The sequence below is a fragment of the Perca fluviatilis genome, chromosome 2, assembly GCF_010015445.1.
Source record: "Perca fluviatilis chromosome 2, GENO_Pfluv_1.0, whole genome shotgun sequence".
NCBI lineage: Eukaryota > Metazoa > Chordata > Actinopteri > Perciformes > Percidae > Perca > Perca fluviatilis.
This window is the reverse complement of record NC_053113.1, coordinates 26,871,195-27,159,552: the sequence shown is the minus strand read 5'-3', so window position 1 is coordinate 27,159,552 and position 288,358 is coordinate 26,871,195. Positions and strand designations below refer to the sequence as shown.

General features: G+C 40.6%; 10 protein-coding genes and 1 non-coding gene across 24 annotated transcripts in view; 3 read left to right on the top strand and 8 right to left on the bottom strand.

Moving 5' to 3' along the window:
- Positions 1–47,753: 47,753 nt before the first annotated feature.
- On the bottom strand, positions 47,754–57,230 carry rab38a (RAB38a, member RAS oncogene family). Its single transcript, XM_039826212.1, has 3 exons — positions 56,802–57,230; positions 53,209–53,489; positions 47,754–48,997 (listed from the first exon to the last, which is right to left on the bottom strand). Exons 1-3 carry the CDS (start codon positions 57,001–57,003, stop codon positions 48,842–48,844), a joined length of 639 nt encoding a protein of 212 aa, XP_039682146.1. The 5' UTR covers positions 57,004–57,230; the 3' UTR covers positions 47,754–48,841.
- Positions 57,231–57,652: 422 nt separating this feature from the next.
- Positions 57,653–66,409, bottom strand: ctsc (cathepsin C). Its single transcript, XM_039826203.1, has 8 exons — positions 66,250–66,409; positions 65,208–65,353; positions 64,382–64,536; positions 62,561–62,716; positions 62,063–62,181; positions 60,486–60,617; positions 59,823–60,055; positions 57,653–58,472 (listed from the first exon to the last, which is right to left on the bottom strand). Exons 1-8 carry the CDS (start codon positions 66,407–66,409, stop codon positions 58,206–58,208), a joined length of 1,368 nt encoding a protein of 455 aa, XP_039682137.1. The 3' UTR covers positions 57,653–58,205.
- A 19,425-nt stretch (positions 66,410–85,834) lies between these two features.
- grm5b (glutamate receptor, metabotropic 5b) lies at positions 85,835–179,727 on the bottom strand. 5 transcript variants are annotated; one of them, XM_039826185.1, is made up of 19 exons: positions 179,568–179,727; positions 174,260–174,382; positions 172,394–172,780; positions 171,552–172,025; positions 171,244–171,358; positions 152,001–152,075; positions 150,240–150,414; positions 108,328–108,563; positions 106,827–106,948; positions 105,975–106,099; positions 105,032–105,200; positions 102,724–102,850; positions 97,918–98,035; positions 97,499–97,685; positions 95,449–95,607; positions 94,999–95,124; positions 94,302–94,484; positions 93,150–93,316; positions 89,198–90,284 (listed from the first exon to the last, which is right to left on the bottom strand). In XM_039826185.1, exons 3-19 carry the CDS (start codon positions 172,544–172,546, stop codon positions 89,198–89,200), a joined length of 3,798 nt encoding a protein of 1,265 aa, XP_039682119.1. In that variant the 5' UTR covers positions 172,547–172,780; positions 174,260–174,382; positions 179,568–179,727. The 5 variants fall into 5 exon arrangements, with proteins under 5 accessions (XP_039682131.1, XP_039682119.1, XP_039682110.1 ...); XM_039826176.1 differs by lacking the exon at positions 179,568–179,727 and adding an exon at positions 177,201–177,354; XM_039826166.1 differs by lacking the exon at positions 174,260–174,382.
- A 7,259-nt stretch (positions 179,728–186,986) lies between these two features.
- tyr (tyrosinase) lies at positions 186,987–193,209 on the top strand. Its single transcript, XM_039791205.1, has 5 exons — positions 186,987–188,197; positions 189,466–189,682; positions 190,452–190,599; positions 191,327–191,508; positions 191,604–193,209. The coding sequence occupies exons 1-5, from the start codon at positions 187,370–187,372 to the stop codon at positions 191,849–191,851; spliced, it is 1,623 nt and encodes a 540-aa protein (XP_039647139.1). The 5' UTR covers positions 186,987–187,369; the 3' UTR covers positions 191,852–193,209.
- A 2,479-nt stretch (positions 193,210–195,688) lies between these two features.
- LOC120571886 (NADPH oxidase 4) lies at positions 195,689–215,545 on the bottom strand. Of its 3 annotated transcripts, none has more exons than XM_039821000.1 (18): positions 215,047–215,543; positions 214,411–214,506; positions 210,606–210,716; positions 210,237–210,324; positions 208,836–208,933; positions 207,740–207,767; positions 207,294–207,366; positions 205,988–206,068; positions 204,914–205,073; positions 203,172–203,336; positions 202,842–202,904; positions 202,077–202,137; positions 201,261–201,342; positions 200,017–200,136; positions 199,797–199,905; positions 198,431–198,499; positions 196,412–196,512; positions 195,689–196,285 (listed from the first exon to the last, which is right to left on the bottom strand). In XM_039821000.1, exons 1-18 carry the CDS (start codon positions 215,101–215,103, stop codon positions 196,165–196,167), a joined length of 1,683 nt encoding a protein of 560 aa, XP_039676934.1. In that variant the 5' UTR covers positions 215,104–215,543; the 3' UTR covers positions 195,689–196,164. The 3 variants fall into 3 exon arrangements, with proteins under 3 accessions (XP_039676934.1, XP_039676943.1, XP_039676953.1); XM_039821009.1 differs by having other exon boundaries at positions 210,237–210,321; positions 215,047–215,542; XM_039821019.1 differs by lacking the exon at positions 198,431–198,499 and having other exon boundaries at positions 215,047–215,545.
- Positions 197,723–197,794, bottom strand: trnad-guc. Its single transcript has one exon. It is a non-coding gene; the product is annotated as a tRNA-Asp (tRNA).
- A 5,571-nt stretch (positions 215,546–221,116) lies between the features above and the next one.
- naalad2 (N-acetylated alpha-linked acidic dipeptidase 2) lies at positions 221,117–239,918 on the top strand. 2 transcript variants are annotated; one of them, XM_039789811.1, is made up of 20 exons: positions 221,118–221,290; positions 226,427–226,535; positions 227,036–227,222; positions 229,416–229,517; positions 229,696–229,821; positions 230,418–230,498; positions 230,872–230,977; positions 231,079–231,172; positions 231,777–231,872; positions 232,508–232,593; positions 233,127–233,246; positions 233,437–233,519; positions 233,639–233,702; positions 235,885–235,952; positions 236,095–236,186; positions 236,450–236,540; positions 236,773–237,037; positions 237,185–237,266; positions 237,958–238,050; positions 239,141–239,918. In XM_039789811.1, the coding sequence occupies exons 1-20, from the start codon at positions 221,209–221,211 to the stop codon at positions 239,328–239,330; spliced, it is 2,217 nt and encodes a 738-aa protein (XP_039645745.1). In that variant the 5' UTR covers positions 221,118–221,208; the 3' UTR covers positions 239,331–239,918. The 2 variants fall into 2 exon arrangements, with proteins under 2 accessions (XP_039645755.1, XP_039645745.1); XM_039789821.1 differs by lacking the exons at positions 237,958–238,050; positions 239,141–239,918 and having other exon boundaries at positions 221,117–221,290; positions 236,773–237,051.
- Positions 239,919–253,504: 13,586 nt separating this feature from the next.
- On the bottom strand, positions 253,505–265,291 carry nlrc3l (NLR family, CARD domain containing 3-like). The gene is made up of 12 exons (XM_039789914.1): positions 265,001–265,291; positions 264,371–264,568; positions 263,112–263,204; positions 262,162–262,330; positions 259,165–259,312; positions 257,495–257,587; positions 256,580–256,932; positions 256,269–256,475; positions 255,931–256,106; positions 255,389–255,662; positions 254,722–254,937; positions 253,505–254,380 (listed from the first exon to the last, which is right to left on the bottom strand). Exons 1-12 carry the CDS (start codon positions 265,024–265,026, stop codon positions 253,985–253,987), a joined length of 2,349 nt encoding a protein of 782 aa, XP_039645848.1. The 5' UTR covers positions 265,027–265,291; the 3' UTR covers positions 253,505–253,984.
- A 1,584-nt stretch (positions 265,292–266,875) lies between these two features.
- Positions 266,876–282,317, bottom strand: numa1 (nuclear mitotic apparatus protein 1). 4 transcript variants are annotated; one of them, XM_039787849.1, is made up of 25 exons: positions 282,152–282,317; positions 281,949–282,033; positions 281,749–281,834; positions 281,553–281,626; positions 281,069–281,157; positions 280,906–280,980; positions 280,671–280,764; positions 280,353–280,512; positions 279,508–279,647; positions 279,234–279,345; positions 278,816–278,933; positions 278,432–278,572; positions 278,179–278,292; positions 273,629–278,041; positions 273,183–273,392; positions 272,857–273,044; positions 271,896–272,033; positions 271,629–271,734; positions 271,047–271,233; positions 270,188–270,324; positions 269,382–269,675; positions 268,804–268,908; positions 268,349–268,624; positions 267,302–267,348; positions 266,876–267,091 (listed from the first exon to the last, which is right to left on the bottom strand). In XM_039787849.1, coding segments are annotated over exons 2-25 (7,344 nt in total). In that variant the 5' UTR covers positions 281,988–282,033; positions 282,152–282,317; the 3' UTR covers positions 266,876–267,090. The 4 variants fall into 4 exon arrangements, with proteins under 4 accessions (XP_039643783.1, XP_039643801.1, XP_039643792.1 ...); XM_039787867.1 differs by having other exon boundaries at positions 271,653–271,734; XM_039787858.1 differs by having other exon boundaries at positions 282,175–282,317.
- Positions 282,318–282,419: 102 nt separating this feature from the next.
- lrrc51 (leucine rich repeat containing 51) lies at positions 282,420–286,303 on the top strand. Of its 4 annotated transcripts, none has more exons than XM_039787912.1 (5): positions 282,420–282,668; positions 283,399–283,468; positions 283,950–284,155; positions 284,263–284,411; positions 284,993–286,303. In XM_039787912.1, the coding sequence occupies exons 2-5, from the start codon at positions 283,417–283,419 to the stop codon at positions 285,126–285,128; spliced, it is 543 nt and encodes a 180-aa protein (XP_039643846.1). In that variant the 5' UTR covers positions 282,420–282,668; positions 283,399–283,416; the 3' UTR covers positions 285,129–286,303. The 4 variants fall into 4 exon arrangements, with proteins under 4 accessions (XP_039643846.1, XP_039643855.1, XP_039643836.1 ...); XM_039787921.1 differs by having other exon boundaries at positions 282,420–282,672; positions 283,405–283,468; XM_039787902.1 differs by lacking the exon at positions 282,420–282,668 and adding an exon at positions 282,839–283,083.
- Positions 286,304–286,489: 186 nt separating this feature from the next.
- lamtor1 (late endosomal/lysosomal adaptor, MAPK and MTOR activator 1) overlaps positions 286,490–288,358 on the bottom strand; it is a 3,514-nt gene continuing 1,645 nt past the window's right edge. Inside the window, exons 4-5 of the mRNA XM_039787942.1 lie at positions 287,647–287,770; positions 286,490–287,277 (exon numbers count right to left, since the gene is read on the bottom strand). Of these exons, the coding sequence (XP_039643876.1) occupies positions 287,185–287,277; positions 287,647–287,770 (217 nt within the window). The 3' untranslated portion in view covers positions 286,490–287,184. The remainder of the gene's footprint in view (positions 287,278–287,646; positions 287,771–288,358) is intronic.

The window sequence follows — 288,358 nt, the reverse complement described above, 5'->3', positions numbered from 1 at the left end:
TTCGTGAACAGCAGTTTTCAGTTCTTTCCACAGATTCTCGATTGGATTCAGGTCTGGACTTTGACTTGGCCATTCTAACACCTGGATATGTTTATTTGTGAACCATTCCATTGTAGATTTTGCTTTATGTTTTGGATCATTGTCTTGTTGGAAGACAAATCTCCGTCCCAGTCTCAGATCTTTTGCAGACTCCATCAGGTTTTCTTCCAGAATGGTCCTGTATTTGGCTCCATCCATCTTCCCATCAATTTTAACCATCTTCCCTGTCCCTGCTGAAGAAAAGCAGGCCCAAACCATGATGCTGCCACCACCATGTTTGACAGTGGGGATGGTGTGTTCGAGGTGATGAGCTGTGTTGCTTTTACGCCAAACATAACGTTTTGCATTGTTGCCAAAAAGTTCGATTTTGGTTTCATCTGACCACAGCACCTTCTTCCACATGTTTGGTGTGTCTCCCAGGTGGCTTTTGGCAAACTTTAAACGACACTTTTTATGGATATCTTTAAGAAATGGCTTTCTTCTTGCCACTCTTCCATAAAGGCCAGATTTGTGCAGTAAACGAGTTTAGAGGGACGGCCGGGTCTTCGTAGATTTGTAGTGGTCTGATACTCCTTCCATTTCAATATTATCGCTTGCACAGTGCTCCTTGGGATGTTTAAAGCTTGGGAAATCTTTTTGTATCCAAATCCGGCTTTAAACTTCTCCACAACAGTATCTCGGACCTGCCTGGTGTGTTCCTTGTTCTTCATGATGCTCTCTGCGCTTTACACGGACCTCTGAGACTATCACAGAGCAGGTGCATTTATACGGAGACTTGATTACACACAGCTGGATTCTATTTATCATCATTAGTCATTTAGGTCAACATTGGATCATTCAGAGATCCTCACTGAACTTCTGAGAGAGTTTGCTGCACTGAAAGTGAAAGGGGCTGAATAATTTTGCACGCCCACTTTTTCAGTTTTTATTTGTTAAAAAAGTTTGAAATAGCCAATGAATTTCGTTCCACTTCATAATTGGGACCCACTTGTTGTTGATTCTTCACAAAAAATTACAGTTTTATATCTTTATGTTTGAGGCCTGAAATGTGGCAAAAGGTCGAAACGTTCAAGGGGGCCGAATACTTTCGCAAGGCACTGTATCTCAGAAGTTGTATACATTGTTCAAATACTATTTTACCATTAAATTCACTTCTGAGACTTTTTTATGCGAGAAATCAACTATGTAGAGGTCAAATACGGGCCGTTTTACGAAAATTGATGTTCTAATGTGCAAATTTTGTCCGAACGGTGTGTCGGAGTTCAGCGCCGGGCTCTATGTAGCTGCCTCGCGCCTCGCCTGCCTTCCTTCACAGACCCCGGCCTGCTGTGAGGTAGATGGAGCTCAGTCACGGCTGGCAACCCACAGCACTCCATACCCCGCGCAAAGTCACCGTTTGCGGCTAATGGACTGACCAAACGCTGCTCTGAGCCAGAGCTCCAGGGCCGATTCCCCTCTTCCTGCTAGCTAAATGCCCGGTGTATGTGAGTGAAAGCGCGGTCAGCGAGCTTATTACGCCAGCATTCTCTTACCACAGGTTCCAGTTACTCTTTTAATGTGTGTAATTATAATGTGTTGAGTTATTTAAACAAACAATTGGGGAAATAAACGCCGCTTGTCCGTGAGTCTCATTGATAGAGCCTGCGGCTGGATGTAGCTCTATCAATGAGAGCTAGCTAGCTAGCCTCCTCTTAGAATTCCTCTGGAATTCACAAAAATTCATTAACTTGAAAATCGGACACCGTTGTTAGGTTTATAAGACATATAGTTAGATGTTGTGTAAGTGGCGTGACGAAATTCAAACTGTAAATATACTTGAATTAAGGCGAAAAGGAAGCTAACTATCCGTGATTTGTAGCTAGGATTGAAGGGACAGTCACAGCTAACGAAACACCTAGCTAGCTAGTCTTCACAAATATTAACTTGAAATCAGACACCGTTGTTAGGTTTATAAGACATATAGTTAGATGTTGTGTAAGTGGCGTGACGAAATTCAAACTGTAAATATACTCGAATTAAGGCGAAAAGGAAGCTAACTATCCGTGGTTTGTAGCTACACATAGCTAGGATTGAAGGGACAGTCGCAGCTAACAAAACACTTTGTCTTCACAAATATTCATTAACTTGAAATCGGACACCGTTGTTAGCTTTATAAGACCTTTAGTTAGATTTTGTATAAGTGCCGTGACATGTGTGTAACATGTGGTTAGAGATTGCTGGTGTAACAAGCTCACTGACGGCGCTTTCACTCTCACACAACGGGCCATTTAGCTAGCAGGAAGATGGGAGTTGAAGGCCCTGGAGCTCTGTCAGGGCAGCGGTGTTGGTAGTCCCTGCTGTGGGCTGCCAGCCGTGACGGAGCTCCAAGTACCTCATAGCAGGCCGGGGTCTGTGAAAAGGCAGGCCGGGCTGGCAGGCAGCACCGGGCGGGCGGCGAGGCAGCACCAGCGGCTTAACTCCGACACACAGTCTTACCAAATTTGCAATTAGCCATCAATTTTCGTAAAACGGCCCATATTTGAGCTTTATATAGTTGATTTCTCACTTAAAAAAGTCTCAGAAGTGAATTTAATAACTAAATAGCCCGACAAACAATGTATAACTTTGCAGTGTCTGAAATATGAGGCCTGCTGCATCTCCCATGTGTTTCTATGTAGTTTGCTCAAACCAATCAGCACGTAGCTCATTCTGAATATTCATTAGCATACCATATTTGGAAGAAAAGCTCTTGTTCCAAATAGAGCCATGTTCACAGGGTAGTTAAGGGCCTAATAAAATAGCATTCGGGCAATTTTCAGCCCAACCAATGTTACATACCCCATTAGGAGACCTTAAGGAACAGTGTAAAATACCCTATATAATCAGTCTATCACCCCTTTAAGAAAATGTTTACTGAGGTAATAAATCAAATGAGAAATAGGGTCATTTCCCTATAGACTTCTATGTAATTGGACTTCTTTTTGGAGCCAGTGGAGAACTCCCCTGCTGGAAATGAGATAGAATGCATCTTAAGACACTTCCGCATTGGCTTCACTTTTCATGCTTGGAAGTTTCTGCTTGGTTTTTGTATGCATGTACATGGGCTGCAACTAATGATTTTTTTTGGGGGGGATGAATCTGCAGATTCTTTCGTGATTTACTTTTAATGGATACAAAATAATAAGTCTGTTCCAATTTCCTAAAGCGCAGGGTGACATCTCTAAAATGTCTGTTCTGTTAACCGTCACATTAGACAAAGTAAAACAGCAAGTTTTCACATTTGTTTGGTATCTTTGCATGTAAAACGATGAACAGCTTATTAAAATAGATGCTGATCAACTCTGTCAACCGACTAATTGATTAATCGACTAATTGCTTAAGCTCTAAATAGAATTAACATCCAGAGTCATAAATTCAGAGAAGGCATCAAAGATTAGAGGTAAATGAGTAATCCTGCTGCAGTGTGTCATCGTCTTCTAAAAGCCACTAGCGGTTATGAGTGAATTAATAAGTTCTGTTGCATCTGAAACTCCTTTTTTTCCCCCAATTTGTATTCACTTAATGGGTTGAACAATGCTGCCACCTCTTGTCTGAGACAAATTAAGTGTGTTTCATCAGTCACTAACTAACTCTACACATCTATACAGCAGCGACTCAGTTAAGATCTGTCTTGCATCTTCAACAGTTAATTTAGTTTAGGATAAGAAATGCTCCATAACCACTAAATTTGTTTTGAATCCGCATTGGAAACAGAGTGATTATACTGTGTAAACCTCACTGTACCATCAATCACATCTCATCAGCTATGAACTTACAACCTCCCCCAACACACACGCTCACTTACAGTACACACTGAAACACTCACAGAAGCACACACACCTCTCACTTCGAATTTTGTTGTAATTTGTTGTTGTTTTTAGAATTACACTTAATGCGCGCTAGGCTGTAATTTACCAGTGAACGGGTAAAATTTGAGAAATCTAGAGAAACTGGTTAATTCTGGGCATGCTTGAGTGTATGTGTCGGCAAGAGAGAAAGAAAGAGAGAGAGAGTCCAAATATCTAAGTCTGCAGCTCAGATTGCCTTCCTGTAATTTACTGTGAGTGAATTGAGTGTTTGTTTAAGAACTCACTCTAAAAAGCCTGAGGTAAGGGGAAAGTGACAGCATCTACTGCTCTATTGTTTCCAGATGTGGCTCTACAAACTCCACACACACACACACACACACACACACACACACACACACACACACACACACACACACACACACACAAAAAGGAGTCAAAGGACTTCAATGCTCTGAAATTCATACCCTAAATGATGGTTTCTGTATACGAGAGAGAGTGTGTGTGTGTGTGTGTGTGTGTGTGTGTGTGTGTGTGTGTGTGTGTGTGTGTGTGTGTGTGTGTGTGTGTGTGTGTGTGTGTGTGTGTGTGTGTGTTAGGGATGTCACGAGACCCGGTACTTCGGTACCACAATTCTGAAAACGTGACAGAACTCATTTTTCTACAGTACCATAGGTACCGGGGGATGCAATCCTTCCGGACTTGACGGGGGCAGTATATACGCCTAATGTTACAAATGTTCTAGACTGCCACTAAATGCTGAAGAAGAACGCCAACCAGAACGGCTACTTAATGTTTAAGTATTATTAGCGACTTTGGTGTCGGAAATCGTGTACTTTTGTGGTATCGTGATATTCCTAGTGTGTGTGTGTGTGTGTGTGTGTGTGTGTGTGTGTGTGTGTGTGTGTGTGTGTGTGTGTGTGTGTGTGTGGTGTGTGTGTGTGTATGTAACCCTAACCCTGGATACCACAGGTCATAATATCTCCAGGCTTCTCCTTCTAGGCAGCACTTTCAACGTTTCTCTGTCACAAGTACAAATCTTTAACAGCCAACAACTCACCCTAAATGCTGATTTTCCGAACTTTAAAATAACAGAAAACTACACTTCTAACTTTAATTCTTACTCACAAATGACAGATTTTACAGTTTTGCCTCTGAATATCCACTCTTGCAGTGACACTTGGACACAACCAGTTGATACTGTAAAAACGCAGTAACACACACTTTGTTCCACTCTAGTAGTTAACAGCATGTTTTTACTAAGCTGAAATGTGAAAGGGCCCAATTCCAAAGGGTCCAAATTCCTTTGACTAATATTCCTGGGAATGTATTTTCAGAGTTGGGTTCCCTTGTGTGTAATTGTGTGTATAGGTCTGTGCGTGTTAGTGTGTGTGTGTGTGTGTGTGTGTGTGTGTGTGTGTGTGTGTGTGTGTGTGTGTGTGTGTATGTATGTATATAAAGGGAAGAAAGAGATTGGAAGAGAAAGCGAGTGAGAGAGCAGGGGATATGCAGAAATAAGGACTTTGACACAGAGAAAATCATGAAAAAGGAACGATGTGAAAGAAAATATGGAGACAAAAATAGAGTGGAGAAAGTGAGAGGGATTGAATGCGAAGAAGAGTGAAAAGGAAATGTGTCATCCTCCAACAGCAGAATGCTGCAGCTGTTCCCTCTCAGCAATGTTGAAATCGTTTCCCCATTCTGCTCAGCGTCTACGCTGTATGAATAGTTCTGAGTATTGGCCACCACTAGGGATTCTGGGTGACGTAGTCGTCTTGGCTAGAGAGCCAATTTGGTGCAAGAAGGATTTGTAAATCCCAGGTTCTCCGGCCAAACAAGCTAACGAGTTGAGACTGAAATCCAAAAGCTCGGCCAAGAGAGAGATTGGAGAATTATTCACCATCAAGCTGAAACAGAGAGCTCTACAGTACATGGCAGTGGGTGTGAAGGATTGGACTGATTTCATGGCAGACAAAGATGCACTGTATGTTTAAGGTCAGGTCAAATTAAGAATGCATATTATTGATATGTTAAAGAACAATCTGTAAATGTTACTGCCTAAAACTGTAAATGTTACTGCCAAAAAGCATATTATGTTTTTATATGGTGGAACAATATTGGAACTGCACCGAACATCAAGGAAATGCTAAGAAACACTGATTTAGACCAATCAAGTAGTTCTTTGGCTTTACATAGAAATACCTGTCTACATGCTTTTAATGTTAGTTGGTCTGTGGTGTATGGAAAGCAAAAAAATGTGCTTAATGTCTTCATAGTACACTTTTGCTCTATATATTCCTCACAAAGCCATATTATCTCATAAACTGTCTCTGAAAAAAACAACATTCTACTGAACCTCATAAAACCTGCACTTCACACGCGACAATTTGATGTTAATGTGTGAACTCTGCTACCGATATCACAGTTACACCACAATAGAACAGCACCTTGTCCCTTGGTCACCACTAGATGTCACTCCTTGTCCAGACTCCCCCATTTTGTTCCCCTCTATCCTAGTTGTATGCTCAAATATTTATTGACCACAGACATAATTCCAACAAAACACCAGGAAGCCTTTTTTACTGAGATCATCATCTCTACTCGTTGGACAGAAGAGAAGCCTAATCTGATTTTTTTTTTTTTTTAAATAACACTGTGATAACAAACCCCCAATTTTGTTATTTTACTTACTCAATCTCAATTTGAAATAATTTCAACAACTGAGAATGTATTTGAGATAAAAGACAAAATCATTCTTTGGCATTTTGGAATCTAGTATATTTACTCAAGTGCTGTACTTAGGTACAATTTTGAGTATTTTTCTGTGATGCTACTTAAAATTTCTACTTCACCACATCTTAGATTTGCTTTTTACTATTGTGCAAGTGGTCCTGTAGGTACAAAAAAAATCAACAGGGGAATGTCAATCATGCACAGTTTGTACACGCCCACACAGTCCTGAAAAGAGGCCTTTAGGTAGCATACGTGTGGGTGGACTATGGGTGTGAGCATGTTCATCTATCTTATGGTACACAAAACAATCAGCGGGTGCAATCTTTTGTGTATAGATTATCGAGGCTGTACTGTTGGAGGTGAAGTAAATGTGTTACAATGAATGAATGTGGAACCATGTGGGAGAAAAGCTGAGTGATTCCATGTTATTTCAGCACGACATTTGTCAACTTTAGAAATGTCAACCGGTCAATACAGTCGCTTCAACAAAAAATGAGGGGGAGACAGAGGGAGTGGGGGAGGAAAGGCTAAGACAAGAGTCTTAAGGGGGGAATGAGAGAGAAAATAAGAGTGGTGGTGTTGTGTGGTTTTGGAGAAAAGTCAGATAGAAAGATTGAGGGAAGAGTCTAACAAGCGGAACATCAATTATTCCATTGTTTTCCTCAATCAGAAAGCCAGGTTGGCAAGCCAAATGACTGGAAATGACTCATACAAACATAATCTATCTCCAAGAGCCTGTCTGGGTTTGTTTCATACTAGTTTTGTCTGTGTGGCTGTGCTCCGAGTACTAAAATAGAAGGCATAGAAAGACCTTGCTGCTCTGGTAGTTCAGGTTGTTGATGCCATGTTCTCTCGACGTTCTGCATGTTTGTGGTTTGAACAGAAACAAGTCAGTTGGTCTTATAACTACTCCCGACCGCCTGCCGTCAACCTAACCCTGAGCCCTCATGGGAACATTTGAATTTGTTGTCGTTGTTACTTTGCCATTACACACTTGATAGCTTTACAATTTTTTTATTTTATTAAATGTCGGCCAGTTTTCAATAATTTTTAAATTCTGTTTCTTGGTTTTTCCTTATTTTCTGTCTGTTTCACTTATAAACAAATCAAATGTGTGTATATATTTTCTTTAATCAAATGTGTGTGTATATATTTTCTTTAATTCTTAAAAACATCAAATAACTACAAGGGTACTCAGAGAGCACAGACCTCTGCCAAAGCATACCTCCCAATGTTATGGCAATGGGAATTTTCCCAGTCGGGAACCAATTTTTTCAGATTATTCCAACACCACACAAATGCACTATTTCGCAATGTTAACTAAAGTGAACAATAACTTATAATAATGTATAATAATGAGCTGTCATTTCAATAAAACACTTCTGTGGTACAGGACAAGTCACAGGATTACCAGAGTCAGTAGGATTCATCCTCTTGTGACAATGAATGTCTGAACTAAATTTAATCCCTAGAGCCATGGCGGTTGGGTGGCTAATAACACATAAACCAGTTACTTCGACTTAGTATTTATAGATATCCTATTACTTAGATGATTGAGTCTTTATAGATGTAAAACTTTAAATCCCAAATTTTAATGAGACACTCAGTTTCTCTCCTATAACTAGGGATGGGCATTCGATTAAATTTTCTTCGTCGATCATCGGGAGAATTAACGATCGACTATCGATTAATCATTAATATTTATATATTAAAATTCTTGATTTATTTAACTTTTTATAAATTAAAAATGCAATGAAAATACAAAAATACAGTGTGTTTTTCCTCGATGAGATCTTAATTACAAGAGGAACAACTTGTGACAGTTAAACTAGAGGTTATAGATATAGATTATAGATATAGATTATAGATGCGCTGCAGTGCGGCACTCTGAAGCAGCAGAACCTGCAGCTGCGAGCCGGCATTCTTAAACAGAATGTAACTCAAAACTATCCAAGGCACGGGACAAAGCCTAATAAAAAATAACCAGTAGGCTAACTCACATACAACTTCTGCACCAGTCTACTGATTTTTGTTGAGAAAGATAAGCATGTTGACATGATCTGGGGTCAGACGCGACCGCTACCTGGTGACCGTCAGTCCAGCCACCGAAAACACCCGCGTTGCCGGGATGCGCAGGTCGCCTACCTCCGCGCTAACTTGGCCAGCCCGGGGAACCTTATTCCGTTCTTTGTAGTGAGTTTCTACCAGTCTGGTGATGGTACGTCGTGACGAAATGTGATATGCTGGTTCCAATATCCATGTCAAGGAACTTGCAGGTCCCTTGGGTAATTTTCTCTGCTCGTTGTGCATCGCAGCTCCTCCGTGCTAACGCCGAGTTTATGCTAGGTTGAGACAGAGCAGGATGCACCACGGCCGCCACCGACATAACCAGGCTCGGATGCACTTTGTTGAGTTGTAGGCTACATCATGTGAGTCGTGGCCGTGTTGTACTTATAAACGGCATCTCAGTGTTTGCAGTGAACTAAGTCGTTTAAAAAAAATAATATGTAAATGGTCCCACGCCACACTTCGCCGTGTCCTCTTCATGATTACTTTTGAAATCAAAACGGAAACTCGCAGCCAGGTAACTGAGTATGGAGTCAAATATTGCCCCCAAGTGGTAAAATGTTTAATTGCTGCCACACTGTGAAATTAATTTAATTGCTTCAAGGCTCACACTACGCAACCGTATTAGTTTAATCGATAACAAATTAACGTCATCGACGAAATTCTTAATAATCAATTATCGATCGTCGAATAATCATGCCCATCCCTACCTATAACATTGTGCAACATCTAAACAGCTGTGTGTCTGTATGTTGTGTTGGCAGGCACGTTATTTATCATCTCATGTTTGACAGTGTTTGTGGGTGTGTTTTTGTTCCCTCATGGATCAGTGACTTTGTACTGCCAGTTTTAAACTTTGGAAGCCTGAATAACAATGAGACAATTAGCTGAAGCCTATGATCCAGGACTCACTGTGCCCTATGTATTAGAACTGATCCAACACACCTCAGCAGGGTGCACCCTGTCACACCAATATGGAAATTAGGCGCACAAGCTGTGTGACAGACACACACACACACACACACACACACACACACACACACACACACACACACACTCGCTCACACACACACACACACAAACAAACAAATCAAAAGTCATCAGATAAGAAATAGAAATGCAGGCAGAATACGAGGAAAGAGATGGAGAGCAGGGGAGGAAGAGAGGCCTGGAGGGAAAAAGATAGTATAAATTTTTCTTTTATGTTTGTGCTCTACGTAAAAGGACTAATACTCAACAGAATCCATTACAGATTGTTGATAACCTACTTAAAACTATTACGAGGAACTTTATCTAGTGCAATCATTAATAAAAAGGTTGAATTGGAGATTACATTTTTTTACATTCAATTAGTTTGTAGAAAAATGACTAAATCAACCCTATATGATTTTTAAACCCAAACATTTATCAAGCAGGGATTTGTAAAGGGATTGATAAAAAATGTAATTGCCCATCCTTAATTTTAACCTCACGTGACATTATCAGCCTCAACACATGAATACTGAGTGAAACAATGGTTTAGGATTGGTGACATCTGTTAGACTTATTTTTATCCTGTGGCACATATCCAAGAGGCCATTTTTGAAGTCTCAGAAAACCTGCCTAAGGAAATGTAGTGAAAGTATTAGAGGCAGCTTTCATTTGAAACAGCTACAGAAATGGATATAATGAAGAATCCGGAAGGGTTACAATCCAGGGCAACTGGACTTGGTTAAAGGTGCTTCAAAGACGTTTTTGTCTCTCATCCGAGAGACTTCTTCAGTTCTGACGGTAGGGAAGCCCAGCTATGTAACCTCTGTGGGGTTGTTGTCAAGATGATCAATACCGCTTTGTTCATTAGCTGTAACCCTTCCCTGGAATAACTAAAACCTGGATGACTGAAAACCTTTACAGAGAGATAAAATGAATAACAAAAATGAAATAAAATGAAGTACACACACCACAATATTATAACTATGTGCATGTGAGTGTGTTTGTGTGTATACATGTATGTACCCATTCAGCTTTGGCCTTAGGAAGCATCAATTAGTTACATTATGTGTTTACAGTACATCACACATTTTTTGCTCACATGGGTATTTCTAACGATGGTGACACAAAGCCTGAATTGAGAACAAAAGCTGGTTTCCGCTGCGGATGGGTGATTTCACAAATTTGCGTTTCAATGTAATGCGAGTGACCACCAGGACAGGTATCAAAACCAACAGCTTTAATTGAAAAGAACTTTAAATCTCTATTGATGACAGAATTGATTAAATATATCTAAAATCATGACAATAACATTATGTCTGCTGATGCTTCTATTATAATAACAATAGTGTCGTCACAAAAGCACCTAATAGATTCTCACATAGACAAACTGTATATTCTTTCCTTTCTTAAATCATTCATTCTTGAAGTCTGTTTGTGTATTACTGGGGCTTCTCCCTCCTCGTCACTGTTTGGTCATGTGCCCTTGCTTGTGATCATGATTTATCAAATTTGTGGTACAACAGCTGTACCTGGCAGCTTTCTGCAAATATCACAGCTGGTAACATTCTTATTAGCAGGCTAGAAAAAGCACCAAAATATGCTACATTGTCAGCCAGAAGCCAGCTGGGCCAGTGTGGCCAGGTGAGGGCTAATCTCTTCTTTTACTGTCAGTGGAAATCATGCTGTGGTATGGTCGCAATTCAGCAGGAAATGGAAGAATGGATTTGTTTTGAGCAAAACATGAAGGAAGGAGACTGCTAGGTTTACCTACGGCTGTAAAAGATCAGTGCACAAGCTAGACCCTAATTGTGTTACCGACAAAAGGCATGTGCATATACAGTATGTGTAAGTGCGGTAGATGAAGTAGACAAAACATTCAATGTTTTAATTGGACAATCATTTTTTCCTTTTCAGGCTCTAATGGGGCACACCAAATCCTACACCACTATAAGTATGGATGCATACCTGCTGTTTTCCTGTTGACCGTAAATTAAACGGTTTTGTTTTGGGAGTGTGACAATTGCCAAATAGCCATTCTGCCAAATAAAAGCATCTGTCATAGAGGAGTGGGGCATCAGGGAAAAAGCCACAAACATAGTGACAGATGCTGCTGCAAATATGAAACTCAGCCATGCAATTTGCATTGCACAAGCATTGAATTTAGTCAGCAAAAATGGCCAGACTAACAATCAGCAAACATTTTGCATATGCTATTCATTGTATTATTGTTATACCCATTAGGCTGCGGCAGTGGTGGAAGAAGTATTCAGATCCTTTACTTAAGTAAAAGTACTAGCTAACCTCACTGTATAAATACTCTGTTACAAGTAAAAGTTCTGCATTGAATAAGTTACTTAAGTAAAAGTTTGCAAGTATCATCAGGAAGTATTAAAAGTAAAAGTAATCATGCAGAAAAGTCCTCACATTTTAGAAACTGGAAACGATCAAAACAGTTCTGGCAATCAATTAAGTGTTTAATCGGCTCATCATTTCAGCTGGACTTGCATGCCTGTAAATTGTTGGCTACTTTAATTTATAATAAAACCTATTTACTAAACTACATGGGTTTTGTGAGCCAAACTCTTAATTTGTAAATTAACAAGTAACTTAAGATGTCAGAGTAATGTAGTGGACTAAAAAGTACAGTATTTCCCTGTAGTGGAGTAGAAGTAGAAAGTAAAGTACAAGTACCTCAAATTTGTACTTAAGTACAGTACTTGAGTAAATGTACTTAGTTACAGTCCACCATTGGGCTGCAGCTAACAATTATTTTTGTATCCATTAGACTTCCAATGATTTCCTTTCATTAATCAATGAATTGTTTGGTCTATAAAATGTCACATCCAGAGCAGAAGTTGACATATTTAAATGTCAAAAAGATTCAGTTTCCCATCATAGCAAACCAGAAAAACATTTACACACAAAAGATTCACATATCAGAAGCTGGGAAAAGTGAATTTAGCGTCATCTTTGTTTAAAAATTAAAAAAATTAAAATTTAAAAAAATTTTTTAGGAGTTTTTTTTTTAAAAAAAAAAAAAAAAAAAAACATTTTTTTTTCTTTTTATAATTTTTTTTTTTGATTCAGTGTTCGAACTATACCGTGGCCTTCGGGGGAGCCCTGGGGTGTGCGCTTGCGGCTTACAATGACTTACAAAGATACATAACAGCTAGGGCTGTGACGATAACTGCATCACCGCAATACCGGCGGTGACGTGCCACTACCGCGGTCATGACGCCATCACCGCCATCACCGCATATTTTATTTTTTTTACCTTTAGCTCGCGTAACTTACAGGAGAACAGATATTGTGTGATATGACATGTAATGAAAGCAATAATCATTGTGTAGTTACCCTCATCGACTGTCTTCTATCCTACATTCAAGAGTTTATGGAGAGAAAAAAAAAACGCAAGTTGCCCGTAACTTCAGCTTTGCACATGAGGATGGACAGTCCATTGAGCTGAGGTGGACGTGGACACATTAACGTTAACGCTGCAGTGTTTACCATTGTACATTAGCCTAGCAGCTAGCGGAGTTTCCTTCTGCTTATAGCTTAATCCTGACAAAACTGAACGGTTGAATCTCAGCCTGCATGCACGTTTTATAGCCTAAACAGATCACTCAATCACTCAATCCTTTATTTGATAGGGACAATGCACATTAATGAACATCTGCATTGAAACAACAAAAACAGACGTAAACACGCCGGATTATAGCCGCAGGGCTAATTTACATCCGCAGTCCCAGTCTCAGTTTATATTGGTTATCTTAGACAGAGCACTCCGTCTGCTCAGCTGCTAAGACCGCTGTGCTGCGGAGCGTCTTTCCTTGGCATTGTCGGCAAACCTTTTTTTTTCTTTTTACTTTATTGACAATAGAGCTTTCTGAACTGTCTGTGGAATAGATCAACGGAGATGAGAGAAAGCAGAGTGGCCATAAATGACAGCAAAACACAGTAAAGACTCTCACATTGAGCTGAAATGGAAACACTACGCTACGCATGGAGTGCCCGGTGGGCTGGTGGATGTCCTGCATAGGACAGATCATGCCTTCGCAGCGAAAGGTTTAGATTATTTCCCCCTCAAAATAGGTAATTGAGCACTGTAGTGGTTATGACCATATCAGTGACTATGTAACTACATGGAAACGGGATAAACGATGTCTGTGGCTTGCACAGTAATAGCGTTACTGAAGCTTAGCTGTTGCATCGTCTCCTGGGAATTCAGTTGTAGCAGAAAAAGGTAAACTGTAGTGTGCAGATAGGAGCGTAGTGTGTGAAGAGTGAAAAGCGGAGTTGTTTATAAGGGAAGAAGCTTGGAGTATGAAGAATATAGACCCTTTGCACATGACGTCACACGCTACTCCCGCGAATTATGAACGCCATGACGGACGGCGGAAGAGCTATTCTGTAGACGGACGGCAAGTCAAACGAGAACGTGTTCGCTGCTTATATACTGTGTATGGTTCGCTGTTCTTGTTCTCACGAGTCACATACACAATCTGCAGAGTAATCCTCACCAACACAAGCATGTGTATGTATTGCCTTTCTGTTTTAAATGACTGATAAATAATAATAATAAAACTTCCTCACCCAGCTAGCTGCCATGCTAACCAGCTGTTCCTGCTAACAGGACCCACATAACTATCATCGGTTATTCACTGACCTACATATCCCAAAAAGTAAGCCGTTCCCTTGATCATTTAACTTAACGCATACAAAAAATATTGGTTAAATTAAAGATGACATGGCACGGAAACTAGCTTCAAAAAGGCCAAACAACTGAATTAAATGTGGGTCTGCGGAGCTCCTACCCCAGTTAGCCGACCAGCTAGCTGTCGAAATATCCACCAGTCAACAGCGAATATAATCACAGATAAGACGATGGCTAGATGTTACATTATGTGTGGTTAACACTGATCATAGACACTCCGTGATTTACTGCATGGATTAACGTGTGATGAATTATTTCCCAGAGCTGGGATGCGTTCAGGCATCCATTAGAAAGTTGCATTGGCTCAGCCAGTGAACAACGGTACGTGCCTGTAGCTAGCTTGCCCTGCTAGCTGATAGCCGTTAGCTGCTAGCTGCCGTCCTGTGAGTGTATTCAGACAGGCTTCTGTGATAATCATCCTAATAACAATCCACGGTGGTGTGGCTATGTCCTCCAGAGGACAGGTCATGTCACGTATTGAAGTGTATCCCCCCCTAAAAAAATAAAACTGCTAGTTGTAGCAAGAAAAGGTAAACAGTAGTGTGCCGATCGGAGCGTAGTGTGTGAAGAGTGAAGAGCAGATTTGTTTACAAGGGAAGAAGCTTGGAGTAACGTAACTATGGAGAATATAGCAGATATACAACACAGGGAGGAGCCTTTTGAGTTATATGGTCGTCCTTATTTATTTGAATCCGAGTATACAGACGAAGAACTAGCCTCACAAGAGTTGGAAAGAACAAGACAGACAGAGGGCCAACAGGCAGATGAACTTGCTGCTCCAAGCGCAAGCTAAAGCTAGCCTTCAGTAACTGGAAGACATAGCCACACCACCACCGCTCCATGGATTGTTATTGGGATGATTATCACAGAAGCCTGGCTGAATACACTCACCGGACAGCAGCTAACTGCTAGCGGGGCAAGCTAGATACCGGCAGGATCGAGACAGGGACCAGGGTAGGTGAATTTAAACAATGTCTGAAGAAGCCATAAAGAAGAAGATAGTATAATTAAATCATAAAGCATTTTGTGTCTGTTAAGAGGCACAAAGGCACTCTAAAACTTGCCCCGAGCACTGCCGTTTTAGCTCAGGGGACGCTTGTAGTACGTGTTACCTGTAGTACGTGTACGTGTTACCTGCACTGATTCGGGTCGGGGTTTTTTCTATCGAAAGTACTCGCGTAGCTATAGCGATCAAGATTAACGTAAAAATTGGCCGAAATTCTCCTTTAAGCCGATGTTTATCGGGGGGGTAACGGCCATTCACTTTACCAGCGGTATTGACAACAGATAAAGCCACTGTGTCTTGAGAAGCTCAAGCTTGTTGTTTTATTGTTTACTTTGCTCTCTCTTTTTCCTCTCGCTTTTCCTCACAGCAGCACTCATACGCTGCTCTCCGTTACCGCTTGCTCTCCACACGGGCACTGACGTCAATCACTTAAGGCCCCCTGCCATTCTCGCTCTAATTTACGCTACTCTTGTAAGGGGGTTGCGGTTAACCGCCATACCGCGGTGATATGTTGCTTCGTCACCGCGATAAGAATAATACTATACCGTCACAGCCCTAATAACAGCTAAGTGTATGCACTATACAGGATTTACCCTATTATACTTTATCAACAGGAATAGATAGGTCAAACAGCTACCCACAAATAGTCGATAAACAAAGCATCAGGCTGTCTTTGAGATTTCACATGAACAATGGTTAAAGTTACTCAGGCTACCGAAGAATACCATAATTCCTCCGTTCAATGAAGCGATGCATCCCAAGCTTCCATCCTTAAAAGGGAAACTTCACAGATTTAGCATTAAGCTTTGTATCAGTAGAAACCCGGTAGTATTTTGAATGACCGTGCTTCCCTCCCTTATGTCCCCCTGAGAGGGGAGATCTCTGTATTGTGGGTATGGAAAAAAAGCCTCAGATGACGCAAAATGACGATTTTTGCGTCATCTGAGGCTTTTTTGCCCAGAGGCAAAAGACTACAGCCAGTATTAGGAGCCACTTCCGCATAGCCCAAAGGGGGTTGGACTGTCGGCTTTTTCCGGAGATTGCCGAGGAAAAAACAAGTGTCAGCCATCTTGAATCCTCGCTTAGCTTCTCAGCAGGAGCAGAAACTGTTCATCCCGATGGACATTTTAGAACAACAGTTATGTGCATTCAAACTACCACACAAGTGTACCACCGGGATACATTGGTACAGATCGGAGAATATGCAGGACACTTTCTTACAGACTGAATACTCCACACACTACGCGAGCTTCACCTGCACGGAGACCAGCGGTGGTGCTCGATGCCTCTGGCCGGTAAAGAGACCTCATCAGCAGAGAGCGTTGAACGAGTGTGCCGGTGGAAAGCTAACGCTAGCCGGCCACCTGTTCCACCAATCCTGCTTGCAAGTGTCCGCTCATTAAACAAACTGGACTACATCCAACTTCAACGAAACTCCCAACGTGAGTTCAGAGACTGCTGTGTTTTTGTTGTTGTGGAAATATTGCTGTACCGGACAATCCAGCCTCCTGCTCTGTCACCGGGTAAGACTAGCTAGTGGAGGAGGGCTGTGTTACCACGGACTGCCTGTTGCAGAAATGGGGTGATTTGTATCCAACTAACTGCTAACTGCTGGTGGAGTTTGTGACTGTAAAATGCAGACAATTCTAGCTACATCCCACGCAAATTTACGGCTGCGTTTATACTCGATGTTTATACCACAGCCCACCAAGAGCTAATGCTAGTAGCTATGTGTTAGCCTTCTTTCATGGCTTGGTTGAATTCTAATGTAGAATGCGGTCTGTTATTTCTTGATAACAGACCGCTGCTAAGGATAACGGTAGGTTTCCACACAGCGAAATTTCGCTTTGCTCTCATTGAGGTTGAATGGAGACGAAATTTGCCTTGATTGAGCGAGATGAGAGCGAATCGCCGAGGGGAGCGAAATAAAGTTGACGAAAGTTTAACTTTAATCAAACGAGGACCACTCGAGAACCAATCAGGTCTGTGTGTTTGTGTTTGGAGGCGGGAGTTACAAAAAAAGTCTGACAAAGATGGCGGAGGTTATCAGCGCCGTATCATGAAAATTTTGACGTGATTAAAATGTTTCTACACGAACATTGGTACTTCTATCAACACAAATTGTGTTTTATATGACACAAGAACATAGTTACGGCACATACACCACTAAATAGATCACTGTATATGTTAGTTTAAACACTCAAACTTTTCAGCTAGCCGACTAAGCTAATCGCTAGCATGTTCGGACATTGGATTTCATTGTAGCCTAGCCAGGCAGCTAGCTAGCTAGGCTACTTGTGCATTTGTTTGATTACATGTTTTGTTGGCGAACATTGACGCTTGTAGCAACACGGATTGTTTTTATATGTCACATGAACTTGAACAGGGCAAACACACCACCAAATAGACCACTGTAGATAGTTTAAACACTCAAAATGATTCAGCTAGCCGACAGGTCAACCGCTAGCATGTTCGGACATTGCATTTCATTGTAAGCATAGAAAGGCAGCAAGGCTACATAGCCAGGTTACCAGAGCATTTATGAGCTAACATTTTACCGATGGTTTGCTGCTGTGCATTTTTACCGCCCTGTCTTCTGACAGCCCAGGCAGGGGCGGATCTACCGGGGTGGCATAGGGTGGCAACTGCCACCCTAAAAGAAAGCCTTGCCACCCCTGCTGCCACCCCAGTTGGCAGCAACGAATTACGGTAAAAGTTATGGCCAATTTGACAATTTACGAGCGTGCGTCTCCAATGTCCGACTACAGTGAATGCAGCATAAGATGACGCCAGAGCGGAGAGAGCCCGTTTTGTTTGGAAAACTGAGTGGCGCTAAGCGAGGGAGCCAGGAGTCGCGATGAATGGAGACACAGGAGGAAAGAGGTCAAAACGGATTAACTATCTATCAAGAAATGAAATTATAACGAAAGCACAGTGCTAGCATAGTTGCAATGCTGATTTTGAGATGATAAAAATCAGGTTGAAGAACGTTATTTCGCCAACTATACAATGTTACTTAGGGTCTGACGTTTGTTCTGTGTAAAGTAGGCTACAAAAGCTAATATTGATTCAACGTCTGTCAAGGAAAACATTGTTACTTTGAATCGTACAGAAATGAAGAGGAAAGGTAGCATATTCAGTTTTTGTCTCCAAAGAGAAAGGCGAGAGAAATAGAAAATGAACAAGTGAGCAAGGTAGATGGAGAAGATGTGGTGGAAGGAGAGAGAAAAGAAGTGGAAGGAGAGAGAGAAGAGGTGGAAGGAGATAGAAAAGAGGTGGAAGGAGAGAGAAAAGGGCAACAAAAACGTGACAGAGACAGAATACAAGGCCAAGGCGACCAAGGCCAGGAGGAGGTGGAGAAGACCACAGCGGTGAAGATATGGAGGGAGAGCATCACCAAGATGAGGAGGGAGAAAGCGAGAGACAAGAGATTAGGTTTAAATCGCCGTCATGCATGAATTAATGATATTTTAGCAATTTTACACATATAATCCACGATGATCGCGTTACACAAAACTGGAATTGCACGTCAAAGTGACACAAGCATGACCCAACAAAAATTCACAAATCACGTTTTCAGGGGAGCCCATGTCTTATTAAGGGGAGCTGAGCTCCCCCTAGCTCCCCCGTAGTTCGCACCCTGAGTAGATTATATATTGATTTATATCTGGTTTGGCAGATATATTTCCCAAAGTGATAAACATCCTATCCCATCTTATCCTGACCAGTCCTATCCAATGCATCCCCTAATTAGAAGCTTAGACCTGCTAGAAGTGCAAGATGTGCACACCTGTTGGAACAGTTCCTTGCACATACTGTATGTGTTCAAGCCAAGAAAGACACTGGCTAAACCCTGGTATGACTACAAACTCTATCCCCAGGAGACTGCAGAGGATTATCACAATACAGGTGAGTGCTTCGGTGTGCTGTCATTCTTCAATGATGCCACCATGGAGCTGTCAGAGGAGGAGAGGGTTTCCGGCTCCAAAGCAATACACGCTATCAAAAATGATTGAATAATCTGCCCTTGAAGTAAATCCCTACTGTGACAACTCATTGCAGTCCACCTCAGAGAAAACCTGAGTATAATGTCAATGACAACAACGCTGGACCCAAGATTTAAAGTGCTCATATTATGCTTTTTGGCTTTTTCCCTTTCCTTTATTGTGTTATGTATCTTTTTGTGCACGTTATAGGTTTACAAAGTGAAAAAGCCCAAAGTCCACCCCAAAGGGACCTACCATCTTCCAGAGAAAACACCGTTCACAAACTGCTCCAAACAGCTCTATTGTAGTCCAGTCTTTACTTCCGTGACAAACGTCACTTTGTAAAACACGTTATAATGCTCGCCATTTTCTTAAAAGGTGCTCTAAGCAATGTTGGGTGACGTTACTTCTTGTTGACGTTCAAAGTATTTTCAAACAAAACGAAGACTAGCTCGCTCCTCCCTCCTCCTCCTCATCCTGTCCCCTCCGGCAGCTCGCGGATAGTGAGGAGATGTTTGCTGTATGTGACAAAAAATGTTGTAGCCTAAAAAACGCGTGACATCGCTTAGAGTACCTTTAATAGTTTAGTTTTATTTTGTTTGTTTGGTGCCACAGTCTTAGTGCTGATGTCATTCTCCTGTCTCCCCTCTATATTACTGGAGACATATAAGCACTTATGATCCACTTGTGATGGCTGCACATTAAAGTATCCTTCTCTGCCTTTAAAATGCAATTTACTTGTGGGCTTTTTGACCAATTAAATGCAACTAGCTTCATAAGGGGGGACGTATTTTAGTATTTCAGAAATGCACATAGATGATGAAATCATTTAGCATCAGACATTTTCATTTTGTTTATTGAATAGTAATTTTTCTGTCCTTTAAGGCTGCCCCATCTTTCCTTTTTTATTTCAATGCTGTGTATACTGTATATTGAGTTGATGTGTATAATGTGTATTGATTTGTATGTGCTTTTGTTTCCACTGTCAAATCTACGGTGGCCCTGAAGTGCAAATCACAACAGCAAATAGGAAAACACGACAATAGGAAAACACGACAACAAATAGGAAAACACGACAACAAATCATAAAGCACAACGGCAAATAGGAAAACACTTCAACAAATCACAAAACACAACAACGTTAACTTCTACCGGAAAAGGTAGGGCCTATCTAGGAGAGGACGGACCCTCCTGATTGGACAGACGCACTGTCTGTCTTTTAACAGGAAGGAGAGGTGAAAAAACTCACTGTCTATGCTTTTAACAGACGGACTAGCCATTTCTCATTTCAAAACACTGGACGAAATGGATGTGGAACTGTGCTGTTAAATTTTTTTGTGGAGATGAAGAAGGTGAATCAGCGTCAGTCTGCTTGCAGAAGAATATTCTGTGAGGAACTTTGCCCGCAACGTGCAAAGGTAGGTAACGTTACCGACAATGATAGGCTTTAATGTAAGCAATCGCCGTTTTCTCTTATTTATCCTGTCAATAAATTAAAAACTCGTGGGAGTTAATGTTTGTAGTAGTCCTAACACTTACCGGTAAGGAGAATTGCATTAATTAATCTTAATTACATTAAGTTTACAGTAGCTAACCCTTTACATTAGCTTGTAGTTTAATGCATGTATGTAACATTGTCCAGTAGCTTCTAGCTTTCAGACAAATGCAGTGCAAAATATGATCAGCAACTACAAGGTAAACGCTACCAGCTAATGAGCTACCACAGGCAGTATGATATGCAGTAAACTGCAAGTGAGAAAGGGTAAATAGTACTAAACACACAAGCTACAAGGCTACAACCAACATATGAAAAGCCATAACACCATTGATAAACACCCACTAACACAGTAAAGGTAGGTGTAAGTGTGTTAAATGGTCAACAGTTGTCAGTTAAAACCATGAAGAAACCACACCACTGCACAGTTACATGAAGTACCTTCATGTTACAGTATGCTCAAATATACTTTTATATATAAATATATACAATTCTAATCTTACCAGGACAGGTTGGATAACTACTGGACTAACCTAAAGCTTTCTCCTTCTGTCTGCAGTCTTGAAGCAACACCATCATCGGCAGCTGAGTCTGATCGCCGCTTCGTGTTGAATATACTTGTATACAGTATAAAGTCATGTTTGAATAAAGGTTATAATAAAGATACACGTTTCGTTAATGTCTTTTTAGAGCTTGTATACCTAACGAGTTATTAAAACAGTTAGCAATCTGAATGTAATTATTCAGTTAGAAGTTTCCTGTGTCCAGGTCATAATTTGATGGAAAAATAGACATTGAAAAACAGTTTATATTATAAACACACACCCAAAAACTTAATGACACAGACAAACCAGTTCATTTACAGTAATGCATTTATTTTTAGAATGCCAATCTCTAATATAGCAAATAATCTATTCAACATCTCTCTTTGGTCTCTGTCTACCTGTTTGTCTTTTGCTTTCCCTCTCCTCCTCCTCATCTCCCTTCTGGTGATGCTAGGGCAGCCTCCGTTTGTTCCTTAGTCCCCTGTTAACAGCAAACACAAGAAAAAGATATTTACCGTTATAAATGCTATAATGGAACGTTATACTTGTTACATGGGAAACTACACATACATTTTAGCTTTCATTTAACGTTCCTAGTGAAGTTTAAGGAAAATTCCGGCGCAAAACGAACCTAGGGGTTAATAACAGATGTGTACCCACTCTGTCGTTCTCTGGGATATGTTTTCATGCTAATTGAATGTGTTTGTAGCTTGAAAGAAGCTAGCGCGGACCACTGATTAGCTTACAACGCTAGTATTCGTGGCACAGGGAAAGTAAAAACAAATCGCTATTTTGTACCACTAAAAAGGGTCAAATATCACTAAACTTCAACGGTAGCATAATAAGGGTCCCTACATATTAACAGAAGCATTTGTAAGTGTACAGACAGTTTATTGAACGAAGAGCTGCGGGAGCTCCATGAAAGGGCTACGAGAGAGAGAGAGCTACCAGTAGTAGCTAGTAGGTACTTACAGCCCTGTTTATCAGAGGGGAAATCTTCAGACTGTACAAAACACTCTTGGGTGTTGCGACGCAACAGGTCCCACTCCATGCAACACAGACACTCCTGTTCGGTGGTCATAGCTTCACAATGTCCACAGGTACACCGAAATCATGGCGGACGTTCATCTTCCATGACAGCAGAAACTGGCATATTAGGAAAGTTTTGTCTCTAAAGTTTAGAACAATTGAATTTCTAGTGGAAAATGGATACTACAGTTGCGCTGTCTTCAGTGAAAGCATACAACCGTTAGTTTGTTAGTTAGTACCTATTTTTTGTATACAGTATGGTTACCTAGCAACCAAGGCTTGAAGACACCAAGTGGTAAACAGTTGTACAACATTCTGTAAGAATTGCTAGGTGAGTGGTTAGAACACTGAGCTTTGGTCTGGGAGTCTGGAGTTTGATACCCTGGGGAGGTGATCTTGTTTTTTTCATTTTGGATTGGATAATTTGCACGCAATTGTGCAAGTCAGGGCCCACGAACGCAACATTTTTTTTGCAGGGTGGTAGGGGAAGACTCATGAATATGCCTGCTCTGGTTGGGTTGGTTAGGTTTAGGCAAGAGGAGTGGGATTGGTTATGGTTAGGGTAAGAATGTCAGGGCGATAATATTCCAAAAAGGTGTAATACATGAGTAGTATGGATAACTGTGTCTAAATATATGCCAAGGTACTGTAAATGCACAGAGGTGCAAATAGCATACATTGATATTTGTACCAGATGGGGTATTAATCCTAATATACAGTCTATGGTATTAATAGAACACATTGCTGTGTGCACCGGCGGGGTACGAATAGCATTCATTTCTAATTGCACCAGGGTACGAATAGCATTCATTTCTAATTGCACCAGAGTACGAATTGCATACACTGCTAATTGTACCAGGGGTGCAAATAGCCTCATCCTTAAAATGCTCATTACTTCTAAGATTAAGCCTGGGTCCTGGCAGGCAGCCACCCTGCTGTCTGGACTGAGTCACCACTAGAGGGGGATCAGTGGGCAGCACTGCACATTTTTTACAATGATGCATGCTGATGTCCAAAACATATGCCTTCAGGTCTCGTTTAACAACTACAGAGTTAATCAGCAGCCCAAGGATTTCTGGCACTAATTGCACTTATAAACCACCATGTGTCAGAACAATAGATGTGTTCTGGACTTGCTGCCACCTCTGGCTCTTTTTTCCCCCCAGAGAAATGATGCACCAAATTCCCTCAGCCACTTCACATTGTCAGGTTCAACATTACGTTATGCTTTTTTACGTAAGACTGCACTGCCCTGTTCCCTGTAGAAACTGCCCTCATCCTTCACCTCAAAAATGTTAAGCAAATATTATCTCTTCTCCCTGTGCAAGAATAGTTCTGCATGAAACTGGGGGATTTAGGGAGTCTTTGCGGGATCAAGCAGGTAGTGTGAACATTAGTTCATCACTGGTATGTTCTCCACATGGGGATTTACAATGATTAAAACCACACAGCCAAGTCTGAGATAAATTATTGTAACAGGAGAAGCTAAAGTATATAGACACAGACATGCAGTTGAATGGAAAAACCACACACACAAGTGCACTCATGCATTTGAAGGGATAATCTCGAGGAATACACAATGACTCTCATACATGCATGATCTCCCATACACACAGAGGCGGGTGATCAGTCTTATTATACAGCAACGTATTGGGAGCAGTCTGCAAAAATCAATGGAAAATTTAAATGTCAGACAAAGCTTCAATGTCGGTATACAGTAACTGAAATGTCAAGAAAATCTACATTTATTCTCGCTCCCCAGGTCGGTCCACAGAGATACACACAAAGACACACACTGCTAGACCTATTAACAGGAAGACCATGACAGTGCTTCTCTACATTTCCATTTCTTTTCACTTCATCGTCTCTCTTCACATTTCTCTTGTTTCCTACTTTATAGTAAGGACAAAGACAGTGATGTCAGTCGATCAGTCGTCTATCTCTCCAACACTTCAGTCCATGACAAGGTATCTCAATTAACAATTATTCTTATTAGTTATTCTGACTTCTTTTTTGTCAAACAATTGTTTGGTCTGTAAAATGTCAGAAAATAGAGAAAAATAATAATAATAATTCCCGTGAAGCCAAGTTGAGTAAAAAGAGAGTAAAGCAGCAAATCCTCACATTCCAGAAATGAAACCATAGACTGCTTAGCATGTTTGCTTGAAAAAGAGTTTTACAATTAATCAATAATCAAAACCAGTTGCCATTCAATTGTCTGTCCATCAATAATCCATTAGTTTCAGCTCTAATCTCTGAATTGTGGCCACATTTTCATTAAATTTGAAATTCATAGACCCCAGAGGATGATTTCTAATTTTTTCTGGTAACCTTTGGTTACACTTGGCATCACTATCAGTCCAAAGTTTTAGGGAAATTTAAAGAGCATACTTGGAAGATCAACATTATACTTTGTGAGCTTTGCTCTAGTTGCACACTCAAGTCCAATTGTCAAATTCGGACGCATGATCATTTATAATCCATCCAGATTGAAATGGAGTTTGCCTGAGTACATTCATGATCCTAAATCATTTAATTTCAATGGTAGGAAGGCCATAATTCACACTTTCCAACATAATACTGGCAATGGATTAAAATGTTCAAATTGGCAGTAAGTATTGTATTGCTGGGTGTAATGCAGCCTAGGGGTTTCCCTTTCTTTGTCTTCCACTTCTCTATATACTCTTCCATCCTCAGCTTTAGCTTCCTCGTTCATTTTGCACCTTACCCCATCTTTTCTTATAGGCCACTCTCCTCTCCTTTAGCATCACCTCCCATTACCCACAACCTCTCATTCCACATTTGTAATCCCCACATGTACTCATCTCCTCTCCCTTTCACCTTACCTTTATTCCTCATCATCCTCTTCATCCCCACCTCCTATTGAGTGTTGCTAAGGCCGTAATCGGTCTTCCAGTGCTCACCGCTGACTGGGTCAGCTGTGACTGAAAGATAGTTGTGTATCTGTGACTGAGAGATAGTTGTGTGTGTGCATGTGTACATGTGTGCGTGTGTGCATGTATGCACCATGCATGCATGCACACATGAGACATTGATTGTGAGAGAGACTGAAAAAGCATCTGAACATAGGAAAGACATCTGTGGCCCTCATTTAAGTTAAGCTAAACTGTTCTCTTCTTGTTATGCTCCATGTTTCTGTCAAACAGGCACACACTCACAGTCAAACACACATGCTCTCTCTCTTTTCAATAACCATGCAGGGGTTGTACGCATTATGCATGAATGTGGATGAGGGTAAGAAATGGACAGGTTTTGTGTGTGTGTGTGTGTGTGTGTGTGTGTGTGTGTGTGTGTGTGTGTGTGTGTGTGTGTGTGTGTGTGTGTGTGTGTGTGTGTGTGTGTGTGTGTGTGTGTGTGTGTGTGTGAGAGAGCTGGGTAGTGCAGTGTGACCTATTGGTTGCCAGGGACGTTGTTAGGCCTATTTTAGGGGGGCTGAAGCTACCCCAAAATGTTCCTAAGCCCCCCTAAATAATAATAAGAACAACAACAATAACAATTCGATTCATCCTCGTTCATATTTAGACGCAACAAATGATATATATAGCTACAAAAAATAGCCGAAAAATCTGAAATTAGACAGAAGTACAGAGAGTCGTTGTGCTATCAAGATGATGCACCACACCGTCTCGTTGCATTGGTGTGAACTGGCAGCTTTCAGAGCGTTGCAGACCAGCGCATTGCAAGTAACTGGGGGATTCATCTCGTCTCGTCGCTACTCTTTGGTCTGAACTCGCTATGCACCCACCCCCCCCCCCCACAAACACACACACTAATGGTGAAAGGAAGATTGATTACACGTAGCGATACAGAGTGAAATTGTAAGTTGTTTTTAATGACCTGCTTACCTTTAGCTATGTTTTCTTGAGGTAAAGGAAAGGGGATATTTTGGTTTGCTATGGAAAACTAAAGTCTAGCTAGAGTGAACGAGTGAAATACAAGAAATGGTTAACTTGGCAAGCTAATCACAACTCTTTATTCATTGCCAATAATATAGCCTATCTCTATAGTAGGCTTATTCTAAAACAATATCAATCCCCATAGAATGTTGTTGTCACTGAAAACTAAATGTCATAGGGTCCCTGTTAATGATATTATACCGTTGTATCCTTCAATTCACTGAGCAGATGAGATGGATATTGGAAGATATTTCAGCAGAGAGAGAGAGAGAAGCAGGAGATTGGCAGAGCAGTTGATTCTGATTGAGGTCAGTAGTGGTCTATAGGTCTAAGGATTGTTTGGTTTTCTTCTAACAATAAGCATTTGTTGGCAGGTCTAGGTACTATGCATAGCCTAAACTAAATTATTTAATTATATTTATTATATATGCTAGCTATATTCTAACCAATTTAACTTTCTTCATTCATTCGCTGTGATAAATTAAATAAATATGTAGATGTTGCCTAAATGTTGGCTAGGCTAAAGATGAACACATGCCCACAGATACACATCAAGCAATCCTACATACAGTACATACAGTATATATAGTAATCCTTACTCCAAATTTTGTATTCCTTCTGCCATCAGGTTATTGTATTTAGACAGTAGCCACTTTAAATAGGATCCGTATTAATATCTTACATGATAACGTATGCAGTGATGCCTATCATTTTCTTTTTCTTGTACTGACATTTGTCATATTTGTTTAACTTACCAACTTATTAGCTGTCTGGCCTCTGTTTCTCTGTTGTTGGACATTTTGGATGTTGTTTCATGTGACCAATGTGCATTTATAAGTCATGAAATTAGCGTCAGGGTTTTGTTTTATCTTAAAGGATAAGACAGAAGGAACAGAGTAGAAATGGAAGAAGAGGCTATGTCTGTCACTTTTGACTTGTTAACATATTGGTTTCTTGACTGGTGGTTGACATACAGTATCTCACAAAAGTGAGTACACCCCTCACATTTTAGTAAATATTTCATTATATCTTTTAATGGGACAACACTGAAGAAATTACACTTTGCTACAATGTAAAGTATTAAGTGTACAGCTTGTATAACAGTGTAAATGTGCTGTCCCCTCAAAATAACTCAACACAGCCATTAATGTCTAAACCGCTGGCAACAAAAGTAAGTACACCCCTATGTTAAATTCCCATAGAGGCAGGCAGATTTTTATTTTTAAAGGCCAGTTATTTCATGGATCCAGGATACTATGCATCCTGATAAAGTTCCCTTGGCCTTTGGAATTAAAATAGCCCCACATCATCACATACCCTTCACCATACCTAGAGATTGGCATGGTTTTATGTCTGTTAGCCTAATAGCTGGTTTGATTTGCATTGAGAGATGATTTTATGGAAAGTACCCCATGCCAATCTCTAGGTGGTGAAGGGTATGCAAGCTGTACACTTAATACTTTGCATTGTAGCAAAGTGTAATTTCTTCAGTGTTGTCCCATTAAAAGATGTAATGAAATACTTACAAAAATATGAGGGGTGTACTCACTTTTGTGAGATACTGTAAGTGTAGCTCTAATACAGTAACGAAAGATGTGAGTGCAAAGATTTTGCAAACGCAAGTTACAAATACCCTGGGGGCTAAGCCCCCCCTGTCTTTCAATCCTAGTGACGTCCCTGTTGGTTGCAGACTCCCAGTCTAAATCCCCTTATAGACAGGTATGTGGCTTAGATCGATTCCTGAGATATATAATAGATGTGTGTGCTCAAGCACAACTGTGGTTCACTCTTCATGTCTATGTGCACATATAGATTTGTGTCTGGCTGATAAATCTGTGTCTGTGTTTGTTGCGCTGAATCCATGTTTGTGGTGGAATTTATTCAAAGAACCTTTACAGCAGGAGAGCTCATTTAAGTCCAGCAAGAAGAAGAAGGTATTCTAAGCATATTAAACAAACGTTTATACCACCAAAGTTTCACAAACTTTAAAACTCAAACCCAGAAACAGGGACTCAAGTTTGAGACACAGACTCGAGTCGCACACACGGTGGCTTCAGACTTGACCTCGGACTCGAGATGCGGGACAATTTTTATTTTTAGAAAACGTCTGATGAGCTGAATGTTTTTCCCCTCCCTGCGTAATCCTATCGACGTAACACGTAACATATCTGCTGCGTGCAGCTATACATGAGAGAGGACAACAAACATGTTGAATGCACCGGCAGCTGCAGTGCCATTCATCAGAAGCTTTGGCTTTAAACATTTCAGAGAACAAGGCCCAAACAAAAGAAGATCTGAATGCTAAATATGTGGTATCAAGATAAAGGATTCTGGCTTAACCACATCTCATTTTATCAGACACCTGAAAACGCACGCTGATAGGTAGCAAACATGATTAGCTTAGCTAACGTTAGCTTGCGTCTTGCTTTGGCCACGACCTACAAGAGGTTATAGGCCAACATATGCTTCTATGTTAAATCAACACTGTGGGTATGTGTAGATATGGATCCTACGCCAGACCCTACGCCGTAGCATGATGTTAACCTCTCAAAAAATGTAAGTAGACGTCGCGCCAAAGCAGACCATAAAAACTGATTGGTCCGTTTGGCCGTGGCTTGGTAGAGTTGCATTTTACCCTACTTATTTCCGGGTTCTCCTTCTCAATAAAACAACATGAAATCAAGGAGAGGCTTAACTTTTCCTGCTACAGATTTCCGATCGTGGTCAGAAAACACAGGGGAGACACTATGCCTCTAGAGTCCGTACACCCATGCCTTGCTACTCTCCTAAAGAGATTGACGCAGACACCAACGCCCAAGTATAAACTTCAGTCCACTTACGTAGGCTACAGCAAAAGCTCTGCATAGAGCCTTCACAGAAGCATAAATCCCGCTTAACTCCAACTGTCATTCGCTAGATGTTATGAAGAGATGAATGAGCGTTTGCTTGTTTGCCAAATTTTTTGGGGGGGATTTACGCTGGCTGCCACTACTTCAAAGCTTTAGTGCGTAACTTTTTTATATTAACGAATGTCCGTTACATTCAAGCCATTGCCAAAGGAGGTGATACAAATTCAATTAAGACTATCAGCTACACAAAACACTCTCTGTATTTCTTAGTATGGCTATGTTCAGAAACTGGTGTCTTTCACGCACAGAAAATTGAGTGAAGATAATTACCTCTTCATGTTTTTTTAATCCTCCATGTCCTCCTTGGTTACTAGCAACTGCGTGGAGGAGGGGGGGGGAGCGCGATCACGGAAGGCTTGTGTCATGCGGATGCACCAACATTTTTTTTGTCGTTACTTAGAATTCCTCATAGGGGCGACAGAAACTATGCACTATATCTTCAATTATTAACGCTGGCTGCAAACAGGTTACAGGTGTATTGTTGATCATAAAACTACAGTTTTATTTAGTTAATGTTACACTGGGTTTGAGAGTCTAGGGGATGTGTTGACTTACAGTAGTTTATAGGCTGAATTCCTTATACACTCGATGCAGTGTTCTGAGCAGCCTGGATGACACGCAGCAGGTGATACAACACTCAGTATAACCATGAGAGACTTGAGACTTGACTTGGACTCGAGCTCAGAGACTTGTGAGCATCTCTGCTCAAACCTTATGACAGCACCATACAGGCTCATATCCAGTTAGCAAGTTTAATTCATACAGCCTACATGCATGATACAACAGACTACTAATACAATTATGTTTCTAAGGAGAGTCTCACTAAAATTAACCAGAAAAGAGGACAACCCATGCAATTTCACAAAAATGGCCAACAATGAATACAAAAAGGCTGTGGACACCATGGCGAATGCAACATAAATCAAATGACCTGGCATTCCAGACAGAATCCTCAGTAGGATAGAGCATCATCAAGGCACACAACACACTGTCAGTAAAAAGGCTGCATCCTGTAACGTTTGTGCACAAACACAAAACGTTGTTGTTGACGCTCGCTTTTGTTGAGTCTACTCACCTGTTGCCCCGAGAAGTCATCCACAACCTGCCGTCGTTCATTCTCAAAGCACTGCGTTATGTAGGTTACTGCAACCGTTGCACTCAGCCTCTCGATCTTGCGCTCATTCATTTTACATTTGATATGTATTTTACAGTCCCGCTGTGACAGGGTCCCTGAAAAACAGCAGAAAGACTGTGCGAACCTGCGCACCTGACTGTAGAAGCCACTACCATTAGCATAGCGACACCCAGCATGCACCTGGTTGATTATTTGCTGCGCATCATTGTAGGTGTGTTTGATTTGGGTCACAGGGTTAGCGTGCCAGCCGGGTGGTGCATTTATGCTATTTTTTTAAGCTATAAGACAAGTTGTAATACTGTTCTGACCACAATCCATAACGGTCATCCTTAATTATATTGCAAATGCACTATTTATGTGGTACTGTTCAGAAACTGCCAACAAAACCACAAACTATTATGTTTTAGTCTTCCCTCCATCCCTCCTCCATTTATAGTTGAGGTGCTTTTTTTGTCGAAAGTGTCTTTCAAAACTCTCAGAATAAATAAAAACAACATGACTGTAAAAGACATAAATGTAATTTGTGTCAAATAATAGTTTAAATCATATCTATTTAGTTGCTAGTTAGAACTTTAAGCAGATTTCATGATCACTTTTCATAAACCATTCTCTTTATTCTGTTAAACGGAGTATTTGCAAGATGTGATGTTATTTTCTCCAAAATAAGCCTTGCATCTTTAATTCTAAGGGACCCTGAAACTTGACGTTTATGTTTTAGATTAATGAAAAAAAAGCTCTGCTGTCAAGTCTGTTCTAACTGTGCTGAGAAAAAAATTATTTTATGTCATTTACATTTAGGTAGTTAACCACAGGAGTGATAGCAAAAAACCAGAGATGGCAAAAGTACTCACTTCCCGTACTTAAGTAGAAGTACAGATACTTGTGTTAAAAAATACTCTGGTAAAAGTAGAAGTACTGATTTAACTTCTTTACTTAAGTAAAAGTAACAAAGTACAGGCTTTAAAATGTACTTAAAGTATAAAAGTAAAAGTAGCCTTGCGAATGACAACCACTTTTTATGCAAAGCTACCTGGACCACACACGTTACTAGAGTGCAAGATGAGAAACTTCAGTGGACATAAAACCAGGCTCTTTATATGCCATTGTCTACATTTTAAATGGATGTCTGCCAAACATCACATATATGATTATTGTGACAGAGACTGGGACTCCAGCTTAATAAGATTCTGATTGAGTAGCAAGATATGAATTCAACTGTGATTCTGTGAGAATTCACAGATCCAGTTTCTCTTTTTTAATCGTCCCCTTAACATTTAAAGGAATCTACATGCATGTGTGTGTGCTCAAATATAAAAAGAAAATAAAGGATACAATATGAATTACTAAACATAGATTAATTAAGAAGTTCCCCATACTTTTAGAGTTACACAGCACATTGTCCAGGAGTCATACTTGATGCCTCCTAGCCTATCTCAAACATCTCTCTCAGATAAGGCCAGGGATGATTGGGAATGTCTTGCTGCTTGTCTGCCTAATCTCTGGGATCTCTGTTTTCTTCATTTTCAATCATGTCGCCGTCCATACTACTAGTGCTAACGTTACCACCATCAAGCTGCAATTATTTGCCGCAAATGAATGCAGAATGCGGCCGAATCTGTCGAGTCGTCTTGTAGTGGTGCGTTACATGCAACGTAGCCTACAGTATATTCCCATCCAATTAGATTGAATTCGGTATTGATCACGTGAAAAATAATAACGGTAACTCCAGTGAAATTATTTGAAACTTGCTAGTGAGGACTAGATTAGGACCGGTTTCAAACTTCGCCCCCCCCCCCGGTGTGTCTGTAAAACACGGACAGAGACAACTTCTCTCTTTTGATGCTTGGGAATGACGTTGCGTGTAGCAACGTGAAACCTAGCTAACAGGTGAAGAACACAAACAACTAAATCACTAGCTAACCTACTTTAACTGTGCAGGAACTATAGACCAATATGCAACAACAGGCTTACATTAACTGACAACATAAGTTATACGACTTACAGTTCTCAAGGACGCACACACACGATCTCAACGGATTATCCTCCGGACAGCAGTCTCTCTTTCTTTTTTTCTCAATTTTTTCTGTGTGGCGCACGCAGCCCGCTCGCGGTGTGAGGCGCGTGTCCGCGCTATTCTCCGACATTACGACCTCTTGTACAAAACTAAAGTAACGAGCCAATTTTTAAAATGTAAGGAGTAGAAAGTACCGATATTCGTGTTAAAATGTAAGGAGTAAAAGTAAAAAGTCGCCACAAAAAATAGTAAAGTAAAGTAGAAATATCCGAAAAATCTACTTAAGTACAGTAACGAAGTATTTGTACTTCGTTACTTCCCATCTCTGCAAAAAACCAATGGTCAAAGTTGGCCCAGTAATCAAAGTAAACTGTTTTTAGAAGTGACTGTCATAACATTGATTGTTACTTTAGTATTGATGATCTTTAGGAATTTAGGAATGGTAAAGATATGCTGGCCTACAGCGCAATGACCAATGCTGAGCGTCAGTATAATATTGAAGTGTATTCTGTGTTGATATTCAATCATTCATGCCCAAACCCATATCTGAGGCCACTTGCAGATCCAGAGGAATCATTATATTAGATAACAACTGAACTTTGTAATGTCAGCGGATATTCAGCTTCTCATGACACCTCGATAAGCATCTGTGTGTACAGTAAGTGGGAGTTGATCTTTAAAGGACAGTTGCAGAAGCAGACAGTGTGCCCATGAAACCATGCAGCTGGAGTGTCTGCCCGCACCTGGCACTCCATCAAAGACAACAAGACTTGGACGGAAAGAGAAAAAGACATGAAAGCGAGACAGGGGGATGGAGACGACAGAGGGCTTATCTTACGAGGCATATGGCTTCAATGAGGAGACAGATGTTTCTGTGTGGTTGGGAGAGTGAGCGCACACGCTCCCTGTTGCGTCTGCTATTGCAACCCCCCCATGGGATGAACAGACAGATGTGTGGAGAGGCCGCACTTGCATGTTGCGACTCTCAGAGCTCACCCAACCTCTCTTTAATGACAAAGTCTATTCTCCTCATCACACTTCTCCTTCACAGTTCCTTCAGAGTTGCTCATACTCTGCATCTCATCTCTCAGACTCCCCTCAAACTGCTTTTTTTCAATTGCTCATTTTCTTACTTTTCCTACTGTAGCTTATGTATGTTAGTGAATATGTCTGTGGCCATTACTCATGTACTATGTAGAGTATGTAATCTGTGTTTGTACAAAGTATGTTTTTGTAAGTTTCTATTTGTTTCTGTCAGTAACTGATCAGTACTCTCAGTGCTAGTCTATTTTCTTAATTTGTATGGAGTTATATTCCTATCTTTAATCAAGAGCGCATTCTTTCAATTTGAGAGCATTTCTCACTGATATTACGTTCAGATTCTGTAATAATTTCCCTCAAAACCTTGCTCTCACACTCAAATAGTCACTGCTCGCGCTTGGATTTTCTCTGCTTGTGCTCAAAGTTTGTGCTCGCGCTTGGATTTTCTCTGCTTGTGCTCAAAGTTTGTGCTCGCGCTTGGATTTGCTCTGCTTGCACTCAAACTTTCTGCTTGGACTCAGATATGTTGTTGTTTGGACAGATTTCCTGCTCTCAGCTTTGAACCTTCTCCTCGCACTCAGGCTGATTCTGCTCACTTGCAAAGTTTCTGCTCTCGGATTTCTCCTGCGCGCTTGGATTTTTTGTGTGTTATAACCCTATCAAAAGTCAACAACCAATAGAATGCCAGCTGTAGTGTTGACCAATGAAATGATCCCAACCCCGTTGAGGGTGCGTTCACTTTACTTTAGAACGTCTGTTGAGGGCGGCTGCACTGTAACCTGACTGTAACCAAGTTTATATATCCCCGCGCCGTTTATAGCTTTATTATAAGTATATGTCAACAATGTGCACAGAATGGTCAACGCACTTTCACCTGCACCCGTCAGGAAACGGGAGAAAGCTTTGAAGAGGGACGTATGAAGTTATGTCCACAACTACGAGGGTGAGTAACATAACTTAAGCACCTAGCTAGCTAGCTAGCATATGGCGCTAGCATATAGCCTAGCTTGATGTCCAGAAACAAATATATGTTCTTTATTGTATAGCTAGCTAGATTGAACGACATATGACGGACAGTGTGTGTATATGTGATGACCCTACTTTGTATTTTTTCCTCGTTTGGTTAACCATATTCCTGGGATTTGGCTAATTTCATGTTAGAGCCAGTAGTAAAACATAAACTGTAATATAACTGAAAGAACACAAGAAACTGGATTGTTTGTGTCAGTTTTTGCATCACTGTTGTGTGTTGTTCATCAGAATTTAGTCTTCATTCCTTCATATAACATTAGTTTGAAAATAGATTCATAGCAATCTGTATAAAACGTAATGTTAAGTTCAATTTTATCACTATAATAAAAACAGATCTAGAAATGATATGGTTTCTTATTTGCTCCTTAAATAGCAGTTATTTGTTTAATTGATACAAAGCAAACTGAACTGAAAAAACAAGTATTTTGTTTTACTTTCTTTTCATCCAGGTGGGGCTGAGGGGTTTGACCCCTGTTGATCTGTGTGTCATATCACCAACCCATGATAGCTAGAATTCACCCTGCTACTCCAGATCTACCTACTGTATGGCTGGCTACAGACTACAACCATCTGCTCCAGATCTACCTGCTGTACGGCTTGCTACAGACTACAACCATCTGCTCCAGATCTACCTACTGTACGGCTGGCTACAGACTACAACCATCTGCTCCAGATCTACCTACTGTACGGCTTGCTACAGACTACAACCATCTGCTCCAGATCTACCTACTGTATGACTGGCTACAGACTACAACCATCTGCAAGTTTTGTTTGTAGTGAACATCATCAACAGCTGCACTTAAAGTCTCCTGGGTTCATATGGGACTTGGTTGTTCTCCATACTGCATCAAACACTGTATTATTTTTTTGTGTTATATTAGTACAGACAACAGTAAGTATCATTACTTAATCACAGTATATATTATTCTGGTGTACACTGTTGACTTGACTCCATGCTATTGACTATACTTTAGCTTGCCACCTCAAAACTTTACCTTAATTGCTCTTGTATAGTTAATTTATCTTCTACTAGTTGTACATACCTCCTATTTAATTGAATTATTCTTAATTTGTGTTGCCATACCTGAATCATCCCTCTTGTGAACACTAGGCCTATCTTATCTTTATTCATAACCCTGCTCACAAACTCACCTGAACCTGGGTCATCTGTTTGCCAATATCAATGTTCCTGCTACAGTAAATCCTATAGGCACATTGTACTGCTTCACCGTAGTATGAACCATACACTTTTAAGGTTTTGTGTCAAATATTGTGCAATTTGTTATGAATTACTCATTGTTTTGACAAGGTAAATTAAAGCTATTTACCAAGTGTCAGCTCTGGTAAATTTAATTGTACTGTTTTTTTTTTTATAAATGTTATGGAACATGAAAAACTATTTGCCTTGATCAGGGTTTTAATTTGTTGCAAATGTGAACATGGTTTTAATAATCTGTATCTTATTGCCTCGAAAAACTACAATGATTTAAGAAATAGCAGTGATACTTATCAACATTTATTGAATTGATTGAATATATGGACAGACATTACAGGCACCTATTCATGTCAACAGAGAAAACAATAATTAGTTCTCTCTTTTATCACTTTGATTATACGCTGATGGTGCAGAAAAGGGTGAAGTCCTTGTAGATCTCTGGCACTTTGAGGACAGACCGATCCAGGAACTCTCCACTGTTGTCTTTGTATAGTATGCTCCTATTAAAGACAGATTCATAGACATCAACACGTAATATATTAGGTGTACATAGCTTGCTTTAACATCATTACTATCTTACCTTACCTTCTCTGATTTGGTTTTGTGGACATCAGTAATTTTCTCTCCCAGGCCTGGTTGTGCACCCTGTGAATTTAAGCAAGAAACATAAGAGTATGTAACATGATTTTACTATTATATTATTATTATTTTTACAATTGCATTATTATCAGACTTGCCAACCTTCTTGGTTTGTGCTACTGCTGCCTGTCCTCTGCACACAGGTGAGTGATGTGCTGACTGGCACAGGTCCATCCACATAGTGCAGCTGTGATGCAGCTCAACGGGTACTTCAGTCACACCTGGAAGAAGAGAAACAAACCAACAAAATACTTGTTCTTTCTGCTCAGTTTGCTTTGTATTAATTAAAAAAATTACATTTAAGTTGCAAATAAAGCATATCATCTCTAGATCTGTTTTATTAGTGGTGAAATTGTACTTAACAAACTGGGTCCGTGTACTTTTCGTTCATTTGATTTTCATTTCATAAACAGGTATTAAAAAACAAATGGTTATTTGATTTTCATTTTAAATCATGGGGATCAGACCTCCGGTGCTGGGTCTAATATTCTAATATTAGCTGCTGCAGCTAGCTAGCAGCTAGCTACCAGCCCTGTGAGCTTGGTCCCCGCGGTTCGCTCCCCGGTGCTGACTGACTCTGGTCCGTCTGCAGAGCTGCGTTACCCGCTCTAGCTGACCTGGGAATCTACCGCGATTTTTTTTTACTCGTGATTTTATATACATATTTTATTTACTTTGCAGTGATATGCTATGATGCACTGATGTCAGGCAGGCTTGCTGCTGCTTTTAGTCAGAGCCTGTGAGATAACTAAACTTCCTTTGAATATAACGTGCATATAAATAGACGGAATTAATAAAAGTCCCCGGAAATAAATATAAGTAAAACATATGTATTTAGGCTATTGAACTATAATGACTAATGCCTATATATGTATTGCCTCATTTATGTATTTCATGTTCCATTTCATAGCCATATTTATTATGTAAAGGGGGCAAAAATGGACGATCAGTCGCTCAGGAAGTTATAGACTACAGTTTCCCTCAACAGCAGCCGGGACATTCTAACGCTTAACGTGAAAAAGCTTAACGTGGTAACTTAATGTACCTAAACAATGATCAATCAGATATCAATCAGTTATCAGTCACATAACGTCCATAATAATTGGACTTTGGGTTAGATTTTTTTGACAGTTTTCAGTGGTTATGAGGAGCAATATGAGAGAGAAATTTGGTAATCATTGATCATTGTTTAGGTACATTAAACCACCTCTATTTGTTTCTGGACATCAAGCTAGGCCATATGCTAGCTAGCTAGCTAGGTGCTTAAGTTATGTTACTCACCCTCGTAGTTGTGGACATAACTTCATACGTCCCACTTCAAAGCTTTCTCCCGTTTCCTGACGGGTGCAGGTGAAAGTGCGTCGACCATTCTGTGCACATTGTTGACATATACTTATAATAAAGCTATAAACGGCGCGGGGATATATAAACTTGGTTACAGTCAGGTTACAGTGCAGCCGCCCTCAACAGACGTTCTAAAGTAAAGTGAACGCACCCTCAACGGGGTTGGGATCATTTCATTGGTCAACACTACAGCTAGCATTCTATTGGTTGTTGAATTTTGATAGGGTTATAACACACAAAAAATCCAAGCGCGCAGGAGAAATCCGAGAGCAGAAACTTTGCAAGTGAGCAGAATCAGCCTGAGTGCGAGGAGAAGGTTCAAAGCTGAGAGCAGGAAATCTGTCCAAACAACAACATATCTGAGTCCAAGCAGAAAGTTTGAGTGCAAGCAGAGCAAATCCAAGCGCGAGCACAAACTTTGAGCACAAGCAGAGAAAATCCAAGCGCGAGCACAAACTTTGAGCACAAGCAGAGAAAATCCAAGCGCGAGCACAAACTTTGAGCACAAGCAGAGCAAATCCAAGCGCGAGCAGTGACTATTTGAGTGTGAGAGCAAGGTTTTGAGGGAAATTATTACAAAATCTGAACGTAATATCAGTGAGAAATGCTCTCAAATTGAAAGAATGCGCTCTTGATTAAAGATAGGAATATAACTCCATAAATTTGTCCCATGATCCCTGATTGAATTACTGCTTATTTATCAGAGAGTGCTCAATGTAAGATTTTGCAGTTTCCCAAGGTACCCAAACAAATGTCAGTGAGATACACAGTGAATGTCAATACAGATAAAATAAAATAAAATAATTTACTTCCATGAGTGCTTCCCAGGCAAGCCACTTTAAGACAAATGTCCAACTTTTTTAAAGCCACTATCTGTAAAATTTCATGTGGATACAGCATAATTCCAATTACTATGACTGGGTTTGTTTGTAGACATTTTAGGAAAACACTCATTTGGTTTCTTCCCAAGAGTTAGATGAGAAGAACAATAACACTTTCATGTTGATGTGTTAAGTATGGAGCCTGAAAGCAGTAAAAAATCAGTTTGTTCAGCTGCTTAGCCCTTCTTTAGAGTGCAGGTTTCTTTTTGTTCAGATACTATTCAGACTTGTATTTGTACAGGACAGCTGAAGACATGAAGGGGGAGAGAGAGGGGGAACAACATGCAGCAAAGGGCTGCAGGTTGGAGTTGAACTCGTGGCCGCTGTGTCGAGGAGTACACCTCTCTATGTGGGCTTGCGCTTTACAAGGTGAGCTACCCAGGCACCTGCAGTGTAGGTTTCTTGATGTGGTTGGTGAGCCTAGGTTTTGGTACAGATCAGTACCAAGCAAAGCAGTGTATGCCCATAATATTATAATTCTTTCCAAACTGTTGAGGAAAATAAAGAGTGGGCTAAATGAAAAAAACTCTGAAGTGCTTCTTTGACAGGTTTTCATACATCACGTTATAAGGAATGCAGCATTTCTTTTCTTTTATCATCTTTACAGAAAATACTTTCTGTTAAACATAAGGCTCGGGGAATGTGTTAATCATCACAGCAGAAGTCATTATACATTATTTTCTTTTCACAGGTTCTACATTTATCTATACCATCTCTTTATGTCTTTTCTCTCATTCCTTTCTGTAAATGTGCAAAGGTGAGTACGGTGTCAGGTCTCAGCTGGTCTCATGTTTTTGTCCTGTTATTCCTTCTCCCAGGGGTAGAGGCTGTTGTTAATACAGCTATAAATCATATTGCATGTTGCTTTTGTGTGTGTGTGTGTGTGTGTGTGTGTGTGTGTGTGTGTGTGTGTGTGTGTGTGTGTGTGTGTGTGAGAGAGAAAAAAAAAAAAAAAAAAAAAAAAAAAAAAAAAAAAAAAAAAAAAAAAAGAGAGACTTGATTAAGAAGCAGAGAGTAAAGGCCAGGGCCCAGAGGGACGGTAAAGGTGAGACAAACAGACACATTGTCTTGCCTTCAAAAGATTTCGAGATTGGCGACTGCATTATGACACAATTTACAGTTTAGACACTCAGAGATAAGAATTCCATTAAACTTGGTTTCCCATTGTCTAGAAAAAAGGAAGGTTTTGGTTAATTTTATAATGTTATGATATATATTTTTCGATTAGCATTATATTATTGATATGTTATAGTTGCACCAAGTCCAGTTCTAGTATAACTTTCACTAATCTGGATAAGAGTGTCAGCCGACTGGATGTAAATGTAAACATGGCGCCAGGCTGTTATTACAGACCAAACCTGGGAAAGAGATTGCCTGATGCAGGTCAAATGCCTTGACATTGCATGTGATGTGTGGCATTGATAATAATTCCCTAATCTGTGTTACTATAGCCAGGAGGGTTACACACAGTTTTTTTTGTCTTGGGCAGAAAAACACATCACGTGCATCCACAATCAGACGCCTCTCTGCATTGTTAGTTTGCGAGCTGATATTTTCATTATTCAGTTTTGGTACAAACTCTAGCACCGGTGATATACTAGAAATGCCCAAGGGTCACAATCCTGACAGAGTTAGTTGGCCTTTGTGTGTTGATGCTAAAGTGGTAAAGCTGCAAATTAATGGGCTGTGTGTGTACCATGTAAGGCAGAGAGAGGGAGAGGAAGGGAGGTATGGTGAATTACAGCTCTCTATGTAGGGATATCCCACCACTGAGTCTATCCATGTCATTAGAGCGAAAATCCAAACACACATACAAACATAAAAAATAAACACCCTGGCAGCCTTGCTGCAATTTATTACCTCTATTTACTGTATATCTGTTACAGTCGCGGAGGAGAGGAGGATTGAGAGAGGGTAGGAGGAGGACTGGGAATTGGAGAATGCAGGGAAATTGGGCAAGGGGCAGAGAGAGAGGGATCTAGAGAATAGCAGGGGAGAGAGGTAGAAAAGAGAGGAGGGGGAGGGAGAAAGAGGAGTAAGAGGACTGATTAAAGAAAACAGAACATGGGAACAAGAGAAATAGCCAAAGAAAGACAGAGACAGATGAGAGAAAAGAGAGGTCTGTAGGATTCTGGGACAGCTGAGATCTTGCTGAACAAGACGACATCCTCTGTTGCCATGACAACTGCCTTCATGTGAGCGATCATTCGGTCCCATGCTCGCTTGCCCACACAGAGATGAGGCATACACATAAACACACACACACTCTCTTTAACATGTCCTCAAACTCCCACGCTTCCTGGTAACTTACCTCTCATCCGCCCACCTCTCTCCTATTCATCCTCCCACTCTCCAACCATCCATCCATCTATGCAGTCTACCTCCCAACACATCAACATCCATGCTTCCTTGTACTCGGTCTGCCACCCTTTTATATTTTCAAAAAGTAATTTCCTTCCTTTAGTGATTTCTTTAAATTCATTTTTGTAGTCTTTATTTATCTCCTGTTTCACTTGTTAACATGGATGTCTATGTGTTTGTGTAGCCAGATTGGGAGTGTGTTTATTGGTATGCAGTGTTTGTTCAATGCAGCACATGCACTGCTAGATAGCGCTGTAATGCACCTCAGAGCAGAACACAGCTGTGGAACTGAATCCACAGACACTCACAGTGACTCCAGAGTACAAATCCATGCACGGTTTTGGGATGTGTGTAAATAAACAAAATGGACACACACACACACACACACACACACACACACACACACACACACACACACACACACACACACACACACACACACACACACACACACACACACACACACACACTGAAAAACAGGATAGAACACATTCAGCACAAGGTCACATTAACATGAATATTCTGTACACATGCTGTTCTGCACACATCCACTGGAGGAGAGACAGTTGGCACAGAGAGGAAGGGCATTGCTGACCAATATTCAACCTAGCCTTTTCCCTGCCAAGGCAAAGAGAGCCAGAAAACATGTTGCCACTACACACACAACACACACACACACACACACACACACACACACACACACACACACACACACACACACACACACACACACACACACACACACACACACACACACACACAGTGGCCTTGGCCAAAAGAATCCCAGGGACAAACAAGATGTAGCAGCAATCAACTTCCTGAGCGGAGAGACACTTGTTATGAAGTGGAAACCATTAAATCCATACTGACATAAATTATGCTGACATTTCCTACCTCTTTTGTTACAATAGAAAGAGGGTTAACTGGACACATTGGGTGTAATTGTATGGTAATGTGACACAAATTGATTCTGCAGAGGACATTGGGGCATCATGCACATTAGAGCATAGAACCAGTAGATGGAAAAACAGCAATTAATGGGACAATAGGGTATAAAATGTGATGTAGTGAAAATCAACAGCCCCATTTGTGACATTCTGCACCAAAGTGTGTCACAATCGCTGTCCAAGGTGCTGATCATCTGACACACAGGGATGCAGAGCTGCTGATGTACTGACAGCAGTCTGGGCAGTTAATTTACTGAATCAAACTGACACGTAAAATGTGTATCGTAAAGTAAAATATCCTTCAGGAAGACATGAAGACACAATTTACTTATTTTTACACATCAATGGTGCCTTGTGAAATGCACTCAACATGTGCACTGTATTTAATTTTAGTATAAATCATACTATTATTCAGCATTTCTGAAATGAATGCAAAATAGTATACCCCACGGCACAAGATACATCATACACTAGTCATCACTCCAATAGATGCACTTTTGGATGGGAAACCAATGGAATGCTCAGAAATTCATAAATTTTCTTCTCACACATGCTTCTTGTTTTCCACATAATGGAAGGCTAGGCCTCTCTCAGCATGCACTAGAGAAACACCCGGAAAAGGTCAACAATCTACAAGGGTGACACAGACTTATACACATATCTGTAGGCAGTCGAGAGTCCCCATTCTACCTGACTTTGATGTCCATGGAGCTTAGGAGGAAACTGGAGTAGCCTACTATAAAGGGAAACCTTGTGGAAGACAATGCAAACTAAGCACAGTGTGTGAGCTTTTCTTGCTGTGAGTTGACAGTGCTTATCACTGAGCCACTCTGTCACGTCACACACAGTCTGTTCAAATAAAAGTCGGTCACTGAGGATCTTTGTGGCAGTGTGTATAATAGACCAAATTGGAGTAAATTGCATACTATGCTGTCTGTGATGAGTCGGTAAAACTAATATTTGTTGTTTGTGTACATTCCAGCATGCCTCTCTAACTGCGTGAACTTGAACGTACGCGACTACCTGCTGTTTTATGCATGTAATGTGTCTTAATAGGAGTCAGTTTACTGAAAACCATGACCATTTTAAAGTTTGTCGATGAATAAAAGTCAAACTCTAACATAGCTTGAAAGGAAGCTATAAACAGACAATTCACTGAATTCTTCAGGGATTTTCCGTCTTTTATTGTAACAATAAATTAAGGCATTCATCTCCTTTTCCTTTCGTAATGTGTACTGTTAAAACATAAGGGGGCCGTTCTTGAAGCCAGGGAATGGAATTAAGATCTAAGAGGTGTCTTTTCTCTGAAAGGATCAGAAATGTGTTCATCCAGTGACTTTAAGATGGGTTTTTTTGTCTGACAGTAATGTTAATTAGGTGGAACTAAGGCTACTCTGCTTGTCGTCAACAATAAAAGCGTTGCAAAAAAAAAGAAAGCAGCTAAATCCTGGTGTGACGATAACAAAGTAGTTGAACTTCATCACGTTTAAGGAGGACCTGGCTACACTTTTAGAGGAGAAACCGCCTGTGTTGTTGTCCATCTCCACCTTTGTGCATAAACATCTCAAAGAAATGACTTCTTTGTTTATGTAGTGCTTAGTACACTTACAGTGTGGGAGCCCTGTCTGGCTTACAGTCTATGGCTTAGACAGGGACATACCTGTAACCTCTTTAGTTTAGTTTGTTGGTGTGATTTAGACAAAATGCCCCCGGCCGGGCAGTTCTTTGCTGTCTGAACAACCTTTCCACTCAGTCAGGTGCTGATCAGGGTACATTATTGTGTATTTTAGCCCAGCTGTTAGTACATTACATTGTAAATAGCCTTTTATTCTGTATTTAAAGTCCATCAGGGGGTAGACACAAAACAGAAATGATAATTACCTGAAATAACTCCAGTTGTGATTATGTGCAGTCCTTAACTGGCCCTTTTTATTTTTGTGTCAGTGAGTTCAAGGGAAGAAGAACAGTGACTTCCAACATGATAATTCCAGCAATATGTCTCAGGATGCTGAGGCAGAGAAATGATGGGGGAAGACTGTTACATTGCTACAGACACAGAACTGGAATCACTCTTGGTATCCTCTGTTTTATCTTTGTACTTTCACAACCATACTCTCCAAATGCTTGCCTCATTTAATTTGTCTAATTTTAGCATTACCTTTAGATGCTTCAGATACTGGTATTAACTGACACACACTGACTAACAAATAAAGTCAATATCTACTAATTTGCATTGCATTTGAATGACCTTATTAAACAAACACTCCTTTTATACAACAGGTGTGTAATTGGCATCAAATCTAAAAGTGCAAAGGTTGGTGGTGGTGGCAAAATGGTCCAAAATTATCAAGTCCTACATAACTGTGTCCCTGCTGCAAATGTAAACAAATCCTCAAGTGTAATCAATAGTACATTTGCATATGTGTGTGTGTGTGTGTGTGTGTGTGTGTGTGTGTGTGTGTGTGGGAGCTGGGTCAGATTCTGAAGCAGATTATCTCTCCGTCCGTGGAGTCATCCAGACTAGGTCTTTGATATTCCATATAGCACTCCATTTAAAACTGCTGCTGTGAGGTAACACACACACGTAGACGCACACAGACAAACCCTCACACTATTCGATCAAAGTTGGAGGTGCAGCCGCTATTTTCATTCATCCAAAGTCTCCCCTGGCTCCTGCTATCGATCCCATTTTACCGGGTGTTTCATTCACAGCCAGATTACGCCTGCCACAGCCTCCACTCCAACACCTCTCTCAATGTTTATCGATCATGTAGTAGCAATTCAACTGAACTCAGTGCCTGTATTTTCACTGTAGCTGTTTTATTGCCAAGCTCTTGACATTTTATTATTTATGCTTAGGTATCAATGCTGCAAAATAAATGGCATTTCATTTTCAAAGGGTACTTTTTCATTTAAGAAAAAGTAGCTGAATTCACAATGGGTGCTCGTGCACTTCTTGGACCTCCAGAGGATTTCTTCTTGCACAGAAATCCTTGCAAACTCCAGCTAAAGGCTATTGCGAACATTAAATACAATTTACAACACAATAATCGTAACAGCACTGACAGGTAAAGTTGTGTGCATTATGTAAAATGTCCACTTGTGAGTGTGTAAGTTAGTGAGTGTGTGAGTGTGTGAGAAAGAGGGAAAGAGGAAGCCCTTTAAGTCATCCTGAAATCACGTGCAGCTTATTTTCTCCTTATCCTGTATGACTGAGAAGTCTTGTGATTATAGTCCCTTGTTATGGTCCCTCTCTCTCTCTCTCTCTCTCTCTCTCTCTCTCTCTCTCTCTCTCTCTCTCTCTCTCTCTCTCCTTTTTTCTTCTTTCCCTCTAATATGGGAAAGGAATCAAGAAGATCTAAAAAGACAGGGCCTGTAAGTAAAGAGAAACAACTCTATCAGTCTCTCAGCAGCCTGTTGCCTTAGAGACTAGCAGTGAGCGAGAGTGTGTGTGTGTGTGTGTGTGTGTGTGTGTGTGTGTGTGTGTGTGTGTGTGTGTGTGTGTGTGTGTGTGTGTGTGTGTGTGTGTGTGTGTGTGTGTGTGTGTGTGTGTGTGTGTGCAGAGAAGGGGGTCGGCTTCTGACACACACCAGAGGAAAATGCCCACAACATCTCTCCCTGTTCCCTCTGCCCTGTGTTTTTCTCTCACAAATTGTTACATCAATGCTGACAATCCGATCCAGTTAATACAAATCAGAGAGTGCCACAGTCTTTCTCCCTCACCTCTGAATCAATAATAGATTGTGTCTTTGTGTCACTGGGATGAAAAGAAACCAGTGTTAAGCGAGGCACAAAATGTTATCTTCTGAGGCCGTTAATTAGACAGAGTGTCAGGAGAAAGGAGAGGTCTGGTGGAGGCAAAAGGCTGAAAAAGGTTGGGTAACTGGACAGAAATGTTTTGGTACAAATCAGGCAACATCGTACTTAAATCTGAATTAATCTAATTTATATGGCCCTGATCTTGGGTCTTCTTTGTGTGATTGCTTTTTTTCATATTAAATCACTGAAACTAGCTAATTAACAACCAAAAATAGTCTGGCAGTGTAGTCAACCCCAGGTTTACTTATTCTTTGCTTAGCAGCCACAAATCCCAACTGGAAGCTATATTTGTTCTCAAAGAAATTATCATCAGTATCAATACATTCAAGGGACAGTATGCTATGTCATGACCTTCAAAAGAGTATTTTCAGATAATTGTCTAATGTCTGCAGTGGAACTTAGTGTGAAGGTAAGACGGTGTATTGCAGGCTGGCTGCAGTCACACGGCAGATCGGAGGCAGGTCACCGACGACAATAAATCAACAAACAAGACCTACTGGAATCTGGACTTTTTCTTTGTAAAAGCAGATTTTCAGCATATTAGCGAGAGTGACCGGTAACACATACTGCGAGAAAAACATAATCCTCTTCTAAGAGGAATGGAGGAATGTTTCTCCTCAAGTCTTAAATGTCTTTAAAAAAGAGAGACACTTGAAATAAATTATGTGGTTTAGTACCAGAAGAAGATATCTGAATTGCATTACATTTGAATTTGCTGTGCTTTGATTAAATCTGTGAATTTGAAACGATATGTTCCTGTCCGAGTTTTAATAGCCACCTTCCAAAACTAATGTACTGTTTATCATGTAGATCATGTGCATATCATGTACATAGATCCAGAAATAATGATGTAGCTTTGAGCACAAATCATGTTGTACGTTTACTGATTGTAACAGTGAATGATTCGGAGAATGGTGCATTAATTAACTACATATGCAAAGGATATCTGACCTGATTGGTTGTGAAGCTGCTGGTCGCAAAACGTTTCCTTCTGTGTGTTTTTTTTAATGTGGATCATAACAAGGCTGAGCATTTTATTCTTCTTCTTTATACCAGCTAAAAGCATTTTAGTGATTTAGTTAGAAAAATAATAGGGGGGTATCGATCAAGCGTGTTTTGGTCACAACCCTAAAACTAAATAACTGCCTAGAGATATGAATGCTTTAAAATTTTCATTGGATCAGGGACCCATATAAATAATATTGTTCTCCGCTGGAGCCCCACCTAAATTTCTGTGTATAGGATACAATATCTGGATTAACTGTCTATGGGGACACAGACATGGTGGGTTAAATCTGCTTTCTTAAAACATATGAAATAATAATGAAATGAATCTACCTTTAAAGGTCCCATGGCATGAAAATTTCACTTTATGAGGTTTTTTAACATTAATATGCGTTCCCCCAGCCTGCCTATGGTCCCCCAGTGGCTAGAAATGGTGATAGGTGTAAACCGAGCCCTGGGTATCCTGCTCTGCCTTTGAGAAAATGAAAGCTCAGATGGGCCGATCTGGAATCTGCTCCTTATGAGGCCATAAGAGAGAGAGACATCATGGCTTTCAAACAAGCAAACTGGCAGCTGGTCAAGGCCACACCCCACCCTCCACCTTGCCCCCCCTCTCTCCTCCACAATAGCTACAGACACAGAAATGGCACATCCTAAGGAAAGCTCATTCTGGGACTGGCTCTAGTGGCTGTAATTCTGCACCAAGGCTGAATTTCGAGAAAGAGACTTCAGATACAGTATTAGGGGACCACTAAGGTCTATATAAAAGCATCCAAAGAGCACCATGTCACGGGACCTTTAAATATAAACACAAAATCCACTGTACATGTATGTTAGAAAAAGTGTGTTTTGTTGTATGTCAGTTTAGCTTATAGGCTACTGCAAAAGAGTGACACTGACGCTGAAATGTTGTCCACTTACCCAGGTGTTTTCACTGCTGCCTGATTAGACCTGTCCTGTTAATTAGTTGCACCTGTGAGGGAAGGACTAGTTCCACCTATAGCAGTGTTGGTCTAAACAGCCAGAGTGATTGAAAACACCTGGGTGTGAAGATTATCGCATTAAATCACATCCAGACATAAGTCAGTAAAGCTATGGTTTATTCATATCAACATGTTGAGAACTGGATACATCTTTGGTTCTACAATCTATCTCATTATACTGTATATCATATTTACATGTTATATATATGCATTTATCCCATAATTACAAATATTACAAATATTGAACAGTGGAATATAAATGTAATATAAAACCATTGAATTAAAATGGAAACAATATTATCATAGTATTTTGAATATGTTGCCATGGGAATGAGTGGAATTCCACCTCAGTGATGAAAAGTAAGGCCATACATAACTTAAGTGCACTTAAAAATAAAATATGTAGTGAATATTTCTATTGAAGGCATTGAATAAAATAATTTGTATTAGAAAAGGCACTTTAATGACATCAATATAATCTGATATACATTATTGGAGCCGCCAGATGTACATGACGGAAGTCAAGAAAAGACAATGAAAAAGTAAAATAAAATAAATGAAACCAGATTTAAAGAAATTATATATCTAATAACGTAGCTGTAGTGTTATCAGGACTGAGATTGAATTGCTTTGGTTATCTGAAAGGAAACCTATATATAAATGTGCTTTTTCGCCTGCTTATTAGCCCAGAATGGCATGTGAAAAACTAAAAAGAAACTGAATGAGGAGAAAGAAACAAGCAGAGACCAAAAAAAGAGTGGGCAAGAGAAGGAGGGAAAAAAAGAAACACCTAATGTGGTTATTGAATAGAGATCATCTCCATGGACCTTTATACAGAAATACTGTGATTTGCTGCAATCTTTCTGTTCATGTGTTCATTAACTGTGTCTCCATGGTAACTGAAGTGGCAGTGTCAAGGCTTGAAGTCGCCCAGAGGGTGACCTTGTCTTTGACAAGCACACAGCTGCATCCATCTCTCTTTCTCGCTTTCTGTCTCCATTTCTTGAGCCAGCTGCCTGTCTGTCATCCACTCACCCAACCCAAGTTACCAGACAGGAAAAGAGTTGGCACCTATACATGCTTCCTAAAAAAAACAGCCAAAGTAGTTCTCCCTCTGTCTCCTGCTCACAGACAAACTCGACTTTGTGTGTAATGAGATACAAAAGAATATCCAAATGCCAGGGGCTATTACTGGGATCTAAAGCAGGAGGAGCATGTCCCGCCTTTGTCCTTCTCTAACTGGGGGGTGATGGTGTCTGGGACTTCTGATTGGAGCATGTCATTCTCACTGGCAATGATGTGTTTAACCAAACAGTTAGCTGCTTCATCGATGTTGATGTTTTCCTGAAAAGAGAAGAAAAAATTGATGGAAAAAAATAGAAAAGATAGAAAGGTGGAGAAGAGAAGAGAAGAGAAGAGAAGAGAAGAGAAGAGAGAAGGAGGCAAGAGAAATTGATTAATGCAAGCATTTTGATGAAAGGGAATAAAACAAGTGCGGCAAGAAAAACCTGTGAGAGCAGGTGAGTGAACCAAATTGGCCGTTACTAAACTGAGGCTGGTGTGGATGACACACCAGCCAGCAGCCATGATGTGAACACAAACTGAAAAGGGGAGTTTTACATACATGTCGTCACAGCTGCTGCCAGTGGTCTCTGCATGTTGAGGCACTGACAAATAACAATACAACCTCATCCCTCCTTTACACACAAACACAATGTGATGAGTGATATAAGTATAGTAAAGTGTGTGAAATCTCTGAATTGATTATTTGAACAATAGCATTGGAGTGTAAGAAATACAGAAAGTAACCAAAAATAGTTAGATATTTCTAACTATTTTTGTATGTCTACATGTACAATATTATAAATTATTCTCAAACTGAATATTGGTGCCTTACATACTCTTGCAGACAATAAAATGAATGTCTCTGTAATAGTGGTTAGACTCTCACAATAGCAAAACAGCTACAGTCATAAAAATACTATACAGACTCTCACATAATAGGAATATACATATTCAAACCCAAATGTTATGATTAATTACTCACAATGTTATTAATTTTTCAAGGATCTGCATCTAATGAAATCAAACAAAATTCATCAAAAATAATTCATTAGGTACTGAATAATGTGAAAGTGTGTTTTCTGAGCTTTAATTTGATGTCAACAGGAGAGAATAAAAGCTATGTCAACAAAATACAGTTGCGTAATGTTTTAAATAAACAGTGCTAACAACAGAATGATTTTGGTCTGACAGAAATAAATAAAGTGCTGCTCATTCTATTTTATTCTATTCACATTTTAAAGTTGAATCAGGTTCAACTTTACACAGTATTGTTGCACCAGTGCATTTGTGAATTATTCTGTGTTTATTTATTGTCATTATGAACGGTTGTTTTGAGTGAATTTTACCTTAATTGGAAACAGACAGGAAGCAGTGAGCTTGATTTACAAACCTATTCTACCTGACAAAATAAAACACTAATGCAAAATGTCCATTGTCAACAGCACCCACAGATTAGGCAGCACCCATAAGATTTAGAGTGACTTGGACCAGAGCTTAAGGCTGAGTAAACTAGAGAAATGGCTCACATGAGGAGAGGGCCAGCAGCGAGTGTTGATAAGATACACACACATGCACAGAAATTCTTAATTTGTGATGCACTCGCCGTAGAAATGCTGAATATTCATAAGATCTTACAGTGTGTTCAGTGGATGTGACTTGCTGTCGTCTGCAGCACCCTGAGCTTCTCACACACACACACACACACACACACACACACACACACACACACACACACACACACACACACATACACACACAAACCCCTCTGTGTGCCACATGGTGATCTATCACACTTATAGATCTGGAACAAACGATTCTTCCAAAGTAAAACAGAACACAACAAAACACCTTCTCTACAATCTGCCAACTTCACTCTCTTCCTGTGCATTCTTGTGCATGCAGAACGTGTGCAGCATTGTTTAAGATAAACGTTTGAAATAATTATTCTGACAGGTTATTTCGCAGTGAGTATGTCAGATATATTACACTCTATACACTCATTCAGCACAAAAGGAAAATGTATACTTTCTTGTACAAATGACACTTGAGACATCAAGATGCATATGGCTTAATATTTTGCTATTTGTATTTACGGTTACAAATAGACTCTTGGCAGTTTTTTTTCTTTGTTTTTTAAACAAACACAAAACAAAGGTATGGGATTCAGACTCTACCAGTAAAAATGTTCACATGCCGGCTCACACTGTGAGACCATCTACAATTTTTCAAAAATGCCACATTACTGGTGGTGGTGCTTTTAAGTAAGTAAAACCTCTCAATTTCTTTACTGGTTTACTTTCTTGATTTCAACAGCTTAAATCCTTAATTGATCTTAGCCACCTTTATTGTTCTTTCACTGCAGCAGTTATCGTTGGTCACCACTATTTCCAGTTACCTCCTCCACCTGTTTGTTATTCAGAAGGTTATCTCAAGGGTAAGACATTTGTTGCAAAGCCAATAAGTCAAAAAACAGGTGAATAGTTGTTGGTGTAGAATCAGAGCCATGACTTTTTAAAGGACTTTTTACTTATTTGTGAGTAAAATGAATAATCATTTTCTGTTAAAGGTCCAGTGTGGAACATTTTTAGTTGTTCATTATCAAAATCTGTGTTGCCTGTTTACAAACGTGTCCTTTTTCATGAATATTTACCACCACCATCAATTCCAAGTATTCCTTTTGGGTTGAAATTTTACATTTGCATTTGCATGAACTGGGGTAGACACTCCATAATCATGCGCCATCTTGAAATACTTTAGCCGGTAAGGGACATACAGGATATACTGCTCCTCCTTTCGTGTTTTCGCTGTCACATGATAAACTCACAGGGTGCTGCTAATGCTGCTAATGGGTATCGTAGCTTCCCGGCCCCGGCAACTTTGAAGAAGGAAACATGGAGGACCACACGTATTCAAAATCCAAATTTCAGGAACAGGAGTCTTCTTCTTCTCCCAGAAAAAGAAAAAGGATATTGAAAAGAGCAAGAGACCGGCTTTTTGAAGCGTGAAGGCTGCGAGAGAGTTGATTGCGATATATGATCTCAACGCTAGATGGGAGAAATTCCTACACATTGGACTTTAAAAAAATAACTAAATATTTAGAGGACTGTGCTGCCTTGGTGAGGGCACTCTTTCTAGTAAATAGTAAATTAACTAAATACCTAATACTTTCTATTATCAGTTTGTTGCAGTTGTGCACCTCCAATAAATAGCAAAGTAACAAACAAAACAATAGAGAGCTAGTTTCACTGCAATTATTTTTACTGTATATGGATAACGGTTTGTCTTTGTGTGTGCGTGCATGCATGTGTGTGTGTGTGTGTGTGTGTGTGTGTGTGTGTGTGTGTGTGTGTGTGCACGTCTCAGTCTATTTTCCTCTCTCATCATCCAGCTGTGAGATTCCTGATCCACATTAGGGCTTGTGTTGGTGTCTCAGTGAGTTGTGTGTAGGTGGGTGAATCCTGATCTCTCAGTCAGGATTTACTCACCACATTCTTTCATTTCTGTCTGCATCAATACGTCTTGAATTATACTGTATTTTAGTTTCCTCAAGTTTAAATGTTTCATATTTGTCTTTCATATTTTATCATTCGTTGTGTTTATCTGTGTACTTTGTTGCTCAATTAAATACTTTGTGTCCAATTCAGACTGTATAGGTTACATGTGCTTAAGACTTAAACTGGCAACATGCATACATAAATACATACATGGTCACATATAGTGTAGTGAAATCTCCAAATCTCCAAAAATGTAAGCTCTTGTTGCTTCAGTCAGTGCACTGATTCACATGGCTGTGTGAATACCAATATAAAGGCAATTATAGTGCTTTAACCTTTAGATAAAGCCTTAAAAGTTAGTTGTTTCTCCATGTTTCCAGTCTTTATGCTAAGCTAAGCTAACCATCTCCTGTCTCCTGCTTCATATTTTAGAAACAGACGAGAGGGATATCCATCTTCTCATCTAACTCTCGATGAGGAAGAGAATGAGCCTATTTCCAAAAAATTTCAAACTATTCCTTTAATCTGTGTCAGTCAGTAGAAAATAGTGGACTGCTACATTCCTGCACATCCAGTCTGGATGATAGAGAAGCTGATGCAAGTGCAGCTGACCTGAAATAACAAAGTGGGAATGTCTGCTGTGAGACTCAGCTCTGCTCGTTGACTGAAGCAAGTAGACAGTAGTGAGTCTGTTAAACTCAGCACTTTTAAAGGATTTCTGTGCCTCTGTGGTGGCGTCTCCACAGGGTAGGGAGTCAGATGCTTCTCAAGGACATCTGAACAGGAAGGACACGCCTACTTGAACCTCAGAGCTCCTGTTGAAATGCTACTTTTTATATCCACAGCACCACAATACTAGCTATGTCACTGCTTTGTATTTATGTGTGTGTGTGTGTGTGTGTGTGTGTGTGTGTGTGTGTGTGTGTGTGTGTGTGTGTGTGTGTGTGTGTGTGTGTGTGTGTGTGTGTGTGTGTGTGTGTGTGCAATCTTTCTCACCTTAGCAGACGTCTCGTACCATCCCACAAAGCCGTTGTCCTGGCAGAATTGCTCCATCTTTATTCCATTATTGGTCAGTACGTCCCGGCCCTGGTCACATTTATTAGCCAAAAGCACAGTGGCTACATGTTTCCCATTGGCAAGTGACAGTTTGGAATCCAAGTCCTCCTTCCATTTGGTGACGGCCTCAAAGGAGGCAGGCCTTGTGACGTCAAACACAATGAAGGCACCCATGGCCTCGCGGTAGTACACACGGGTCATGTTGCCAAACCTCTCCTGACCTAGAAGACACAGATGGACAAGGACGCAGATACACAGAGAGAAATTCATCTTTTTATTTTGTACCCATTTCTAGGGAGATCAGCTACATGCTGGCACCGAAAAAGCGATGCTGTACCACCTCAGCAGCAAACCCACACAGAGGATTTTATCACACTTCTGTCTCATATGCACATGTGGTGCATGCAAGTATTACCAACATACCTCACCCACTCTCTCAAACACACACACACACACACACACACACACACACACTGACATGCATGTTTTACTGTTACTTACTCTGTGTGTGTGTGACTGACATGCATGTTTTACTGTTACTTACTCTGTGTGTGTGTGTGTGTGTGTGTGTGTGTGTGTGTGTGTGTGTGTGTGTGTGTGTGTGTGTGTGTGTGTGTGTGTGTGTGTGTGTGTGTGAACTGTAAAAATTGAGGCTGAAATTAATTCGATAAGCTCCGTAGGAATGTTGTATCCACACACATTTTTCCCATCCATAACGTCTGCCAGAGCACCATCAGTAACAGCATAACAGTTCAGTTTGCGGGCAAAACCTCAACTGATCCTCCTAAAAACAGTTTGCATGGGATCATTTGCTTTTCACTTGCCATCCTGCACAGCTGGATCAGAGCACCGGGTCAGCCTCACAACAGCTGGGATGAGGTCTCAATTAAGGACATATCAGAAGGGCAGAGCCTTGTGTTATATTAATACGTATCATAGTATAGTATTACTGTATACCAAGTGAAAAATTAGGTTTCCAGCTTTCTGTGTAAGCCAACTCAAACATGTTTTCTGGGCAATGACCAAATAATAATAATTAAAAAAAAATGGTTTCAAATTTAAGTATTTCTCTATAACATTAAATTTGAATGACAATAATTTATGTTAAAGTTCAGACAACCTTGTTATGAGTAACAGTTGTGTGTTCATGTCGGACGACGGTGCTTTTAGTAGAGAAGAAGCTGATTTAAAAAGTAGGTAGTCAGGGTAAGGAGTGTCAATGGCTTCATTTATAGGGATTACTATTATTATGTGGTAATTCAGGGGAGATGAGTAGAGCAGAAGAGTAGAGCAGAAGCACACATCTGGAGTTCTACTTGTGCCACAGACCTTCACAGCTCAACATGTATATCTGTGTGATTACCAAAGGCTGAACAGTAGGAAAGCCCCTCTAATAAGCCCTAAACCAACCTCATTCACATCTTTATGGTATATGCCCGTGCAGCTAGCCACGTCACCCTCTCAGCCCTGGCCATGAAAGAAATGGCAGTCAAAAATAGAACGGATGAAGTTATAATTTGTCTTGGGAAATGCACAGAAATGGCAAGTGATTTATTACATCTGTGGCATGAGAAAACTTCTATCATCAAACCCCCAAACAAACCGACAGCAGTGCTGGCTGAAGTAAAATGCCAGATGCAAATTAATTATTTGCACATGAGGCACATTTAATCTACATATTTGTCTTGTTACCACTGTGTTTATTTTTGACATAATCTGTGTCCCTTCTATGATCCAAACTAAATGGAGAACCCATAATGGACAGGCTATGCAGAACTAAGATTAACAATTCAGGCTTTCCCACCTCAAGGCTTATAACGTTAGAGCACATACAGTACAGACCTATAGCAGTTTTCTCTGAGGGAGACACTCCTCTATAGTTCACAATAAAAGCTTTCTGTATACAAGAGCTCAGGCCTCAAATCTCCCTCACATGAGTTTAAGACACATGACTGCTTGCGCTTACTGGAGAGGGCGCACAGGAGGGGAGAGAGCAGCAGGTCAGAGGATTCTTCTAAACCTCAGCCGACACTCATGTGAGATGAGACTGCTGTAGCCTTTAGGTTTGTTATCTTACCCAACAGCATCCCACTCAAAAGCCTTTATTATTACTGCGTTTGCCAAAGGCAATCACGGCATTTAAATACTGTATTATGTTAAATAAATTATGTTAAATACTAATTTCTCCTTTTTTACAGAAGATATTCTCTATTTTATTATCCAATGGACTTCTCCGCTCTCCATGTCTAAGTGGACGAGTCATACGAACCCCAATAAATGCACACGACGTAGTACAAAATGAAAATAAAACAAATTACAAGAGTATCCGAGAAAGGTCACGCAGCTCAGCATATCGCAGAGAAGAGGTGAGTGGCCAGTGGGGGGCAAGACAGAATTACTGTTATATATTGAATAAATGCATCTCTGTATGCATGAATGAATTCATTCTTAGCCTTTTAAAATCATAAAGACAACTTAGATGCCACCACTACTCTGCCCCACATAATGAAGCAGCTTTAACCACATTTGGTTTATGAAAGGTCACAAATATTTTGTTGATTTAATATCAACAGAATATATGTAATACTATTCATGTACAATATGTGATTTTGGTTTCAGAGAAAGTTTCTCTGTTTCATGACTTCTCTGGATTGAGCGTGTGTTCCTTGTGATTGTAAATAAAGAGCAACATGTAATTGCAGCTATGCGTTTCCAAGTGATTTGATGTGAGTAATGCCAACAGGTCAGCTGGTCCACATGAGGAATTTTAACCCTTAATATCATCCTGCCACCAAAATGGTTTAATAACAACTGTGATGAAGTGCTCTCATGCTCATTAATCACTGACCTAAACTATCTGTATATCAAAAATACACAGTTCTCCACATTTGACTTGAAACAACTATATTTTCCATTTGAGCAGCTGACCTCAGATCAGTCTTTAATTTATTATTTGGAAAGTTTTGTATGTAACCTAAAATGGAAAAGAAGTAGGTTTTTATAACCACCACACTGTGATTGTGAAGCAGATTCATTCAATCATGTGACGTTTGAAAAAGAAAACAAGACATAATAATAAGCATAATTTCCTCTAAAAATAGCTTGGCACTAATATCAATGAATTTCCAAATGAAGCCTACAGCTAATTCTACTTATAAGTTTTTAATAGATTAGGTGATTTTGTCTACCAAAGTGTGTTGCCAACAGACAAACACTATTTTCTAAAGAATATTAACCAATAAACTAATATCCATCTATTTTTGACCAGTGTGTCTTATCATATTGGCTACATCTTTCGAAATCCATACATTCTAATTGTTTCAAAGATACTAAATAGGCAGTTATCCTTATTGGCCGTGGCTCACTTCAGAACATGTGTAAAGTTTGACTCAAAGGAAAGTAAATCACAGAAACCACCTGGGAATTTCAAACTTATTATCAAAATTTCCATAACACCACATATTTGTTTCCCCTCCTGTAAATCTGCTTTAACTCATGTGAGCCGTGCGTAAAAGCTGGACTGTGTGTTGTACCTGCAATGTCCCACAGCTGTAGGCGCACCGTTTCCTGGTCCCAGTTGAGGACTTTGAGTGCGAAGTCCACCCCAATGGTGGCTCGGTAGTTGGGGCTGAAGTTGTGATGGACATACCGCTTGATGATGCTGGTCTTGCCGACCCCGAGGTCCCCTATCACAAGAATCTTATAGAGATGCTCCTTATTGTGGTTGTTCTGCATGGCGACCGAGGAGGGCGAGAGCTGAGCATGAATCCACCGTAATGGAGAGGACCGGTGGGATGAAAGGGGAAAGCAGAGCACCGGACAGCGCGGAGAGAACTGAAGAGAGTTGGGAATGAGAGAAAGGGGAGGTGAGGTACGCCCTGGCCCACAGAGGGAAGTAGAGCACAGACGTCTGGACCTTGTGACACACGCAGGCGAGCTGCCTGGGAGTGCCACCACGCATTTAAACATCCGAACGGCACTTTTAATATCAAGTCAGCAGTGGAAGAATTATTTAGATCACGTGCTTAAGTAAAACAGTAGCATGCAATGTAAATACTTTAGTACAATTGCTTAACTACAGTACCAAGTGCATGTACTTAGTTACTTTCATCACTGTGAACCAGAAAATTAAACTAAGATTTACCCACATAAGGAGCTTGTGCCAGTATATCAACCGTTTTGTTTCATCATTCCTTCAGCCCCTTACACAGTAAGCTATTGTTTTGCCCTTAGAAGGTATGGTTTCACCCTCCTGTTGTTTGTTGTAACCTTGTCATGCATTTTTGTGCATGCTAGTCTTTGCTTTAGATAAAACTGTTGATCCACCCCAACCAAAGATTAAAAAAAATAATAAAAAAAACATTCCAGGAAGATTTAATTCAAATTGTGTTTCATCTTCTATCACACACAAAGAAAACAGACATTTAAGAATGCTTTTAATCTGTCCAATTTAAGAAAAACAGTGCAAATCAGAATAAAAAGGCACTACAATCAGTAACATCCCTTTATCGATTGATTAAGAATTCCCTTTAAAATCCTCCACAGGGAACACGGACAAATTGCCCCACAGAGAAACATGGCAGTCACGGTTTCAATTTGATGCAAGGGCAGAAGATATTACAATTATCCACTGTTGCTTCCCTGAGACAAAGAATCAAGGTCCTGACTCCTCCTCATGTGTGTATCGATGCATTTTGATTCCAAGTTTATGTTGGCAGTTACAGCTTGAATTAACATTCTAAATTCATGGCATCATAAGAGCAGAGTAACTGTTTCCCTCAAATAAAAAAAATTGCTGTAAGTGGTATGTGTCAATACTTTTAGAAACAAACCATAAAACTATTCACTAATGTAAGATTATAGTTGTCTAAATTTACTACAACAACAGTGCCCGGCTGTTAAAACCACTCATTCCTTTCATCCTGAGTTTACAGCTTCTACAGTTTGGGAATGGGGTTCGCTGCAACTGCAATGCTCTCAATGGCACACTCGTCACTGCCCCGGCGAATTCGGAAGTAGCCGTCCTCGCCCCAGCCGGTGCCCCAGCTGTTCTTGACAATCCAGTACTTCTGTCCGGTCATGTGGCAGCGGCCATACCCCACCAACAGCACGGCATGGTTGGTCAGCTCGAAGGGATTGAAAGGGCCTGCAAGGCCTGTGTGGTGGTAGATGCCCTCCTTATAGTTCATGAAGTCAGGGTAGACCTTGGGAAGGAGAGGGATGATTTACTTTACATTTTACACTTTATACCAAATCCAAGATATACCTATGAATCAGGAGGCTGTACAGAAATTACAGAATACACTTCATTCAGAGAAAAAGGTTACATTTACGAACAAACTATTACTATAATAAATGAGTAAATTAACGGGAATCACTTTCTCTGTCTGGTAGCATTTTGTGGTTTGAGGTTAACAGGAAAGGTCAAACCTGTACTTCCAGATAATTAGCAAATAGCTTATGTTAACAGTTGGTGGCATAATACTATACAGTATATGGTGAATTAAATTAGATTAGAGTGACAAAACTGCTCCATTTGAAATATGCACAAAAAAGCAAAGTTTGAAGGTTTTGCAATACAAAAGAGAAGCATTATATCTTATTATCATTATAAGATGATATCTTGCAGGGTTTCCTTCAGTGTTTTACAGCAGAGATGGGCCACCTTCCTTGATGCAAAGATCATGTCCACTAACATCGTAAAAATGAATACACTTCGGAAATAAAACTTTGACCATTAAGTCCACAAGGGGTTGAAATTCACTAACCGTAGAAACAGTAGAAGACATGAATATTAAAATGTCTTCTTTGGTGTTAATTCAGAAACACTACGTGAACATGTGAAAGCTTTATATAGGTCTTTTATGGCCTGAATATCTATTGATTCTTAGATTTATCCTTAAAGCTACGGTGCGTAGTTCCACTCATGAGGAATTCAAAGTAATGACGACAACACTGTCGGCGCGTCCACATGATACAAGCCTCTTATGATCGCGCACCACCCCCACCCCTCCTCCACACAGTTGCTAGTAGCCAAGGAGGACATGGAGGATTAAAAAAACATGATGGACTCTTCAGAAGAGGTAATTATCTTCACTCAAATTTCTGTGTGCGAAAATCGCCGGACGACACAATCTTCTGAACATAGCCATACTGAGAAATACAGAGAGAGTTGTGTGCAGCTGATAGTCTTAATTAGCTTTGTAGCAACTCATTTGGCAATGGCTTGAATGTAACGGACGTTCATTAATATCAATAAGTTATGCACTAAAGCTTTAAGATTCTTTTGGAAAACAAGATCTCAAGCAGTAGAAATCTTTCCTAAAATCTCAACTTGTGAAGAGGATTTATTTTGAAATTGGATAAAGTGGCTTCTAGTTTAACTGGACTTCTGCAAGACACAGTGGCTGAATTTGGGCTAAAATAAGCAATTTCTGACAACACAGGTTAAACTCAACTTAACTGCATTGACAGATCAAAACCACCAATTGTTTATTGAACACATACTGTATGTATTGGAATAGCAATTAGGAAACTGTGAGCATCTGGTTTACCTCAAAGGCGACCCCCATGGGTCCATTCTTGACCAGTTCCAACATCATTGCCATCTCACTGCAGCCCCCATAAAATCCCCCGACGTAGTTGTATTCTGCGGTGTAAATGCGGCCACAGTTTTGAGGAACGCCACACGGAGAGTCCTTTGCAACATATGGAAAGCATGACTCATCCACAACGCCGAAATCCTGCACATATTTCCCAATCAGGTATGGGAACCCACCATCGCAACCTTAAAGAGGAGAGATGAAGGTTAAATCTGGTTTGTTCAATAGGTCTGAAATTCAGAGTTATCATTATCAAGAAATATTTTAAGAGGTTTACTTGACTTTTTAACTTGGAGAAATCCCTCTTGAAAAAATAAATGAGGCTTTTTCCAGGACTCTTCAAAAATAATTAGTGGATATTCACTAATCATTGCAGTTATAAACCGCTCAATATACAATACTTTCTAAAAAAACAAACACTCAAGTGTTACTTGTTTTGATAAAGGAGGACGGTGTCCCAGAGTTTTCTACATACAGCAGTACTACACTTTTTCATCATTATCATGTATCGCAATATGAATATTCAACTAAGAACATGTTGCCCGATTCATATTTGCAATACTTGGCTATTTTAATGGAAAATGAAACAAGATTTTAGATGGAGAGTTAGTTTACCTTGAGAATATTCAGAACAGGAGACCACTTGTTGCGGGCTGAGGATGGGAGTCTCAGTGTTGTTGGTGAGGATTCGAACACGAGCTTCCAGCATTCCCATGGAGGCAAAAGAGTAGCAGCTTCCGCATGATGCTGAAACGGAACGTCAAAGATTTACACTCACACTGCTATGCAATACAACAGCACTGCAATAAATCCTGACTTTGTAAAGCTTGTGATGTTCAGTTTTTCTTGATTGTACAAGTCAACTGGTGTTGTACTAGATCGCATTATATTAAGAGGTACTTCTAGTAATTCTGTCCTAATCTATGTAAATAAAGTAGACAAAACATTGGAAGCACCTTTCAATATAATGCAATGCTGCAACGCCAATAAAAAGTGGCAATAATGTCAACACGTCTGACATTGTCAACCAAAACTGTCCAAAGATACTGTACATGCAATCTGCTACAACACCCCTGAAATAAACTCCTAATAAATTGGTAACTCTGTGCACTTTCATTGCACATTTGTTCAAGAATACAATGTTTCTGTAATGTTCCTGCCCCAGTATACCCAATGGAGCAATGCACAGAGACAGATACACTGATTAAAGCCACTGGTTACCATCAATAGTGTGGGACACCAGGTTCTTAATAAAATGCTCTGCAGAAACAAATTAGGTCAGAGAACATAGGCTGTTGGGATTTGCAGTGTGCTTTAATTGTAGTAATGATTCAAGTCAGGGAGACAGTGAGAACAGTTTTCATTTAGATCTAAGTCTCTTAAGACTAATAAGTTGTACAACTATTTAAACTAAAGATCAGTGCTAGTGGGAAAACGTTGTTGTCCTAATATTTTAGAAGTTTCTGAGATGAGAGATGAAAGGTTTGTCATGTTGGACCCACAGGACACAAACATTAGAGCTCTCTCACAGGACTTATGATGAAGCTTTAATCTGCTACAATGCCAGTTACACCTGCATCTTCCCTTAAAAGTCACTGTTGGTGTTGCATGTGATTTAGAGTTTAGAAGCAGGCAGACCAATTTATCCTCAATCATACCAATTTTTGTGAACTGAAATGGAACCTACCAAATCCACCTGACTCGAAACACTGAAGCAAAAATAAGCTCAGCAGCACTGCAAAGTGGCTTAGAGGGCTTCTATTGAAACTCTCCAGCCCTCTCCAGATCCTTAAACCCAGTTCTACAGAGGCCCTCTCAGTCACTCAAACTACTCACCACGAATAATCCCTCCACCCTCACACTAAGCTGTGCAGAAACACAGGAGGAGAGCAGAAAGCAGACCCAGGTGTGCCAAGAGGGAGGCCAAGTAGGCGACGGGCTGCTGTTCAGTGTCTGCCCTTACTGACGGCTGCTCAAGTGTAAAAGTACACCTTTGTCTGCCTCCTACAAGTCTTCCGATTGATACATACATATTCCATTTCTAATGTGTGCACACAGATACAGTATAGTACAGTTATCTCTCCATCTTCTCTTTGGTATGTCTTGAATGAACTACCTTTGCATGTCGGCGCACAACAGTAAAAAAAAATACTGCGTTTCAAGGTTTCTGCAGGACAGCAATTTAATTTCACCTTGGTTTCGCACGGGGCTGACGAAGTTAACGCCGTCAACGTTCCTCCAATCCCAGTGCTCAGGTAGAGCTGCCGCCATCTTGGCTAAATCAGCTTTCACAGGCATAGGACGAACACGCCTAGCGTAAAAATAAAGAATCACATGTGAATTTTGTGTTAGATATTTTGCATTGAAAAACTGTTTTACAGAAAACCTATTACTATAGATATGAAATGCATGTAGCTTGCCATTAGGAGTCATCTGTTTAGGTGTTGTGTGTGATGGAGTACTGGTACTGTGTATAAAAGCAGTTTCATACACCTCCTAACTGAATGAATAGGACAAAGCCCGGCAGGATTCATGGAGAATAAAGACGTAGTAGTAATAATAGTAATTTTGAGCATACTAGTTATTAATTTAGGAGCCTGTATTACTAATTTGAGTGCATGTGTTTTTTTTCCTCCATGACACCTGTCAGACATTGTAGTATAGTATGGGAAATGCAAGTAAATACTCACACAGGGATACGGGAGGCGGGCCCCCCTGCTCTGTAGTGCAGCTCCTTCAGAGTGTACATCTCATGCTCTGGGTAGGGCGCAGCCTTCCACGATTTCTGAACAGAGTTAATGGAATCGATGAAGTCCAGGTTGTGTTTGTAAGGCTTCTGGAACAGACTAGAGGGCGAATAAGGAAACGTGTGGTTGTGGTTGGTTTTTTATTTTTAAAAAGGGGCTCGTCTGCCACACAAACAGAAGAACAAAGACATTGGAAGCAATTATTCTTCAGTTGAATCATAGTATGTCACCAATGTTAGTTGGTTAACGTGTACAGCTTTGACAAAATACCCACACCTGACAGTGTAATAAAATTATACACTAGCAATGCAAAAAAACTTTTAACTTGGATAATAAAGACCTGTATATATAATTTCCAGTTTTTGATACAGATGTCAAATCCAGCTTTGAAAAGCAGTTGCAAGCTGAATTGTTGCCTTGAGTGCTGAAGACTATTCCAGTAAGAAACTGCACCTAACAGAAAGTTAATGAGGGTAGTACAACTCCCAACACAAATGTCCATCCAGACTAAGACAAGGCAGACCTATCCACTACAAAATCATGTGCAGAAAAGATCCTACTCCAGTTAATAAAAGTCCAGCCAAAAGACAAGTGTAAATGGGTGCAAATATTCACATTTTATGCTGAAAGAATGTGTTATCTACAGATTAATAATACACAGTTTAAATGTTTCAGTTGCAATTGTGAGCTTCCTGTATGTGGGGAAAACACAGCAAGATATAGTGCGGTTTCCTGATTTAAGGGCTTTCATACACACTGACCAAGCATGAGTAATAGCACTCTATAGCAATAGCATCCCAAAATGGCTTGAAAGTTATGTGGAAAAGGGCTCTTTTTACCCAGTAGAAAGTTGAGCATTAATAAAAAAAAATATATAAATAAATAAAATGCACTAAACAAGGAGGGTTAACTTCCAAAGCTTTGCCTTCACAGACAGACCTCAAATTCCACTGATCATCTTTATCAGTGGAGGGACAAACATACTGTAAACATTAAGACACTCTTGCATACCCTAAAAAAAAGACGGGATAATGTGGATACACCTCAATATGCAAATACTTAGAATAGAATCAATGCTGAAGAGCAAGCTGGGGCAAAGATGAACACAAACATACATTTTGACTGTGAATATACAAACCTTTTATATTTTTATGATGTAATTTGTGTTTATAAATATAATATATACAATATGATAAATTAGCAGTTTTGGTGGGGAGCCCAGACAACACAGTGGATCATACACGTGAGAGAGAAACAATATTTAATTCAGATATATTTTTATGGTTTCAAATTACAATAAACTTGAAACTTCTGAAAACCTGTAACTTTACAATAACCTTGTTTAAATCCAACTGGAACCAAAGAGACCAGGAAGCAGCTTTATGTTGCCAGAAACTGAGTCATCGTACATTTCTTAATCAAGTAATTAATTTCTGTATTGTCTCCTCAGCAACGATTGTGCGTCAACATTAGATTTATCAGATGTGAATTCAGATTCTAGGCCCATTTGCAAGGCTTATGGAAGGTGAGTGAGGCTAACTCAGTTCACCTCAGGGGAGGAACAAGGGAAGAAAGGAAAGTGTAGATTAAAGCCAAGATGTGAAACTGCACAGTACACTGAAAGCAAGGACCATCAACACAGCCTTTGCTGAGAGTCTGTGTACAAACAGATTTTCCCATGTACCACTGATGTCTAGCTCGTTAGCTAGCATTTCTCTACTTTGCATTTTTCTGGGATGTAACAAGCTATCATAATGTACGTACCTGCTGCTGAAAACTGGTTTGTAATCTATTTTGGGTGGTACTGATTTCACTCTCTTCCCCACAAAACAGGCCCAGTTGTGTCCCAGAACATCATGGACCCACCCTGGCAGGGTCTGGTCACAGTAGCTGGTCACCTTAGAGCCATCTTCAGTGTACTGGAAGTGTAGGCAGACAATCAGATTAAGGCAAACCCTCAGGATTTAAAAAAGCGACTAAATTAAGATCACAATAAACCATATAAGGTAAACTATTTCCAGTACATTATTCAAAAGGAATTACGTTGAAACAACCAAATATCCACATTCTTCTCATATCGCTACATTAAACTAAATTAAGTCTAGAAAATGGGGAAGTTGAACTAGACATGAATAAATCATAACCTGGTTTTGAAGACAGACAGGCTGAGACACATCCCTCAACTCAGTGTCATGTGAGTGACTAGAAATATCACATGACTTAAACATTAACCTTCAATATAGCGGCATATTTCCAACTAATTTCAGCCTGCCCTAAGTGTACTGTAGGTACGCATATTTTCCAGATACCATCATATCAGTTGAAAGGACAGGAAATTGAGTGATAGTGAAACTAAACATTTAATGTCAGGGGGTGCTGAATGATGAGATGAACTTTGACAACATAAAGTGAACAGTGCATAAAACAAGCTGAGTTATTATATTAACGATGGGATAATAACTAGCTTAATGCAAGCGTTTTCAATAGATTGCAGTGAAACCTTGACCCAGGAAATTAGTGTTTTTTGCAGAATTACAATGAGAAGATACTGAAATTATTGCTCAAATTGTGCATAATATGCATATTTTACCTTGAAGAAGGCAAACCATTTGTACCCATTAATGACCACTTCAAAGCCCTGGTTGTAGATGAGGGTAAAGAAGCCGATCTTCCCCAGCTCATCTGTGGCTACAGACAGTTTCTCCAGGGTCACCGTCACTGTGCTCTCGCCTGTAGCTGGGGAGGAACACCACAACATACATGCAGGATATGATTCAACTTTTAAATTAATTTCCAATCATTAGTCCTCAGCAACAACTATGAACCCAGTGTTCCTACAATATTGAGCATGATTCTATTGCAATCTGATATAATGTTAATATAACGTTCTTGACTGGCTTTATGTGAGAGTAGTGAGAGCTACTAAAGTTGATACAGATTCTTGTTCATACATGAAATAAAGGGTTGACATTATTCATATCGATTTTATTTGTAAGGGCCATGTACGATATTATTCATAGGCTACTCATTTACATTAACATTATGTCCCAGAGTTAGTTTAAAGATTTTCATCTGTAGCCCCTTGGCAAGTCACAATTAAAACGCACACACAGAAAAGACACCATGAGCAGCAGGACATAACACACAATGTCAGCAACAAGAGTATTAATAACTTTCTATGATGCCCATGTCTATAATGCATTAGAAACATACTTATACATGTGTTATAATCTACTTATAGCACTGTATACTCAGTTATAAGCAGCCATAAATATTAATAAAGTTTTATAACAATAATCACATAAAAACATTTTATAATGACTTAGGTCCGGTATCATAATACGTCATACTTGCTGGTCACTCAATGACATTAGTTTTTGTAAGGATAATATGTGTATTATGTTATTCAAACCAGACTAACGCTACTCAAAGAGGAAGGGATCAGGGAATCACCTGCTTTAGTTTCCGTCTGTACTGAAAACCTAAATTCAACGGGCCCTAACATGTCACCTGATTTCCAAATTGCGGAACTACTCAAGAGTAACGTTATCTCCTTCCATCACTTCTGACCTATGCTTCTGACCAGTCCCATAATGTGAGTAGTTTATAGTGTGGTGGGGTTGTTTTTTTACCTTCAGCGGAGCAGTTAATGGTCTTGTCGTGTCCTCCTTTGGACACCTGAAACACCCATGTCCCCAGTAGCTCCTCATAGGTGCAGTTGGCCGGTGTGTCACCCCAGGACCCTTCAACCCAAAGCAGGAACAGACACACGAGCACACCGCTCAGCCTCATCTTCAGAGCAAACACAGCTAGTTTACCTACTTACACACACACACACACACACCTTAATACGCAGCCAGATCTGCGTCTTCTGAGAAAAGCAGAAAAGTTTGACCTTCTGCGCCACCTGCCCCACTTTAACTAGCTATGTAACCCCAGTCCTACGTCTGCTTTTTATGCAAACTGTAACTTTTTACAAAGATTCACATTTCAGCTTCTACAGTCAAGATAAGTCGCTGAAGCCCAACAGCACATGCGCGAAGTAGCTAGCAGTAATAAGAGGCTAGCTAGCTAACGTTCTCGGTAGCTAAAGCAGATCTACGCATATTTTTCAGCTCATGTGTATTAATTTAATGACATGTATACGAGCTCTCAGCACGCTGTACGTAGCTTATCGTGACTTAAACAGTATTCCACTTCTAGTCCGTCCTACAGAGATTTCAGCGAACAAGGAACCACACACCAGTTACTTCTCTCGCCATCGACCGTCCTTTGTCTGTCCTTTTTTTTTTTTCTTTTTTCCTTTTTGGTTTCGTTTTCCTTGGTCATATGACCCGACAGCTGGGGACATGCGCAGTAGACGCGAGAAAAGTGAAGCGGGGGGCCGCGCGTTACATCCATTGACATATGGGGCCGCAGGGAGCATGCATGGTGGGTAGTCAAAAAATCTGAAAAAAAAACGTAGGTGTTGCTTGGGTAACCTAATGGTAATAATCACATCCAGGGTAATAATCTGTGAGTGACTGACAAAAAAGATGTTCATTGACTTTTTTTTAAATTTCAGATAATTATAGCTTTAATGATATTTCTAGTTGAATATCAGCAAAAATAGAAATAAAATGTAGGCTATTTGTAAGTATCTGGAAGTGACACGATTTCCCCCCCTTCAAATAGAGATATTTAGCCTATCTTTTGACACTTCTATGCTATTTATTTGATGCTTAAGGGTACATTCTGTGTTTTAAGAATTTATTTTACTTTTGAAGTTTTTTTGGTCCTATAGCATAGGCCTATAGTAGGCATGTTTCACAACACTCATTTGTCATAGAAAAAGCACAGCCAGGTATAATTTATAGCTATAACATTACACTACATGTCATTTAGCTGGTGCTTTTATCCAAAGCGACTTAAAATTGCTATACACTGTATGTCAGAGAAACTAGGGGTTAAGTGTCTTGCTTAGGGACACATTGGTTGATGTATCACAGTGGGAATTGAACCCTGTTCTCCCACACCAAAGGCATGTGTCACAGACACCCATTAATGACTACTGCATTGCATTTAGGTGTGCCAGTTCCAATGGCCACTGACACGGCTTATTTTAGTCCAAAGTGGGTCAATTTATGGACTAGCATCCTTAAAAAATCACCACAATTGAACAAAGAAAAGTAGTTTCTATTTCGTATAGGCTTCGCCCTCTAAGAGCGGTTGCTATTTGGTTCATCCCTCGCGAAGATTTATTTCGTGCCCTTGTGCCCTGCCCGGGCCTCTCTTACATCAGCAGCTGCTGTATATTACAGCTGCGAAATCAAAGATCTGCTCCCAGTTTTTCTAAAGCAAGCAGAATGAAGACTTCCAAGTCCAGTGGTGTTCGCCTTTGTACCGGCTGTCAGACCGGCTACATCCTGCCTACAGATCTCCACCTGAGCTGTGAGGCATGCCTTGGCCCCGTCCATGCCGGACTGGCACTTACCCCACAGGCCGCCTGCCAGTTCTGCGCCTGCCTGCCGACGGAGGAACTGAAGCGACAGGCAGACTCCTTGTATGTACAGAGCCGCCATCCAGTCACGCTCCTCTGTGGCTGCGCTTCTTGGAGCTTCAGCCCTTCATCGAGGAAGCGTTCACTCACCCCGGGAAACTGAAGGCGCCGGTGTCCCGCTATGCGCCATTCACCAGGGTCCACAGCGACACAGAAACAGGCTTCCCATCGGTCCTGCCTCTGGAGCAGAGCCTAGCTTCTATCCTGCTCCCGAAGGACTGTCTGTGTCCAGGTCACCGACCGTTGCACCAGTGTGCAGCCCAAGGAATCGTGGAACAGAACAACATTGCTCTGCTTGTATTTGCTGTCTCCGCCATGGCCACTAAGCCCGGGGCGCTCCCCCCCGGACTTGGTGACCGAGATCGGCAAAGCCATGACTGCCATCCTGACCCTCACAACGGCTTCCACGGTTGTGCTGTCCAGGATCATGGCATAATAGACCATAGCACAGCGGAACATCTGGCTGCACATGTCTCAGCTACCCGCTGAGGTCAGGCGTGAGCTATTGGATGGTCCCATAGCCCCCGATGGGCTATTTGGACCGTGCCTTCAGACTGCCACAACCCACATGCACCAAGCGGCCGAGGAAAAGGAAAGGTTGCGGAAACTCGCCTCCTGGAGAGCGGCACCTCAGCCACAACACCGGCACCATGACGGGCGCTCAAGGAGAAAGCGCCCTGCAGCCTCAGCTGTAGCTGCGCCTTCCCCACGCTCCTCCGTCCCGCTCTACTCCCCCCCCACAGCGGCAGCCTCCGCCATCAAACCACCAGGCTCAACGCGGTCGAAAGACCATGCGGGCAGCACCCACCTGGTCCAACCTACCCCCTGAACCACCTCACAAACAGCGGCGTCAGTGACAATGATGGGACGCGGGGAACGTATGTCTCACCCCAGCTGAGAGTCTGAAACACAACAGCCCTTTTCAGGGCCACACTCCTTCATCTGAAGAGCAGTTTCCTCTGAATCAAACCGCCTTTGCTCTTGCTGAGCATTGCGCGGATACCGAGACACTCGTTCCCCACACAAGCACTGACAGACGTGCGTGCGCCTGCTCTCAGAGCGCTGCGCAGTGTGGAAAAGCTTGTTACCCATGAACACATGGATGTCAAAGCTAATGACAAAGGGCTAAACGCCCTCCACCTTGTTTTACCAGCATGGTGGAAACGACCATGTCATCTCCAGTGGAGATAACTGCTCTGACGTCAGAGCTGGCGGAGCTGCTGACAAAAGGTGCTATTTCCAGCGTCCCTCCAGGGGAGGAGAACGACGGTTTCTACTCCCGTTATTTTCTCACACCGAAAAAGACGGGCAGGATGAGTCCGATTCTGGACCTGTCTCAGTTCAACCAGTGCATTATAAAGTGCCCGTTCCACATGCTGACTTTCAAACACATGCTGCAATGTGTGCGCCCCTGCGAGTGGTTCACCTCCGTAGACTTGAGGGATGCGTATTTCCACATTCCCATCATCCCCAAACACAGAACATTTCTGTGCTTTTCCTTCCAGGGAGCTCAATACCAGTACAATCGGCTGCCATTCGGCTACTCTCTAGCCCCCTGTACGTTCTCCAAATGCATGGAGGCGGCCTTACAGCCGCTACGCAGGAAGGGGATCAAGGTCCTGTTTTACTTGGACGACTTAATCGTTATGGCACCCTCCCAGGAGAGAGCTACACTCCACACAGTGGAGGTTGGGAATCATCTACAAACATTGGGTTTTGCCATAAACTGGCGAAAGACTTTGTTAAGCCCCTCACAGGCAGTAGTTTACCTGGGCGTGAACATAAACTTCGCCACTACGAGAGCCAAGTGCTGTGTCACGTGGTGGTCCCCCTGGGACTTCTCCACATGAGTAAAATTCAGATATGGTTCGGCTGCCTGCGCCTCGATCCAATATAGCACAAGAGGTGCATGCCAATCATCCCTCCTTCTCTGCAGTCAGACCTGGCCTACTGGAAAAAACCCGGACTCTATCGTCAGGGGTTCCCTTTGGGAGAGTGATGTCACACCTAACAGTGTACATAGATGCGTCTTTCATTGGCTGGGGGGGCATGTGCGAATCACAGGTTGTGGGAGGGAGATGGTCAGATTCCCCACCTCCTCACATACAGTGCCTTGCGAAAGTATTCGGCCCCCTTGAACGTTTCGACCTTTTGCCACATTTCAGGCCTCAAACATAAAGATATAAAACTGTAATTTTTTGTGAAGAATCAACAACAAGTGGGTCCCAATTATGAAGTGGAACGAAATTCATTGGTTATTTCAAACTTTTTTAACAAATAAAAAACTGAAAAAGTGGGTGTGCAAAATTATTCAGCCCCTTTACTTTCAGTGCAGCAAACTCTCTCCAGAAGTTCAGTGAGGATCTCTGAATGATCCAATGTTGACCTAAATGACTAATGATGATAAATAGAATCCAGCTGTGTGTAATCAAGTCTCCGTATAAATGCACCTGCTCTGTGATAGTCTCAGAGGTCTGTGTAAAGCGCAGAGAGCATCATGAAGAACAAGGAACACACCAGGCAGGTCCGAGATACTGTTGTGGAGAAGTTTAAAGCCGGATTTGGATACAAAAAGATTTCCCAAGCTTTAAACATCCCAAGGAGCACTGTGCAAGCGATAATATTGAAATGGAAGGAGTGTCAGACCACTGCAAATCTACGAAGACCCGGCCATCCCTCTAAACTTTCAGCTCATACAAGGAGAAGACTGATCAGAGATGCAGCCAAGAGGCCCATGATCACTCTGGATGAACTGCAGAGATCTACAGCTGAGGTGGGAGACTCTGTCCACAGGACAACAATCAGTCGTATACTGCACAAATCTGGCCTTTATGGAAGAGTGGCAAGAAGAAAGCCATTTCTTAAAGATATCCATAAAAGTCGTCGTTTAAAGTTTTTGCCAAAAGCCACCTGGGAGACAAACCAAACATGTGGAAGAAGGTGCTGTGGTCAGATGAAACCAAAATCGAACGTTTTGGCAACAATGCAAAACGTTATGTTTGGCGTAAAAGCAACACAGCTCATCACCCTGAACACACCATCCCCACTGTCAAACATGGTGATGGCAGCATCATGGTTTGGGCCTGCTTTTCTTCAGCAGGGACAGGGAAGATGGTTAAAATTGATGGGAAGATGGATGGAGCCAAATACAGGACCATTCTGGAAGAAAACCTGATGGAGTCTGCAAAAGACCTGAGACTGGGACGGAGATTTGTCTTCCAACAAGACAATGATCCAAAACATAAAGCAAAATCTACAATGGAATGGTTCACAAATAAACATATCCAGGTGTTAGAATGGCCAAGTCAAAGTCCAGACCTGAATCCAATCGAGAATCTGTGGAAAGAACTGAAAACTGCTGTTCACAAACGCTCTCCATCCAACCTCACTGAGCTCGAGCTGTTTTGCAAGGAGGAATGGGCAAAAATGTCAGTCTCTCGATGTGCAAAACTGATAAAGACATACCCCAAGCGACTTACAGCTGTAATCGCAGCAAAAGGTGGCGCTACAAAGTATTAACTTAAGGGGGCTGAATAATTTTGCACGCCCAATATTTCAGTTTTTTATTTGTTTAAAAGGTTTGAAATATCCAATAAATTTCGTTCCACTTCATGATTGTGTCCCACTTGTTGTTGATTCTTCACAAAAAATTACAGTTTTATATCTTTATGTTTGAGGCCTGAAATGTGGCAAAAGGTCGAAAAGTTCAAGGGGGCCGAATATTTTCGCAAGGCACTGTAAATTGCCTGGAGCTGTCTATGGTGCTGAAAGTGTTCAAACACTTTGCTCGGGTAGGCGGGCAGACATGTAGCGATAAGAACAGACAACATGACAGCGGCGGCGTACATCAACCGTCAAGGCAGTGTGTGCTCAGCCCGGCTATTAGAAATAGCAAGGAGCCCTTTGCTGTGGTCACACAGACACCTGCTCTCAATCAGAGCAGTGTACATTCCGGGGGTTTTGAACAGCACGGCAGACCTGATGTCGCTGGGGGTCCCTCTCATACGGCGTGTTACGCTGGACGATGATCCGCTTTCCAGCGCTGGTGTGTGGAGAAACGTGTTAACCTACCTTCAGACCAATGCTTTGGCCTCGTCTACAGTTAAAGCCTATGTGGCGGCCATTTTGTCCTGCCACGAGGGCTATGGGGAGAGATCGTTTTTGCGCACCCCCTGGTGAAACGTTTTTTGAAGGGGGTCAGACGACAGAAACCTGTTGGGCGTTCTTTCACACCTCAATGGGATTTAACCCTGCGTCCGCGGCCCTCCTCAGAGGTATGACGGTGGCCAACATCTGCACAGCGGTGTCCTGGGCATCCCCGTACCCGTTCATCCGTTTTTATCTGCGTGATGTGTCTGAGTCCTCCATGACTCAGTCGGTCTTATCCTCACTTGGCGGCAGATGATGCGCCGTACGATCTGGTTTGCTGCTTTCTCCATCCTCCTGCGCTTGAGTGGCTGTGAGGAATGTGTTTTTGCAGTTATTAATTGTGATTATAATTTTATTATTGTGAAGCACCTTCAAAATTCACATGACATGGGCCTCAAAATCAGTAACAGGACAATCATGTAGGTAGGTTTTTTAACAAAATAAATGTTTTTTGATACATTAAAACCTGTTCAGTGTGAGTAGGAAGAGGAACTAGTCTATGTTCTGCTTGTGGACTTTTGTGTCGCAGGCCACCTGCTTCACCAACATTGCGTGAGCTTAGAATTATAAGGTTCTATCTCCGTTTAGGGTAGTTCTGAGATATTGAGCATCAAAGTTTTTACATCCCAGCTATTTTGTGAGATGGAACCTTTTTATTTTATTAATAACTAACTAAGAAAATATTTTTTTACAAATATAACACCACACAGGCATTAATAAACACCTAATGGATCAGATTATGTCAAAAACTCAATTTCGGCCAAAAGTGGAGATAGAACCTTATAATTCTAAGCTCACGATTGGCTGAAGAAAATTGCTGATGTTGGGAGCGGATAACTGGTCTGGCAGCTGTAATATACTGTAACTGCGGATGTAAGAGAGGCCCGTGCAGGGCACAAGGGTGCGAAAGAAATCTTCACGACTGAGCGTGCGCGAGGGATAAACCCAATAGCAACAGCTCTTAGAGGGCTATGCCTTTACTCATAGAATCTGGAGTTACAATTCGTAACTATTGGTCTATGTACACTACTTTTTGTTTAAAATCCCACAATGTAATGCATCCCATATAATAGATACAAAAAAGAACATATAGTTCAGGGAGAGCGGTAAAGTCACACTACTATTGGCTGATTGGCATCGGCTGTTTGCAGTATGCTTCAATGATTGGCTCATTGTCAGCTGTGTGGCTAGAAACATCCAGTCATAATTATGCAGGTGTACAGCCTGGATGTTATAACTTCACTTATCACTGTTGCTCTGATGATCATGCTTATGCCAACAGCGTTAGCTGCCACAGCTCCCTCCACCACAGCTCCCTCCACCACCCCAATATGACATGGTACGTTAATTTAACTAGGGTTTACATGTCATGCCATGTCAAGTATGTGTTTATTGAGGGGGATTAGCTCTCAGAGCATAATCCTCCGATTGTTTGAGAGCTTCCTCAAACAGCAGAGTTTTTTTCAACAAATCTAACTAGAGGCCATGTACTATACTGTTTGCTGTAAATGGTCAATTTCTTGATGTAAGTGTGCCTGACTGAAATGACATGTTTTGTGTGACACTACACCTATCAGTGCTTAGGCAAAACTAACTGACCTCCACACTTGTTATGACTGCAAGTGCACTCAGCTATGGAAGGGTTTGCAAAATCTGCTGGCGGCAGGTGGAGCGGCAGCAAATTGCCCTACACATAGAGAGGCTCACCAAAAGGGGATTTGAAGTGTTTGAACATATTGAGCCCCAAAAGTGACCTTTTCCATTAGTTTGTGTAAATAGGACAATCATGTCTTGTCAATTTGTTTTTCTTTCTTTGACTTCTGCTGTTTAATTCTTGTATGCCACTTCATTATCTTGTTTATAATGTTGTGGTATTTGAATAATACCTGTGGAAGAATTGTCTTCACTTGTTTCCTGAGGAAGGTCGGAGAGTCAACTTGCTTGTGTGTGTGTGTGTGTGTGTTGTGTGTGTGTGTGTGTGTGTGTGTGTGTTTGTGTGTGCGTGTGCACGCGTCTGTCATTGCATCCTGATAGGTATGTAGTTAAAGGGGTAAAAGAGCTTTATTTTTGCCAGCGGGCACTTAAGGGAAGTGCTGGAGGCTTTGATCACCATAGTAACCATGACATAGACTGACTCATCTCCTTGACAGACCATAATAAGCACTCATCTGAAGGAGGGACTTAAGAGGTGTTAGTCATGCAGTCTTATTAGAGCCATTACACTGTTTGTGTGGAAGTGTGTCTGGTGTGCATTAATGTGGGCCCATGTGCATGTTATTGCGTTTATGTGACTGTGCGTGCCTATGCAAATATACAAAATAGAGGAGCAGAGAGACGGAGGGATGATGTTATGAATGTTACCAGCCTGAACCCACTGAGCTCCCTTTAAGAGTGACTCATTGAAACTCGTGTTTCAATCTTGATATTGTTCTCGCTTCCACTGGCAGGAAATTAAAACTCAAGTGACTTTCAGTTCTGCTATATTGGCACCCACAGATTTGTTCCCTGCTTGCATGGCGTCGTCTCTCTCCATCACACGTTCTCTTCTTCAGTCATGCCTTTTTGGTTTCGATCCTCTCTACTCAGTCTGTCGTCACTTTGCTGTTGCTCTCCATACTACGGCCGGGTTTAATTTGTTGTGCATGTCTTGCATGCATGCACGCACACACACAAGCTTGGGATCTGCTTCATGTACACAGACATTATGTGACACACCTATTCAATTACTTTCTTAATTTAAAAGATTTTCCATTTGGTCTAAATTAAATTTTAATAAAAATGTAAAAAATAAATAAATCCATCACAGTTTCCTAGAGCCCAATATGACATATTTTTACTATCTGGTTTTGTAAAAAAACAGTCCAAAACACAAAGATAATTCATTTAAAAAAGGCAGCAAAACACATTTGAGAAGCTTGAACCACAGAATATTCAATATTTTTGCTTGAAAAATGACTTAATCGATTAATCAAATACCTTGTATGTGTGTGTGTGTGTGTGTGTGTGTGTGTGTGTGTGTGTGTGTATGTGTGTGAGCAGAAGCATGCCTCTATCTGTATTTCCCTTGTTTGTATTCTTTGCACAGTTCCTCCTTCCCTACCACATGAAAAACATTCCCTTCCTTGAAATTAAGAGGCATTGGAGCTTGTATTTGGAGCTTGTAGCTATATGTTTGTAGAGGTTAAGACTAGACTACATCTATGCAAATTAAAACTGAATAAATTACTGAAATGAATTAATTAATAAGTCGAAGCTGTAAAATACCTGATGATCATCTGTGACTAATGTATACAGTTTATTAACATGCTGTTTGAAAGCCATTAGACTCCTATGTTAAGACTTTAGCTGTTTAAGTTCCATTTGATGGGAGAGAACATATCTTAGCAGTACTAACATTACTGCCTTTTTCTGTGATTTTTTGCCCACACTGATCAGCTGGAAAAAGGATGCAAGAGCACCATTTCATTAAGTTGGAGGTGTGGGTGGAGCCACTCCATCACAGAGTGGGGTTGGCTACTCCGGCCCTGTGGTGTTAATGTTACATCCTTCACATTTAAATTAAGTCCTCTTGAGTGGCTTCACGGTCAGTTACCTCAGCCATACGCAGACACCTACACGCAACAGAGCCATGCGCTGTGGATTGCAATGTTTTCACCTTCCTCGTACATATGTACATGCCCACACATGCATGCTATGTATATACACGCAGCAAATATATACTGTATGTCCATGTCCAATTCTCACTGTTAACCACATGCTGCCTTGACACCCCTTGCCCACACACTTTATATATAGGGCCCACCTGACTACGCTGAACCCACAACATGCCATTTACATGGGAGCAAACAACACTGATTACAGTAACTGTATGTTGAGGGACGCTGTAAGGGGATTGCTCATTGTACCAGCTTTTATTCTATCCTCTTTTTTTTTATGCCACTGAAAATGTCATACTGCAAATGTAGGAAGTCAAAAGTACACTCACTGATTTTCTAATAGTACCAAACATATGGCACAGCTCACAGCTGAGCGTATAGGGGTATAGGTAAAAATTAGGGGATTTATGGGCTCTTATGGGTGCTATCACCATATCTAGCATACATATTAAAGCATCAGAAATCAATTCATGTTCCCTTTAATATCAGGTACAATCAGAGTTTTCATTCACTTTGAACATACCAGCTGAAGCCTTTATGGATGGTACTATAATAATCTTTGTGGAAGTTGTATGTGTTTGACCGTGGGGCAAATCACTGATAGAGGTAAAGGAATAGTTCAACATTTAAATCTGCTTACAGTAATAATTTTCTTGCCGAGGGTTAGATGAGAGTAATACCACTCTCATGTTTTTAAGTCTGTAGGATGTCATGTCTGTATGAAGCTTCCACAACCAGCCAGATATCTTGGCTTAACATAAAGACTGAAAACGGTGAAACAGCTAGCCTGGCTCTGTCCAATGGTAACACAATCTGTTTCCTACTACCTCTAAAGCTTATTAACATCTTATTAACATGTTATATCCGTAATCAAAGAGTCTCGTCATCACCGTGAGAGTAATCAGCAGATCCTCCAGGAAGTTAACTGCGCCTAGCAAAGAATTAACTTCATGAACATCACCCCCAGTAAAACCAGTGTGTTGTTTTTATACCTTGGTTTTTGTACGAATTAAACAAACAAGAATCAACGTGTTAATTAGTGAACCAGGCAGGATTTTGTTACCTTCGGACAAAGATGGTCAAAAGTCTTTGAGCTATAGTCCGAGTCAAGTCACAAGTCTTTGAGCTACGTGTAACATGTTTGTTTAACATGTTTGTTGTTATCTCTCACGTGTGGCCGCATGCAGCAGATACGTTACGTATTACGTGTTACGTAGGTAGGTTACGCAGGGAGGGGAATAACATTCAGCTCATCAGACGTTTCCTAAAAGACTGTTTACACGTCCCGCATCTCTAGGGCCCGAGTTGAGTCTGAAGTCTTTTGAGGACGAGTCTCAAGTCAAGTCTTAAGTCACTGTGTGTTTAGTCTATATCAACGGATGTCCCTCATTTCGGCCCGGATGTCCGTCAGCTTTCGCTTTCTTTGTGTTGGCATTCTACACTCCGGTCGATTTATGAGGACTATGGTTAACTGCTCCTCAGATCTCTGCAGAGTTAATCGAGACAGCTAGCTAGAATCTGAATTTTCTTAGTCGCACGACTAAAACAACTTTTGAACGTACACCTTCCACCAAAACAAGTTCCTTCCCGAGGCGATTTTGCAGAGGCGCCATTATTGCGTCTGAGTGGTATTGATCTTCTCATCTGACTCTCAGCAAGACAGCAAATAAGGCTACGTTTACACCGCAAGTATTAATGCTTAATTCATATTTTTTGCTCAGATCCGATTTTTTTGTTTGGCTGGTCACATTACCTTTTAAAATGTGGCCTATATCAGATTCCAGTGTGAACTGTTTGTGGTTTCGAACTGACCCGCATGCGCAAAAGAACAGTAGCCTAACAATGACATCACACGCATCACGCTGTTGCACGAAAGTTAGGGAGGTTATGGTGGAAGTAAGCACTTTCGCTTTTATTTCAAAATGTTTGTGTAACGGCAGCCGTAACATTAATGAGCAGGTGCTGAGAAGGAGAAGAATGAAGAGGAAAGACAGCCAAATTGGCTATTTTGGCCTTCTGCAGGGTTATGGCTGCAAATTCACTACAGAGGTCTGTGTGACCGGACGGGGGACAGGACCGCTACGGGCCTTCACTACTTCGCCCTGCCCAGGCATAGTTCACCATCTTTCGGGTCCTATCGCATGCGCTCACGCTCCACCTCCCCGACGATGTGGGCGAGATGGGCCAGTGGTGCGCCCAACCCCGAGGGGCCGGGATCCCACCTCAGCCGGGGGGCACCGCCCTCACTTTCATTGCGCTACGGGTTTGCGCATGTATTTTAGACTCCTTGGTCCGTGTTTCAAGATGGGTCGGGTGGGCACCGACCCCTGACGCCTTTTACGTGAGCCGATCCCCGCCCTGGCGACGCAACGCAGTTGGGGCGCACTGAGGACAGTCAGCCCCGGTTGACAGCTGCACCGGGAGCAGGGGGCCCCGCCCCTCCCCGCGGGGAGAGAGGGCGCAGCGAGGGTTATTGACGTAAAAGTCGAATCACTTCCACCTTGGTTGTCCACACTGTGGCCTCATTGAAAAAAATCAGACCTGGGTCTGATTCAGGACCACATATGGAAGTGGCCTGAATCGGATTTGGGCCACTTTTGCCTGCAGTCTGAACGTAGCCTAAGTGTATTCCCCCAACAACTACTACACACTATAAGTAACATTTCTCTTTGGTTCAAACAGTCAGGGTCGGGTAAAGGATAGGCAAAGTGAGCAGCTGCTTATAGACCCTGCAGCCAACGGAGACTTCCAAACAAACTCAAAATCTACTGTTATTGTAATGTTTTAACATCTTTGCACAAGAAAGAAAGATAAGAAATGTTGCTCTAAGCAGATTACTTATTTCTACCAGGTTAATTTATTGTCTTTCACTGATTTCTTCTCCAGTTTTCACTTCAGCATCAATAGCCTAACTATTGATTAGTCACTGAAAAGCAAGTTAACGATACACAACCTAATTAACTGTTTTTCAGCCAACAATATAAGAGTATCAACTGGGATTGGGAACAAGTTCAATATAGCAAGTGTAAAAATGCTGATAAAAAATTATACCTTTATAGATTCACATATATTGTCCCACAACACTTAAACTATGAGATGCAGAGGAGACTATGGCTATCATTGAGTATTAAATCAATACATATTCCTCTAGAGACAAACACACACACAGACACACACACTTGAGCATCCCAACGGAGACGACCAAAATAAATATTTATGCAGTCACTAAGCTAAACCCATTAATGACTGAGCACAGCTAATGATGGTGTCTGTGAACATATTACATGTACTGCCCAAATTGCCTCCGTTGTAATAACAAACCAATTTCTACCTGCTTGCCTTTTATTTTTTCCATCTTTTTTGTATTCCTGCCTTTTCATCCTTTCCATTTTCTTGAATAGCGGGTCATTTTGGACACAATTTGGGGATTTCATTTTGGAGAGAGCAATTTAGAAGAAGGATGGTGACAGAGGGAATAAAACAGGGTGAAGTGGGAAGACCACAAGGAGATGGGGAGAGAGAAACAAAGATGGCAGATTAATTTCATTGTTTTGACCTGTATGCCTTGAGTTAAATTAAATGTTTTTGGTGCTGATTCATAGCAGCGCTGTCACTTTATGTCACTGTGGCACTGAAGGAGATGGAGGAAGCAAATATCACAGAAGCTGTCAAGGGGCTGTCTAGCAGCTTCCACTTCAACATGTAGGCCAGAGACTCACAGAATGTTGACTTCATTTATTGTGGGCAATAAAACAGAGGAAATAAATCCAACGCAGACTGGAAAAAGCACAAAAAGGCGTGAAACACTTTCTCTTCCTTCAGACCTGAACCGTAAGGTCCATGTTTCAGTTCCATAATTATTCATGTTTTGCACAATGGTTGCTGTAGCATTTATTTATATGTAATTGAATGATGTTGTGGCACAATACTGTATGAATCCATGCATGATACAGAGTATTGTTCCGATATCAGTGCTTTTTTCTCACCAAATTCAAAAACTGAAACTGAGTAATATTCTGTATACATTTACTATACAATTGCTTATATTACTGTATTATTTTTAGTCATGTCAGGTAAAAAACATGGGAGTGAACAGAGATTTGAAATTTATACAAATTTCTTAGACAAAATCAAAAATCCTAGGTATATTTCCTTAATCTGCACCATCAGCCATGTTAAATTTCCAGTATTAATGTTGCCGTGACCACTTTAGATCAATTCCTATTCTTAAATTCCTGTTTGGTACATACATATTTATGGTCTGGTTTGTATTATAATGGTTGTGATTTTCTTATTAGATAGGCCCAATGATTGACTAAAAAGATGGAAAAGACAAGGAGGTTAATCATAGTTTTTTTTAATAATGATTTCAATAATGATTCAAAGGTACTTTGTAGTACACTTACACAATGATTTAGCAACAGCATACAAATGAATCAAAACCCTTTGTTTTTTTTCTTCCCCACACTATATCCCATCTCCGGTCTGACTGCACAGCACTGATGTATGGTGGTCACACTGACTGGAGGGTCCCAGAATTGTTGCGTTACATCCCAGTAAGAAAAACAGATGAAGAGAGTTAATGAATGCCCTGTGACTTCTTTTGTTCCACGTTAAGAAGGCTGCTCTCGCTCTTTCTTGGTGCTCAGTGTGTGGGCGTTTGACTGCAGTGAGTCAAACTATGGTGACTTTTAAAAATCCCTGTTAATGACAAAGTGCAGTGGTAGCACAGTGTGTCTGCAGAGAGAAGTGCTAAAAAAAAGAAGATGCAATTAATGTGCTCCCTTACCCAACACAGTTACAAAATCACAGTTACTTCCTGGTATGTGGATTTCCAGCAAGGAGCCGTCTTATGCTTGTCTAACTTCTAGTGCTCACTGTCTCTACTTTTACACAGGCTTCTGGAGGCTTGTGGTTCTTCTCCCAATTAATGCATCTGCACTGAAATATCAATATATTGAATATATTTATGGATAGGTGTAACCACAATTGTGCCAGATTTAGTTTTTTGGGGAATTTCATTTAAGATAAATAAGTGGATTATTGGTTAGTACTTTAAAAGGTATAATACGTAGTCTAGCTTTTGTCGATTGGTGTTTGTGAACACAGCGTTTTAAGCTGCCCCCCTACCCAGGCCAATAAGCCAGAGAGAGAGAGAGAGAACGCAGCAGTGGTCGAGCGAGCTAGAGAGGGAATGAAAAGAGGGAGCGCCGAACAAGCCCTGAATCAGAGGAATAAAACATTATTTTCTGATTGTTTCACGACGGTTACATTCTAAAGCACAAATAAACACACCCACATTGCCGCAGGAAGGAGACGCATTGCCGGATTTCGCGTGAATGCATTGCTTGAGCCTGTCTGCGTGTGTGTCGGATAAACTTGTGCGTCGCATTAGACGCCAAGGGCCGAACCTGGGAATGAGAACCCAGGGCTAGAGTCCATTAAAATCCTGCACACAGAAAAATAGGAAGACAAAATAGAGGCAGAGGGGTGAGGACTCTGCAGATACAGAGACCGCCACACACCTATAGTGGGTCATAAGTGATGATTGAGAGGGATTATTTTGGTATTAGTCTGAACATGATTTTTTAGGAAAATACTGCATATTATACTTTTAATCATACAATATTAAATGTTTTTTTATTGCTCCAGAACAACTGAAAATGATAAAACACATATGTAAACCCTTGCCCCAGGCTCTTCTAAAAAGCTCCCTACTCCTTGTTTCTTGTGTCCTCTGATAAACACTGTACAGTATATTTTAAATGCACAGGGAGCATCCTGTTAACACTGCCCATTTTCTTTCTCTTTACTGTTTCCAATGGCCACAGATCAGCCCAGAGATGTGCTTTTACAGGCATTGCCAAGGGCCAATTTGGAGTGAAAGATAAAGATTCGTTAATTGGGAGATGAGAAGAACTATGTTTGGCCAGAACTGCTCTTGTTCTCGCTGCCAGGTCTGTTGGGAGCCTCCAAAAAGCCTGTGAACAAGGCTCCAGTGTCAGTGACAAAACAATGTTGAATCCAGTTTGAATCCTACTGTAGCACGATCTGAGCAATTCATTTAGTTATCAAACCTTTCTGGGAGTATAACATCTTGTCTAATTATGTAATGGCTGAGCCTCATCTAAAGCTAATTTGTGGGCAAAAACAGTAATCGAACATAAAATGTTACTGAAGTAGATGTCTACCCCCCCACCCGTCATCAACCCTCACCATGAAGCCACTTGGAAACATACTGTATTTTCCAAACAACTAGAGCCATAGAGTATATTCTGACATTTCACAAAGCTGAGTGAAAATATTAAATAGAGAATCAAATATCCAAATATAAAACCATCTTCCATTATCACACCAATATAAAGCATCAACTTACATTCTACAGTTCTGAACATCAGAGGAAAAACAAAACAACAAAGTTTTAACAAAGTCATGTTCATTAACAGTAATTCATTAACGATCAAATGTCCTGGACGGTGGATAATCACTACGAGAGTTCCTGTAGAAAATGATGAATGTAAGCCATCTTTATCACATTTACACGATGTTGCCATTGTTAAACAGCTTATGAAAAACACATTTAATTAGAATTTTTTATTTTTTCATGAAGATATGACTCCAGTTTAATCAAACGTATGTAGTGTTTATCCAACCCTAGTCATAAATGCAGTAGCACTTGAAATAAAAGATGAGAGAAAGTTGGCACTGAGTGGAGGAGCTTATGTTAACACTGTGATACAAAACCACTGGAGTCTGGGGATATGTCGCAATTCAAGCCTGACTTTGTGGTTATTTTTTTAAATAAATAGTATACATTTATCAAACATTTTCACTTTAGTAATAGCCATTTTCTGCCTGAAGTGAATAAATACTTCTAAATGACAATAGAAATTTATATTACATTCTACATACTCATAGGGAATTCAGCTCATTCCACTTCCCCTAAATTGCGTTTATGGTAACTCATCGTCATTTTCTTTTTATCAAAACGAAGCCCAAACTAGCCGCTCCAGTGAGCTTGGTTGAATTACGGTTTTGATAAACCTGGGTTGTAACGAGGTTTGAACACCTTCATTTATATGCAGATGAGCTGCCTTTGTCGAGCATTAAGTTAAATTTCTGTGTTCCCGAAAAAACACCAAACATCAACTGAGTCAGTAATTAAACATGATATTCTTCAATATCTCAAGTGAGGAGTAGGAATGTAAACATCACTTCTAGGCAACATTCATCTCCTTATTGACATCTCTAACACTCTACAAAATAGAATCTCATCGAAATTTAAAGCATGGGGTATCATGGGGATTTTGTTTGTTTGTGTCCACAGCAGTAATCCAAACAAGATAATCTATGAAGAATATAAAAAGCACACAACATAGACCCAAATTCTCTGACTTTTCAAAGAAATCACCCACATCTGAGTGTATATGATAACCCATCATGCCCTGCAATGATACCTCTGTGTTATATGGTGTAATATCACAGCTTAGTTTGGTTTAATTCTCTTATAAATAGAAACATGAGTTTGTTTCAATAAATATATTTCACAATTCACAATTATTTCACAATACTGTAAATTTTGCAACTTGCCTGCTCTGTATGCAAAACAACAATGCCCTAAAGACACACGCAGACCTGCTTAACTTTTTCATAACTCCAGAAGTCAAATGAATACATTCACAAACTTCTCTTACTTCTAATCAATATAATACAATTAGTATCTAATTTCTTATTACGCAACTCCATCTCCTCTGCACTATATAACCTACACCGACTACTTAAAATCATCTTACTCTATTGGCTGAGGAAACAACCGCATATTAAAACACACAAGCTCTTTACTCCGTTATAAAAAGCAACATTCAAATTAGCAGCTTCTGACAACTTACAAAAATACTGTTGATGATTCTTAAGAAATGTAGACGTCAGCCCCCGGGCCACGAATTTCATTAAAAAAGTGGATTCATCCAATAAAGAATGTGCTATTTTCAACATGGGAAAGGTTGTACAACTATCAATACCTGTTTCTTTAAGTTTTTTTGCTATCAAAAAAAATATTCCTAACCATTAATTAACCAATTTTCACAAAACTTAATGAAGCATTTAGGGATGCGTATCATTAGGAATTAATCCATACTGCTTATTGATATCTTCTGATTAGTGTGCAAGAAAAAGAAAAAAACAAATAACAGAATTAACATAAATGTGAAGGGATTTACTGCTTGGCAAATAGAGGGAAAAGGGGCTGGTTGATCTCAGCCTCAATGTATACAAGAATGTCAATACCCAGCTCTACTCAACACCTCCCTAAAAAAAATGTCTTACTTCACAAACGCATCTTGTGATTGACTAATTGAATTAACACTGTTACAGGTAAGGAATGATTTGTAATATCTACCAAATTACACTCACAAAGGTGTTCATCATGACACACTTATAATTAGGTGAGAGCCTGTGACAGCGGGCTGGAAAAACAAACTTCTCCCAGCCTGCCCTGACAGTGTATACAACCATATGTCTATGTGGTGTTTACACAGTAAACATAGTTCTGTTTTCTGTATCAAATCAAACAAACAATCAGGCAGGGCAGTGGGAGAAGCTGCTCCATCAACTCTCATCAGTACATTCCCAATCTGCCTACAGATGATGATTTCTGCATCCAAAAATAAACGATATTGCTTCATGAAAATGCAGGAATGAATAACACTGGAGGGAATTATGTGAAACAACCACATGATTATGTATATCTGGCTATGAACCAGGACTGATTTTATATTTTCATTCACAAAGTATAAAATAAATGACCTTGTGCGTTTTTCTCTCCAATCAGCAGATAAGCATGTCTGGATTAAAAGTATTTTTGAGCGCAGGGATTATCAATCCAATTCTTTAGAGTGCATTTACTAAAATAAGAGCATTTTGGTTAGAAATCATCAGGAGATCATCTTCCTGTTGAGCATAAGATTTTACTCATTATCATCATCGTCATGTTTTGGCTTGAATATTGGGGGAAATATCTATTACTGAGATCACCCCAGATTATTATGAGTGGTATCTTTTTGTGATCCTTGAGGTAAAATGTGGAGCACTGATGTTAACGCAGAAAGCAAAATGTCCCGTCTGCATTAGTATTGTAGCTCGACTTCTTTCATTACGATTACTAAGCATTTGTCATGGAACATGTTAGAAAGTTAAAATCCCCAGACAACTAAAGAGATTGGATTCAAATGCAAGAGGGCCTGGAATCGTATGCTACAATAGATGACAGATTCATTTCTATCTCCCTGTGGTTCTGTGAGTTTATGTTGAGCTTACAAGTCAATACCTGTATTATTTCTTTACACCAAATATACAATGAGGCCATGATTCTCTGCCAATTTTATAATAAGCCTGCTGTACCCTTACAAGCAAAATCCTTTTTAATGACTACTTGATTTTAAAGGTCCCATGGCATGACAATTTCACTTTATGAGTTTTTTTAACATTAATATGAGTTCCCCAAGCCTGCCTATGGTCCCCCAGTGGCTTGAAATGGAGATAGGTGTAAACCAAGCCCTGGGTATCCTGCTCTGCTTTTGAGAAAATGAAAACTCAGATGGGCCGATCTGGAATCTCCTCCTTATGAGATCATAAGGAGCAAGGTTACTTCCCCTTTCTCTGCTTTGCCCGCCCAGAGAATTTGGCCCACCCATGAGAGAGAGACATCATGGCTTTCAAACGAGCAAAGTGGCAGTTGGTCAAGGACACCCCTCTTTCCTCCTCAATAGCTACAGACACAGAAATGGCACATACTAAGGAAAGCTCATTGTGGGACTGGCTCTAGTGGCTGTAATTCTGCACCAAGGCTGAATTTCGGGAAAGAGACTTCAGATACAGTATTAGGGGACCACTAAGGCCTAAATAAAAGCATCCAAAGAGTCATGGGACCTTTAATATAATCTGATGTCACAGAACCGAGCCCTTAAAGAGAATAAAAGACAGCAGTAGATGAAAGCATTTTTCTTTTTCTGCAGAGGTAGCACACAACTGTCGAGCCTCACCCAGGGGGGCTGAGAACATGCAGCTGAAGTGCTGAAGCAAGCTCCCAGTTCCTCTCTCAGCATGTTTTAAACACTGTCAGTGACAACAGCACACAAAACAACCTCTCCCCGATAACATCTCAGCAACAACACTGGTTCATTGTCTGACAACAGGTCAGGGCCTCGATTATTAAAATTAGATGAGTAGATGTAGAGGTAATGATACACAGACAGCACTTTGAGACAGGAACCAATTAAATAAACAATTAGGATCAACAGTTCTCCTTTCATGCTTTTCTCTGTGTACATTAGAACCCTCTCATAAGCAAAAGTCTCAGATGCTGATTGTGCACACCCACTTTTTTCATTTGGGACCCAAGAAGAAGTTTGTCTTGTTGTAGAGACATGATACTGCAACTACTTTGACGACACCAGACCAAGTTTGCGTCTTAATTAACTACAAGGTTGTAACTACAAGCCCGGAGGTGAGAAGATAACACTGCAAAAAATAAGAAAAGTACACCTTCTTGGTTACTAGAAATTACTAAATGTGTCACTCTCATTAAATAAAGAAAAATGTCTACTTATCTACCTGCCATCTTCCTTGCTGAATTGTCAACCAGAGATTACAGGAGGTTGAAAAAGATCAACAATCTAAAAGACTGTTTTAAGAAAGCCATCAGATGTGCACCTTCTATACGTATGGATAATATTGCTTTTACACTGGAAAATGTGGAGTATTTATGTAGAAAATATCCAAAACAAAGCTAGTAAGCTAGACCCTCCCTAACCCCTTTGGCACAATAATCATATTAATTATTATTATATTGTTGAATTACAAGACATTTGAATAGCAATGGTCACTCACACATTCAGAGTAATAACACAGTTTCTTAGTCGTAACACATATTGGTACTGTATGATGTTATAACATAGTTCAAAAACATTTTTTTTCTTCTATTTTTTCACCTTTGTTGATATGTAATAAATTTACTTTCATCTGAAACAAAACAGAACTGTCTTTGCATGCCCTTATTATTTACAGAATCCCTTTGTCTGAGTTTGTTCTTGCTGGCTACTATAGAGCACAAATACTACACTCACAAGGAGAAATCAGACACTGGACTGCATCTGCATCAGTCAGCTGCAGAAAACATGGAGATCATGATGGACAATAATACACAGGCAACATTTTAAAGTGATGTACTGATTTGATTTGTTGTGATACCAAAAGTCTAATTATCTTTAATTAAGTCAGATATACTAATCCATGTCGTTGCTGCATTCCTCGAACAGTATCGCGTTTTCCTCGGTGGAGAAAGCTGTCACAAAGCCAGGGCCCACTTTCTCAAAAGCATCTTAGTGAATGCATTCATTGGCACATTTTACATCCCAGTACTACTCTGGGTAATCACAAGTTCTTTTTTAGTAAGTGTTGGCACATGTGAATACAATATATTCCATTTAAAGGCATACATTTTCAACCCAAAATTTAAATTGCCAAATTAGATTAGAATAGTTTTGCAGTCTTTTGCAAGTTCTGTTTACCCATATACACAGACATTTACGATTAGAATATTAAGATGTATAAACATCTCATATTGATATTGCAATGATATACTACTATTGCCGAATACCTTTTGAAAAACAATGTGATTACCACTTGGATTGCGTTTACTCACATTTTTCCAAATCCAGGAATTATGACATTTGGGATTAGTCTCATGAGGCCTTATTTCAAAGCAACAGATTGACATTTTGGCAATTCACTGATTTGCTTTCTTGCTGAGAGTGAGACGAGAAGATCGATACCACTCTCGTGTCTGTCTATTCAATAGGGACCTCTTTTGTTGTTCTGCCCCTCTTTGTCTGAAAAGAGTGGAGAAGTTCATAAAGATATTTTTACCTGTTCAACAGATGACCCTGGTAAAAGTTCTCCCAGCTTGAATATATCAATCTGTGCCCACTAACATAAGAGATGATTGTGATAATGATTAATCCGAATTAAAGCATTGTCTTTGAGGAAACTTCATGAGTGAGATCCAGCTGAGCCTTACATTATGCTTTGTCAAATGTACACAATACACAATAAGCTTTGAGATTTTTGCCAATAATCCACCTGAACACGATTTTAATGACTAAGATGTTTATGGTACAACAAGGCCTGGTCTTGTCAATCCCTCCTCTCCCTCTTTCTCGAATCACAGATAGAGAGGTACAAAAGGTTTGGTCCCAACTGCTTTAGGAATCATGTAGAAAATGTACATTCAAACTTCTGAAGAAAACAAACTGGAAGAGTAGAAAATACTGACATACTGGCAGGATCAAAGAAAGCAGCGAGAGAAAGAGGGACTGAGGAAAAGAAAGCTATGTAGAGGGAATAGATTGTAGAGCTGAATGAATAAAAAGATAACTTTGAGTTCTTCATTGTAACATACAGTCTGGTATGTTAGTTAGCACAATGCACCTTTTTTCAGAAGCATGTTGGATTTTATCACCAAAGAAAAAAATCCATAAGCTCTCTCGTATTTACAGTGTTTTTCCCTTTGTATTTTTGTGTGTGCTCATGCCTTTGTGTGTGTGTCAAATAAATATGTGCCCTTTGATAGCCTTTGTTTAGTCAGTACAGGCTTTAGGAGTCTGACCTCATCAATACTCTTTGCTGTCATGTTGCCATTACATCTCATTTACTAAGGTACAGCACACACACACACACACACACACACACACACACACACACACACACACACACACACACACACACACACACACACACACACACACACACACACACACACACTCTAATTAGTTGATAGCCAATGTTACGTTAAGGCCACTACCCAAACCTAAATCATACGTAGCTCTAGATCTTCGAGAAAGATTTCTGATTTAACAGACACCAAAACAACATAGTGGCCCTTTTAGCAGTTCTTCCCGCCCCACTCGTAAGAAACTGCACTAAGAAAATACAACGTGGGCAAGCTTCTTATACTTGCATCTCACTGCAAACATGTAAACACAAACACAGCAGCAGACTGTCGCAACTTGGTGTCTTCACCAACCAGCCCTCCATGACTCCTTACTTCAGGGTTTTACTCCTCGTAGGGTGGAATGGATTTCAGCATTTCCATCCTCCCATACTCTTCACTCATTTTGACCGTGCTGTTTATGAGCGCTCCTCTTCACTTCTGTGTTTTCTTTACTTGTCATCTCTGCCTCACAGTGAGGATGAACTCTGGCTGTAGTTTCTGAGTGTCAGGCTGCTGTACCTAGGTGAAGGGGGAGAGGGGGGAGGATGGGATGGGACTGGGGGAAGACACAGATCCGTCTCTGAGATAGGTGAGCTACTACTAGATGCCAAGGAATCGCGGAAAGGCGACGGCGGAGTCAAAGCAATAAGCTCCTCTTCCAACTCCCCCCTCAGAGGGGAGTTGGTGAGGCAGGTGATCAGGCCTCCTCGCATGGGGGAGAGCGAGGGGGAGATCTGGGCGTGAGGAGGCGGCAGGGGGTAAGGTGAATGAGGAATAGGGTGCGCAAGACAGCCACTCCGGCCCCCGAAGCTGGACTCGACAGGTGGGAGGGGCTGGACGTCAGCGTAGGTGGTGAGGGTCGGCGGCATCGGGATCTCACGGGGCAAAAGATATGGGTCAACGGGGTGAGGAGGAGGAGGCGTGTGTTTGTGTGTGTGCGAGTGCGTTGGAGAGGATGACAACATCATGCTGTTGAGCTCGGAGATGTTGGCGGTGAAGCGGTTTACCACGCAGCTGATCTGATCCATCAGTGAACTCTGGGCCTTCCCAGGGTGATCGTCCACAACAACTAAACGGCCGTCATTCCCCACTACCAGTGAGCCGCTGCTGGTAGGACCGCAACTGCTGCTGCTGCCGCCACTGCTGCCGCTGCAAACGCTGCTTGGGTAGTTTGGAATACCAGTCATCGGGGGCTCCTCCCCTACACCTGCCCCAAGCCTCTGGCTGACCGTGCTGATTGGTGAGGGTGTCTGCGGCCGGTATGTGATCGAGTAGCGCTCCTCTGCTTCAGAGAGCTCATATAGGGTCTTGTCTGTGCCAGAGTCAGGATGAATGGACAGGGAGGACATGGAGGGGAGGGAGGGCAGAGGGACATGTGGGGGCAGGTCCCCCCCTCCACAGTAACGCTCCTCCAAGGTTTTGGAGAAGGGCTTGATGACGGCAGTCTGATTGTTCTCCTTCTTCTTGATGTGGAAGGACAGCCGTTGCCACAGGTGGTTGCCACGTGAACCGCTGCGCTCAGTCTGTGCCCAAGACACTGATTTACCGTTGGAGCTGCAGAGCAGGAAGGAAGTGGAAGGAAAAGAGAGAAAAGAAGGAGAGGGTTGCTTAAAGAGCTTGGAGGTAGAGTTACCTTTCATTGAATTATTTTTTTTTTGTCAGTTTGATGTGGAAAAATACATTTGATTTTGTTTACACAAACTACATTTCTGATAAGAAATTATACAAATGAGAACACACACACACACACACACACACACACACACACACACACACACACACACACACACACACACACACACACACACACACACACACACACACACACACACACACACACACACACACACACACACACAGAGACTTTTATTCCGTAATCAGTTTTTATACAGCAAAAAGGGAATTTTTGATTTTGATGGTTGTATTTAACATGGTGTTTAGTTTGACAACAGGTTGTGTCAATGAGCACTGAACATTGTATTCTAAACATTTCTTTCACTTCAACCAATCGCATCCTCTACTTTCTGTCTGGCAGCTAAATGTGGGCATTATAAACATTATTTACACTTTCCTTTAAATAAAATAGTAGTTTTGTTTAATATTGTACTCAGAGGATTAGATTTTTGTATCACATTACATGACAATCCAAATGTAGATGTAGTGACATTTATTATTATTTTTTTAGATTAGATTAGATTAAACTTTATTGTCATTTAGCAGAGTACAGGTACAGAGCCAATGAAATGCAGTTGACATCCAACCAGAAGTGGAAAAGAAGCATTAAATACCAAAGTGCAGGTTTTCTGACTACAATAACATTAAATTGTTATTAGGAACTTGTAACTTGTAAAATTATACTTTCATACTTCTTTCCCCAATAAATTAATGTATTGTGCTGTTCATTATCATATCAGATCATATCATATTAGCAAATCTGAAAGCACCTGTTAGTAGTCAATTAGCATTATGAGCCAAACCCTTACGGTACAGATCCATTTGACTGTGCAACGCTTTTGTCGCGCCATGCTCCACTCTATTCCTATGGGTGACGTCAAGCGACTACAACGCGCCTGCAAAGCATTCCGGGAAGGCGCCGCTGCATTGGAAAAAATGCTGCGCGTCAAAAAGCTGGCCGATGCCCAGCTTTATGCAAATGAATCTGTTGAACGCGACGCAACTATCCAATAGAATTAGATGAAAATCTTTTAAACTGACCTTTGTCGATCTGAAATGAAGACAGATTCAGAAACTGCACGGCCTATTTCTCGCTTAAAATGTTTTCAGAAACACGTTTCGGTGAACTATTTTTGTAAAATACGAGATCGTATTCTCAACGAGTCGCCATGACACTCTGTTGACATTCTCGAGTAGCCAGACCCACGTCACGCGTTCGTCCAATCAGCTGCTGGTCAGGGGCGTGGAGCATCAACCATGGCTGTATGATGTCGCGACACCACACTTCAGTCGTGTCGGACAAATGGATCTGTACCGTTAATTTACTTTACTGCAACAAAACCAAAAATGGCAAAGACATAACACAAACTGTGCCCATATTAGTTCATATGTATTATCCTAAAAGAGTAATGTAATTTAATATACTAACATATTTAAATTGAGCCTTGAGATCAGTTGGACTTCATATGCGGAGTAATCTTATTACAATTAATTTCCTGTTCTATTTTTTGTGCAGGCAGTATGTTCTTCATTTGTCTTTGTCAGGTTCTCGCTTCCTCTTTCTCCCTCCATCTTACAATTTTCTCCACTTTTCTCTGCGTCACATCAGTCAGAGCAGCCCCCCCCCCCCACACACACTTTTCTTCCTCTCATCCTTTTGTCAGGTTAATTAGTGTGATTTTTTATCTATAGTGGAACTTCTGATTAAACCTCACACCACCGTGGTTGGGGCTGAAAAGAACTCCAATCACCCTGCATGACACACATGCATGCACGCACGCACAAGTCAAATATTTAGTTTTTGTATATATTTTTCCTTTTCCCACCCTGGTCTGCTGGTTTCATGTCTGTGTCTGTTTAGACTACACAATGACAACATCTCAAAGGCATCAGCTTCCAGCCCTGCACTGAGGAAATAGACAGCCCTGCCAATTACCACCACCCACAGGGGAAGATAGGACCAAAAGAGATGGAGAGGGGAAGAGAGGAATAAAAGGAACGAAGATGGAAGCACTCATGACATTTCTTATAAGAACGTGATTGAAATCTTGCTAGCCATGCGGGGTGAGCTGGAGTAACATGCTGACAAACGAAAATGTGCTCGTCTTTTTCCTCCCTTTTCATTCTAGGCAAGCAGCTGTGTGTCACTCCCTTTGTGTCCTTTGATCGGTTCCCTGTCACTGTAGATGGCCTTAAGCTGGGTGTGAAAGCTATTATGTCTCTTTTCGCACTATTCCTTTAGCCTTTTCTTCTCTTTCGTTACTATCACTCCTGCTTTTCATCTCTCTGTCCATTCCCTCCATCCTCTCTCTCTACTCAGATTTCTCTTTCAATTTTCTCCTTACCCTTCCTTCCTCAGTTCACTTCTCCTTCTTTGCCATGTCTCCATTAGGCAATTGTCTGTAGTTCATGTTAGGGTCAGAGGAACAGTCAAGCAGACTCAGGGGAGTTCAGAAAATCAATCTCTCAGAGAGCTCGAACACACACACACACACACACACACACACACACACACACACACACACACACACACACACACACACACACACACACACACACACACACACACACACACACACCAGAAATGGTGCCTTGAACTGTAACTGAAGAGTAACCTGGCCAATGAGCCTCCAGTGTACACACACACACACACACACACACACACACACACAAACACACACACACACACGCACACGCCACGCCACACACACACACACACACACACACACACACACACACACACACCTGAGTGTCTCTCCAGTAGAGCCTCTGCGTTTCCACAGATTAACCAGACTAGAAGAACGGCTGGCGGCTGAGGATGATTTGCCATCGCCCACGTGCATGCGCACCACTGTGCTAGTGGTAAAGGCACTGCGCACGTTGCGCTCTGGTTTGGCTAGAATGATGTACACCTGTCATGAAATAAAACATGACATAACATTTAAAGATAGCAACAAAATAAAGAAGACCACTTATCCACTAATGTTCAAAAAGAGCAAATACCCACTGTGTACACATAACTTTGTCTTTTAATAAATGTTCTTTTTAGAGGAGTGATGAAGGCTGTCACGAGTCATCATGCCTTAGTTTTTAATGTAAAACTAATGAAAAGGCAATTAGCAGAAGAAGCAGCAGCTAATTGCTTTCATTGATTGCAATTGAAAGCACAAACTTTCTTCTTGAAGCTCCACATAAATATCTAGCATCTATTACTGTAGAAGTGGGAGAAAATATATTGTGTGATTGTAATTTTAAATTTGCCTTTTTACTAGGCAGTGCAGGCATTTGGTAAAAATGTTATTTCAAGTTTCTAATAATTTATTTAAACACTTAAGCTGAACACTCACTTTCAATGACATAGTGTTTACTCTGAGTGTTGCCCGTGCATTACCACTCCAATGACAGGGTTACTGTCAAACTGTCGATATGGCCACAAAAAACAAAATACTTTGGGGGGCTTTATCATCAATTTAAGTATTCACACACCATGCCAAATTTCAGTGAACTGCATGCACAACATGAGGACATGTCTCCCAAGCTTTTCGGCATCAGAACACCTCAGCGTGTCTGGTCATAACTTGGACACCCACCACATACAAAAGATGGTGGTAAGTTTACCACATTGTTAAGTCTGTTTCAACAGTGGAAGTTAACTCGTAATGTAGCATGAAGTGTCATTACTGTTGCTATGATTACCTGCACTTTAATATACCTTGTTGACTGATTTAGAATAACCACCACAGTATGTCTGAAGTTTGGACACCTAACAAGCAATCCGACAAAGGTATTTTCTAAGGCTTAAAGCAGAAGCTTAACGTTTAGGGAGACAAGAAATATATAGATAAAAGCAGTGAATGAGTGAAATGTAGAAACTGTGGATTTTAGCTTCAGCCTTACCTTGGGTACAAACATGCAGCACAGCGCCACAGTGGCACTGAGGCTGACACTGAAGCACATGGTGATAATTTTGTAGTTGGAGCCAAAGTAGATGGGTACAAAGGCCAGCCAGATAATACAGGTGGTGTACATGGTAAAGGCAATGTACTTAGCCTCATTGAAATTAGCTGGGACGTTGCGGGTCTTAGAGAGAGAGAGAGAGAGAGAGAGAGAGAGAGAGAGAAAGTTTAAGCAAATATTCATACATTTCTTTACTGTTGATGAATCGTTCTGTGGATTCTGCCTTAAATGAGGAATATGAACAGAAAAAAGGATGGCAGACATTGACTTTTTAGAATGTGTTTGGTTCAATATAATTTCATTAACAGCTGTTGAAAGTAGTAGAGCACCAAACAATAGTTCAATCATTGCTTTTTGCATTGTGTGACTTTTCCTCATATATAGCAGCTTGAAGTAAGACTGTACTAACATGTACTAACAATATTAGACATATGTAGTATGTTCTGCATGTTCCTACAAATAAGAACACATGCCTCCAACAACATGTGTCTTTGGAGCTGTGGATTTGATGCACCCACTAACCGGTGTTTTTGTGACTTCAATTTTGATATTGTCATTTAAATCTGTATCACAGAACAAAACGCCTTTTGGTTTTTAGGTAGTAATACACAACAGTTAAAAACACTTCAGCTAGTACCTTGAAGGCATAGAAGGTGCAGCTGAGGATGAGCAGGCCATTGTATCCCAGCGGGGCAACCACGCCCAGGTTAGTGGTGTTGCAAATGAGGACGACTTGGCGGATGCTAGGGTAGTCATTGATCACCTATAGAGACAAGGGCAATGATAAAAAGCTTGTCATAGCTTTTGTTACAGGCACCATATTTTGTAATACTTTAGTCAAGATTCTAACAGTATGATACATGTTAATCTGCTACTAAATCTACTACTGTATGGGTCAAATGGTCTTAAAAAAATAAGTGATGTAAAAGAAACAGACTCATTGAGATTAAAAGTCTCATTATGAGTTAACTTCTTCTGCTCCTGATTATTTGTTTCTCTCTTTCAAATATGTCTGTTAACCTGTTCTTAAAGCTTTCAACGAGCCACTCTACCACTTACAATAAAAAAACAGACACACAAAGCTTACCGCAGGTGGCTCCATGAGGAAGAGAGCCACAATGATGCCCAGTTGCAGCAGTATGAGGACGAAGGCAATGATGAGCTGAGCACAGGCAGACATGAAGCGAGGTTTCTTTGTACAGATCTTCTTCTTGCTGCCTGCCAGGATCCGAGCAATGCGGTTTGTCTAAGGTCAGATCGCAAACACCATCAGGACCTTTTAATAAAATATATACTGAACATACTATATCTACAGCATATTTTGGCCATCTGTATTTCTACATTTTTGCCATTGTCTGTATACAGACATACTTGTAAGAAATACTTAAAAACTATTGCACACAGGAGTCAAAATTTAGCTCAAGGTAATATCTTATGGTGAGGCAGGGGTAGGATAGGCCTGTGCCCTGGATCTGATTTTATGGTACCCGTATCCTCTTGCTCTAACCATTAAGGAATGGAAGGGATAACAATCTGTAGTATCAGGGGACTATAGCCCCTGTTGTTTCTTTCTAATTAGGTCCACAGTTCTGCTTACACCCACAGCTGTATCCCTACTGCTGACTGACTCTCCAGCATCTGAAGCTTTTCTGTGGCTCTCCTCTACAGACCATTGATGACCAAGGCAGGTTAGCATAGATCTAATGACAGGGGTAATCCAAGTCGTTGGAGGTAATTCCTTTAGCCCTACACATCTCACAAATGCTGCACATTAGGGCTGCATGATATTTTGTTTCATCGTCTACATTGCAATGTGCGCCTGTGCGATAGTCAGATCGCAGACGGCGTCAGTTAAAGTGATGGTTTGAAGTAATTCTCACACTCCTGGGGCCTCTTGACCATGACCTCGAGCCAAACACTCTCAGAAACTTTTTTACCTGGGTCGGAACTGGGAGTAGTTTAGCGTAGCGTTATCAGCTGAATACTAGGTAATGACCCACGCGCTAGTAATGACTTATTCATTAATGCCCGAAATGATACCAAGCGTCTACACTAGTACATATAGGTTATGCACTCATACAACGATGGATTGGAAAGTTTGTAGCGACACCAGAAGTTTATGTAAATAACACTTGCCTCGCTGGCTTCTGCTCTCGCTGTTGTTATTTGCGTAGGTAAGACGATAGGGGTCTACAAATTACAAAACCGAAAAGAGATGCAACAAAAATATGTTTTAATTTTACTTTTTTTTTAAAGTAAGTGCTGTAGTATAACTAGCAGGAGACAAGTAATAATTGAGGTAAGTTTGGAGACATTACCTTATTTAATCATTAAATTAATAAATATTTTTGTTGTATCTCTTTTCGGTGTAGTAATTTGTAGACGGCCCTAAGCACTCGTCTAACTGCAGGCAGCAGCAGCGCAACAGAGAGCAGAAGAGAGCAGGCAAGTGTTCATAAACTTCCAATCCATCGTTTTATGAGTACATAACCTATTTGTACTAGTGTAGAAGTTTGGTATCATTTCGGCATTATTAGTGGGGCCATTTACGAGAACAAACGTGGTCCATTAGCCCCGCGCTAAGCTATTCAGCTGATAACGCCATCTAGCTAACTCTCCCAATGTTAGACCCAGGTGAAAATGCTTCGGAGGGGGGATGTTTGGCTCGAGGTCATGCAAAGGACCCTAGGGTGAAATTACTCCGAACCATCACTTTAACGCTACAACTTTTTTGCTGCTTGAAAGAAAAGGAAACTTTCACCGTTCTCCTTTTACATGATTGTTACCGGCCGACCCTTCCCCTTTAATACAGGTGGCTATGTGGGCAGCGTGTGTATGGGACGTAACGTTAGTCCGACAGGGTTTATTGTTATGGGAAGCGAGGCTCTCCTCATTTCGTTATCACGACTACATTTTCTATGTAGATGCACTCCCCTACAAAATCCCCCAAGTAGTCGAGAATGATTTATTATTTCCAAATAGAGCTATTTATGTCATTTTGTAAAAGTTTGTGTTTTTTCATATTGCAATATATATCCCAGGCAAAGAAATATTGAAATGTCATTTTTTTCCAAAATTGTGCAGCCCTACTGCACGCTACATCTCATACTTATTTCACTACTTAACTCAATCCTTACCTTGGTGACAAGGGCAGAGTAGCTCATGGCAGGTGACAAGCCTATTCCTAGTCGTTGGAGGTAGCAGTGGATGACATGGGGTTTGGTTATGAGGCTGAAGGTACACAGGTACCCTAGGCAGATCCCTGCCAGTATTATGTAGCACAGCTCCCTACTGGAAGATTTCACGACTGGGGTGTCCCGGAACCTGAACACATTACACAACAATTATGTGTAGAAACATGTAAGTGACACACAGACATGCAGAAATACAGTATATATGCAATAATTTAAACACACTCTAAAGGTAAACTGTGATTAAGAAAAGAGTGGAAAGTGCAAAGTGGGTGTGTATAGTATGTATCTCTGTCTAGTTTAGCACTGTTTGCATTATTCTTCTCAGTTCATATATTTTCTGAGACAGATGAGAGATTCATTACCTGATGAAGACTGCAGTGACAAAGAGTGTGAACATTAGACCGAGGCAGGCAAAGACCACAGCAGCAATGGGTTCAGGGTCTCCCCACCGCAGGTACTCCACTGGGATTAGGTCACAGCCTGGGGATAGAGGTATGTGGAGATGCAGTTCTTGAAACAAAATTACAAAAATACTTTTTTATTTGATGTGTGTGAAGCTCAGCAACTAGATAATATAGAGTGACCCATACTTTTGTCTTTATTCATTATCTATATCTACCCTTTTACTTTAAGCTTTAACCCACATCTGACGCAGGTTTAGTCTCAGTGTACAACGCTTTTTCCGGTGACCGACAACCCGTACAGGTTATAGGTGTTGAAATTAATCAAATAATCGATGCATCGGGATGCGGACATGGACGATGCTGCATCGATGCAGTGGCCCACCATAATCGATTATAACCATAGACTGTTAATACATAACGCAATGACGTTGCTCGTTAATTTTCCAGCCGCGGCATAAATATTCAAATGAAAAATAACATTCTCAATAGCCTAACCCGTTTCTCTCACACACACACACACACACACACACACATGCAAAACGGCTGAGCGGAGACACGGAGAGAGTGGAGAGAATCGCAAATCGAGAAGAGGAAAGAAAACACTGAGAAACATCGAGAGACACTAGTTAGCTTGGAGAAGATCTAAGTGGAATAACAAAGCTGAAGAGGTGTAGCTACACTACGGCACTTTTCCTGTTTAACAGCAGTGGTTTAGAACAAACGTTGTGCTAGTGTGCCTGGCTAAAGTTGGAGCTAACTGACTAGCTAAAGTTGGAGCTAACGGCGGAGAGTTGCTGATTCGGAGGATGCTGATTTTGGACCGGAGAGGACGACAGCGTGTTTCACTCATGAAGAGGACTTTGCCGAAGCTGGTGACTGGTTTTCGTGTTTGAGCTGTGTTTCTTGGACTAAAAGCTAACTGTAAGTTGGATTTCTGTGTGTTTGCTTCACTGAAGATAACGTCCTGCTGCACGTCCACATGAGCTACCATCCGGCCTGCAACTTTTCTTTTTTTTTCTTCCTCTCGGCGTGTGTGGGTGGGTAGGTGTGTGTTAACACAGTGGTTTAATAGGGTTTGAGTAAGTTTTACATTGAAACTGCTGTAAGGAGGAATCGTAGCTGGAGTGTTTTAAGTGGAAACTGATAGAGAAACGGGTAAAGGGGTAGTTGTGTGTAATATCATTTGAAGAAATATTGCAGTTAGCATATTTGAAAGGTGTGATTTGTGTTATGTTTTTTTTGTTATTCAATCTAACGGCTAAATATTATTTGTACATTTAAGTTATTGTTCAGTAAACAATACCTTTCTTGTTAAAGAGTTGTCTGGGGTCAGTTATTCCAATACAGCACAATATATTTGCAGGTTAAAAGTAGGGTGGTATATGACTAATCCAAAAAAGGTAAACCTTTGTGGTAGCTACCTTAAAGAAATGAACCCAAACACTTCATCATTCCAGTGTAAAGTTACGTATTGCAGCTTGGGCGAATCGAATCGAAGACCTGATAATTGTAATCGAATTGGGAGATCAGTGAAGATTCACACCTCTAGTACAGGTGTCCAGGTGGGAAAGTCTTAAGTGACTGACCAGCATTGCCTACAGTCAAAGCCTGCATCTTGTGAATGAGTATTTAGTTACCATAAATCTGTAATCAATCCATTATCAAAACACAAATATTGTACCCATTTTTCAGCATGCATGCTTCATCATTCACTATTGCTCATTTAGTGAAAATTTTACCTTCTTCAGACTGCATGCCTTTTGGCCTTGCAGTACATACTTCTCTGTCCACCTTTTTTTTTCTTATCCCTCCATCTGCGTCTCTATAAGCCCCTTTCCAAACATGCACCACAAACCCGACTGAGATGAAAGTGTGAAAATTCACAGCAAGCTAGTGGGCGAGTTGATGACGTTTCATGCAACTCACGCAAAACCGGAAGAAAACAAACATACAAGGGTGAAGGAGGAGGGTGATTTACACAAAGACAGTAAACAAAATGTCTAACTAGAGAGACAACGAGATTCTGGAACATATGTCGATAAGGGACGATACCGAAATCATCAGACAAATTCAAGAACCGCAACAGGCGTCTTCCCTTCTTCTTGTTCCACTGTAATTCAATCTTTGCATCTCTTTCCTGTCACTCTTTTTTTATTTGTAATGCCTCATTCATAACTCTATCCCTCTCCCCTCTAATATACACCTATATAAAATATACACCTTTATCTCTCTTCATCCTCATCCCTCCCACCTTTCTCCCTAATTCTCTTCCTCCCTTCCTCCCTCCATCTCTGTCTTTCTGCTAGGCAAGGGGATAAAGTTTCATTAATTAAAGGGACAGTTCTAATTATAAACTGTTTTAACACTTGCTGAAATTATCCGTCTGGTTGGTCTAGACATACTGTAGCAGCAGGGACACACGTAGACTCTTTCTGTCCCTATGCATCTTCACTTTTTAATCCTCTCTTCTTTCCTTCCTTCCTTCCTTCCTTCCTTCTTTCTTGCCCTTACCATTTCTCTCTCTCACAGACAAACACAAACACCCACAAGCATGCATGCACACACACTTGTTCGCACAATACTGCAAATCGCAGAGAGAGGAAGAGTCATTAAAAAAGACTTAAGTAATTGAATGACTTTGTCTTTAACAGGGTCACTGAAGTTCATCAAATCAGTGAAGTAGTTACGTCAGGGGTATAAACAGCAGCATAATTGCTGAATGGGAGCCAGTGGGACGGAAACAAACAGAAAATAAGTCAGACAGAAACACTGCAGAAGATGTGGCTCACTTGCAGGCTTATATCACCGAAAAGCTTAATCGCCAATTCATATAAAACTGGATCAAATCTATGTAACTCATAATCTAAAACACGGTGAGGTATGGAACATAATGAAGTGTGTGTTAAACAGTATGTGTAAAACATAATAATAATAATAATAATAATAATAATAATCCATCCAATAATGTAATTTAAAGACCATAAATACATAAGTCGAAATGGAGCAGCTTCACAGCAGAATCACAGATCTGAATCACGTTTTGTCCTAATTTTAGGAATAACTTGCGTGTGTAAATGTAACTGCTCAACATCATGGAGGTAGTGCTTTTTTACTACTTAAGCATACCCCCTCTTTAAAAGACAAGGACTACAGTAACTGTTCTGCCTAACAATGAGGGATGAGGCCCACCCACCCGTAAACATTTAAGGCGGGAGGCACTTGCTGAGAATTTAGTTCAAATTAATCCTGCCCACATAAATCAAGATGTTGGGGTTGAAAATCCCAGATCAGTGTTTTCCTCATGGGTTTTCTCAGAGCAGTCAAAAAGCATTGACTAGGTCTGCATTTTAATATGCAATTAGTTCACAGAACCTGCAGGAAATCGTGTTGTGGTTGACCCGAAGACAAACTGATGCATTAAAAGGGAGGGGGACCATTTGGAGGGTTCAGTCGATATAAAGTTTTGAGGAAAACTCCTTCAAACACTCTCAGACTCAAACTGTTGAACTTTGAGGAATCAGTGAAGAAGCTCAAATCCCAAAGCTAATCCTGCCTTTTACTCTCCCTGGCTATTGCTTCTGTCGGAGCCTCTATTCACCTCCATCTCTTTCTCTCTTTCAGACTCACTTTTTCCTTCTCTTTATGTTTCTGAATCACTTTTCTCTTACTTTTTTTCTTGTTTTTGCTCTATTGCGTCGCTAAAAACTGTTCTATTGCTTTCTATGGTTTTCACACCCACTGTACTGTACCTCTGTCCCTGCCAGCTGAGACCTTGCGCTATGTCATATTCCTTCTGCCTCTTTATCTCTCTCTCTCTCTCTTCATCTTTCTTACTCTCTCTTTTGGCCTGAGGGAGAGAGATCAAACTGTCTGCTTGAGGAACAGGGCAATCAGTTTGTTTACACCTCATTATTACTGTTCCATATAGCCCCACTGGGGGACATGCAGTACTTATTGTTGAAATGAGTCACACACACACACACACACACACACACACACACACACACACACACACACACACACACACACACACACACACACACACAAAACACACACAGCAATAGCAGACTACATTCAACATCTCCTTTAATTTTTTATCACCCTCTTTTTTCACTGTCAACTTTCTCTGTCATTTTCTCGCCCGTTTGCTGCCTGTTTTAGTTTAGGATGCTTCTCTCTCTGGCAGTGAAGCTCAATCTGAATTTTCCGCCGTGCTCCATTCATGTTTTAATCATTGAGCTTGGTGAGGAGCTAGCAAGCGGTATAATGAGCAGCTGAAAGCATAACAAGGCAATATTCAACCGCTTTGAACACAATGGAGGAGAAATAAATTAGCATTGCAACTGAAGTGCATTTGCATTGAAAGCTGCTCTTGATGCAAAATAATTAAAACATTGGTGACCATGTTGGTAACAAATTAAAGGGATGAGAGTGGGGGGGGAGGGGGGCGGAGAGGTTGTTTCTCTCCTTCTAATGTACTGTAACTGGCGCAGGACTTCCTGTATAATAATATGCTGGAACCTATACACCCTACACACAAACATGCACACACGTATCAGTGGTCACTGCACGGTTTCCTTCGAGTAGCAGCACTACTACTGCATTGATATTAAAGGATATTCATGCAGGAGCGTGAGCAAATACTGTAGCTTCGTGTGCTCACTGAAGTGCTTCAGTATTTTCTTGGCAAAGTGGAAATGTCTCTGAGATTGCACCTACACGTTATAAACATGCAGCCACATACACAAACATACAGAGACTGACCTGTGAGGTCATCAGTAGGCCAGGAGCCCAGTTCACAGGCTCGGCAGGTGTACTCGTCGAACACAAACTCATTTTCTTTACAGGGAGTGCACGTCCAACAGCAGCTCACCTCACCTTTACGGATGACCTGTAAAGGATAGAGCGCACAATGTCTGTGTGTACCTACTGTATAAAGTTTCCCATACATAGGTTCTACTTGGGCGCCCCGCCCAGGTAGACTGAGCCCCGCCTAAGTAGATAAAATCCGAATTACATATATATATTTTTTCAATCAACGATGCATTTTATACAGCGCACACAGACCAGTGGCCTTCAGCCCCTCCCCCCTCGCGAAGTCTTGCGCTGTGTGCATGACATCGGCAACACTTCACTTCAGGCTCAGAGCCAGTTAGTAGTAGCATGCTGCTGGTGGTCTTACCGTGGGATTAACTGTACTAATAAGCCGTAGAAACACAGCGGCCACACCGCTGTGAACGTCATTTATCAGTCTGGTTGTTCACCCTCTCTGCGGCAGTCTGCTCCACTCCCTATCTTTATAATGGAGCTAACCGGAGCTGACCACTAACTGTTGCTAACCAAGCCCTCAGTTCTCCGTGCCTGTAATATTAATTGTATTTATAGACTCAAGCCCGAATAAAACCCGTCATTTTATTTTATTAACTCAAAGTTGTTTGAATGACAGAAATCTGCTTAGTGAGTGCAAGACAGACCTGTATGATGTTAGTACAAAACGGCGTGCACAGGATCCCCAAAACATGGATTAAAACACTTCATAAAACGAACAATGATCTAACAAAGAAAATTAACAAGAATTTACTCTAGATAATCTTAGTCTTATATGATTTAGGAGTTAGGAGGAGACAGTGTTGAGATTGATAAAAACATAACTTTGTGCATGGATCATAGTATAGTATTAGGTTGTTAATACATATAACATTTGGGCTCCGGGTAAATCAGGTATTTTATCTGCTGAACCATAACATTTGGCAAACAAACCAGATTTAATTGACAAATCACAGCATGGCTACACTTTCCTTTCATTTGATTTAAATTCCACATGCAATTTGTTGTATTTTAACACAATAATGAAAACAATAATGAAAGCAGCAGAAAGGCAGAATTGAGTAAATTTTAATAGCCTGATCTGTTTATTTATCACAATAATATCTTAATCGCGATATTCAACAGCGTTATCGCATATCTTTCTCATATCGTGCAGCCCTAATAACAACTACCCTGTAATTTTGTCAGATCCAGCATAGTATCGCAATATTTTCATCTGTATCTGCATCATCTTTTAGTCTAATTTGTTTAATATGTAAATAGGTATTTATTTCTTAATTATCTGTTAATGTTATGTAGTCATTGTTTTCAATAAATAGTTCATAAACCTTTCTTGACTAGTTTATTACTGAACGCAGCCATCACGCGCCACGCCTTCACATCCTGTGCCACCCACCACCACAAGTAAATTCTCAACCAGACACTGGCCTTTGTGTAGTATGCTTGCAACTCATATGCACCAGCCACTGTATTACGGGGAGCCGTTTTTATTTTTTTCACTCATGAAGCTCAGCACAAATTCCTTCAGGAAGACTTCTATGACTGCAATCACCACTATTTCTCCCTAATTCTATTCAGCTGTTAAGAGGCGTGCACTCTTCAGTAAACCAATCAGAATTGGCCACGAAATCATGATCCAATCACAGAATGACATGTTGCTTTAAATGTCCCTCTCTTGCTATCAGCTGTCTTCTCAGGCAAAAGTGCAACCCTCCTCCTCCCCTTCCACCTCCGGGCTTCGTCAACCATTGCAACTGGAGTCCCTTCTGGCGGACGGGTCCTCCGTTCGACCTCCTGGTTCCCTCTCCGCCATCACCAGTGTCTAGGCTCCATCGGGGGGGGGGGGAAATATGCCTGTTTCTCTGCCCCTTTACATATTTACTATGATGGAGTTTAATCCCCAAAGACTATGTACATTTCATATATCCATGTTCATATCATGCTCATCTATAATAATAAATATTTGCATATCTGCAACGAAGTCTCTCCTGATTGAAATAATTGTGATGCGTCATACACCCATCTTGTTTAGAATTTAACTGGCCTATAAGACATTTTAATTCATCTAAAAGAGGTAGCAAAAATAATGTTTAATTTATTCCACATATTAAAAATTGGCATATATGGTAAAAACAGTTCAGGTGCTGGATTCAAAATATTGCCTGTAAAAACCTTTTTAATGTTTACTAAGTAAATACTTGAAAAATGCCCCGTGTAACCAGACCAACTGTGTGAGTCATCTTACCTTAATCTGTCCTTTGTCACAGGGTTCACTGCAGACTGACTTGATTATGCCATCTCTGTTGGGCCAGATTTCATCATCATCTATCTTCAAGCCTCTGTAGTCCCAACTGCCAACATTAATGTAGTCGTAGTAGTCCTTCCCCATCTTTTTGAAGTTCATTATTTCATACCTGTGTATGAAAGGTACACATACAGTATACATCCAACACGTTAAGGCCGGCTACACACTGGCTGCGTAGCGTGAGCGTGGCGTTTCGGTTGCATGTCAGCTGCGTGTCAGCTGCGTGGATTTTACTATGTCTTTACACACCAGAAACATGTCTGACGCAGCGCTGCTGCTGCTAGCCTTGTCTGTACACATGTAGGTTTCCCATTGATTACTGCACTCAAGCAGTAGTATACTTTATGTTAAACATAAATACATACTGATGTGATTACAGCAAAGACAACATCGGCAGTATTGACGGCAAAATAGGCTACAGAATGTTTCGTTTTGTATTGACAGGTGCAATATTTGAAAATTACATTTATATCTGCATTGATGTCAAAACCTGGAGACGTTCAAACATCAACATGTCATTTATTAATATGTATTTGTGTCAAAATGATACATACACATCCTTTTCCTATTCTATTTAGCCTGGAAATGCTTCCAACACGCTTGCATGTTGCATGAAAAATAGGCGTTGGTTCTATTTCTAGCATGCATGCGTTTTCGGCACGGCTCGAGCCGCCCCGGAGATGTGCAAGGCAGTGTGCAAGTTCTAACCTGTTAACATGGGAGCCAAAATAAAAACCGACACGCCACGCAGCTGACACGCTCACACAACGCAGCCAGTGTGTAGCCGGCCTAACACCCACATGGTCGTGTCATTTGACCACGCAAGCCAAAAGGCCACACAAAAAAGAAATCAATGAAATCTTTCTTGAGTTACAGTGTGTACCTGCCAGGTGAGTCTCCGTTTACGTCAAATAAGATTCCCTCCCCTGACACGCCTGTGAAGTTGGTTTTCATCAAGAAGTCCAGCAGTGTAGCACCATCTATAGGTCGCATGGCATCACACAGTCCCTTAAAATACATGAACAATCATGTCATTTCCAACAATCATATCATAACCCACAGCTTTACAAGGTTTTATAAGTATTTGGTTGTGTCAACAAGTAGAGTAACTTTGGTATTGGTCATCACTGGCCATTTATGTTAATAAAATTCAAAGAACTGAATGCAATGACATATGAACAGTAAAAATATGAATTTACTGTAATTAGTTTTAACTATACTCAAAACATGATTATGTGCAGTTGGACTAACACATAATAATATAAAGATAAACTAAGCAATCAAAACACCAGCAGACGAGGTCAATCATCTCTCCACGTTTCATGAAAAGTGAAATGTGCAGTGTAGTAGGTATTGTTTTTCTATCCCATGACGTCCGATCAACGTTTCACACACAGTGAACAATGCCAAGTTGAATCATCTTATGAAGTTTAGTCAGAATTGAACCCATGTCTGAAATATTACATTACAGTTTACATTCTGCAAGGATGAAATCTTAAGTTATTCCCAAAATGTTACAACTAATATGTGCCAAAATCTCTAAAAGTTAAGCAGCAATGATGCATTTACTTTTGTGCCACCATGGAAACAAGGTCAAGTGTAATATTACAGCAATACCCAGCTGGTACCTTGTTTTTGTCCCACCATTCCCGTTTTCAACCCCTTCATCTCCCTCCTTTATCTCCTTGCTTTGTCCTAGTATGTCCCTCTATTCATCCATCAGAGCAGTACCCACCTGATAGCCTGGGCAGAGTGCCCGTTGCATGTTATGCAGGCCATATGCCATTGAGTAGATGGCATTAATGACAAACCCCATCTTAGTGTCCTGTGCATATTGCTGCCGAAGCGACTCTCTCTCTGCAGTGGTGGGTGGATAGAGTTCGGTGGGGGGGGGTGAAAAAAGAAAGGCAGGTATATCAGAGAAACCATTCATTTTCATTTCTAGCTTTTATTTAACACAGTATGCTCTTTTCCTGACATCAAAGACGACTCTCTTTCCTCTCATTTATTCTCATAGGCCACTTCCCACCTCCACGTCTCATTTCTGTCTGCCTCTTTCTGTGTCCTGTTCATTTCTATTTTATGTCTCATTTCATTAGAATGCATGATACATGACTCCCTTTGATATTCACACACACACACACACACACACACACACACACACACACACACACACACACACACACACACACACTGTTTTGCCTATGAATGGAGGGACTGAAACAGAGAGAGAAAGATGGGGGGAGACGAATACAAAGAAATAAAGGGAAGGTGCACTCACAGCCACAAGGGATATCTGCAGATTTAAACCAGTGCTTGTGTGTGTGTGTGTGTGTGTGTGTGTGTGTGTGTGTGTGTGTGTGTGTGTGTGTGTGTTATTTGCATTAATAGTGGCCATTATGAAAGCCTGTCAATAAAAATGCAGATTCTGACTACAGCCATGTTAAACTAAATCAATGCAGCCTCTCTCTTTCTTCATACATAGATGGTTGTTGTACAGAACTTGTACTGCTATACTTGTACAGAAGTACAATACAGCTGTAACTCAGAAACCCTGTGTTGTCTCTGGCCATATTCACTGCTACAGGCGTTCAAGAAGTACATTTCACAAAATTAAATTATTAATTATAAATATAATAATAACTTATAACAATAAATTATTTCACCAGTTAATTCCTGTTAAACGACAAAAACAACCACTGGATGGGAAAAGGGTATTTTACAACAATTTCGAATGCAGCACAAGGCTGACGAGGCGAATTTCAAGTGAACGCAACTGCATGCATCGCATCTGTGACTGTTGTTGGAATCCTCTCCAGTGAAATACAGACACACTTTTACACAGTTTAGCTGTCAGCATTGTAACCGTGTTTACTCCAGCTGCTAGCTAACGGTAGGCTAACGTTACCTGTTGTCGAGTGTAGTGTTACCGTAACTAGCGTCCCGTGCGGCGATGTTTCTGTTCCCTCTTACGTCCGTTTTCGGAGCATCAGAGAGAAGCGGAGGCATTTAAGTGGGACCTAAATAAGGCACCGAGAAAGTTGCTATTCGGTCCGGTAGATAACGGTTGTTAAGGCACCGGTGCCGTATTAGCACCGGGTCTCGGGACCCCCCCCCCCAAATAAAAACTCTTCGGATCTACAGGATTCACGTGGATGACATTTTCCCATTCAAAACGGCGATTTTCGCCGAAAAGCGAAAAGTTTGCAGGTATGTTTATTTGTGTCTATACTCACTGCTACAGGTGCGGTTGTATTTGCTGCTCTCCTGTGGGTGACCTTTGAGACGACAGTGGAAACGATGCTGCCAGAACTCTGGAAACCAAGGGTTCCTGAGGTTGTTTTCAGGACGAAGTTTAAGGTAGTATTCATCAAACCATTTCACATCAGCCGACTGGAGCTTGATGGTAATACCACCCGCAGCTTCCCTAACATAGCCATCTGTTACATCATACCGGTCCGCCCATCCATCACTGCAAAGAAACACAAGGAAAGACAAGTTAACTACAAAAGTTAAAGTGATGGTTCGGAGTAGTTTCACCCTAGGGTCCTTTGCACCATGACCTCGAGCCAAACACCCCCAGAAGCTTTTTCACCTGGGTCGAACATTGGGGACGCGTTAAGCGTAGCGGCGCGTTATCAGCTGAATAGCTTCGGCGAGGCTAATGGATCCGAAGTGTCTCTTAACATTACCCCACTAATGATGCCCGAAATGATACCAAACGTCTACACTAGTACAAATAGGTTATGCACTCATAAAACGATGGATTGTAAAGTTTGTAAGTACACCAGAAGTTTATGAACACTTGCCTGCTCTCTTCTGCTCTCTGCTCTCTGCTGCTGCTGTTACTACGGACGGGTAAGAGTGCTTAGGGACATCTATAAATTACTACACCGAAAGTGCAACAAAAAAATATTTATTAATTTAATGATTAAATAAGGTAATGTCTCCAAACTTACCTCAATTATTACTTGTCTCCTGCTAGTTATACTACAGCACTTACTTTAAAAAATAAGTTAAACTAAAAATATTTTTGTTGCATCTCTTTTGGGTGTAGTAATTTGTAGACGTCCCTAACGCACTCGTCTCAGCAGCAGCAACAACAGCAGAGAGCAGAAGCCGCGAGACAAGTGTTATTTACATAAACTTCGTGTACTAAACATTCCCATCAATAGTTTAAAAAAAAAAAAAAAAAAAAAAAAATTAGAAATGAGGGTAATGTTAAGAGACACCTTGGATCCATTAACGCCTGGCGCTAAGCTATTCAGGCTAACGCTACTCTACGCTTGCCTCCCAATGTTAGACCCAGGTGAAAAAGCTTCTGGGGGGTGTTGGCTCGAGGTCATGGTGCAAAGGACCCTAGGGTAAAATTACTCGAACCATCACTTTAAGCAAACTCCATCAATGTATCTGTAAGAATGAAAATACCTAACCCACTGTTTCACAATCAAAACAAAATTTGCATTGTTTCCTCTGAATATGTGGTGGAAATCATTTGATAATTCCATGGTATGCTGATATTATGCTGCACAAGCCATTTAGAGAACTTAATTTGACATTTTATGCTTTTCAGACGTCTTTGGTAGAAGACTGAGGTGAAACTATTTGGGCAAATTGTCATAGGGATTTTTGGTACTACTATCATAATTGAAGGTTGAAATAATGGGGGTTATTCAATGACAGTTTGGACTGCTCAAATAAGCCTCCCCAGTAGCCAACTCTTACACCTTATCTGGTCTCCATTACTGTCTTTAGAGTCCCTGTTTCTATGAGAGAGCCTCTAATATCTAAAAGGAACCCTCTGGCAGGTGAGCTTTACAGTATGTGGACCTTTTAAAGGGCCAGCCCCTATAGGATTTAATAGTGCTAGTTGAAATAATCAACCTGATTAGCTGAGTGTGTAGAGTACATGAAAATCTAAATGTGACGAGATGCAAAGATGAGAGTGCCTCTAGAGCCCATCAGAGAGATAAGCCTTTTATTTGATGATTTTACATTTTGGGTTTAAGAGGTGAAGGCAACAATATGACACCATAACAAATAAAACCTATTTTACTCAAAACACACACAAACACACACACACACACACACACACACACACACACACACACACGGCTGCCTGAAACTGCAGTGACCAGGAGGACATCAAATGAGGACATCCAATTCTCCAAACTTTCAGAAAAGCTAACTTTGAGTGAGGGAGGATTTGGGTTTACTGCTCCTCAAGGAAGCACAGATGGCACAGTGAGTGTTTGTGTGTGTGTGTGTGTGTGTGTGTGTGTTGTGTGTGTGTGTGTGTGTGTGTGTGTGTGTGTGTGTGTGTGTGTGTGTGTGTGGGGGAGAGATAAAAGAGAGGAAGTGAAAGAGAGAAGTGGATGTAAATGACAAATCTTCTCTCCTTCTTTCACAACTACACCAACATGGCCTCAAGCAGGACCTCAGTTCTTCCAGTGGAAATTCTCTTTTCACTTTTCTTTTTCTCTGAGCCTTCAGAGAACAATACTCATTTTCTCCTACAGCAGGCCTTCCAGCCTCACTCTGATTGGAGACCCAAAGTGTTTGTGTGTGAGTGTGTGTAAACTGCCTTCTCCATCTGCCACCATTTGTGTCTCTCTAACTGTCGCTCTTTTTCTTCTTTCTTTCATTCTCCTCGTCACCCTCTGCCTCTAAGCATTGGTTGTAAACGTCCATCATTACATCATAGACCATGCCTGTAACCATCCAAATAAATGTGTGCAAGTTTGTGATGTGTGTCATATTTGTATGGTGGGATAGGGTTGGGGGTGAGCAGCGGTTCTGTCGCCAACGCTTGTTGTCATAGATGAGTGTAGAAACGCTACTTTAGTGGACACAGACTTGTTAAGAAGTGTGTTTATGGATTTCTTCTGGTTATATGGACTTGAAATATGTTTTAGAAAAAAACTGCAAGTTGTATGAAAAAATTAAAAATGAACTCCAAACAAAGCCTGGACTAACCAGTTATGGTTTATGTCAGTGGTTCCCAACATAGGGTGGGGACACCCAAAGTTGTCACAATATAAATCTGAAGGGGACAATTAACAGGATAGAAAGCAGAAAAAAACATTTGCTTCACAAAATAATATTTCTCTTCAACATTGCGTGGAAGTCTGGGACAGTGCCAAAGGAGTGGCAGACCGGGGTGGTGGTTCCCCTTTTTAAAAAGGGGGACCTGAGGGTGTGTGCCAATTACAGGGGTATCACACTTCTCAGCCTCCCTGGTAAAGTCTACTCCAAGGTGCTGGAAAGGAGGGTTCGGCCGATAGTCGAACCTCAGATTGAAGAGGAACAATGCGGATTCCGTCACTCTCATAAGGATCCTGGAGGGAGCCTGGGAGTATGCCCAACCGGTCTACATGTGTTTTGTGGATCTGGAAAAGGCGTCTGACCGGGTCCCCCGGGAGATACTGTGGGGGTTGCTGCGGGAGTATGGGGTGAGGGGGTCTCTTCTCAGGCCCATCCAATCTCTGTACGACCAAAGTGAGAGCTGTGTCCGGGTTCTCGGCAGTAAGTTGGACTCATTTCAGGTGAGGGTTGGCCTCCGCCAGAGCTGCACTCTATCACCAATCCTGTTTGTAATATTTATGGACAGGATATCAAGCCGTAGTCGGGGTGGGGAGGGGTTGCAGTTCGGTGGGTTGGGCATCTCATCGCTGCTCTTTGCAGATGATCTGGTCCTGATGGCATCATCGGCCTGTGACCTTCAGCACTCACTGGATCGGTTCGCAGCCGAGTTTGAAGCCGTTGGGATGAGGATCAGCACCTCTAAATCTGAGGCCGTGGTTCTCAGCAGGAAACCGATGGAGTGCCTACTCCAGGTAGGGAATGAGTCCTTACCTCAAGTGAAGGAGTTCAAGTACCTTGGTGTCTTGGGGTTTTGTTCGCGAGTAAGGAGATAATGGAGCGGGAGATTGGTCGGAGAATCGGCGCAGCGGGTGCGGTATTACATTCAATTTATCGCACCGTTGTGACGAAAAGAGAGCTGAGCCAGAAGGCAAAGCTCTCGATTTACCGGTCAGTTTTTGTTCCTACCCTCACCTATGGTCATGAAGGCTGGGTCATGACCGAAAGAACGAGATCCAGGGTACAAGCGGCCAAAATGGGTTTCCTCAGGAGGGTGGCTGGCGTCTCCCTTAGAGATAGGGTGAGAAGCTCAGTCATCCGTGAAGGACAGTAGAGCCACTGCTCCTTCGCGTCGAAAGGAGCCAGTTGAGGTGGTTCGGGCATCTGGTAAGGATGCCCCTTGGGCGCCTCCCTAGGGAGGTGTTCCAGGCACGTCCAGCTGGGAGGACGCCTCGGGGAAGACCCAGGACTAGGTGGAGGGATTATATCTCCAACCTGGCCTGGGAACGCCTCGGGATCCCCCAGTCGTCATCTTTGCCTTTTTATTATCTGTCTAATTTGACTTAGTTGGGTCTTTAAAAATACCTCAATCACTTATCGGTTGACTGACTGGTGATAACCCGTAGACATATGCAATCACTACCCTATCTCTGTAAAATGAGTCTTAATGATAAAAAGTCATATGGAGGACACTAACCCATGCAGAGCAACAAAGTGCTATCATCGCACCGCATGTCCTCACAATGGATCAATCAGTAGCTCCCCTGAGCAAAGAATCAATAGGATTCGGGGTATTCATGGGGAATTTGTTCCAAGTCTTTGTTTAACACTATCTTGTATTGACATTATAAGACACAGTAGGTAAAAGAGTGAGAAATAAAGAAAGTGAGAAAAAGGAGAAAAGAGAAGAAATAAAGACAAAATCAAAGAGATTGATGAGTGATCACATTGGTCAGCGCTTTCTAATCCTGTTGATAGATTTTTTTTCCCCTCTTACATACAGTTAGTTTTCTCTCCTGTCTCTTTCGCCGTCTCTCATCAACACCTTCAGCTTTCCCTTGAGCCCCTTCGCTCTGTTTTTCTACCTTCCTCTTCTCCACCATCCCCCAACTCTGTCACATTCCACTGCATCCGTCTGTCAATATGGCCTATCTTTTACGTTTTTTCTCATTTTATTTCTTGTGCATGCAACAGGTACACACATCTACGATACCTCAAACATGTTTGTATGTTGTGTCTCTATCGTGCTGCATTTGCTGTGTGGTGAAGAGCGCTCCATGCCTCAATTGGTCAAAGTAGTCAAGCACGTGGCGGAACATCTTCTAACATGCTAGTCTTTCTGTCGCCCCAGATGTGGCGTTGGTTGTCGTCCACTATGACACACTACACAGGATAAAACGATCAGCTGTCACACCCAACGCCGATTGTTCCCGATCCAATCCGGCTGATAGTTTGCACCCAGCATTAGAAGATTACTCTGTTCAATTACAAAGTGTCAGTAAATCATGGTACACAGCTTTAAAAAGGGATGAGAGGAGCTGATGTGATTGGCGATTATTGACACTAGCCCCAACACAGCCACTGATAATGTATCATAATTGATTCCACTCAGTCCCACCCCATTTTGAAGATACATGCCTCCAATCACAAAAATACCTAAGGTGCACTGGTGAGCCCTCTGCATAGCCCTGTGCATTTGAGGGAGCTTTGCAGTCGTTGCCCTTAAGTCTAAGACTACAGCTTATAGGGTCTTGTGTGCTGTACGGACTTTAAACCAAATGCAACAAACATACACAAACTGATCAACATTTACAGTACCGGTATGTAACTGTGTGGGCGAGGTTGCCGCAAGGAGAGGGCTTTAGAAGTCTTAGGGTAAAGGTATACATTTATGAGAGTGCAAAGGGACTGTGTGTATGTGTATCTGAGTGTGTCGGTGTGTGGGTAAGGGCGGGGGGGGGGGTTGTCTATGTGTGTGTGTGTGTGTGTGTGTGTATGTGTGTGTGTGTGTGTGTCATACTAAAATAAGCTAATCAATCACTCACTCTATTCTTAAACAATATAACTGTTCTTAATGACATCCTGGTTCTCTCTCTCGGTCTCCACATGTCTAAGAGCCCAAGGCCGTTGTCATGGTTTCCACCCCACGCTCTACATGCTGTCTGTACTGTGTGTCTCATTAGAGCACACTGGATTTTAAGTGTATCCATACACACACACACACTCTACTCTCTACTCTCTCTCTCTCTCTCTCTCTCTCTCTCTCTCTCTCCCACACTTTTCTTTTCACTATTCAATTAACATTAGACGGCCTGTCTCTACCAATATTGGAAATGCTATTTGCATAATAGTACAGTATGCCAGTGTTGTAGGCCAACGCAGTACCTTAAGCAGAACTTTTACAAACCAATTCTACATACTGAGGCCTGGGGCCATTGCCTTTCCATTCTGTTCATTCAAAGTATAAATGGAAACTGGAACTCATTTGCGAGTGATTATTAATTTTCACTTGGTTCTTTCTTGGTTGTGAAATCCATCTCAAGCCAGAAGTTTTTGACTCTTTGAATTCCAGCAAAGGTCAGCCAGAGGGATTTGTTACAGGAATACTAAAAGCAACCGACAGTGCAACCAGCTATAATCACAACTGAGCAAGGATGCAATACAAACACATGTCAAAACATCACAGAGCTGAAATGTAGATCACATTATTAATGGCCTATGTGAGCAGTACAAGAAGCAGAATGCTATGGCAGACCTTTTTCAGCATCTCTCTTTCCAAGAAAACAAGAAAGTTGCATTTAGATTAAAGCAAAGTAGATTTGGACTCCATATGACCGCTGGAGTGGGTTTTCAACAAAAGCAGTCAATGGACGAGTTCCCCGACAGACTGTTGCTGTGACGACAAGCAGCAAATCTGTGTGTTACAGCTCAGACAATTTACCAGGAACTCAATTTTCAAAGATTATCTCCCAGACTCCTTTCCATTGTGTCTCTATGGAGCAACACAACTTAGATGAACAACAATTTAAGTTGGTAACCTTTTTAACTTAAGCATTCATGCCTTCGCTTCAGCTCCTAGAGTTAAAATTAGACTATTTGTCTCTGTCTGTTCCATTGATCACTTGCATTCATGTTGCATCTAAAGATTGCTGTGCATTGTAAAATGCAACTGACTAGAAATCATGACCATGCATATGTGTATGTGCTTTGGAAATCGTTTCTTGTAGCCAACTAGGGTGGTCGGAGATTGTTAGTCTGACAAAATTCCCAAGTCTGTTCTTAAATCCATTAGGGTCATTCTTATCTTTTTTATTATTCTTTATTTACTTATCTTAGTTTCATGGAGATCAGAATCTGCATCGAAGTCAAAGTGATTTGCTTATTCATTTAAGAGAGTTTATGAAACAACAAAAATCACTGAAAACGGTTATGCCCAATTAGTAAGTGTAGGGGATTTGCCACTGTGACCATTGAGTCGAAAAAAAGGTGATCATAGTTAAGGTCACAGTTAAAAGTATGGTGACTGTATCAAAGCATGAGCTCTGTATTGTAAACAGAACCAATTAAAGAGGTGAATGTATGATTATATCCCCACAACAAAACAAGGCCATCCCTGTTGAGCATTTCACCTGCATTAAAGTGAGTTGATAATATTTGATCAGTGAATGAGCCACAATGTTTTAGGGATCCATAGCATGAAGTAAATGTTAATTTGTGTTACTGATTCCCTTTGACCTCAGTCGTGCTGTTTGGTCACGATACAATATGTTTGATGAGAGGGTAGAGAGTGGAGGCATGCATTTAAATTTCAGAGTTGTTATATCAGGTTACAAATTTGGATTGTTCTCTAATAACTGTAGTAAGATTGGTTAAGCCCGGGAAAATAAGGTCACAGATTTTGTATTGGCAAAATATCTGAATCTGATCTGAAGCTGTGCTGCCAATAGGTCACTTTAGTAATTAATGTCGGAGTTCAATAATATTATGCCACCCGACCCCAACCCACCCACTCTCTAGCTGCCATGGCAACCTGGCAGAGATTGTAGATGAGCATCTGCTGCTTACAACCATACATACAAAAACACACCAGCAGTCCACCAACCAAACCTGACAACATTAATTAGCTGGACAGACAACACGAGTGGGAAAGAGAACATAGACAGTCTGACAAGAGCGTAAAAATAAAATAAATAAAATGTTAGCTGCTCTGCATGTCTGTGGACATCCAAAACTTCGACAGTGTCGACAGCACAACAGCTGTACATGGACAAGCCCTGCTGCCAAAATTCAAACCCAGAAAACAAACAAATATAGAAGAACAAACACAGATGTTGTCCAAAGGATTGTGTGTGTCTGGTTGTTTATTTCATTCAAAATGCCGCTGTTCATAAGCCAACATTTAAGTCAAGGTAGTTGAAGGCTCCCAATGCAACAACTGTCACTTTGTGTCAGCACACAAAGTAATACACCGCAGACTATTTCAACCAAATCAGATAATGCATGCAAAACACTGGTTGCGTGTGCTTTTTGCTAATCACTGTTTTTGAAGAAGAGAGAGCTCACAAGTTGTGATATAAAAGTCAGATCAGTCAGCTTCTCCTCACTGATGGATGGTGAAAAAGATCGGTTCAGTGCCCTGGATTGTAATGATGTAGTGAATTGTTTTACTCAGAGGGAAAAAAAAACAAATGGTTGATCTAAACTAAGACAGCTCACAAAGTTGCATGTTATGATGCAATAATATATGTTATAGTTGTTGAGGCTCATTGATAAATGGCTTTTGGATTTGGAAGAGGGAGAGGCCTAAAAGTGTGATGAAAAAGCACAATATTAGTATTGTATACTGTGATTTCCAGGCTACTTGACACACCCCTTGTTAAAGTCAAGCTTTATTTTTTTTTTATTGTCTATGTAGATAAAAAAAAAAAATAAAAAAAACAATTTGTGTGTGTGTGTTTTTTTTAAATGTGTATAGAATGTGAAATGAGTGAGTGAGTGAGTGTGTGTGTGTGTGTGTGTGTGACAGAGAGAGAGATGGATGCAAGGCCTGTGTCAATGTGTGTACCCAACTGTGTAATTATGTGAGTGATCGGACCACTTTATACGCCCGTCATTCATTAATACGCCCACACGCAGCAGAACACCCGACGCCTGCTTACCTTGACAGCAGGTTCACTTTTACTCATCTATCAGTGCCACACTTCATTGCCCTCTGTCTCCATTTTTTCAATCTCTCACCTCTCATCTTTTTCCAGTTTCTCGTTTCTCCCTAATCTCTTTTCCCCCCCTATCTCCCCATTTCTTCTACTTCATATCTCTCTCTTTATCTGTTTCTCTCATGCTGATTAACTCCTTTCCCACACTTTTCTTGTTCTATTGCTGCTCTTGGGTGTTGTCGCTGTGCATTCTCTAGCCATTTATTTATCCATCTTTCTATTTATCATTGCAGTGTTTCCCACATAGACTAATTTGTGGCGGCGCGCCATATAATCAACACCGGCCGCCACATATTGTGTTTCGTTATTAATCTTTTCTTTTTTTTAAACGCTATTTAAAACACGCAGCGTATTCATTCAGCTGTATTTCCTTTCCCTGCACTCCTCCGTCTCTCACACACACACACACAGACACACACACACACACACACACACACACACACACACACACACACACACACACACACCCTCCGTGTACAGCGTCTGTCTCCATGAAAACGAGAGAAGACGGCTCGCGAAATTCTTAAGTTCACGGAAGGTTGGTATCTTGTGAACACCTTTACACTATCACACATTAAAAAGTGCTATAAAAAATATTTTATATTCTGAATACAATGTTGTCAGTGTGTTAATGTTCGAGTCCTGACCCGACTCTTAGCAAACAAGCGATTGCGCCTGCTTTAGAAAGTTAACTTGTCGCATGTTTGCGGTAAAATGCAGTTGGGCTGTCAAGGTCAAAACACTATATGTAGCAGCTATGAATCAAATAAAAGTATTATAAATAAAGTTATGTAATTTTTTTACTCTTACACTGAATGTTTGCTGCTTAAATCCAGATGAGTATTGAAAAGTATTTTCCGCGAATGAAAAAGGCACGTGTTGAGGATGAGGACCAGCCTGAACCGGAGGTATCAGTCTGAAACAGAGCTGAACAGTCCGACCAGTGTAATTAATTATGTTATTAATTTGTTTACAATATTTTCAGGCTTCAACCAGTGCTGCTCAAGCAGAAAGACAGGGTCACTGGGAGAGAAAGAGATAGATCTGTTAGGCATTGAAGAACGAGTAGGAAAGGAGGACAGCATCCAACAGCGTGTCCTCCTCAGTTTTTGATTGATTGTTACGAAAATAAGTATTCCCCCAACAGTCTGACACGGGTCGTCATCGTCGTCGTCTCCCCCGCGCCACAAATTGCTTTCTAATCTGTGGGAAACACTGCATTGGCCGATCGGTGTCATTTTCTTAATCGATTCTGCATCTTTCAAATTGTTGTTTCCTTCTTCCATTTTATTCTTTCTCTCTGTTGCTTGCATTTGCTATTTATTTTCCAGAGTATTATTTAATCTTTCAGAGAACCATAATAACATTGGCATTGACATCACTGAAATTCAGTTACCTAACTGCCTGGAAAAAAAGAAAAATAAATCAAGGAATGTCTGACACAGACAAACACATGCAAAATATTCAGTTTCAACAAAATAAGCATTAAATCCTTCATCTTAAAAAAATATAAATTACCACAATTGGAAATAAGCATTTACACCTTCCAGGGATTCAGTGTCATTCTGGACCCTGATCTCAACCCTTTCCATAGCCTCAAACTCTAAAGTGACCCTTTTTCAAACTGAAGATCAACAAAATGCACTAACCTTAGAAATGCCCTCACTTCCTCAACTGTCTGTCACACTCCCCCTCCTTCTCACACTCACCCACACACACTTTGTCCAGGCTAGTTTAGGCATACAGAATGTATTTCAGATTTTGGCAACTTTGCTGATTTCCCCTGGGCTTCATGCAACAGACGCTAATTTTCATATGTGACAGGGGAACAGAAACAAAACTGTCAAGGAAGAAGAGAGAGAAGACAGAGACACAAAAAAAGTTAGAGACAAAAATATTCAAAAGGGACTGATGGAGACAAACAAACAGGCAGGCAAAGAGGGGAGGATGAGAAGAGAAAACCAAAAGTAGACCATTCACGGAGCTGAAGCTGGATTACTGCGGTCACCCTTTTTATTATAAGCACATAGCAAAAAGCGAAGGTCAGACAACCCATTCGATTCACTCTCACTCGTGTATTGACTAGGGCTGCACGATATTTTGTTTCATCGTCTACATCGCGATGTGCGCATGTGCGATAGTCGCATCAGACGTTGCAATGTTAATGCTTAAACTTTTTTGCTGCTTGATAGTAAAGTAAACATTCACCATTCTCCTTTTACATGATTGTTACCGGCAACCCTTCCCCTTTAAGACGTTCTCTTAATACATCCATGTTTAAGACAGGTGGCCATGTGGGCAGCGTGTTTATGGGATTTAACGTTAGTCCAACAGGGTTTATTGTTATGGGAAGTGAGGCTCTTTGTGTGTAGAAAAGTACCGTAAGCGGCAGCTGCTGCTGACACAGTGATGCACATACTTTTCCATGGATAGTGAACCTACAGTAGTCAGTGTTTTATGTTCGCTTAAAAGACAAACTAAATCACCTGATTAATGCAACGTTATCATGACGTCTCCCGGCCATTTTTCACCGCAGAAAGCTGCTAACAGGCAGGCTAAAGCTAATATAGTTAGCCTAAAGAAACAACGTTACGGTTCGGAGCTGCGAAGCTGGAAGCATAACACTAATCTACAACAGCAGTCTGTAGCTATGTTTCCATCCACACGTTTTTATCCGAATTAAGTGATATCGAATGAAAAATGCCTTATTTTTTGAATATCGACTCAAAGGAAATACGTTCGGTCTCATCGGATTTTATCTTGATCGATATACGGCTTATGCGATAAACGCTGATGGAAACGTTATTTGCCGAATAAATTAATGAACTGCGATTAAGTTTTAGGTCATTTTATGGTTGCAACCCGCCACAAAACGAAGAAGAAGTTTTAGTTAATTTCCGCCCAGTATTTCCGCTCTGTTTGCACACATGACGGGTGTCAACAAAGACAGATGTAAGTGGACGAACGAGGAGACGAGACTTTTTGAATTTAATTTACGAGCAAAATATAACCGCTATTTTAGATAGAAAAAATCTAAGAAATACCATAATTTATCAGGAACTCGCGAAGGAAATGACGAACAAAGGTTACGACAAGCTGTGGGACGTCCTCCGGAGTAAATGGTAGGCGCTCAAACAGCGATACACGTCTCAGAAAAGAGAGTTGTCTCGCAGCGATGCCGGAGTGAAAATAAAAGGCAAGGTCCACCTTTTTGATGAGGTGGATGAGATCCTCGGCCAAAGGCCCATCGTAGCTTCCTTGGCTTCTAATATTAACAACAACAACAACAACTTTTGTCTAGCAAAACTTTGTTCGCAAATGTTTGCTTGAATGTTGTGCGATTCAGTGCGAAAATGAATGGAAACACCTTAAAATGTCTCAAATCAATTCGATATACCAATTTAATCGCAAAACGGCATGTGACGTCATTACGCACAGGTTTTTATTCGCTTTAAAGCTGTTGGAAACACACTTTCACCAGCTTTATTCGCATGAGTTTTTTTACCGAACTTCAGATAATTCGATTGACAAGTGGATGGAAACATAGCTTGTGTCTGATATAATGTAATTTACACTGATGTAAGTGTTCTTGGATACACAGAGTTTGTTGCTAGAGCGGGACATGCAGGCCTGCATGCACAGCCAACCACCAATCACAATCAATGTTGATCAATTTATCTAACAAACAAGCAGGCCCCGCTAGTCGACCACAACCTGAAATTTAGAGGAAGCAACATGCATGCATTATTACTATCATTGACTTTAGCCTGGATTAATAGTATTACATGAATACAATGGTGTGAGTCAACCAGTGTATTTAACCATCTAATTTCCCTCTCCAAAATCACTTCATAAGAGTAGTCGCAGCGCTTACCTGCTTTGGTGTTTGTAAAGCATTAAAGTTCAACAAAGAATGGTTCCTTTTTCATTTTTATTTTCTATGTAGACGCAGTCCCCTACAAAATCCCCCCAGTAGTCGAGAATGCTTTATTATTTCCAAATATAGCTATTTATGTCATTTTGTAAAAATGTGTCTTTTTTTAAATATCTCATAATATATTGCATGAAAAAAAACTATCACAATGTCAGTTTTTTTTCAATATCGTGCAGGCGTAGTATTGACCTTCAGGCCCTGTTCGAACTCACTCCATCACGGTTTTTCATCGAGAAAATGTCCATGGAAATTATGTCAAAAGCAATGGGGAAAATTTGTTTTGTAACAGTAGTTTTCACAAAAACATCACAACACAAGACTTTTTTGCATATATGATCAAATGCAGTGGTGGAAGCAACACGTTCAGTTTGTTTTCATTACTGGACAAATTCACTTCCAATCAATAGAAGTGTGGAGTAGATAAAGATAGAAAGAGGGGAGGTAGGAGACCAGATACAAGTAATAAGCTTAGTTTAGACAAATAGAGTCGAAAGAGGGATAAAAAAACAATTTCACCAAGGGAAAGAAAACGACTATATTCCATTTCCTTCCTAAGGCATGTCACAATGTCTCGTACTTATTGAGTGTATATATTTTGATCAGTGTGTCCCCAGTGGAAACTGAAGCACAAAACCTCCCATGCTCTACCTACTAAAGCATAATTGGATACATTGTATGTCTCTCATGCGCAAAAAGCATGGCATTGAACTCCCATTCAAATACTTTTACACTGTCTTGCAGACTTTGACTTTGGAAATTAATGACTTTGTTGAGACTAAGAACAGAAATCCCAAGGTAAACTCACATTTACAAAGTGGATGATTGATCACTCAAAAATGTCATTGCCAACACCCCTCTGCCACAAAAAAATATATAATGTTAAAGCAAATTGAATAGTCTTCTTTGGAATATAGATACTCCTGAGATTTGTTTTTGCATTTTCCTTCACAGTATGTTACAGTATAACAGGATTGTGTTGTAGAGAGCATGGACACTTACTGTGAAGTGGACCTTGCATTTCCCTTTTAATAAGGCAGACAGACTGTGAGCTTGACATGCAGCGTGAATTTAAATTATGACTGACTTTTGTGCATGTTGAATAAGAACAATACACAATTGTTCATTTGTATTTCCATTTGAATTACAGCAACATCACTCCTTTTCACTCTACGAGCAGAGGTACTGAGGAAATATAAATAAAAGAGAGAAAGCAGTGAAAATAACTTGAGATGGTAGGGTAGAGAATGAAATAGAAGATGGGTACAAGGGAAGAAAGATGGATGAGTGCAGATAACCGACATTATTCCCCTCCAGCTGGGGTCTTTGTCTGGACGCACTCAGCTGTGAGAGTACACACACAGATATTTAGGAGACACACAAATACATACACATACATTGGTTCAGGTGTGGTATATTGGTCAAACAAAGCCAGGACTTTCAACCAGGAGACCGGGGTTGGAGACCCTTTTGAAAATAAAATTAAAATAAATAAAAAATAAAATAAAAAAATGTTTTGGCTACTAAAAACGGAACTACTTCGCGTTCTGCGTCACATGCGTAACCAGAAGTGAAGTAATGTAAGAAATGTCCATTATTTTAACCTAAACCACAAAACTTAACTAAGTAGTTTTGGTACCTAAACCTAACCAAGTAGATTTTGTGCCTTAACATAACCAAACTGCAACTATTTCACAACAGTAACAATGTGTTTAAAACTGCGACAGTTACGTTCTGTGGTTTAGATATGCGGGTGGAAAATGCTCCTGTGGGTCGTATTTACTGCCACCGCTAGAGGCGCTAATTTATGAAATGCTTCTGTGGGTTGTATTAGAGGGTAGGAATTAACAACCTACATGGCTTGGTTGTATACTTGATTCTGATTGGTCAATCGTGGCATTAAGAAAGAAGAAAAGAAGTCCAGTTAATTTACCAGCTGTGGCAAAAGTGGGGAAAAGTGGAGGAAGATCCTGTCCTCCAATCCAGGCAACAGCAGCGGATCTGGTGAGCGCCTATCGCTACATCTTTACATACAGCCTATGAACGCTACGCAGTAACTTCAGTGGTAGGGACAATAGTTAACGCTACATTGCAACATTGTGTTTACAGGTGTGTCAAATGCAGCGTCTGTGCAAGAAGGAAACGAGATAAAGGAGGATAGAAACGTCAACATAAATATTTCCAAAGAAGTCCCATTCACCTGGGGCCTGTTGCACAAAAGTAGAATAAAGAAATCCAGGATAACTGAAAAAGCGCAGCTTGACTTACTGTGGTCCAATCATCGCGGCTTAATCGGTTGCACGTTTGCCGAGCCAGGATAAGTAGGTGAAGCTATGTCAAGCCAGGAGTAGATAGCTGGGATAAGTGCACGTTCACGGCTTTCTTAAATAGACAACGGTATCGATCATAGATTTACCGATGCAGAAATGGAAAAGACGTGTACAGCATATGTTTCACCCGCTGAGCAGCAGCTTCTAATGGAAATTTACGAGGATGTGAAACATATAATATGCAAAAAAGGAAATACGGCTGTTATCAAACGGAAAAAAAGCCCGACAGACAATAGCGGACCGACTGAATACGTATGGATTTAAAAAAAATCAAATTAGTCACTCCACGTTTTAATTGCTTTAATATGCTTGTTTTATGTGTTGGTTTTATTGCTGTAGGCCTATCTGTTTTTATGCGCTAAATGTGCTGGTTTTAGTGTAAAGTGTCTTTGAGTAGCCTGTAAAGCACTTTATAAATAAAATGTATTATTATTTAGTCGAGGGAATTCTTGTTCCTGGGAAATTTATAAGGACTAGGCTTAATTTCAAAGCTTATTCATAATGCGAAAATATGTTTTACAACCATATGCACAAATCTCCATAAGCTATGTCTAATTCTAAATATCTTTCTACAATTAATGTTCATACAGAACAAGCATGACTGGACAAAAACTTGAAAAAGAAGTGACTTCAATACACACTGTAACCATTTCTGTAAAACAATGTTATTATTCATGTTTTTTTTTCTCACTCCCAAGATGACAAGTGACAGCCCCAAAATAAAATGATTAAGAAGCTTGTGGCATTCCAACACATTCTCACTCTCATTTGGTAAAAAAAGGACGTTTGATCAGGTGCCATTGTCGTCGTTATTGATGCTAAAAGTCCGCTTTTAGAGTCCGCTGCACGGTGTGCGAGGATCCCCCTGCCTCCCCCCGCCTCCCCGCGATGCACTGGCGGGGGCACATTTCACGGAGACAGCAGCGGAGGAAAAGCCCATTTCCTCCGTATCATCACACTTTTTACCATTACCATCTCAACAACTGCAATCGTAGGATTTAAATCAAACTCGTGACAGCAATAGTGACAAGTAATGCATGTTAATAAAATGAAGCAGAACACATTCAGAAGACAACGGAATAACGGAATAACTGTTAAACACGTTTATTTCGGATCAGATCGGCAGCTGATTTAACACATCAGACTCCAGGATTAATCTTAGCCTGCCTGTTAGCCTGCTCTGGACCAGGCTAGCTGCAAAGAATAAATCGCCATGGTTACTTGGCTGGGTTTAATTCAACCTGCTTTTGTGCAACCAAGTCAAAGCTAAATTCATCCAGGATAACCTGAATATCCCGGCCTTATCTTGGTTTTGTGCAACAGGCCCCAGGTCTCACTTCACCATTAACGGAAATATTTATTTTAATGTGAATTATAAGTTTACGTTGCTATGGACGCAGAGACGGAATGGACTATTTTCTTTAGCGGAAGCAATATAATCGTTTTGAAATCAATAAAATCCTTTTGAAATTAATATTTTGTGTCAAATTATTGATTTATTTAGTAAGTAGCCGTGTAATATACATTACGAACCCTTTTAGGGTATTCGCATTAAGGTCCTGCATCACCCTGCCGGAATTGTAGTTCTAATAATGACCAGCTCGCTCTACATTATCCCTAACATATCGTCGTATGGTTGGAGTTGAGCAGTGGAGAAATAAAACACAAGGAGAGAGATATGGAGGAATGATGTCAGGGGGGAAAGAGTTCGAGAGACAGAGGCTGTGTATTCTGCCTATTCCTCCTGGTCTGGCCTCATCACTTTTTATTGCTTCATACATAAAAGTGTCATCTCTCATATCCAGCACACAGCAGACATTGTAATATCACCTACTGAGGTAATACACACACTTTCGTTTTTTTTTTTTTTTTTTTTTTTTTTTTTTTTTTTTTTCTCTCTCTCTCTCTCTCTCTCTCTCTCTCTCTCTCTCTCTCTCTCTCTCTCTCTCTCCAACTTTATCACCATGGTGGCCTTTTAGTCTCTCGCTCCCAGATTCTCTCTCTGTCTCTGCTTTTCCAACCCTCTATAATTTTCCTTTCCTCTTTGCAGTCCCCCAATTTCTCAGTTTCTACATTCTAAGACCACTGTGTCAAATTCAGTCATTTGACTGACTTTCAATGGCGACATGCCAGCCTGGGACCAGCCTGTAAGGTGAGTTTTAAGTTAAGTATTGCCATTATTTGGAAAAGCCATTTCCATTTAAAATAGGGCTGAACGATTAATTGCATTTGCGATAATATCGCGATATGTTAAAATGCGATTTCCTAATCGCAAAGGCTGCAATTTGGTCACGTGACTCACGAGAGCAAATCAGTCTGCATTCTGCAGATAAAGCATCAACTTAGCACGCTAATGCAACGCCTTACCTTGAGCTGATTTCTGTCATTCAAACAACTCTGAGTTGTAGTTTTAAACTTGTAAGGGTTTTATTCGGTCTCCAGTCCATACATGCAGTTAATGAATACAGGCTTGGTTAGCAACTATTAGCTCTGATTAGCGGTTAGCTCCAGTTAGCGGTTAGCTCCGTTTAGCGTTAGCTCCGTTATAAAGATATGGAGTGGAGGGGTAACTCTGAGAGGGGTAACAACCAGACTCTGAGAGGGGTAACAACCAGACTCTGATAAATGACATTCGGGGAGTTAATCCCACGGCAATACCTGCATGCTACTACTAACATAACGATAGCCGCTCTGAGCAAGTGCAGCGTCGTTGACGCTGTCATGCACACGGCACGCAACTTCATGAGGGGAGGGAGGGGCTGGAGGCAGCTGGTCTGTGTTCACTGTAAAAGAAAATCACTGATGTATATATTTTTACTTATTTAACTGTCTAGTAAAGTTCAAAGACAGTGTTTAAAAAGTGCAATCCACATGTGTACATATGTCTATGTAAATAATAATTAAATAATCTAAATACTACTAAGTGTGGTAAAGCCACATTTGTTTTTATTTTTCTGCAATCTGCACTTTAGTGTGATTTGTTTCTGACTTTCATATGAATGTTTACACCAGGCTTGGTCAGTGCTCAATATACTACTGTGAGTGAAGTAGTTAAATAAAAGATGTCATTCATATAAATTCATGCATCACCTATTTCATTTCATCATCACATACAGGCCTGGCCTCCAGGAAAGAACGGTTTAATCTAGCTAATCTTGTGTTGTTCATACTATACAAGGATTTATTGCTAGTTTTTGTTGAATAATACAGAAGACAAAGAGCTTAAAAAATAATCGCATATCAAATCGCAATTGCAATATTTTTGAAAAAAATCGCAATTAGATTATTTTCAAAAATCTTTCAGCCCTAATTTAAAACCAGCCAACTTAATCAACAGTTAAAAGGAGAGGTCAGGATTTTTTTCAAGTCTATCTTAATTCACATTAACACAGAATTTGTCCCTCAACAGGTTCATAGGAGTCATGGGTTGCTATAACCATTCCTCATGTTCTATCCTAATATTGTAACATATAATAATATATAATATAATATTGTAATATCATACCCTAATATTCAACTATAAAAATTATAATTTTACTACAGTAAACACATATCTTTTAACATTAAGTTTAGGCCATTAACATTTAAGACAACAATGCAAGTATATTTATACACACACACACACACACACACACACACACACACACACACACACACACACACAGACAGCCATTAATGGACAATCTTGTGTGAGTTAATGATGGGCCGGTGGCTTAGAAGCAGCAGTCAGAGCTATTCCCTGCTTTACACGATGGCAATAATTATACTGGTTGGGCTGCGTGCGCACACACACACACACACACACACACACACACACACACACACACACACACACACACACACACAACCACCAGCCTGTCTGTTTGACAGCAGGAATTAGCAAAGAGAGGTGCAGCTAATGCCCGGTAACGAGACATCCAGATTATCGCCCACCTAATTGTGTGTGTGTGTCTCAGAGAAAGAGAGATGGAGTACTAGACAGATCTACATGTACAGTAAATTAGATGCATGTTAATCCGGACTATGATGACATTCTCACATCTCATTGGTACCACGTCTCACCATCTCACCATTTCTCTATAATTTTTTAATTTTTTCAACATTGGTAAATATATTTCTCTGATCGGTTTATATTCTGATCAGGAGTAAAAAAGAAATGCTGATTGTCCTCTGTGTGTCCTAATTAACATGTTAGCATACTCTGACTGGGTAGCAATGTTTTTGCAGTGGCAGCGGATCTCTTTGGCCAGACTGTCTCTGGAGCTTGTGCATGCTTAAGGATTTGTTTTGCTTAAATGTATCAATGTCAGCAATGGATTTGGTAGTTCCCACATAAAAGCTTTTGTATTTGCAGTAGCATCAGATATATTTTGTGGCAGTAGCTAGGATTAAACCGTCTCTGTGCTCAGCTATTGATCATCAAGGTTTATGGTTTTTGGAGCAGATTCATATATTTTCATGTCTCACCAATATGTGGCCATTTGTAATATATATCCAGACATTATGGCTTGTGTTACATTGTTATTTAACTTTGCCTCTGAGCAGTCACCTGTGACATAGGTGTTGACATGTATGTGAATGTCCATCTTGTTTTTAAATTTTATTAGGATCCCCATTAGCTGATGCAGAACATCAGCTACTTGTCCTGGGGGTGAATTGAAATAATCTGCTCCACCCTCCAATCGATAAAATTGACCTTAATGAGTGTAGTAAAGGATTTGAATGAAGTATTTAGAAACTGTTCTTATTAAAGTAAGGGGACACAGATGGGGCCATGTGTATGGTACACAAGTAAACATCCTGATCTTTCTCTCGCAAACTTTCTCTCTGTCACACACTCTCTCACTCTATCTTTCTATAATTTTCTTGCTCTCTGTCTCCTGTGTTGCTATGGTAACAAGCTGTGCGGGGGCTGTGATACGGCACACATCACACCCGTCTCACTGAGCTCACTGGAAGAGAGGGAAAGTGAGAGAGACAAATGGGTGACAGGGTTTGGTGTATGCCTTGAGTTTCCGTTGTCTGGTAATTACCGGTCACTGACCGAAAAAATATATACTGGCTAATATCATTTTATGAGTTTATTTGTACTGTAGTGTTGTTTTATTTCCTCTGCCTAGCAAATGGAAAACAGGTCTATTTCAATAGAGATCGGCAAGTTGAAACTGCTGTTGAATAGCTAGTTAAATAATAATAATTAAAAATATTGATTTATTGGCCTGCACAGAATTGAGATGACATCTGCAGTCTTAAAGTTATAACCTTAGATCTATGTCATTATAATTGCAAAGCATTTCTTCACTTTGTTTATCCAGGTAAGTCGATTGAGAACGACTTCTCATTTGCAACGACGACCTGTCACATACCTGGAATCTACCCAGTACAACAACAGTCTGATATGCTGGCCACTGAGCCGCTCCACTGGAGCCTTGCTCAAGGACACCTCAGTGGTGGTAATGAGCTACTTTCCCCACCCAGATTTTATCCTGTCGGTCTGGGGACCTCCCGGTCCCAAGCTCGCTTCTCTAACCACTAGACCACCGCTGACCCAATCAAAAGTGAACCTTCAGGGCGTAATCTGGTACTTGCTTGGGCTGATGCTACTGTAAACCTGGCCACTACCTGCGGATTGCAGTCTGTCAAAAGCTTGCTGGTGTTATAGATAATTACATATCAAAGCCAATCACATTGTCATAAGTGTCATAGTCACCCAACACAGGCGTAATTGTTGATTATAAAGTAATAGCTCATTAGTCATGAGTCCTACATGTTAAGTATTGTCTTCACTAAAGAGTGTAAACGGTCAACTTCCTAAATAGAAAGATAAGTAGATGCTTTAGCAGCAGTAGTAACATCAGTCAGCTAATTTTCTGATAGGGAAATCAAACTCTCAATCCAAGGATAAAGTCACTGACAGCTCATCGATTTAGTTCGCCAACAACGTTCCCTACAGGATTTGAATTGGCAGGGCATGGACCTCTGTTTCACCTCCCCCTCTTCTTTCTTGTATTTAAGGTATCGTCTCATTGGTAAATCAATGTTGAGCCACTCTACAATTGCAGAGTAGAGACCAAATAAAATTATATCGTCATTGCTTGCTTATGACCTAAAAGGCCAAGGAGCTTTTGGCTGTAAAGCCTATCATTACATTTAAAGTACAAAAAAAGACAATTACATGGCAATCTAGGAGCCTATACAACCTTTTTGAACCATATCTGCTGTAAAAGGTACAAGTATGTGTTTAGTTTGTATATGATCCAACAATGTCTCTTTGGGTTAATATGATTGTGGCCGATTTCACACAGATCTTATACTTTTGAACAAGCTACTTTGGTACAACACAATACTGGATGTTTTGTATATATGTAGTGTATGGGGAGAAACTATACTGATTAAGCTTCCTGAATGCCTACATGCTTGTTCTGCCAAAAACATCCACAACTTTTCTCTGTATTTCTCTGTTCATTTGGAACTGAACAATGAATTGTCAGAAGCCAGTGTAAGCCATTTCCTCAATATATTTGTGAGAGTCAGCCAAGGCAACCCATTTTCAGTTAATATTTCATTTAAGTTGATGACCCATTTCTTGCTGTAACCCATTAACATAACGCGATCAATGGATAGAAGCCTCTGTGTTACCTAGCAGAAGAGCTTAATTCTTAAAAACTAAATTAGACAAAGTATAACAGTAAATGAAATACTGAGGATCAGTTGCAGTGTTTCTCTCTGTATGTCATGTAATCCCATTTCTTCAATTGTTCCCATTTTTCTGTGCCGTTTACACAAAAGCAACAACAAAAAACAATTAAAAAAAAATATGGTGTCTGACAAAACACTCAGCAGCTTAAAGTTTTCCATATTCTCAGAGGCATCACAGTTGATATTTCTCTTAATTACCTTTGCCTGGTACAGAGTCAGAGCTAAATTAAGGGGCCAATTCATTTCCTGTCCAGCCTTTCAAACGTGTGATGGATGACAAGCAAGTGTATATCGAAGAAGCTAGAAAGAGGCTGAAAAGGTGCTGCTGATGGAAATAAATTAGAAAGACAGAGGAAGTCAAGTCTGGAAATGGACCGATGTTGGAGGTTATTTGTGTCCTGATAAAATCTATGTTGTCATTACTTTATGTCAACTCCATACCACCGTAAGAAAAAGTACAGATAAAATGAATGTTCAGAACATTTAGCATATAAAACAAAAGGGGGAACCATTTAGATTCCGGTGGGGATTACTATAACAACGACTATAAAAAGGATTAGTTTTGGTGTGTGTGCGTGCGTGCGTGCGTGTGTGCGTGCCCCACAGTGTACGTAATACCAAAATGAATGACTAACCGTGCAAACAATGTGTACCAACACATATTCATTAACACACAAATTCAGACAAGGACAGATATATATTTACTCTGGTTAACCTTCTGTCTACCTCCCTTCCCTACTATCACTGTCTCTCTGTCTCTTATGTCTGCCTGTCTCCCTCTCCTATCCTCTCTAATTCCCAGCACTTTTCCCGTTGGCATGCTGTAAGAGGATAAGGCCATTCCCTGGGAGAGCAATAAGAGGATGAATATGTGTTTGTAGGTGTGTTGTGTGTCAGCCAAAGCCTACGTGTGTGTGTACATGCGCACATGCATTTTTTGCATGTTGCACATGTTGGTAAGCCAAATGAATACAGGTGTGTTCATGTGTATAGTTGTGTATGTGTGAGTGTCAAAGTGTGTTTGTGTGTCTACATTATGTTGGCTGACCGTGTGTGTGAGGTCTGCCCTACATACGGAAAACCTCTTAATTCCCTGCAAAGAGACTGAATTGGAATACCATTAGAAATGCCTGTGTATTCTTCTTTTGTTTTTGAATCATCCTCCCTAAGCACAGCGCTCATTAATCAGCCTGTCTCTTTCAGTACTCATGGATAGTTAGAGAGATAGATAGATAGATAGATAGATAGATAGATAGATAGATAGATAGATAGATAGATAGATAGATAGATAGATAGATAAAAAAAATGTTGATGCACTCAAAATGATGACTAGATGGAACCGGAAAGGAACTTCTTTATTCCTTAAATATGCGGTTTCAACCAGAAATACTGTACATTAAACCACGTAAGCACCACCATTGAAATGTCACTTCTGTGGAATGGTAAAGATGTTCTTTAAGCTGTGGCTTTACCATACCCTCCATACCACAAGGAAAAACTACACCTAACAGTGTGACCACTCAATGTTCCTCCATAAAAACATCAAGTGTTATAAAATACATGATTTGAATTTAAAATGAGTTATATTTTGCACAAATGTAACGTAAACGTATGACTCTAGCTGTGTAATTAATAAGTGGGAAGACAGGAGATAAATTAATAAGAGTAAAAAAAGGAACCTAAAAAATTCAAACTATAAAAAATAACCTACACCCAATTGTACCACTGGCACACAGCCAATGCAGCATTAGATTCACCACAAGTTTGTGGTTCTGTGTGATGTAATGCTATTTCAGTGGCTTCAACATCCCATTAAAAATAATTCACAGCTAAAATCCTGCCAGGCACTGACCTAGAGGGAATGGATACAATAACAGCAAAACATTATACAAGAGCAGCAAAACCTCTCTGAAAGTGTCATTAAAAAGTAAATATTTTAACTTTCACAGAGTTCATTACTATTGCGTGAGATTGGAAAATACCGTATATAATAGCAGGTGCTACTGTCGTGTTAATTCCTGGTCCAACCATATGTACACATAAAAAAACGCTACACCAATGCTACACCATCACACAAACAAATCTTTTCTTGTTTTAGTTTTTTTCTCATTTGTATTCTATTCCTGTATCTAGTGAATACATCAGTACTGTACCTCAAATTAAAGAATTATTTACCCCAGTGTTTTTAAGCCACTCTGCAGGGTCTTATCCTGATGGCCTAAAGATGAAAGAAGCTGTCTAGTGTAAAGATGCCTGCACTCATAGCCAGTCTAGCAACAGGACAGCTGTTGTCCTGGATATCTCTAATAAACATTCATGAGCAGACAAGTTAAAATATAGAGACCATAAAGGAAACAATGCTTTTCGATATTTCCATTCTGGTTGAGGGAAAGAATACGCTGGAAGAGAGAGAAGTGTAAACAATAGAGGAGCAGCCGAAGAAAGCGAAGGAGAAGGAGACAGAGACAGATACTGACGGAGAGACTGAGAAAGAGACGGAAAAGCCTGCGAGTTGAATAAAGAATTCTTTGATATTAGATAGTTTCAGTTCAGCAGCCTTTTGATCGGCTGTCTTAAAGGACTTCACCCAAGCTGACAACGGAAAAAGAAAGTCAAGGTAGATTTTCATTGGGGTTTAAAATGTGAAGACATAAACCTGCAGGTTTATTTGATATGTGGTTGACACTTTTGACAACAAGTAAGAAAGAGATCCAAGGAACTTTGCCTCATGAATTCCTTCCTTTGTCGAATTCTGAGAACTATGGCTTTATGTTGTACAACAGAAGAATGTCAATAACAATGACAAAAACAAGAATCTCTAGATGAGCCGCAGCCGAGCCGTTAGATGAAGTTGTGGGAAAAAAATACTGGGAACTAGGGGTGTAAGAAAATATTTTTAAAAATCGATACACTTGAATATCACGATATTTTATTTTGTAATACTGTATCAATTTACAAAAAGGCAATATTGATTTTTTTTGTAATTACATTTTTTTTTTTTTACTTTCAAAAATATTCCTATAAGACAGTGGTTCACGTTTATGTTGTGTTTAAACACCCTACCGCTAGATGGCTATGCTGAGACGAACCACTAGTGTCCGTGCCTAACAGCGCCTAACAGTGCCTGACTTTTTGCTAGAAGCAAACAATAGCAGAACTTTGGCCTACTTTAGCATATAAAATTTGCTCACTAAGAACCTGTGAACCACAATCCCAAACTGGCAGAAATATATTGCAATGTATTGAATCGTGACTCCTGTATCGTGATACGTATTGTATCGCCAGATTCTTGCACAGCCCTACTGGGAACCAGCATCAACCCTTTCTGAACAGAAAGTTAGCTAAACTTCAAGCGTGTATTAAAGATATAAAATCCTGGATGACCCACAATTTCCTGATGTTAAACTCAAACAAAACTGAAGTTATTGTGATGAGACCAAAGCACCTCCGAACTTCATTATCTAAAAATATAGCTACTCTGAATGGTATTGCCCTGGCCTCCAGCACTACTGTCAGAAATTTAGGAGTTATTTTTTTATCAGGATATATCCTTCAATGCCCACTTAAAATAAACCTCAAGAACAGCCTTTTTCCATCTTTGTAACATTGCCAAAATTAGGAATATCCTGTCTCAAAATGATGCTGAAAAACTAGTCCATGCATTCGTTACTTCCAGGCTAGACTACTGTAATTCCTTACTATCAGGTTGCTCAAATAAGTCCCTTAAGACTCTCCAGCTGATCCAGAATGCTGTAGCACGTGTTCTGACGAAAACTAAGAGAAGAGATCGTATTTCTCCTGTATTAGCTTCTCTGCATTGGCTTCCTGTGAAATCTAGGATCGAATTTAAAATCCTCCTCCTGACCTACAAAGCTCTAAATGGTCAAGCACCATCATACCTAGAAGAGCTCTTAGTACCTTATTGTCCTAGTAGAGCACTACGCTCCCAGAATGCAGAGCTACTTGTGGTTCCTAGAGTCTCTAAAAGTAGACTGGGGGCTAGAGCCTTCAGCTATCAGGCTCCGCTCCTGTGGAACCAGTTCCCAATTTGGGTTTGAGGCTCAGTTTTATTTATCATATAATCAATAATATAGCGAGAGTAGAGGGAGGCAGGCCAGTACAGCCCGATCCGGTTGGGGAGAGTTCTAGCCCGACCAGGCACCTCTCTTTAACCTGCCTCTCTTAGTTATTCTATTATAATTCTAGACTGCCGGGGAAGTTCCTTCCTTCCTATGACAGACTGAGCTGCTCTCTCATCTCTGTTTACACTTGTTTCCCTTTGTATGCATCCTGTCCCAGAAATGCTTGTTACTAACCTAGCTCTGGGGAGTTTACTCCCCGGAGTCCTTATGTTTCTTTTCTGCAAATTCCCGGCCGCGTCCTGCTGCGTCCTGCTGTGTCCTGCTGCGTCCTGCTGTGTCCTGCTGCGTCCTGCTGCGTCCGCCGCATCCACCCATGCTCTGCAGCGCCACGTTACATCCCGCAACGCCCTGCCGTGATGTTCATACGCACAGAGTAGTCAGGATCCGGTATAGGAGACTGCACTTCTCAGTATGACACGATGTGCCCTGCTATGACATGAACTTCCACGATGACCTTCAAAGTCACTGTTCCATTATCTTTAATGTGACTATTATCGCCACTGTTCATCACACCCCCAACCGGCCCCGTCAGACACCGCCTACCAAGAGTCTGGGTCTGCCGAGGTTTCTTCCTAAAAGGGAGTTTTTCCTCGCCACTGTCGCAATAGCCACTGCTTGCTCTTGAGGGAATTACTGTAATTGTTGGGGTTTTGGAATTTATAGAGTGTTGTCTAGACCTACTCTATCTGTAAAGTGTCTCGAGATAACTCTTGTTATGATTTGATACTATAAATAAAATTGAATTGAATTGAACAGGCTGCACTAGGATCACAAATAACTAAAAATCAGGCCTTGGAAAATACTCAACAGTATGTCTGTGGTTCACTCCATTTAGATTTATTATTTAAAAAATTTAAATAATATCACTGTGTAGCTAATATTTCTTCAACAAACACCATTTCCCATAAGCCCTAGACCATCATAAATATTACAGCTCAACAGACAAATTAGGTCCGAGTCAAGGCATCGCAGCTAGTTTACACGTCTGTAATAACAACAGGACAAGGGACAAATACTGGACAGCAAAGATAATACAGTCCCTCCAGAAAAACGTGATTATGCAATCGCATAATTCAATGCATAATCAGCCAAAGTCTGCATATTTATGCGGGGGCCGCATTTTTTCAAATACGCCGTACTTTCGTCGCATAAATTGCCGATTTCCGTGCAAAATATGCAAGGCTTGCATGATTTCATAATCCCCGCATTTTGTTGCAAAAGAGTCACATGTTGCAAATATTGCGTTTACTTCACACAAGAGCAGCCATTTTCCACTGTTGCCATGGGAATGTTATGAAGTGATGTAATTATGCGACGTGAACATCATCAAAAAGCAGGGTGTTGGGGGAATCACTTTTTTTTCTTTTTCATCAAAACGCAGTTTTTGCAAGTTCACGCAACTTTCGCAAGTGCCCGCAATTTTTGCAAGTTCCTGCAATTTCATTGCAGAAAATTGCATAAATATCCCGCAGATTCCATCGCATTTTTTAAGAAAACGTGCCGCATAATCAAGGATTTTGCCCGCAACAATCACAAAAACCCACTTTCTGTACATTAACAAACTCATATGAGAGATTGTATTGAGTTACAGAAGCTAGTGAAATAGAGGCCATCCCAGATATGATATCAGGAATTTGGATGACTATAGTCATCAATATATTGATCAGCCATCAGTATTTTGTGCAAATTCAAACCAGTAATCTTTTTTTGGGAAAAGTAAGTGTGGGATGGATTAGTGATTATTATTTTATTTTTATTTTTTTATTACAGGGACAGTGCATATTAATAAACATTTCTGTCGATATGCCAGAGTTAGCCAGAAGGCTATTTTTCATCTGAAGTCCGTAGACAGATGGTAAAAAAAGTCAACCTAAAAGAAGGTAAAATTACATATTTACATAACAATATAACATTGAAAATACATTTGGTAAAAAGTACTATTAAGCTAAAATGTACAATAGGAGCACAGCAGACCACAATCAGACAAACATCAGACAAAGACATGCAGGGGACAGCGAGAGCAGGTCAAGAAGTTAATGGTAATGTTGACAGTTCTGATTATCAATGAGCCATTTCTTTAACTGGATCTAAATGTACTATAAGTGTTTAGATTTATGATGGTTATGGGGGTGAGATTCCACTCAATAGCAGCTCGAACAGAAAAAGAAGTATGGCCAAATACACTGCATGCATCCAAAAATTCAAAAATTCCCAGATAAGATTTGTTCAGTCCTAAAGCTCGATGCCCCTTGTTTAGACTATTGGGAACTAGAAATAAGATTTGAGTTATTAGCACAGATTTCCAATGTTACATGTTAAAACACATTTGCAATGTTTACCCACATAAATGGGAACAGACACACACCTGCATGCATGCAGTGTCTCACATTTATATATCTACAATAAGATGCACCAGCTAATAAACACTGGCAATGTATAAATCACACACAAATTCACATACACATGTACTGATACACATGAAAAACAAATGTCTCTTTATCTTCTGTCTCAATCCATCATTCTTTCATAAATATTCCCTTGTGTTTAATTAACAGCAGTCTTTTATTGCATAGCTATGATCCATAATTTCACCAATTAAATGACACGAAGCAGCTCTTGTTTTAATCAAGGGTAAGTTAACATGATACCAGCAATCATTACACAGCTCCAGACTCAATACCTCACAGACTGGAACAGACCTTGTTTGTGTGTGCATGTACAGTATGTGTGAGTGTGTGTATCAGCACCTCTGTATGTTAATGTGTGCCTGTGTAAATGGCATAAATTATACTCCTACTGTGAGCAAGTTGCTTCACACACACACACACACACACACACACACACACACACACACACACACACACACACACACACACACACACACACACACACACACACACACACACACACACACACACACACACACACACACACACACACACCTGCTCTGCCCTAAACTGCTAATCTCTCTTCAATCATCTTCTCCCTTCCTTGCCTTTCTGCATCTTTCCATCCCCCTCCTCGCTCGGTTTGCCTGCTCTGCCCTCACCATGTCTTTGATCTGCTCTCACTATCATGCAAGTGTACAATCCACTGAAGATCAATTTTAAGGCAGCTTTGAGACATCTCAGATATTTTGCCACAAGATGCCATTTAACCTCTCTCTTAAATGTCTCTCAAATTTAAAACCACAAGGAAGTGTGGCCTTAACAGACAGCTGTGAAACTCCAGGGGTCTGACCTCTGCTAAACGATCAGTTTAGGGTCTGAGTTCGCATATATCACATTCTGACAAAAACACATGCGTGAGAGATGAGATAAAATCACAAATGAGAGAAAAAGAAAAGGGTAAAGGAACAGGCTGATAAGGAAGGGACAACAATATTAATGATGAGGGAGAGTCTGACAAAGATGAGAGAAATGTGACAAAACAAGAGAGGCATGGAAGGTCAGAGGGCAGTGGGGTCATAGAATTTGATCACAGAAATGTTCAGGCTCTGATCTGAATTTCACTGAAATGGCCATTGGCATTATAAAAAAGCGGCCCTTCTAACAGTGCTGAATGTAGTTATTGTCACTCTTCTTATGACTGTTAGAAAAAAACTGCTATACAGTACACATTTCCTGACAGTAACACATACATAGTATTAATATAGTTGCACCCACGCATGCACATAGCCATGCATGCGCATGCGCCACATATCACCCCAGCTGCTAGGCTGGATTCATCCAAATATGGCAGGGGATATTTCCATGGCAACAGCAGGCAGAAGGGCTGCAGACTTGTGCTGGGTGATCTCCAGAGATAGTCTGCTTTTTGACTTTTGATTCAAACTATTTTCCTTTAATTCATTCAACAGTATGGTCCATATCTTCAGCAGAGTACAACTATCTGCCTCTTGTGAAATCACAGGGAATACAGCAGTGGTGACATACAGTGCCTTGCGAAAGTATTCGGCCCCCTTGAACGTTTCGACCTTTTGCCACATTTCAGGCCTCAAACATAAAGATATAAAACTGTAATTTTTTGTGAAGAATCAACAACAAGTGGGTCCCAATCATGAAGTGGAACGAAATTTATTGGATATTTCAAACCTTTTAAACAAATAAAAAACTGAAATATTGGGCGTGCAAAATTATTCAGCCCCCTTAAGTTAATACTTTGTAGCGCCACCTTTTGCTGCGATTACAGCTGTAAGTCGCTTGGGGTATGTCTCTATCAGTTTTGCACATCGAGAGACTGACATTTTTGCCCATTCCTCCTTGCAAAACAGCTCGAGCTCAGTGAGGTTGGATGGAGAGCGTTTGTGAACAGCAGTTTTCAGTTCTTTCCACAGATTCTCGATTGGATTCAGGTCTGGACTTTGACTTGGCCATTCTAACACCTGGATATGTTTATTTGTGAACCATTCCATTGTAGATTTTGCTTTATGTTTTGGATCATTGTCTTGTTGGAAGACAAATCTCCGTCCCAGTCTCAGGTCTTTTGCAGACTCCATCAGGTTTTCTTCCAGAATGGTCCTGTATTTGGCTCCATCCATCTTCCCATCAATTTTAACCATCTTCCCTGTCCCTGCTGAAGAAAAGCAGGCCCAAACCATGATGCTGCCACCACCATGTTTGACAGTGGGGATGGTGTGTTCAGGGTGATGAGCTGTGTTGCTTTTACGCCAAACATAACGTTTTGCATTGTTGCCAAAAAGTTCGATTTTGGTTTCATCTGACCAGAGCACCTTCTTCCACATGTTTGGGGTGTCTCCCAGGTGGCTTTTGGCAAACTTTAAACGACACTTTTTATGGATATCTTTAAGAAATGGCTTTCTTCTTGCCACTCTTCCATAAAGGCCAGATTTGTGCAGTATACGACTGATTGTTGTCCTATGGACAGAGTCTCCCACCTCAGCTGTAGATCTCTGCAGTTCATCCAGAGTGATCATGGGCCTCTTGGCTGCATCTCTGATCAGTCTTCTCATTGTATGAGCTGAAAGTTTAGAGGGACCGGGCCGGGTCTTCGATTTGTAGTGGTCTGATACTCCTTCCATTTCAATATTATCGCTTGCACAGTGCTCCTTGGGATGTTTAAAGCTTGGGAAATCTTTTTGTATCCAAATCCGGCTTTAAACTTCTCCACAACAGTATCTCGGACCTGCCTGGTGTGTTCCTTGTTCTTCATGATGCTCTCTGCGCTTTACACAGACCTCTGAGACTATCACAGAGCAGGTGCATTTATACGGAGACTTGATTACACACAGCTAGATTCTATTTATCATCATTAGTCATTTAGGTCAACATTGGATCATTCAAAGATCCTCACTGAACTTCTGGAGAGAGTTTGCTGCACTGAAAGTAAAGGGGCTGAATAATTTTGCACGCCCACTTTTTCAGTTTTTTATTTGTTAAAAAAGTTTGAAATAGCCAATGAATTTCGTTCCACTTCATAATTGGGACCCACTTGTTGTTGATTCTTCACAAAAAATTACAGTTTTATATCTTTATGTTTGAGGCCTGAAATGTGGCAAAAGGTCGAAACGTTCAAGGGGGCCGAATACTTTCGCAAGGCACTGTATTGGCTGCCATGGAAATGCAACTACACTGCTTGAACTGTAAGACTGCAAAATAATATAGATTGGTTTTAACCTATGACATAGTTATATCAATTGTATTTGTACTTTTAAACAATGTTTTTGCTGTTTTTAATCAACTTGGGTCACATTGAGGACATGCACAGCACAGAGAGTATTTCCCTGAAATCTGATGCTGCAAAACAGCTGCAAATGAGAAAATACAGCCAATTATAAATGGCACTGATGGAGTGGACACACAGTAACAGGTAAAAGGCAGACAGTGCTTGGGAGGGAAACATATTTCAAAGTGAAATGACTGACCATAAAATACAGAGATGTTGTTGCTGTGAAGTTAAAGTTAAACTCCTGCTGCCTGCTTTACCCAATAAACCATACATCTATACATTCACTCCACAAACTAACACATAATGTAGATTGGTCTGGTACAGTGTGTATACACACACGCGCGCGCGCACACACACACACACACACACACGCACACACACACACACACACACACACAGCAATCTTTCTGTAATATGTCATTTAGAGGATTAAGGATTTGTGAAGCTTTTTTAGACAAACAAATCAAACAGCATTTGCCCATATTTGCTACAGGGCCGTGTCAAAGAGGCATTATCAAAGGAAATGTGTGTTCAACACAATTATGTATTTCGGAGGGTGGGTTTTATGGAAAAAACTAATGATATGTGAATGTGAATTTGTGCTCGTAAGTGCGTGTGTACGTGTAGATGTGTAAGTGTGTGTGTGTGTGTGTGTGTGTGTGGGGGGAGGGGGTGGTCTGTAGCCTGCTGAGACCATGAGGAATTATAGGACAGAAGATATCAATACAAATTAAAGTGTGTGTGTGTGTGTGTGTGTGTGTGTGTGTGTGTGTGTGTGTGTGTGTGTGTGTGTGTGTGTGTGTGTGTGTGTGTGTGTGTGTGTGTGTCTGTGTGTTAATGTGGGTTTTTAGGATTATTTCTAGAAGAACATCAAAAATCTAAAACCAGAAACAGTGAAACTGAACCTGCTGAAGCTTTTTAACATGTTAAGAGCAATTTAATGTAAATATCCAGCAATGGCAGTATTCCTGATGTCACCCTAAAGCCTTCACTGCACTAAATAACCTTAGGTTTATATTATGCTAATGTTAATTACGATAATGTTATTATCCCTGTTATCAAAATTACACAAAGCCTGTAAAAATACATTTACTGAAAAAAAACATGTTAAAGTGATCAGTTCATCAAATGTGCAATGTCACTGCAATGTTTATATCGAAATTTCAAAATGGCAAATGGTGCAGATCCTGTGATGGTTGGGGTCTGCTGGATGTGAGTTTTTGTTTTGTTTTCTAGTTCTATTTCATTTCCGCTGTCAGTCTCCTCTGTTTGCCTTGCCTCTCTCTGTGTCTCCTGTGTTTTCCCCTCCTCCTGCCCGCTCCTGCCAGCTGACTACACACACCTGCTCATCATTCCACCATCACCTCTCCCGCCGCACCCACCTGCCAGCCATCTACAATCAAGCCCAGTATATGAACCCCGGATCCACTAATCATCTTCGCTTGATCGTTGCTTCAGCCACCTTGGTGCCACGCAATACGAGCTCTCTAAAAGAACTACTTTGTACTTACCTGTCCTTGTCTGTTGCTAACCCTGTCTGTGGTTTCTCCTCTGTAGTCATCTCCTCCATCTCCCTCAGTTAACTTCAGTCAGCTGGCTTCACCATTCGGTCCCCTGCTCACGGCTCCCTGCTCCACCTTGCCTCCGCTTCAGCTCCTAGCGGCCTCCGCTCCTGCTCCCAGACATCCCTCCCTCGACTCCCATATTCCCCGGACTCCTCCTTGGCTTCCCCAGCCCCAGTTTCCCCGCGCTCCCCTAGCTCCCTCGCCATCATATCACCAGCTAGCTCCCTCGCCATCATATCACCAGCTAGCTCCCTCGCCATCCTTTCACCAGCTAGCTCCCTCGCCATCCTAGAAGCCCTCACTCCTACCCTTGGCGTCCGCCTCCCCACTCCTCCCTCTTTTCTGTTTTTCCCTAATAAACCGGTTTGTGCTGAGCCTAGCGTTTGGGTCCGTTCTGTCTCCCTCACAACAGATCCTTTGTCATGTAGGAGGAGCGTAACCTTGAAGTGGCACAGACTTTGATTTCGAAGAAAGAGTTTAAGGAAGGAAAGAAGTTGCTACCAAAATCTACAATAATTATACTTATCTTTACAATTATCAGGAGAAGGGTACTAAAGCTGTGTCAGAGAGGTCCCATTCAGACCAATAGTAGAAGTGGATTGTGGTTTGTATTGCCTAATTTTAAAAAGGGGTACAGTATAACTGTTTCCGAGTTCACTACGGCTATGTTCACACTGCAAGTCTTAATGCTTAATTTGGATTTTTTTTCCTCAGATTTTTTTGTTTGGCTGTTCACATTACCTTTATAAAATGTGGCCTATATCAGATTCCAGTGTGAACTGTTTGCGGTTTCAAACTGACCCGCATGCGCAAAAGAACAGTAACAATGACATCACACGCAGCACACTAGGGAGGTTATGGAGGAAGTAAGCACTTTCGCTTTTATTTCAAAATGTTTGTGTAACGGCAGCCGTAACATTAATGAGCAGGTTCTGAGAGGTTCTGAGGTTCACTGCTTCGCCCTGCCCAGGCATAGTTCACCATCTTTCGGGTCCTATCGCACGCGCACATGCTCCACCTCCCCGACGGTGCGGGCAAGATGGGCCAGTGGTGCGCCCAACCCCGAGAGGCCGGGATCCCACCTCAGCAGGGGGGCACCGGCCCTCACTTTCATTGCGCCACAGGGCGACACTCTGACTCGCGCGTGTGTTTTAGACTCCTTGGTCCGTGTTTCAAGACAGGTCGGGTGGGTTGCCGACATCGCCAACGCGGTTGGGGCGCACTGAGGACAGTCAGCCCCGGTTGACAGCCGCACCGGGAGCAGGGGGCCCCGCCCCTCCCCGTGGGGAGAGAGGGCGCAGCGAGGGTTATTGACGTAAAAGTCGTATCAAATCCGCCATGGTTGTTCACACTGTGGCCGCATTGAAAAAAAGAAATAAATAAAATCAGACCTGGGTCTGATTCAGGACCACATATGGAAGTTAGGGCTTTGACTTTTGCCCAGAAATCATATTCGAAGTTCGTTTGTTTATTAATATTAATATTCAAATATATTCAAATATTTATTAATAATATTTTGATCATTAAATGCCTTCAGTAAGACCTATATTGAGATCAAACTTAAGTTGTAGATGTTCTGTCCACCAGAGGACAGCGTATCAGTCAGTTTTCAGAAGAAAAACACTGCCACGACTGTTTTTTTATTAAAAGTCAGACCCTGGATTAAACACAAACAGTATGCTTTCAATAGGAAGTTCGGAGCTTTCACCGTAGCCTACGTAAGTGGTCTGATGTTTATACTTGTGCGCTGGTGTGTGCGTGTGTGTAGAGTGAGAGAGTGACGTGATTACCGGTAGCTTCAGAGTGAGTAGCGACTCTAGAGTCATAGTGAGAGGAACAAAGCGTCTCCCCTGTTCTTTGAGACATCTGTAGCAGAAAAGTTAACCCTCTCCTTGATTTCACGTTGTTTATGGAGAAGGAGAACCAGGAAATGAGTCGGGGGAAATGCAAGCTACGGCCGAGCGACGTGCGTCGCCGCAACGTGTGGTTACATTTTGAAATGCGTGAAAAAGCCTCGGAATCTGAATTGAAAACAACGTTTACAAGCAAACATATTTACCAAAAATAATGCCCATAACAGGTTTGAATATTAAGGTCTGTCTAATATTCGTTCGAATATCATTATTTTTTTAAATATTCGAATTATATTCGAATAAGAAATTCTGAGTCAAAGCCCTAATTGAAGTGGCCTGAATCTGATTTGAAAATCGTATTTGGGCCACTTTTGCCTGCAGTCTGGGTGGAAGATGTATCAAGCTCAAATAAATTTACTAACCAACTGAGTATTCATCACACAGTGACTTGACCAATTCAAAAAAAGATACAAGATCCATATCAAGACACATCACATCCAGGCAATGTTAGAGGCGGTACTACAGACAGACAGGATTCAGTGAGAAATCAAACCAAGCACACTGCCCATCTCTAATGCAAATCTGCAAATGCAATCTGAAGATCTTGTAGTAGTCTATTTTATTAATGACCATACTTATCTAAATAATCTTCTGTGTGCCCTTGTGGTAATATAATTATATTGGTGTTCTGCCCAACTTAGCTAATCAGAAGTTCCTTCCACAGACCTCCATTGAGCAGGGCAGCCACCCATGACCATCTCCAATTTACAACTACAGTCCGTTATGATACTGACGCTAACGAAGGCTGATATTCAATTAACCGATCTAATCAAGACAGACTGGCCATAGACCGAGGACTACAAGATATACTGTAAAAAAATGTCAATTTTAACAAGCCATTAGAGTCTATATTCAGCATTAGAAAATAATTTTCTTCACACATGTGGAAAGCCAAATGGTGTGATCTCTTGAAAAGTGGCCATTCAGTTTTAAATTAGGAGGACTGTTCAACTGGTATCAAGTAGAGGTGTTGAAATTAATCAAATAATCGATGCATCGGGATGCGGACATGGACGATGCTGCATCGATGCAGTGACCCACCATAATCGATTATAACGCAACAATGCCGCTCGTTAATTTTCTGGCCGCGGCATAACATTCAAATGAAAAATAACATTCTCAGTAGCCTAGCTAGCCCGTTTCACACACACACACGCGCAAAACGTCTGAGCGGAGACACGGAGAGAGTGGAGAGAATCGCAAATCAAGAAGAGAAAAGAAAACACTGAGAAACATCGAGACACACTAGTTAGCTTGGAGAAGTTCTAAGTGGAATAACGAAGCTGAAGAGGTGTAACTATGCAATGCAAGTTTGTCAAGTCAAATATCCTATATGGCTTTAATAGAAAAATGTATTTTAAAGCATCGTGATGCATCGAGATATCGAATCGAAGACCTGATAATCATAATCGAAACATCAGTGAAGATTCACACCTCTAGTATCAAGATGGGGTTGTATAATTTAAGGAAACTGCTGGAATCCATTGATTAATTTAATTTATTTTATTTGTTAACATGGAATAAACTGCAAATTGCTATGCCGAATTTCAGAGCCAATGTGGTGTATCATAATTGGTCTTTTCATCTTATTCATCTTTCTTTTGTATCTATTATTCACATGTACAGTGCCTTGCGAAAGTATTCGGCCCCCTTGAACTTTTCGACCTTTTGCCACATTTCAGGCCTCAAACATAAAGATATAAAACTGTAATTTTTTGTGAAGAATCAACAACAAGTGGGACACAATCATGAAGTGGAACGAAATTTATTGGATATTTCAAACCTTTTAAACAAATAAAAAACTGAAATATTGGGCGTGCAAAATTATTCAGCCCCCTTAAGTTAATACTCTTTACTAATACTATAGCGATTACAGCTGTTAAGCCTTGGGGTATGTCTCTATCAGTTTTGCACATCGAGAGACTGACATTTTTGCCCATTCCTCCTTGCAAAACAGCTCGAGCTCAGTGAGGTTGGATGGAGAGCGTTTGTGAACAGCAGTTTTCAGTTCTTTCCATAGATTCTCGATTGGATTCAGGTCTGGACTTTGACTTGGCCATTCTAACACCTGGATATGTTTATTTGTGAACCATTCCATTGTAGATTTTGCTTTATGTTTTGGATCATTGTCTTGTTGGAAGACAAATCTCCGTCCCAGTCTCAGGTCTTTTGCAGACTCCATCAGGTTTTCTTCCAGAATGGTCCTGTATTTGGCTCCATCCATCTTCCCATCAATTTTAACCATCTTCCCTGTCCCTGCTGAAGAAAAGCAGGCCCAAACCATGATGCTGCCACCACCATGTTTGACAGTGGGGATGGTGTGTTCAGGGTGATGAGCTGTGTTGCTTTTACGCCAAACATAACGTTTTGCATTGTTGCCAAAAAGTTCGATTTTGGTTTCATCTGACCACAGCACCTTCTTCCACATGTTTGGTGTGTCTCCCAGGTGGCTTTTGGCAAACTTTAAACGACACTTTTTATGAATATCTTTAAGAACTGGCTTTCTTCTTGCCACTCTTCCATAAAGGCCAGATTTGTGCAGTATACGATGGATTGTTGTCCTATGGACAGAGTCTCCCACCTCAGCTGTAGATCTCTGCATTTCATCCAGAGTGATCATGGGCCTCTTGGCTGCATCTCTGATCAGTCTTCTCATTGTATGAGCTGAAAGTTTAGAGGGACGGCCGGGTCTTCGTAGATTTGTAGTGGTCTGATACTCCTTCCATTTCAATATTATCGCTTGCACAGTGCTCCTTGGGATGTTTAAAGCTTGGGAAATCTTTTTGTATCCAATCCCGGCTTTAAACTTCTCCACAACAGTATCTCCGGACCTGCCTGGTGTGTTCCTTGTTCTTCATGATGCTCTCTGCGCTTTACACGGACCTCTGACACTATCACAGAGCAGGTGCATTTATACGGAGACTTGATTACACACAGCTGGATTCTATTTATCATCATTAGTCATTTAGGTCAACATTGGATCATTCAGAGATCCTCACTGAACTTCTGGAGAGAGTTTGCTGCACTGAAAGTAAAGGGGCTGAATAATTTTGCACGCCCACTTTTTCAGTTTTTTATTTGTTAAAAAAGTTTGAAATAGCCAATGAATTTCGTTCCACTTCATAATTGGGACCCACTTGTTGTTGATTCTTCACAAAAAATTACAGTTTTATATCTTTATGTTTGAGGCCTGAAATGTGGCAAAAGGTCGAAACGTTCAAGGGGGCCGAATACTTTCGCAAGGCACTGTATGTGTCCAATTTCCTGTGACTCCCAGTAGTTGTCACTGCTAATTTTACTGGGGAGGAGTTAAAGGGAACCTATTATGCTTTTCCATATTTTCTGTCAAATCTATATGCTACAATGTCAGATTTTCAGAAAAACCTCAGATTTCCCAATGTTCTGAATGCTCCGCTTTGAAAAAAATGTTCTACTCTTGGCTCGGTGTCACGTAACACAGAGCAAGGTTTCTATGATTGGTCCAGGCAGCTGACTGCAGTTTTTAGGCTACTGCTGTGTTTACATAGGACTAGCTACATGCTAAATCAGGGAAAGTTGTAATCTTGGCTGCCACTGTTGTTAATTTCTCCCCCAATTTTGGGTCATGTTACTGCTGCAACATATCTGGTTGGGTAGTATTTGGTTCAGAAGCTTTAATCTGTGATTTTTGACGGTAGAAAGTGCTGCTTTTTCCTTTACAATCCACTACTAACTACAAGTAACTGCATGCTAACGCCAGGGAAACCTGCAATCTTGGCTGCTAATGTTGTTAATTTCTCCGCAAGGAAACCTATCCGGTTGGGTAGTTTTTGGTTTAGAAGCCTTTATTGGTGATTTTTCATTGTACAAAGTCCTGCTTTGTTGCAGTCAGTCTCAAGCTCGAAGTGCAACAACAGCAGAGATTCCAGAGACTCGGAAAATGCGGAAGCGCGCTGGCATGCAAACACGTTCTAGTAGAATCACAAAATACAAGTATGAATCTGAAAACAGTATAAAATAGGTCTCATTTAAGCCTTGGTTATACTCACGCGTAACACCGTGGCGCAAGCTTCCGCAGATGGTGTGTGAGCTACGAGCATGTACAGAGGTGTTTATGCTCAACACATTGTTTGTTGCAGTATTCTTTGAAACGCCAGGGAGCGAACAAACAAAATAAACTGTGAATATGAGAGAGCACTGTTGTGGGCTTCTCGTCAGTTTCGTAGCTTTGAGCCACCATTCAAAACAGATCAAACCCTCTGTATTGTAAATAGTCACAACTTAAAAACAACTTAACCCATGACAGGTTATCAAAGCTATGACTTTGATTCCATGAGGACAGGAAACATATCTTGGTTTTATGATCTTTCACTCTCTCCTTTCACTTTCATCTATAATATAATAGCAAGGCAAACCCATATAAAGCTTGTATAAATGTTTAGTATGGTTTAATACTTTACCTCACTCTCAGCGGGATGACAACGATGATGATGTAGTAGATGGAAGATGATGAGTAGGATGAGCGTGATGATAATGAGCATCATGGTGGCAATGACAACAAAAATGATGCTGGCTACGATTTAGTTACACAGCGCAGATCACTGCGGGAAGAGTAGAATTACAGTAGGATTACATTTGTGGCATTTTAATGGTAATTACATACATATAATCTATTCAAAGTTTTGTTCTCTGCATATTGGCTAGGATAGGTGCTAAAAGCGCGCACACACACACACACATTTGGACTGATGGTTATTTTTGCAAGTGAATTGTAGGAGGAATTTATCTAAGTGAGAACAAAGCTTACAGTAATGTGAAAACCACCTCCAAAAAATTAAAACAGCATGTGTGTCCGTGTGTTTTTGTGAGTGTATAAAGGGTAATGAGGTCTGTTGATATACGGTTTGGATGTACAGTCGATTTTGGTATTTAACAACATTCAGTATTCTTCTCTACGTTTCTGATACAAAGACTACTGCTCCACCATTTTACAAAGGCATGGCAACAATCTACGGTTTTTCAATTAACAAGTCAGACAGTTCAAAATTGAATGGTCTTTGAAAATGAGTTTTTTTTTAAACAAAGTGGGCTCAAACAAGAGTTAGAAATGGTCCAGCCACAGAATAAACTTTACTTGTTGCCCAGTTGTAACATCAGCCCTGGCTACTACTGTACACACACCAGGGTTTCCTGCACCCTTCCGTAGCAAAAGCAGGCCCCCTCCTCTAGTGATGCACCGAAATGAAAATTCTTGGCCGAAACCGAAAACCGAAAAAAGAGGAAACCAAGACCGAAAACCGAAACCGAAACACCGAAAGAAATTAAGCCAATTATTAGTACCATTGCATTTATGGCTATGACTGTGTACTAACTTTACTAAAATCAAGGCATTGCAATTGTATAAATTAATATTAAAATTTAATTAAAAAAATATCTAGCAGAAATATGGCTACAATCTGATAGTCACATACAGTATACAGTAGCCTAAGAACAGAATAGCTTACCTATTGTTATTATTATTTGAGGCACTTTCTTGCAGGATTTCACTGAACATATCAGACAACGAGGGTGCATGCCCCTCATCTGGTGCAGCGAGACAAGTCTTTTTTTCTGCGCTCTGATCTCCTGCGCTGGGCGCTGCTCCGTCTCCGTCTCCACGCGGGTTCTCCGCATCCATCGCGGCCTGGATCATTTCTCGTGCGCCCTGCTTTATTTCCGCATCCAAGTAATGGTGTTTATAACGCGGATCAAGTACAGTCGCGATGAAGTGCAGAGGATCCGAACAGATCTCAGTGAAACGTGTGCTGACAGACTCTAAGAGCGTACTTTTCATTGTTTTCACTCCGTGGTCCGTCTCAACCTCTTTGCTTAGGAGACGCTTTGCAGGTGGAACGGATCGGGTACTGACACACGTGCAGGTCGCGGTTTCTGTTTGCGTCATCACAACATTTTCGGCCGTATTGTTTCGGTGATAAAAGTATTTCGGCCGAAAACCGAAAATGCCCTTTTGGGCCATTTTCGGCCGAAAATTTTCGGTGGCCGAATATTCGGTGCATCCCTACCCTCCTCTGAATTAATGACCTGAAATGTCTGAATCTGCCTAACTCAGCTCAGCTAATTACAGTGAATGGTCTATTAGGTTTACCAGTCATTTGCTTAATGGTAATTAATAACAAAAACAGTATGTTATAAAATCAGCAAATAACACTTGCACGTTTTGTCAGTTAGGAAATGTTTGGATGCAAATTGCTAAATCGGTCAATATTATCTGGGGGGCAACCAGCACTGCTAGTCAAAGACCAGGGTGAAGTTACCTTGAAGTTTGATAATCACCACCTGGATGCATATTTTATGAAAAGAACTTGATTGAAATGAGTTTGAAGTAGATATTTACCAGCTGGGCTCTTATTTTTATATTAATAGCACTGTGTTCATAATCATCAATGGCTCTCATAAGAGGGTTATTTTAGAGAAAAGTGCAGAGCCACAGCTTTGCCTCTCCATCTGCCCTCCAAAACATCCAGTGTGTGAAATCCCCAGTCGCTCACACAATTTCAATATAGCTGCCTGGCTATACTGTATAACATGGAACACACCACAAAACAGATTTTATTCCAACTGAATTACCGTTTTTACTGATCCGAGCATATTCAATTTCCATACATTGAGCAAGACTCACAGAGAAAACAGAGGAAATCAAGGACCCATTGACACATCTCAATCATATTAAAATATTCCCGGGGAAAACCCTGTACTGTATATGTACGACAATATACCACTGCTCAACATAACACAGTAGAAGTGAATTTTGTAGCTCCACTGACCTGCCGATGAGTAGGAACTCTCCTACCAGTGCCTGGCGTCTCATGGCCATGAGGATGTTGCGGACAGTCATGCCTTCACAGAAACATGCCACCACCCTGGCCTTGGGCAGGTGGCCCCTCAGTCTCTCCAGCAGCCGATCAAAGCTCTGCTCTCCAGCATTGCTCCAGATTTTGCCTAGGGAAAACATGTCAGACAAATACAAACATGGTCTGTGACGGGTGCGATATGCATCTCTGTTGCTTCATGTGTTGTGAAGTGTTGAGTTTCTTTTGGGGTTTTCTTTTGTCACAGTTTCTCTATTTCATTATTTAATTGTGCTCAAGTGTCAACCACCTTACACCCACTGTGTGAAATTAGGGGTGGTACGGTTCACAATACCCACGGTTTGGTTCGTATCACGGTTTTAGGGTCACGGTTTTCGGTTCTGTACGGTTCTTGTCATTTTTTCTTTTAATCTTTAACACTCCAGAAATATACTTCAGCATACAGTATATAGCTTAATTATTCACAATGTAGGATACAGTATTAAATAATTATATAGTTATATCATGTAGCCTAATCATGCACAAACTGAATTTGACTTGACTTTAAGCACATTATTAAGACCATCTCTGAGCAAAGCTAGCTGAGATTTTAATACAGCAAGAGGGAAGACATTGTCGTGATTTCAACAAGCTTTTCATTTATTTGGCAAAAAAAAGGAGAATGTGTATTGCCATCTACAGGAACTTATGTGCCTTTTTTGCACATGAAGATTGAAATATTACAGAATATCAATTGAAATAACTTGCATTTATCAAACTGCCAACTTCAGTGTAGCTCTTACAAAAATGTATCCTTTAAAAGAAAAAGAGAGGAACTCTTAAAGCTCCGTCTTTTGAATAAGTCAGAATACGTTAAACATAAAAACTGTTTACATTGTTAGTTAATTTCCTATCCTGGCCTGGGCTGGGACACACATACGGTTTGATAAAGTACTTATTGGACTTATCATTGTACTTAGAATAACGATCGTAGCTGTCAGGCCCTCCTGTATACGTCTCCTCTCTGTTTTTTCCTGCATCCACTGTGTGCGTTTGTGTGTGTGCGTACGTCAGTCGCGGGGAAAACTAAGCAGCCCCGGCCGCTGCAGTGACCCGACAGGATCTAAACTGCAGCTGCTTCAGCGAGTGAAAAAACGTTACAGCGTACATTGATGTTAAAATGTATACAGGTTGGCATGACGGCCGGAAATGTTTTGTCTTTCGCTGTACGTTTTGTTGGTAACTTGTTCACACCTCTTCTTTCGCGCGAAAGGGAAACACACTGAGGTCACATAGGGGGCACCTGACAGGCACGAGGCCACATTGCGCATGCGTCGAACTGTGCGGCACACACACGTTCCGAACCGAGACAAGCGGACCGAACAGTTCGGATGTTTTTTCATGAACCGTACCACCCCTATGTGAAATGGCTCTTTACAAAGTGATAAAACAACAAAATATAGGTCTTCTTGTTTAGTAGATGTCTGGAAAGTGAAACGACAGGTCAATTCATTTTAACTGCTGACACCATGGTGTCCTTGTTTGACAACATGTAAAAAAAGTCATTAGATGCAAGTGCTGCTAATGGCTGTTTGTGTGAAAATACTAACAAACCCTTACACAAACGGCACACACACTAAAATTCAATGCAATTTCTTACTCAACTACAAATTTTCTGTAATATTTGGATCAATAATTGCTTAGTTTACTGTGGTTGTCTTGACCAGATTAGCTTACCAGAGTGGGCAATACAGATGCCCTCCTTGGCCGCCATGTCCTTGAACGCTTCCATCCCACTTTCACCATAGTTGCCTGGAAAACCACAGAAAGGGTAAGAGATATTGAATCAATTTAGTTTTGTTTTAAAATTACCCAAACAGCAGAGGAGCATGGATGGATAGATGGATGGTTGGAATGATTATTGTCATCGGGGGAGAGGGGGAGGAGAGAGAGAGAGAGAGAGAGAGAGAGAGAGAGAGAGCTGAGCGCTGATCAGAAACTGAGAAAGACATTAACTATGTAGAGACACAGTGATCACAGCCTGGCCATAAGAGACTGGCCGACACAGGCAGACCTGGCTGCCTGGAGAAGACTACTGTCTACAGAGAGAGAGGTGGAGCCATGCTTCCTGCTACATAGCACATATAAAGATATTAGAACAAAAGTTCTTTATGAAAATTAAATGTAAACTCAGATTTTGATACACTCTCTGACCAGACAAAAATGCAACATCTACTTAGAGAAAATAGTGTCAGCGCTGTGGAAGCAGCTTGATATGGGAGTGCATGCCACAGCCTAAGAGACAACCAGCACAACAACACGTAACATCTGTCGTTCATCTTCTCACAGCTCACTCTAACCTGCTCATTTACTCCTCTACTTAAAGCGTTTTCCATGTTTTTTTTCCTTTCTTACATTTGACACAACGATCTTATATTAATATACTGTTGTTGCTTCTTTATTGACCATAAACAAATTAATTATCGACACACTATATTTTATTATTATTGTCTTGTTTTTTTTTGTTTGATGGTTTTTATAAATTTATATATTATAGTTTACTCAGTGTAAACTTGTATATATGTCATTTTTTCTCATCTTATTATTGAATTTTATTATTCTTTATGCTTTGGCAATATTGTTTTTCCTGACATTCATGCTAAAAAAGCAATCTGAATTAGAGAGAGAGAGAGAGAGCAACGGGAAGGAACTTGTTTTGGTGGAACGTGTACGTTCAAAAGTTGTTTTAGTCGTGCAACAGAAAGCTCAGATTGGACAGATAGTCTGGCTAGCTGTCTGGATTTACCCTGCAGAGATCTGAGGAGCAGTCAACCATAGTCTTCATAAATTCACCAGAGTTTAACATAAAGAAAGTGGAAGGTACCGGACATCCGGCCGAAATGAAAGACATCCGGCTGAATTTCCAGCGGCACCTGAACAATACCACAATTGGAACGTCGTGGATATAGACTACCTTAATATTAATAATATAAATTTTGAACACATCACAGTTTGATCAGTTACAATTCTAGTACCTTTATAGGAGTAGCCCAGAAGACGACCACCTCAATTAACATTATTTACTCAATTCAAGTGTGAACTGGCTTTAGCAAATTATAACACATTTTCAAATTCTCGCTAATAGACAATTTTTGATGGAAAAGATGACAGTTAAAGACCTGATCCCTTCCGTTTTTCAAAAACATGCCCACTGCAGTAACTCGCCTGCTACTGCACTAGCACTACTCATGAAAGCTCAGATTTATGTCAGAGAAAGCGTCTCCCCACTGTGGCACCCATTTCTTTGCCAGAGAAAGTGGGTGACCTGGAATTTATGCTAATAAATGGTTGTACACACTGGCAGAGAATATGATAGGATTCCCTTTTTTAATTTCTCTTTCTCCCTTTTTTACCAGTGTTTCTCTTTTCTCACTCAATGAGGTTGTTACCTATTCTGATGTTTCCTCTTTTTTACGGAGTATGTTATCAACAACAGTATGCAGTCTAATAAGGTATCATTGATCGGTGCTTTAATTGATTTGGAAAAAGAAGAAGTGAAAAGGAGAAAAAGTGATAGAAATGGAGTGAAAGAAGGATAGCGGGAAAAGAAGGGAAATCATGGCAGAAAAGGAGAGCACAAAAAGAAAATGAGAAAGAAAGCGAAATGTACACAGATATTAGAAGAGGTCCCACAATCCCTGACTGCTGCATCTCAGTGTGTGTGTGTGTGTGTGTGTGTGTGTGTGTGTGTGTGTGTGTGTGTGTGTAGTCAGGCCAATGATGAGTGTGGTGGAGTGAAGTGTAAAGTCCTGTTATTAGTGTCTCAGTGAGAGGAATGGGAGACAGATGGTACAGACCGTCCTTCCCCTGCACACATTGACACAGACACTCACGCACACACGCACACATTCATACTGTTACCATCATCAAAATCGATAAAGCTTGTAACCTACTTCACTCTGGTCTCAACAGGGATTTATGTGTCAGACATATCTCGCTCTCTCGCTCTCTCTCTCTCACACACACACACACACACACACACACACACACACAGTAAGCCTGTCTCTTGTGTCTCATGTGTCTCTTTATCACTCCGTTCTGCCTCTCCATCTCTCAAACATGCATGTACTACTTTACATTACTAGCACGCTCTTACACAAATAACTTATACTCCCATAGGGCTGGGCGATATGGACCAAAAGTCATATCCCGATATATTTTGGCTGAATATCGATATACAATATATATCGCGATATTTTTTCCGCGAAGTGAGAGCAAATGTTCAGTCAAAGCCCAAATCAAATTTGACATGTCACAAGTAGTTTCATAGAAACAGTTGCAAAATCAAATAAATAATAAACCGGTTTCTTCACCTGGTTCATGATTAAATGCTCAGCTGTTCAAATAACAATAAAATGTAAACCTAAATACTGTATAACAGGAGTAACTTTTTTGAAATCAAAGCTCCATAGGCTATTTGTGATTCGTTCCAAAGGTCAATTAAGCTTTTGATATTAATATAATCTACTTTGTTCAATGTAATGCCTCATGCCTGTAAGCCTAGGTTATAGTCCCATTCTTCCACTTGATACTGCTTCCACTTAAGTAAACTAAAAGATGAACTATCGACTACAAAACAAAGAAATTTATTATGATCGGTTCACAGATCTGACTCAAAACGGAAACTTCACCCTTCTGAACTAAGAGTTTCTGCTTCAAGGTGAAGTTTAAACAGACTGAAATGTCCAGGCTCATTCCTCCACTATTTATTTCTGTATGTATTTAAGCGTTACATGTAATTTTAACGGGCACTGAGCTCCACATCCTGCAGCCGCAGACGGTCGCTGCCCCGCTGTAGCTTCTTTCCGTCCGCCTGCCGCCGGCAAACTTAGTGGAACTTTCCGCCGATATCGACATACAGTTCGTCCTGGACTACGTGTAAGATCCTACCGGTCACAACTCTGTCTTTGGCTGGTCCGATCTGGATCAGCGGGGACCGGCGCAGCAGCGAGACGAAGCTGTGTTTTTGCCCGGGGGAAGAGACGCTGCGGCCGGCCACGGGGCTCTCCGCCTCCCGCTGCCGCCGGAGCTCAGATTGCTGGTCGAAGGCGGCATATATAATCATAAAACACATTGTCACCTGTTAAATGTTATCCATGCTGTTTGTTCTTTTCATTTCCTCTATCGAACATAATTAAGCAGTACAAAAGTCCGGCATCTTTAGCGTTGATCTGAATGCTTCGGACCCCTGTTCCAAGATGGCGGCGGGTTTTGACGTATGTTTAGAACCTCACGGCGACATATCTATGGGAGCAAGGATCACATTTGAACTATATCGATATATGCGATATGGTCTAATTCCATATCTCATTTAAAAATATATCGATATATTTGTTTATATCGATATATCGCCCAGCCCTATACTCCCATCACTCCCGAATAAAAAAAACCCCACACACATTCATCATTTTTAAATAAACTGAAGACTACAACCAAACGATAGAAGTCAAGTCTGTCCTCTCTTCCTCACTACTCGCAGACCTATTTGTCGCTTAATTTGACAAATACTGACCTCATATGGCAAGCATTAAAGGGGTGATAGAAAGATTATATAGGGTATTTCACACTGTTCCTTAAGGTCTCCTAATAGGGTATGTATGTAACATTGGTTGGGCTGAAAATTGCCCAAATGCTATTTTATGGGCCCATAACCCCCCTGTGAATATGGCCCTATTTGTAACAAGAGCTTTTCTTCCAAATATGGTATGAACATGAATATTTAGATGAGCTGCGCGCTGACTGGTTTGAGCGAACTACATAGAAACACATTGGAGACTCGACAGCAGGTCTCATATTTCAGACACTGCAATGTTTTGTTACTAAATTCACTTCTGAGACTTTTTTATGCGAGAAATCAACTATATAAAGCTCAAATATGGGCCGTTTTACAAAAATGTATGGCTAATTGCAAATTTGGTAAGACGTGTCGGATTTCAGGAGGTCCACACAGTCTGACGAGACAGCTGCAGCCTGCTGCGCTCTATACCCAGGAGAAAGTCACCATTTCTGGGTTAGCTACTGGACAACCGGGGCTCGGGGCTCCGCGGAGCTGTCCGGCTGCCGGCATAACTATATTTACAGTTTGAATTTCGTCACACCACTTATATAACAGCTACCCTAAGGTCTTACAAAGCTAACGCTTGTGTCAGATTTAAATGTAATGCATTTTTGTGAATAGGAGGGGTTTCGTTAGCTGCTACTGTCCATTCAATCCTATGGGTAGCTAAAGATCAAGGCTAGCTAGCTAGTTATACTTTCGGCATAACTATAATATATTTACAGTTTGAATTTTATCACGTCACTTATATAACAGCTACCATAAGGTCTTACAAAGCTAACGTTTGTGTCAGATTTAAATTGAATGCATTTTTGTAAATAGGAGGGGTTTTGTTAGCTGCTGGTGTCCCTTCAATCCTATGGGTAAAGATCACGGCTAGCTGCAGGCCCTGGAGCTCCGTCAGGGCCTCGGCATTTAGTAATCCAGTAACCCAGAAACGGTGACTTTGCGCGGGTATGGAGCACCGCGGGCTTCTGGTCGTGACGGAGATCCATTTAGCTCACAGCGAGCCGGGGTCTATGAATGAGGACACACCGGGTGGCGAGGCAGCACTGGCCGCTGTCACGTTAGCCTGCTGAGCTCCTGCTGAACTGCGACACACAGTCGGACAAAATTGTAACTTTCGTAAAACGGCCCATGTTTGACCTCTACATGGTTGATTTCTCGCATAAAAAAGTCTCAGAAGTGAATTTAGTAATTAAATAGCGGACCTCTGGAGATCTGCGTGACCTAGCTAGATTCAGAAGACTAAGCTGACCTCAGGTCAGTGGTGTAGCCTATGCAAATGTTGGGGCGTGACAAAGGCTAGGAGTTGGGAAGTTGACGTCAACTTTTAGCTTTGTTGAGATTTTCCCGTTTTCAGCAGCAGTTTCAAATTGTGAGATTTGCAGAGGAAAGGGGCGTTAATGGGATTTTGACAAGGTTTATAAATCACTAAACGGTTTAGGGCCAAAATACATTTCTGATCTGCTGTTACACTATGACCCACCCAGACCTCTCAGGTCATCTGGGACAGGTCTACTTGTTGTCCCCAGAGTCAGAACTAAACAGGGGGAAGCAGCATTCAGTTTTTATGCTCCACATATCTGGAACAAACTCCCAGAAAACTGCAGGTCCGCAGCAACTCTGTTCTTTCAAATCAAAGCTAAAGACCTATCTTTTTGATGTTGCCTTTCTTTAAATAACTGTTCATTTGTTATACTGAAGTTGCATTGATGACACTGTATGACACTCGATAACTGCTCTTTAATGTTTAATTTCTTATACTGCACTGTAACTTTTATTTGCGTATTTTATCTCTCAGTTCTTTAAATTCTTATACTGCACTATCAATTTTATTCTTGTCTTTTAATGTTTTAATTTGTTTTTAATCATTTTCTAACTGCTCTTTAATGTTTTATGTAAAGCACTTTGAATTGCCCTGTTGCTGAAATGTGCTATACAAATAAAGCTGCCTTGCCTAAAATCGGTTTTGCATTCTATAACCCCTTTAAACTAGGTCATCTATGTCACTAATCATCAAATGTTGACGTGGACTGTGAATAAATACAATACACATAAATGAAAATGAACACAAAATCTTACACTCCCCTTTCCAGTTCTTTAAGTTTAGTTCAGCATTGTACCTGCATTTCCTGCTTACTTCAATTCACCTTGCCCACCTACTCTCTATTGCCTTAAATCATGACTTTCATCCACTCACAGTTCACCTACACACAACTAGTAGCCATTATCTCCTGTGTATCCTCCACTGTGACCATCACATTTTGGAGCAAACACCTCACATACAGTACATTTACCTCACATGTGGTCACACTCTGTTTTCTTTATACCCCTTTACCAATTAGTGCTTTTGTCCATTTTACCTCTTACTGGTCTCCTCTACAAAGCTGTGTCTCTTTAATACCGATATCTAAATTTACCATTTCAATGATAAACAAAAAAGAACAAAAACAGCTTAAAGAAACATTTTCAGAGAAACATTAAAGATTAAAAAGGACAAAAGTCCTTCCTCGCTGTGTGCTTCCCCCATGTGTGCCCATCTACCCTCATATTCTTTAATCTCTCTTCCTCGTCTGGTTATTCCATCATGCAATCAAATGCAAAGCTGAATGGTCTTTTGCTTGCTCTCCCTGGAGCTCCTCCTCCTCTAGTTACTTGCTTCTTCTATGCCAGCTTTCCCTAGCAGCAAATCAAGCAGTGAAATTTAAGATACAGACACGGGTGCTTCTGGTGCTTCTGTGTCTTTTCCCCCATCGTTTCCATCCCTTCCCTCTCCCCCTTTCTCAATCCTTCTCAATTACTACCTCTTATCAGGTCTATTACATGCAATGACATGTTCCCTCCCTTTCCCCTCTTTCCCTTCCTTGTCCGTTTCCCCTTTTCAACCCTCATTCCCTCCAGTCACAGCTTTACGCAGAGAAAAACAACATGCAAAAAAATTTAAACATTATTAAGTAAAGGGCATCCTCCTGCCCTTGTATCCTATTCGTCTTGATCACTCTCCCTTTCTTGTTGTCTTTAAGTTCTCCTCGATCCTCACCAAAGCCCCCACCACCCCATATCAGGGCTTGACATTAACTTTTTGAGGCACTTACATTTACATTTCACTTGTCCATGACCAAAAGTCACTTGTCCGGGTAAAGATGTATCATGTTATACATTTCTTTGTGTTTTGCTAATGCAGAATTCGAACAAACCATTGAAAGCATCCAAACTCTATCAACATTAATAAAATTCAGTTGAAACAATAGAAACAAACGTGTCCCAATAATAGATTTTCCATTCAACAAGAAAAAAGGATCTCCAGACTCCATAATACAAAGTTATACTTTGCACGCCGGTGTGCAGAAGTTAATATACTGAGATTCTAGGTCAATATTTTAAAGTTTTTCATTACTTTCAGATTCCTAGTCAATATTCTGAGTTACTAAGTCAATATATTGAGATACTTTGTGATGTTGAGTCAATATATTGAGATACTAAGTCAATATTGAGACATTAAGTCAATATATTGAGATACTAAGTTATTGAGATTCTGCAAGTTACTGAGATTCTAAGTGAATATTTTAAAGTTTCTTATTACTTTCAGATTCCTAGTCAATATTCTAAGTTACTAAGTCAATATATTGAGATACTTTGAGATTTTGAGTCAATATATTGAGATTGTAAGTCAATATTTTAAATGTTCTCATTGCTTTGAGATTCTTAGTCAATATTCTGAGTTACTAAGTCAATATATTGCTATACTGAGCCAATATTTTGAGATATTAAGTCAATACATTGCGATACTAAGCCAATATATTGAGATTATAAGTCAAAATTTTGAGATAAGTCAATATATTGAGATACTACGCCAATATATTGAGATTCTAAGTCAATATTTTACATTTTCTCATTACTTTGAGATTCTTATTTTATATTCTGAGATACTGAGTCAATATATTGAAACACTAAGTCAATATTTTGACCAGAGGTAGTGGTGACTTGAACTTATACTATATCTAAAATGATTTTGTAGACATAACAATGGATTTTGCCACTAAATGTTGGGGTTAACTTTTTTTTTATTTATTTTTTTTAATACAATTTCACTTTCTACCCAGCAGAGGCTGATTTACCAAGGGATTCTTCAAAAGGTGTAGCTACTTTACAGTTGATTATTAGCTGATATTTAATCCAGCAAGTCGCAGAGCTGACAATAACTGACAGACAAACGAGCAGCAGAGTAGTAACGTTACAAGGCAGAGAGCCGGCCGCTAAATGAGTCAAATTAACTTCATGCTTCATCCACACAAAGCATATTGCTATCGCCACAAGTGACATCTGTATTCAGCTCATTTTCTGTGAACGATGTGGCAAGGGGGTAACGGTAAGGCGGAGTTAGCAAGCTAACGTTAGCCAACTAACACCGGCTGGCTCACCCATAGACAGTATATAATGGACCAATAGACCCTGTTGCTCTGGACGGAGACCAGTGAAGGCTATTAGAAGCACTTTTCCAGTGATGGCCAGCTTTACTGCGCAGCCTCCAACTGAGAGAGACAACGTAAATGTGACGTGAGCAACGTGTCTGAAAGTTGTAAGTCTTCTGGTAGCTGTGCCAAGAGAAAGGTCAATCATTCCCAATCTCACAGAGACGGAGAGTGTAGGTATATGTAAGGAGATAACATGGGCACAGGCTCATTATTGCTAACTAAAATGCTAGTTAACATTAGTAATTAAACTTAAATAGCTCATGTAAGTCGAAACTGCCTGCAAGCTTATCCTGTACTATACAGTAATTCCTCTACTATGTGACACAATCGTTAGCCTATTTTTTCAAAACCGTCTGCTACGGAGCCATAATGTGAGATACAAGGTAATGGAGCCTTTTATACATTGTCCTGTTTCTTTAGGAATAAACAATGGACAAATAGAGTCTTTAAACACTTCAGATGTAAAGTTATCAAGTCAAGTGACGTCAAAATGAATGCTAGTCAGTGGAATGCTAACGGGAGGTGATGGCTAGGTAGCATCAAAATGGCACCATAGGAGGTTCGAGTTCTGAAGCGAAGCTTACCCCCTTGGGCTCGCCATGCTTTCATGCTGCATCGCTTACAGAGAATGAGCTGAACAGCGGGCTGGGTCTAACGTTAGCGGCCCACTGACCTGCTGCAGCTGGGTCCGCTGCCCCGGATTGTGGGAAAAAAATGTTTTTGTTTCAAATCAGTAACATAGACGTAATGAGTGGCATATAACGTGAAGTAATATGGCATTTTATTTTGTTTGAGTTTTAACGCTCTTCCACTTGCCCTACAAAAAAATCCACTTGTCCCGGACAAGCAGACAAGCCTTAGTCGAGCCCTGCCATATCATATCTGGAATGCTACAACAATGTGCAGCTGAATGTCAAATACAGCAATACCCTGTGCCAGACACTCACACAGAGTAAAACAAGGTTACAGAATTACATGGCTAATAGAACACACATACACACAAATACATAACAGCATGCATGAGCACACAGATATGCACAGACTCATCTGTATAACGTATTGTGTTTGATTAAGTATCAGTCTACATTATTGAGCTATTATTAAGTAATTATAAAGTTAGTGACAGACATGGTATACCTTGTAATGTTGTCACTTAAAATTAGGGCTGCAATTGACAATTATTTTTATTATTGATTAATCAGCCAATTATTTTCTTGATGAAGCATTTAATCGTTTGATCTAAAAAAAAAAAAAAAAAAAGACTATTTATCGATTATCAGAATAGTTACAAATAAAAAATAGATCATAAAATCAGTTCAGTGATGCAAATCTATTCTGTAGCTTGCAGATGGCAAGCAAATATTTAGACTGCACTAATTTAGTCTGGTAAGACATGAACAGCTTCACTGAAGCTTTATATAAGCTCTTAGAGTTTCCAGTGGCAATTAAAAATTACTTTATTCTAACAAATGTATCTCTGTACAATATTTTCTTTTTCCTTTCTAGCTCTGTGAGTCATCCTGCATGCCTCTAATGCCAGTTAGTAGCTCAGTTCAAACCACTAATTGAGTGTTATTAGGTGAGAACAAACTCACAGACCTAAAGGGGTCACTAGCCATTTGGACGTTTAGACTTGTAGTCATAAAAAATAGCGGTTGGCTATATTTTGATGAATTTCCGATGATATGTGCATGCCGGTTATCCCTTTTTTTGCACATGAATTAGCCCCAGCCTACAGACAGGACCAGTGTTCAAATTACGTGGGAGCCAGAGGGAGCCGAGCTCCCATAGAGTGAGGACTGGCTCCCATGAAAGCACCAAAGTAAAAAATCTGAGGGGGTCTCTCATATCTGAAGGTGTCTGCCATATGTGGCATTGTAATTTAATCTTAATCAACGCTTATCATCCATCCCTGTGCGATCTCTTACCATTAAAGACATTAAATTAAAATACAGGCTACTACGGATGTAGACCTGAGCCTACCCTACGTTCATGAACGCAGCATGACTGCACTGCACTTCACCACCACACCAACAGGCTACGTGAGCAAACCGCATATCGATTTCACAGCACTCGCAAGTCCGAAGAAGTGACCTTGCTTTTAGCTTAATGTGCTTTTGAGGTAAATACCAATACATATAAATATCACTGTCAGTTATGCCACCGAAAAAAAGGTCACCTGCGCCGAATTCATTTTCGGCCCTGACAAGTTTCGGTTTTACCACCAAAAAAACAAAAAATAGTTGCAGATTTAGAATCAGAAAATACCAAGTCCTCCCAGAGTTGTGCCTTTTGTCATTAGTTTTGTTTTCAATAACTTTGTAAACAGTGGAAGTAAGCCAACAGCTACATGCAAGGTACTATGTGGCACCAAGATAAATGCTGCCGGATCAACAACGTAGAACTTCATCAGGCATCTCAAAACGCACCTAAATAGGTCGGTCACACACTAATGTAAAAGAAACGTTAGATTTAGCATATATCCTCATATGTAACAAGCTAACCATCGCAAAGTGCTGTGCTAATGCTGGGAACAGGCAGATTGTATCTTCATAGTTAGTAGTTGCTGAGCCTCAGACATCCATGACGCACGGATCCATCTCCCCAGGAACAAACGCTGTGTCGGGTGGGCAAACTCATGTGATGCGTAATTGATCCCGTGAATGACTTGTAGGCTATTAAGTATACAAGGTGTACCGGTCCACCAAACACTGGGTCTTAATTCTGCACATATTTCTGTTACTGTAGTTCTGCTTACTATTTCATTATTTCATCCATGCGTGGCGCAGCGGATCCGTGGGCAGTGTCCCCTGCCGTGGAGACTCTGGCCTCACTAACCTCTCCTCCTCTGAGTCAGGTCTCCCTCGCGCTGGACTCAGTTCCACTGAGCCTACTAACACTTAGAAAATAACTGGCATTACATCAGTGAGTTCAAACTGCTTATCGTGCGTAATTTGGACTGACGCTGAGATGCATGTTGTTCTGTAAATGGTGTGGCGCTGCCACTATTCTCTTGATTTCCACTTCGACATTAGACATTTTTTTGAGTGAAAGATACTTATATTTAGCATATATCATCACAGGTAACAAGCTAACCATCGCAAAGTGTTGTGCTAATGCTGGGAACAGGCACATTGTATCTTTATAGTTGTATCCATATGATGTGACAGACTTATATTAATATTTCACCAGGTCCGTGAGCTAGAGGGATGTGTTAAGTAGACCCCATAAAGTTATCCCACAACTGATGTTAATGCTGTAATGTCTGGACATGCTTTGAATTCAAGATTTATGGGACAGATCAGATGGCCAGAGACTTGAGACTGGACTTGGACTTGAGCTCAAAGACTGGAGACTCGACTTGGACTTCCAAAAAAGACTTGTGAACATCTCTGCTGTGCGCATATACTGCGCAAAAGCGCCACTCGCGCCTAGGTTATTTAATTGTATAGCCTTGTTAGGCTATGTGCGGGGTGTGCCAACATTTTTTTATGAGATAGAGAGACCCCATTAAAGACAAAAAGATAATTCGAACACTGGACAGGACGCATAACAGCAGTTTTATAACCTTAACCAACTCTGATTCTATCAAGCAAACTCTGGATCTAGAAATATACAATTTATCTGCCCAGAAACCATTCTTGTAAATACGTACACGTACAGAGAAACAAACAAACACACAAACATGTACACATAAGTGCACACTATTTGCATTGATGCAGGCATGTGCTAATTTTCCTGTACAAGTACAGGCAATTACATGCCTGGTATAATAAACAATTGCCCTGCACATACATATCACATATATATAGACATTTTTTCCCTGACTGTTATCTGTGATAGGAAATTTCTATTTAATACTCCCTCTTAGATATTGTGGATAGCAAGAGGAATGGCAAACCATCTTTCTTAACTGAAGCCATTAAATGGATTCCCAGAACATGAGTTTTGCAATCTGAGCCTGAGCCAATTTGAGTAGATGTAATCCTGTGACCCAGGCTCATTAAAACACAGAATAGCTCGTTATATGGGGACCCACCAGAAACTGGCCCATGACCCACTTTGTATGTTTACCCTTAGGCAACAGTGCCAGAGACAACGGTAAAAACGTGAGCATCTTCAGTCAGTCATTCTCCTCTTCCCCCTTCATTATACCTTTCTCTACACTGCCCTACCAAACCCATCCCAGTTTCATCTTCCTCAATCCTGTGAAGGCCATGGCAGTTAAATAGGAACAGGGCAGATCATGCTACACACACAGAGAGTGAGGGAGAGAGAGAGAGACAGTGGAAAAAGAAAGAGAAAACAGAGGAGGGGAGAGGAGTCAATAAAGACAAATAGGAGAATGATCTGAGAGAACGTGAGAAAGACAACAAGGGCGCAAGAGTAAAGAAGAAGAGAAGGTTGACGTCTTGATTTATTGAGAGTGATCCATTTCTGTTGGAGCGTGCTTGGGTGACTCATGTCAGATTTCATGTCAATAAAACCCATTGAGCTGAATTGAGCAACAGAGGGGAATGAGAGGGAGTCAGAGAAAGAGTGAAACAGTGGAGGATGATAATGATTCTCTTCAGAGGAATACTAAATGAACACTGAAACCCAATTGCAACCATGGGTGCGAATTACTAATGGTTTGTTTTATGATCGACTGACAACAGACGGTGATCAATATTGTACAGAATATGCACACATTTTATCTATACAGTCAAGTGCATATATATGAGCAATAATGGGAGAGGATTAAAGAAGAATGCTGACAAAGAACAACCTCCCTTCCCTTCACAGCGCAGAGTACAGCAGTTGAGCACCTTCAGCTACAGGCTGGTCTCCCCAAGGTGCTCTACAAAGACTTAATTCTAGGAACGGTTAGACTTCACAACTTCTCCTCTGTCTGTTTAAGCATATATATATATATATATATATATATATATATATATATATATATATATATATATATATATATTAGGGATGCACCGAAATGAAAATTCTTGGCCGAAAACGAAAACCGAAAAAGAGGAAACCAAGACCGAAAACCGAAACACCGAAAGAAATTATGCCAATTATTAGTACCATTGCATTTATGGCTATGACTGTGTACTAACTTGACTAAAATCAAGGCATTGCAATTGTATAAATTAATATTAAAGTTTAATTAACATAACATACAGTAAGACAGCTATGGAGAGGAGCACTGAGTGGGAGGATCTGGGCCAAATGACATGCAGCTGGGTCATTGTGTGTCAAAATCCAGGAAAAAAAGGTGGTGCACCCTCTTAGATTTTGCTCAAAGTTTATGCTACCCTTAATGTCCTTTCACACATTTTTTTTCCAAATCTAGGGCATGCTGTACAAACTTGTAATGGTTCAGTCATATTGACAGGTTTGTCTTCCAACCTACAAAGTTTGGGCTGCCTATGAATTAATGTCCAAATATTGCTTCCCAGATAATGTGATTTGCAGGCTGTAAAACTTTAGTAATTTCAAGGGCTAAAAATATGAAGACATAGGATTTGAACAGAAATATTGTACAGGCCTTGGTTTTGGGACACATTCTTGATATAGACAAGGTTTGAACAAAATCTGAGACAGTGCAACAACAACAACCTGTAATTCCATTTTAACCCAGAAGACTCTGATAGTGCACATGCACCTGCCTGATAAATAGCCTATATTAATTGAAACAAATAGACATTTATCTACTGGAATAGAGCAGTGTAAATATTGCATAAGGCCATCCTCAACCTTACAGTAGGCTACTTTTAGGACATGATTTCTGTTCAGCAATCAATGATTGTTATGCACCGGGCTAATTTGCGGGTAGTTTAAAGTTACAGTTACTGTGATGTTACTGGCTATGTTCACTGCATATTCCACAAATGAACGTGCTATGACGGACATGCACTACTAAAATTACATTATCACACCAAGTACTCTCAGTCACTTAGCCTGCGAATTCTTCTAAACTTACTTAATGTGACTCAAGAGCGCAGACTCGCCCATTGGGAAAAGCTGCACGTCTTTTTTGCAGACTTTACAAGAGGCAACTCGTAGGGTTTGTCCCTGTTTAATCCATAATTAGTATTTTTCATCTTCCAGCCAACATTCATTGAAACGACAACCTTCCGGCAGCGATATTACGAATCCCACTATGGCCACGCCAAGACCCGCAGTCACACAGCGAGCAGGTTTAATTTTAGGCTCTCCAACATTTTATCTCTCCATTTAATAAACAAACTATTCAGTAAGTTAGGTATTTGTTTTGAAAGAAATACGGTTACAATTTCAAGCATTTTCAAGCATTTTATCCCAAACTCAAGCACTTTTCAAACCTTGAAAACACAACATCAAAATTCAAGCATTTTTAAGGATTTCAAGCACCTGTACAAACCCTGCATGTATGATTACATACTATCGCCCAATGAGAAAGTAATACTCACTGTATTCCCATCTCCAATTATATTATGTCATTACATCAACGTAATTACCGTGCTGATATTACATGTATTATTCAGTTTCTTGCATATCTGTTTCTATCATCTCCTTCCAGATGCATGTCATTTCCTTCACATAAAACACATCTCAACACACCCCCCCAAAAACACACACAAAAAAAAAAAAAAAAAAAAAAAAAAAAAAAAAAAACACACACACACACACACAATGGTTTTCTGGCACCATTATCATTGCTTTCCCCATTTAACCCTTCATTTCCTCCTTTCCTCCTGCGTCTTCCTCACTGCCCTCCCCTCCCTCTACCCCTTCTCCCTTCTTTACTCCAATGTCCTCCCTCTCCCTTGCCTCTCTTCCTTATCTCTCACTCTCTCTTTTCCATCCGGCATTCCGTCTTGACGCTGCCACCCTCCCTCTCTCCGTGTTTCAGAAGGCAGCATTCAACCTTGAGGACCAGTTCCAAGGTCAAACCCGCTTTTGTCTGACGAAATACAAAGACCAATACTTTTCTGACAAATACACACATTTGCACACACAACCACAAGCACTCTTTTAAAGACAAATGCCTTTACACACGTGTGTGTGTGTGTGTGTGTCACACCAAGGTCTACAAATACAAAAAAATGAACTCCTCCTCCACTGCATTACCGACACACAATAACAAACAATCTCATACACACAACACACCCGTTTTAACGGTGTACATGCATGAACACCATTAACACACACACTTTCCCTTCATACCTAAATTCAAATGCTGTTGTAATGCCCTCAGGCAATGCCTGAGGCCGGGATCCAGGGTCCGTGTGTGTGTGTGTGTGTGTGTGTGTGTGTGTGTGTGTGTGTGTGTGTGTGTGTGTGTGTGTGTGTGTGTGTGTGTGTGTGTGTGTGTGTATTGCGCTTTATCCCACAGGTCCAGGTTCAACAAGCCTTCTCTCAGTGGACACATACAGTCACAGTTACTGCATTGTCCTCCATTCCTGTAGCTGTCACACTATCTCCCACCAGTAAACCAACTGACTCAACTCAGCAAGTGAGTTTATTCAGTACATCGCCATGCCTATATCAAATAAATAAAATTCAATCATGTTTGCCTTAGGGTTGGGCGATGTCCCCTAAATTGGCAGTTGACCATGTTTACAGTAAAACATTGTGATGGACGATGATATCGTCGTCGGGGCCGGGAGGGGGGGGGCGCTAGCTCAAATCTCTTTACATAAATATTTTTTTCTACTACTATGGGCCAAGAGTTAACATAGAAACGATTAGACATACATGTAAATGCCCTCTGTAAATTGTGTCCTGCTGGTAGGTTTTACAACGTGACCTACTTTCACTTAAGTACGGTGCAGTAAAGTCAATCAGATGTCCGTGAGCTGCGTAACGACAGTACAGTGCAACGTTTGCCTTCAACAGAGCAACAGTAATAACCTAATATACCATCATTACTGAGTTTAAACTACATTCTTGGTTATGTTTGCACTGAATAACGCATTCAATAAACAGAAACATAACTCTTGCAGCGCACATGAACAGATGCGCAATATTAGCTCACACATAAAATGAGCCTCGTGAATTAGCCTACTGTTGCTAATGTACATTCATAAATCCTGCATAACATCGTCCCGTACCTACAGGACCTCAGACTTACTTATTGATTCACGCACAGAGTAGTGTCGACAAACTTACTCCAATGAGGGGAGAAAGGAAAGTGTGATCGCGTTCCACATTAACTCTTTTTTAGAGGTCGACCGATCGGAGGTCGGACGATTTTTGGGCTTTTTTTACATAATCGGCATCAGCCAATATCAAGCCGATTAATAGGCAGGCGCATCTGCGGGCAGCCTGGTGTTGTTGTTGTTGTGGAGAACGTGTTCGACGCATGCTGCCCCTAGAGTCAATTACCAGCAGAGTGAGCAGACCTCATCCAGTGCCTAAGGAAGGAGCAATTCCTCGGAGAAAACGGTAAGGATTAAATTCTTATAAGTCGTATATATTTAATGAAAAACGTATGACATGTTACTGCCAACTTAGAGAAAAAACATGAACAGGCGACATGACGTTCGGCTACTTTGGATATTGATAGCTGTCGTGTCATGCTGTCATGTCACAATAATTAAGCTAGAATTTCGCAATCACAGACAGTGGATCTGAGACTTTTATTATTTGTTCTGTTTATGTGTCTATATTTGAGAGGGTTGTCAACTCAATGCAGAGAAAGAAGTTGTAGTTAAAAGAGACCACCTAGTGAAGGACTGGCTTTGCTTTGCTAGCGTTGCTAGGGTTGGTACAGAGTAGACCCGGTGCTAATATGGCACCTGTGCCTTAACGACCCGTATCTACCGGACCGAATAGCAACGCGGATTTCTGTACCTCATTTCGGCGCCACTGATATGCCTGCGTTGCTCTCTGATGCTCCGAAAACGAATGTTAGAATAACAGAAACATTGCAGCATGTGACGCTAGTTAACATTACACTCGTCAGCAGCTAACGTTAGCCTACCATTAGCTAGCAGATGGATTAAACACGATTAAAATGCTGACAGCTAAACGGTGTAAAGTGTGATTTATTTCACTGTATAGGATCCAACAGCAGTATGTTAAGCAGTGTGCTGCAGCCGTTGTTTAGCTATTTGTCTGAAGAACAACACAGACGGTGCGTCGCGGTGCATTCAAAGTTGTTGTAAAATACCCTTTTGCCAGGGTGGTTGTTTTTGTCGTTCAACAGCAATTTACTAGTGAAATACGTTATTGTTATAAGTTATAGTTATTACATTATTATTAAATCATTTAATTTTGACCATATGGCCTAAAGTTGTTTTCCCCCCTTAATTAGGTTTTGCCCATTTGGCTTTGTCTGTCAACAAACAAAACAAACCAAAAATACATGTTTCAGGACAGTTTTTGGGAAGATGATAGAAACTTTTTAGCCTTGTATCACTTACAATGCACTGAATTATTAGCTGATTTATAAAACAAATGTTAGATTTATATCTATACCTATCTATAAAATGACTTGAAGAAGATACTATACAAAAATACTAACTTAACCTTGTATTTTCCCCCTTTTTTAGTCATTAAGTCTGATGGCTGAAAAGAAAACCACCCCCTTATGGCAGCGCTTCACCCAGCCAACACCAAAACAAAGAAATGCTGCTGGTTGCTACTGTGTGTCAGCACTACTATTATTAAAATGGTCAATTTATTTTATTGTTCTCAGCTGTTTGATAAATGCTGCTAAGTGCACTAAACTTTATCTTTTAATTGAAAAGTTTATTTGACAAAGTTAAATTTATTTTCTTTCTTTCTTCTTACCCGTTTTGTTTATTTATACAATATATGTTTTTACATTATATATGTTTAATGTAAGTATACAAGTGCAGATTGGTGTTCAAGTGTTCAATAAATGTTTTTGTTGAGAAATTTTGTGTATCTTAAGTACTTATTAGTGTTAAATTTTATCTTTCAAATAGAGGTTAAAAACAAGCAAATATCAGCCAAAAATAATCGGCAGCATATATCGGCCATCGAAAACCCATATCGGTCGACCTCTACTCTTTTTTCTCTCTCACTCGAGACCACTGTGTCCAACGTTACTAGAAGGTAGAGCAAGCTACAACTGACAGGGAGAGAGAAAGAGAGAGAGAGAGAGAGAGAGAGAGAGAGAGAGAGAGAGAGAGAAAAAAAAAAAAAAAACAGTAAACGCCAATCCAGTCTGCTCAAAGCGATGGTCTTTTTCACAAATAGGTTGCACGTAAAGGGGGGAAAAGTAGCTTCCACTTAAGGAGCCCTATGTCTTGTCTTAGTGTCTTTGCTAGTTTAAGACCGACGCACTTGTCAATTTCCCGTCCAGCGCCCACGACTAAGATTAGTGTGTTTGACAGGGTGGGGGGGCGTGGCATCACGATGATGGCTCTCCATCGTGATGTGGGCCAGCCATCACGATGGACGATGATATCGTCGATGATATCGTCCATCGGCACAACCTTAGTTTGCCTTTCACTTTGAATTTGTTTGTTTTTTTCGGTCTATGGCACACAATCCTCCATGTCTCCATATGTTTATCAGTTGTCATTCATCATTGATGCATACATGCATACATTTTGAGAAGATTAATTATACTTTGAGGTCAATCGCATTTGACACCATCATCACAAAAGTTCCTTTTTGTGAAGCATAACAAAATGTCTTCACAATTGAACATTTGAAAGCAATCAATGACTTTCCATTTGGACTACTGTTCAATTTATTTTAAGTCACTCTGAATAAGATCCATGTAAATGAATGTAATGAGGAGTCACGAATGTAGCATAAAGAGGCAGTTAGAGAGAGGAGGAGAGAACAAGAAAATGGAAAAGGCAAGAGTCTGTGTGTGCATGTCTGAACTTGGAAGAGGAGTTTAAAAGCCAGAGACAGTGTGTGTGGGTCGTTGTACCTTCAGTGTGTATAGCAGACACGTAGCTCCAGTTGTATCTCTTGACAATGTCCACCATAGCTCTTGCTTGTTGGGCATCTGAAGGCACCACCCGCATAAAATACTTATAAAGGCTCTGAAACAATGGAAATAAAATCAATGACAAGAAGAGTTATTCAGGAGCATAGTAGAACAAGTACTGTGTAATTCTACATAATCAAATTAAAGTTCCATTAAAGCAGCAGTGATACATTCTCTCTCTAATATTCACAAGCCTACATCTGTACAACTTCAATGACAAACATCTGTCTACAGGTACATGGTCTCACCTTATCGCTGAGGTCCATACTGGTGGCGGAGTAGGCAATCTGTGGTATGTTGAACAGCTGTAGAAGGTTCTGGACCTGAATGGCCACTGAGCTTGACCCTGGTCCAATTAAACCGACAATGGGTTTCTTCCCCCGCATTGGAGTGGCAGAGGGGTCTGCACACTTCATCGTCGCTCCTCCTCCTCCTCCTCCTCCTCCTCCTCCTCCCCCTCCTCCCCCTCCTCCCCCTCCCCAGGAGCCTCCTCCACCCCACTCCTCTGCGTCATCAGAAGAGACTAGTGAATCCCGTATGAATTCGATGCTCTGCTCCAGAGCCACAGCCGAGTGCCAACAGGAGTCCCGGATCTCACAGCCCAGGGAGATGTTGGGAAGGATGTGAGGGTCAGCGTTGATGCGGTCCAGTGTGTGCATCATGGCCTCCACCCTCTGGATACCATACTGCTCTCGCACCGCACCACACTTGCGCTCATGTACCTGTGCAGACAGGGTGGAAGAAAAAAAATCAAATCAAGTCAAATTGAACTGGCATTTAGATAATAATGTTGTTGAATGTTGTCACAGTTACTAATGGTGTCATAATTATTCAGACACATTTCAATTTGTTTAGCAGACTGGAGGAACAGTAAGACACATTTTTAGGCTTGTAACACATGGGTGCTTTACTGTTGGACTAATATTGGTTTTATATTTACATGACTGCCATGTTCAAGAGTTTTTCCTGTTTGCAATTATCCATAACGAAATGGAAAAAAACCTTAAATGTCAGTGGGGGGCTACAGGTTCCTGGGGGGAACACACAAATCATCCTGCAGATATACACAAACGCAAAAACACACAATTACCTTGTCAGCAGGAGGCTGATGATGGACGGAGAACAACGCTCCAATGATGATGTCTCCAGGTATGTGTGCTACAACCCGCCGTTCGGACTGGGCAGAGTCAGCTTGATAAGATCCCACCCAAATGGAGAGAACTAGCAGCAGCCAAAGCATCATCTTGGTCCGTTGAGGTAACAAAGGAGAAGCAGATCTCAAATGTGTTGTGTAGAGCCGTCACAGGACACGACTTGTCTGAGAAACACTTTTCTTGGCCATGGCAAGAGCTTGTGGCACAGAGGAGTTATTGAGAATGGATATTTTCAATAGATTCCTTTCTTCTGGTCTTTCTTTCCCTCAGATTTCAAGGTTGGACCATCACTGCAACAGCCGAGACAGGTGCAGCAGTGCGACCTGGGAAATTCAAAAGAAAATCTGGGCTAAGTCTCATTGGCTGAAACAACTTCAGGCTCCCCCACTTATAAGGTAAAGTTGGTAACCATGGTAACAGGTGACAGACAGACATGTTCACATAAACCTGTGAGCAGAAAAGATTCTGTTAGAATTTAAACATCTTAGTGGGTGCCGGATTTCACAGCCACGCTGGCCACACATGCTTGTTTGTAGTTTGATCCATTTACTTAAGCTTGACAGACTTTTAGCTACTACTAGCAGAGATAACTGTATAAAATTAAAGCCTGAGTATCGTTCACATTCACTCGACAGTGTTTGTGTGCACTCATTCCACAGCAAATGTTAATCTCAGCATACTTGATGTTTAATTTAAATAGGGATGCTAACTGCGCAAATTAAATCTACGTAACAACCATTGCATTGGCCATTATAGTGACCAATGAGCTGTTACTGTCTGTTCTTAATTAAGCTTAATGTGATGACTACAGAATCAGCTCTAGACCAGTACTCTTGATTTATGTATGGAGGCTTTACAAACTCTAGCTCAGCCTTACGGCCTTGCCCTGTTCTTCCTGGTTCACAGCTCTAAATCACTGACGGACCAGCAGAGTCACCACAGTCACCACTGTGTCAACATTATATCAACAACACAATCGCAACATCGGATCACACCTTACCGCTGCTGTGAAGAATCTTTGGTTGCCTGACAATCACTTGTGTAACTTGTGTATGACACCAACAAGGTCACATAAAAAAAATCCAAAGGCCAAAAATCCAAAAGCCATGATGATCACCAAACAATCCCATCAGCTACCATATGTCATTCCTCAAGTGTCTGCCTCTCGATGCTAACAAAATCAAACTTGGTATGTTATACCGTGTCCTTATTGCACCGTGGGTCGGAGAGACATTTTCAATTGCTCTGTATGTCTGGCACATATTGCAGAATTGACAATAAAGTTGACTTTACTTGATGCGCTTTTCTCCCGCTGCTCTAATGGTATTACTTTAACACTGGCTTTTGGGTGTTCTCTCCAAATTGGGCCCCCTTCCATTGTTACCATTATAGTGTACATTGTTTCCTAGGCTGAAACAAAGAATTTGGCAAAAACTGTGCATTCAGGGGTATTTTGTATTAATTCTCTTCTAGGAAAGAAAGTACACTATTGCATGTGCCTTGATATATTAAATTATAGAATGCATCCATTTAATGAAGTACAAACAGATGTTAACAGTAAAGTGATCAAAATGTGGTCAAGGGGATGATTAAAACAGACATACAGGACACATCCAGCTACAAGAAATACACCACGCACACAGTGTTTAACAGTCAGCCATATTGGGGGGGGCATTAGTTTCCTCCCCCAAGTAAACTTTAAAGCAGCCATCCCTCTGCATTAATGGGCAAGTCTTATACATTGCTTAACCTCAGAGCTACACAAATACTTTACTTCACTGCAATGGAGCAATTTAACTGACCGTAAACAGGAGGGAAGCTGGGACAGTTTAGACAGCAGAGGATGGCATTCACTGCTTATGCATTACAGGATCAAGGTCGTGACAGGGATGTTGGTGGATAACTGAATAGGGGAAAAGAGGGAGCTAGAGAAGGGGGAGAGAGAAATGAACGTGGAGTTTAGGTAAATATAGAGAAAAAAGATAGAGGAAGAGAGAGAAAAGAGAGAAAAGAAATGAAGATAAGGAGAGAATGATAAAAAAAAGAGGCATCAAGGGACAGAGAGTCTCACTGAACGTAATTAACATGACAGTGTCAGGATGGCAACGGGGCTAACTGCTGCTCCAATAATGATCAAATCAAACAAAACTCTGCTCTCTCTCACTCTCACTCACACACACACACACACACACACACACACACACACACACACACACACACACACACACACACTCTCTGTCTCTACCAATGACGCAATTGTGTCTATGTCTCCCATTCTCTATATCTACTGGCACATGGACGTTACAAATATGATTCTCCTCACTTAAAATTGCACTGCTCACTCAGGCAAGACACATTCCCACTTATAAAAAATAATTTCACCATGTTTCTCCCTCCCCAAGATAAGCCACTGTTTCATTTGCAATCCTGCATGTATGCCTCTCTTACACACTCAGTCACATACATGCTGTGTCTCTGTCACGCTCCCCCTCTGTGTCTCTCTCAGTGCGTAGGCCAAACTGTAGCTGAAAAGAAAAGAAAATCCTCATTCCCTAAACAAACATCTCGCACACGCCATTAGGCATTTATATCTCTACTTCCAGCTAAACTACCCACAAGGGCATTATAAAACCTTCCAAATCAACTTTAACACAGACAACATAGGCAGAGACAAACATGCTCTCTCCCTCTCTGCCTTGCTTTAATTCAATAAGTTCCATTAGCTGCTGACACACTGTTTTATGTGGTGAGAAAGCATTTAATTTACTGCACATTAAAACAGAGACAATAACAATTACAATTTACCTAAAAGAATCCCTTGTATGCAAACACATTTATTTTCTCTATCTTGTTCTGTATGACGCACAGGCATTTTTAATTAATGATGGGGCAGAGGGCAGCATCTGAAGTTAATGCTTTTTCATCATCTGAGCAGCTTGACTGTAAAAACTTTTCAAAGTGCATATTTTGACAGATTAAATGAGGGAAAAGAAAGTAAGACAAATCTAGATCAGGCATACTGACCGCAATTATTCACCATACACAAGACATAAACATGCTAATGGAAAATGCAGGCATCTTGAATGCCCTACAATGATAGGTGTGCATTCACCCACATTATATTAAAAGTGAGCAGGATCTTTCATCACCCTCTTCTCACAGTGACGTGCTAACAGCAGAAAACATAGGGATTAATGGAGTACCAGCCTAAGAGTTTGACATGTATAACGGCCATCTTTACATAAAGTATGTCTGTGTCTTTCTGTGAATATAAGACATACGGCCTTCTGGTCAAAGAAGAAAACTCAGGGGCATGAATGTTCAACAGAAACAGAGATCAATACATATCGTAGTGTTTCTTAAATTATTTGCTGGCAACTAAAATAGGGTTTACTGCTAATTTCTGTTGTGTATACAATTTAAAGAGACAGCAATATTTTGGGAAGCTTCGGTTATTCAGGGAAGGCTTTTGCTGAGTGGGCATGTGACAATGTGTCTCCATGTGCCTCTTGTTCCCGAGGGGACAGGGGTGCTATTTTTTGCACCTGAGCCTCAGGAAACAAGGTGTATCAGTATGTTTTAAAACGTTTAAAAGGTTGTTGTTGCCTTGTTGTTGCCTTGTTTCTGGAATAATGTAAATGCCATTAGGAGCTGTTCCTGGTGCTCAGACTATGGACATCACCAAGGCTAGGAGATGCCAACACTCACAATATTCAGATCTCTTGTGTATCTTACCCGACTGCTACAGCCAAATAGATATTTCTCAGTCAGTATGACCATAAGGGGCAATAAAGGTCAGGAAGGTGTCAAACACCATCAGAATCTCTAAACCAAATGCAGTATGTGATAAGCCAATACCTACATCACATTGCCAACAATATGTCACTGTAAACTTACTGTTGAGAACTGTTGACTATAGGCTATCTCCCTATGGGAATGTAATACGGTCTCGATAATACATGCGTGTATAGGCATTGTCGTCCGGGAGTGCTACCTGCAGCGGCACATCAGACAAGGTGTGACACAGTGGCGCCTTCTCCTCCCAAATAAGCTCTGACCTTAAAATCACTTCATCCTGCAATGTGTTCAACAGACACTTGCAGCCTACACTGGTAACCTTCTTATTTGTCGGTTAGTGACCTCGTTGTACTTTTCATTTTCTATTAGGTATTGTGGTTTTGTTGATGTTCCATAGCGTCCCTATAAATACATTCATTGACTTGTGTTATATGATGTATAGCCTTAATTAATCACTGACATACACGTACAGCGCCTGGTCAAACCGCCTCTCTCCAAGGAGAAATACAATCCAGAGACAACAATGACTGGCGCAGCATCCGTCAACCGCAATGGGAGATCAGAGTCCATCATTTGCACCGAATCAAACACACACACGATGTTTTTTTTGTTTGTTTTTTTTACAACGAATGGTGCAAAGCATGACAGAGACACTGTCTGAAATGAGCATGGTCACAGCATGCACAGATGAAAACCGAGTTTCTGATCCCTCTCGGTCTTATTGGCATGGCTGTATCTCCTATACATTATTGCAATTGGCTGATCTTTTTAACTAGGTTACACGCTTACGGGATATAACCTTTATGAATACTGCAAGAACAATAGGTAATAGCAAAGTGCGACAAAATCACTCTGAGCAGAATATTGAGTAGGGTAGACAGGATAAGTCTCTGAAGAAATACGGTGGTCTTTCATAGGGTATATATCTTAATAGTAAAACGTTACCTTATTGAAATATATGTCTCTCTGCCGTCATCGGCACGGTCCCGCTTGATAAGTTGGTTTTAAGTTAGTATCACAGAGAAAAGATACTGCCGATGTAGTATGTGTCTGTGCAGCCTCCGAGCTCCCTCCGTTTTCCAGTCACGCACACCTGAGCCTGTCTCCAAACACCTCTCTCCTTCATCCCACCCCTTTTCCTCTCCTCTGCCCCGCCTCTCCTAAGCCCTCTCCCCGCTTGCCATCCGCTCAGCTCTCTTTACCTTCTTATTTCCCCTCATCCATTCCTTATCTCCATATAAATTCATCATCCACTTCTCCCCTTTCTCACTAATTTCCTTCTCTCCGATTTGGGTCATTTAGTTTGGCTTTTGAACATTTGTTCTACCTCATCTATCTTTCCTTATCCCATTGTTTCATAATATTATGTCTTCCTTCCTACTGTGGTAAGAAGTAAGGACAAATCCTTGTTGAAAAGAATAGACAAGCTAGCAGCTGGTCTGCAGACTATAAATTAAAAGAGAACGGGATCTGACAACAGGGCTGCGTGTCAACGTTAGCTAGGCTCAACGTTACGAACGTCTTGCCTTTAGCTTCGCATATTTCTTATTTTGTTAATCACGAAGCGACGAAGTTTATCTGTAAACGTATTAACGTTATCTGGTTGTAAATTAAAAAAATAATCCAAAGTGTTACCCTAATTAATGTCAGGCTACTCTAGCTACTTGATACGCACGTTTGGCAACTAGCATAAATTCTTCCGCAGAAGCTAGCTAGCATATCTGGACGAAAGATTCGTCTCTGCGGTGGCTAACTTAGCGACGCACTGAGCAAAAGTGCGGAACAGGTAGTGCTAAAGTCTTGTTTCCCCATCAATTTGTGGTTCCCCTTCCCCCGAACTCCCACTTTAACATCAACAAGTCGTCTTCTGTTATGTTAACTTCAGCCCAATCTTACCATTACAACAGCTTTACGACGCCTGAAAGGAGGCAATATTTGACGGGGGTACAGAAATAACACACACACAAAAAAACACCTGTGCCGGGTTCGAGCCAATCAGAGCTGAGTTCCTAAAATGTGGTTTATTGGCACATGAACACCGCACACAGGGAGTAGTATCCTATAATAATATAATAATCATATAAAGTCGCGCCACGGTGCCAGCAGAGGGAACAATAACAGACAGATAGGCTATAGCACAGAAACAGTGATGGTCAAACTATCAATCTGTGTGACTAGTCTAGTGTCTTTTTCTGTCTATCTCTCTACACGTGTTTTTTTTTTTTTCATTTTCCGTGTGCATCCCTCTTTGGCTGTATTTCTCTGTTGGTCCGTCTTCCTTTTGCACTGAACGCCTTTAATAGACTAGATCAGAAAATGGACGTAGGCTTATATGGCTATGTGGCGCTGTTCATATGGCCTAAGGTAGGCCTATAGAATGAAGGTGGGCTCTGTGTATCCCTCTTCCTTCTCTGATCAAATAGATATCAGAGGTGACACTGTGGGCTGGGATAACGACGCAGTGAAGGAGATCGATTACATTTGAAGTTTCATAGCGGTCACAGGAGTAAAGAGCCATTGATATAGGCCTACATAATTCGCCTTTCCACTTAAAAGACCCACAGAGATCAAATCATTAAAGATAACAATAAATGTAGCCTAATGGAAACATCCTGCTCCCCTGCAAACGTCTACAATCATAACATTGACTGCCAGCAACGACGGTAGGCTACATTCAGGTTTTGTACGAAAATAAGGCTTGTAGCCTATTTTTAAGGGCATGGCAACTTTTAATTTAATTGTATTTAATTTAAGTTTTATAATAGTTTTTATTTGACATTAATTAATAATTAAACATAATATTATGGGTAGCCTATAGCTTTACTTTCCTTGCGCTTTCCTCAACTCAAGGGAATTTGTTTGGAAATGTGTCTAGGCTATGTTGTATGACAGCGAAATAAAAATAAAATAAATGACTTTAGTGATAGGCTACAGTATCCTACCATTCCACTAACATTAGGCTAGCCTACATCTTGTAGAAGGAATTATAGGAGATTACAAAATATCATATGTCGCTATCAGCAGTCAGTGAGTAGCCTATAGCCTACAAAAGACACATTTTCTCATGGGAATAGAAGTGATTGTTTATAATGGGTTTACTCATATGCCTATAATAGGTTACGTAAAGGGGGAGGGGTAGCCTATCTGAAGCGCCCCCTTGTTATAGCCTAGTCACTTTGGGATGCATTCCCATGAATGAACTTGACTTGTTTAGGAGAAATACACGCATGAGAAATTGCCTTTAAGCTACCTGGTCATGCCTACGTCAATTTCCCTCCACGAATGGAATACAAGAGAAGTTAGGCGACATACCTTTGCTTGCAGGACAAGTGATTGCTCCTAGAGAAATACAGCATCCCTCACGCTTCCATCAGCGCATCATGCTGTCCGTGGGTAATCTACTTTTTCACTATGGCAACAAATGAACACCCCTGTCCTCGCTCACTCTCCGCCGCGCCACGCGCTCCAATGAGGAGGCTCAGTTCGCGTCACAGGTCATCCTCTCTCTCTCTCTCTCTCTCTCTCTCTCTCTCTCTCTCTCTCTCTCTCTCTCTCTCTCTCTCTCTCTCATCTCTCTTGCTCTCTCTCTCTCTCTCGCTCTCTCACCTATCTCCAAGATAGCCTACCATCTGGAGATAGATACTGATAGAGAGTAGCGGAGGAGAAAAGAATGAGAGATCGAGTGAGAGACAGGGAGAAGGGGGTATGGGATAGAAGGGTTTTAGAGCTTGGCTATGACAAGGCTTGGATTAATTTGTCAGCCAAATGCATTTGGTATTAGTAGACCATTAAAAGAGCATAGACATACACACGCACACAACTACACAAATTCTCACACTGTCTTTCTCACACACACATGCAGGCTGGACGGCTTTAGCTGATGCAGTGATAGCCCTGACCTTACTAACCCTGACCTCTATCTCTCTCTGTGGGCAACAAGCTCTCCCTCTCATACACACATAGATATAGGCCTATAGATATAATGTGTTGACTTGTACTTGCTGGTTTTCAGCTTTTCAATCAACTTTTAACCAAACTAAGTGAGAAGGGAACATGAGGGTCTCAAGAAGGGCCCACAGCTCTTCTTGTCCCGTGGGCTCACTGGTGGGTTAATCCGGTAAAAAAGTATAGAGGCCAGACCATATGATCATGTACATTTTGTTATGAGCCGTCTGCCATGCTGACTCTGTCCACAAAGGTGGGTGCTCCAGGGAAGCTGATGGCCAGACTGTACCTGCCCTTCCTCTTCAGACTGTTTTATCTCTATAGAGACTAAACCTAATTATGCATTCCAGCAGCTGTCTTGAGATCATAAAGTCATATATTCAATCCAACAGCCAACAAAGAGGTAAATATCAGTTAAATCAGGCAAGTTATAAGGCAATTCCATGACACAGTACCTGATCTTAGTACGAGGTGTAGGCTAATGTTTCAGTTTCCCACATAATGTAAAACTATTAAGCAATGTATCATGTATCATCATGCCTTTGGCATTGGTGAATGTAGCTGTATAAATATGTAAATATATTTATAGCTTCCATCCATAAATCCATATCACTCCCACTTGTCTGAAAAGTTCACATCACATTTGATGTTTAAATGCAGACTTTGATGGATCCAGCGTCTAATAATCCTTCATCTATTTATATGTCCCACCTTTAAGCCTCAATGAACACTTGTTATAATCTTAGAGGTTAGATCAGACACTCCAGATCTCTTATCTGAAAAATAGATAGTTGTTACTGGTAAGTTGTTTGAGTATCCCCCCTTAAATGGATCCTTGCACACACATCATGCATAGACACCACCAACGCATAGAGACTCCGACACATGGAAGGTTTCTGTCTGCTATCGCATCACATTGTGTCCTTGATTCTCTAAATACAGCTGTTTTGGACAGATGAAATGCCAGCATTTTCTGGGGTCATTTCCATGGCAACCATTTAATGCTGTAGTAAAACAGAAAATCAACAAGCAGCCAATGGATCCGCTCTATTTGTCTCATTTGATGCCAAACTTTCTCTCTCTCTCTCTCTCTCCCCCACTTAACTCATTATTTGCACTTGAAACATAATTGATGCAAATTTGGATCAATGAGCAAATTAATATTGAAACGTGACAGAGCAGGGTGTCGAATCATGGAGAATTGGATTGGAAGATATGATAGATGAAAATCATCCAGTTACCACACTGTATGTGCGTAATCTGCCACTGCCACTGTTAAGTAATAAGCAGAGTGTGTGGGCTACAGTGGAGTGCATCACATAGCGACAGGTCCCCTGGTTAGAAGAAAATAAGATTACAGTGACGTAACAAGGACGCCTATGAAAACTCTGTATGTGTTTGTGTATGACTGGTGTGTAACTAGTGTGCAGCACACGCATCTGAACATGTATAGGGTAAAATTCTCTTTTTACCACACTCCTCCGCAAATCACAAGCACAACAGAGTCAGTGTCACAGTCAGCAAATCAATTATTCAATGGCATTTCAAAATAACAGTGGTTGCCATAGACACATGGCTGATTTACAGGGTTGTCACTTGTCTGTAATATTCCCACTCTAAGTAGGACAAATAGGGGAAAAAAACTACAACTGTGTAATGCCAACGGAGAAACGAGGACGTCAGTTATGAAACATTCCCTCTCATGTAATGTGATTCCTGCTTCATTAAATAAGTGAAGTTTGGGGTTCTAATGTCACGTATTTGTTTTAAGTGAATTAAACAATACTATTGTGACATGTGGTAAACATTCACCCTCTGGTTTTTAGCCTAATCATCTTGATTGTTTTGTTTATGTCATCGTCAAGTATTTACACTTCCTAAATATTTTCATGATGATGCTTAATACGCCTCAAATACATTTGGAAAATCTTTCCCAGTTGTTTGAAATAATGTCACAATGTCAACTATTTTCATGTAAGACTTTGACACAAAAGGCGGATCTGTCCACCTACTTTAACATTATGCAACCCAACTCTGCAAACATGTTGAAACTAGTTAAATTGCACTGTAGTCAAGAGAAAAAGTCTTACCTCATTGGCAGATTTAGACCTAATTATAAAATTATTGCCAGCAAAAATGGCCCACAGATGTGGGTTTAGTATGTAATATAACATAACACTGTGTTTATTGTTTATTTATTATATTTAAAGAAGATAAATGCTAATTCAATGCACTTTAAAAAAGAGAGTATGTCCTCAGATCCTCTGGCAGGCTGTTCCAGAGGCTGGGTGCCTACAAACTATGACGCAGCCTCAATGTCGATGTTAACTGTCAGCACAGGTTGACAAGCTGTCATAGTGTCTCTGACTACCAGGACGCCCTGATAATAGGGGCAGCACACAAACTGGGGATGCCGCATGCAGAATGTAAATTTTACTTTGCAGAAATGAAATAACAGAATTTGCAAAGTCCCAGTGAAAAGGGAGCCACTCTTAAAACAGAAAATATCTATCTATCTATCTTAGGGCTACAACTTTTATTTTCATTATTGATTAATCTGGTTATTTATATCTCAATTGATTAATTCATCGTTTTGTCGATAGAATATCAAAAAATGCTCATCACAATATTTCCAGAGCCCATGGTGATTTGGTCGTTTTGTCTAAACAAAAGATATTCAGTTTACTGTCACAGAATTAGTTTTTTTGAGAAGCTGGAACCAGTGAAATTGTGCAATGTTTGTTTAAAAAATGAAGGAAATGATGATCCTAAATAGTTTCATGTAGATTTTCTGCTGATCGACTAATCCAATAATCTATTTTGTAGATCTATCTATCTGTCTCACTCTCTCTCCAGATGTAGATGAGGAGCATAGGGTCACATGTCCCATTGTAATTTCCCCTTGCGGGATTAATAAAGTAATAAAGTATACATTATGTTAGTAGGTCGTACCATCTGACCATCTTTGATTCTGAGCCACACACACACACACACACACACACACACACACACACACACACACACACACACACACACACACACACACACACACACACACACACACACACACACACACACAATGTTCTGATTTTCAATCAGACAAATTCAAATTATCAATTATCTCCTTGGGCAACAAGGTGCACATCATCTCCCTCTCCAGTAGTAAAAATGTAAGTAAAAGTTTGGTTTTTCATCTGTGCAGAGCGGCAGGGTGTATTTTAATATGTATAAGCTTAAAATAAATCACATAACCATAACAAACACCACCAGCTGGTCAGATCATCAGTGTACTCCCATCTCTCCTGTCTCATTATAAATGAGGAAACTCATACCATGCTGTGACAGGCAGTCGCCCTGTGGTTTTCCTCGGTTTCAGGAGGAAGGTCATGCTGCCCTCTTGTGGTTGGGTTCTCTTAATACATCAATGGGACCAAAGAAGATATTTATAAGAACTCTTTAGGCTACATGATGTCACGTGGTTGTTGAAATATTCAGGAGTGAACTGCTGTAACTTGTTGTTTTAAAGAAGGTGACATTCTGAATAAGTTCTAAGAAAAAGCTCTCTCTCACTCACACACACACACACACACACACACACACACACACACACACACACAACACATACACATAAACACACTGTCTGCTTCTCTCTCAGAGCAGCCCTGTGGACAAGTTTATCCTGTGATGGTCATTCATGTGCACTCCACTGCGTTCCTGCAGCGGGATAAGCTGCACCCCGTGCCTGGCTACGGCAGCATGTGACCGGCTTGTGATCCCCAGGTTTGTGCAGATGACTTTCTGCCAACTGTAGCCTACTTTAGTCTGCAAAACCAGAGGAGGCAAAGCTATCTCTCTCTCTCTCTTTCTTTTTCGTAGTTTTCCACGTACTGTACATTCTTGTATTGTGCGGATGATCGTCACGCTGCACCACGTGGTGGTACAGATAACTAGAACATGTCAAAGAGTCCATTATTTTATATAGGCCTATAAAATGTTTCTTAAATCATTCTGCAACTTTCTTATAGCCTATACATTATTAAATTCATATAGATCATGAATTGCACAAAACGTACATGTAACATAGCCTAGCCTACATTATTTCTGCCACGATCGAGTAGCCTACTGTGCTTGCTGTAAGTAGCCTACAATTTTAGGGTAGCCTACAGCAGGCCTACTTTACTTTCGTATTTCCAGTAATACATTGGACATGATAATCAATTAATATAGATTATATGTCACACTGACAGGACATTATACTGTATCGTTTTACTTTTTGTACTTTAAACACATTTTGCTGTCAATACGTCTAGGCCTACTTGTTAGTATTTTTACATTGGGGCATTAATGCATTTACTTAAGTAAAACGTACTACTTTTTGGCCCACTGATTATGACCATTATAATTTAACCATAACGCAATAAACTGATAATAATGTTGCCACACAGTTTGTAGAATACCTTGGTAGCCTTGAACACGCGCTCTGTGATCATCTACTTTGTGTTTGTGTGTGTTTACAGAAACAGATGCACAAAGGAAAGAGTAGCCTGTATACTGTAAACAATGGTAGTGGCACCTTGAAGAAGCAGAACAATTGTTGTAATTTCCACCAGGAAAATCTCTTCCACTTTCTCACATATTACTGGAAAGTCAAGTGAAGAGCAGCAACATTCATCATCATAGAAAAATTACCCCCAAAAAACAACTGTGTACCTTTTTCTCTTACAGTGCAAAAATATGACATAAAATGTTTGTATGATGGAGCTATTTGCATGACTTTTTGTTTTTATTCTCAATGATGCATCTATCTTTCCGTTGTAGAATAAAAGGAAACTTCACTTGTGGCATGAGTTTGAAACTCACTTCAGCATGTGAGGTCATAAATGAGGCCAGTAATGTGAACAGGCTGTACACACAAGCTACAATCCCCAACGCTGTGGTGTGCTTGTTATAGACCTATCTAAAGCATGTGATTCCGAAAAACTACCTAGTTAGTTAAACTTGATAGGACCAAATGAACAGTCCATTGAATTGTTTTATTTTTTGTGGACTTCAGCTCGGCGTTCAACACCATCATCCCAGAACTCCTACATCAGAAGCTCACCCAGTTCTCAGTGCCTGCCTCCACCTGTCAGGGGATCATCAGCTTCCAGATTGACAGGCAGCAGCATGTCAGACTGGGGAACATCTCATCCAAAACCCAGTCCATCAGCACTGGCGCCCCACAGGGGTGTGTCCTCTCCCCACTTCTCTTCTCCCTCTACACTTATGACTGCACCTCAAAGAACCCGTCTGTAAAACTCCTGAAGTTTGCAGATGACACAACCGTCACTGTGGATTCCTTTAGGTTCCTGAGTTCAACCATCTCACAGGACTTAAAATGGTCTCCCCACATTGACTCTGTCCAGAAAAAGGCCCAGCAGAGGTTATTCGTCCTGCGACAGCTAAGGAAGTTTAATCTGCCTAAGGAGCTGCTGACCACTTTCTACTCAACCATCATTCAGTCTGTCATCTGCACCTGTACCGGTCCAGGATCAGGAAAAGGGCAGTTTGGATTTTGTATAGTAACAGATGCTTCTCATTTTTGCTCTCTGGTCTCATATAAATGCAGTTCTTACAATGTCAGCTCGCAGGATATTTTTTACATTAGCTGTACATGTATAAAATGAGCTCGGAAGAACTGGTTTCAAATAACATGCTTCTCACAAATGCAATGAGCTCCAAAAAACATTGAAACAAAAATCTCTAATTGCACTTGTTGAATTTATAAGACTATACTCGGGTGTTTGCAATTCCATTTGTAATTGCTTTTCTTAATTCAACTTGTGTGTGTGAATTTTCGGTGTCCATACTTAAATTGAATTTAAAAAAATAGATGATGATGATCTACATGTGAATAATATGAAATAAACTGACCGTTCATGATGTTAAGTGAAAAGTTGAGAAGTTTACTTTAGAGACACTTGATCAAACACTTACTATAACAGGCACAGTGCTGGTTTGTGTACACAAAACCAGCATTAGTATTCCAACTCACCAATACCCTGGCCAACAATGGAGACTGGTCAACTACCGTGTTTCACATGGATTAATCCAACTGGAATGTTGTTTTTGTCTTTATTTTCAAATACATTGAAAGTGTAGCCTGAATGATGGTTTAAGATAGCAGTAATTTAATATGTTTAACTTGTTGCCCAGAGTAATATTACCTTATTTCTGATGCTACACACTAACAAGGCCAAATGGAGCAGAACCACTGAAAACCCTGATCAGCCCTTCTTCAACCAGAGGAGAAACTCACCTAGATTTTGCCGTACTGAAAACCTGCTCTTTAGGTCACTGTAGCACAAGGCCTGATTCTAATTAATATTCTGTGGAATATCAAATTTCCACCTTCTTATCTTCTGTTTCTTTTCCATATCTCACTTTTTTTGTTTCAACAGCACATCAACTGCAGACTTGATCATGCACAAATTCCGGGCCAGGGGGCACACACACACACACACACACACACGCATTCTTTTCTGCCTGAGGTATAGCAGAGCAGAGGTCAGCTGGTCTCAAGACAAAATGTAAGAGGAATCAGGAATATTATCCTGAGCATGTGATAGCGTGTGAGTGCATATGCTTGTATGTGTGTGTGTGTGTGTGTGTGTGTGTGTGTGTGTGTGTGTGTGTGTGTGTGTGTGTGTGTGTCTGACTGAGTGTGTGTGTGAGATCACAATGAGCTCGCACACTTTGTAAGAGGACGGCCCCTAAAACCACTCAATGAGTAGGGAGAGAGTTGGAGAGAGAGAGAGAGAGTTGTGGCTGGGTTTAGGAGAGAGGTGGAAGGAGGTTTGGTGGAGGGTTAGATGGTAGTATACAGGGGTAGCAAGTTTAAAAAATGTGCAAGCTGCAAATAAGTAAGAAAAGTAAGTTAGTTCTTTTTAGATCTCTTTAAGTCTAGAAGCCCATCTCTAGATCAAATTTGGTTGAGTGTGCAATCCTGTATTTCTCTGCTTGTAGCCTACTAACCAGAAGTAACTTTCCGTCAGTGAATCTACTTCTCTGTGCTGCTGCTGAGTCTAACCTTGTCAGCTGCAGTCTGTAAAGGCATCAGGTTCTGTTGTGTCCATTTTTTCAGCAGGAGTTTACATTCCCATTGACTGGAACTGCTCTGACTTTTCACCATGAGGAGCTTGTATGTATCCGTAGTTCTGCTGCAGCTCATTGGGACTTGTTTATGCCAATTTCCTCGCCCATGTGCCAATTCAGAGGGACTACGGACCAAGGAGTGTTGCCCAGTGTGGGATGGTGACGGCTCAGCCTGCGGTGCCCTGTCAGGCCGTGGTTTTTGCACTGAGGTGGAGGTCTCAGAAGAGCCCCATGGGCCCCAGTACCCACACAGTGGGATTGATGACAGAGAGCGCTGGCCTTTAGCTTTCTTCAACAGGACGTGTCGTTGTGCTGGAAACTATGGAGGTTTTAACTGTGGCGAATGCAGGTTTGGTTACTGGGGTTCAAACTGTGCTGAGTACAGGGAGTCAGTGCGCAGGAACATCCTGACCATGTCACTTGCTGAGCAACAGAAGTTTATCTCTTATCTCAACCTGGCGAAGAACACCATCAGTCGTGACTATATGATCTCCACAGCAACAAGAGCAGAGATGGGTGAAAATGGTGAGAACCCCATGTTCTCTGACATCAACACCTATGACCTGTTTGTCTGGATGCACTACTATGTGTCCCGGGACGCCTTCTTGGGTGGGCCAGGGAATGTATGGACAGACATCGACTTTGCCCATGAATCTGCAGCATTTCTGCCCTGGCACCGAGTCTACCTGCTTCACTGGGAGAATGAGATAAGGAAGCTGACGGGAGATTTTAACTTCACCATCCCATACTGGGACTGGAGGGATGCCCAGTCCTGTGAGGTGTGCACCGATGCTCTGATGGGCGGACGCAGTCCCCTCAATCCTAACCTCATCAGCCCTGCTTCAGTCTTCTCCTCATGGAAGGTAGAACAGTTCTTTTGTCTCTCTCTCTGACTTTGACTGTGTGTGTGTGTGTGTGTGAAAGAGTGAGTGAAAACTGCACATTTAACTAGATCTATGAGAAAATCGTTCTTATCCATTATTAAGAGACTGAACATTCCTTTCCCCAAGAAACAAACATGTTGTTTGTTTTATTACTACTTCACTCTGCAGGTCTGTTGTTCTAAAACTGGTTTAGCCTCTTACAGTAATCCAAAGAAATTAGAGATTTGATTGGAAACACACATATTTTGTAAGAATTCATCCAGTCAACATAAAAGTTCAGAGAGAAAATCCTCCTCCTTGTATCCACATCCCAGAAAATGTATCTAAGACAGCAACTTTAAAGAAAGAAGCACTTTACTGTAATCCCTCAATGGGGAAATTACATTTTTACACTTGTTACATTCACATAGGCCCGGAACAGTTCTTCCATTATTAAGAAGGCTCACAGTGGAATGTTTTTTCTAAGACAGCTAACCAGACTGAACGTTTCCAGCTCTGTTCGGTCTAGGTTTTACAGAGCCACTGTGGAAAGCCTTCTGTCAACATCCATTTCTGTATGGTTTGCATCAGCATCGGCCCAGGCGAAGAACAGACTGCAGCGCATTGTGCGCACAGCAGAGAGGCTGACTGGACAGAGGCAGCTGTCAATCAGCGACCTGTATGAGGCCAGAGTCAGGAAGAGGGCAGCTAAAATTGCTGCTGATCAGTCCCATCCAGCAAGTGATATTTTTAGGCTGCTTCCCTCAGGAAGAAGGTACAGGGCGATGAGGACAAGGACCTCACGCCACCTTAATAGTTTTTTTCCTAGAGCGGTTTCCCTTTTGAATAGCTGATCAGGTCCCCCCTCCCCCCTCCCCTCCCCAATGTTATTATTTTATTATTTTAACTTGGACTATTTATTATTGATTGTTTTTAAGCATGTCCCTGCAGCTATGTGCATATTTGTTTGTTAAGCTCTGTGTTACTGATTGCCATGTCAAATTCCTGTGTGTCTGCTGATGCATTTGGCGAATAAAGTGATTCTGATTCTGATTCTGATTCTGAATACACACACATGCACACACAGGACACATAAACTGAGAAATCTGTCAGAAATGTTGTAGTAGTTTGCATCTTGTCTGAAGGCATAGTCTCTTTAACGACCGCTCACTAAATGTATGTGTGTGTGTGTGTGTGTGTGTGTGTGTGTGTGTGTGTGTGTGTGTGTGTGTGTGTGTGTGTGTGTGTGTGTGTGTGTGTGTGTGTAGGTGATCTGTACCCAGCCAGAGGAGTACAACAGCCGAGAGGCATTGTGTAACGGCACCGGGGAGGGACCACTGTTACGCAACCCCGGCAACCATGATCCCAACCGCACACCGAGACTCCCCACAACAGCTGATGTAGACTTCACTGTGGGCCTTCCCCAGTACGAGACGGGACCCATGGACCGATTCACCAATATGAGCTTTAGAAACGTCATAGAGGGTAGGAGTCTTAGACACACACACACACACACACACACACACACATTAGTATTACTGCACTTCCATGCTTAACCATTGAACCTAATCCTTGGTCTAATCTGTCTAATCTAGTGAATGAGTGTTGGCTCATTTAGTTCACGCTAGGGTAGAAACACAATCATGTGATCACACTTAGCTAACCCTATTAATGTATTAATAGTGAAGCCGGAAGAAATATATGCAAACAGATGCTTAAAACATGCATCCTACTAAAACTGATGAATTCAATTTTCAGTTAATAAATAAACTTTTTTTTTAATTTACGTAATATTGTAGCTTGAGCCTAATTTGTGTTAGTTCACTTAGTGTCTAACTCATGGTTACCTTGAAGCATTCCCCACGAGCATTTCTCAAAAAGAGTAAATTCTATTGTAAATTACTGTACTGCTTCCACAGTCGGGTGCCTTTAGCTGGTACTAAGATCAATAAGTAATTTGCTTGTCAGTCTTAGTTATATCAAAAGTATCTCAAAGATGTGAGAAAGAGCACTTTAAACACTAGAAGTGAGCAGCACATCCAACCTATACAACTCTGTTAAAACTTCACGTCGTTTAGAGAATTTCTTTTAAGTGAATTTTGACATTTCTGCAACGAAATGAAAGATCTTTAGTAGAAATTAGGGGCTTTTCCACACTTCTCATCACTCTACTCATCTCCCTCCCACATAAAAACGTCTATCCCTCTCTCTTCTATCATGTACACATTTTTAAGTTTTTTTTTCCCACCTGCAGGTTTCGCCAGTCCAACGTCAGGTATGGCAGTGCCAGGCCAGAGCACAATGCACAACGCCTTGCATGTCTTCATGAATGGCTCCATGTCCTCAGTGCAGGGCTCAGCCAACGACCCCATATTCCTGCTGCACCACGCTTTCATCGACAGGTACAATGATGCACACAAACATGTCTACTAATGACACACAGGAAAAGGATCACTTTGCTTCTATTTACTGCACATGTGTCAGAAATGGGAAAGAGGGAAGAGATAGAGGGGGGAGTAATACATAGAGAAAAAATGAAAAAATTAAAACAAATAAAAAGGAAACAGTTACAGAGTAAGGAATAGTGAGACGGGAGGAAAAAAAAGGATAAAAAATTGAAATTGTTGACGTAATGGTGTCTTGCACATATTCAGGTAGGTTTATGTATAAATGTCACAGTTATCAAGTAAATAAAGACACCATGCTAAAATGCTTTTCTGAATCTTTGGAAGTTTCAAGAAATATTTAATCAGCCCTGAAAGAAATGATTACTGATTGCTTTTAAGGCCTCTTAATATTTTTATAGGAAGATAGGCAATACATTCTTACCCAAAAACATTATTTTTAATACTTTTTTTTAATTTACAAGTCAAAATGTTGCTTCTCTTATGTGGAAAGCAACAGTCCCTTTTAGGATATTTAAAGATCTCCACCTTTCTTGTTTAATATTATTCTCTTACTCTTTTTTATTTCTATATTCCGTTGCCTACCTCCTTGATACTATTATATTTCTCCATTCCTTTTCTATCTTTATCACATCCATCTTTATCCATTCTTCATCTCCTCCCTCTTTTTCCTCTTTTATCCTTCACTCCCATTTATCTCTGCGTTCTTTCCTCTCTTCTCCAGCATCTTTGAGCGCTGGCTCAGAACCCACCAGCCTCTCCAGACCAACTACCCACGTGCCAATGCCCCCATTGGCCACAATGATGGACACTACATGGTGCCCTTCCTGCCTCTCTACAGAAACGGAGACTACTTCCTGACTGATAAGGTTCTAGGATTTGAGTATGCCTACCTGTTGGACCCTGGTCAGTACAGAACAATAAAACAAGTCCAGTAAACAAGTGTTTCTAAAACGTTTCCTTCATGTCAAACTGTCTCATCCTGTGTATCTCCGCTACAGGCCAGAGGTTTGTTCAGGAGTTCCTGACGCCCTACCTCCAGCAGGCCCAGGAGATCTGGCTGTGGCTCCTGGGAGCCGGGATCCTCGGGGCGCTGATCGCTGCAGTCATCGCCGCGCTGCTTATTGTTGGAAGAAGGAAGTGGAGGCGTAACCAGAGGAGGAAGAGGGCGCTAAGCTACGAAGAGAGACAGCCATTACTGCACAGCAGCTCAGAGGAAGGTTCATCTTCATATCAGACTACTATGTAGCACACACTGATACTGAACAAACACACAATATGAATGAACTATTAGGGACACTCAGTATTTTCATGAAGCAAATGAACAAGATGAATCCTGGTACAAGATTTCATTTTTATTGATTTCCCATAATAAATCTATTTTAATTTTAAAATGGTATCCAGCAGATAGTTGTGTTGTCTTTGCATTTGAGATATTTACTGCTGAGACTTTGGCACCTCAATACAATGGAGCTGTAGTGTATATTTTATTGTGGTGGTAATAGCGTTGAAAAATGTCTTTACAGAAACATTATCACGTTTAAAAAAAGGATTTCAATTATTTTGAATTAACTTGATTTGCAGAGTTTTCAAATGTTTTAAATGGTTTTTGATCACGTTTTTTGTTTTTAGGCAACAAAAACAACAAAATTTCTCCTCTGTGTATTTGGTGGTGAAAGAAGACACAGTGGTAGATATCTCAGTCAAAACAAGTTAAAGCTACTTATCACAAGAAGTGAAGGGGAATTCTTTTTGGGGATTCATAGGCAAACTGACCCTTTCAGTTTTGAAAAAGAAAAATGAAAAAGTAAAGATTTATACAGTACACTACAGTATTTTGTGCCAGGTGAAAGCACTCACCTTGAAGTATTTACTGTCTATGAACTACTCAGCAGTCAATGACAGCAAAGGTGATGTGGCATTGTATGGTACTCTATTTAACTGTGATTCTTCGCTTACAAGACACATACCGTATGTAAATACTGTACGTTTATTTACAGAAGGGAGTCAAATAAATTGATTTGACTATTGCTCAAGGAAAAGGTTAGCAGGAAAGGAATTCTTTTAGATCATTTCATCAAGTCAGGCCAGGTCTGCTGTACTGTAGCTGTAGTGATGGCTCAGGATGTAAAAATCACATTATTTGCCCCATCATACTGAATAAATCAGTGTCAGAACAAAGTCTTCACTTCAAAACTACCTCTTTCTCTTCATTAGTTAAATTCATTATAGTAACTGAGAACTAAACTGCTTTTCTAGATGTTATTTGAACATCAAGAAAAAGGGTCTGTTAAAACCTACAGAGTATGTACCCCTCTGTGGGGAATTTGTATAGGTCAGAATGGCCAAGTAAGCCCATTCACATGTTTTTCTCATTTTAAACAGTTAACATATTCTGTAAGTGTCTTTGAGAAGCAAACTGTTCTACAGAAGTGAAATCACTGACCAAATCTCCAAAACACTGTCTTGTGTGTTAGCGCTGGTGCTGAAGGACCACAGTGGTGCTATTGTGATCTTTCACAAGTAAAGAAAATATAGGTGGTATCATGATAACAAAGATGAATCATGAGTTTGTACATGCTGCATTAAAATCAGATCCAATTTTTATTTTTTTGTTATCTGTCGGTTATGCAGGGATGCTGATGTCACACATGTGTATATTGAGTAGCAATTGTTAAATGCATGGCTAATTCACATTATCACTGGTGTTTTTTTTTTAGGTTGTCACATCAAGTTCGTATTTTATGACTAATTAGAATAACAAATAACGCAGTTTCACAAGTGTAGAGATTGCTTAGTTAGCAGATTATAAAACTAACGTAGGTCTAGTTAATGCTACTACAAAGCTACCATTTTGATGTTGTTTGACAAAATAACATTTCTTAAATATACGCTTGTGACTATGAATGATATATTGTTTGTGACAATAATGTAAATTGTGCCAGGATTGGAAATAGTAAAATATTCCCACTTACTTTGTGCAAGTAATCAAGATATAATAATAATAACTACCTTGTTGTTAAAAAAAAAAAGAGGACATGCCTGAAAATAGACATACAATTTTAATTTAAATATATTGAAATTTCAAATGCTAAATAAATGATTGCTAATCACAATTTGAGAGAACATGGTTGTTTTAGTGAAAAGAGTGAGTGAGAAATATCAAGATGTTGATTCTTTGCAGAAACCTATTGTTTCCAGTTTGGGCATATTTTCTATATATTTACATAAGAAACTACTGCCAATGTAGTGTCAAACTTACGAATACATTGTTATCAATTCCAACAGTATACTAATTTCTTTGTATCAGTAAAAAACAATGACAATTACTTTGTTGAGAAATTGCCAAAGCCCTGCAGAAGTATTTCACATAACATAAAATAACTTTAAACAATATAAATAAATTGGAAAAACAACTATCTAAGAATACTGGCTTGAGGTGTAGTGTAGGTTTGCTTTGTATAAAGATAGATCTTTGATATACATACATGAACAGTGAACATGTAGTTTAAACAACACATGAAAACAAACTGAATCAAGTGTCTATTGTATGTCCATTTTGATTCCACTCTTCTCCTCTGATGAAAGCAAATCACTGCAGTCTCACAGACCAATCAAATATTACTGTCTTTGTATTACAAAAGTTACCAGCTCAGACAAAGGAAATGTTTGTTCTGTGAGGTGGGACTCTAAAGCAACATTTCCCTCTCTCACATTAGATGCCAGCATGAGAAAACTAATTTACTCCACAGAGGGGTGTGTCAGGGGAAAGATGAAATCCAACAACAACTTTAGAATCAAAATGTTATGACTGTAACTTCTGTTCCCTGAACTAGAGGAATGAGGTACAATGAGGTACGCCCCACATGACCTAGCTTAAGACACCTCTATATAAGCCTTTTAAGGCAGATTATCTCTGGTGACGCATGTGAGGTGGAGCCTCACATACTATGTGTTGTACCTCATTCCTCTCCTTCAGGGAACAAAAGTTATAGTCATAAAATTGTGTTCCCTTTCAGTCAATTCACTCGGTGCAACACATATAGTATGGGACATATATTCATGCCCCATAGAGCAGCCCCCGAACCAGAGTAAAACCTCCAGCATTTCTGTGCATAATAGACCCAGCAGAAAGGACAGAATGAGCCACCAAAGGGGCTGTCACATCCTAACTGTAATACCAGTGACGACCAACTGGCTACAGCACAGGTATCACTCACAGATACCCCTTTAAACAAAGCCCATGATATTGCCATGCACCTGGTCCAATATCGCCCTCACACTGTGAGGAAACAGACAACCTCTGCTGCTACAATCCAGAGGTCTATCTAGTAAGGCCCTTGGCCTTGTCATGCAAAGAGAAGCCGCAGATGACTTCTTTTTCACCTGTTTACGAAGCAAAATCAAAATCAAAATCAGCGCTCTAGTGGGTAGCCACCGGTGGCTAACAGCAACAGGGGCCATTAAACTAACTGTTAGCTGGCGAAACAGAGTTAACTGGCTGCAGCCAACAAGCCTATCGCAACAGTGGTGTTCTTCGCGAGGTGAAGAGTGTAAGAACTGAAGGATGACCATGCTGATGGATGTATATATGTGCAGGCGGGGCCTCACATTCGTCACCACAAGCCATCTGCCTTTAAAGGTTCCATGACATGGTGCTCTTTGGATGCTTTTATATAGGCCTTAGTGGTCCCCTAATACTGTATCTGAAGTCTCTTTCCCGAAATTCAGCCTTGGTGCGGAATTACAGCCACTAGAGCCATTGCTACAATGAGCTTTCCTTAGTATGTGCCATTTCTGTGTCTGTAGCTATTGAGGAGGAGAGAGGGGGGGCAAGGTGGAGGGTGGGGGTGTGGCCTTGACCAACTGCCGCTTTTCTCGTTTGAAAGCCATGATGTCTCTCTCTTTCATGGGCGGGCCAAATTCTCTGGGTGGGCAAAGCAGAGAAAGGGGAGGTAATCTTGCTCCTTATGACTTCATAAGGAGCAAGATTCCAGATCGGCCCATCTGAGCTTTCATTTTCTCAAAGACAGAGCAGGATACCCGGGGCTCGGTTTACACCTATCGCCATTTCTAGCCACTGGGGGACCATAGGCAGGCTGAGGGAACGCATATTAATGTTAAAAAACCTCATAAAGTAAAATTTTCATGCCATGGGACCTTTAAAGGCGTGAAGAGAGGTGTCTTCAGGTAGGTCATGTGGGGCATGATATCCCATACTATAAGTGTTGTACCAAGTGAATCGACTAAAAGGGAATACAGAGCATCATGAGTGGAGAATCCGAGCAGCGGGCTGGTTTCTTAAGTTTTTCTCAGAGGTTGATTGGATCAAGCTTCAGTTGCTTCAATCAGTTGGGGGTATGGCTGGTCTGTAGAGAGGAACAGGCCTCATGCTGCATGTTGAGGTCTTGTCCTGCTGGGCCTTTTATGACAATGGGCAGGGATGCATGTGAAACAATAATATAGTCTGTGAATATTCAAGTTCTTTTAGCCAGTTTCACATGTCAAATGGCACAGTTTATTTAAGTGAGGTTGAAGTGTAGAACCAGCTCGGATGTTTGATCAGCTGAAGGACTCCTTGTTGAATTCAAAGGTTGTTCCAGAGGATCGGGCTGAGTTACACAGTCTATGGAGGGTCCTGGAGATGCCCTTTGGTCCACAGCAGAAAACCCCGACTCGCTTACTGAAACCACACAGAGAGAGTGAGAGAGAGAGAGAGAGAGAGAGAGAGAGAGAGAGAGAGAGAGAGTTAATAGATGTTATAACACTCGGTTCATACTCCACCCCTGGACCTTCCCACTCTACTCACTGCTTATTGGTCTTCCCAATCTCATCGAACAGTAACTTCCACTTGGGTCGACCAACCAGCAGCCTCGAGGTGAGTGGGCGGTACTTGTCCTCAGACATGCCCTGAAAAATAAGGCAGATAACAAGAACATCCCAGTTTTATCTTTTGTCATTTCAGGGCAGCGGAAACAAGCTGTCAACACAACACTGACATACTATCACTTTTTAAGTTGATCAAGTTTTTTAGCTAGTTGAATATGTAAATCAGTAATGGAGGAACATTATCATTCATGGAACATTGTATATCTCCTATACTAGAGTAATCTGACCAAGCATGACAACAGGTTCTCCATTTTCCCTCCAGTTCCTCTACTTCTCTTGCTTCCTCCTGCTAACTTACAAACTGTCGCAGCCCGTGCTCTCTAGTTTAAGGGTCATTCAATTTTATCTGCAGCTGTGGGCAGTTTGGGGCAAAGCAGGGTAAATTCAGTGGCTAACGTGGTGGGATTAAGTTAAAATAATGAACTGCATGGGTTCTTTCTGTATCAGCAAAGTAAGCTACTGATATATTGAACCTTGTCAAAGTTGAATATTTATCTATTTTTAGAATTTCAATTTCCAAAAAGACCACTAGGTAAATTACATTTATCTGTGCTCTGTATGTTGCAAATAATTATTTTTTAATGTATTGTGTAGATGACAGAAGGTGTGTTAAAGGATACAGGACGGTGTTGACAATGTTGTTTTACTCTTCATTAATAGGCAACTATGTTTATATTTAAAGCAGACTGTATTATTCATCTACAATGTAAAGAGGAGATTTTTACAGAAACAAAACAACATTCAACACTTTTTAGACTGCTGGTTCAGTTTGTGTGTTAGAGAATGAGAACCCAATAAACTCACTATATCTCAAGCCATTTCCATAAGACATGGGTGTGAGACAAATGTCAGGCCATGTCTTTTTGTGGTCAGCCAGTTAATCACGAATCCTGCATCAATCCTTTTTTTTCACAAGCAGCTGTGAAACAGGTCAGGAATTTCTGTTGAGGGGTAAGGCAACACCCAAACGTGTTATCCGATTTCCTGCCTTTACTGGGCTTGCTTACAAACTAAGATTATTAAAGCTGGATGTCTGTGCAGAGGAAAAGCTGGAGCCCTCCCAAATCAGGAGCATGAAACATAAACATGGACAAAGACTAAACGGAGCGTTTGGCATAGTTCAGTCGTAGTAGTTGTGCTTCCTTTGACAGGCCTCTGATTCATGACTGACTGGTTTTACGGCTCCTTGTAAACTTGGTCAGCGTGCAACGGGCTCTGGAAAAGTGCAACTCTCCCCGTCGGGGAATTGAACCCCGGTCTCCCGCGTGACAGGCGGGGATACTCACCACTATACTAACGAGGAGCTGTTGTGAAGAAGTCACATGACCAAACAAATAGGAAGTCAGCAACACTATACTATACTGGACGAAATATTAGCAGCTATTTATAGTATGATCAAAATATGCCCAAACTGTTTCTAAATTATAACTCTGTGGCCTTGTATTTTCTTTTTACAGAAACTGAGACAAGTAAGCATTTCTTCCAACATGATGTCTCTAATTCATGGTCTCTAATGGCTGTTTAAAGCAAGAACAGGTGAAAAGAGTTTGAGTTTAAAACAAGTGGATTACTATAAAAGTGCTCAAGCAGAAAAAATTTGACACAATAAATACTGTGTAGCTCAGAGAGAGAACAGACAGCCAACAATCGAAAGACAGTTAACTCAAAAGAAGACTTTGGACTTGAATGTGCTGTAGCTTCTCTTTCTGTCATATACTGCCCTCTAATGGCTTAGGTTTTTAAGACTGACAAACAATGGATCAATGAAGAGATGAATGAGTGAACAGACAGAATGAAATGAAAAGATGAACATACAAAGCTAGACAGTGTGTGTGTGTGTGTGTGTGTGTGTGTGTGTGTGTGTGTGTGTGTGTGTGTGTGTGTGTGTGTGTGTGTGTGTGTGTGTGTGTGTGCGTGTGTGTGTGTGTGTCACATTTACCTGCAGGTTGTCTGCCTGACTGACGTACAGTTTCAGATTAAAGTAGTCCGGTCTGTTTTCCTGCCAAAGCTAAACGACAAACACGTACATGGAAATGTGTTTTAGTGGAGCTGTGATGCCTTTGGTTTAATTCATCAAAGTGATATTTAAGATAAAATGCAACATTTATTCCTTGAAACAGGAGAGGTAAAATTACTAACAGCCACAAGAGGGCATAAAATACAATAAACCCGAAACTAGTGTTTATCCAGGTCCCTGACATTTCATTATTAATCTATATTGTAAGAAGAAAAGAATTGCCTTGATTCTCCCTAGGGCATGTATTCTGTACACTGTTGAGTGTTTCAGTATGCCTGTAAAGATGTTCTTTGCAAAAAACAAAAACACACACAAAAACAAACTCGAAAAACTTTCTTTGACCCGACTGAGAGCAAACAAAAAAAACCCTAATAGGTATAATAGCCTGTGGCAAGTTGATTATCTTTGCTGGTAAACTTGATTAACTTACTGTAGAAGGAGATGCATGCACAGACATTTTGAGAGGCAGTGGCTCAGTTAAAAAAATGCAAAATAACTACTTAAAGTGCTCATATTATGCTCATTTTCAGTTTCATAATTGTATTTAAAGGTAGGTTTATGTGGTTTAATTTTCAAAAAACACCATATTTTTTGTTGTACTGCACATTGCTGCAGCTCCTCTTTTCACCCTGTGTGTTGAGCTCTCTGTTTTAGCTACACAGTGAGGCATCTCACTTCTGTTCCATCTTTGTTGGGAGTTGCACATGCGCAGTAGATACTCACTTAGTCAGTGCTTGGGCACAGACATTATTCACGGGGAGAGTCTAGACTAACGTGACTAGATAGAACTACGTGTGAAAGTTACGGACATGGCGGCAGTAGTTCAACCATACATGTTCGAACAAGAATCAGATCCTGAAGAAGGAGGGGAGTCTCTTGCAGAACCTGAGACTCAGAGAATTCAAATGTTTCGGTCGATGACATAGACGGCCCTGCCGATTTTGACCAGCTCACCCGGAGACTGAAGGCAAGATACATTCAGAAACCCATATCTCCCTCAAAACAGCGTGGATGTTTGCTTTTTTTCAAGTTTGTATGCATGTGGAAGCACCAGAGACACAAAATAACACCCCAAATCCCAGAAAAAAGTATTTTTTTTCATAATATGGGCACGAGTTCTTTCAGAAAGTGAATCTTCTGACCCAATCCTAACATTCAAGCAATCAAAAACACTGGATGTTGGTCAAACAATTACCACACTGATTATGAACCAAAGTTCAAGTTCACAAGTCACACATGTTTTAATTAGTATAACATGTAGGCTATGGCATGCAAAATGTGTCCTGACCTTGTGATGAACAGCACACAGCAGCTCAGCAAACCAGTAGAAGGACTGGAGCTCCCTGCAGACCCACACAAAGTACAATCTCTGCAATCTGAAACCCGTCCAGCCATCACTGGGTGTACAGCAGGGAGGAGGAAAGATAGAAAGAAACATATGAATACTTGTACAAATTGTTCATTTGTCCGTATGCGATGTTTGTATGTTTTTTCTTTTCATAACTCACAGCAGAGCATGCAGCACGCAGGCGAACGGCGTGACTCCTATTCCACCCGCGACACAAACACTGACGTTGTAGTTAAACACTTCCTCTGATGGACTTCCAAAGGGACCATCCACGTAAAGCCTGAACATACCGTACAGTATGGACAAAAACACAAAAGACAATTAGCCAAGAAACTGGACAAATATACACAAATATATTTATACCTTCCCCTCAGGGTCAAACACACATAAGCAGATAAACATCCTGCATTTGAATTCCCACAGACTGGGTGCAGCTTGTTTGATCCCAAACACACACACACACACACACACACACACACACACACACACACACACACACACACACAAACACACACATACCCGTCATCTCTGCAACAGCTGCTCAAACACTTGTGTCTTCGATGACAAGCACTGTGGTCAGTAAAAATATCGGTTTGACAGCTTTGCACTTATCTGAAAGCCAATTTTTTCACTTTTGATGTAGCTTGGCTAGCAGTTTCCCCCTGTTTACAGCCTTTGTGCTAAGCTAGGCTAAACCATTTTTGGACCTAATTCCTAACTGAGATGAAGCTCGTATCAATTTCACAGATGGTGCATATTTTCCAAAATTTCTGACTGTTCTTCTTGCGTGGAAACAGTGTTGAGTAATATTACCTGCACTCATTTTACCAACCACTTTATTGGTGACATTTGTAAAAACAAACCCATCGACATCAATTCAAATGATCTTAAAGTGCTGATTTTATAAGAGATAAGATAAGATAACTTTATTAATCCCACACAAAAAAACACATCACACACATCAGAATAACACAAATACACATTAAATAGACATAGGAAAACATATACAAAAAGTATAAGAAATAGAAGAAAATAGGATTAGCGTTATATTAATAACTTTAATAAAAAATAAAATAACTTTTAATAAAATTGATTATCCTGTTATAAAAAAACAGGGGGGGTTGGTGGATTGATGGTTTGTTTAGCTCTGGTTTACTGTCACAAAACAAACTCTCCATCTCTGCCTATCTCTCTCTCAAACACAAAGCAGGAAGAGGACAGGGTCAGATGTCAGGAGGTCGAAACCACTGACCCCTCTGTCATTCTAAATCTTCATGAGAAATTATGTCAGCCACATCACTCACTCACACACACACACACACACACACACACACACACACACACACACACACACACACACACACACACACACACACACACACACACACACACACAAAAACGTACTTGGGGTATCTCCTCTGTTGCACCATGGGAAGGATCTCCAAGTCTATCCTTGGTTCAGGAACTAGCAGCTGTGTAAACCGCTCTGAGAGGAGAAGAGGAGAGGTTTCGCATTTCACATTAGATCATCCACTGATCTAACTCTCTAAGATTGGACAATGTAATAAAGATTTTAATGCAAACAGTACTGTATTCCATTCCATTTCCATTTCTATTTGGATGTGTATACACATTCCAACTCAATGCTTTCCAAGGTCCACTAAAACATGTGGTCATGACAGATTAAGGTGTGTGTGGATGAGTACGGTAGCAAGTGGAAATGAGTGTACATGTTCTTGCATATGTCACAGGCTCTCAAAGGCTACGACTTTCTTTAGAAGTAAGTCCCTTTTGAGTCTGCTGCATACCAATACAACTTACAGTCAGAAAAGTGCAAAAAAATTATAGTTTTTTGTAATTTCCTTTTCCTTTTCTGACATACTGTATGTACATGTAAAGTGTGTGTGCCTTAAACACAGCAAGTTGTGAAAGTCAAAAACAGTCCCAAAAAAATCTGTTGACTGTGTGTGTGTGCACTCATGGAAAATGCAGTTTTCCAACCAGACAATAAAACTGTGGGAACCATGCATACAGTACATAAACAGTGCAGCATGTAGCATGCAGTTTTCCCGATATGCATCCTCCCCAGAGAGAAAAGACAAAACAAAATGACTTGCATCCTGTCAACTCTGATAGGGAACAGAAAATGTGTGCAAGTGTCTATTTGTCTGTCCTTATATCTGTGTGTTTCTGCACATGTAACCGTGTATGCGCACCCACCAGTCCAGTCTCCCACGACTCGGAGATGGATGCCAAACGTTTTCTTGTTCTCTGTAGGACACTGCGGGAGTTAGAGAGCAGACAGTAAGTTACAACAAAATACACACAAACACATACACACACACACACACACACACACCCCAAAACACAGACAAAGACAAAGAAATACACTGCATACACTCTCAGTTGTTGGAAAGTACAAAACACATTCACGTACAACTAACACAAAGACACACACACACACACACAACCCAATGCATGTCCACAGTAGATAGCTACAACTCTTCTCATTACATGTAACAATGAACACACACACACACACACACACACACACACACAGCCTTCCTGTTGGCAGACGGCGTTACTAGCCTCAGGGGTCTGTCTGCTCTCTGTCAGAGTGATTCCCTGCCCTCCTCCTCAAAGCTCCATAAAACACCAGGCATAGACATGCACAATCTGTGTGTGTGTGTGTGTGTCTGTGTGTGTCCTGTATGCTGACTGAACAGAAAGTTGTCAGTTTGTCTTCTGCTTTTGTCTCATACAATCTGGACAATCTGAAAACATCAACAAACAATGTGAAACAGAATACTGATGGACGGCCCAGCTGTCATTCAAGTGCCAGCCAGCAGAAGAGGAGGGCGGGATGTTGAGATAGACAAAGAACTGCATGTTCTTTGCCAGGGGGAAGAAAGTTTAAGAAACTGTAAAAACGTGTGTGTGTGTGCATTGTGTCATGAGTGAGGAATGCGTTGCATAAAGTCTTACCGTTGTGAGCGTGAATGGATGGTTCTCAAAGGAAGAGACACCTGGACAGTTGAGAACAATATACTGAGAAAGAGAGGGACGAAATGGAGAGACAACAGGACAACAGAGAGAGAGAGGGGGGTGGGGGGGAGAAAGAGAGGATTAGAGAGGGGGCATGTGGAGACAAAAAAGTGAGAGAAACAAAGATGGAAGCACAGAAGAAAGAAACAAAGTTAGTTATAGCAGAGAAATTTATATTCTCCTCAAAAACATCATATGATTTATCAAATAGTAAAGTGATCAAATTCAACAGAGATGTAACAAAAAGCTAGACATGTCATGTGTTCTCACCTGTCCAGGACGAGCTTTGAAGTTCTTTTTTAGCATGCGCAACTCGATGACATCACAGGGGTGCCTGATGACTGTCACTATGGTGACAGGGTCGCAGCTCCGGATGTAGCGGTAGAAACGCTCGGCACAGTAAAGACAAAGAGGACCGGACACCCAAAGCCATGTCTACAAATAGACAAAGAGAAACACAGACTTTCTACGTACATCATGTGAACACTTAATCACCCAAAAAGGTAATGGGATCAGTTGTAAAGAACAGTTTGATGTCATGTTTGTTGCCTTGTTTCCGCAATTTCTTTGGTGAGTACATTGTTACAGTAGCATGACCAATACAACTGTTGATCATAGCTACAAAAATAAACCCCAAGTTGTAGCAAAACGTAGGAACGTGCTTCTTTGTCTGCACATATGGGAACATTTATGTGGCATTATTCTTCCATACTTGTACAGATTTTAGGCTTAACATTAACGTTATAAAGTCTTTTTACAAAGTTGGACGAACCACCCAGTTTGTTTGACATGCAGCGTTGTTGAGAATTGGGTACCCATAACACCTTTCTCTGAACAGACCTGCAGTGAGGTTCACATATATAAGTGTAAATTTCCATTCACATGATCATCTCCTCTGAAGTGAAGATGGATTCTTGCTGTTCTTGTACTGAGCAGCGGAAAGTTGAATATGATGGCATTACGTTACCTAAATATTTCAGTACATCAGCTTCTGTCGACATGCTTCAGCTAGCACATGCAAGATAGTTACCCCTGTTGCTTGCCTTATAATCACACCAGATGAACTAAAACTAAGTGTAAATTAGCTATTTTTATGTGTGTGTATGTTTATACATATTTGAAAACAGATACAGACAGTGTATTAGTAGTCTACTAATTAGCTAAATCAATTACCTTAGTGTTAAATTTAGATTTTAAATATATGTAACTGCAATGTAACTTTGCAGCCATTTTGCCACCAATTTATGCCTACATCTGTAGTTCTTTTTACCAATTGAACACATCTAATTGTCAGAAATTCCTACTCGAAATTACAACAGGAGGCTGACTTAAAAAAAAAATCCCACTAGGCTGCTCATTATTACGATCTGTGTGATATTAAAAGAGTGCAGCATTAGCCCTGACACAGTAGGTGTTGGGAATCTTATGTTGTATCAATTGCTGTCATTCAAGGCTTTCTTATTCTCCTAACTTGTTTCTCAAAACACAAGGGGTGTCTGAATCAAACTCAGCAAAGAGAGTATATTCGTGAGAACAAATGCAAAATCTCTCCACTTTCTATCACAGTGTGTGGTGTTTCTGTTTCTTTCTATTGGCAGTTACCTGTGGCAGACTAATTGCTCACAACTCCTGTAAACCCTGCAGAGCACAATCAGGTTTAAGGGGGATTTTATGAAACCAGCCCGTTGCTTAACGACCATGTGCAAACACATAATCACACACGCAGGAAGAAACACAAACGCAGGCCTTGATGTAGAAAGAGGATGCCTGCCCCTCCCTTACAGCACTACACCTCTAATAAACGGGACCAACTCCATCCAACACCTCCCAAATACTCAACATACACGTACACTTACACACCCTCTACAAGACAGACACACACTTACAGGTACGAACACTTCCTTCAACATGCACACAAATAAATATGAATGCGAAGATATATATAATAGACGTGCACCGCCTACACACACACACACACACACACACATATACACACACACACACACACACACCTGGGGGTAATGTGGCTGGAAGTGAGCCTCCTCTCCGCATCTTCTCTCTTCATCCTCACCCTGCTCCAGCTCCTCGCCCTGTTGCTCTGTGCCGCTCTGATTGGCTCGGAGGCAGCCAGGAGGGTGGGCCTCTAAGTTGGTCTGATACTTCAGAGCTCCTCTAATGGAAAGGACAAGAATCAAGGTGATGTTAGATTGGTTATTTTAGAGTAGCATTTAGGATTTCAGAGGTGTGGTTATTGGTAGTGCAATAGGAACATTTTGACCCCCTCTTTACTACTACATTCGGACCACATCATATCATAAAACCCATGCATTTTTCATGTATTATCTGCCTAACATGTCAGAACGCAATATCGTGATATAGTAATAATTAGTAATAATATAGTTATTTTAATGACACTGCACATTTAGTTATTCAAAATGTACAAAGGCATGGAGGTCAGGTGTACTGGAAACCTGCTGGTGAAGTTAGTGTGATTGTGTTTGTGTGTTTTGTGTGTTCAGCCAGTGACCACAAATGTGACCTAACAAGAAATTGCCATCAAGAAAATATTTAAAGCAAATTGCCTTTGACATAAGCTTAAAAGTATAGATACAGGCTGTTAGTTAATATAACTCAACCAGACTAAATACAACACAACATACACTGCAAAAAGAGAACAGGCATGTACAAACAAACCCTGGTTCTACAGTTTAACAGCTGTCAGTGGAGGCACCCTGATTTCCCATGAAAAACGTCACCTATATCTTGTCAGAACAAGAATTTAAATGTAATTTCATGTTGAATATGTCAATAACATGACATTTTTTGAATGATGAAAGTCAGTACTGCATGGTTTCATTTTTTCCAAAGTTGCTGATGGAAATTCAGAGATGTCTCCAGCTGTCAGCGGGAGTCTCCAATATTTGCCGACATTCGCATGTGAAGCAAACTCTTACCTTGTCTTTTGGAATCAGTGGTTGGGATGGAGACAAACTGTACCAACAGTGCAGAAAAATTGCCCGACTCATGCAGAGATAAACCCACATACATGCACACACACAGATTTAGTGCTAAGCGCTGAGACCTACCCGACCATGTGCACCATGAGGATGATGTAGAATATAATGAAGAGGTTGTGTGTGTACCAGAAGATCTCATAGTTGGACAACCTGAAAAAAAGCAAAAAGAACAACATATATGATTATTTTCAAAGAAACTCTTGCTTCTAAGTCACACCAAGGATGTTTTAAAAGCCAAAATAGATGTAAATGAGGAATAATAACATAACAAGAAAACGAGCAGGAACAACAAAAGAAGAAAGCGAGGTCAGAGTTTGTTTAGGAACAGACGCACAGACTCCCAGCTCAGAGCCTGAGTAAGCAGGACATCAGAGGTCAATATTAAAGGGGTCATTACACACAACGACCCCCCCCCCCCCCCATAAACACTGCAAGCAATGAACATCATCAAACCCTGTATTCATCTTCTTTTACTGCAGCTTCTTTCATGCTTGTTTTCTTAAAGCAAACCCTGTTTCTGTACAGGGATACCACAGGAACTGAGCAGCTTGGTTCATTTTAAATCACATTATATGTGTTCACCCCTGTTAGGTGGTTATTGCCTCATAATCCAGACGTTAACCTCAGAAAACTGATAGGGTTTTGCAGAACTTAATTGAAACTGCCTCATTTTTAAAGACTGATGCTCAAATAAACAAACCAATACTGTAGATTTAGCTGGAAATCATTTTCCAGAACCCAAAGTTCATTACCAAATATAGAATATTTTAACGTGTAACCTGTACAACTACATTTGCAATTAAACTGCCTCTGTTCTCAGTAGTGGGCTACAAAAATCTATTTTTTGGCCATACAAGAGACTAATATTTCTGATAGTATACGTATTGCATGCGAAAAGGCTAGATAAAAGCAGCAAAAAAGCGACTTGAGAAGCTTTTTTTCTTTTCTCATTATCTCACTGGATCATTGTGACTCATTATGTAGGTATTTTTAAGCCTCCATCTCACCGCTCTAACCACTTACCCAAACTCTGGTGGTCTGGAAAAGCCTCTTATAGTTCAATTACTGAAGAAAGCAAGGACAGTGCATGAGCACACGCACTTCAAGTCTCACACACCTGCATGGGTTACACACAAATACACACACATACGTACATGCGCACATGCAGAGTGAGTGACCCACTATGACCTGAGTAATGACAGAGCGGATGAGTGGAACACTTAGTGAGGATTTGCTCTGAACAGACCTCTGTTAGCATGTCCCATTTACAGTTGCTCACACGGCAAACAAACCAAAAAGGTTTTCTCTTAAACATATACAAAGTGATTTTTTAGGCTTTGGGAAACTTTTACAAATGGTGTTTTTGCTGACCTACCGTACGCAGTAGGAGGAGGATGTGAACATCAGGAAGAGGATAAGAACCAACAGGACGCCTGTGACTCCTGGGACTGAATAGAATCAGCCAATTAGAGAGCAGAGGCAAAGTCAAGTTAACATCCCAGGACACATACATGTGAGACACATGTAAGGGGAGATGCCTGCTCACTATGATATTCCCACAATTTTAAAAAGTAAACAATTTAATAGTAAGCAAACAACCTTTTTTTCTACAAAGATGTATTTTTCCCACTAAAACAGCAAACATACAGGGAAGAGAAAGAGAGGACTAAACACAGCATGACGTCCTCTCTTCTTGGCATAAAGCCACTCTAATCCGCTACACATTTACCACGTTCAATGTTACACAAGTAAAAACATTCCAGCATTCACATGCATACACACCTCTGGTCTATATACTGTATAAGAAAAAATTGTTCTTACTTGTGGTCAAAATGATCAGTTTGGGGTCCTGTAAAGGAAACACAACAAATACATAATTGCCCACTTTATGCAGCATAGAGGTGAGGTGCAGGATTAATATTTCTCTTTTCGTGTGTGCAACTAAACACCATGAATGAATGCCTTTGAGGAGATTTTCCACAGTGTTTGGACGACATGTTTTGAGCATACCTCTGCCTTAAACTGATGGTTCGGAGTAATTCACCCTAGTGTCCTTTGCACCATGACCTCGAGCCAAACACCCCCCCAGAAGCTTTTTTCACCTGGGTCTTACATTGGGAGAGTTAGCTAGAGTAGCGTTATCAGCTGAATAGCTTAGCGCAGGGGCTAACGGACCCACGTTTATATCTTGTAAATTACCCCACTAATAATGCCCGAAATGATACCAAACGTCTACAAGTAGTACAAATAGGTTATGCTCTCATAAAACGATGGATTGGAAAGTTTGTAAGTACACCAGAAGTTTATGTAAATAACACTTGCCTGCTGGCTTCTGCTCTCTGCTGTTGTTGTTGCTGCTGTAAGACGAGTGCTTAGGGCCGTCTACAAATTACAACACCGAAAAGAGATGCAACAAAAATATTTATTAATTTAACTTTTTTTTTAAGTAAGTGCTGTAGTATAACTAGCAGGAGACAAGTAATAATTGAGGTAAGTTTGGAGACATTACCTTATTTAATCATTGAATTAATAAATATTTTTGTTGTAACTCTTTTCGGTGTAGTAATTTGTAGACGGCCCTAAGCACTCGTCTAACTGCAGGTAGCAGCAGCAGCAACAGAGAGCTGAAGAGAGCAGGCAAGTGTTCATAAACTTCTGGTGTACTTACAAACTTTCCAATCCATCGTTTTATGAGAGCATAACTATTTTTTTTTTTTAATGTTTTTTATTTTTTAGGGTATTTTAATGGGTAAAATAAAAAAAAAAAAAATGGTTATTAATATTTTTTTTTTTTTTTTTTTTATTTTTTTATTTTTTTAATTTTAAAATAAAAAAAAAAGGGGGAAAAAAAAAAAAAAAAAAAAATAGAACGTCCTCACAAGTACAAAGTACGAATGTGCATGCATTTGTGTCTCACCTCTCCTCTAAAGCGAGCCAAATTGAGAGCAGGAAAGTCATCTGAGTAGCTCACACTGAAGTTGACGACATTAACCAGGTGTGCAGACACGTGTACAACTACAGAAGAAGACAAAGTCTGACACAATGCTCATTTAAAAACACACATTTTTTGTGCATAGATACCAGCAGACATACAGAACAGCTCCTCTGCCTTAAAAACACACGCATACACACAATTATAAAAGGTCAAAATGAACTGCTAGCGCATACTCAAACAAACATCTCTTTGTCTATTCAGCAAAAAGTCAGCAAAACATTCTCCTGACTCACTGGCACGCACACACACACACACACACACACACACACACACACACACACACACACACACACAACTCCCTGACATCATAGGCTAACCATGCAGCCGTTCAACAGCTGATGGAATTAGAGGGTGTAATCATGAGACACAAGGGTCCTTTTTTCTCACTCACATCCTTTTTCCCTCCCACTGCTTCCCACCCCTCTTCCCCCCCTCTCTTTTTCTTCTCTATGTCTCTCTCCTATCCCTGCTGTCTCTCTGTCTTATTTGTCATTTGTTATCTCAGAACTGTGGAACTCCACTATTAGAACATGAGACCTTTGCCTAAAGGGAAGAAATCTTGGCCTCTGCTGCTTCGATTTTGACCATGCCTTTTTAAGGCGTACCTTTTGATTCCAATTTTATGGAAGTAAATACTGAATCCCTTAAGAATGTTAACTGGTGGAGCAGAAATGCAAGTTGTTAAACATTTTTATTCAGAGATCCCTGGTCAAATGTAAAGCTCTTAGAAACTGTGAAAACCTGCTTGGTATTTGTACACAAAATGTTTTGTCTCTGCAGAACACACTGAGTGTTACATCCCAACACTCATCAGCCACTATCAAGATGTTACTACTGAATGAACAGGACCTATGTACAATGAGTGGATCACTGCGAGGAAAATCACACAGCATATGGTGATATGTACGTAGGTGGCGGGTGGTGAGTGCTGAATTAGGTTGTCTTTTTCCTGAGAAAAAGAGTCAGGTGTTACTGTACAGATATAAAGTCAGGCTTCTTAGAAAAAACATGAATGAGTAAGAGGAAGAAGCCTGTAAAGCAGAGACCCAGTGGACCCACATCTGCTTAAAGCTCCCATGATGTCATGAGAGGAGACTCACAAGAGCAACAACACACAGGCACAAACACACACACAGCTGGACGGCGACAACACACATGACCAGCTGGAGGGACATCCCAGCTGGTACGCCAGGAATGCTCAGCCAACCTGGGTCCATTTATCCACACTTCACATACACACACATGCTCATCCAGACACACACACACACACACACAGTGATACATGAAGAAATATGAGCTGTGGTGATAAGTGACAGTTTTTACCAGAGAAGATGCAGATGGCTACTCCACATGCCACATGAAAGGTCTTGCTCTTATCCAGCAGTCTGCGAGTCTCTCGGCTCGATACCTGCTTGAGTATGTGTATTGTAACACAGACAACAGTATTATCTTATAACATGTATATATATATACACACACCTTTAATACACCTAACTCATTTCAACGTATCCTCTTACCCTCCCTTCATGTAGAATTGATCTTTACCAATAATGCACTAAAATCATAACAGTTTTCATGCAATTTTACATTGCTACAATTCCTACAACTCTGCATCTTTCAAAGTGGCATAAACAAACCATCCCATCCTACCTCCCTCTTTCCTCACTCCACAGTCCTCAGTCTCTTTCTTACCGTGTGTGTTCCTCGGACGAAGGTGAGCAGGGAGCGACACATGGGCAACAGCACCAAGCTGCAGTTCAGGTTCAGCACAGATGCAGAAGCCCTGCTGATGCACAGCCCTAGCTGGGAAAGACACACACACACACACACACACACACACACACACACACACACACACACACACACACACACACACACACACACACACACACACACACACACACGTTAGGCAGGTTTCTGAAATGAGCTCTGATGGAGCAGACGTAAAGTAATAAGGGTCTGCTGGATTAAGATACACACTTTTGAGCCATTTATATTCAGATCAGGACTATTTAATGTGGGCACCGAGGTCTTGAGGCATGACTACCCTGCTACACAACATCTTTGCCCTTCTCAGTATGGCGCTTGTGTATCATTCTCCTTTAGGTGTCTATCTGCTGAGGCTTTGCTTTAAAATAGAACTGTGTTTTCCTACTCCAATAAACCAGGGTTTTTTAAAGTCTAACACTGCGGGCCTAGCCTAGCTTTGAAATGTATTGGTTGTTAAATTGTACTTTGTTGCTTTACAAAGAACGGTGGATGTGGGCTGTTTGACATTTGGCTACCGACACTACAACACAGTGATGAAACAACTAACATTCAATTTGGTGTCTTCAGTGTTTATTGGTGTGCAGACTTGTTTTACATTATGAATGACCCTGACGCTTTCCATACTATCACTGCAACCCACAGTGAGTACAGGATCATTGTCATCAAAGTTGAATGTAGACAACAAATATGTGTCCTCCTTAATTCAGTAGTTGTGTTGTGTTTTATGTGAACTTAATTGCTTGAACCTGCAGTATTAGGTATTTTGGCCAGGCAGTTGGAACCGGCTGTGAACATAACATTGAATGTAACATTGATAACATTGTGAACACAACACGGCTTCTGAAATACAAGAATGGAGCACACAAACAGGTCAAAATGAGAATCTACATATAGCAGGTCAAGGTTAATACCAGCGTACTTTAAAGTCTGATACCTTTACCCTTTAAAAACTTCCCACGCACAGTCACTCAACACAGCTTCCCAAAGAAAAGCAGCTGATGGCAAAACCACAAGTAGGAGATCTGATATCCTGCTTTCAATACACCCCCAACAGCCCGATAAACCAAAGCACATGCGCACAAATACACTCACACAAACACATTCACACACACATTGCACCATACAGGTGAATGAAATAAGTTGCTTTTTTTTAAAGTTAAATCTGAATTCCCTTCAACAGCATTAAAGCTTTAAAATGCATCCCCATCTTACATGTGTACACACATAAACTTAAGCCCTCTGGCAAGGCATTCAGTCAGAGCCAGCGGCATGCCCACACTTGCCCCTCTCTCCCTGTGCTTCCCACTGTACATGAATAGCTCACACATGCTGCTAGATGCCAAATCTTATTTTTCCTTTTATTTAATATGACACACACCTCTCTTTCAATTGATTTACATATTGTATTTTCTTCACTGACATAATACAAATTCAGGTCTTGAACATTGGGGAGCAAATAGCTGGTGAAGAGCAACAGGCAGTGTGTGAGCTTAGAAAGTCTCAGGTGATTGGAGAGGAATGTCAGTGGCATTTGTATTTTGTGATTTTCTCCGAAGACAAGGATTCACTCACACACACACACACACACACACACAGACACCAACATGAACTTGTGACAACAATTACACTGATGCCCACATGAGTCAACAAGCATCAGAACTCCTGATTCTGTGTGCCCAGGCTCATGTCACTATTGGACCGGCCCCTAGAGTCAGCCAACCTGTGAGAACACACACACACACACACACACACACACACACACACACACACACACACACACACACACACACACACACACACACACACACACACACACACAGAGAGAGCTGGCTAATTGCCATCATAGTTCAGAGTTCAAAGTCAAAACTCAGACTCATTAGATCTACATGTGACAGTCTACCATCTATCACAATACCAGCTACTGTGATATAAACAGAAGAAGCCAGGAGCAGCTTGTTTCTTCAAAAACAGTCTGTGAAAACTTGAAGTCTGATGGTTGTCATCTGGTAAGTCACTTAGAAGTGTAACATGACCAATTTTGGGGCCAATTTAGTGAATATTTATTCTCCATGAGTGTCAGATTTTTCTCCTTAAATGTAGCTTTTACAGAAGCTCTTCACTGATTTCACTCAATCTGTGCACCCTGCACTGGCTACCAGTGGTGGCTCGAATCCAATTCAAGTCACTGGTACTTGCCTACCGTGGTGTGAATGGCTCAGGCCCATTCTACATCCAGGACATGGCCAAACCATACACCCCAGCCCATCCACTAAGCTCTGCTACTACCAAGCGGTTTGCTACTCTATTACTACGAGGGGGGCCCAGCTACTGCTCAACAAAATCCCAACTGTTTGCAGTTCACACTGCATTTTGGCACATGAAAAGGTGTGGGGGGGGTACTTTCTCTTGTTTCTAAAATGTAGCACTTGAAGCAGTTTTGCTTATTTGATTAATTTTATGTACTTGCATGCTTCTTGTGATTTTGGGGTGGTATGTTCATGGTTGAATGCACTTATTGTAAATTGCTTTGGATAAAAGCATCAACTAAACAAATTTAATTTAATCTGAACTGCTATTTCATGATATGAAATAGCAGCTATTTTATATATGCTATTTTCATCATGAATTTTGTAGTTTTTGTAATACTTCTCTCTTTGTACACAATCACACACTTGTACACACAAACACAGTCCGAAGTAGAAATCCAATCAAGCATAATAAGTGAGAACACCTGTGTGTGCTTTAAGAAGTCCAAAAAAATGAAATGCCATCTCACTTGTTTACTTGCCTGTATATAAGAGATTTTCAATAGCTTACTCAATAGTTAGCAGTTTCTTGAGATTTCTTACACTTAATCATCTTAATTTTGTGTCAGCACTAATTGGTGTAGTTTCACATGCAGTACATGCAGACACTCAAATGAAATGGTTGAGGTTAAATATAGTAACTATATAGAAAAAAGGGAGTCATTTTAGACAGAGTAGGTCTTTTTCACAGCAACCATTTTGAATTGTGATTAGTAAGAAATGCACAGGTGTTACATGAAGAAGAAGAAGAAGAAGAAGAAGAAGAAGAAGAAGAAGAAGAAGAAGAAGAAGCAGAAGAAGACATGCCTTATTTATCCCGCAAGGGTAAATTCACAATTCACTCTGGTATTAATGATGTCTTGCCAGGACAGTGTGACATTGAGCCAGCATGCACAATACCAGGACCCCAAATTCAGCCATTGTTTATTTTATTGTTTACACATGTGCTTTTCCTACTGTGACATGTAAAAGAAATTCTACCATAAAAACTACATCAGCATAATCTAGTACATATAATAAGGGTTTTGGTGGTTGTGGCAGTTATTACGTTTTACTATTACCGTGCGTGGGATCGCAGGTAACAATCTGAAGCGAACCGATGTTGGCAAACCAATATCAACTTTTTTAGGCTTCCTTGCAAGCCATCATGTGACTTTTGGAGAATTAGGGGAATAAATAAACATAATAGGCAATATGAACATAATATTTGAAACTTATATTTAGTTGCGTAACACCTGTTCTATTTGGAAGTGACAACAGGTTACATTCTCGTATTTTGAATGTGGGTGGTAGTAAAGTAAAACCTTTTGTTAACATTTGAATTACAGACTATAACCTTTAAAAACATTGAGTATTAGGTATTAAGACACACAAATAAATTAATAAATGCATTGTGCAGATGTAAATGTGTCAGGGCTTACCCCGAGCATCTTGTAGAGGTAGTGATACTGCTGTCCAGTGTAGTACAGAAGGAAGGTCTTTAAGAAGAGCCAAGTGTTCACTCCCAGCCACAGCATCTATACACATACACACACACACACACACACACACACACACACACACACACACACACACACACACACACACACACACACACACACACCACATGAATGTACAGTGTAGCCTTAACTACAGGATATTCATTATCAGGACATTGTCAACACATAGAAATAAAATAACATCTCTAATGTTTTTTGTTGGGCTTGAAACATTTCGTGGACATTTAATGTTTCAGGATTTGCATTTCGTCTTATAACACAATATAAACACATGGCATACAAAGGTTGTAGTAGGCTGTGTGGATACACAGCACATAAAGTACAATAAACTCACTATAGAGCACTGACAACCTGACTAACTGTGTGTGCCTCTTCAGGATGGAAGTTGGTAGGCTACAGAACTTAGTGAGCATAACTTGTCTTGAGAAAAGAAAGGTGTTTTCAACGGCTCACGAGCAGGCAAAACAAACATGTCCATTAACAGCCTACGATATGAGTGGAGTCGAACAGATGAATGTAAAGATAATAATGCTAAATCTCTGACAAAGGTTGCCCTACCAGGACCAAGTGCTTTCCTCCCTCGTTGGCGACCCAGCTCCTCACCGACACAACCATGATGCCTTCACTGACTCAGAAGCTGCCTAAACCTTTTTCACCAAAGCCTCGGTGTGGCTGAGAGGTAAAGTATCGTTCTCCCTGCAGCTCTGTATGCCTGTGTGCAGCGTCCACAGACCGGCCGGAGTCTGCTCCGTCCCCCCTGCACTCCTCCGTGACGCCGCTGCTGTCTGCTCAGAGCGCAGTTTGACTTTTCATCTAGTCTCAGCAGTGAAGAGCTCCGTCTGAAACTATCTCCTCACAGCTCGCTTCCGTTTGCTTTACGGTCGAGCTGAACGTTAAGTGGGCAGCGTCGTTAAAACATCTTGAATAAAAATGACTTTGGGGCGAATAAAGTTAACAGACAAACGGACAGGAGAACAATAAACCTCGCTCCTCAGCTGCTCCTCTTCGTCACTAGAGGGCGCCACAGTCTAACAATGAAAATGGCTCTGACAGTGAAGTGCAATTATAACCCTCACCTATGAGCTATGACCTCCATAAAAAAGTTCAAGTGGTACGTGCACCCGTTAAAAAGGGGTTATACGTTGTTACTAACTGCATTATCACTGATTAAGGAACATTACTAATTACTAATTACTAAATACATTACTTACTAATGCTGAAATGTAGTCGAGTAGAACTAGAAAGTGGCATGAAAAGAAAAGATTCAAGTAAAGTACAAGTACCTCAAATTTGTACTTAAGTACAGTACTTGAGTAAATGTACTTAGTTACGTTCCACCACTGGCAGCAATGATGATTACAAATCCTTTGATTTACGTATTAATATGCATAACTGCAGATTGGATGTCTTATTACTATTAGAAAGACAGAGCATTTATTAGATTGCCAACAGTTATATCTGCTTTATTACCAAATTAAAAGGGTAAACACCTGCCAACAGGATTTTTACAACCTGCTGACCCCAAATTAATTCTTAAAAATGTCTTATAACTAATCCATGGAGCAATACTAAATTATTTATTAACCATAATAAACCCATTGGTTACAACTTACCGCCCCTTTGCTGTAGTTTTATTTTTAGTATATATATTTATACATATATTGTTTATATTCTAATACTTGATTTTCTTAACCTTCTTTATTTAGAGAATGTGTGACATGCACCTACAACACCAAAACAAATTCCTTGTGTGTGTCAAAAACGTACTGGGCAATAAAGCTTTTTCTGATTCTGATTTATAAAGATGGCCTTATTAGAAAGTGGCCTCAAAGTGACAAACCCAGCATAAGCAATGATTTAAAGGTGATAAGGCTTATTTTTAACATATGTGTTAATCTCTGAAATTTCTTTATAGTTTATAGATTTGTAGATTAATAATCAGAATTTTGGGGGGAAATGAGCCACATGACTGCAAGTTATGAATACCTCACAAGTGCACCAAATTCTAAATACCATCTCTGTGGGTTGTTGGTGCCATCCTGTGTCTTTAGTAAGAAATGCCGCTGAAGCTGTAATGAAAGAAGATTTCAATTGGACCAGAGATTTATCTTGAAATAAAGGACATTACAAACAGATGTGTATACTGGATAAAAAAACTGAAAAAATGAAAAGACAAATAAAGTAAAGTTGTGTCTATATGACCCCTCAGTCCAAATAAGTCATCTGTTACACTATATAACCAAAGGTATGTGGACACCTGCATCCACAACAGGCCAAACTCAATGCTACAGCAGTTATATTTTACACAACTATATAGCAGTTTATTCTTAGCAATTGACAAAACAATCTCACGTTAAGGTTCCATTTAATAGAATGAAGCTCCAGATCAGCTTTTAAACATGACCTTTGGGATGAGCTTGTTTTGTAGTATAGGAAAGGCCATTTCCTGCTTCAATATTACAATACCATTATGTCCTGAACCAGGTCTATATAGAAATAGCTTTCTGAGTTTTGTTTGGAAGAATTTGACTGGCCTACACAGAGTCCTGGCCTCAACCACATCCTACATTTTTGGGATGAAGTGGAACCCCTACTGCAGGCCAGGTCATATCAGTCAACAACAGTGGCAAACACTCTTCAGGCTGAAAGGAAGCCCTGCAGCCATGTTCCTATATCTTGTGGAGAGTTTTCCCTGAAGAGTGGAGGCTGGTATAGCGACATAATAATGGCAATTGTTTTAAATTAAAGGTACAGCAATCACATATGGGTGTAATGTTTTGGCCAGGTAGTGTACAAAGATGACAAAATATGGAGGGGAAAAAGGCAGCAATATCAGATCATCATCAAAGTCCTGGATCGTCACCAGGTTTCTTTCATACTCATCTGGGTTTTTCATTGGAATTTGTGGATCATAAATATTGATGTTCTTCAGAGTAAACCTGTCATTTAGTTTAAACATGTAGCTATAATATTTAAGGCTTTATAATTCCTGTAGATGCAAAGTGCACTGGGTTTCTTCACTGGTGATACTTGTTGTGACAGCCCCATCCGCCACATATTTGTTTGTGTTTTAGATGTGTGATGGTTTATTTCTCAATGGAGTAATACTGCACTTGCCTGGAAAAATGCTAAATAAATCAAGCATAAGAGGTATAAGAGCCTCTAAATACACGCATACACTTTGAGTCACACATCTGCATGTAAACACCGCATAATATTAATCTGCTGTTACATTTTATAATTTAATCATCACCCCAAGGCATGGTCATTTGATTGTGTAAAAGTAACAAAATCCAACATTGGTTTCAGGAGAACTTAGGCACCCAAACAACACGGTTCAAATGAAACCAAAACCGACCTCCCCATACCAGCTCAAGGCTGCTGGTTTAATGAAAGATTTCTCTCCAGAACAGCGTGTTGAGGATAAGGCAGATCTGCAGATCTGTGGTCGGTGTCCTCCCCCACATTCCTGAGGGCAGAGCCTCCTCCCCGCTTCACGCTCCAGCCCACCGCATGAAAGAGCCGTCCTCCACCCCACACAGCTGTTCACAGGACCAGGAGAGGTCGAGCATGACCGAGGCCTGCATGTCTTATAGTGTGGGAAAATATGTCTGATTACTAAAGCAATATACAGGTGCTGGTCATGTAATTAGAATATCATCAAAAAGTTGATTTATGTCAGTAATTCCATTCAAAAAGTGAAATTTGTATATTATATTCATTCATTACACAGACTGATATATTTCAAATGTTTATTTCTTTTAATTGTGATGATTATAACTGACAACTAATGAAAATCCCAAATTCAGTATCTCCGAAAATTTGAATATTACTTAAGACCAATACAAAAAAAGGACTTTTAGAAATGTTGGCCAACTGAAAAGTATGAACATGAAAATTATGAGCATGTACAGCACTCAATACTTAGTTGGGGCTCCTTTTGCCTGAATTACTGCAAGAATGCGGCGTGGCATGGAGTCGATCGGTCTGTGGCACTGCTCAGGTGTTAGGAGAGCCCAGGTTATTCCGATAGTGGCCTTAAGTGCTTCTGCATTGTTGGGTCTGGCGTATCGCATCTTCCTCTTCACAATACCCCATAGATTTTCTATAGGGTTAAGGTCAGACGAGTTTGCTGGCCAATTAAGAACAGGGATACCATGGTCCTTACCGGTAGTACCGGTAGTTTTGGCACTGTGTACAGGTGCCAAGTCCTGTTGGAAAATGAAATCTGCATCTCCATAAAGTTGGACAGCAGCAGGAAGCATGAAGTGCTCTAAAACTTCCTGGTAGATGGCTGTGTTGACCTTGGACCTCAGAAAACACAGTGGATCAACACCAGCAGATGACATGGCACCCCAAACCATCACTGACTGTGGAAACTTTACACTGGACTTCAAGCAACGTGGATTCTGTGCCTCTCCTTCCTCCAGACTCTGGGACCTTGATTTCCAAAGGAAATGCAACATTTACTTTCATCAGAGAACATAACTTTGGACCACTCAGCAGCAGTCCAGTCCTTTTTGTCTTTAGCCCAGGCGAGACGCTTCTGACGCGGTGTCTCGTTCAAGAGTGGCTTGACACGAGGAATGCGACAGCTGAAACCCACGTCTTGCATACGTCTGTGTGTGGTGGTTCTTGAAGCACTGACTCCAGCTGCAGTCCACTCTTTGTGATTCTCCCCCACATTTTTGAATGGGTTTTGTTTCACAATCCTCTCCAGGGTGCGGTTATCCCTATTGCTTGTACACCTTTTTCTACCACATCTTCTCCTTCCCTTCGCCTCTCTATTAATGTACTTGGACACAGAGCTCTGTGAACAGCCAGCCTCTTCAGCAATGACCTTTTGTGTCTTGCCCTCCTTGTGCAAGGTGCCAATGGTCGTCTTTTGGACAGCTGTCAAGTCAGCAGTCTTCCCCATGACTGTGTAGCCTACAGAACTAGACTGAGAGACCATTTAAAGGCCTTTGCAGGGTGTTTTGAGTTAATTAGCTGATTAGAGTGTGGCACCAGGTCTCTTCAATATTTAACCTTTTCACAATATTCAAATTTTCTGAGATACTGAATTTGGGGTTTTCATTAGTTGTCAGTTATAATCATCAAAATGAAAAGAAATAAACACTTGAAATATATCAGTCTGTGAGGAATGAATGTATACATTGTACAAGTTTCACTTTTTGAAAGGAATTACTGAAATAAATCAACTTTTTCATGATATTCTAATTATATGACCAGCACCAGTACACCGGTGCTGTAACTTGAGTTTCGTCCTGAATTGGAACCGAAGTGAGCCAAACTTTAATAAACCATGACTCATTCTATAACACGGCTTCTTCTGTAAGATTCATAACCGAAATATTGTTTATTGTCTGTTTTGTTGGTTGATTAGAAGTTTTGGTGACTGACTTACTTTATATTTTAACTTTATGTTGACTGAAGCGGCAGTGAACCAGCAAAGATGAATCGGGAAGCCGGAAGCCCAGTTCTGCCAGAAAAAAAGGAGAAAAAAAGATGAAAAGTTCTGCATGATAGAAATAAATATTCATAGTAAGTCCATTTTGACTGGGCAGAAGGTTGACTTTCTAAGTCAAATTACTACATTTTAACTCACTTATGATATACTACTTTAAAATGTTGACTCAGTCCAAATAGTTACTTACTGTGAGTATTTCTATTATATCTTGTCTATTTTTTATGCATTTCTTATCTTGGGCTCCCACAGATACAGTATGTGATGATGAGGCACATTTGTAACTTTTTTTTTTTAAAGATTCTTTTTGGGGCTTTTCCACCTTTATTTGATAGGAGAGCTAGGTAAGAAAGGGGAGAGAGGGGGAAAACATGCAGGAAATCATCATAGGTCAGATTCAAACCCTGAACCTCTGCGTCAAGGAATAAACCTCCCAGTATATGTGCGCCAACCCGGCCAACACATTTTTAACTTTTGTATATGAATAAAAGCATCTGCAGCTTGTGTTAATTATATGATTTCCTATCTACCCACCCGTATATCTTAGTGCCAGGTAACCAGCTGAACTTCAATAGACTGTTGAGGAAATTTGGGTCACAAATTAGGATAACCAACATAAAGTGTGTTACAGTAATAAGGTGTTGGTGAGCCTCCAGAAAAGCATCAGCGCTCTTTGGCTTCAAACATTCATTCTTCCAAAAGATATTCCCTAATTTGGTGTTGGTGGGGAGTGAGCATTGTCCAAAATGTTGGTCCAAAATGTCTCATATGTTCCGCTGATTGTGAAGGCCATATTGTATGACCAAAAAGGATTTCATCACCATGGATCCTGGATCATATGCATTCCTTTTTGATTCTAGCAACTGCAAAACAACTTTTTCACATGAGTTGAGTAGAGAGGTATCTGATGATTCCGTGTTGCTCAGTAAAGAGTCACTTTTGACTCCTTGCTGAATTGTTAAATACAGCTCATTCTTGGCCATCTAGTCTCGGGTTGAGTAATACTGAGTCAGCACATGAATGACCAAGGTGCACAAGACATATAACTAGCTCCCTCTTTGTGTTTCTCTGCAACTTGTCACCCAGTGCCTCTTTCTTTGCCAGACGTCAGCTCGCCCCCCCTCCCTCTCTCTGCCTCACTCTATCTCACTGTGCACTACTTAAACAAATTACTCTCTATCTCTGCGAGCGTGTTCTGCAGAGTCAGCGGTGTCGGTGCGTTCAGTCTCTGGGACGTAGCCTACTGCTTTAACATGAGAAAGGAGAGCAGGCTAATTCGGTGGATCGGGAGGATTGTGGTTGTGACAGCTTTGTTGTTGCTGGGCTTCATCATAGGTAAGACATGATAACACAGCACAAACTTAAACAGGACCGTCATGTAATGAAGCCCAAGTGATATATACTATGCTCTGCGTGTTTGTTGTTGATTACAAGTGTAAATGGTAAAGGCAGGTGCTGAAATAAAATATAAGGAGATAACATTTTGTAACTCTGATACGCTATCAAATATACTCGCCGTTTAAGTTGAACCTTGAAGGTGGCAGTGTGTGTGTGTGTGTGTGAGTGTGTGTGTGTGTGTGTGTGTGTGTGTGTGTGTGTGTGTGTGTGTGTGTGTGTGTGTGCGTGTGTGTGTGTGTGTGTGTGTGTGTGTTTGTGTGCGCGTCACTACTCTGACACATTTCACGTCTGCCTGCTCACAGCAGGTTCACACACGCTGTCCATAACCACAACTCCATTTGAAATATAATTTCTAGCATAATAGCAAACTTTTGTTATGATTTACAGTTTTTTTCGATTGCTAAACGACACTGCATGGTCACAACTGAAGCCACATGTGCAAAACTCTAACCACAGTCTGCACTACCAACAGTCACCTGAACTAAACAGTTCACATCACCTGCAACACAACTCTTAACACACGTCTCAAAACAGGCTCAGCGCAGCCAAACACTATGCACAAGCCTCACTGAGATAACACACACTGTCACTCAGAACACACTGAGTAAAAACACTAGCGTCAAACACCAATACAGAACATACAAACTTTTATTTACAGTTTAAATCATTTAAGTGGCTTTACACTAATCAATAATTGCTATAAGAAAAGAGTGAAATTATTTTATTTTTTATTTTATACCAGTTTTGAGGTAAACAACAATGAATGAAAATCCTCAGTTTGCTTACCTACAGTAAATAGATATTTATATTTTGTCTGTAGTAATTTATGTAATTACTGGAAATGTTACAAACTAAAGGTACTTAATAGTCCAGAAGTTTTACAAGTTTTTCTTATCAACAAATTGGATGTCTTCTCTTGCCATGAACCAACATTATCTAGAAATACGAATGACTGTGGTGTTCCCATTGCTTACACCTCCATTGCTTTGTCAAAAAACAATACGTGTGCAGTTTTACTATAGTAAAGGAAGTGTTTTTCACATTTTCACAACTGTGTATGTAACCTCAGACATACCTGGACATATTAGTATCTTTGCTTTTTTTACCTGTTCGCTAGTTCTCTCAAACGGTACAATGTATAACTGTTTCATTCTTATTTGATGTTCCATTATTTTCAAAAAAAGGCTTTATGAGCTTTCCCTATATACTGTAGATACAGTATGTGTCCACTAACAAGTCTAAAACAAGAAATAATTGCGATCAGCAGTGTTTGAAATGCACCGGGCTGAAAGAGTTTTTTTGTGATTAACAGGTTTTTATTTTTTTGAATAAAGCATACATACAGATACATATACAACACAACCTCCCACCCACCCCCCACCCAAAAACCAAACAGAACACCTCACCACCAACAGATTCGCCTTGGTTGCACATTGATTTAGACCCCATATAAGATTTCTTGTGCATGTTAGGAAGAAACAAAATTAACCTATCAACTATAACTAATAGAAGGTACAATTATTCAATACCATACCACATGCACACACAAAAAAAAAAATACATGGCCAAAACAAAATACTGCGAATGCCTCTCAAGGAATTATATCAATAAACAGTCTCTTTTCTTCCTTCATTGAATGACAAATATTTTCCCCATTTTTTGTCATATAAATTCTAGTTTTCCAAATGTCTTATAAAACATCCTTTCAAATGCTGCCACTCTTGCCAATTCAACAGTCCACTCTTGGACCGAGGGAACTCCCTCGGTTTTCCACCCTCTAAGAAGTATCTGTCTGCCTATCATGACGCTGGTTTGGATCCGATTGTTTATGTATTACTCCCTTCGGTTAATACTGAATCTTCCCCTAAGACAAATAGTCTGGGGCAGAAGTCTACTGGAATCCCTGATATCTCAATAAGGAGACTGTGTATCCATGTCCAAAATTCTTGCACTTTGTCACAGGACCATAAAGCATGTAAAAGATGACCCTCTTCAGATTTACATCGCCAGCACTTGGGATTTGCGATCAGACCTAATCTAAACAGTCTAGACAGGGTCCAATAAAAGCGATGCAATATCTTGTATTGTATTAAACGTACTCTTGCATCCCTTGACATGGTTTTTATGTTTGTACATATCTTTATCCACTCATCCTCCTCCAGTCAGACTTAGGTCCCTCTCCCATATGCTCTTACAGTTTTTTCTGATTGCTAAACGACAGTGGGCACAACTGGAGTCACATGTGCAAAACTCAAACTACAGTCTGCACTACCAACAATCACCTGAACTAAACAGTTCACATCACCTGCAAAACTCATTCAAAGCAACACAACTCTTAACACACGTCTCAAAACAGGCTCAGTGCAGCCAAACACTATGCACAGGCCTCACTGAGATAACACACACTGTCACTCAGAACACACTGAGGGTAAAAACACTAGCGTCAAACACCAATACAGAAATTACAAACTTTTTCATCTTTACTGTTTGAACAATTTGAGTGACTTGACACTACTCAACAGTTTATTTAAGGAAAAAATATAGATTGTATAGCATACCAATTTTTACATAAGGTAAACAAGAAGGAATGAAAATCAGCAGTTTTCTTCAATAAAGTATTTTGTCTCTAGTAATTTATGGAATTACTGGGAAAAAAAACTAAAGGTACATACGTAACAGTACCAAAGAATAGTGTGACTAATCCTGCCTCTCTCCAGCATCATGTGGCAAGTTTTCTTCATCACATTGGATGTCTTCATCATCTCTAAATACAAATGAATGTGGTGTTTCTATTGCTTTCACCTCCATTACTTTCTGAAAAACAGTAAGAACGCAGTTTTACTATTGTAAAGATATAGTGTTTTTCACTTTTTTTTATAGCTGTGTATATAACCTCAGATATCTTACCTGGACATAGGGGTATCTTTGCTCTTTTACCTGTTTCTCTCAAACAGTACAGTGTATAATTGTTTCATTCTTATTTGGTGTTTGTATACAAAAAAAGGCTTTCTGAGCTTTCTCTGTATAAATACTGTATATGTTCACTAACTAGTCTAAAACAAGACACCTGCTTAGGCTTTCAGCTAAAGTTGTAGTCAGCAGTGTTTGATAGGCACCAGACTGAAATCTATTCTGTTTTGAATGTGTGGTTAACAGTTTTGACAGCAGTGTGTTAGCATTTGAACAAAATGCTGTAAATCTACAGTGTTGTGCACGTTGTGGTTAAAGTCATGGGATAAGTGTGTAGAGTTTTGAAAACTGTGTTCAAGCAATGAAAAACAAACTAGAGTTTGGTCCACCTGAATTGCTGCTGTGCAGACTGTAGTTAGCGTTTTGCACATGTGACTCCAGTTGTGCCCACTGTTGTTTAGCAATCGAAAAAAACTGTAAGAGCTAGTATGGCCCTGTCCCCTGCTGTCTGAATCAACATGGAGTAATACACAGAAGCCTTGAATCCTTGACTATAGCACCTTACAGTTTTTTTCGATTGCTAAACGACAGTGGGCACAACTGGAGTCACATGTGCAAAACTCTAACTACAGTCTGCACTACCTACAGTCACCTGAGCTAAACAGTTCACATCACCTGCAAAACTCATTCAAAGCAACACAACTCTTAACACACGTCTTAAAACAGGCTCAGTGCAGCCAAACACTATGCACAGGCCTCACTGAGATAACACACACTGTCACTCAGAACACACTGAGGGTAAAAACACAATCATCAAACACCAATACAGAAATTACAAACTTTCTCATCTTTACAGTTTGAACAATTTGAGTGACTTGACACTACTCAACAGTTTATTTAAGGAAAAAATATAGATTGTATAGCATACCAATTTTTACACAAGGTAAACAAGAAGGAATGAAAATCAGCAGTTTTCTTCAATAAAGTATTTTGTCTCTAGTAATTTATGGAATTACTGGGGAAAAAAACTAAAGGTACATAACAGTACCAACGAATAGTGTGACTAATCCTGCCTCTCTCCAGCATCATGTGGCAAGTTTTCTTCATCACATTGGATGTCTGCATCATCTCTAAATAGAAATGAATGTGGTGTTTCTGTTGCTTTCACCTCCATTACTTTCTGAAAAACAGTAAGAATGCAGTTTTACTATTGTAAAGATATTGTGTTTTTCACTTTTTTTTATAGCTGTGTACATAACCTCAGACATCTTACCTGGACATATTGGTATCTTTGCTCTTTTACCCGTTTCTCTCAAACAGTACAGTGTATGATTGTTTCATTCTTATTTGGTGTTTGTATACAAAAAAAGACTTTCTGAGCTTTCTTTGTATAAATACCATATATGTTCACTAACTAGTCTAAAACAAGACACCTGCTTAGGCTTTCAGCTAAAATTGCAATCAGCAGTGTTTGATAGGCACCAGACTGAAATCTATTCTGTTTTGAATGTGTGGTTTACAGTTTTGACAGCAGTGTGTTAGCATTTGAACAAAGTGCTGTAAATCTACAGTGTTTTGCACGTTGTGTTTAAAGTCATGGGATAAGTGTGTAGAGTTTTGAAAACTGTGTTCAAGCAATGAAAAATTAACTAGAGTTTGGTCCACATGAACTGCTGCTGTGCAGACTGTAGTTAGAGTTTTGCACATGTGACTCCAGTTGTGCCCACTGTCGTTTAGCAATCGAAAAAAACTGTAATATCTCTTCTAGGAACCCAGTTGTTTTAGGAGCTGTTGTGTAAGTCTGTAGAGTTTTGAAAACTGTGTTCAAGCAATGCTTTGTCCGACTTGTATTATTGTAATTTCTTCTTTTCATCAAATCATACTTTTTTACTTTTTATACTTTTCATCAAGTAATACGGTGGTGACACTGTTGTTGAACTGTCTGGTCTGTACTGTGTGTGTGTGTGTGTGTGTGTGTGTGTGTGTGTGTGTGTGTGTGTGTGTGTGTGTGTGTGTTTGTTTGTGTGTTTGTGAGTTTGTGTGTGTGTGTGTGTGTGTGTGTGTGTGTGTGTGTGTGTGTGTGTGTGTGTGTGTGTGTGTGTGTGTGTGTGTGTGTGTGTGTGAATGTGTGTGTGTGTGTGTGTGTGTGTGAGATCGCTGTAGGATGGTTTGCAAAGCCCACTACAAACACTACAAACCAGATTGCTTCCAGCAAGTATCTGAGGGAGTTTCTGGATGAAATGCAGTCGGACCAGATCAGAGAGCACCTCAGGTAGCCTAACACACTAAACCTGTCCTGTCCATCCAACCAACCAACCTCTCCTGTAATCCAAGACCCCTCCTTAGGCTGGGCTTCCTTCAGGACAACTCACTAAACCAAGTTTCTTTCCCAATTTGACACGTCACATTAAGAAAAGCACAGGTTCAAATAATCAAATGAGTGATGGTTGTATTCCATGTAGCTGTTTCAGTTTAATGTATAGCTGGTATTATGCTTGCTGGTTTGCTGTTTCACACTGTCCTGACTTAGGCCTACTGGGACACGTGAACAGAACAGAGCCATTGTTAATTAGTAACAGCTGTCATTGGACAAGTCAAAATGTTTGTTGTAAAAAGGCTTTTTAGACTTATGGATCCATGCTGCGTTCATGTGAAGTCAAGGTTACAACAACAGCTTTGCATGAACATAAGCCTACTTTTTTTCTAAAAAAACATTTTCATTCTGTAAGTGACTGCTAGTCCTGTGACTGACTGTTTACATCCTCTCCACAGGAAATTTACACGACTCCCCCACCTGGCTGGTACAGAGCAGAATCTGAGATATGCAGAGCAGATCAGGAAAGAGTGGCTGGAGTTTGGACTGGACTCAGTGGAGATGGTGCCCTATGACGTCCTGTTGTCCTATCCCAACAAATCACAGCCGAACTACATCTCAATAGTTGATCAGCTTGGCAGTGAGGTACAATAGGCCTACATGGACACATCCAGCCAAATGCACTCATACTTTGCCCAAATTGAATTTCAACCTTTCTATAAAAGACAAGACTTGCAAAAACCTCTGTACTCGTCTCTGGTGCAATATTGTCATTATTGTTAGTTCCCATCTATAGCCTCTTTCTGACCAAGTAGTTACAGGAACGTAGTAGTTAGAGGAACAGCCCACTTCTAAACAGTTTTACTAACCATTTGCATTCGCACTGGCCAAGTGGCCATAGGGGCTATAGGAGGGGCAATGGAGTTCAGACAAAGTTCTCGGAATGCCAGTGTAGACCTTTTGTGACGATAACACCAACAATTCACAAGAATGTCAACAGGTGTGATTAGATGGCTGTGTGAACACAAAAGACCTTTTGTTATTATAACAGCCATAACCACCACAATATTTTGTTATGATACCACAGCCATTTAACCTGCTGCTGATCTTTTTAATCAAGCAGGTAGGCCTACCTTCATGTGTGCATGTACAAATAACTGTAGTAACCCAGTTTTCTATTAAATATTTTATTTATATCAAAGTAAAACGCAACAAAAGAACTTAAGACCTGTTTACAAAAGTAGAAGGCATGCTAAACAGTTAAGTTAATACAATATTAAAAAGATGCAGAAAAGGGAAAAGGGAAAGACCCTACCCTGAAGTAGGAGCTGAAAGAGTTACAGGAACTGTGGCCAGAGGAACTTAATAATCCCCAAATTGGTCCAGTCGGAACACGAGAAAAAAATGGTTCTAGTCATTTTATGTTCTAGGATCTGCAAAAATCCCTCCAGTCGGAAAGGGACTTATTATAGAATTAGGATAGCAGTCAGAGCCAGTTTATTCTACAGCTACCACTTAAATGATTTAAAATGACTATTTGCAAAAGACGTGTTTCTGGATTTAAGAGGAACCTTTTTTAACTCAACAGAAACTAATTTTAATGGACACTTTAGTTTAATGATAGGCTTTTGTGATGCCAACCCATTTAATACTCCATTCTCCACACCCAACCCCCCTGGTGATTACAACTTCAAAGGAATTGTAATTTTCTCAAGCACATGAACAATAACAGTCCAAGCCCCGTGACTACTTCTCAGTCTGTTGTGGGAGATAAAACAGTTGCAGCGTGCACATGAAGATCATACAGATTCTTTAAAAACACAGCCTGATATTGCTCCAGGCCTCCTCTCCACCTCCATACAACACTGCAATACAGCTTATTCAAGTCCAAGGTCCTTTTATATGTAGCCTTGTGGAGATAAACCTCTGTATGTGTCTAATTAGTAGAGATAATGATATCGCACAGAGGCAAACAAGAGAAAACAGACCAGGGTTTACTGCACGGCCATATTTCAGCATGCTGCTATGCATTCAGGTACTTTAACACAATAAGGTTTTACATTTCAGATGACAACAATTCACTGAACTGCACACAGATCTACTCAGTGCAGAACATGACCCCTATGACTGAAGCAGCATCCTGTTGTAGTTGGCTGAGGTGCAGCTAATTAATTTTTAACTATGTTATTAAGCTAGAGCTGCAAGAAATGATTATATATACTATGGCATAATCAGCTGATTATGTTCTCCAGTCATTGATGGATTGTTTGGTTTGTAAAGAAAATAGAAAATAGTGAGAAATGCTGTATAAAATAAAATAACCCAGAGGCAACAGTGACACCTTCGCGTTGCTTGTTATGTCCAACCATTGGAGAAGCTACGACAAAAATTAAAATAAAATAAATAAAACATTCAAATAATTCATTTGACAACTGGAACCATGAAATGTTTGGCATTTTTGCATTAGAACATACTTTTGTTTACCAATTATCAAAATATAAATCAGTTAATTGATTATTCAACTAATAAATAAATAGCAATGGTTTAATCTATGATGAAAATCTTAATTTTTAAAGTAGCTTGTAGCCGTCAGATAAATGAAGTGGAATTGAAGTATACAGTAGCAAGAAACTATGATACTCAAGTAAATTACAAATAACTTAAATTACTTAAAAGTACAGTATTTGAGTAAATTAAGTTACATTCCACCTCTGCTTATTTCTCAGAGTTGACAGTGGATACATTAAAGATTTCCAGGCATTTACCACAGAGAATAAAGGGCTGCCTATCTCCTCAATATTTCCTCTAATTTAATCTGTGCTCATCTTTCATTCACAGGTTTTTAACACTTCCTTGGCTGAGCCAGTTCCAGCAGGTTATGAAGATGTTTCTAACATTGTGCCTCCATACAGTGCCTTCTCTGCCAAAGGACAACCTGAGGTACACACATCCACACACCTTCAAACTTATCTTACTGACAAGAAGAATAATGTTTAAATATCTTCACTGCAGTAGTTACAGTAAAGTAAAGTGAACATGGATTTTAAACCTTGACCATCCCAATCCTCCACTCTCTGATAATCTAAGATGTCTCCTCTTACTGTCTCTCTCTCTGCAGGGGGATTTGGTGTATGTTAACTATGGTCGTACAGAAGACTTTTTTCAGTTAGAGAGGGAGATGGGCATCAATGTTACTGGGAAGATTGTCATCGTCAGATATGGAAAAATATTCAGAGGCAATAAGGTAGGAAAGTTCTTGGTCATACATACAACCCTGTTGAATAATTTGGTTACACTTTACTTGAAGGTATCTACATAAGAATGACGTGACACTGTCATGAACGTGTCATAAACATTATAAAAATGTCATAAACGTTTATGACATAACTCTTCTTTTAGTAAGTGTCATTCGGTTTTTGTCCTGACAAGTTATGGTTAGGGTTAGAGTTAGGGTTAGGGTTAGGGTTCATGTGTCATGACTGTGTCATGACAGTGTCATGTGTTCATGACAGTGTCATGTCACTCTTATGTAGATACCTTCAAGTAAAGTGTTACCAATAATTTCTGTCAGTCACTGAGTATTGTATAAGTAATTAAAAGGATACCTGAGGTTAAATGTGCTGAAAACTTACATCTGACAAACAGCTGAATACAGTTACATGCAGGAATTTTAAAATATAAAATATCACACATCTTTTAATATTTAATGCTATTCGTCAGTGTCAAACCAATTGCCAATATTTTGTTATGCACACAGAAAAAAAAGGACAGCAATAAACAACATTTTGTACACTTTTTTGTTCAAAATTACTCACTTCTCTGTCTGTCTTGCTCCAACAGGTGAAAAACGCCATGTTAGCTGGAGCAAAGGGAATCATTATGTTCTCAGATCCAGCAGATTACTGGGCTGCTGGAGTCCAGGTAGAGTATTCTGCAACATTTTAACCAGAGTATTTTTGTTTATAATTTGTTAATGCAGTAGAGGTTGCGTATATTTTGGATGACAAGCCTTAAAACAAGCCTTCATTGTTGGCAGAGTCTACCAACAACAACTGCAAATTCATGATCTGGATCATAATTCGAAACAGTAGCAGATTCTACGAGAATTATTCAGTGATTCAAGAATGTACAGTACATCATCTCTGTTAATATTTGAATCCTGGATACAAATGCAATCTGTCTATTCAAATAAATGTGTGTGTGTGTGTGTGTGTGTGTGTGTGTGTGTGTGTGTGTGTGTGTGTGTGTGTGTGTGTGTGTGTGTGTGTGTGTGTGTGTGTGTGTGTGTGCGTAGCCCTACCCTGATGGCTGGAACCTACCCGGTGGAGGAGTTCAGAGAGGGAATGTTCTCAACCTGAATGGAGCAGGAGACCCACTCACACCAGGGTACCCCGCTAAAGGTGTGTATCTCTGTGTGCCTATTCATACACTACATGGGTTACAGCCAGTATGAGTGCATACATGTGTGTGAGTTTATGTCACAAAGTCTGCTCTCTTACAGAATACACCTACAGATTCAGCCTTGAGGATGCAGTGGGACTTCCAAAGATTCCTGTGCATCCAATTGGCTTCCATGATGCAATTCACCTGCTCAAGTAAAATTATTTTTCTTTTTTACACTTTTCCATGATCCAATATGCAGTCATTCAGAGCAGTGCCATTTGGAAAAAGTCTACCGCCACGCTAGCGACTCTGTGAAGCTGACGTCAACATGCTAACATGCACACAATGATAATGTTAACATGCTGATAATTAGGTAGCGTTCACCTTAATTTAGGGTTAGCTGAAGCTGATGGGATGTCACAGGTTTAGAAGGTATACAGTCATTAAGCAAATTATTGGACAAAAAACATTGACCTGATGGTGGCTCTAGGTGAAAGGTCAGGGGATTAACAAAGCTATTAAAATTTAACCTTAATTAAAATGTATTTGCAAAATTTCATGGCAATCTATCCAATAGTTGTTGAGATATTTCAGTCTGGCCCAAACTGGTGGACCTACTGAGAGACAGACAGACAGACAGACAGACAGACAGACAGACAGACAGACAGACAGACAGACAGACGCTATCATCATCATGGAATCTTGAATTAAGAGCATGAAACATTTTTATTGGGCTCCCTAAATGAAATTAGCAGCTGATTTGTATTTTAAGAATATGTAAATTATTAAATAACAGTTACAGTTATTGTTCAACAGGAACATGGGAGGACTGATTCCACCCAACAACTGGAAAGGAGCTCTGAATGTCTCCTACAAGATTGGTCCAGGCTTTACGGATGACTTCAAGAGCCAGTAAGTGCTTACATTAAGCTTTTATGTCCAGTGTCACAGTGATCACTTGTGTCCACTCGATCCTGTGATAATGTGATTCTCCCTTCCACCTACTTTCTTCACAATAAAACTCTTTCCTCACCAGTTGATCGTCTCTCTTCTCCTGCTTCACTGCTGTCTTCACTCTTTAGTGGCTTTATTAGTGTTTGGATTGCTTCTTCCCTTTTGTTGCTTTTTGTCTTGTTCAGTTTTAGTGACCCAGTGGCAAGTAGCCAACACTGACATACAATGGAGGCCGTTGTAACCCCTGTGTGTGAGAGACATACATAACACATCCACACACAAACAAGCTGCACAAATTAAGGATGTACAACAGTAATGAGGTCCTTTTTGTGCTTTTGAACTGTGGTGAGTGTTTTGTGGATTTCTGGAGCAACAGCCTCCATAACAACAACAACAAAAAGAATAAACTTTCACAAAAGAATCGAAAAACACCATTCTTTGTGAATGTTTTCTATTTCCAAATTCTGCTCAGGTTAGTCATTTCTTGTTCAAAGTAACTCTATTGATCTGTTTCCCCTGTGTTTCTTTCTTTGTTGCTGTATCTCTTTCTCCCCTGTGTGTGCATCACCCCTTCCTTAATCTGTCTGTCTCAGGAAGGTGCGTATGAACATCCACACTAACAACCAGCTTACCAGAATCTATAACGTCATTGGCAGGATTAGAGGAGCTCTGGAGCCAGGTACGGTACCACAACCCAACCGTCTCTAATCATTCATCAAAGCTTTTCGCAACATTGTACACACAACCAACAGATGCGAGTAACACTAATTATGCCAATATGGATAATACTGATATAGTCATAACAGAATAAGGAGAATGAACTAATTTAAATGCCTTTTGGTCAGGAACTTTAGTGGCTTTACTCTATTTTAAACACTCAGGCTTCGATCAAAACTGTCAAAAAATACAGTGCATCAGTATCTTGAGCAAGTGCCTGTTTTTGGTGCAAAGGCTCTGTGCTAGAATGAACTATTTGGTTGCATTTGTATATTAGAGAAAACAAATACTGTAAACAACACAAATACAAAAACTGTGTAAAATTATTAAAGCAATTCTCATAATTTGTCTCTCTTTCTATTATACCACCGTTAATGTGTTGTTGTTGTTGTTGTTGTCGTTGTTGGCTGTGTGTATCTGTGTGTGTGTGTGTGTGTGTGTGTGTGTGTGTGTGTGTGTGTGTGTGTGTGTGTGTGTGTGTCTGTGTGAGTGTAGACAGGTATGTGATTCTGGGAGGGCACCGGGATGCCTGGGTGTTTGGAGGAATTGATCCCATGTCTGGTGCTGCAGTGGTCCACGAAACTGTGAGAAGCGCTGGCAGGCTGCTCAGTAAAGGTCTGTCTCTGCAAGTGTGTGAGCGAATAATGGTGTCAATGGTCAGAGTACTTATTGAGTGTGTGTGTGTGTGTGTGTGTGTGTGTGTGTGTGCGTGTATGTGTGTGTGTGTGTGTGTGTGTGTGTGTGTGTGTGTGTGTGTGTGTGTGTGTGTGTGTGTGTGTGTGTGTGTGTGTGTGTGTGTGTGTAGGCTGGAGGCCTAGGAGGACTTTAATATTTGCCAGCTGGGATGCAGAGGAGTTTGGATTGCAGGGATCTACAGAATGGGCAGAGGTACTCATAGACCAACCAATATGCCCTCACACACTTACACATGCACGCACACAAACATACACACACACACACACACACACACACACACACACTGACCACGCTTCGATTCTTCTTAACAGGACAATGCCAAGCTGCTGCAGGAGAGAGCTGTGGCCTACATAAATGCCGACTCTGCCATTGAGGGTGAGTGTGTTTGTGTGGACAGCTCAAAATCTATATGTAGCTATCTATATCTAAAATTATAGACATGTTGATGTATGTATGTTATGTATGTTGATGAGGCTGTATTAGTTTTGGTGTGTGTGTGTGTGTGTGTGTGTGTGTGTGTGTGTGTGTGTGTGTGTGTGTGTGTGTGTGTGTGTGTGTGTGTGTGTGTGTAACTGAAAATAAATGGAGTTATTCTAAATGACAATACAGAGGTGGCAACACATTTTAATGATTATTTTTTAGATTCTGTGCGGGACCTGGCAGACACGTTCCCGAAATCAACTTGTGTATATAACTTTACTTGTGATGAGTCTCTCTTTAAATTATCTCATGTAGAAGAAGGGACAGTTTTAAAAGTAATATCACACTTAAATAATAGTAAATCTAAGGACATTTTTGCCATTGATTCTGTGTTTTCAAAAGAGCACAAGGAAATTTTAACTCCAGTGCTAACTAAAGTTATAAATCAGTCTATAAATGAAAGTATTTTTCCTACAGCTTTGAAAACAGCTATAGTAAAGCCTATACACAAGTCAGGCGACAAGCTCCAGGTCTCTGACTATAGACCTATAAGCATCCTTCCCACTATCTCCAAAGTCTCTGAAAAAGTGGTTGCAGCGCAGCTAGTGGAACATCTTGACTACAATGCTGCATTACATCCTCTCCAGTTTGGTTTCAGAAAACGATACTCAACGGAGACAGCATGTTGTTATTTAATAGAGGAAATAAAATCAAGTCTGGATAGCGGAGGAGTTGTAGGGGCAGTCTTTCTTGACTTGCGTAAGGCATTTGATACAGTAAACCATGAACTACTGATAGATAAATTAACACATTTCTCTATTAGTATAAGTACAATTAATTGGATTCAATCTTTTCTCAGTGCAAGGCAGCAGTGTGTATCGATAAATAATGTATCATCTCCCTTACGAGCATGCACTATGGGTGTGCCGCAGGGCTCTACATTAGGGCCCTTGTTGTTTTCTCTTTATATTAATGATTTTCCGTCTGTGTGTAATAATACTAAAATGATAATGTACGCTGATGATACAGTGGTGTATATTCATGGTAAAACTACTAAGGATGTTGCCCGAAAGTTAACTGAGGAAATGAAAAAGATTTCTATTTGGCTAAAAAACTCTCATTTAACTTTGAATGTTGACAAAACGGTCTCTATGTTTTTTACAAACCGCCATAAGCTCTCGTCATGTAAAACTGATCCAAAAATCATAATTGAAGGTCAGGAAATATCAAGTGTTGACCAAATTAAATATTTAGGAGTCATTCTTGACCCAAATTTAAATTTCAAAAAACATATTAAAAAGATAACCAACACGTTGAAAATCAACATAGCACAGTTTAGATATATTAGGAACTCTTTGACCATAGATGCATCTAATTTATATCTAAATGCGATGATAATTCCGCACTTTCGTTACTGCATGACAAGTTGGTCACAGGCATGTAAAACAGCATTAAGGCCCCTGGAATCATTGTACAAAAGTTCTCTTAAGGTTCATGACAAGAAATCTCGGCTATTTCACCACTGTCATATTCTTAAAAAACATAGTATATTAAGTTTTGAAAACATAATCATATATTCAAATCTCTGTCTTTTGTTCAAGATAATAAATGGTATTGCAGCTCCTCCGGTTAAAAAGCATATCTCACTGAGCTCAGAAATTACAACTCGAGCGACTCGTCGACTGTTCGGGGCGAGTGTAGGATTCCTCAGTGTAAAACAGCATTCGGCAGCTCAGCTTTCTCAAATGTGGCTATCAGACAGTGGAATAAGTTGCCAACAGAGCTGATAACGTGCAAATTTTAACATTTTTTCATATCGGGCCAAAAAATGGATTCTTTTAAAACAATCATGCTCACATAATGTATAGTAATTGATGTGTATGTGGGAGTGTATTTGTAAATGAATGCTGAGGAATGAATGAAGGGTGTGATCATTTTAATGTTGGTTTTTGGATAAATGTGTTATTAAATTCATTTGTTGACATCAGCCTGCCCAGGGACTACAGGTGGAAACTAGCACATGTGCTACAACCTGGTATAATGCATCTCTCCTGTCTAAGGTTAATGTATATTGTACGTTGTCCCTGTTTAAATAAATAAATAAATGAAATGAAATGAAAAAATAATTGAATTCCAGGCATGTACACACTGAGGGTTGACTGCACTCCGTCTCTACACACTTTAGTGTACGACATCACCAAGCAGGTGAGCAGACGTATACAATATATACATATATAGAAATGGTACATCTGAAATTGATTTGAGTGAATACATATTGCCATTCATGCTCACTTTTACTGTATGCTGTATTCCTGTCTTTCTCTTTTATTTCTATGTTTGCGTGTAGATAGCCAGTCCAGAAGAAGGAGAGGAAGGTGTTTCTCTGTACGATAGTTGGCATAAGAGGGACAACTGGACAAATGACCGCAATGCACCCAGGTACAAAGTTGCTTGTTCTGGTCAGGGTGTACACGAACTAACAACAAAACCCACAATAAAAAAAACAACAAGATGATTACTACTTCTTCAATGCAACTGTTGGAGAAATATGCAAAGATGTATGTCTCATGTCTCCGTATGGCCATGTGTTGGGTTTAAAACAACATTGGAATGTAAAATTTGTTGGCTAATCATTAAAACAATCAAGAAATTAATTAAACAAATCACTAAATCAGTCTGTCTGTCTTTCTGTCCTACTGTAGGATCAATAAGCTCGGGTCAGGCAGTGATTTTGAGGCCTATTTTATCCGTCTTGGAATTGCTGCAGGTAGAGCCAGATACACCAAGAACAAGGTAAGACATGCTGCACCTAACATTACTCACCGTTATTATATTCAAATATATTGCTGTATGTGTTTACTTACATTTACTATTGTAAGCTTACAGTATAGTGCATGTCCATTTTGTCTTAACTGAAGGGTTGAGTTAAGGTTAGAGCATACATAGAAAGTGAGGAACGTATCTTTATGGTAAAGGGTTACTGTGAGCCTCCATGGACTCAGTGAAATATCCTCTGTGCTTTCAGATAACAGAGCGGTACAGCAGTTATCCAGTCTATCACAGTGTGTATGAAACCTTTGAAATAGTGGAGAAGTTTTATGACCCCTCCTTCAAGAGGCTTCGGGCAGTGGCCCAGGTGAGAGGCGGGCTCATCTTCCGATTGGCCGATTCCCTGCTCCTCCCTCTTGATGTCAACCAGTATGCAGATTCACTGAGGAAGTATGCACAGAGTATCGCACAGCTGGCACAGAGACACCCAGAGGAGATGAAGATGTATGCGGTGTCGTTTGGTTAGTTGATTTTGGTCAGTGTGTGCGCTGACTATGCTAATTAAATATTAAGTTTAAGTGTAGTTAAAATGTTTGAACGAGTTAGCCAACCCACTGACTTTTACAAGAATGTCCTTGCATTTAATTTCTTTTTTCCTATATTTTCAGATTCCTTGTTTTCTGCTGTTGAGAACTTCACCATTGCAGCCAGGGACTTCCATGAGCGCCTGCAGATTCTCAACAGAGAAGAGTAAGAGTGTCCAAACAAATGCTGAAATATGTTGGTGTGAATGCTCTAGGTTATGCTTCGAAATGTACACTCAGTGTACTTTACTTTGTACACCTGTACAATCTATTGGAATCAAACAGTTCTGCCATGAATTCTTCCGTTATGAAGTTTATAATTTTCAGTTTGTGTTGACAGTGTCAGAAATGTGTAAATTCAATTATATGTTTATCAATGAAGTCCTAGTTAAAAGTGGTGTTGTACTGGATTACATGATATTGAGAGCTGTTCAAATGTTTTGCCTTTTGCATTTTAATACATGAGGGTGGCAGAATAGTAGAAACACATCTGAATACAATTTAGTCCAGTATTTTATTTATTCATTGGTATATTTAATAGGGATACAAATTGCTGTTAATGCACCAGAGTTAGCCAGGAGGTTATTTTTATTTGTAGTTCCTGGACAGATGTTACCTAAAAAAGGATATAAGATTAAAATTGCATAGACCAACACCAGCACTAACTATAACCTTAATACTAAAACATCTAATGTAATTCAGACCTCTATGACAAAATAAAAAACTCATCATGAAAATAGACTTTAAGGCATAACAGCTGTATTGGATTGTTTGTGCGTGTGTAATAATAAAGTGGACACTAAGTCAGGACCAGTCAAGTGTGTGTGCAAGGCATTTCATGTGCATGTGTGTATCAGTCCTCTGCAGGTACGTGTCATGAATGATCAGCTCATGTACCTGGAGAGAGCCTTCATAGACCCCCTGGGCTTACCTGGCAGACCCTTCTACAGGTTAGTCACACACAAGCTCTGTAATGGTCAGTTAGATTTACAGTAGGTCAGCATCACTGGTTTCATAACAGTTAATCCGTCAAATATTTTTCACAGCGGACATTTAGACATGTCATAGTAGGAAAAGCACAGGTGTTACTAATGACATTAATGCTGCCTCTGTTGAATGTCCATTATCTCTCTCCCACACACTTTTAATTTAAGCATAGTTAAGTTCTGTTTGATCAGCAGATCTATTTTTTGCAACTGACCGTTGGATGACGTTGTTTATCATATAAGAGGTGAAGATAAAGAAAAACACTGTGCTGTGGTGTACCTCAGAGGCTAGAACCTCATTTTAAAACTGCATGTGCTGCTGTAAATGTGCCCCCATAGTGGAGAATGTGAATTATACTACAGTGTATCTGTGCTTTGCATCATTACTCTTGCCAAGTTCACATTTTCTCCTACTTTAAAGCAAAGTTTACACTACTGGTCAAAAGTTTGGGGTCACTTAGACCTTTCCATTCCACTCCATTACAGACAGAATACCAGCTGAGATCAGTTGCATTGTTTTTTTAATCAGGGCAGCCCTTTTCAGATTACATTATGTGCTTACATAATTGCAAAAGCGTTCTCGACTGTTGTAGAAAGAAGTGGCTGATCTTTAATGCAATATCTACATTGCCCATTATCAGCAGCCATTCATTCAATGTTCCAAAGGCACATTCTGTTTACTAATCTGATATCATTTTAAAAGGCTAACTGAGAAAACATTGGAGAACACTTTTGCAAATTTCTAAGTGACCCCAAACTTTTGACCGGTAGTTTACATTCCTTTATTCAACATATGTTGTATATTCCACAATGAAAAAAGGAATGGCACAAAATTCCTTCTGTTATTGTCATCTGACACATTTTTTTGCTGCATTTTTTAAATTTTGGTTTCCCTACTTTTCAGTGACATAGTTTCTTTGCTACAGATTGCTCTCACCCTGTATAAATATTTGCAATTATATCACAAGTAGTGATTTTTACTAGCTGCAGTGTCCTTAATGGGTCCCAACCAGGTAACAGAAAGTTTGACTGTATATCACCTTCTCTGTTTCAGGCATGTGATTTTTGCTCCCAGCAGCCATAATAAATACGCAGGGGAGTCTTTCCCTGGGATCTATGATGCATTGTTTGACATCGAGAACTCAGCTGATCCAGAGAAGGCCTGGGAGGAAGTCAAGCGCCAAATCAGCATCGCAGCATTCACCGTTCATTCTGCTGCCATGACACTAACACCACCTGCATGAAGCACACAACAAGCCATCTAAAGCTATGTGATTGAGCTATCTATTGACAATTATGTTAAAACACCAGAATGTGAAGAGAGGGAACATGCTACCTGCGACACACACAGAGATGGACAATCCCTGTGTTCCAGGAACGTCCAGAGCTCAGTCTCTGAGTGCCACTACCAGATTACATCTTAATGATTTCTTATGAAGCTACAGTGAAGTAATAATTAATGTTTTTAATTTTTTGTTCTTGTTTTATTTGTGATTAACAGTTTTTTAATTTTTTGAATAAAGCATACATACAGATACATATACAACACCACCTCCCACCCACCCCTCACCCAAAAACCAAACAGAACACCTCACCACCAACAGATTCGCCTTGGTTGCACATAGATTTAGACCCCATATAAGATTTCTTGTGCATGTTAGGAAGAAACAAAATTAACCTATCAACAATAACTAATAGAAGGTACAATTATTCAATACCATACCACATGCACACACAAAAAAAATACATGGCCAAAACAAAATACCGTGAATGCCTTTCTCAAGGAATTATATCAATAAACAGTCTCTTTTCTTCCTTCATTGAATGACAAATATTTTCCCCATTTTTTGTCATAGAATTCTAGTTTTCCAAATGTCTTATAAGACATCCTTTCAAATGCTGCCACTCTTGCCAATTCAACAGTCCACTTTAGGACCGAGGGAACTCCGTCGGTTTTCCACCCTCTAAGAAGTATCTGTCTGCCTATCATGACGCTGGTTTGGATCCAATTGTTTATGTATTACTCCCTTCGGTTAATACTGAATCTTCCCCTAAAACAAATAGTCTGGGACAGAAGTCTACTGGAATCCCTGATATCTCAATAAGGAGACTGTGTATCCATGTCCAAAATTCTTGCACTTTGTCACAGGACCATAAAGCATGTAAAAGATGACCCTCTTCAGATTTACATCGCCAGCACTTGGGATTTGCGATCAGACCTAATCTAAACAGTCTAGACAGGGTCCAATAAAAGCGATGCAATATCTTAAATTGTATTAAACGTACTCTTGCATCTCTTGACATGGTTTTTATGTTTGTACATATCTTTATCCACTTATCCTCCTCCAGTCAGACTTAGGTCCCTCTCCCATATGCTCTTAAGAGCTAGTATGGCCCCGTCCCCTGGTGTCTGAATCAACATGGAGTAATACACAGAAGCCTTGAATCCTTGACTATAGCACCTTAATATCTCTTCTAGGAACCCAGCTGTTTTAGGAGCTGTTGTGTTGGGTCTAAAAATCCCCAAAAGCATGTGACGTAATTGTAAGTATCTATAAAATTGTGACTTGGGGATTCCTAATTGTTGCACAAGGTCATCAAAGGATTTCATAGTATTGTTGTAATAAAGATCTCCCAGAGTAACAATGCCCCTCTCAATCCAATCCTTCTACCAAATAGGGGATTTGTTAACACGTAATTTTGGATTCAACCAGATACTAGAGCATACATTCAAAAAAGGGTCAAATTTAAACATCCTGGCAACTTTAATCCACATCCCTTTCAGGTTGGTGAATATTGGATGAGTTTTAGCTTCTCTTGTTAGGTTTATGGACAAACATTGGAGTGGTGGTACTGGAGCAACCGACTGCTCAATACAGAGCCAGGGTGGTGCCCTCTCTGGAGGGAGTGTCCAGTGGGCTAAATGTCTTAAATTAAAAGCATAGTAATAAAACAGCATATTAGGTAATCCTAATCCTCTGTCAATTGGTCTCTGCAGCTTTCTAAGATGTAAGCGGTGTGGTATGTGTATGGCAGAAGAAAGAGGACCCAAATGCAGAGGGAGGCAGGTATAATGGTTGAACTCAGGGATTTAATATAACAAAAAACGGCAGTACAAAGACTGGAAAACTCTCGAAACCATAAACTGACAGGTAAAACACAGGCAGGAGCAAACTGACACACGCAGGACAAACACAAGTCACAGGGAAGAACACAAGACGATCTAACAAGAGACAAAGGGAACACAGAGGCTAAATACATGAGGTGATGAGTAAATCAGGAACAGGTGAGACAACAGATGAAACACATCAGGGCGGGGCAGGACAATCAACAAAGGAGGGCAAACACAGGAAGTAAATTGGACAAGACAAAACAGAAAACAGACTATCAAAATAAAACAGGAAACAGAACATAAAGAAAATCACAACAGGGAACACAACAAAATATATACAGACCACAATACACAACACAGGATACATTTACAAGACCGGAACAGAAAACTACAGAATAAACATACAAACACAGGAAACATACAGAAATCAATAATACAGGCAACAGAAATCAATAATACAGGCAACAGAAATGAACAAACAGATAACAGAAATGTCCATAGCCATCACAAGCGGGGTCTCTTACCGTTCCAGATAAATGACTTTACTATGTTAGGGGATTGGGCATCAGCCACTGTCCACATAATGTTGATAAAGCGCCTTATATTATCAGAGGAACTGCGGCCATGAATAAATCTCATTTGATCGGGGTGAATCAGAGATGTTATAACCTTATTCAACTGGTTGGCTAGAACCTCTGAGAGAATTTTCACATCCATCTGAATTAGAGAAATTGGGCGATAATTTTTAAAATCCCAAAAATCTTTCCCCTTTTAAAAGGAGAAGGGTGATCAGTGCCTGTCTCATAGTTGGGGGTAATTCCAGTGACTCAGCGTATAGAAAAGTGGAGCTCTGATGCAAAGCTTTTAAAGAATTCTGCCGTGAAGCCATCTGGGCCTGGTGCTTTACCTGCCGGGAGTGCCTTGATTACTTCTATGAGTTCTTCCACTGTAATGTCAGCATCTAGAAGTTCATTCTGTCTACTTGACAGTTTCGGAAGCTCTAATGGCTCTAGGAAAGCAAGGATTTCTTCCTCCATGGAGGTGGAAGTGGAGCTGTAGAGTATAATATAAAAATCTCTAAAAGTCATGTTAATATCAGCAGTTGCAGTTAGTGTGTCCCCTGCTGGCGATCTTATCACTGGGATGGTGAAAGTTTGTTCTCGCTCTTTTATATACCTAGCAAGTAGATTTCCTGTTTTATCCCCTGACTCAAAATAAGTTTGCCTAGACTAAAACAGAAGAAATTCCTGCCATATGTCTTTTCAGCTCCAATTCCGTGCTTTTAATTCTCTTTTCCAATTCTTTTGCTCTTGACTTCTTGACAAATGAGGTATATTGAATAATACGACCCCTAAGGACAGCCTTAAGGGCCTCCCAGGCCACACCCACAGATGTTACAGAGAACCAATTAGTCTCTATGTATACTTCTAACCCTGCCTTCATCCATTCAATATTTTCTGGATCTTGTAAGATCGAAGAGTTAAGCCGCCACCTGTAAGAGCGTTGCCTTTCACTGTGGGGTAACAGATCTAGGCCCACACAGGCATGGTCATAAATTAGTATACTTTCTATTGAGCAGCCAATCACTGAGGGGATGAATGGTTTAGATAATTAAAAAAATATATATATAAATTTTGTGGACTGGTGAAAAAAAAAGTATAATCCCTCCTACAGGGATTCAGGATTCTCCAAATGTCCACTAAACCCAGGCCCTTACACATCTGCTGCAGTGTCGAAGCTGCACGGGGAGACCTGCGCACTGTAACCCCACTGTGGCCAAGTACTGGGTCCATTAATAAGTTAGTCTTTTTGTTCTTGTTTTGTAATAATAGTCTCTGTCTGCAAGTGAGCCAAATAAAATCAATCCATCCTTGACAGTTAAACAACTGATATCCTGTCCATGTTGGTCTGACATTCCTGCTGATATTTTTTAATAAATGACTTTCCTTAAAAGGCACAAATTACTTTGGCGCAAACCAAGAAAATACAACAAAATGTAATGATAAACCTGCATTAAACCAGATTTCAGCAGATGTGTTTAATCTGTTGTTTAAGTATTGCAGCTCTGTGTTGTACTTTCTTATGTTGATTTTTCCATCTCAGGATTAAAACATTTACTATATTCAGGATACTAAAGAGAGGCAAGGAAATAAGAGAGTTATGTATGACATGCACAAAGCTCACAGGCCATACTTGAACATGGCCTGCATTGCTGTCTGCCACAGTTTTTATTTTAATACTATCACAGGAGGGCGTCAGTCATAACTTTTCAAATTCTACACGTCTTTAAATCTCCTCTTAAACTATAATTTTATCTGAGAACTTGGTTTTACTATAAAGGAAGATGTTCACTTACCCCGGTAACTGATCTTTGATCTCCCTCAAACACCACACTGAGCATCCTTATAACTATAGTTATAAGGATATACTGTATGAGGATACGGAGCCCCAGACATGACATCCAGAAAAATTATAATAATAATTGTGGCCACGAAATGCTAATTTGTGGCCAAAATATACTAATTTGTGTCCACAATATACTAATTTGTGGCCACGAAATACTAATTTGTGGACACAAAATAGTATTTTGGGGATAATGACGTAGCCTAACTATAATGCAGGCAGTTCTGCTATACCTGTGTGGGGCACATGCTACCCAGAGCAAGCTAAAGGTGCAGTCATGGACAGAGATGATTTGATTTGATTGAATTGTATTTTAGGCTGTGAATGAGTTACAAAGACATTCTAAAAAGCCTGGTATTGCAAGGAATCGTTATTACAGAGAGGCATTTAAACAGAATCTTGAGAGCCCGGATGCTTTACCGGCGAAGGTACGACTTGGACGCGGCGCACCGAAAGCTGTAGCCGCAACAGAAACTGCATCGCAAAAGGCTGCCGCCCGTCGTAGGCGAGGTAAGAGGCAAAAGAGTGTCTACGCAAACGGCGTAAACATTAATACATTACATCCATGGGTGCAAGCTGTATGATTATTTGCGGTTTGTTATTGTTTCCTAAAGGCCCTGACACACCAACCTGATAATCCTCCGTCGGACAGTCTGGTGAGGTCGGTGACTCAAGTCTGTTTGGTGTGTTCCGTGCCGTCGTCCGTCGGCCTTCATTTTGGCCGACTTGACTTGCTGAGTCAGAGGGCGGGCAGTCGGACTCAATGACCAATCTGATTGGTGGAGTGCTAACGGGATGAGTGATGAACGCCTCTCAAAATCTGACGAAAATCTTTTAAACTGACCTTTGTCGATCTGAAATGAAGACAGATTCAGCAACTGCATGGCCTATTTCTCGCTTAAAATGTTTTCAGAAACACGTTTCAGTGAACTATTTTCATAAAATACAAGATCGTATTTAGAACAAGCCTCCATTATGGTCAGCTGGAGAATCCAGTTCCTCGTGACGCGTTCGTCATTTCCGGTAATTTTTTTGTATTATGTCTCGCACACGCGCAGAATGTACGCTCAAGTCGGCGTCGCTTTGGTGTGTTCCAAGGCACTTTTTGGACCTCGGGGAGCCGACTGATCAGTCCGACTGCCTTTTCTGCCGACGGTCAGCCGTCGGGTTGGTGTGTCAGGGCCTTAAGGAGAAAGAGTAAACCGCTGGTGACCATATTAACCACCTCAGGCATAGTAACACATGTTTATCTGAAAGTAAATAAAATATATTACAGTATTTCTGAATTGCTAAAACACTAAAATCCATTTGCAAAACCAAAGTTGCAAGTGTACAAACCACTTTATTGATTGAATCACACAGTTTGCAGAACTTTAAACACTTCTCATGTGGTTAGACACAACTAGCAAATCGGAATCACTCTTTGTGCAAAACTGTAAACACATTGTCATTCACAAAGCACATGTAGCATTGTGGTGCACTTCAACTCAAAATGGCACAACACAGCCCCCAAAAGTGAAACACAAGCAACACACTGTTGTCATCGGTAACACACAAGCACTCAAAATTGAACACACCTGTTTCAAATCAGTAATGTGTTGCACCTAATCAGTAATCAGGATATTAAGCCATGTCAAATCCAAATGGCATGTGTGATTTTCACAATGGAGGGCAGGAGAGGAGGAGGAAGTGGAAGTGGAAGTGGAAGTGGAAGAGGAAGAGGAAGAGGAGGAAGAGACAGAGGAGGTGGGGGAAGAGACAGAGGAGGAGGAAGAAACAGAGGAGGAGGAAGAGACAGAGGAGGAGGAGGAGGAAGAACAAGAGCCATCATTTCCAATGAAATTAGAGCAACAATCATACACCATGTTCTGGTTCATGGAATGAGTATGAGGGAAGCAGGACTACGTGTTCAACCAAACATAAGCAGGTTCTCTGTGGCCTCCATTGTCAGGACATTCAGAGAAGAGAACAGGTAAGTGGACTATCATTTGTGGTCCCTCAAACTTACAGTACAGTATGTACAGTCGTGGAACGTCTCAGTAAATTACTGTAACGTATCTCTAGAAATTGGCCCTTTTCTTGCAGTGATATACTTGTATAATAGTATTTTATGTATTGTACATATTTGGTGACATTTCAATGCATTAGGCCTGTCTGTACAATTCTAACAAGAGGTTTTATTTGCTAGAACTGAAAGACTGCCACATGCCGGTGGAAGGAGAGGTATGTTCTCACAACAGCAGGAGACCATTATTGTCAATATGGTCCTTCAAAATAATCTCATTCGTCTGCGTGAAATACAACAGCGAGTTGAGGAAGACAACGTGAATTTTGAAGGAATCAACAGTGTGAGTCTCTCCACAAACTGAAACGCAACCTGATAAGTCTCAAACAAGCCTACAGAGTACCGTTTGAGAGAAATTCTGAAAGGGTAAAAGAGCTACGATATCAATATGTACAAGTAAGTAATCATGTCCAGAGATTATACAGCACTATTGAGTTACTGTACATCTTTACTGTGTTGAATGTAATGCAGCACATGTATACAGAGGCATGAAGCCTGGAATGCTGTCATTTACGTTACTTCAAAAGTTTATTTTTGTTCATTTCTATAGAAAATGTTTCAACTGGATTCCATGGAGAGGCCTCATGAGTGCATCTTCTTGGATGAAGCTGGCTTCAATCTCACCAAGAGGAGAAGGAGAGGCCGCAACATTATTGGTCAACGTGCCATTGTAGAGTAGCCAGGGCAGCGTGGTGGCAACGTGACCATATGTGCTGCCATCAGCAGCTACGGGGTTATTCACCGCCATGTGACTGTAGGGCCTTACAACACTGCCCATCTTCTAACGTTTCTGTATGCTCTACAGGAAGCACTACTGAGACGTGAACAGAGAGGTGACGAGCAGGCAGAGCACCCCATGTATGTGGTAATCTGGGACAATGTGAACTTTCACCGTGGTCCTAGAATTCGTGAGTGGTTTGAAAATAACCCACGTTTTATAAATGTGTGCCTCCCACCATACTCGCCTTTCCTTAATCCCATTGAAGATTTTTTTTCTGCATGGAGGTGGAAGGTCTATGGCAGAAATCCTTATGCACAGGAAAATCTCATTCAGTCAATGGATGCAGCATGTGACAACATTGGAGTGGAAGCGATTCAAGGTTGGATTCGGCATGCTAAAGGATTCTTTCCCCGTTGTTTAGCAAGGGACGGGATTGCCTGTGACGTTGATGAGGTCCTGTGGCCTGACCGTGCCCAGAGGCACGATGCTGAGGCAGAATGATTCCAAGACATTTCTTGCTATCGATCTGCTGCATATTTTGTTTGGGACTACATTTATATGAGTGCAGGATTGTGCAAGTACTTCATAATAAATATAATTTTTCCCCTGCTCTGCCCTGAGTGCAGTGTTTTGCATTTATCTCTGTAGTGTGTAATGACTGCTGTGTAGTGTTTACGCATTATGGATGTGTGTGTTATCTGAAAACAGTGTTTGGTTTTGGGTAAAGATAACATAGTTCTGAAGCAATTGTTTGATATAGCAAGACAAGTCAAAGGTTTTGACAGTGTAGCTTAAGTTTGGTGATTTGTGTTTAAGGTTTTGAGAAAGCGAGAGAAACATTCAAAAAATGTGTTTTAGCAATTCAGAAATACTGTAAGGTACATTTTCTCAGAAATGTTTCTAAACATGGATTTGTGACTGCATGCATGAGTTACATTTGTAATAACCTACCTAAAACCTTACACTAGACCTACATTTAAAACTTAAAATCATATTCTACTGCAAAGAAAAGAAATAACTAAATATTTAATGTGACCCCAGTGTAACTGCTTAATAAAGAAGTTAAACTTCAAAATATTGTTTGGGGTAGTTATGTCATCCTTTCACACTAATCTGGACAGGTATAGCAGAACTGCCCGCATTAGGGTTTGCCTACGTCGTTATCCCCAAAATGCTATTTTGTGGCCACAAATTAGCATTTCGTGGATTTTGGATGTCATGTCTGGGGCTCCGTAAGAGGGAGTGTATGTGAGAGTAACATTACTGTAAGACTGAGCAGGACACAACACACTTCACAAACGGACATTACTGTGCGTGCAACACACAGGAAGTGAGCTAGAGTGAACTCCTCTTGCAGGTGTTGACCATAACAATAATGTCTGCCAAACATTCTTGCACTTGGATTTAGTAATTCCTGTCTGACCTGGTTATTTTTCCTCCAGAAGTGACTTCCTGTAGTGCAACCCTGCTAGGACAGAAAGGAGGTGAAGTCTGATGTGTTCTTCCTGCTGCAGCTCCAGTACTTCATGCTGCGCACACAAACACACACACACACACACACACATTTGAGGAAGCACATTCAATGCAAGCTACACGCATTGCATTCAATGCAGTAGCGTACACACTAAACACTTCGCTACAGCTAATTAGACAGTGTGTTGTGTGCTCTCACCCCTCGTTAAAAACAGGAACTCCCAGATGGTGTTTGCAGACTTCCCTGTCTCTTGCTGGTCCAGAGTAAGACTAAAGGCCCTGACACACCAACCTGACGGCTGACTGTCGGCAGAAAAGGTAGTCGAACTGATCAGTCGGCTCCCCGAGGTCCAAAAAGTGCCTTGGAACACACCGAAGCGACATCGACTTGAGCGTACGTTCTGTGTGCGCGAGATGTAATACAAAAAATTAAAACCGGAAATGACAAACGCGTCACATATTCTTGCTTCTCCAGCTGACCATAATGGCGGCTTGTTCGAAATACGATCTCATATTTTACGAAAATAGTTCACTGAGACGGGTTTCTGAAAACATTTTAAGCGAGAAATAGGCCATGTAGTTGCTGAATCCGTCTTCATTTCAGATCGACAAAGGTCAGTTTAAAAGATTTTCGTCAGATTTCGAGAGGCGTTCATCACTCATCCCACTCGCCATTTCCGGGTTAGCACTCCACCAATCAGATTGGTCATTGAGTCCGACTGCCCGCCCTCTGACTCAGCAAGTCAAGTCGGCCAAAATGAAGGCTGACAGCCCCTCCGACGGACGACGGCACGGAACACACCAAACAGACTTGAGTCATCGACCTCGCCAGACTGTCCGACGGCCGATTATCAGGTTGGTGTGTCAGGGCCTTTAGAGTCCAAACTAACCATTCTTACAGGAAAAGCCAATCTTCACCTCATCACCCTGTCCCTCTGTGCAGAAACAGAACACAGTGTACTTGAATTTTTATCTGTACTCATGCTTCTCTGTAGCACAAATCCATGTGTGTACCTGTGTTGTCAGTATGTTTACTGCCATTTAGGTCAAGATTTTCAAGAGCCTGTCTCAGTGATGACATCACCTTATGTTGCAATGACCAGGGGCACCTCACTGCTAAAACAAACACACACACATGTGTACACACACACACACACACACACACACACACACACACACACACACACACACACACACACACACACACACACACAAATACAGTTTTCCATTATCAAGATGTAACAGAAACACAAAGACAGAAAAATTCTAGAGATGCACCGATAGACCGGCCGGTGACCGGAATTGACCGGAATTGACCGGTTTTCAAGTGCTCGGTCATGAGCAACCGGCAGGTCAGTCTGACATATGCCAAATTCATGCCGGTCAATGCTACAATTAACTGACAACATAAGTTATACAAGGACGCACGCACACACGGATGCCACAGCACGGTCTCTTTTTCCTTTCTCTCAACTTTTCCGCCGTGTGTCGCGCGTACCCGCTCGCGGTGTGAAGCGCGTGTCCGCGCTATTCTCGCACATGTAGGGAACCTCGTGAATTAACCTGCAGCATGTCTGCTGTTTGGAAATTCTTCAGCGTGTGTGCAGAAGATAACAAGTTTGCAATATGCAACACCTGCAAGGAAAAAGTAGGGCGTGGAGGGACGACACCAAAAACCCAAATCACATTTATTTAGTTGGATACTGGATGTGAAAAGAAGGAAATGGTTCTAACATTGTACTTTAGATGTGTGTGAATTTCCCACACCAGGAGTAATGTATATAGTTCTATTTTATAGTGATCCATAATCTGTTAAAAAAAAAATTCTATGTTCTGTGCAAAATGTTCTATTAAAAAATGAAATCGGAATCGGCTAAAATCGGTAAGGCTGGACTAACTCAAAGAAAATCGGAAATCGTAATCGGCCTAGAAAGTTGTAATCGGTGCATCTCTAAAAAATACCAAACGAGGGTTACAGCAGCAAGCAGCATACAGCAGATGTCATTTAGGGTGAATTCTCGAATCCTGTATTTACTTTACAGGACAAAAATGCTGCATGTCGGCTGTACATATTCTATTTTAAAATGTATCTTCTTAATTAGGCCTACGTGCCTGTGAATGCTGGAAATATGACTGATATTAATGAATATTTAAATTGTTGCTAAAAATAACCCACAAAAAAATACAAAATAAAAATAATTTTGAATGAGATTGGAGCATTCTGCAAAATCATAATTAATAATTTCCACTGCCCAATGGGCAAACAAAGTCAAATGGTCTCAAATTATATTATACCATATATACACACACAGTCAAAGTATTAGCATGCGTGAGTAGCCTACTATTGCTGACCTGCAGTGTTTGAAGTAATCAGAAAAAGTTGGTAGTTGAAATGATGATGTTGATACTTTGTTGAAAGTGTTCATGGAGACTGTGGGGTGTTTGAACACAGTAGTCTTAATTGCGGGGTTTTTTTTTCTTCTTTTATATCATTGAAATCAGATGTAGATACTATACTATAAACTATAGCCCATCACACTGAAGATTTGATTTAACTGTGAGCCATTTTACATGGAAATGGTAAGACACTGCTAAATAAAGGGGGTTGCCACCATCTTGTGGCCACTAACAGTAGTGCAGCTTTTGTTGGTCATATCAGTAATGCATCTATAGTCTCATTCATTATCATGTTACACACCAATTCTAGACTATACTATTCTAGACTACGTTTCTTTCATTTTATTTCTGATCTTTTTCATGTCTTAAAGAGTTTACTGCTTGTTTTTTTAATCCTACAGAATGTAAAGTGTCTTTGAGAACTCTGAAAAGCGCTATATAAGTATGAGGTATTATTATTATTATTATTATAATCAGGTAATTAAAATCAGACTACTGTAGATTCCAGCCTGCAAAGATACATTTATTAATATCTGGGGTAGCAATGTAGTCTACATGGGTCATCTATGGGGGCCCAATATTATATTCTTTCATGGGGTCCAAAATCTCTGGAGGAACCCCTTATTTTTTGACATTCTCAACTTTTTTTTGAATGAAGATGCAGGTCTCCAGTTGTACCAGGAAGCCAAAAGCTGGATACGTGCCCTGAGGTACTGCCGGGAATAGAAGTCCTTCCGGGTTCAAATCACCAACAGCACAGTGCGGGACGCAGTGAACCCTGCTAAATGAGACAGGCTTGGAGAATGGGGTGTGGATCGGCCTGAAGCCTCTTTGGCAGCAACGTGGAAGTGGATTTCAGGGAAACTAGAAGAAGAAACTCAGTGGAGCATTAGCTCGACCCCTTAAACCACCACTGTGGAAAGATCATCTGGGTTAAAGAAGAATTCAAATGGCTGGACGGCGACTGCCATGACAAACTACCTTTCATCTGCCAAGCTAAACTGTTGTTTTGTTTGAAGCCCATTCTCGCATGAGACTGTTATCGAATTCTTTTTATTTTCCTTTCCAGGTTTAAATATAAGGCCTCGCCATAATTATTCACTGTATGTCTTTTGTATGTCCTGCAGGTCCTACATAAAGACTGCATGGGGTCCTGGAAAAAACAAAAACATAAATATTGATGTCTGTGCTATTGATTTTTGCATTTACTTTTTATTGCACTTGTATTCATTTTCTAATAACTGACTGATTTGCTTTCCTTCCTTGTAAAACCAACATTGTAAGTAATGTAATGCAGGTTCTTATTATTATTATTCATCCAATAAAAGAAAAGAAAAATGTACTATCACCCATTTCATTACTATTTTATTCATTTTTAATAATATTGGCGCCAACAACTTAACCACCCAATTAAAATCCAGCGTGGAGAATGACACGTCTTCAGGGAACACAGTTCACAGAGAAAACACAAGTTCATTGCTGGAATTCACCCTTTAGTCGGTCTTATTACCCCGTGTTAGGTGGTAACAAGAAAAATGAAAAACAAATGCACACACAAATCCTAAACGATCCAGTATCAAAAAAATATATTGCTTGTTGCAGAAAAGACAGACAGAAGAACCAATTTATAAAAAGATACCCATAGACAAGTGCAAACACAGTGTGATTTAAAGCCAAAGCTATATAAAAATAAAATAATTTTTATCCAGATGCCATTTGTAACCTCAGCTACACCTCTAGTTATGAAAACCTCTCATTGACAAAATAACTTTTTATTTCCTCTTTGTGGCCTTTGTGGGCTGGGTTTTTTATCATCATCACAATATCAACTTGCGCATTTAACACATCGTGACAGACAGTTAAAGATCCAATTTGTAATATATATTAACTGTAATAAATCAAAAACTGACCCCAATGCGTCATCAGACATTAAGGAAACATGCTAAGTTGAATTACTTTTCTGACAACAATGCTAATGCCAGGATTTTCTCCTTTTGAAATTTCCGTTCCGTGACGGAATTTCTGTTTGTGTTTTGGCCTGTGTGTTGTTATCAACTGCCCAGTTTGTCAGCCAGGTCGGGATTCCATATAAACCTGTAAAAACGTAAATCGAGCGCGAACAGGATCCACAGAGATAGATTCTACCTGACCTAAAAAAAAAAAAAAACATGTTTCTAAGAGTTGCCTGACTAGAGACGTAACAAACCCCGGGTAATTATTGGAGATGTATTTGAAAGATGGAGACAGCTTAGCCCAAAAGGACGCCGATTTGGCTAATTTCCTCCTGAACAGGTAAGCATTAGCTTCAGGCTAATTTATCACGGCTACAAGGGACGGGCATTGTATGTCATTTCAACATTCGTGTACTCACATGGAATTATATAGCTAGAGTACCCAAGCTGGTTACTCGCAAAAACAATTGAGACACAGCCAGTAAAGTGATCCCGACTGGCCCTGGCTAACACCGCCATGCTAACCCTGCCACGGCTATTTACATGTAGCTGTAGTCGACAACGGTGAGTTATTTCTTTATAATCTTTTAAGAATTTTGACAGGACAGCTAAAGACATGAAAGGGGAGGGGGGAATGACATACAGCAAAGGGCCGCAGGTCTGAGTCGAACCCGGGCCCGCTGCGTCCAGGAGTAAACCTCTACATATGAGCGTCCGCTGTGCCAACTGAGCTATCCGGGTGCCCAACGCTGAGTTATTTTAAGCCAAGAGAGAGGACTGTAAGTTTGCAGTGTGTTTAGCGATTGTTACTGTAATTCTAAGCCAATAAAGTGTGTTGAGTCGGGTGGCGAGGACAGGAAGGTAAGTGTTATTTTTAGCGGTTCATACCGTAATTCTAAGCCGAAAAAGTGTGCCTGTCCGTCGGGTGGAGAGGACGGCGAGGTTGTTGTTTTTAGCGGTTCCTACCGTAATTCTAAGCCGAAAAAGTGAGCCTGTCAGTTGGATACAGAGCTCTGCGTGAGCACGGGCTTTTATGTCAATATAGCCAGTACATAATGTTAGCTACTCCGCTGTGCTGTGGAGTAACATCTGGCTATGTGTCTCAGCCTGGCAACCTCCGTGAACTCCGAGTCTGGGGAGGAGGGGGCGGGGGAGACGTCTCCAGTATTTTGAATTTGTACTGCAGTAACTATTTTAAACACTGGCTGTCAGTATTACATATTACACCTTTAATGATTTTTTGAGTTAGTTGAAAGAGAGTATCATTAGAAAACTTGCAACTAACTAAATGCAACTATTTTACTATCTTTTTAATTGGTGCCTCTTCAGTTCAATGTTCACTTTGTTCAATAAAAGAAAGTTGAAAATAATTCCCTTAAATTTTTTTAATTCAACAAGCAGTATACTGTAAGCAGCATTGGGTATACTTTAGTAAGTCGCAAGTAATATCGTTATATGTTAACGTTATCGCATATTGCATATTTTCCTCATATCGCAGCCTTCGTGCTCATTGTAAGACATGACAGACATAATGTAGTATCGCACTGTACCGGAATGCATAAAAAAAACAATTTAGTTTGTCTGGTGCACAGACTCCTTGATTTCTGAATCAAACTAACGCCTATGGTAAGAAATGTAACGTTATCAAAGCTGAAATAACAGTGTTTTGAGCATCATGCTTTCATGACTCGTGAATTCTATGAAGAAATATAACAGAGCATCCTCGTCTCTTTTATCCATCATAGCCATATAAAGTGATGCAATCTAACCCCAACTCACTCATCCTCCTGGGTCATTTCTCTAAGGCACTCCTTTAGGTTTTCCACCCGGTCTCTATTGTTTTCTTTAGCAGTCTGTATCGCCTGCTCCAGCAGCCGCTGCACCTCATCCAGTCCACCCACCTTTGGCGCGTTGTGGGGGTAGAGACACCCACGCAGCTGACTTCCGTGGCAGTCCGGGTTAAGTAAGCCACACAGCAAGCGCAGGAACATGTCGTAGTGGCCCAGCGGGGAGCTGAGGGTTCGTACCAGGGCACACTGGACCAGGCCTTGTGCTGATTTGGTCTGATCCTTGAATGTGAAGAGCTTGGGCTTCTGCAACAATGCAGAGTCTAGAACGTTCTTGGACTCTAGGCGAAACATCGTGAAGACGTAGAGAGCGGCCATGAACTCCTGCAGGAGAGAAGACATGGGGTGATTTTTAGGATGAATCCTTTGTGGGTATCTAGCCTAAGGACACGTCTCTGCTAGGTGGACCTCGAGCAGCAGCAGCACGGTTTATTTAGTGTTAATAAAGACCCAGTGACAATTATTTTCTTTCTTTTTTAGTTCTAATCCTGTGTCCCTGGGTTAATTGTTCGAGTATCTCTTGGTATTTCAAAATGTACCATTTTCTTTTCTTGTTTAAAGGATAAAATAATAAAATAAAATATTTTAATAAATGGTTTTCAGCGTATTGTAATTACAGTACTGAAATACTGAGACACAGGTAGGTGAGATGAAGAGAGTTTTACCTGTAAGCTGTAGTGTACAAAGCAGAACCTCTTCCTCCCGTCCGGGGCCGCAGCGGGGAGCTCAGTGCACATGCCGGAATACACCGCCACTTCCTTCAACTTCAGACTGCACTCCTTCACGTCCTCTTCAAAGAACACACTGGTATTCCTCTCCAGCATCTTAAAGGCCATCTTACCCAGCCTCGTCAGCAATTGCTTGTCGTCATTGGACCATTTCTGAGTGGAGAGGGGACATTGAAATGAAAATGATGAAGTTAAAGTTAAGCATGTTAATTAGCTTTTCTTGACTAAATCTATTTTTGAACAAGCTCCATCTTTGATTTTTGTTTTTGTAATTGAATATTATAAACTCCATAAAGACATTCATCTCAAATCAACTGTAAAAGACTGCATCAGATGGTTCAGGCATTCATTACATTGTAGCCCCCCAAATAAAATTTAAACTCTTGATTAGTAAATATCTGGTGTTACAGAATTTCAATTGCATTCTAGTACCAAATAAAAAACAACTAATGGGTAATGAAAAGTTTAAAACAGAACATTTGTGGCCACATAGCTTTTTATTTACGTACTTCAAAAAAAGAAAAGTGAATGGCCAAAGTGAATTAAATCACTAGGAACAATGACACAACTTAGACGATAAAAGACACAGACAAACGCATGTTACCAGGTCATTGTCCGGTATATCATAGTAGAACTGCAGCCTGCGATTGGTCTGGACAGTCATAATGCTGACGAAGAACGGCGTCAGCCTGGGGGGGTGCACACCATAGCCCCGATAACGGAAGCAGCGCTCGAACACTGTGGCCACCATCCAGCATACGAAGGGTTGTCGAGCGAGCATAGAGAGCGTCGGTTGGCGTTTGTAATGTGCCACGATTTGGGCTGCTCGCGATGCGTCGCAAAAGCGCATGGTCAGGTATTGATCTTTCATCTCGTCACTGGAGAAAAGAGGGGGGAAAAAGGATCAAACTGGGCTGAATCAGAGAAGTTAAAAATAATTTAACTTATATTCTGCTGCTGAACCATTTCAGCAGTTTTACTGTACATAATCAAACATATTTACAGGATGGCGTACATGCCAAATAGACACATAATGCTTAAAAACAGCAGCAAATACAATAATAAAATAAGCAAACAAATTACTGATGCACACAAAGTGCGCACACACACACACACACACACACACACACACACACACACACACACCTGAAGCCCTGTATTTCTGTGACGACGTCTATGAATTGCGACGGTATCTCTGAGACAGCCGCTCGTCTCCCCAGGATCCAGACTTGGGCACCATGAAGCACCGTACCTCGGATGATATTCACAATCAGGACGTCAGGATCTGCCTTGGTGTGATTGTCATTTATCACTGGAGCATTCTGAAGAGAAAAAAAAAACGACAAATATATCAGTTTTAGGTCATCCATTTTGATAAGCCTTTAAAACATGCCTCATAAATGTATATTGTTGGTTATCTTTGGTCATTTTTTTACAGTTACAAATGTGAATGGTCCTCAGGTGTATGTGTGCAGATGGGATACCTCCCAGTCCAGAGGAGCTTGGTAACAATCAAGTGAGTCCATTATGATGAGGAATTTGCAGTCCTCTTCCTCCAGGTATTTCATGTTTTTGCAGTCAGGATAAAAATATTCTATCACTTCCATGATGGACATCTTCTCTGAAAGAGGTTTTTTGTTCCGCAGGTACATGAAAGTTCGGAATGAGAGCTTGATGACAAACTGCAGATCCTGAGCAAACACAGACAGGAACATGGTGTCAGTTACAAAAAAAAAAAATCAAGTCAAAAATAAATAAATAAAAAAAAAAAAGATCAAAATGTTTGTTGATTCACCTTATTGGCGCGCAGTTCTGCCCAATCCAGGCAGAATTTCCCCACAGAGACAGACATGCCAATTCCTGGAATCCCAGTGGTCAGCACCGTCCTCACCGGCTTGCCATCACCCTTCTGTAGTCGGAACAGGGTGTTCACGCCCACATAGGTGTCGGCACTGGGGACCTGAACAGGAGACGGAGGGTGGGGTAGGAACTCATGGAAGGGGTCAATTCCTCCATAACCACAGGTGGAAATATTGGGCTGAACGTAGATGTTATCTAGAAGATTCTGCTTTCCGGCTTGAACGATCCCCTCACGGATGACTTGGTGTTTACCGATCAAATACTGTTTCAGGTGAAAACGGATCAAAGCTGGTGGTGGAGAAACATAAAGAGGAAAGTGAGAAAACTTCAGTACACGTGGTTTGGAATCTGGATCTCACATTGTGAGGAATAATCTTTCCGCTACACCACCTCTGTGCCAAGTTATGGTAGTCTCTCGTTGCTGCACACATTCTTACCAGAAAAGACGTGCCACGATCAACCCTAAACCCAGGATCCTGTTCTTACTTTGTTTTTTTAAAGTGTAGGATAAGTAAGGTTTTAAATCACATGGCAGTCATGTTTTTTTGTTTCCTTTGAAACTGGTTTCGAGAAGCATTTAATATTTCATTAATTACACCTTTCCTTCTAGAAAATAATTGTATATTTTGTGTAACTTTAGACTTGTAATACACCCACACAAATTCATAGAGAAAGCAGTCGGTGCTCAGTTAAATAAGCTTTTTGAAAATAGTATGTGTAGCAAATATAAATCATCTCATCAAAAGTTATCAAAATGCAGCCTCGACATTCAGAGGTTCTTAAAATACCTCAGAAGAAACACATTTTACCAGTATAAGCGCATGTGTTGGGATAGAAACCCTTTACTTGCCTCTCTGGCACTTATTCCGTAGTTCGTCTGCCTCTGGTTTCTTGTTGACATTTTCTAGTGTACTTATTGTATGCAACAGGGAACGATCCTGGCCTGCAAAACAGAATTTTAATAAAAAAATAAAAAAAAAAAAAAAAAAAAAAACAACAAAAAACCCCCCCCCCCCCCCCCAAAACTTTTTTTCCCCCCCCCCACCCCCAAATAAAAAAAAAAAAAAAATTTTAAAAATAAAAAAAAAAAAAAAAAAAGTCTTTGTTGAGAACAACCAAAAAAACCTCATAGTGCTTGTGGAAAAAGTATGTGAACCCTTGAGTTAATGACCTCAAAAAACCTAAATGGAGTCAGGTTTTTGGCACACCTGGAGTCTTGATAAGATAAGATAATGAGTTTGGAGGTTTAGACTACAGCTACTTTGACTGATAAAACCCCCTCAAACTTTTGGAGTTTGCTCTGCACAAGAAGAACACACTTATGTGAGCCATGCCTCGGCAAAGAGAGCTTTCAGAGGATCTATGATCAAGAATTGTTGATTTACATAAAGCTGGCAAGGGTTACAAAGTTATTTCAAAGACTTTAGAAATTCACCAGTCTACAGTTAGGCAAACAATCTACAAATGGAGACACTTTGGGACTGTTGCTACTCTACCAAGAAGTGGGCAGCCAGTCAAAATGACACCAAGAGCACCACGAAGACTCAATGTGGTCAAGAAACAATCCCGAATGACAGCAAAAGATTTGAAGGCATCATTGTAACTGGCTAACATCTCCGTTCGTGAGTCTACAATACGTAGAACATTGAACAAGCAGGGTATCTACGGTAGGACACCACCAAGGGAACCACTGCTTACTAAAAAGAACATTGCTGCAAGCCTGAAGTTTGCAAAAGAGCACAATGACACTCCACAGCGGTATTGGCTAAATGTTTTGTGGACTGATGAAACTAAGACTGAACTATTTGGAAATACCACACAGCACTACATCTGGCGTAGAAAGGGCACGGCATATCATCATGAAAACCTCATCCCAACCGTAAAGTCTGGTGGAGGAAACCTCATGATTTGGGCCTGCTTTGCTGCATCAGAGCCTGGCCAGCTTGGAATCATTGAGGGGTAGATGAATTCCCAAATATATCAGACAATTCTTCAGGATAATGTGAGAATGTCTAGCCTGGATGCCAGCCGAACTTAGCCCCGCCCACAACATTCGATGTCTGGAAGTTCGCATTCACATTCTGACTAGAATCTGAGTATGACGATGTCAGGCTAGAGAATGTCTGTACGTCAGGTGAAACTGTGTAGAAGGTGGGTGATGCAACAAGATAACAAACTTAAGCAGGTCTGCCAGAAAGAATGGGCTAGGATTCCTCCTCAACGATGTGCAGGTCTGATCCACAGCTACAGGAAGTGCTTGGTTGAGGTTAATGCTGCCAAGGGGTCAACCAGTTATTAATTCTAAGAGTTCACTTACTTTTTCCACTGCCATTTTGAATGTGTGTTCAATAAAGACATCAAAGGTCAGAATTTGTTTGTGTTATTATTTTAGACACGTTTGTCAATACCCTTGACTTGGATGAAGATCAGATCACATTTTATGACAAATTTATTCAGAAAACAATGAAATTCCAGTATGTTCACATACTTTTTCTTGCCACTGTAGCTGTGTTTTCTTACCAAGTGTCTCCATGATCCTGTCCACAAAATCAAGAAGGTCTCCCTCATTCATCTGTTTCAGGGTTATTTTTGTTTCCCACTGGTAAAACCACATCTTAAATTTCAATAGCTCTTCCCTGTTGAGGGTTGTCAAAGTATTCTGGATACTCTGCATACAGAGAGAGAGGCATAAAACACAAGTTAACATGTTGTCCTCGCAGAAATGATGTAGGCAGCCTTTGGGTCATATTAAGGTGCAACAGTTACATTTTCTATCATATATTAACAAAGTTGAGAAAATTGGTTAAAAACAACATAACATTATTGATCCATTCATCCATCCATCTTCAACCGCTTATCCGGGATCGGGTCGCAGGGGCAGCAGCTCCAGCAGGGGACCCCAAACTTCCACCACAATAAAAAAAAAGGCAGCATGAATGGAGCCATGATACTACGATTCACCATGGCAACTACCACAAAAAAAATCAGTTGGCGTACTTCACCCCTCTGGAAATGGAAATTCTCATGCACACATACAGAGAGTATGAACCATAGACGACCAAGCAACACGGCTGCTGCTGCAAAAAGAGCGTGAATTGCCGTGGGAGAAAATTGCTGCTCGAGTCCATGCGCAAGTTCCAATATAGTGTAATAATTATATATTTAGTTTTAGTAAGTATAATATTACTGGTGCAAATGGGTGGACACTAGTGATATGAGGACAGATAAGGTTATGTACATATCTGATGAACTGTAAGGAAAAACGATACTGCTCAAATAGGTAGTTATCTGGAAATGAAAATACATCTAGTCGGGGCCTCAATATTATCTCCCGACGTATACTCCCTGTGAAGTGACACAACTTCTTCATCAATTTTTATTTTTATAGTCTGCCTAACAGGAGTTAAAAAAAAAAAAACTGTTTTTTTTATTCATGCAGAGGACAAAAATGCACTAAAATGCGCCTGCTACAGACTGCATACCTGCAAACTCAACGACAAAATCAATCTCATTTACAAATCCCTATCCCCTGTATCTGACCTTCCAGGATCTACTCCAGCACCTACCTTGGACCCTCCTCTCTCCATCCCTCCCCCCCCCCTCTTGACCCCTCTCTCCACACTTCCTCCTCTCCCAGTTTAACCCAGTCACTCCTCCTGAAATCTCCAAACTCATCAGCTCTTCCAAACCCACTACCTGCTCCCTTGACCCCCTCCCTACTCCACTTCTGAAGTCCTGCCTCCCGGTCCTATGCCCCTACATCACTAACCTCTTCAACTCCTCACTGTCCCTTGGAACTGTCCCTCTGCTTTCAAAACTGCGCGCTGTCACCCCAATCCTTAAAAACCTGGTCTGGATCCCTCCTCTCTCAACAACTACCGCCCAATATCCAACCTCCCCTTTCTGTCTAAAACCCCTGGAACCATAGTCGCCTCACAACTACAAACCCATCTTCTTGCCAATAACCTATTCGAACCTCTCCAATCTGGTTTTCGCCCCCTACACAGCACAGAAACCGCTCTCCTCAAAGTCCTCAACGACCTCCTAACCTTTGCTGACACCGGTTCCCTCAACATCCTCATCCTCCTCGACCTGAGTGCAGCCTCCGATACTGTGAGCCATAACATCCTGCTCACCAGACTCAAAGACCTCGGTATCGGCGGGTGCACTGCACCTAGCTGCTCCACTCCTACCTTTCCAACAGATCCCATTTTCATCTCTCTCCACAACCACACCTCTGCCACAGCCACAGTCACTCAAGGTGTTCCCCCCAAGGCTTCGACTTGGCCCCCCCCTCTTCATCATCTACATCCTCCCTCTTGGTCAGATACTCCGCCACTTCAACCTGGACTTCCACTGCTATGCTGGACGACACCCAGATCTACCTCAGCACCAAATCCCCACAATCCTAATCCTCTCCCACATCAACTCCTGTCTGTCAGCTATTAAAACCTGGATGCAACACAACTTCCTCAAACTCAACAGCAACAACAGAATTCCTTCTGATCGGCTCCAAATCCACACTCAGCAAAACCAATAACCCCACTCTCACCATCGACGGCACCATTGTCTCCCCATCTCCCCAGGCGCGCAACCTTGGCGTTATCTTTGATTCCACCCTCTCCCTTGAGCCTCACATCCGTAGCATTAAAACCTCCTTCTTTCACCTCCCGCAACATCGCCAAAATCAGACCCTCTCTCACACCCCCGCTGCTGAAAGACTCATTCACGCCTTCATCTCCTCCCCGAATGGACTACTGCAACTCACTTCTCCTCGGCATCAGCTCTACCAACATCAACCGACTCCAACTGGTCCAGAACTCAGCCGCCTCATTACCTGCTCCAAATCCTGGCACCACATCACTCCAGTCCTAAAACAACTCCACTGGCTTCCCATTTCCCACCGGATCACCTACAAAATCCTGGTCCTCACCTATAAAGCCCTCCACCATCTGGCCCCCTCATACCTCACTGACCTCCTCTCCCCTTACCAACCCTCACGGTCCCTCAGATCCACCTCAGCCGGGTCTCCTCTCCATCCAAAAGTCCAACTCCGCTGTTTTGGGGACAGAGCCTTCTCCAGAGCAGCTCCCAGGCTCTGGAACTCCCTCCCCCAAGAGATCCGCACCTCTGAGTCCCTCACCATCTTCCAGTCCCGCCTCAAGACCCATCTCTTCACCTCAGCCTACCCATAGTCCACCTGCCCCCCTCCCTTTTTCATCTGTATCTTGTTCTGTTCTACTTGTTTTGTTTGCTCGTTTTGTTTTGTTATGTTTTTATAATCTACCCTGCCCTGTAAAGCGACTTTGAGTCCATGAAAAGCGCTATATAAATTCAATTTATTATTATTATTATTATTAAACTCAGAAGGGCTGAAAAAGGTGAAAAAAGGTTTAGTTTTCACTAAACCTGCTCTCTGAAACGGACCTCTGGTCAAAGAAAGTCCTGAGACCAAAACAACAACTTCTGTTAAGAAAGGAAAATATCGTCATTGCAGACCAACTGTGATGCACCAACCTTGAATAAATGGGGCAGGTCCTGCTCTGGGTGTAGTTTGCCTGGCTGGCTGTTCCCATCAGTCTCGTCATCTGGTTCAACAGGCTCGGGTGGTTCTGGGGAATCAGCCACCAAAACTTCATCTGGATCCTCTTCATCGACTTCTGAAAAATCCTCCAAATCAGAAGACCTGAGAGACAGGAAGAAAGGTGAGAAAGAGCTCTGCAAATATTGTCCAAGGATCACCATTTTGTCCCATTTTGACTCATGTCAAAAACAAAAATTGCACATATCATATTGGCTAAAGTATGCAACACCCATTTTTGATAGAGATCTTTAAAAGATATTTGGTACGATTACAGGAGCTCTGGAGCCAGGTACAGTACCACAACCCATGGGAGTAACACTCATAATGCCAATATGGACAATATTACTGATATAATCATAATAGAATAAGGAGTTTAAATGCTTAAACTTTAGTGGCTTTACTCTATTTTAAACGCTGAGGCTTTGATCAAAATGGTCATAAAAATACAGTGTATCAGTGTCTTGAGTAAGTGCCTGTTTTTGGTGCAAAGGTTCTGTGCTAGAATGAACTATTTGGTTGCATTTGTATATTAGAGAGAACAAATACTGTAAACAATACAAAAACTGTGTAAAATTATTAAAGAAATTCTCATAATTTGTCTCTCTTTCTATTATACCCCCGTTAATGTGTGTTGTTGTTGGCTTTGTGTGTCTGTGTAGACAGGTATGTGATTCTGGGAGGGCATCGGGATGCCTGAGTGTTTGGAGGAATTGATCCCATGTCTGGTGCTGCCGTGGTCCACGAAACTGCCAGGAGCGCTGGTAGGCTGCTCAGTAAAGGTCTGACTCTGCAAGTCAGCATGGTCAGAGTAATGTGTGTGTGTGTATGTGTGTGTGTGTGTGTGTGTGTGTGTGTGTTGTGTGTGTGTGTGTGTGTGTTCCACCTGGTGTCAATGACAACAGCTCCCGGTGGTCTGGTCTGCTGCGTGGTCATGGTGTAAAGGGTAGAGGGAGACTCTGAGCGAATCATCCGCAACCTGGCAAAACATTAGGGACATGGTTAACCTCCTGTATAAGCAATTTCTAAGTCCCTAAAAGCAACCTCACCCTTCAAAATATTACGCAGTGGACTCAGATGTTTGGAGCAATAGAGAGCCAAACATTCTGGTTTCAAGAAATGTGTAAGTATCTGAACTACCAGCTAACTGAACCAATCAGCATCAGGTGAGGACGGTCCGGACGGCTTCTCAAATGGTTACACCCTTAAACCAAGTTTCATGGAAATTGCCTGCAAGTAGTTTTTCTGTAATCCTGCTAAACAAACCAACAAACAAACCGAACCAAAAATATAACATCTTTGGCAGAGGTAATTAACTGAAATCAAGGGCAGTGTAGAAGGTAGGAAACCAAACTTGCACATAGGAATTTTGTGAAAGGGTTCTACTGCCAGCTAGAGCCTGGAAAGGAGATATATATATATATATATATATATATATATATATATATATATATATATATATATATATATATATATATATAAATATAAGTACAGGCCAAAAGTTTGGACACACCTTCTCATTCAATGTGTTTCTTTTTATTTTTCATGACTATTTATTTTAACATTGTAGCACTGAAGCAGGTCTATGAATGAACACATATGGAATTATGTACTTAACAAAAAAGTTTGAAATAACTGAAAACATGTCCACCCTTTGCTTTTTTATTAATAAGGGAAAAATTAATTAATTAACCCTGACAAAGCACACCTGTGAAGTGAAAACCATTTCAGGTGACTACCTCATGAAGCTCATTGAGAGAACACCAAGGGTTTGCAGAGTTATCAAAAAAAGCAAAGGGTGGCTACTTTGAAGAATCTAAAATATAAGACATGTTTTCAGTTATTTCACACCTTTTTGTAAGTACATAATTCCATATGTGTTCATTCATAGTTTTGATGCCTTCATTGAGAATCTACAATGTAAATAGTCATGAAAATAAAGAAACACATTGAATGAGAAGGTGTGTCCAAACTTTTGGCCTGTACTGTATATAGTATGGTTTTTCTAAGGAACTTAGATTAAACTGGCCAGAGTTCAGATCACAGCAAAAGTAAATTAGGCAGTTATATGAAGCCTTACGCCTTCTGTGGTAAAATGGCCAAAACATTGGGATAACGCATAAATATCAAACGAAGACACAGTACCCTGTCGCTTCATCAGTAGTCGATTCAGGTAGTACCACTGGGAACGGGGGAGGGAAAGCAACTGCAACCTCTTCTTCACTTCCCTCCACATCCTCCATCACATCACTTTCACTCTTCATTGAACCATAGCTGGAGGGGGGCCTCTTCCACTGTTTCTTCTCCTCCTCATCTTCCTCCTCATTCTCCTGTCTAAAGATGCTGAGGGGACGATAAGGGGGTGTTAGTATGCAAGTGGGTGTGTGCCGACACTGTTTTACATTAGTCCAATAAATGACAAGTAATATTTAGGATAGGATACAATACAATATGATAAGTAGAGCAGGGAGGTAATCAAAGTCTGGCCAAGTAACGTTTGTTTGACAAGATGTGAAACATTTGGCCCATAAGTGAGTTGAACTAACTCGTGCGTTAAGTGATTGGGATAAACCAGTATAACTACTTGAATATCCTTACATAAGTAGTTAATAACCTACTTGAGTGAATATAATACAGCGTTAGGTAAATAATCAAACAACTTAAGGCATGGGTCTTTCAGCTAAGCATTAAGGAAGTACAGTAACTGAAATGTCTTCTTAAAGTGACAGAGATTAAAGATGGCAGGTGAACTCAATGCTGTGCGACAACACCCACCTTTCAACTTCGGTGTCTGGGTCCATGTTTCTGGTAGCAACAGACTCACATACCAAAGCTGTTGAATGGATGTAACTTATGTAAACGAAATCCTACTTATCGCAATAATTTCATATCCAAAAAAAGGAATCCACCGTGCTGACGTTGTTGTAACGTTAATATATAGCTAGCTAGGCTATCGCTCTCCGCCGTTACGGTAATGCTGTCATTAATACTAAATGTAACATATACACACACGCAATATGTGGACGCGTTAGAAATGAATGTTTCCCCGCAAATAATCAAAACGAAGACCCATATTATGTCAACTGCCATTCCAACATTATACTGTCCTCCTAGTAAACATCAACAATTATGTCTATCCCTTCTCAACTATATCGCATTCGTCTTCCACATTCATTTCTTTCCTTTCATTTCATGCATATCCATATGCATTCCTTTCTTAACTTATACTGTTCTTCTATACATATTTATAAACTTTCCATCTATATATATACACCATGTACACTATATATATATATATTTCTCACCACCACCATATATATATACCAACATATATATATATATATATACATATACATATACCATATATATATATATATACGTTTATACATATATACATATATATATATAATATACATATCATACATACATATATATATACATACATATATACATATATACATACATATATATATACATACATATACATATATATATATATATACATACATATATACATATATATATATATACATACATATATACATACATATATACATATATATATATATACATATATATATACATATATATATATATACATATATATATACATACATATACATACATATACATATATACATATACATACATATATATACATATACATACATATGTATATATATATATATACAGTTGCCCAATTTAATCTAATTTGTACGTGTGTATGAAACCCTACATATACTTATAATTAGCTATGATGAAAACATGTTTGAGCCTTTTTATCAACTGTAAAAAATCCTCGTTGAACTACTCCCAAATTAGCCTGTACTTTATCCTCATGTTATTGTATCGGTAGTTGCGAAAGATTTAAAAAAAAAAAGAAAAAGTCAGCCAAATTGTGGTGACATGACCAGTTTGAATTTAATGCACAAATCAGGTATGTTACCATCGTAGACCCACTACATTTAAAGTTACATCATACTATCCGGCCAACTCTGTCAGTATATTATTTAGCCTCCACTTGAAACGATTGACAGTCAGTAGGGTTGTCATTTAATAGGTAGTAGGACTATGACGATGAAATGGATATACTATAAAATTACAAAAACAAAAATTACAAATATTTAGTTTTTATTCTGAAGGTTTTGAGGCGCACACCGGAAGTCGTAGAACTTAGTTGCGTGAGTCCGAAACCCAAGTGACCTCTTTTCATGTGCTGAAAGAGCATGGGTGTATAATAAAAGTGAAACATACGGCACTATTCTATAAACCAAGTTTATACAACTGTATGAATTATTGATACATCTGGACTTTTCAATTTATTTAAATCACCAAATTTAGTTTTTTGGTCTTCAGACAGAACTATTTTTGGATTAATTTAATAACACTTTTCACATCGGCCTTTATCACATCAAAAATGTCCGTTAAAAAGGTTAAACTAAAAAAGAAACGTTAACAGGATTTCTCAGAAATTAGTTGTTGAAATCAGTGTTTTGACCATTTGAACTGCTTGACTCGTGGAACCAAGTGATTTATAATCTGAGCTTGTCCATATTCATTAGGTGAAGCTACCTGGTTACCTGGACCATCCATGAGCATTACATTTCACTTAATTTTTTTTTGATTTCACATGATAAACAACTAGACCAGCAGACTTAAATGTTTATTAAGAAAAATATAATAGAAAAGAAAAATATAATAGAGAAAATTAAAAGGTACAGTAGATTTTAAAAGACAAGATTGTAAAAACAAAAAGAAGACAGTAAAAACAAATTGTGGGGAAAAGAAAGTATGATCAAGTAGAACTTGAGACAATCATGACTCCAGTTTGGGAACGTGTCCTCACACCTTCATCCTGCTCATCATCTGTGGGAGAAACATTTCAATACAATATGAACATTACATTGAGTAAAAGCTGAAGTCACATGCAGTTAGTGTGCTAGATACATGTGGACACCCCTGTTGATACATGGAATAAACACACCGTGAGTTATTATGGGAAAACCTGAAACCCAACAACCAGCCAGTGTAAAGAAACAAACCCCCATTAACTAAATTAAAATTACTAGTATTGACCATTTAGGAAATCCAGCAAGATGTTCTCCATTTACAGACCCACGCTTCTGAAAACAGTTACTAAAATGTAAAGACTGAACACATTCAAGAAAGTTCTTTCACAATAACAGTTTTGATTTATTAGTAAGATCACTAACCACACACACACACACACACACACACACACACACACACACACACACACACACACACACACACACACACACACACACACACACACACACACACACACACACACACACACACACACACACACACACACACACACACACACACACACACAACACAAAAACACACACACACACACACACACACACACACACACACACACACACACACACACACACACACACACACACACACACACACACACACACACTAAAAGAGCAATGCAAATTGAACAGGTTTAGTTCACCATCTACACTACCTGCTACTGTCTGCTTATCAGATGATGGAATCTACGGCATACCTGCTGCCTCCTATCAGACTGAGCTCATTAAGTGGCATATGTATGACACCCCAACTCGTATGCCATTTTTGGCGTGTTATCAAGACGCATACTCGCTTTTTAGCGTGTTAACAACGCCGTCTGGCCTCCATTGACTTACATTACCTTGCGACTGCGTGTGAATTTACGCCATAGCGAGTAGGATGAAAGGGCAAAAACCCACGTGGGTCAAACACAGGACTTTCACCCAGGAGACCGGGTATCGTGTCCCGCATGTCACGTTTCCTAAACTCAACTGTCGCTTTCTTCTTTTACTAAACCCAACCCTGTTCTTCTTTTCCTAAACCCAACACGTCCGCTGTATACGACGCTCAAAATGCATACAGATACAACGGCATACGATTTAGAAAGTGGAGTGTATGTTTACGTCCGTTGTACACACGCGGATAGCTCAAAATGCGTACAGATAACCCGCCACTTGGCTTAAGAAAGCGGGCGTGTAGGTTTACGCAAAGTCATGATGTCATGTTGCTCATACGCCGCTGATTATTTAAGCGTGCCCTGTAAAAGCCTGAATGGATTTGTCTGTGTGTGTTTACCTTGCGAGCACTAGCCGTCAGTCCAGGAGACTTCGCAGACCTGCTGGTGGCCTTCTGTCCTTTAGTGGTCACCTGAGGTGACTTGGAGCTGCCAACTCTGCCTGCCCGGACCACAGCAGCACCTGAAGGAGCAGATGTCTGAGCGGGCAACTTCTTTACACTTTTGCCTGGAGATTTCCGGGCAGAGCCGCGTAGTTTGTTCAGCCCTTTCTTTAAGTAGTTGCTATTTTTAGGGGTGTTCTCAATAGTGAACATCATAGACTCCCTCCGATCAGCCTGAGAGAAAAATTAAATAAAGTGAAACTGTTAGAGAGGCATGCAAAATATATGTACGATTGTGATCCACGACAACATGATGTCATTGTATATAGCATGTATGTATATAGCATGCATGCATGCATGCATGCATGCATGTATGTATGCATGTATGTATTCCCCCCCCTCCCCCCACTCACTGGACTGAGTGCTCTGCCCTGAAGCTGAGAGTTGGAAGGTCCACTGATCACGTTCCTGTTCTTTGGAGTGAGTGGACGGGGGAAGCAACTGGCCCTCATCTTTTTCTGTCAGATGGAGGCAAGGAAAGACAAGTAAGTAAAAATACAAAGAAAAGTTAAATTTTAGATCATGGTTTATTACATTTATGTAAAGAGTAAGATTTCAGATTACCAATGAAATAAGCCACTATCACTGACCACTATTATGAGAAAAAAAATATATGTTTTGATGTCAGCCGTGAGTCTTTTTACGTACTGTAACAAACATTTTTGACAATAATCACTCCAATTTGGTATTTAGGGTAGCGGCAAAGATATGTACGACGACAGGATACTTTACAGTTGATTGTCAAAGATGGTAGTAACTATAAGTATTGCAAAATGGTAGATTTTTAAAAAATTCAAGTAATTACACTATAAATGCTAAATATGAATTAAATAAATGTAAGGAAAACATTACAGTTGGAAAAAAAAAGCCTATGAAAACATTCATCAGCTGCTAGTGACAACTATTGATGAGTATACTGATGCAAACCAACCTCAGGCGAAGTTTGATGTACAGACAATGTAGATGAAGATCGCTTTGTGCCTTTCGGGCTTCTCAGCTGAGAGGAGCTGACAGTTTTTGATGGCAGCTGGCCTGGCATCAACGACACACGGCGAGAACGAGTACTGGCAGCAGCACCCGTCTGTCCCACCATGAGGGAGTGCCGATGGGAAGCCAGAGATTCTTGCATCTGGCCAGGCATCATGGACGCCCGACGGATTGTGTCGGATGGGTCACCCATACGGAGTTCTTCGTCTGTGAAAAGGAATGTGCTGCCACGGCCAGTCTAGGAGAACAGACAGAGAGATTTCAGAAAACTAGTGGGAAAAGAATGAAGTGCAGGAAAGTGCAACAAATTGTTACACTCAACCATCTTTTAAGGCTGGAGTCATACGATTTCAGCATTGGGCAAGACACTGAACCTGATTGTTAGCCATGCTATTGCTGCCATTGGTGTGTAAGTGTAAGTGTGTGTATGCGTGCGTGCGTGAATAAGAGACAAATTGTTAAGTGCTTTGGCTAAAACATTAATGCAGTCCATTTGCCATGTTCAAACTACTCACTAGTTGGTGCTCTAGTCAACTATATGGTTTTAAGTCAGTATCATCAGATTTACAGTTGTGATTAATGTGTAAATAAATGTTTGTATACATTTTTGGTGTGGTGCGACAACAACCCCTGTGCATTATACCTCCATATTTGTCACTGTTTTGACTATTAATTAGGTATCTTTAATGTGTATGTGTGACTGTATGTCTGTCACGTTCAGTGTGTGTGCATGTGTCCCTCTTTACTAACATCAGACTCCACGGGGTAGCTGCTCTTCAAATGAGGAAGGCAGGCCTTGTTCCTGGCCTGCAGCTCTGCTATCCTCATCCAATCCTCTGGTGCCCCATCTGGCTCGTTCTCTTCTCCCGCACAGAATGTACCAGTGGCTGAAGACAACACATGTACAAAAAATAAATAAATAAAGATAAAGAGTTACATATACACCTTATAGTCTCCGTTTTTGACTACGGCAAGTGTAATACCCATATGCGATCAATTACCATTACTCAATAACTAATTAGTAGGGCTGCCCCTGAAGATTGGAATCATCAGCCGAGATGCCCCAAAGTCAAATCTCATTTTTCCTCAAAGTCACTATTTATTTATTTTATTGTATAGCTGCATTATTGTACACGGAGCAAAACACAACATGTAGAACTGCAATGATTTGTCAATACAAAAATGAATCAGTTAAACATCTGCACAATAATTTTGTAAAAAAGGCAAACATTTGATTGTTCCTTTACTTTGTGGTTTTACATTAAAGTAAATGAAATATTTTGGGATTTCTGACTGTGTGGTGGGACTACACAAGACAGTTGAGGTCACCTTGCGTTGTAGAACAATGTGATGACACCTTTTCCCAGTTTTCTGATGTTATAATCCAAAGGATTAATATATTAATTGACAAAAAAGTTGACCGATTAATCAATAGCGAAAATAATCGATAGTTGCAGCCCTAGGTCCATGTCTTTGGCGTTGAAAAAAAAGAAAAAGTACTTTGTTTGCCCAGCTCTGCAGGTTGTTTAATTTTCTTCCAGCCTGACTTCTCACTTAATTTCTCACCATCCAGTACAACCTCCTGTGAGTAAGCCAGGGATCTACTCACTCTGCGGATGGACGGTGCTCCGTCTGTAGCCCGGCAGACCGATGAACTGGTCGCTGGCGGTCATTCTTGCAGGTGTGTCAAACAGCCCCACGGGTCGTGCAGAGTTTGTACTAGAGATGTTTGGCTGGGAGCGAGCTGAGGCCAGACTGTAGAAAGTCTCATCTGGGTCACTGCTACCTGGGGTTTTCTACAGATCAGAGTTCAACAATCACTTATGGCTACAATAATACTGCAGTGGGAGTGTGTGGATGTTTGGAAAGGGAAAGTCAAAACATTTGGGTTCAGCCATTTGAATGCATTTTTACACTGCCCGAGCGTAAGAGCCCGAAAGGTGCACACAGAGCTCTATAGTTAAAATGTGTTCTAGTGTAACGGTTTAAAATTAAGTATTATTGAACAAATTAGGAATCGAAATAAAGGACCAGCTGAACCCTCAAAATGCACAAATAACACAATTTCGCCACCATGACTATTTCAGAAATAGTGAGACAAACCATTGTGATTATTAAACTGCACAGTGATTATTCAAATGTAGCATGTGTTATTGTGAACATGCAATACATGCAAGTGAGTTTCCTCCACCTGGGTCATGGTGATGTTAATAACCTGTGTGGTCCTCCGTCGTTTGACTGATGAAGTTGGATTTTTACAGGCCGAATCCAGTTCCATGTTGTGCGCCGTACTGGTCCTAGATGATGAAAAAGAAAACAAAATGATCCCAATAGCAGACGTTTAGGAGGAGCTCTACAACACCCACAACTCTCTCTCACTCATAGTAAACAGAAAAACCTCCTAAAGGTGGCCATTTTGAGAAAACAAAGATTGCCACAACGGTACTGTATGACATACCTGTTGATCTGTCTGGTATTTATAGGTGTGAAGTATAGGGTTTCCAGTGACTCCGTCTGAAGACCGCGGCGTTTTGCTGCCAAGCGCTCTGAACTGCGAATAAGCGGTGTGCTTGATTCATCGGGTACTCTAAGTTTCCTGCAAAGGTAAACACAAAGTATTATGTGAGATTACAAACAATAGTTTCCCACTATTCCTCTAATGTAAGATTTTAAAGCTTTTCTCAAGTTTTATGTCTTCATCGTGTACTTTGTTGGAGCACAGAAAAGGGCAGGATAAAAGGCCAACATTCAGGGATGTCTTTAGGACAATGGTAACTCCTTGGTTGGGAAAACAAAAGTCAAGTCAATTTTATTTATATAGTCCAAAATCATAAACCAAAAACAGGTGAAAAGAAGGAGTTGGTTTGGCAGAAAATCTTGTCTTTCTGAGAATATCTATCTATCTATCTATCTATCTATCTATCTATCTATCTATCTATCTATCTATCTATCTATCTATCTATCTATCTATCTATCTATCTATCAAATTTGACCAATTGTGGGTCAAAACCGAAGACATTCTGAGCAGTTTTAAAAAACCCAAACTACACTTCAGAGGCATATTGGGCTTGTTATGTGTGTGGCTGGAACCAAACTAAAATGAGTTTTAACACACTGCCGCTTTGCTCGCATATCTTGCTGTAATACTGGAAGCGGTTATTTTGTGCATTTTAAGGTTGAGTAATGGTTCCCTTGCTCACAACAATGTGCAGAATGTTTTGACAGCTGACATAACCAAAGAAGTAAAATCAAATGATCAGTAAATAAAACAGAAACTTCTTTTTTTTTTTATAAATACAAAAATGTAAATGGCAGGGTTTATAACACTGTACAGACTTTTTTTTTATCATTTAGTTATATTATGAAATATCTGCAGGCCTAAAATGGCATGCTACATACTGTATATACAAGTGTATTACCTTGTGGTGGTCAGAGAGTCTTCCAAAGAGCTATGGTCCAGGCTGTCAACGCTCATGCTTCTCTTCACCTGTGCTCTTGTGTGAACACTTGAGGATGCATTGGCAATATCCATGTAACCCGACTCTGCACTTCCTTCATTACCAGGAATCTTATTCTGTATCCGCAGGTTACGGTCAGCAAAAGCCAGCTACAAGGTAAACAGATACAGAAATCAGCAGAAAAAAAAAAAGAAAAAGTGCAATCAACATCCTTGAACTCTAAAAATTGTTTAACAGTTATTTAAGAGACCGTGCCTTAGTTCTACTCATGCCTCAAAAATACCAACCTGTGCCTCCAAACTGGCCACCCTGTTCAAAAGTGCCTTCTCACTGGTTTGGGCCTTGTCCAAATCCAGTTTCAGCAGCCTGATTTCCATGGCAGTAGCCTTTTCTTCACGCTCTTTAACCTCTAAGGAATGCTTGAGTTGAACCATCTCCTCTTGGCTTTCCTGGAGAAGCTGTTTCTTGCCATTATAATGACTCACTGCCTTCTCCATCTGTGGCATTATGATAATAAAATAAATATCTTAGCATGAATCTTAGTCCAAACTATTCATCCGACACCAAACAGATAAACCAACCAAGTATGCACATGAAACGGTTGAGTGATCAATAAGTAACAAGCAGAAAGGAAATATAATAAAATATAAAAAATAAAAAAATAAAAACTGTTAAAAAGTAGTGAAACTAAATGGTGTCATGTTGTGTGGGGATAGTTTGTGGTCACACCAACCTGCGCCTTGTAGTGTTCCGCAGCCTCCGATTTAGCCGAGAGCTGTTGCTGCAGGTCTCTCTTTATCGTCTCAATTTCCTCAGCTTTTTCTTTCAAGAGTTTCTCTTTCTCCATTCTAATCATTTCCAGCTCCTGCTGTAGCACAGACTCCAGTTTATGGGAGACCTCATTCTCTTTCTTTATGGCCTGCTTGGCTTGATCAAGTCTCTCATTCTCAAACACCATGGCTTCAAGTTGTTTCTCCAGAGCTCTCTGTTTCTTTTCTGCCTGCAGTATCCTGGCGATGAGTACTTCTTTTTCCTGAACAAGAGCCTCCTTTTCGCTTAAAGTGGCAACCTGTACAGCCTCTTTCAGTCTGAGGTCTGCAGCTTGTGTCTCTTTGTAGTGGTTCAGCTCTGCATTTACGGAGACAAGCTGCAGCTGGAAGAGGTCTTTATTTTCTTGCTGTTTAACAAACAGATCTTCCTTGGATTGCAAAGCCTCCTCAGCCTTCCTCAGTGATGAGCCAAGAGTCTCCACCTGTTTCTTTAAACTTTGGATCTCTTGCTGTCGCAGATCTGACTGCTCTGAGCTCTCGGTCTTCAGCAGCATCATCTGTTCCTCTTTAGCTTGGATCTCGTCTTTCATCTTCCTCACCTCTTCTTTAGATGCTGACAGTTGCTGCTGCAGTATCTCCTTCTGATGAGCACTCTCCTGCTCCTGTTTGGTGAGCATGGCTACCTGAGTTTGAACCTCCTCCTCCGTCTTTGTGAGAGAGTCACCCATATTAACGAGTTGGTTTTGAAGACATTTGATCTCTTGCTGTAGCATTTCAGAATGTTTTGAGCCTTCTTTTTTTATTGTGACCAGCTGTTCCTCTTTAGACTGGATCTGCTCCTTAAGAGCTTTTATCTCGTCTTCAGAGGTCGTCGTCAGGTTTTGAACTGCATCTTTTGCCTGAGAAATCTCCATTTCCTTCTGAGTCAGTAAGTATTCTTTAGCCTGAACCTGCTCTACTGTAGCCTTGAGAGATTCATTCAAACTTTGGACTTGGTCCCTAAGAGTGTGGATCTCTTTCTGTAGCACTTCTGACTCCTTGCAGCTCTCAACCTTTAGCAGGTCGACCTCACCCTCTTTAGTTCGGATATCCTCCCTCAGCCGATTAACCTCCCCCTCGAGAACGGCACTGTGCTTTCCAAGTGCCTCGATCTGCTGCTCCTGCTTGGCCATCAAATCTTCTTTGGCCTGAGCCTGGTCCTTGGCTATCTCAAGAGAATTGCTCAAAGTATTTATTTGTTTATTCAGACTTTCAATCTCTTGCTGTAGCAATTCAGATTGTGCAGAGGTCTCAGACTTTAGCTGAATTAATTGCTCCTCCTTCGCCTGAATCTCTGCATTAAGCCGTTTCACTTCATCATGAGATGCTACCATCTGCACTTGGAGTGCCTCCATATCCTGAGTGCTGTGTAGCTGCTCTTCAGCAAACTGATCTTCCTTGGATTGCAAAGCCTCCTCAGCCTTCCTCAGTGATGAGTCAAGAGTCTCCACCTGTTTCTTTAAACTTTGGATCTCTTGCTGTCGCAGATCTGACTGCTCTGAGCTCTCGGTCTTCAGCAGCATCATCTGTTCCTCTTTAGCTTGTATCTCGTCTTTCATCTTCCTCACCTCTTCTTCAGATGCTGACAGTTGCTGCTGCAGTATCTCCTTCTGATGAGCACTCTCCTGCTCCTGTTTGGTGAGCATGGCTACCTGAGTTTGAACCTCCTCCTCCGTCTTTGTGAGAGAGTCCCCCATATTAGCGAGTTGGTTTTGAAGACATTTGATCTCTTGCTGTAGCATTTCAGAATGTTTTGAGCCTTCTTTTTCCATTGTGACCAGCTGTTCCTCTTTTGACTGAATCTGCTCCTTAAGAGCTTTTATCTCATCTTCAGAGATTGTCGTCAGCTTTTGATAGTTATCTTTTTCCTGAGTCAGTAGGTATTCTTCAGCCTGAACCTGCTCTACTGTAGCCTTGAGGGATTCATTCAAACTTTGGACTTGGTCCCTAAGAGTGTGGATCTCTTTCTGTAGCACTTCTGACTCCTTGCAGCTCTCAACCTTTAACAGGTCGACCTCACCCTCTTTAGTTCGGATATCCTCCCTCAGCCGATTAACATCCCCCTCGAGAACGGCACTGTGCTTTCCAAGTGCCTCGATCTGCTGCTCCTGCTTGGCCATCAAATCCTCTTTGGCCTGAGCCTGGTCCTTGGCTATCTCAAGAGAATTGCTCAAAGTATTTATTTGTTTATTCAGCCTTTCAATCTCTTGCTGTAGCAATTCAGATTGTGCAGAGGTCTCAGACTTTAGCTGAATTAATTGCTCCTCCTTCGCCTGAATCTCTGCATTAAGCCGTTTCACTTCATCATGAGATGCTACCATCTGCACTTGGAGGGCCTCCATATCCTGAGTGCTGTGTAGTTGCTGTTCAGCAAACCTGTTTTCCTTGGATTGCATATCCTCCTCAGCCTTCCTCAGTGATGAGCCAAGAGTCTCTACTTGTTTCTTTAAACTTTGGATCTCTTGATGTCGCAGATCTGACTGCTCTGAGCTCTCGTTCTTCAGCAGCATCATCTGTTCCTCTTTAGCTTGTATCTCGTCTTTCATCTTCCTCACCTCTTCTTCAGATGCTGACAGTTGCTGCTGCAGTATTTCCTTCTGATGAGCACTCTCCTGCTCCTGTTTGGTGAGCATGGCTACCTGAGTTTGAACCTCCTCCTCCGTCTTTGTGAGAGAGTCCCCCATATTAGCGAGTTGGTTTTTAAGACATTTGATCTCTTGCTGTAGCATTTCAGAATGTTTTGAGCCTTCTTTTTCCATTGTGACCAGCTGCTCCTCTTTAGACTGGATCTGCTCCTTAAGAGCTTTTATCTCGTATTCAGAGATTGTTGTCAGGTTTTGATAGTTATCTTTTTCCTGAGTCAGTAGGTATTCTTTAGCCTGAACTTGCTCTACTGTAGCCTTGAGGGATTCATTCAAACTTTGGACTTTGTTCCTAAGAGTGTGAATCTCTTTCTGTAGCACTTCTGACTCCTTGCAGCTCTCAACCTTTAGCAGGTTGACCTCACCCTCTTTAGTTCGGATATCCTCCCTCAGCCGATTAACCTCCTCCTCGAGAATGGAACTGTGCTTTCCAAGTGCCTCAATCTGCAAAGTTCTCTGCTGTTCATGCTTGGATTTTTCTGCCAACAGATATTCCTTGGATTTCAAATCCTCCTCAGCATTCCTCAGTGATGAACGAAGACACTCAACCTGTTTCTTTAAATCTTGGATCTCTTGATGTAGTAGTTCTGACTGCGCCAAGCTTTGATTTTTCAACATGTTCATCTGTTCCTCTTTAGTCTGAATCTCCTCGTTCATGCTCCTTACCCTCTCTTCAGAAGCAGACAGCTGTTGCTGCAGGGCCACTGTCTGGTGAGCACTTTGCTCCTCCTGCTTTGTAAGCATTCCCTCCTGAGCCTGAACTTGTTCCTCAGCCTTTCTGAGAGAGTCATTAAGATTTTCTAGTTGAGCTTTCAGGCCTATAATCTCTTGCTCCAGCGATTCAGACTGTTGAGAAGAGTCATTCTTTAGAATAACAAGCTGCTCGTTCTTTACCTGTATCGCTTTGTTTAACTTCTGAACCTCCTCTTCACAGGTTACAATCTGTTGTTGGAGTACCTCCCTTTGTTGGACATTCTCTTGTTGGGTTTTAGCCAGTAGGTCTTGCTTAAGTTGAATTTCCTGCTCAGCCTGTTTGAGAGACGAGCTAAGCTCTTTCACTTGGACCGATAAGGTATCAATTTTATTACTAAAAATGTCTTGCTCCTTAGACTTTTCCTGAAGTAATTTGGCAAGCATTTCCTCTTTGGCTTGAATTTCATTTTTGTTGTTTTTGGTGTCATCTGTTAGAATGTCAACTTCTTCTCTGAGACTGTTAATTTGTTGGTCTTTATCAGCCAAGAGAGAAGTGGCTGCAGATAACTTTGTCTCAAGATCTTTCACGTTTTCATCAGACTGGCAGAGAAGGCTTTCCTTTTCTCTCTTTATTTCCTTTAGTTTTTCAATTTCTTGTTCACAAGCATCAATATGCTGTTGTAGTCTGGTGATCTGCTCAGTTTTCTGCTGCGTAACTTGCTCAAGTTGAATCTTGAGCTCCAGGATCTCTTGCTGAAGGACTGCTCTCTGCTCAGTGATCTCCTTTTGTAATTTGTCTAAAATTTCATCCTTAGCTTGAATGATTTTTTCAGTTTGGGACTCCTGTTGCTGCATGAGCTCTTTCTGTTGATTTAATTCTTGTTGATACTCTGCCAGCTGCTGTGTTTTGGCCTGAATCTCCACCTCAGCCTTTTTCAGGGAGCAAGATGTGCTCTCCAGCTCATCCTTCAAACCGCTGATTTCAGTGTCCAACATGTCTCTCTGGAAATTTAAGAAGTGAAGACAATAGTAACCATCTCATCCAAAATAGATTTTAAAAGATTGCGAAAAAGCAGACTTTACATTTGATTAACAAACACTTCTGAATTCAGCTTTTACATATATTAAATGGACTTTACCTCCATTACAGGCCCCATATTCTCTCCTACTTCTTCATTAGTGGCCCTGCTTATTACATCCTCCAGACAGGAAATCTTTCCTTGAAGGATCTGAATTTGTTCAGTCAGTAACTCCTGAGAAAACAAAGAGGAGCATATTACGTTGAACCCATTTGCGTAGAACCCAATATGTAATCAAAGCAATGGAAAAATGTAATCATCAACTCCAGTCAACACAAAACTCTTGCTTTTTTCCTTCCGAGGGTGTAACTACCTTTTGAGCAGTGGCTTGGTTAAGTTCCGACTGTAAGTGGACCGTTTTGCTCCTCCAATCCTCCTCAGAAAATGCTTGGGTTTCTGTCAGCCTGCCAACTTCTGCTTCGAATATGGCTAGCTTGGAACACACTGCCCTCATCTGCAAAACATTAAAAGAATACCTCAACAATCTGTATGAAGTGAAAGCTTTAGTTTCAACATTGACACATGCGACTAGTGCCAACCCCACTGAGACTCGCTTATCCACCAGCATGGTCGCATCACTTAGTTTCAGGAGAAGTCTGCTCATGTTGAATCTTTTAAGGACGTACAAATTGCACATGACCTCATAAGTGAGAAAACAAAGATGCAATTTAACATAACTTTGCACATGTGCCATTACCTGGGATGAAAGCACACCGTTTTCATCTGACAGCTCATCCACTTTCCGCTCCATAAGTGAGGAGTTACTCTTCAGGTCTTTATTGTGCTTTAACATCTCATTAAGATGCATTTGTAACCTAAGACAACAAAAAAACAGTTAGCCAAGCAGTCTTTTTTAACCCTTTTAAATTAAAATTCTTAACGCTTGGGATGGGTTTCGGTAATAAATACACATTTCTCACGTAAAGCTACGGCTAGGCTGAAGAAAATAACATTTTGCAAGGGTCAGTATCAAATTAGCAGGGGTGGTGTGCCACGGCATGTAGAAGTACAGTATACTATCACAAACTCAAGTTGAACACATCTTTGATGTAAAAGATGTTAATAGTGGCGTCATGCATTAATTAATGCAAAGAAATATCTGTCCTGGTACTTACGTGTTGTTCTTGGTCTCAAGCTCATTGATTTGATCCTTGATAAAATTCTCTTGTGCATGTTGCTCTTTTTTCAGCTTATCCAGGCAGTACTGCAACTGGTTGCAATGGGACTCTAAAGAAAACAAAGTAAATATTGACCAGGGTTTGAAGAAGAAAAAAGAAAAAAAAAAAAAGAAAAGAGAAAAACAAATGGAATTTTTTTTTAAAAAGTTGTACTTATTAATCTTATCAACTTAACTAACAATATTTTTATACAAACACTGAAATGTGGTACCTCTCTGTGCAAGGAGTGCAATCTTGCTGGCCAGCTCACTCTCCAACCCATCTCTGTGGTCTCTCTCCCTGATCATCTGTCGTTCCATCTTCCTCAACTGAAATTTTGGTGTGTTCATGATATTCTGCAGAGGAGAGTTGCTGTGGAAATAAAAGCCGACCAGGCACGCTAAAGAATTATAATCAAATCATGAAAACATTCATGGATTTACAAATAATTATTCATAAATGGATACATGTATATTGGTAAAGTTTTAATGTTTTGATGATATGCAATGCAACCCTACACAGGTAAGCCATTTTGTTATGGTGTGAAAACAAAGATCTTAGTTACTGGAAGTTTAGCATGGTATATTAAACTGCTTTTATGTTTATATAAAACCCAACTACAACTTATTGTTGTATTCAGTTGTTGTGAGGCGACAGTGCTAACCAGTGACCCACCGTGCCGCACCTTTCAATGGAGACAAGCTAGTTTTAGCGCAAAATGAACCTAGGGGTTAATAACATATGTGTACTGAGGTGTGGTATAAAATAGCAATTTACCCTCTGCCCCGAAAGCTAGCGTTAGCAGCTAACCACCGGTTTGCGGTAGCTTGTTCAAAGCTAGAGATGCATTCGATTAGCATGAAAACACATCCCAGAGAACGATCGACTATACACGTTATTAACCCCTAGGTTCATTTTGCGCTGGAATTGTCCTTTAAATAAAAAATGACTAGTAAAGAGGTTCGATAGATCATTACCCAAACCAAAGTTTGGATTAATGTTGCCTGCAAAATTGCCTTATTCACATTTAATGAATGATAGGCACTTGGTTGGACAAAATTAAATCCACACTGATACCTGACTGAGGAGGAAGCCACAGTTTGCATGTCGACAAATGTGACTCTCTGTCTGCGGTCGAAAACGGGGGACTCGTCATCTGTTAACGAGGAGCTAGTCGACACATTGGAGGTAGAGGTGGTTGCTGATCGCTCAAATATTTCACGGCTGACAGATATACCTGAAATTAAATGAGAAATACATTTTGACTAACTGTACAGCTTGCATGTAAGTCCAAACTAGAAAGCTAGTGTTATACAGCAGCATTACATGTGTGACACTTGTCTCAATTAGTATGACATATGAGGAAATGAAAGATTTAAGAAATTTGTGACTTACGTCTCCTTGCCAAATAGGCATCGAGTCTTTTGCTCAAAAACACGCAGCCGTCACTCTCCATAACAAAGGACTCCGTAAGGTGTGCTATCTCTTGCTAACAAATAAAAGTGGGGATATATATATAAAAAGCACAGATTTAAATAGTAGATCAACACATGATGAATGAAATGTGATGGATCTAAGTGGTGAAGACATAACATTTAGTAGCAATTCAGAAAAACAGCTTTCTGCTTACCTCCACATGACATTCCAATGAGTTCACAGTGCAGCGCTCATTCATCATGTCGTGGTATATGAGCAACAAAAGCACCTGGTGGTATCAAAAACTGAGTCAGAATGTGCCTTTGCCAATGTTTGTCTTTATTTTTTTCCTTTATTCTTTTTTCTTTGTCTTATACCTTGGCAATTTCAACTGTTAGGTTGATTTCATGTCTTATGTTGTCCCAAGATACTGAAGTGCCTTTGGTTGCAGTAAATCGGCAATCCCCTAATAAAAAACATATATTGATAGGTTAATTCTAAAAGGACAGCAATATTCAACATGCATCCAAAAGCATGTGTGCCTGTAACATATTAAAAAGTGATCCTCAGGGTGTGTTCTTTACACCCTGACATCACTGTCTGGTTGGCATGTTTACAGGTGCAACAGGGCACACTTTAGCTCACACCCAACAGTGATTCAGGGTGTGGTCAACTCAAAGTTGAAACAGATTTTAAGAAAACAGTGCCTTTTTGCTGTCTTAAGCACTGTTCGATGACATTTCATCTACATGCAGTCAGTAACGTCAAGTGATATAAGACATGGTAAGCCTTTTGTAGCATATAAACTGTAAGCAGTCACACTTCAGCAATATGTGAGGATATTTTGGTAGAAAAACTTACTTTCCACAAAGTCAGCAATTATCTTAAATCGCTCCTCAATGGAATTACTGAAATGGCAGTTGTGTTCCCTTTTCCTGAGATGAAACAAAGGTGAAACTAGATTAAAAACCGAGGTGTACGCCAAGGAATGAGCATCTCAATACTTTCAAGAACCCGAAGCATTTAAAACGTAGTTCAACACATTGCTCCTACTTACAGCATACAAACAACTTTCAGTAAGACTGTCCCATCTTGTAAATCGTCTATATTTATGTCTCGGTCTGACAGATTTAAGGTGTTGACCTGCAAAAAGATAGTTTGACAAGCTGGTCAAATAATCACTGCATCCATCTAATAAGCTTTGAATCAACGTATTAGCTATTACATTCAAATATGCTGTATTATGTATAAACTTACCCAGCAGAGAAGAGCCTTAACACCCACGTTAATCGCCATCTTGGCTGACCATTAACGTGGTAATGCTAAGGATTTTAACCTTGAACTGGAAAAAACAAAAAATAAAGGCATATCAGCTAACGTTAGCTAGCTAGCACATAACTTAGTCTTAGCAAAGTTAACATTACCGTTACGACAGTGTTAACACAAACAATGTGACTCACCTTACAATACTTTGGCCACTTATTTCTGTATCGTATTTAATGCTAGTCGTTCTCTGAAAAGAGATGAAGCCGCTTCGTGTCTTCGTTACTGCTATGAAATAAACAGACCCACGACAAACAAACCAGACAAAATTTCAAAAAGGGTTGTTGAAGATTGAACCAGCCAATCCGTTTTCATATATCGACGCATCTGCAAATAGGCCAAGTGGATTGGTTTAAAAGCCGGAAGTCATCTAAACGTTGCACTCGTTCATATGGCACCACTCGTTAAAGATTCACGTCACACCAGACACGCTCGGTTTTAATGTGGGCGGGGACAAATTAAGTTAAAAATAATTGTTAAAAATTACAATTATTTGCTTTGCTTTATTATTTTTCTCCTTGGCGTTGTCAGCATTAGCTAGCTAGTTAGCTAGGTTGCAGTTGGTCAAACACGTTTTAAAATGAATGATGACTGCCGAATCCGCCAACCCGGATGGGATGAACTACGTGTACAATTAAAAGATGTTTCTAGCAAGTGAGAGAAGAAACCACACAAACACACACACACACACACACACACACAAACAACATTTGTTTTAATTAAGAAATAGTTATTTATATGAAACCGAATGTTCATATTATAGTGGAAATATGTAGGCAAGTGCAATCTGATTGTTACTGCAAATCCCATAATGTACCTGGTTGTTTCCTTGGAAACGCGTTGTTGTCTTTCAGTTAACATAACGGCAGCTAGCTCTTATAACTTTAGCTAGTTGACAGAATATGACTTTAACTTTAGTTCTCTGACGTTACCTCGAAACACGGGTTTCTAAATAACCTGGGCTAAATAGCTATCTAGCTAGCTAGTGTTGCTCTCATAATTTGCTTTAGTTTTTTGGTAAGTACGGTGTCGGTTTCCTATGATATTTGTGATGGATCAACAATATGAGGTAACTAAAAATCGGGGCGAAATGGTCAGTTTGTGCTTGTGTGTAGCTAGCTATGTGGATTGAAATGTATGAGCCGCTGCTATATAATAATAAGATAGCTAGCCATAAAGTGTGTTTGCAAATATATTCAATTACAATTCAAGGGGCTTTATTGGAAGTTTCAATAACAATGTTGCAAAGGCACTATGTTGCAATAACACGTTACATATAAGTAAATTCCTTATTTTTTGTGTTTGATTAAATTAATGGCGATTGATGATCACTGGGTGAGTTGACTCGCCAGTAATTCACCATGAAGTCTCTGTCCTCCCACAGGTGAGTGAAGGTGCGAATATGTGTGGAGCTCCAGTTGATTTATCTTTTAAACACATCAGCAGTTTGGCAGGTAATCATATTCCTCTCCGGTTTTTCAGCCGCTCCTTATGGTACTTTACACTAATGTTTTTTACTATTATGACTATTTCCTGTCACGATAAGGTTATTACAACTCTCTTTGTAAATAACTGTACCTTTTGCTTAAATGGCTGCACATTACAGTGTACTGCAGAAATGTCATATGATTATTACACCTCAGAAATAAATGTTCAGTATATCTATTTATATAGTTATGATAAACTTGCATGTGCAGGCTGTGTTATTCTTCTTTAAAATAAAATTGTATTAATTTGATCTACCAAATGAATGTATAACCAACCAGCTCAAGATAATTCCATATTAAGTTGGACATGTGATGCATCATCTTTTTTAAACTGATCAGTACATTTAGATGCCTTTGAAACAATGTGCCACATGAATAAAATGTTATACAAAATCAAACAACTCAACAAGTACTTAATATTCACCATTTCTTTTATTTGCGGCCTCAGACGCATGGACAGAGGAACACAGCAGCGGTCTGCGGCCTTTAAAAAGAAATTCGGAGAAGAAGTACCTAAGCTGCTCTCTGCGTCTCAATAACAACAACATCAGTGACCTTCATGACCTCCAAAAGACTGTAAGCCACTTCCTGGCTGAGCCATCACAGATTGCCTGGCTGGACCTTTCCTTCAACAAAATCTCACACATAGATCAAGTAAGCTTCCTCTCTCCATGGCTTGTTCGCATGTTTGCTTGCACAGTGGCTTCGCTGTCTTCTTTCTCTCACAGTACATCTGCATTATGTATGCCCATATCTTCCAGGTTTTGTGCGAGCTGCGTGACCTACGTGTGTTGTATCTACACGGCAACAGCATTTTTATTCTGTCAGAGGTGGACAGGCTGGGAGTGTTACCACATCTACACACCATTACTCTGCATGGAAATGTCATAGAAACCAACAAGGCTTACAGGTGGAAACTATCTTTCAAATCTACCCCAAACACAATCACACACACACATATCCTGCTTAGCTGTGCAATGTTTGGATGTGAGATACTTTTACTTTGTAGCCATTGTTGTGTGGTTCTTAATAAAAACTGAACGTGAATTTGCAAAGCAACCATAAGCACCCAGTACTTCATACTGTCAGACACTTCAGAGGTGCAGAGTGAGGGTTTACTTACTTACAAGAGTGCAATTACATTGTGTGTGTGTGTGTATCTATGTGAAATACAAATTCTTGGCAAGCATGTACATGCATAACATTGTAGCAGGTGCTTAAATGCAGATCAAGCTCATATTACAGTAAATATCCTAGTCTGCGTAGCAACACCTGTTACTCACACACACACACAGTTAAAGGTCTGTTTCAATGAACTGGTTTCTTATGAATCAATGCAGCTTTTTGATTAAATTGTATCTCAATGTGTAGTATAGTGTATGTGTACCACCAGCAAAGTGAAGATAAAATCTTTCTTCAACATTCAGTTTACACATACAAAATGTATTTAAACTATTTAGTGCACATGCATTAATGTTTTTGTGCATTTAGGAATCGTGTGATTTCTGCTTTGCCTCGGTTAAAGACGATGGACTTCAGTGCTGTGACGCGCCAGGAGCGAGTCATGGCAAAGATTTGGCATCACAGCAACAACCGCAGCAGAAGCAGCAAGGAGAACCTCCAGTGACTGCTTTCTCGTTTCCATCTTGGTGCGTTGAAATCATAGTTTCACCCAAATGTTCTGATCTCCACATCCACGACTGAAAAACCTCTAAAATATTGTATGTTTCTCTGTAGATCTGTGGTGATATCAGCACCATTTTAATGTTTGTTTTGTCTATTTCTATCTGCTGAAATGAACAGTTTATTATTGGATAGTCCAAAGAGAAGTATACGCTTTATTACTTGATATAAAGTGATAGGGAGGAAATGTCACTGAACAATCCTGAGATATTGGATCTGACATTGTGTAGATGCATGTACATTCTCTGATATTGTTGCAAACATGGGTGTGGTTTGTGTAATATTTGAATATTCTGGATTATTCTTCTATTACAGTGGTATACCAGTTAATGACTTTGTAGCATTACTGAACTAACCACTTCCCAGATATGAGCATGTAGATGTTAAGACTTATTTAAAAAGACACAAGTGATTATGTTGAAAATCTTTAATGAATTAAACCAAAAAAACAAACCAACAAAAAATCTTAAAACCTTTTGGTACTAGCCTAAGATATTTCAAACATATTTCAGGTAGTATAACACATTTGAGTAACAAACAAAACAGAAAGAAACCATTGCAAAAAGCTCAAATAAATTGCGTGGTTTAAATAATCACAGCCTTGCAGGTCATCCCTTTAGAGACTTCAGAGCAACTCACCGTGCTCCCTGCGTACGCATACAGTTGTGCTCTCTTCTGAAGAGCAAATAAACATTTAAAAAGACAAATAAATAATCACAAAAAAGGTCTCGGATAATTTTATCTGCTGTGGTACATAGATTGTTAGCGTGCTCCCACACTGCTGCAATGGTTAGTTTCTGATTAATATGAATAACTCAATCATAATACAATCTGCAGCGAAAAGCTTTGTTTAAAAGCTAACTAATGCAGGCCTTGAAAGTGTTCTTGTGTTTCATAAAAACATTTGTTATCACCACAAGATCTTAGCCAATCCTGAACAATGAACTCTCTACAAAAAGAGGAACTTCATACAATCCATCATCTGTTTTTATATTCAATCAGAAAATTATGTACAAAGGCGGCATGAATACAGGATATCTGGCCCTGCACCCTCCACAAACCTACCCCTTTCATCTCTGTATGCCTCAGCTATTAAATATGTGAAGTTCTGGGATCTGATTTAAACAGTCTGTCTGCTCATTTTTTAGTGCTAGAAAACTGCAAAGGACACATTACTGTATGTAAACCTGATAACTTGTGTCCCAGAAAGGTCTACCTACCCCCCCACCCACCCACCAGAGGACACCAGCCATGGACAGGTCAATCATGATTTAACTGGAATAACAGATTACACACTGGACAACGTATAACCAACCTGTTTCACTGTCAGTTTTTAAACATTATTGCAGTGAAAGGTCAATGGAATTTCAGTCAAGTTGGTTTACTGGTTCATGTTTAGTAAGTGAGACATGGTTCTTAGTGTGTTTTTTGGCTCTTTTTGCTAACAGGTTTTCCCGTGGACAACAGAACAGAGTTACAGACATGTGAAGTGCAAACGTTATGCCATGTTGGTAGTTTTTTATCCTGGTAAATGGCTAAAATACTCAACCACTGCACTTATGGTACTGAGTACACAGGCTAGGGAAACTAACCGAATAAAGATACTAAGACGGCCCTGAAACCATTTAAAAAATAAAAAGCAACCACCAAGAAGGATGAATGATTATTCCACAGCTGGTTCTGACAAAGTCTGTGATCCACGCATTAAGTACAGAGGAGACCTTCTTGTAAATATGAGAGCACACCCCAATGGCTATGTACAGTAGACCATCTTTCATTGCCCATGCGGACAATATGTCACTGGCCTATAATTAAGTACAGTAATTAAGGACAGCCATGGGGGCAATCCTACATCGTCTGTCTTTACAGCAGTTAGAGGCATAGCTAAGAAGCACAAGGACCATGATGCTTTAATAAAGGGTGGGCTGGAGGGTGAGGATGCAGAAGTGACACAGAGAGAGCAGGATGGGAGAAACAATATGGGGGCTAGGGTCGCAGAATCAGGGAATGGCAAACTGGACCACCAGTTCTTCTTTAGCATCCACTTTGATTTGAGAGATTGCACTGTAAGCGTAAGCTGCTATCTTGGACACCTGCAAAAAATGAGGAAGACAGAGTTTATGTGGAGATTGTGTGTGCAAAATAAATAATATTAACAATTAACAGTGAGTAAAACAGGAAGACTAGTCTGCTGTGCATAACTACTGAATTTATTTTTATTAGGTGGACAAAAACAGTAACAACAGATAAGTATTAGATATCTTTAAGATCTATTTTAAGCCACACATTAATTCACACCCCCACAGACTGAAATACCACACAGCTACACATGTTGCATACTGTTTACAAGTATCTCTCTCATGTTAAATGTAGCCAACAAGGAAACAACACATGACAAGAAGCAATGTGGGTGCTGGAAACACTTCGCAACATATCTTCCATGTGTGTTAGTGTATGATTACCTGCTGAACATCTGAGTATGGCACCAGGTCACTCGCAAGCACTTGGTGGGGCTGGCTGGTGAGGGAGGGGAGAGCGAGGGCTTTCTTCTGGGGAAGACTGTTGCTCAACACAGCCAACTTGGTACTGAAATAAAACACAAGCTTACTGGGGCTGTTGCCCTATCATTACCTAAGCTGCAGTTTAGAGTTAAAGTTTAAAACACAGTTTGTCACCTTGGCTGTTAAACCTGATTGCGGTGTCCTGAGAACCTGTAGTTTAATCTGCACCTGTATTTTAGACTAAACACAGCTGCTGTGTTTGGTAGAAATCTAGCCACTAGATGTCATTGTATCTGAGGTTTAAGGTAAAGTTTGAGGTAATAGGCCTATGCTGTTGCAATTTTTTTTTTTGTTGAATCACTTCCCCAATCACCTTGTGGAGTCAGGTTGGTGTAGGAATTTCTAAACATTGTTGACAGTTTTATTCTTACCACATCTAAGCCAACACAAACCACAGGTGTCCCAACCAAACAGTACATGCCTTTAGATAAAGCTGGCTCACGATAGTAAGTAAGTAATCTGAACATCTCTTTCCCATAAGCTATAAATTAGTGAGATTCAATACAACCAGACAACATAACACTGCAAAGCTCCATACAGTGTACTTACAGTATATACTAGAGATTGCGCGTTTTAGGGAGTATCGGAGCTGATACAGATACTGGTATCGGTA

What these genes read in the sequence shown, in the direction of transcription:
- rab38a (XM_039826212.1), bottom strand. Translation starts at nt 57,003, where the DNA reads ATGCAGAACAACCACAATAAGGAGCATCTCTATAAGATTCTTGTGATA. An exon ending in ACAGCTGTGGGACATTGCAG is followed by an intron (nt 53,490 to 56,801) that starts GTACAACACACA and finishes TGTGTCTTCTAG; the next exon opens with GTCAGGAGAGGTTTGGCAAC. An exon ending in GGTACGAGACGTCTGCTAAG is followed by an intron (nt 48,998 to 53,208) that starts GTGAGAAAGATT and finishes TTCTCTTTTCAG; the next exon opens with GAAAACATCAACATCGATGA.
- ctsc (XM_039826203.1), bottom strand. Translation starts at nt 66,409, where the DNA reads ATGAGGCTGAGCGGTGTGCTCGTGTGTCTGTTCCTGCTTTGGGTTGAA. An exon ending in CAGCCCCGTGCGAAACCAAG is followed by an intron (nt 60,618 to 62,062) that starts GTGAAATTAAAT and finishes GTTCCGTTTCAG; the next exon opens with CATCATGCGGAAGCTGCTAC. An exon ending in CCATGGGGGTCGCCTTTGAG is followed by an intron (nt 58,473 to 59,822) that starts GTAAACCAGATG and finishes CTCCTTCCCAAG; the next exon opens with GTCTACCCTGACTTCATGAA.
- grm5b (XM_039826185.1), bottom strand. Translation starts at nt 172,546, where the DNA reads ATGATGCTTTGGCTGCTGCTAGTTCTCTCCATTTGGGTGGGATCTTAT. An exon ending in ATCAGCCTCCTGCTGACAAG is followed by an intron (nt 172,026 to 172,393) that starts GTAATTGTGTGT and finishes CTGTCTGCACAG; the next exon opens with GTACATGAGCGCAAGTGTGG. An exon ending in GCCTACTGATGACCTCACAG is followed by an intron (nt 98,036 to 102,723) that starts GTCAGTCTCTGT and finishes CTCTATCCCCAG; the next exon opens with GCTGTGACCTAATCCCAGTG.
- tyr (XM_039791205.1), top strand. Translation starts at nt 187,370, where the DNA reads ATGAGGAGCTTGTATGTATCCGTAGTTCTGCTGCAGCTCATTGGGACT. An exon ending in CTTTAGAAACGTCATAGAGG is followed by an intron (nt 189,683 to 190,451) that starts GTAGGAGTCTTA and finishes TCCCACCTGCAG; the next exon opens with GTTTCGCCAGTCCAACGTCA. An exon ending in TGCCTACCTGTTGGACCCTG is followed by an intron (nt 191,509 to 191,603) that starts GTCAGTACAGAA and finishes TCTCCGCTACAG; the next exon opens with GCCAGAGGTTTGTTCAGGAG.
- LOC120571886 (XM_039821000.1), bottom strand. Translation starts at nt 215,103, where the DNA reads ATGGTTGTGTCGGTGAGGAGCTGGGTCGCCAACGAGGGAGGAAAGCAC. An exon ending in TCGTCCGAGGAACACACACG is followed by an intron (nt 210,325 to 210,605) that starts GTAAGAAAGAGA and finishes CACATACTCAAG; the next exon opens with CAGGTATCGAGCCGAGAGAC. An exon ending in GTCAGGCAGACAACCTGCAG is followed by an intron (nt 196,513 to 198,430) that starts GTAAATGTGACA and finishes CTTATTTTTCAG; the next exon opens with GGCATGTCTGAGGACAAGTA.
- naalad2 (XM_039789811.1), top strand. Translation starts at nt 221,209, where the DNA reads ATGAGAAAGGAGAGCAGGCTAATTCGGTGGATCGGGAGGATTGTGGTT. An exon ending in TGTACGACATCACCAAGCAG is followed by an intron (nt 235,953 to 236,094) that starts GTGAGCAGACGT and finishes GTTTGCGTGTAG; the next exon opens with ATAGCCAGTCCAGAAGAAGG. An exon ending in CAGATTCTCAACAGAGAAGA is followed by an intron (nt 237,267 to 237,957) that starts GTAAGAGTGTCC and finishes TGTGTGTATCAG; the next exon opens with TCCTCTGCAGGTACGTGTCA.
- nlrc3l (XM_039789914.1), bottom strand. Translation starts at nt 265,026, where the DNA reads ATGGACCCAGACACCGAAGTTGAAAG. An exon ending in CCAGACACCGAAGTTGAAAG is followed by an intron (nt 264,569 to 265,000) that starts GTGGGTGTTGTC and finishes TCGTCCCCTCAG; the next exon opens with CATCTTTAGACAGGAGAATG. An exon ending in ACAGAAATACAGGGCTTCAG is followed by an intron (nt 255,663 to 255,930) that starts GTGTGTGTGTGT and finishes TCTTTTCTCCAG; the next exon opens with TGACGAGATGAAAGATCAAT.
- numa1 (XM_039787849.1), bottom strand. Translation starts at nt 281,987, where the DNA reads ATGGCGATTAACGTGGGTGTTAAGGCTCTTCTCTGCTGG. An exon ending in ACGGTGTGCTTTCATCCCAG is followed by an intron (nt 278,573 to 278,815) that starts GTAATGGCACAT and finishes AATGTTTTGCAG; the next exon opens with ATGAGGGCAGTGTGTTCCAA. An exon ending in AATACCAGACAGATCAACAG is followed by an intron (nt 271,735 to 271,895) that starts GTATGTCATACA and finishes TTCATCATCTAG; the next exon opens with GACCAGTACGGCGCACAACA.
- lrrc51 (XM_039787902.1), top strand. Translation starts at nt 283,054, where the DNA reads ATGATATTTGTGATGGATCAACAATATGAG. An exon ending in AAATCTCACACATAGATCAA is followed by an intron (nt 284,156 to 284,262) that starts GTAAGCTTCCTC and finishes CATATCTTCCAG; the next exon opens with GTTTTGTGCGAGCTGCGTGA. An exon ending in GAAACCAACAAGGCTTACAG is followed by an intron (nt 284,412 to 284,992) that starts GTGGAAACTATC and finishes TTGTGCATTTAG; the next exon opens with GAATCGTGTGATTTCTGCTT.